This window comes from Ahaetulla prasina, chromosome 1, assembly GCF_028640845.1.
Source record: "Ahaetulla prasina isolate Xishuangbanna chromosome 1, ASM2864084v1, whole genome shotgun sequence".
In the NCBI taxonomy this organism is placed as follows: domain Eukaryota; kingdom Metazoa; phylum Chordata; class Lepidosauria; order Squamata; family Colubridae; genus Ahaetulla; species Ahaetulla prasina.
The window spans coordinates 80,118,336-80,362,128 of NC_080539.1; the positions used below are offsets into that span (position 1 = coordinate 80,118,336).

Here is a 243,793-nt window from a genome sequence, read left to right on the forward strand (position 1 = left end):
ATGCAGCATGACATCAGCAAATGGTAGACTGTGCTCATTGATTTTAGTTTTTGATGAATTCTAATTAACCTGATACCACATTTCTTGTGAAAATGATTTCACCTGTGTTTTCAGAAAATTTGAATGTATTCAGATATAATGATCAAAGGGGGTGGGGAGGAAGCATTTCTTCCTTCCCTTGGCTTCTACTGTAAGTCTATGTGAGCTATGGATCTAAGGCAGGGGTGTCAAACTCGTGGCCCGCAGGCTGGATGCATCATACACTGGCCACTCCCACCCTTAATTTAGCAAAGGGGAAAAAGTCATGGTATGTCACGTGACAACAACATGACGCCGTGAGTTTGACGCCCCTGGTCTAAGGACTACTTCAAATGTTATAATTACTTCCATAACAGAGACTCCGGGGAAAAAAACTTTAAAAAGCATGAATGTATAAAATGCTTTATGTCAGAGTTCAGAAAAAAAGTCCTTGAACCGGATCTAACAGTTGGTGTACAATTTCTCACATAGCATGCAAGAATAACATTCTCATATATGCTTTCATGGAAATCATGGCAAAAACACTTCCAAAAAGATTGCCTCTGAAGGAAATTTAGAAATTGTCCTTTGGCTTTATGAACCAAACGTGGTAAATTAAAGCAGTAAGTGATATAAAGTGTCCAATGCTTATCAATAAATTTTCCCAATTGATACACACATTTCTGCAAAACAGATGGCAGCAATTCAATAATATTGATACAAAAAAAGTGCTCGGGTTCCAAATATATTCTTGTGGCCTTGATCAAGGTCACATTGATTTTGAGTTCTGGGAAATGCAGTCCCAACATATCTGGAGGGTATTAGCTTGGGAAAGACTGATAAAGACTGACTTTGTGGAAGACACTTTTTAAAAATCCACTTCTAATATTAACCTGCCTCTCTGTGAATTGTTCAATCTGCAAGAGCTGTAGTGTTCCATTTTTCACCACTTATATACTTTTTATAAAAAAAATATCCTTTGGCTTGAAGAACAGAAATTGGTGAAGTCAGCTTTGTGTGTTTCCTCGTAGGCAGCATTTGCATCAAAATGACAGAGAAGAGATACATCAGGTTTATAACCTGCTTTTCAATTAAACAGAGGTTTCATTATGCTGATTTATCAAGAGTTTTGAAGGAAGAAATTAATTACTAGGCTATTGATTGTCATATTCCACAAACACTGCAATGTTGCATTTTGACAATCTTAAACTGTTTTAAGTGGATGAGAGATTAGAATAGAATGATCATTCTTATCCCTCAAAGGGAAGATAATGTAGAATCAGGCTGTGGGCTGAAGGCAACAGGAATTCATTGTACAGAGGCACTGAACAATATTTTGGAATTTTAGGGACTCAACTTTCATCTGCAGAGTTTTTCACTGGGACAAATAGTAGGGGCAGCTTTTATTAATCCTGAATGAGGTGCACCCATTGCAAAATCTCTTTGTCGACACATTTCCAAAGCTGAAGCATGTCTTTCAAATCATACACATTTTAGATCCTGACATTGTGTGAATCACAGAAACTCACTGGGAAATTATGAGCCAATTCCTCTCTCTTCCAGCTTAACCTACTTTACAGGATTCTTCTGGGGAAAAAGAGGAGGAAGTACTGTGTAGTACAGGATGTGTTTCTTGATTTGAGTGCATTGCAAAAAGTAAGATGTAAATCTTGTAAAGAAAGAAATCCCTTACCTGATTTATCAGTACGGCTGGAACTTTCCTGCTGTTTTAGGCCTGGGGGTGCTTTGGCTTTTTCCTTTGTTTTTAAATTTGTTAAATCTGCTATAGTTTTACATTATAGTTTTGTGTCTTTCTTAATTTAAAATGTCAGACAACTGAAATTTGATGGCGCATTTAGAAAAGATGTCAGGTTTGTAAATTCCCAGTTTAGGAACTGTATGGGCAGTGGTGGGATTCAGTCAGTTCGCACCACTTCGGGAGAACCGGTTATTAACTTTCTGAGCCGTTTGGTGAACTGGTTGTTGGAAGAAATCATTAAGGCAGAGAACCGGTTGTTAAATTATTTGAATCCCACTACTGTGTATGGGGCTGCAATTTGCTGATCACTCTTCTAAAGGATTGCCAGATTCTTTGTGTGCTGACATTGTTAGTAAATTTATAAAAACCTCTAAGATATGATCAGACCTACAAAGCTATAATTCTGTAATTTCCAAAAATATCTATGAATAATTGAAAAGTACTTGCTGTTTAGACTGTAACAAAGGTTCCCCCGATATTCCTGTTTGAATCTTTTGGAGAGCAAAAGACCTAAGAGAGAGCCGATGAGCAGACTGACTGCCAAAAACTTAAAAAATGTTCTCAAGTTCCTTCTGGAGAAGTTCGAGAAAATACACATCATAAGAGACAGTAGAAATAAATTATGGCTCATATCCAATAATTAACTATCTGCTGAAGAAATGGATCCATTTGAATAATTATTTTTACCTCATGTTGTATTTCCCAAATCTGCTTTAGTGTATTGAGATGAAAGAGATAATCTGGAAAATCCACTGGACCAGCTCAAAAAATCATAATACTTTTCAAGTATTTCTAGTTGAAGGTTGTTACATAAACATTGAAAAAAGGCCTTGTTATTCTTGACAATATTGACATTCTTGACAGAATGAAGTTGTTCAGCATCAAAAAAGCATTGTTAAAAACTGGCAATGAAATGGCATGACCCAGTAAGGAGAGATGTGGAGAGCACTGGTATGCCTTGAAATGAGAAGGTAAAAGGCAACATGACTGCCCTTTTCAAACAGCTCACCTGCAGAGGGGAGAAGGAATAGAGTCCCAAGTACCAGGGAAGAAAATTCTATTAGTTTGGGGCAAACACCGTTTTTCAAGGGAAGTAATGTCACACCTCAAGTCCCAAGATGTGTTTATCATTCCAGAATGCAGGATACCAAATAACAGGCTTATGCTACAAGGTACACAGAGTTCTTTCAGTGGAGCTAAGAGTTAAAGATGAAGATGGGTGTAGCCAGCAGTAAGAAACTTAAGACCTGGAGAAAATTATAAATGCTCAAGTATGGAAGGTACTTAGGCTTGCATTGTCAGCCATTCAGTTGTGTCCAACCCTCGACCACTTTATGTATCAGCATTCTCCATGTTCCTTTGCCTCGCACTCCCTCCTTTATATCCGCCATGGTCATCCTTTATAGGGTCCAGCCAGTGGGTACTACAGTGGCCCCTTCTCCTTTTTCTGCTACTCACTCCCAGCATGGTTGACTTTTTAAATAAGTCAGCTCTCATGACATGAACCAAAGTGTGATAGCCTCTTTGGCTAACTTGGCTTCAAGCGATACCGTGATTCCCTGAAAATAAGACCCTGTCTTATATTCATTATATTGAACCCTGAAATAAGCACTTGGCCTTATTGCCATGCGCTCAAAAGCCCAATTGGGCTTATTATCAGGGAATGTCTTATTTTGGGGGAAACAGGGTATTTTTGGTGAGGTTTGGTCTAGGACTTCTTTGTTATTTTGGCAATCCATGGGATACTTAATAGTTGCCTCCAGCACTACAGAATGCAGCAAAGAAAAATTTTATGGTTATATCAGTAGGGAAAGAAAAAAGAAAAAAGGAAGGTATGGGGTCACTGCTGGAAGAAGGTAAGAAAATAACAGATGGGAGAACAGAGCTCCTCAACTTCTCCTTTGTTTCATACTTTTCTTTGGTGGGCCTAGTATAGAGGATTCTCCCAAGTTGGAAAAATATACATACATATATAAATATATATACAAGGTGAGTTTCAGCATTCAGCATTTCTCACATTTGGGCAAGAAATAACTAAGGCATGATTGTAGTACGCTGGGAGATCATATTCAGCAGCAGTACATGCAAAAAGTATTTGAATCACAAACTGAATGTAAAACAAAATTAAGAAAAAGCTACAAAAAAGGTAGAGTCAGCCTATATCAATAGAAGTACAATGTCAAGATTAACAGCAATGTTCATCCTGCACTGCTCGTAATGCACATACAAATACCCTAATTAAGATTACTGCATTTTAGGTAATGGTGAACTGGAGTATGTCCAGAAGAGATCAACCAATTATAAGTGTTCTGGAAGGACCTGAGTCTCAGCTGCAAGGAATCAAGAATGACACAAGGATTTATTCAGAGTAATTTCTTCATTGTTGCTTGCCCATAGACGGGAAACTTGCCAGACTAAAGCACAATCTGCATAACTATTAGATATACTCTGTGAAAGGTTAAGCAGGATCCACTCTAGGCCTCTTCCTGAATACCAAGGATTCCAGGCCTCTTAGCTCCTTGGGAAAGATCCACTCCCTTCTGCGACTCAGCACCACATTCCAACACAATGAGAAAGAGTTGGAGATGTTGTAACCCAGGCCCAAGTAGGTAGTAGGAAACTCAGTCAGTGAAAAAACAAACAAACTTAATTCGAATAGCTGAGAATTACTTCATTCTCAGCATAGTTCAACTAGATTAAATCAATTTCCTCCCAACACAAATTCCTCAGTCTTATCGCAAACCTTGGTTCAATTAGGCAAACTGCCAAAGGCCTTTCTTGGCAAACGTTCAGAAGACACCGATACAAAAATTAATGCAATAAAAATAAACGCAAGAAGACGAAGCTACCAACGTTTTCCGGCAAAGCCCAAATGCTGTTGCTGGTTTGGTTTAAGCCTTATGGGAGGGGCCAATCATCTCTTGGCCCTACTCCCGAGTCGTCTTCTTTGCTTGAGCTGCTCTTGCCTTCTGGCAGTTCTTCTCATGCATGCATTAGGAAAGGCTCTGTTGTGACTCGTCCTCCCTCCTCTCCTCAGCCAGGCCCCTCCCATCTCCAACCGGGCCTGTTATCAGACTCCGAGTCTGATAATGAAGATGAACAGCCTGTCATGCCTCCAGCCCCCGGCCCTGGCCCCATGCCCGGAGAGGATTCCAGGAGTGGGAGGACAAGCCTGATAAACCTCACTCATACAGCATGTGTTCCTTTGGCTCAGCCGTCAGAGCAGGACGTCAGCCAGGTGCTGGAATTACTCGGCCCTACTCCCTCTGACCCCTCCCTTTCCCAGAAGCTGCCAGCAGATCCAGCTGAAGACAATTCAGCGTAGGAGGACCCTCGCTTCCGGAGATCTGAGAGGTGACGCCAGCAGAAGGAAGGGAGGGGCAGGCCTGGATAAATGCTGAGTCATGGAGCTACACCCCACAGCCTATATAAAGGACCTGCTTTTGGTATTCCAACCTTGAGTCAAGCAAAGTCTTATCGAGTTTACTGATACCGGACCCTATCGCTGAAGTCACAACTTGGACTCCTGCCTGCCCTGATAAACCTCGAAGGGACTTGGCAAGCTGCAGAGGCTTCGTTGCCAAGTTTGTCATGGACTTCCTTGACTCCTTCGTCGGAGTGGGGGGTGGGACACGACAGGCTCCTTCTGTTCCTCTGCCTCACTTTTATCAGTTTTTGGAGGCTCTGGAGTCCGCACCTCACTCCCCATTGGCCCTGGCCCCACCTCAGCCTCTGACACAGAGCCCTCATCTGGGCCTTCCCCATCCTCATCACTGTCCGACTCCTTTGCCAGCTCCACAGGCTGCTGGCGGATCACAATAGGAGATGACAAATAAGTTTAGTCTGGAAAAAGAAGGCTATGGAGAGACTTGGTAGCTATCTCCAGACATCTGAAATACTGTCATGTAGAACATGAGGCAGAATTGTTCAAAGTTGTTCTACAGGTCAGGACAAGAAATCATGGATTTAAATTACAAGGAAGTAGACATTGGTTGGACATCAAAAAAAAAAAAGTTTAACACTCAGACATGAGTTGAGAATATTCATGTCCCCATGGAGGTGTTGTAATCAAGTTGTCCATATGGTTCCTCCAATGATCAATAGAACTGCAGGTATGAGGTCACTGGTGTTATCTGAGCTTGGTTGTTTTCTTGCCAATGTTTCATTACCAAACTAGGTAACATCACCAGAGCACTGATATTACCTAGTTTGGTAATGAAATGTCTGCAAGAAAACAACCAAGCTCAGAGACCACCAAGGACCCCACGTTTCAACTCTGAACTAAAATATTCACTTCCATCACTGCAGGTATATGTAAATGTTTCATTAGTTGCAAAGACACCAGTAGCATGCAAACCCATCACGACTTGTAAATTGGGCAACTCAGGAAGGAAAATAGCCCATTTGCAACAGTGATACAGGCCACCTTAGGAGAAGGGTTCTTCTTTGTTGGAAGTGTTTACACAAGGACTGAATAGGTATCTGTTGTTGTTTTAATAGTGTATTTCTGCACTGGGCAACGATTAGACTACAGTATATGGATCTCCAAAGTGCTTTCCACCCTTTATATAATTTTGAAAGTCAGATTCCTAAGAAAAACTTACAATAATAGGAACAATCAACATCAAAGCCAATTACACAGAGAGATGATGGGCTCCTGACGCTGGATATGTTCGAGCAGATGCTAGATTAGTGCTTTGAGTAGAATGTCTGTGCTGCGAATGGGATTGATGATTTAAATGGTCTTTCCCAAAGCAATGGCTCTATGGTAGTCTCTCTTATGATGTTTAGCTGCTTTAATATCGGCACATAAAAATGTTAAAAAGAAGTTACATTGACACAATAACAAGTAGACTTACCCAATATCAAATGAAATTAGAATATTCGACAAGGAAAATATGTAGTTGAACTCAGGAAATTATTATGTTTTAAAGCAGGGATGAGCATTGGAGCTCTGGACTGGAGGGAAAAAATTTTGAAGGTTATATGCCAATCGGGTGAAATACTCCGAAGTCTGCTATCGGTTCGCTTTGCTACTGGTTTGCTGCGTGTGCACATGTGTGGTGCACACCAAACACACACTTTGCACGCATATGCTCAGTGCGTGCCAAATGCGCACTTCGTGTGCATGCGCATTGAGGCACTACCACACAGCACCGAAAAAGGGGGATTAAGAAGCCTTTACTAAGAAGAACAGCGGGAGGGGGGACAGCTATGCCACGTGATTTAGATTTGCTAGAAAGCAGGATTTCGCCCGAACCGGTAGCTTTTATTACTACCGGTTTGGCTGAACCGGCATTTCACCCCGATGCCAATGTAGGCAATGGCCATCATTAAAAATGAGTGGGGGCAATGAAGTCTTTTTTCTATGTCATTCTTTTTCCTGTTATGTTCTTCTTTCTGTCCTGCATAGCAGGCTTTCATGAAGGGAACACATAGTTTTGGCCAGCTGTTTAAACTAAACATCTGGCCAGAGTATCAGGCCATTGCTTGGTTAATACCTTCTTAGGGTTTCTGGTTTATTTAAAAAAAAAGGGAGACCTTTGCTTTTCTTCACTCAAATATAAATCAAGTTTATATGATAGCTACAAAGCATTGTAGGCACATATGGCAAACTTTTTCCATCCTCCTGACTCTACTGACTATTGCTCAGTCATGATTAATCCCATGTTTCTCCCCTTGATATTTTGAACAGAATATCATAAGGCTTAGCCGGATGTCCTAAACGCCAGACGCACAGGAAAGCACTGAAAAGCAGCTGCTGTTTGGAATGCTTACATTAGAACAGTTTGATCAGGCAGCTAAGCTGAAAGATATAATTACTGGTCTTCAGTTTTTCTAGCCAAAGAGACTGAGATACTTGTGCAAAAGCACTGAAATCCATTTTATATTTACAATTTTTCTGAGTTATTTACTGCATAGCATCCTCGCTCATAATTATTCTAGGGCAGGAAGAGAATTTTTGGGTGTATATGTGTGCTCTTAATGAAGGTGAAGACATCAAATATGTGGGAAAAGCTTATTTCTTTCAAGTATTTTGAATCTGTTCTTTTTTCCTCTTCTAGGACTTATAGTGCAAATTTTGAAGTGCAATAAGATAGCAATAGCACTTAGACTTATATACCGCTTCACAGCCCTCTCTAAGAGGTTTACAGAGTCAGCATATTGCTCCCAACAATCTGGGTCCTCATTTTACTAACCTTGGAAGGATGGAAAGCTGAGTCAACTTTGAGCCATCAGGGAAACCATTCATTTTCATCAATTAGGGTCAGGGGAGTCTCCAAGAGCCACAAAAAAGGTACATATGTCTGAATCTCTAGGTTGCTTACAGTAGCAAGATATAGTTAGGGCAGGAAATTAACTTTATTGTAAAGCTAAACCTAATTTTATTGAAGTTAGCTTTAATAACAAACTCTTGCAGGTGTGATTGTGCTTTACTCCTTCCACCTTTTTATACTCCAGTGAAGTAGAGAGGCATCTGCTAGAGCAGCTTCCAAATAGTTCATTCTGGATTTTAAAAATATTTCAGGGTTGTTTTTTTTTTTTGCATAGGTAGATTCCTGCATATTTCCATCAAAAATTGTCTTCCCTACTCTCTACAATGCAGAGGTGGTATTCAGCAGGTTCTGACCAGTTCTGGAGAACCAGTAGCAGGAATTTTGAGTAGTTTGGAGAACCAGTAAATACCACCTCTGACTGCCCCCCCCCATCTATTCTCTGCCTCCTGAGTCCCGGCTGATCGGGAGGAAATGGGGATTTTGCAATCAGGGAATGGAGATTTTACAGTATCCTTCCCCTGCCACACCCACCAAGCCATGTCCACCTAGCCATGCCATACCTACCAAGCCACACCCACAGAACTGGTAGTAAAACAATTTGAATCCCACCACTGCTACAATGTCACAGTCAAATTGACCATGTAATCACAGAGTCTAGAGACTAGATATCATGGGTAATCCTATGGCAAACTGTTGGGCTAATTGGATGGCAGCAGAATCACTAGCCTTCACGGCTCCTCCACTGCCTGTCCTTAAAGTTCCACGAGAGGATATGAAGAACATTACTTTCATGCCCTCTAAACCAGGGATCTCCAACCTTGACAACTTTAAGACTTGTGGACTTCAACTCCCAGAATTCCTCAGCTGGCTTTGCCGGCTGAGGGATTCTGGGAGTTGAAGTTCACAAGTCTTAAAGTTGCCAAGGTTGGAGACCCCTGCTCTAAACAGTGTCTAACAGCGAGTTGATGATCAGACAGAGGCAACATCATAAGGATATCATTAGTATAAATGGTTGATGGATGTTTTCATATTACAGCAAACAAGACATGTGGATGAGCCTAGGTGAACCAGAGTGATTGATTCAGAGTTTTCCATTAACCCCTCTCACCCAGCAGAGCAAAACTTGATGAACTGCATATTTTATTATCAGTGAGCGAAATTAAACTATTGGAATAGCCATTTAAATCTCAATACCCTTGACAGAAACATGCATAAGATGATAAAGAAATTTGTTTCTCATGATGAACAAATAGTGAAAACTAAGGCATTTACATAAATCAACCACCTGTTGGGCTACTTATAGCTCATCTTCAATATGCCCTCCAACATTTTATTTAGATTATTTAGAGATCCAGAAAAATAACGATGACAAGAAAAAAAGTAAAAATATCAAACTGTTTGAGAGGCAGGAAACTAGGGCAAATCACATTGTGACTGGAGGCAGATTATTTTTTAATGTACAGAATTTGTTATGATCCTCAACACTTCTATGTTTTTCCAGGGATTATTGTACAATTTTTCCCCCAACCCAAATTTTTGCTGGAAGTGGATAAGAAGAGATCTATTTAAATTCTTCAGTATAATTAAATATTCATTGAAAGAAGTCATCCCACTTTTCAATATGAATTTCCCAATTTTACTTTCTACAGAGAGTCCTCGACATTCAGGTCTGGAATTTTGGTTGCTAAGCAATGTGGTGATTGAATAAGTCATCATGTTGCTTGGCCTGATTTTACAACCATTTTACTTTGGTCATTAAGGAAATCACATGATCATTAAGCAAATCTGGCTTTCCCCATTGATTGATTTTACTTGTTAGAAGCCGGCTGGGAAGGTCGCAAAGCATGACCATGTGACAGCAAAATGTTGCAACTATCAAAAATGTGAGTTGGCTGCCAAATGTCCAAATTGTGATCATGTAACCATGATGTGGTCTGTCAGTTCTAATTTTAAGGATGGTCTAAAATTCACTTTCTTTTGGTGTTAAATAAATGGTTGTAAATCAAAGATTATCTGTAATTTATAAATAAATTGTATATATTATACAACTAGCCTTTCTTCTTCAATTTATTCATTAAAACTTGCCAGAGCAGACATGTTAGTACTTCTAGAGTAATTGCATCATAATAAATACTTTGGAAGCCATACTAGGCCGAAGGCTTCCACACACTGCCACTTTCTCCTGTGTGGGAAAGTAGGGGAGGGGGCTGGTAGTACAAGGGATTATTAGACATAACAACATTCTTCCTGCCGGTCACGGTCAGGCTGAGCTCACATCTGGAGAAGGAGTGGCCGGAGTGATGTCTCGAGATGGGACGGTTGAAGAGTGGAGCATGTGATCGGCAGAGGAGTCATGAGGGTGGGGATTTGGGGGTTTGTATTACTGAGGGGGGAACCCGGATCCCCAGATTCAGATTTCCACCAACTGTGCCAGATTATCTATTCTAGTAAAAGAACTTTGAAAGATGTTTACCTCGGAGTCTTTTCTGCAAGGAGGGTTTTCTGGAACGCTGACAAATACATTCTTTAACAATGTTTTGCCTTTTTAAAGTCTTTGTGTCCCAAATAAGCAAGAATTCATGCTCATTATGATATTTAAGATACCCAGGAAAGACACTTACGTAGACAAACCTACATATTTTCCTGATCCCACTGCAGCATGGATTTTAATTTCCAACATTCCAGTGTAAAAGGAAAGATCCTCAAAATGAGCCAATAATTTGCATTGGAGCCTGAGGATGGGCAATTTTTTTTGTAGAACACCAACCCTGCATTAGATAAGATACTTTTATTGTATACTATCACCTTCAAAGATGATCATACACTGCAGATGCTGTTCGAAAAAAGAGCTTCATTCTAACTCATTTTTCTCTTGAAATTTCCATGCCTTACGAAAATTTCTATACAGTCATAATCTTAAAAGTTCTGACAACTTTCTATGGGCTTGGATATAGTAAGTAAAGGTTAAGGTTCCCCTCGCACATATGTGCTAGACATTCCTGACTCTAGGGGGCAATGCTCATCTCCGTTTCAAAGCTGAAGGCCAGCGCTGTCCGAAGACGTCTCCGTGGTCATGTGGCTGGCATGACTCAATGCCAAAGGCGCACGGAACACTGTTACTTTCCTACCAAAGGTGGTCCCTATTTTTCTACTTGCATTTTTTACGTGCTTTCGAACTGCTAGGTTGGCAGAAGCTGGGACAAGTAACAGGAGCTCACCCCATTACGCGGCACTAGGGATTTGAACCGCTGAACTGCCGACCTTTCGACTGACAAGCTAGCGTCTTAGCCACTGAGCCACCTTTGGATATAGTATTTGGATACAATTATTTTGAAATGTGTATGTTGGCAGTTCAGGAAAAGAAATCTACTTTCTGTTCTGACCTAGGCTCCCTTAACAAACAGGAGGCAGGAATTGGTCCCATCAAAACCTCTTTTATTTACACGACTGTGAATTACGTTCATTCACAATCAGCAAGGTTTGTCCAAAAAAGTTTTGCAAAGAAATATTTCTCAACACATCTTATCTCATTTTGGCAAGTTGCCATGTAACTTGTTTCCAACCGCAGTTCAAGGCAAAACTTGGCATAGAGTCTTTCAGAGTCATGGAATGAACGAATATTTTCCTGCAAAAGCCCACTCCCTGTTTGCTCCTCTTTTGTTTCCTATGGGGGAGGGGCCAATCACCTCCAAGGTGTGGCTTTACTCCTGGGTCAACCCTGCTTTCTGAGTTGTTCTTGTCTTCGAGCAGCTCTGCGCATGCACATACTGGGAACGGGCTCCAGCTGTTCCTCTGCTTTGCTGCTATCTCCCTCTCTCTCTCTGACGGAGAGCCCTTGTCATGCCCTAATGCCAAAGACGCACAAAAAACAACTGAAGTGACAGATTTGTTCTGAGACAATAACCCAGCAAGAAAGGATGACTTGACTGAAGACTCATCTCTGAAACAAAATGTGGGAAAGAATTTCCAGAAAACATCTGGCCCAACCCTTCTTGTTTGATATGCTCAGTTTCTCTTTGCAAATAATCTTTTCTTTCATGGCAAGATCTTAAGTCCTTCGGTCTAAAGTAGGGGTCTCCAACCTTGGTCCCTTTAAGACTTGTGGACTGAGAGACTCTGGGAGTTGAAATCCACAAGTCTTAAAGAGACCAAGGTTGGAGACCCCTGCTCTAGAGCCTCTTTCATTATTTCCTCACATGCCATCTGAATGAGCTTGCTCTTCTTTGCAAAATCCTGTCTTGAATTTCCGTCTTTTCATCATGATCTTTCAAAACAACAAAAACATCTTGCAGAAATGCACATTTCCAAAAAACATCCTGGCCAGTGATGGGTTTCAACAATTTTTTACTACCGTTTCTATGGGTGTGGCTTGGTGGGTGTGGCATTGCTTGGTGGGCATGGCAGGGGAAGGATACTGTAAAATCTCCATTCCCTCCCCACTCCAGGGGAAGGTTACTGCAAAATCCCCATTTCTTCCCGATCAGCTGGGATTTGGGAGGCAGAGAATAGATGGGGGCGGGGCCAGTCAGAATTTTTACTACCAGTTCTCCAGATTACTCAAAATTTCAACTACTGGTTCTCCAGAACTGGTCAGAACCTGCTGAAACCCACCTCTGATCCTGGACTTTAAGAGACTAAAGAGCCAAAATGCACAGGAAATAGTGAACAAGCTCTTTCTGCAGTATTTTTAATTCAGATCTTTCCCTTGTAAGCTAGTGAACCAATTCCATCACCAGTGTAAAATGTACGGAGGCTTGCTTATGTGCAAATATGCTTTTATTTAGTCTCAGATGATGCTTGAATGCGAAACAGCTTGGTCCCCAGATAAGATATGTTATACCACCCCAGAGGATTAGGCTTAGGCAAAATGTCAGCTACTGACAAACACTTTAAGGATAAAATGATATGTCATTATTATTTTTGCCTTCCTGTTAAGAGGCTTTGATTTAAGGCCTTGACATATTGAGATGACAAGCAATGCATTTAGCCTACAGTCTAAGAAGCCTATTAGCAGGAGGCTATCTCTGCCCAGTGCTCCAATTTTCCTTTTCAGACTTTTCATCAAGGTTAATTAAAGGCTAATGTTATAAGCTAGGAACAGCCCCAGACATTCAGTGACCTACCTGGTCAAGCAATGCCTATTTTCCTAATGGCTGCAGAGGGCTTACTGTATCTTGCTCCCAACAGAAAGTGATTAAAGCCAAACGGGATTCTCACAGAGTTTTCTTTAGCAAGATTTATTGAGATGTGTGGATGGAAATACTGGCAACTGAATATTTTCCATTTATAACCGATTTATTCTCTACTAGATTAGACTTTTGAGCTTTTTCCCCCATTAGCTTTGCTGTCACCTGGCAGAGAGGAAGGCCTTTTCACTAATAACTGAGAAACTTGAAATTTCAACAAGTCAGGGAAGCAATTATTACAATTTTTCCCTCTCACACTTTTAAAAATCACTTTTTAAAAAAAAAATTGTCAACATTTTTCATCTTTAAAATCACAGTTACACTTTTGCAGCTTTCCATTATCGGAATTTTTCCTTAATTTCAATTTATCCTTTGGCTTATTATGTACATGTACATTCTTATTTCTTAATAGAATAGAATAGAATAGAATAGAATTTTTATTGGCCAAGTGTGATTGGACACACAAGGAATTTGTCTTGGTGCATATGCTCTCAGTGTACATAAAAGAAAAGATACGTTCATCAAGGTACAACATTTACAACACAATTGATGATCAATATATCAATGTAAATCATAAGGATTGCCAGCAACAAGTTATAGTCATACAGTCATAAGTGGAAAGAGATTGGTGATGGGAACTATGAAACGATTAATAGTAGTGCAGATTCAGTAAATAGTCTGACAGTGTTGAGGGAATTATTTGTTTAGCAGAGTGATGGCCTTCGGGAAAAAACTGTTCTTGTGTCTAGTTGTTCTGGTGTGCAGTGCTCTATAGCTGCTTTTGAGGGTAGGAGTTGAAACAGTTTATGTCCAGGATGCGAGGGATCTGCAAATATTTTCACAGCCCTCTTCTTGATTCGTGCAGTATACAGGTCCTCAATGGAAGGCAAGTTGGTAGCAATTATTTTTTCTGCAGTTCTAATTATCCTCTGAAGTCTGTGTTTTTCTTGTTGGGTTGCAGAACCGAACCAGACAGTTATAGAGGTGCAAATGACAGACTCAATAATTCCTCTGTAGAATTGGATCAGCAGCTCCTTGGGCAGTTTGAGCTTACTGAGTTGGCGCAGAAAGAACATTCTTTGTTGTCCTTTTTTAATGATGTGTTTGATGTTAGCTGTCCATTTGAGATCTTGCGATATGATAGAACCCAGAAATTTGAAGGTTTCTACTGTTGATACTGTGTTGTCAAGTATTGTGAGAGGTGGAAGTATGGAAGGGTTTTTCCTAAAGTCTACCACCATTTCTACGGTTTTGAGTGTGTTCAGTTCCAGATTGTTTTGGTTGCACCACAAGGCTAATCGTTCGACCTCTCGTCTGTATGCGGATTCGTCATTGTCTCGAATGAGACCAATCACTGTTGTGTCATCTGCGAACTTCAGTAGCTTAACAGATGGATCATTGGAGATGCAGTCATTGGTATACAGAGAGAAGAGAAGTGGGGAGAGCACACAGCCTTGGGGGGGCCCTGTGCTAATTGTACAGGTATTTGATGTGATCTTGCTTAGCTTCACCTGCTGCTTCCTGTTTGTTAGGAAGCTTGTGATCCACTTACAAGTCTGTTCCGGTACCTGTAGCTGGTTTAGCTTAGTTAGGAGAATGTCTGGAATGATGGTATTGAATGCTGAACTAAAGTCTACAAAAAGGACCCTTGCATAGGTCTTTGGAGACTCAAGATGTTGTAGGATGTAGTGCAGAGCCATATTAACAGCATCATCTGTTGATCTATTTGCTCGGTATGCAAATTGCAAGGGTCTAACAGCGGATTCGTGATGGTTTTCAGGTAGGAAAGCACTAGCCTTTCAAAGGTTTTCATGACTACAGATGTTAAAGCAACTGGTCTGTAGTCATTCAGTTCCTTGATGGTGGGCTTCTTGGCACTGGGATGATGGTAGGCGTTTGAAGCAAGAAGGAACATAACACATCTCTAGTGATTTATTGAAAATATGGGTGAAGATGGGGCCAATTGGTCAGCACAGACTTTTAAGCAAGAAGGAGTTATCTTGTCTGGGCCTGGAGCTTTTCCTGGCTTTTGTCTGTGAAATAGGTCCTGCACTTCCTTTTCTGTGATCACTAGGGGTTGTGAACCCAATGAAATGGGGTCAGTTGTAGGAGGCTTGGCTGTTGTTGGTGTGTCTGAGATGGGGGTTGTGGAGATAGGTGGCTGTAGTTTCCTTTCAAACCTGCAGTAAAACTCATTCAGGGCATCTGCCAGTTGTTGATTACCTTCAGCCTGGGAAGGAGGTTTGCCATAGCGGTGATATTTTTAAGAGTTTTCCACATGTTTGCTGGTTCATTTGCTGAAAACTGATTCTTTAGCTTTTCAGAGTAGCTTCTTTTTGCTGCTCTTATCTCCCTTGTTAGTGCATTTCTGGCCTGATTGTACAGCATTTTATCACCTTTTCTGTAGGCTTCCTCTTTGGAATGTCGTAGCTGCTTAAGTTTAGGTGTAAACCAAGGTTTGTTGTTACTGTGTATTCGCAAGTTCCTTGTAGGTACACATAGGTCTTCACAGAAGCTGACATATGATGTTACAGTATCTGTGAGTTCATCCAGGTCTGCAGAGGTATCTTTAAAAATATTCCAATCAGTGCAGTCAAAACATGCCTGTAGCTTTAATTCTGATTCCTCCGTCCAGGTTTTCACTGATTTAATTATTGGTTTTATGGCTTTAAGTCTTTGCCTGTAAGCAGGTACAAGGTGAATCATGCAATGATCAGAGTGTCCTACAGCTGCACGTGGTAAAGACCGATAGGCATCTTTTAGTGTTGTGTAGCAGTGATCTAGAGTATTCTTGCCTCTGGTGGGACAATTGACATGCTGAAAGTATTTTGGTAGTTCTTTCCTTAAGTTTGCCTTGTTTAGATCTCCCAAAACAATGGCCAGTGAATCAGGGTGTTTGGCTTCAGCCTCCATGATTTGGTCAGCTAGAGTTCGTAATGCCTTGTTTACACAGGCTTGTGGTGGGACATAAACAGCAATTAGAAGAAATGAGGAAAATTCACGAGGCGAATAGTAAGGTTTGCAGTTGATAATTAGAGTCTCTAAATTGTTGTCACAGAATTTGTAAATTATGTTAAAATCTTGACACCAGGTTGTATTAATATATAGGCATAAGCCTCCTCCTTTCTTTTTACCAGATGTTTCTGGAATCCTGTCTGATCGTTCAATTTGAAATCCTGGAATGTTCAGGCTGCTATTTTCAATTGATTCATTTAACCAGGTTTCAGAGAAGCATAGGACTGCTGAATTGCGAAAATCAGAATAGTATTTGTTTAAGAGGAGTATTTCATCCATCTTATTTGCAAGTGAGCGTATATTTGTTAGGAAAATTGAAGGCAGAGGAGTTTTAATGCGACTTCTTAATCTGTTTAAGATCCCAGATCGTTTACCTCTTCTCCTTCGTTTCCGTCGTTTGGTTTTTTTTGTAATCCATGGCTCCGTGGGAATTGCCTCCTCCTGTGTTAGAATCTCCTCCGTGTTTGTAAAGACAGGCGGGGGTGAGATTAAAGAAAGCTGCTCCTTAAAGAAATGTTCCTTAATTTTTAGCAGATGGTCTCGTGAGTAGGAAATCCGTAGTGAGTCACAGAGAACAATTAGAAATAAAGAAACAATTAGAGAGCATTTCACCGAGGCAGCCTTCGTCGGCGCCATCTTTTTCACAAATAAGTAAGTACTATTAAGTATATAAGTACATTAAGTACATAAGTACTTATTTATATAATATATATAATATATACATATCTACTGCACACTAAATATCTTTTTTTGTTATATTATCATCTCTTAACATTCACTATACATTGATTTTAGACTTCTTTTCCAGCCAATTATACCAACTATTCCATGTCTCATAGTATACTGTTTCCTCTCTGTCCCTTAATTCCATTGTTAATTTGTCAATTTCTGCACATTCTAGCACCTTTTTTATAATCATTGTGTTTGATGGAATATGTTGTTGTTTGTTCCAATTTTGGCCAAATGTAATTCTGGCTGCGGTGAGTATATGGAGCATGAGGTATTGAATTTCTTTACTCATCTTTCCTTTTATTATGCCCAAAAGGAATAACTCTGGTTTCATGTCAACTTTTTGCTCAATAATTTCCTCCAACCATTTTTTAATTTTTAACCAATAATCTCTAGCTTTGGGACATGTCCACCACATATGGTAGTATGGTTCTTGTTGGTGGTTACATTTCCAGCAGTTTGGTGGGCTATTAGAAAACATTTTGGCCAATCTTGCAGGGGGTAAATGCCATCTATAAAACATTTTATAGATGTTCTCCTTGTATGTGGCCGACATTGTCATTTTATAATTTTCCCCCCATAATTTTTCCCAATGCTCCAATTCGATATTATACCCGAAATCTTTTGCCCAAATGATCATTGTTTCTTTCACAGTTTCCTCTTCCATTTTAAATTTGAGGAGATAGTTATACATTTTAGTGATCATTTTTTCATTAGTCCCTGTTAATATTTTGTCCATTTCTTGTTGCTCATTTTGAAACCCATATTGTTCTAAATCTTTTTTATATCTTGTTTGTATCTGTAGGTAAGGCCACCAGTCTATTTTAATTCCCTGTGTTTTTAATTCCTGATTAGATTTTTAAAAAATGATTAAAATCACTTTAATTCAAGTATGCACTAGTACTAACTGACTATGGTATACCCAACTTGCCAACCAAACATTGTAGCTTAGCAGGAACTTGTTTACATTTTTAGAGAGCAAAGTTAAGAGTTAGACATACCAGATTTGGGCCTTATATTAATATATAAGCAGGGAAAACAATATTTTATAATTATTTCTATTTTAAATACACAGTATAAACTTCTTGGAGTGCTCACTCATCATAATAAATTATCTTTATTTAGCACAGCTTTTGCTGCAGATACTGTAGGAGCTTCTTACACAGAAATAACATGTACAGGCAACTAGAGTACCCTGTTTTCATCCTGTCTCTGTAGCCAGCAAAGCCAAGATAAAGTCTGTGATGCCCCCAATGGGCTACAGTATCTTGTCCAGAGCAACTCATATCTATCATCTTTCAAAATCACATTATCCTGGAAAGCCATTGCGACAAGTCAATTACTCATTCCTGTACAGATGTAGTAGAGAAAACTTGGGACCACCAGAACGTGGCATTAATTTTCACAGCTGTCTTTCTACCTTATACATATAATTGTGCTACTTTTTCCATCTAACTTTCTAACCAGTGCAACAGTGAAAAAAGGCCACTGAAAATAATTAGAATTTTCCTGAGTCAGCCAAGAGGCAGTTTATTGCCAGCACTAATTATGAAAGTGCTAATGTGAATTAAAATCTATTTTCAAATATGTTTCACAATTTTGAGCATGGCAGGAAGTGTTAATCATGTGAACTGCCATACTGTATTCCGGGGGGGGGGGATCAGGCAAGGCTTTTAAAAATCCACTTGAAAAGAAAAAGCAAGAAGCAGGAAAAAATACCCAAGTTGACAATTCAAACATCTCATATAATTAAAGTGTATGAGCTTGAAGTGCTTATCATAACTTACTGTTTTAAGTTATTTTCTGAGATTTCCTGGTTTTTGGATTTCTAGACCAAGGGTCTCCAACCTTGGCAACTTTAAGCCTGGAGGGTTCAACTCCCAGAATTCCCCAGCCAGCTTTTCTCTCAAATGAGACCGATCACTGTTGTGTCATCTGCAAACTTCAGTAGTTTAACAGTAGAATTGCTTTGCAATTCTATAGAACTTACTTTGAATAACAAGTGTTTAGGCTGCAAAAAAAAAGTATAGTTTTGTACTATAAAGTTTGCAAAGTCATTTTATAAAGAACCCCTGTCTTTAGTATAAATGATGAATGAAACATATTGTTTCCTTCTCTATAAAATGAATACAACAAACAATAAAAGGGCTTTAAAAGATGGGCTTACGGGATTTTACTGGCAATACTGAATTTTAAAAGTGATTTATCATGTGTGGTGCTGCTTAGCCAAAAAGAAACAAAAGCCATTATGATGATTTTCTATTTATTCAAGACAATACTTCAAGTTTGTCTTTGAAATATCAAAGAGATCACAACTAACTATAGAATTACCATCTTGTAGCATTCATCTTACAATTGTACAGTATTAATTTTGCACAACTTACTGCCATTGGTATTAAAATCATACTCACATAGGGTGTTTTTTTTCTCCTCAAAAGACAAAAGTAACTACAGTACTTTCTTTTAGGCCAAGATTCAGAATAAATCTAGTAAAGTGAATTGCCAGGAATACAGCTGAGCCATAACACAACTTCCACTTACTTCAGCTGGACATAGACAAGAACCTTCTTGCTGAATCCTCATTTTAGGAAATATGCTTATTTCTTTGTATAAGTAGCATAAAATATTGTACCAGCAGTATTAAACTAAAGCCATAATCTTCTGCTGCAAGAATGTCCAGAGACATCAAATTGGGAAAATTTTACTATTTCTTCTATTTGCCTTTTTTTTAAAGTTTAAAACAATGGATCTGGATTTTTATGTATGAAAAATTTAAAAAATATGAGATTGCTTCAATTGATAGCTACTGATTCGTAGCCTCAACATCCCTTAATCTGAGTCTAATATTTTGTAGTGCTTACACAATTCATCTCTCAAGGACTTTTTCAATCGGTAGCAAGCTGGTTAAAAAAAGCCTACACAATCCTTGGCTTATGCAAAGGAGAGAATGAATGAAGAGGAAGGAAAGAAGAGGGAGAGAAGCAAGGGAAAAAAGGGAGAAAGAAATGAATGAAGGTACAATGAGGTGGAAGATGAAGGGAGGAGGGAAGGATGGAAAGCACAAGGTTGAGAAGGAAGGCAAACAGGCAGATAGGCAGGCAGGAAAGAGGAGGGAGGAAAGGACAAAAGGAGAAAGAACAAAGAGGAAGGAAGTGGGAAAAAGGAAGGAAAGACTATTTCTGATACCCACTTTCATTCTCTCACAAGGAAACTCCATAAGGAAGTGATAGGAAGTTGGAAGTTGCTCTCGTACCCACTAATTTTTTGCCTGCCTATGGTCATTCAGTTTCTGTTTAGATCAGGAAATATCTCTGAAATGATAAACCAACTGGTCACAGGTTGTTTAGTAACTTTCTAAAATCAAAGTTCTAATTAACTCTAGTTATCTATTTAAGGATTGAAGATAGTGTCAGCCAGCATTTTCAGATTTGTGGATCCAAAGTCCTCATAGTTGAAACATAATTAAGCAATTTCCACATGTGATTAGAAAAAGTAGCATGCAAATTTACCATCCTTTTAAAGTCACTGACTAGAGTTTAAGCAAGATGGGTATTCTTTTGTCTTTCATTCCTCAAAACCTACCAGAAACCATTGTTGTGCAGTCTCCTCCCGAGGAATTTATAGATTAAAAAATAATTGCAGCCCAGCTATATCTGAATAGTATGCAGTTCTTCTCTGCTTAAAAACAGCAGGACATGAATGTTACCCAGCATATCCTCACCTGCCCAATTAACAGCTTTGAAAGTGGTGTGCAATTTTCATGTTTTTTTTTAAATTTAGTACTTGTGTGGTTTTAGAAAGAAGACTAAGGAGAAAATGTACAAGAGGCTTGGAGTCAGAGCTGATGACATATAGTTTTTAAAGGCTAAGGATTACATGCCACCATAAATACAAAGCTGAATAGCCCTGAATAAGCAGTGAGTTAACTTGTGTGTGTGTGCGTGCCTTTGAATCAGCCTTGATTCCTGGTGATTGCTTGGATTAGTCCCTGCAGTTTTCTTGGCAAAATTGCAGAAGTGGTTTTCCTTCACCTGCTTCTGAGGGGTGAGAGTGACTGGCCCAAGGTTACCCAGTTGGCTTTGTGCCTAAAGAGGACCAGAACTCATAGTCTCCATGATTCAGTCTCTTAAGTGCTACACAAGCTGTTTCTTCCTTACTGGGTTGTTAATACCAACCCACAAATCAGAGCATCTTAAATGAAAGGTAGAATCCAAACGAGAAAAAAGAAGAAGAAAATAGAAGGAATTTATCGTTTTAATAATAAGTGCTTCTTGGTCTAGCTTTGTATTTCACAGCATTTGATAAAACGATACGTGAGAAACGACATAAAATGTTTAAATTTCTTTAGTATGTTCAATTTACCTGCAAGAACTAGTCTGCATTTTATGACTAACACATGTTTGAGTTTGCTTTGCTCGTTCCAGCCCAATCATAACTTAGTCTTGTCAACAAACGTGATTTCCTGTTAAGGAGCTCTACTATTTTCTGCAGGATCGTCGCTCTTCTTTTCAACTCCTTTTAACATTATTTAAAAATAATATCACTATTCTTTCGGGGCTCTCTTGCTTCCCGATTCTTTCTGGACCAAGTTATTTTTCCAGAAAGAAAAAGGCGAAGTTTGCAAGATCCTGAGACTTCTGAAGATTTCTTTCTTTCTTTATTTTGTCACAACAATATATGTAGGTATCATACAAAAAGATTATATAGTATATAAACACATATATGAGTAAATATAAGGAGGTATAAGCATATATATATATATAGGAAGAAGAAAAGAAAAACAATAGGACAGGAACGGATTGAAATGCTGGTAATCAGCGTGGCTGAAAATACATGTAAAGAGAGATCAATTTCCCACGCCCCCAAAAGGGCGTGGGAAATTAATGTAAAGGAAATATAATGTAAAGCCCCTCTCCGTAGGGGCAGGACATCAAGGTAACAGCTCTAGTCTATCTTTCTTTATAAGTCTCCGAATGGTTAGACAGCTTCGAGATTGAAAGGGATGCGATCCAATCAGCAAAGACCAGGAAGGTAAAATGAGTTGGAACAGCGGCTGCGCATTATAAGGACTGAAGCTAAAGCTGTTGCCCATTCTCTCTCCTAGGTAGACATTCGGAAGAATCTAAATAAATGGAATTTTTTCTGCAAAAGAAGGGCAGCAGATTCCGGGATCCGAAGACAGGATTTTACAATCGACAACAGGCGTTTATCAGTCATTGTTTACATTTTTTAGAATTCGGCCCCGAGGTTGAAAATAATCAGCATATAGAAAGTCGTTGATTCTAAAAAGGGAGCTTATAGTTTCCCTCGGTCTGGATGCCAGAATCATCTCCTCAAAATATTGTAAGGATGCTGTTGAAAAAAAAAAATCCAGTCCTGTTTTCATTAATGGACCAATGTCTACATATGGTTGCTGAACTCCCGTAAAAAAAATTCCACATCTTTATGTGCTATAATATTGAGCTTCCACATGTCCTGGCTCTTTTACAGCTTAGAAAGTGAACAAGGTGGATTTTTGTAACAGCTGGGGGGGAGATAGGAATTTTAAAAGTCTTCATCCAAACTTGTGTTCAAGTTCCACCCCCTTACTCCTTCTATTTCTTTGCTTTTAGAGATTGCCGAGACTGGTGGTCTCTCTATGAAGAATGGAGAAAAGATCAGGGTTAGGTTTTTCTCAGGGGTGAAATCCAGCAGGTTCTGACAGGTTCTGGGGAACCGGTAGTGAAAATTTTGAGTAGTTCATAGAACTGGCAAATACCATCTCTGGCTGGCCCCAGAGTGGGGTGGGAATGGAGATTTTACAATATCCTTCCCCCAAGAGTGGAGAGGGAATGGAGATTTTGCAGTATCCTTCCCCTGCCATGCCCACCGAGCCACGCCCACAGAATTGGTAGTAAAAAAATTTCACCACTGTTTTTCTGCTGTTGCTATTTTCTTGATAAAAGCCTCCACCCTCAACCCACATTTACAGGACAGGACAATCATCTGGCTCATCCTGTATATTATATGAAAGATACCCTTTCGATACTAAAATGCTTATTCTAAGGCTCCAAGTCTCATCCAGGGAGATGCAAATGCAATCGCTATACTGCACAGTATTTGTGAAGGGTGAGAAAATGTTCAGAAGCAGTACAGTACTCATGCCCGGATCCTATCCTATCAAATAAATCACTCAAATACATTAGTAAATTATTGTATTATTGCAGGAGACGAGAGACGATACAAAACATGGTGCATGAACAAAGTTTAATCTGTTTTTAATTCCTTCAACCAGTCCCTTCATTCTACTTCATAATGCTTTTGATTGATAGCCCAAAAGGGAGGAGAGCGTTAATGGAGAAGATGGGATATTACACAGGTTGTCTCATGGTTACTAAATCGATAGAGTCTTTTAGTCTCTCTTGGGCTAGTTAGCTGCCAAGATGGTTATTCTTAGAGAGGGAGCTTCTTAACATCTCAACCGTCTCTGGGCAGCTTACAGTTCTAAAATAATAAAACAGTTAAAACCAATGAAATATAAAACAGCACAGATAATTGACCAATTAACAATAAAACTAAAAGATGGGCCCAGAACATCTTTGGAACTCCAGGTCTGGATACATAGCCAAAAATCTAATCCCTGGTATGTCCAAATATCCACAGTCACCCACTCTTAATAAGAATCAGAACCCATTTCACCCCCTCCAGACCCCAACTGCCTCCAGACACTGGGATTTTGTCTGACAGATGCCACAAATATTCAGCATAGCAAAGACATAAACCTTTAAAAAGGTGAAATAACGATTGCAGTAGCTCCTTTCTCTGTTTAAAAGTTAATTTTACCAGAAACACAAAAAGATAGGGGCCTGTTTGACCATGTTTCTAATTCTAGCATAAAAGAGCTTGGTTGAGCATTGATTTTCTTTTAAAGTCAAGGTCATCGAGTCTGTAGACAGACTTTTCACTTGATTCACTTTTCTGCCAGTTATGCAATATTACATCTTGTATCTTTCTTTATAACGAATGAGAGCTACACCAAGGGTCTCCAACCTTGGTCCCTTTAAGACTTGTGGACTTCAACTCCCAGAATCCCTCAGTCAGCTTTGCTGGCTGAGGAACTCTGGGAGTTGAAGTCCACAATTCTTAAAGGGACCAAGGTTGGAGACCCCTGCGCTACATAATTCAATGGGATCTTTTTTCCTTTTTATTTTTAAAACCTTACTTCCTGTGAAACGGGAGCATTGACTTGTCTTTGAAGGCCTGTTCAAACTTTTTTCAATAGTTCTGTACACTGTTCTGTGGTTTTATGTTTTCATTAATTAGGTCATTGTAGCAAAGCCTTTCTATACTAAGAAAAACACCTCTCTAACAATTGGTGAAGTCACTATTAATAGTCATACATTATAGAATAGTTTCTTAGTATCACACTTTCCAAATTTGACACGAATATCATTAACACCCAAATGTTAATCTTAGAGCCCTATCAATATGTTCTGATTCTTTACATAATCCTGGTCTTTCTCTGATGTAAGTTAGCTTTCAATATTGTAATCACTCTGACACTGATATGTAAGAACGTAAGAGGTGTCAATGATCCAAATTTGAGAAGTGCGGGGTGGTTTTTATGCCAAGCAGGTGATGCATATAACATATTTTTTGCTTTTCAGCAGATTATAGAAAAATACAGGAGTGGGAGAAAAGAAAGTTTGTGCTATACTGATTAATTTAGAGAAAGCACTAAAGTGAATTGGCTTAGATTATGGAATGTTTTACATAAATACAAAGTTAGTTGGTGACTGAATACTGGTATTTGATATAAATAAAGTAATCGTAAGAATAAATTGAATGTAAGTTCAATACTAAGCAGTGAATAAGGCAAGGTCTTTTTAGATGTTTAATATGGATAATTAAAATGTAATTATGGACAAATGTACAAGAATGTTGTGAGATGTCAAATGTATATTGATTGGAATGTGAATGTACTTTTGTATGCAGATATGACATGTCACATTGTCAGCCAAGAACCCAAATAAATGACAAAAAATATTAAGTAGATTGTATAATACAATGAGATTATGGATCTGACAATGAATATATTAGATTGCCAGGAGAAAAAAAAAAAGGCTTTTGGATGAGGAACTAAAGCAAACTAGATGTCCCTGAAGTCGTGGGAATGGATTGCGGAGCAGTAGCCAGACACCAAATTTTGCTTGGCATAATCTTTCTGAACAGAGAAATCACCTATTTACACTCACGACAATTGCTACTCCTGAGGAGACCCTAGGAATTGAGATTTTTGCAATTGACCTGTGAGTTGAGTGGCTAGGCTAGAGATTTAAACCAAGCTCACAGCCGTAATGGTAATTCTTGACTTATAACAGTTTATTTAGTTTATTTAGTGACCGTTCAAAGTTAAAGGGGCACTGAAAAAGTGACTTAACATTGTATTTCAGTTACAATCTGTGGCGATGTGATAAATAATAATAATAATAATATTATTATAATATTATTATTATTAATAAATAATAATAAATAAATAAATAATTATAATAATATAATAATATAATAATAATAAATTATTATTATTAATTATTATTATTAATAATAATTATTAATAAATAATCTTAAAAAGATTTCCACTAATATAGCAGAACCCCTAAGCATAATTTTTGAAAAAGCTTTCACGACCAGTTCTCTTCCCAAACTTTGGTCACTTGCCAGGGTCATCCCTATCTTCAAAAAAGGAGACCCCAGCCTAGTTGAAAATTACAAATCTATCTCTCTTTACTGTGTCACCTGCAAAGTAATGGAATCTATCATCAACCAATCCATTACCCTCCATCTAGAAACAAACCTACTCTCTAATAAACAATTTGGTTTCAGAAAAAAATTATCATGTAATTTACATTTCTTCCCTACAAAAACACATGGACTACAAATCTTGATCAGGGCAAAGCGATAGATGCATTCTACATAGATTTCTGTAAAGCTTTCAACTCAGTAGTACATGATAAACTTCTAAAACTAAAACAGTTTTTCTATCAAACAGACAACAAGTGGTCAAAATTGGCAATGCTCTATCAAATCCTGTTCCTGTTAAAAGTGGCGTTCCCCAAGGCAGCGTTCTTGGACCAACACTCTTCATATTATACATTAATGATCTCTGTGACCATATTACAAGTAATTATGTTCTCTTTTCTGACAATGTCAAACTAGTTAACACCACCAACAATATAGCTATCCTCCAAAAATACCTTGACTTTTTATCTGAATGGTCTAAAACTTGGCAACTCCAAATCTCTACCAGCAAATGCTCAGTCTTACATATTGGAAAAAAGAACCTAAACACTAAGTACAAGCTTGATGGACATTACCTTACTGATGACCCCCACCCTGTTAAAGATCTTGGAGTTTTCATATCAAATGATCTAAGTACCAAAGCCCACTGTAACTACATCGCAAAAAAGGTCTTAAAAGTTGTAAACCTAATCTTGCATAGCTTCTTCTCCAAAAACACTACACTACTAACCAGAGCATATAAAACATTTGCTAGACCAATTCTTGAATACAGCTCGACTGTTTGGAATCCATACCACAATTCTGACATCAATACAATTGAACGTGTCCAGAAATATTTTACAAGAAGAGTTCTCCACTCCTCCGAATACAACAAAATACCTTATGCCACCAGACTTGAAATCCTGGGTTTAGAAAATTTAGAACTACGCCACCTTCGACATGACCTGAGTTTAACTCATAGAATCATCTATTACAATGTCCTTCCTGTCGAAGACTACTTCAGCTTCAATTGCAACAATACACGAGCACACAATAGATTTAAGCTTAATGTTAACTGCTCCAATCTTGATTGCAGAAAATATGACTTCAGTAACAGAGTTGTTAATGCTTGGAATACACTACCTGACTCTGTGGTCTCTTCCCAAAATCCCCAAAGCTTCAACCAAAAACTATCTACCATTGACCTCACTCCATTCCTAAGAGGTCTGTAAGGGGTGTGCATAAGAGCACAAACGTGCCTACCATTCCTGTCCTATTGTTTTCCTTCGTTATATCCAATTAATATAGTTATTACATACTCATACTCATATATATGCTTATATATTGTATAGTTATTTCATGCTTATGCTTATATATACTGTGTGATAAAATAAATAAATAAAAATAAATAAATAAAACATCCAGATGCTTGGCAATTGACTTGTATTTATAAGGGTCGCAGTGCGCTGGGGGTCATGTGATCACTTTTCGTGACCTTCTGACAAGCAAAGTCAGTGGGGAAGCCAGCTATATGGCAGTGGAAGTTGAATGTATTCAGTAGAAACAAAAGTAAACGCAGTAGGATATTTTATCAGTGTTTATATGTATACAAAACTGGATGACCAGGACAAAAGAAATAAGTATTTTGAGGGAGTTGGTCCCGTAGTGGGTTTCAATTTAGTTTGCTACCGGTTTGCTCGTGCACTTGCATGCATGATGCTTCTGTGCATGCACAGAAGATTCTGCGCATGTGCAAAAGCATCCAGGTGGAACCTCCCGCTGCCCTTGCTACTTTTGCCCAATCTGGGGCGAACTGGTAGCAACCCACCACTGGGTTGGTCATATAGCCAAGGTGAATGTGAGTCTGAGAAGTTTGAGTCCACACACTTCAAAGTTTCTGAGGCTCTGTAGGCTAGCCAAATATCCATGTGGCCATTCAGGATACTTAACAGTTACTTTAAATCACCTGTTCAAGACCAAATGGATTAAGGAACAATCAGTTTCGTGAGAGATCCAAGAATTCTTCTTCTTCCTAGCATTATTCCTGCACTATGGCAGGATACACTTGTCAGCAAAGCCGTCTCCATTTTGGTTGAGCCAGGGCATCTTCTGGGGTGACACCCACATATTTCTTGTCCTCCTTGATGAAATCCATCCACCTTTTCTTGGGTCTACCATGGGGTTGCTGCCCATCAGGATCCGGACCCATGGCTGTCGTTGTCACCGAGTCTTCTTTATCGCATACGTGTCCTTACCATCTAAGTCTTCCTTCCCACATTTTTGCTATGATTGGCATGACTCTCAGTCGACATCGGATGTCATTGTTCACAGTATGGTCGAATTGCATTAGTCCAAGTTAGCACCATCAGAGCAGTCGCATTTCCATCACATGTATGACTGCTCATGCTTTGCCATTGCTGGCCAGCACTCTGATCCATAGAGGGTAATTGGATGCACTACTGTTCTGTAAGTCTTTGACTTGAGGTGTAGGAGCAACCAATGGATTCCATTCACCTGGAACCACTTCATCCAGGCGTCGTTGACACAGGTGGTGGCATCTGGAAAGCTATCACTGTTGCTGAATATGAGGGAGCTGAAGTACCAGAATTGCTCTACTTTCTTTAGGTCTTCTCCACCAACGCTGATGGTTCCACAAGTAACAATTCCATAATTGCATAATATGGAAATAACATGGAAAAGAAAACTCTGCTGCTGTAAGCCATCTGAAAATAAGATTATGATATTTCAAGACCCCAATGCCTATAATTAAGTTGCATTAAATTATACATACACATGCATACACACCAGGCACCCAGAACACTTTTGCATGCCTGCTGATCACGTTGAGAGAAATAAATCCACCCTCCAAAATCTTTCTGTAACAGTGTTTTTCCTCTTTTGCTATTGCAGTCTGTCTTGACTCAACACAAAAGGTTCCTGCAGAAGCTGATTGAAGAAAAATAAAGACAGTTTCTGTAAACATAAATATTTTGTGATGGGAGGGGGGGCTGCAAGGGATTAATTAGTTTTGGAATCAAATCTCAAAATGTAACTAAAATCCTGATTGGTTTTGGAAACAGTAATTTTTAGCAGCATGAATAATTACTGTTTTAAGCATGCAGTGCAAGTAATAACATGTCCCTGTTCGCATTGCCTGGATCTAAATCAAAACATCAACTAATAACAATAATGATAATTTTGCTATTGCTGCTCATTCAGTCAGAGATGGAGATCTTAAGCATTTAATCAGGGTTTCTGGGAATACATTAAAGAGGATTATTTTGTTTTTCTTTTGCTGCACTGGAGAAAATCAGTTGTAGAAACATTTAAAATAATGATAACTTGTTTTTGAAAACAAAATCTCCTACTGTGGAAGAATATGTTTATTTTAAACATTTAATAAGGCACCTCTACCTTTGGATGTATTATCAATAAGCATATGGAAGCTGTGCTTACTAGATACTGAAATGGAAGGTCTACCTCTTGAAAATTATTATATAAAAAAGAGACATAAGAGACATCACTTTGAAATGTTGCTTAACATCTTAAATTTAATAAATAAATAAAAGTCTTGAACTGCCCTTTTTGTTGCAGCTCTACCAGTTTCCTAATGAAATTCTTAGCTTGAAAGCTAGTATCTTTTTGTCCAGTAAGCTTACTCTCAGGAAATTATATAAAGCCATGATGGCGAATCTATGGCACACGTGCCACAGGTGGCACGCGGAGCCAACCTTGTGGACACGCGAGCCGTTGCTGTAGGTCACTGTTATCACGCATGCGCGCGCGCGTGCCAGCCAGCTGATTTTTTGCTGTCCCTGCCGACGCCACCCATCTAGTGGTGGGATTCAAATAATTTAACAACCGGTTCTCTGCCCTAATGACCAGCTGGGTAGGCGTGGCTCGGTGGTCATGTGAGTGTGTGGCCAACTCAACATCACTCATGTAGATGGGCGCTTCGCTTTAAGCTGTTACAATGTAATAAGGGTTAACCAGAGAGGCAGTTTCTGTAAGCAGGGCAATAAAGATTAGGCTAGAAATAACACCAGAATGTTTCCTTCCTGCCTTCCTTACAGGATTAGCCCTGCAAAGTGGGGAAAAAAACAAAATAAGATTTCTTCCAATAACCGGTTCTCTGAACTGCTTAGAAAGTTAACAACTGGTTCTCCCAAATAGGTGCGAACTGGCTGAATCCCACCACTGCACCCATCCCCTCCCAGGAGTCTCCACGTGGCCCATTTTGGATGCCAGGTAAGTACAGGGCTTGCATGGAGGCTCTGGGAGGGCGAAAAGCGGGCCTTCAGGAGGTCTGGAAATGGGCCATTTCCGGCCTCCGGAGTGTCTTTGGTCACACATGCATGCACAGGGGTCAGAGCAGCATGGGAGGTCGGGGCACACGGGCGGTATTGCATTATGGGCACACGTGCAAGTGACCCCCTTGTGCTCCTTCCACATTTGGCATGCAACAGCAAAAAGGTTTGCCATCATTGATATAAAGCATCGCACAGTGACATTATCATCCTACAGAGTGGATAAATTAATGGGATAAGTTAAATCTCATTGAATTCAATTGACCTTATTTGTAAGTAATCAGACTGGAAAATGCCAATTTTAGCTATTTGCTGACTCTGTGCCACTTTAAAAAGTGAGGTCAAATCTTTTTGAAATTGGTAGAATGTCATCACAAAGTCCAGGTCTTGTTGAAGAATAGGTCAATCCACACTTCATGAGGAAGGGGGAATCAGTGTGTACAGAATTATGGACTGTTGGAAGTCCATAATATTACTTTGCTTTTCCTTGAGGGAATGAAACAAAAATAATTCAACATGGGGAAAAAAACAGCTCTAGATGCATCTCAACTGATATAGAAGCCAATGTCTTATTGAAGAAGGCTATGAAGTGTATCTGAACTCACAGGAATTAAGACAGTGTGACATATCACCTTTTTGAGATCTTTAGACTAAAGGAGGGTGAAAAGTGAATCAGAGGTCAGCTTATCTAGCCATTATTCCACAACTCACTTTCTGCATATTGGGTGGCAAGGACATGAAATGGAAATGAATCCTGGAAGATACTGTACTTTTATCTCATACTCATAAATGTATGCCATAAATTATAATACCTTTGTTTTATTCTACTTTGTTTTTAACAATACAGCATCCAATTGTCCCAATCTTGTTATAGCATCACATTATCTTTTTCCATAACCAACCATGGTTCTTTGTCATTAACCAACTTTCTTGAAAGAAACTATGGCTTAAAAAAGTAAGAGAGCCTGATTTAAATAAAAGGCTCCCACCCAGGGAACATTTGAAAAAGTCTCATGGTCTTACTCCTTCGTTGTTTATAAAGTAGAAACATATAATTCATATAACATAATTACCGAAATTGTTGTGTTGGGGATAGGGATTTTTAATTTTTATTTTATTTATCTTAATAAATAAAATAAAAATGAATAACAAGAGAGGGAAACAAAAAGATAAATCATGACAAACAAAAACCCACCAACTTCTATCTATCAAATATTTTCATCAGATGTCTAACCAGTTTCTAATTATACATTTTGTTTAAAAAGATGGTATGCTAATGGTAAAAAAGTCATAAAAACTATGCCAAAGAACATCACACTCATATTTTAACATTGCCTTTTCAAGATAAATTACACACATATTGAATCCAATCCTTAATATCAAGAATATCACAATTCTAATTTCTCAATATAATTGTCTTAATGACATCCCCAGCCTGAAATAACCATAACTCCTAAAAAATAATATCAGATTCCAATGTTTGTGCATATAATTCAACAATCACCCAAAACGTTAAAAAAATGTGCAACTTAAGCTAGGGTACCGGGAAGGGCCTCAGTAAATAATGTATCGTCTCCATGTTTTATTATGAAAGTCATGAATTATGGGCCAGAACCTCATTACCATATTTGAAAACCAGGCAGGGGTCAAAATCGCCTCATCCCTGGGGAGAGGGGAGGTGATCAGGTTCACTAAGCACACAACATTGGAACCCCACTTAATTGATTTGTAAGCCACATTTTGAGAGCTTTTAGTATTCATTCCTCAATGTAACATTGTTTGCATTTAATATAATGGACACTGCTCCATTATGGAAGCTTAAGGGATAAAGATGCACATTAATCTCTAGAATGCCAGGATCCTTAATTTTAGAGGAAAGTTGTGATATTATCATAATGCCCTTCGACCAGAGGATTTGAAATGGGGAAGGGTAGACCACCAGACCCGTATCAGAGCAAGGAATTCTACAAGAGTTTTATTACACGATAAATCCCCTTCTCTGCCACACGTTTATTTTGCAATGAAATGTTTCGATTTTATTCTCGATTCTAATCCGGCTCAGACACTTTCCCAAGTTTTCTCGGCATCCTAGATTTTGTTCGTTTGTGTCCCATAGCGCTTTCCAGCCTATCTCCGCGTTTCGCTCTTTCCAGCTCTCCACCCCTCACCCCGCCTGCCAAAGTGAACTTCGCAACCATTGTCAGCCGCAGTTAGAGAAAATCGATGCCTGAGGAGGGCTTTCTGAACGAGCTTCCTAATCGGGCTCAAACGGCCGTTTGGTCTCCTTTCAAAGGCGGTTTGATGCAGATTGACTTAATTTCCCGTTGCGTTTTCGCGCGCAGATTAGGCTTCTTTTGAAAGGAAGGCAGGTGGCAACAGAGGCTTCTCTCGCGTTCTCCCCCCACCCCCGAAGCCTTCATATTGCCGAACTCACCCTCCCGCTTACTTGCCCAGCCCGCAGTCAATGTCAGTCATTTCTTGCCGTCCGCCCTCTCCGTCCAATCCCACCACCCCCGCGGGAAAGTCGAGCGCAAAAAGGGAGCTTTTTTCGCAGTTGCCATGTGGCGGCGGCGGCGGCGGCTGCACCTTTGACGTTCCACTTTCCCACGTGACAGACAGCCGCGCTCCATTCCAGGGAGGGAGGGAAAGAGGGAGGGAAGCGCTTCTCAGCCGCTGCCGCTGGCTCCGCTTCAGCAAAGCTTTGAGGGAGTTGCAAACGCCGGAGGAGCGGCGGCGGCGGCGGCGGCGGCGGCAGAAAGCAGTGCAGCGTGTGTGTGCGCGCTGCTTGTGTGATGAACGAGCCTCGCTTCCTGCCGTCTTCTGCCGGCTGAAACCGATTGCACAGGGCTTTGGGTGGGTGGTCCAAGCAGCCGAGGAGAAGAAAGCCGCTGCTATTGAGCGCCGGGTGACCTTGGCCCAGGAGGTAAATAACGCCAGGCGGCGGGAAGTGGGGGAATTTTGCCTGGCTGGCTCGGCGCGGGGTTTGCGTTCGGGTGAAACCAGCCGCGGGCAGGGAGGAGGAGGAGGTGGTGCCCGAGGCGCTGTCCTCGGTGCTGAAATCTCAGGCAGCTTCTCCGCTTTCACTGCAGGGCAAAACAATCTCGCGCGCCTGCCATTTGCTGCCGAAAGGCACAAGGCAGACGCCCGCCTAAGAAAGCTGCTCCCGGGAGGAGGCGGTGGGAGGAAGGGAAGGGCTGTTGAGGACCACTGTAGAACCGAGCCGGCGAGCCAAGGACTGCCAAGCAACCTTTGTGTTATGTCCGTTCGGGCTTAGAGGGGCCAGGCAGGGCCGCTCTCAGAGTCGAATCGGGTCCTCCAGCTCACATGAGAAAAGCGAGGCGCAGAGTGCTGCTTCGCCTGGTGAGCCGGCCGGGTCATGGAAGAGTGTGGTGGAAGAGGAAGAGGAAGAGGAAGAGGAGAGGAGGAAGAGCACAGGTCCATAGATTGGTCCTGGGAGGGGAGGACGTGGATTTGAAAGCAGGCACGTGGCTGATTGTCGCAGAGTCAAAGGCGTTGGATCTTTTCTTTGTTTTTTGTTTGTTTTTTAAACGTGGCTCAGAAGTAGGTCCACTTTGAACAAAGCTGCGGGGAAGTGGTTGAAACTTAGTGCGAATTTTGCAGTCCAGTGATCAGTTTTGTTTTGCTGGGGGTGGGGTGGGGGGAAGCAACCGTTGCTAGAAAAGATGTTTACATCACTGTGATGCTGGTTCTAGGATGTTGATGCTAAAGCCTCCTGCATGGCAATTCAAGCAAACTCTGCTGGGTTAGCCAAGAATGGGGTGGCAAGATGAAACTTCCAGTGGCCGCTGGATGGTGCTGGAAGGAAAATTACTGTGTTGGTTTAAGGCAAGAGTTGGGGCAGGGTCACATGTCTAAGTGAAAAGGACACTTCCTGTTAAGGAACTGGGAAAAAGTTAGAACTGTCTACTGTGGACATGAGCTGCTTACCAAAGAATATCTGACTAAGATAACTTTCATTCTTCACAGAGGCTAATTGCTCTTCAAAAAAGTTACCAGGAGCCCTAGCCTTAAGACATGGCACAAGGAAATAACTATGGACAGAGCAACAATGGGGTCGCTGATGAATCCCCAAATATGTTGGTGTACAGAAAGGTAGGCAACTGGATATGGTATAACAATGATTAATTTACTTATTACATTGATCAGCTGCCTTTGTTTTGAGAACTCAGCACAAGTACATAGAGGTCTCTCCCCACCACCAATGCCACAGCAACAATGCTGTGAGTAGGTAGGTTTGAGAGAGAGTGACTGGCATATAGTAAGTATGAAACATACCATGTTTCAATCAGTCACACCACATTTCAATCAATACAGCTAAAGTCTAATCTTACATCTTACATGTTACTTATCTTATCTGAGTGGTCCATATAGTGGAAAGGGAGAAAATAGCAATGTTGAAATTCTTGATTTCATTCACTCTTCATCTATAAACTATAAAAGCATTTTTTTGCACACAAGATTTAATTTGATAGAAGAGGTGGAACATCTTAACAGTTTCCGCTTCAGTAAACCCTTGTATTTTTCAACAGAACTTTTAAAATCATCACTCAAATATAACTCCTTTTGTTGGGAAATGATGTAAGGTATTAAATAGAGGAAAATATATGGCAGTGACGGTGCGTTTGTTGGGGTCGTGCTCTGGAAAAGCCAAGCTTCTGGGTTCTGGTGCGTATGCGCACCCAGCAATCAGCTGGCCAGCATGCATGTGCACACCGGTTTTTGGCACTGCCATGTGTGCAAAGGACAGCTGATTGTCATGTGCACATATATGCCAGAAACCTGGAAGACAAACAGGCAAGGCCATGTGTGCTGGGTGACATGGCTTTGCATGCCACTTTGGGTACATTCCAAAGTGCATGTTCAAAATTCTTGTGCTGATGCCACTCATTTTTACTGAACCCTACACCCTTAAAACTGTCCTTAAAAAAACCCCCAATAACTACATTAGCACAGCATTTTCATTAGGTTGTGTTACATTTCATTTTGTGGGGAGGCGGGTTTAGACTAATACGTAAATTTAGCTTGTTTGCTTAGTTTATGTACAAAAAAAATCTCTCACCAGCAATAATGGGCTAGAAAAAAGTTAAGTATATTTTGTTAATGCAGAGAAAATATCTGAAATAGCTTGTGTCCTGTTTTTTTAATAGGATTTTTACAGTATCATTGCAATGAGAATTATATTTAATAAACAAACTTTTAAGCACTTATTATATATAACTAGGGCTTTCTTAATGAAAAGTCTTTTACTAATGCCAGGGCACTTGATTTCCAACAGCTTTTCGATATACTGCAGTCGTAGACATCCCAAATACTGTCTGAAAATCCTCCTTCACCAGTATTTTGTTCTGATAAACTTTCATGGGATGCTTGTGCTAGTTGTTGCTGTGTTCCAACAACTATACCTGAAAGAATTGTCTTTTGGAGCCAGAAACTATAATTAGGACCAATTCATCTGCTTGACCAGACTGCATGTGATAGGGTGTCATACACTCCACAATAGCTTGTTTAATTTACTCAGTTGATAATGCTTTGTCTATAATGTTTGCACAGGATTTTACTGAAATATGTTACTACAAAAACATTCCCAACACAAATTAAAACATCAGTGATCATACTGTTATGTAATTGTTATAGAAAAGCTAACAGAGTTGTGCTTACATTAAGCAATATAGAACAAAAAGGTAGCTAAAATCAATAGTGGAATTGCTATTGGTGTGTAACTGTATGTACGTAACTATAATTTTCATCCATGAACACAGTGATCACAAACCTGCTAAGAAATACACAGGGAATCCACATAGACTTACCTCTATATACCAAATATACATAGATTTGCACATTTTATATAACAAAAGTTGTATGAAATACACAAATATACATTTAGATAGATAGCATTGCCTTTGATGCTGCTGCTGTATTTATTATGAATTTAATGTCTGCATATTGTCTGTTTTGCAAATATGTATATGTATTTTGTATAGGTATATGTATATGTAACAAATATGTATTTTGATATGTCTTGACTCCTTCACGACCTGAGAGAGATACGTATTTGAGTTTGGTGGACATTATTTTGTTAACTGTACTTTTGTTTGTGCCAAGTATAAATTATTATTGCTAATGGTGTGAATGGGTAGATTTAAAAAAAAAAAAAACAGTCCGAAGTGGTTTCCTTCAATTCTAACTTCACTTTTTCCAGAGGTTAGTGGACAACTGGAAGGCAGATATGAAAATGTTGTTCTGGGAAGAGAAAGGAATTCCAACAAGGAATCAAATCACCTTAGAGGATCTCTGGATAAAAAAACTGTCATGCCTGTGTTTTACTTTTGTAGGAAGCGACAGAAATAGGAGGCAAAACAGCATTCCAGTAGTGTGTTGGATTGGTTGCTAGAGCCAAAGTTTTTACAAAATATTTTCTTCTGACTGAAATGTTGATGGCTGCTACAGGAGAATTCTCTCTGAAATCTTCACCAAGTTTATTTCAGGAAAATAATTTATGCTTTGCAATAGTTTGCCATTTTATCAGGCTGTGATGTGAGGAGTTGCTCCTTCAGGTAAATGGTCTCAATTGACATATAGCATTGTGGAGCATTAGAATAGAATAGAATAGAATAGAATTTTATTGGCCAAGTGTGATTGGACACACAAGGAATTTGTCTTGGTGCATATGCTCTCAGTGTACATAAAAGAAAAGATACGTTCATCAAGGTACAACATTTACAACACAATTGATGATCAATATATCAATATAAATCATAAGGATTGCCAGCAACAAGTTATAGTCATACAGTCATAAGTGGAAAGAGATTGGTGATGGGAACTATGAAACGATTAATAGTAGTGCAGATTCAGTAAATAGTCTGACAGTGTTGAGGGAATTATTTGTTTAGCAGAGTGATGGCCTTCGGGAAAAAACTGTTCTTGTGTCTAGTTGTTCTGGTGTGCAGTGCTCTATAGCGTCGTTTTGAGGGTAGGAGTTGAAACAGTTTATGTCCAGGATGCGAGGGATCTGCAAATATTTTCACGGCTCTCTTTTTATATAGGTCCTACAAGGCAACCTTGAAGTCAGATATACTGTACTTCATAACTGACTTCAGTTAACATTCTGATACATCATTCTGAACCAACTAAAGGTTATGAACATTCTTCAGAGGCAGCACATGTTGGAGAAGTAAATATGTGGCAGTGTAACCGCAGTCATATCTGATAGGTCCAAGTAATTTTATTTTATTTTAATTTAATTTATTTTTCGAGTATGTATTAGATAATATATCTAAGTATAAGCATGAATTGAATACATAAAATGAATACAATTAAAGGAAACGTTAGGAAAGGGACGGTAGGCACTCTGGTGCTCTTATGCACGCCCCTTACAGACCTCTTAGGAATGGGGTGAGGTCAACAGTAGACAGTCTTAGGTTAAAGTTTTGGGGGTTTGGGGATGAGACCATAGAGTCAGGTAGTGCATTCCAGGCATTGACCACTCTGTTGCTGAAATCATATTTTCTGCAATCGAGTTTGGAGTGGTTCACTTTAAATTTGTATCTATTGTGTGCTCATATATTGTTGTGGTTGAAGCTGAAGTAGTCATTGATAGGAAGGACATTGTAGCAGATGATTTTATGAGCTACGCTTAGGTCATACTGAAGACGGCGTAGTTCTAAATTTTCTAAATGTTATTATAATTATTATCAATCTCCTTAAGTTTGAAGAACTAAAGAATTCCTGTAACTGGAGTTTTACCTGCTGGATAAGGAATGGGTTGTGAAGCAGGAAGAGAAAATTTGGAATAAATAAAAACAGTGGCAGAAATAAAAATGTGCAGAAAAATGAATATGTCTCTCCCCACAATGCTCATTTCCCATCCAAGATCTCTTGTGCTGCCATTGTTTACTTGGGAGAAGCCCCACAGCCTCACAGGGAGAGAATGATTCCACATCATTGGCTCACATTCATCATTTACTTTGAAAATATGAATGCAGTTCTCCTATTTTGCAAGGAAACACAACTGGCAATGCCCATGAAGGCAATATTGGACTTGAGAACTGAACCAGGCACTTAAAATGTTAGCAAACTATGCAGCAGTTTTGCAGAAATTTTAATATCTATTATATCCATCTAATGGCAAAAGCCCCTGTTTGTTCTTTCTCTTCTGTTCTTTATTGAACTTTGAGAATCACATTGCCACTTGTAATGGGGCCTTGCCAGAATTAGCCCTGATTTGCAATCCATTGCTTGTGCTGTTCTCTCAGAGGCTTTCAACTGGGTTTGTGGCACTTTAGCAGCTGGAATTCTTTGCAAAGGGCTTTCATACTTGCATCAACCAAACTTCCTGAATCCCTGTTGAGGCACACAAAAGTCTCGTTTTGGTATATGTCACATTAGATAAACTTTTATTTCAAAGCTGAAGATGTTTAGATGCAAGGAGGGTTGTGCCTGGAGGATAGGTTTTTCTTTTAAAGAGAACAACAACAGTTGGGTTACTCTGATGGAATGTTGCCAAGCTGGATAAAATAATGCTGTTCTGTCTTTCAGAAAACATCCTTATTTCTTTGCTTTTAATTCTAAAACTATTTCTTTCATTTTATATTAAATTATTTCAAGTATTTAAAAATGGGCTGAATTTTAGGAATCATGACTTTGCTGAATGCTAGGATAATTTGCATGGCAATCTCATTTATAGGTTTCCATACCTTATATAGTATTTGCAGATATTGCAAAACTGAATATAGGCAGGCAAACTATAATTCCTACATGCTAGGAGTTTTGGACTGGTATTTTTGGGATAACGAGAAAAGGTTAAAAAAAGGGGTTGGGTTTTTTTTTTACTGTTTTTTGTTCTTTAGTATAGATCTAAAAGTAACCTTTTGCTCCACTGAAAATTATGAGATCTGATTTATGATTTTGTTTGCTATTCTATCAGTTGGTCAGACTTTCAACTAATCTCTAGATATTTAATGGCAAGGTCACACTTATTTATTTCACCAATAGCTTCGTTGTCAATTTTGGCTTTGGTTCACACAGAATTTGCTGCCACTGAATACATAGGCAACAACATTATAGAAAACATAAGCCTATAGAAACCAGTCAGTTTAAACATATTTTAATTCCCAGACCTTTAATGGATTCTTAAATCCATTCCAAGAGTAGGAAATACAATACCTAAACATATTAATATATGTTATCTGCCAGTATAGCTGAAGCTGTGGAGTCCTGGGCGCTGTCTGATCTTGGTGTTTGCTTGGAGACATTTCATTACACAGCTAGGTAATATCATCAGCGTATTCTCTGATGATCGCTCACCCTGATTATGTTGACCAGCTTGGATAAGGAAACATCTGAAAGCTCAGAAAGGATTTCACAGTTCAACCCTCAGCTGCTGATATTCTCTTCTATTGAGAGATAAATCTACTCGACTAGGAATTCTAGAACTGTTGTTCCAATTGCTGTAATGTTGCCTGATTTGGAAGAGTCTGTTAATGTAGTCTTACAGTAAAGTAGAATTAGCTTAGCTGGTCATGATTCTGGGAAGGCTGACATTAAGCTTGCAAGTCTAACTATAGACTTTCCTGCCATCTTTTTTTTACAGCCTTAGAAATTAGAGATGTTCCCTTCTGAGGTTTTTTTTTGTCTGTTATGCAACTGCAGGCTATGCCTTCTCTTATGTGATCATTTCCTAGGCAGCATCTTTTTCTCCTGTCTCCCAAGATTGTTCCCACATACCATGGGTGTCAAACTCGATCACGTCATGTGATGTCACATGATAAATCGTGACTTTTTACCTTTGCAGAAGCTGGGGTGGGCGTGGCCTACGCGTGATGCATCCAGCCTGCGGGCCACCAGTTTAACACCTCTGCCACAGTTTTATAATTTTTGAAAATTTTATTGTAATATTATTATTTTTAATATTATTTGCCACTCCAGAGTCATTTGTTGAGATGGGTAGTTACTAAATTGTTAAAATAGAATAATAAAAGACACGGCTAAAAAGTGTCACAGCAAGAATATAAAAAGGCTGGGAAAATGAAATATCTTTACCAGTGACAAATGAATTAACTCATTGACATATAATTAATGTGATTCTCTCCTATTCTTTAATAATTTCTGTTGTGTCACTCTATACTACATATCCAGACCTAAAAGTATCTTTCTATTATCATTAAGCTTGATTGTTCTTATAGTTTAACTTAATAATAGATAATTAAGAAATGAATGGGAAACAGAAGACCGAGTCATCTGTGGTCATTGACTCCAATATTGATCCTATGAATCCTTAACATTGGCAAAAAGAGAATACAAGTTATTAGAATTGTTATGGAAGTGTGGTGTCATAATATTAGATGATGCATCTTAAATTATTGTCTATGGAGATTCTCAGTCATCCAGGTCATGGTAATCTAAAATTATTGCGTAATCTAGTGATGTATGTCAATGTACCATTATATATGCTGTATCTGAACAACAAATGTAAATAACTGCTGGCTATAAGATGGTTCACCCAAAGATCACCTCTCTATGTGCCAATAACACAGAATTGGGAATGTGCTGAAAATCAGTGATTGCTGCATTTACAGTCTCCCCAAATGTTACATAAAAGGTTAAGAGATTCATTTTCCTTTCTATTGTTTTCTTATTTAAAATAGATTAAACAAATGTAAGTCATTATACAGGCCATACTGAATATTCATATTTCTGCCCCCCCCCCTTTTTTAAACATATTCCTGCAAGGGCAGTAAAAACCAAACTGGGCACAGAGGTGGCATGCCTAAAAGATCCACATTTTGTGGGATCTCTCTAGAGCTTCATTTTGATTATTGATCAGGAGAAATTCATTAACCTTTTAGTCAGCATTCAGGTGGCACAATTGATGGGGCTAATTAGTTTAATCCCAAACAGACAAATCAGTTTAAGGCTAACTCTAACTCCTTTAGGTTTAATTGACTTGGTCAACTGATTCAGTGTTCTTCATGCACCATGACCTATTTAATGTGTTGTTCAAATAAAAATTATTCTGCAATAGAAACAAGATGTTGACAGATGGATCTGAATCTCTTATGTGTGCCACCTGGGTGGTTTTTTGACCACAAAACTATTGATATTAGCACTATTTGAAAACCAAGAGGTAATATCCATTTGCAAGTAACATTAGAGAATGGATCTCTATATATTATTTCAGAATAGACCACATGAACAACCACAACCATGCATTTTGAATCTACATACATGTAGATGTGTAATTTTGCATGACAATTCATTGTAGTAAAAATAAAGAAGACTCAAACTATTGCACCATTACATCTCATAATATGGTACACACACTTTGTCTAATACGTTGTCTCTAAAATAGATTTAGATGTGTGTGCTCACCTTCAGAATGTGGATGCGATTGATGTTATGGAAACAAAAATGATACAAGTAATTCATGCAATTAAGACTTAAATTATAATCATTATTTCCATAGTTCTACAGGGATTTGTGCGGAAATGGTGGAATAAAAAAGGGTGCTCAATTATTTCAAGTTAGAGATCACTATTTGGCTTGAAAGATTTTGTGTGGGCAAGATAACTAAAATTACCAATGTGCCATGTTAATAAATGTGCTCATCTCAAAACATGCTTCTGAAGAGAGTTTTCCCCCCCTTCAATTAAAGTGTTTAACCACTAAAATGGAAAGGCTAACAATCTGGTATTTTAGAAAGATCATTAGTCTGTTCCAGACATAGCTATTAAGCTTAGTTTTCCATATAAATTAGTCTGAGAAATTCATTTCTAGCAGTTAGCCCCTGATGTAGTTATTTTGGAATGCTGCCATGGTTATCTATATTTTAAGATTTATATTAGTATTCAAAATTTATATCTAATTTCCCTCCCAGAGTTTACAACTTCATATCTAACAAAACAATCTTATAAAATGGAGAAAAGCCAAGTAGATATATTATTTGTAGTTCTAAATGTACTTTCCTTTCAAAAGAAAAGAAAACATACCTATTTTTTTACTTTTTCTTGTAATCGTTGACTAAACATGGAAGAATTCTAAAGTCCCATTTGCATCTAATTGTCAATAGTCCTCCCCGCTCATGATTATTTTTCTCAGTTCACATTATTTCAGATGTTGCCTTATTTATTAATGCACAATCTTATGTCGTTTATAAATTTATACAGAACAACCCATGATACTTCACCATAAAGGAGATAGAGCTAACATAAGCAAGAAAAGAATAGGACTTTTGGAGCAGTGATGTTCTTTCTGTAAAAGGTATCTGTCCCCAGATAGTTAGTTAAAACAGTTCCTTAACCATAAGTGATTGATTTTTCTAAGCACCAAAAACATTTTTTTTGCACTTTTAGAACTTTGTGCTATTTGTTTGGCTGCTGTTTGATCTGTAGGTTTTTAATTAAATGAATGCTGTCCCATTCGGACTTTGGTTGCTGGTGATTTGAAAATGTAATCAATGAATGTATGTGCATACTTTGAAAGTGATTGATGAGTTTGTATCCAGACCTTGTAAAAGTACTGGACAACTCTGCTGTTCATTAAAATGCCCCTTGTTTTCCCATGTGAACCTCAAACAAGGTGGCTGTTTTAAAGAGTCAATTCATTACACTTAATACAACATTGAATTAATACCAGGTCTGAAAAATTTCTTTCAGATAATTTTTGAAATGTGCATCAAGCCCTAAAATCCAGCTGTTTCAGCTCCTCTTGCTTAGATTTGGAGATGTAGTTACAGTGGAGTAGGGGGATTTATGTGGTTGATTGAAAGATCAATGAGAAGTTAAGCTGGTATAGACTTCCTGTGGCTCCGCTGGTCATTGAGGACGGTCTTTTTAGACCGCCAGCCCTGGATCGCATAGAGCCACTAAGACAGAGAAAATCAGCTGTCTAGCGGCTTGGAAACCTTTCCCCCGGGTAAAGAGGGTGGAGGTAGAGCTCCCCCCAAAGCACCAGGAATGATCCTGGAGCTTGAAGGGAAGAACTCCCTTGGTAACCCGAAGAGCTCCGGATCCAGGACGCCTCTGTCTTCTTTGGCAGAGCAAAACACCGCGACCACATCTGTGATCAATATTGAGTTTAAATGGATTTTTGACTTAACCAGACAAAGTCAGGAGGCAAGGTAGATGTAAGTACCAGACCTCAACCCCGTTTTTGGATTCTGTTTGAGAAGACAGGAAATGGCATCTGAATATAATGGGCATGAAAGTGAAAGTCAAAGAGGTGCTCATTAACATTGTTATGGTTAATAACTTTGCTTAAACTTGCTGGATTTTATGTTTATTTGAAGAAACTATAAAGTGAAAGCTGGAAAGATTATACAACTGATTTATTCAACTTAAATACTGTGTTTATGAAAAGATTGGACTTTGTTTCAAATTATAAAATCAAAGTAAGATGGCTTCTGTACAAATACAGCCTGCTGTCTTCAAGGAAGTTGGAGCCCTGCTAGTTCAACTAGATAAATTACAAGAGGAGCTGAAGGAATTTCTGAAGGCTCAAATTTTTGCTTGGGATAAAAAAATTAAGGAAATGGAGGAGAAGATATTGAAAATTAAAGATTCTGTAGCAGCTGAGAATGAAGAGATCAGAGAAGGTGTGGTGGCAGCAATTAAGACTCTGGCTGAATGTATAAAACAATTGGATGAAAAAGAGATTGATCAAGTTAATTTGAATTTAAAAAGCAAAATAGAGGAGTTTCAGACCAAGGTGGAGAATATAAAGCAGTTGGATGATAGAGTTGAAGAAATTAATCACGTTAATTTGGACTTAAAAAATAAAATAGAGGTGCTCCAGATCAAGGCGGAGAGAGCAGAAGAAGAGTGGGTTTTATTGCCATACAGAGTTATGAAATCTGCACTGAGAGTAAGAGGCCTGAAAGAAAATAAACGAGAGGATTTAAAAAAGATTTTTGCAGAGGCTTTTGCACAGCTGATTGGACAGAAACCAGTGGACTTTGAAACCCAAATTGAGAAAATTTACCGTGTTAATTCATGGGTTGCAAAGCAGAGACACCTGCCAAGAGATGTAGTAATTCATTTTATATCTAGGAAGATTAGGAATGAAATTTCCCAAGTCTCTTATAAAAACAAAATTCAAATATTGGGACAAGAGGTACTGGTATTGAAAGAAATTCCTTCTAAAATGTTAAGAAATAGAAAAGAATATGCTTTTTTGGTGGATCAGCTTAGAAATCTCCAGATACAGTATAGAAGGAATGTACCAGCTGGATTAACAGTAAACTATAAGGGAGGAAAATATTGTCTTAATACAGTTTTTAAAGCAAGAGATTTTTATACCTAAAGTATTGAAGGTTGGAAGCTTACCATTGTTAGAAGTTAAGATGGAAGGAGAGGTGGGAATGGTTAAAAAAGGGGAAAAGGAAATAAAGCAAATACAACTTAAAACTGAGGCTGTAATTTTCGGAGAAGAAACACAGAAAGCTGCAGGGGAGGATCAAAGTATGATTGTAACTATTAAACATAAAGAGCAAGGAGTAAAGAAGTAATACTTTCAAATGAAAGGACTTTCCTTTCATGGGATAGGGTAAATTATAAGGGATATTTTTGAATATAAAAAGTAGAAAGAATAAGTCTTTCTACTTATTATTTACTTTAAGTAAGAATATTTACTTTTAGCAAGGATAGTTAAACTAGATAGTATAAAAGTTTTTAGGGTATGATGGATATATAAATTTGAGGGACTATAAGATATATTGAAACCCTTTGATAGTGTAATACTGTGTGGGGGAAATGTAATTAGTGATGGATTGTATGATAAATGGGGTGTGAAATGTTTAGAAATTTATAGTGTGGGGAATATGGGGAAGAATATGAGGTAAATGTTAAATTTATATAAGCTAAAAAGATGATGTTTATTATTATGTATGATGGATATATAAATTTGATGGATTACAAGGTATACTGAGGAATAATTTTTGATATTACAACGTTGGAAGATGGGATATTGTTTATTACAAAAGATTGGACTTTAAACTTAATGGATTTAGATGAGAAGGTAGAATTATCAGCGTATTTGAAAGATTACTTTCGAAAGATATATATATAATGGAGACGGTTTGATTTTTTAAAAAAATATTGGACTGAAATAACAAAATACTAAATAGCTTTTAAATGAATAGAATGTAATTGTAATTGTATTAGTATTAGTATTAGAAACATTTTCCGTTTCCTTCTTTTTTATGGAAAAGGGGAGCTAAGGCTCAAGAAGGTGGATGGGAGTTTATGTTAATTAGCGTATTTTAGCTTATGATTGTTAGATACGAAACCCTGTATTTGCTCTGGGAAGTCGGGGGGGGAGGGGATGGGGGAAGTCGGGAGGAGGGAGGGAAAGGGTTAGGGTTGGGGGGAGGGGAGATGTATGGGAAATTTTTTTGTAAAACTTTTCAATAAAAAAAATAAGAGAAGTTAAGCTGGTATCATAGAAGTGCTGTATGCAAACAGTCCCCAACTTACAAGGTAGAGTGGAAAAGAATAATATTTTTCTGATAGTACAGAAGTCATTTATATAGACAAAATGATACAAAAGTCATATTTTGGGATATAAGAGCAGAGGAATAAGAAGCCAAGCCATTCAGGGGTTTGAAAGCACAAGTAAGTGACCTCTACTAGCTCTGAAATAGGAGGACAGGGGTTCATGTTGGGTTTAACTGATCAGATTGAAATCGGATGAATGGATTCTGCAGTTGAATACTAAATAATTACAACCAGAGTGATCTTTAACTGTCTTCCCTAGTTGGTGCTCTTCAAACATGTTTGACTATAACTCTAGTCCAGTGGTGGGATTCAGCCAGTTCGCACCACTTCAGGAGAACCAGTTGTTAACTTTCTGAGCAGGTTGTTAAATTACTTGAATCCCACCACTGCTCTAGTCTTACCATCCTAAAGATGATAAAAAGATGAAAATAAGAATGAAGGTATTTAACAGCTTTGTACTTACATGTACTATGTGCACACATTTCCATAAAAGGTTAAGAAATCAGATATGAACGATTATGACTTTTCTTGATTGTACGAATGTGTTCAATATTTAATGAATAATCAGTATGTCATTCCATGGAGAGATAGCAGAAGAACACATTTTCTTTGAGTTTTGCCCATATAATGTACTCAGTCATTTTTGCATAGTTTACATCATTACTCCTCCACCTAGATGACTATAAAATAGTGGATTTCAGTGGTGGGATTCAAAATATTTTACTACCAGTTCTGTGGGTGTGGCTTGGTGCATGGCATGGCTTGGTTGGTGTGACAGGGGAAGGATATTGTAAAGTCTCCATTCTCTCCCTACTCCAGGGGAAGGTTACTGCAAAATCCCCCATTTCCTTCTGATCAGCTGGGACTCAGCTGGGAAGCAGAGAATAGATGGGGACAGGGCCAGTTAGAGGTGGTATTTACCGGTTCTCCAAACTACTCAAAATTTCTGCTACTAGTTCTCCAGAACCTGCTGAATAGCACCTCTGGTGGATTTTGACTCCCAGAATTTTCCAGCCAGCTTGGGGAACTGAAAACCATCCATCTTAAAGTCACCAAAGTTGAGAAACACTGGTTATATAATCCAGCAGATTCCAGCTCACAGCTTTTGCTACGGAGATGAAAACAGGGGTGGCTTAGAGACCTAGTAACTCTGCTTTATTCTACTGTATATACTTGCTTCTATCTGTTATAAATAGGGCATTGGATTGAGATGTCAAAAACCATAATATGATGGAAGACTGGTTGCCTCAAATTAGTAACTTCAGCTCATGGGGAAGCCAGTACTATTGGCAGTCCTAGAATGAACTAAATGAAACAAATGAATCAGATGTTTATTTCCTGACTGTATTGAACATTTCTCTGCCAATTTTTTTTTAAAAAAAACAAGTGATAGTAGGGAGAGAAATCATAGGCCTGATGTCCATATACAAATGTGTCATTGATTTTCTGTGCTATAATTACTGTGATGGAATCAGGATTACTTCATCTGAAAAGCATTATCTGGATTTGTTAATTGCACTGGGTCAAAAATTGGTTTCTTTGCTCTTACCTTAGCATAATATGTGAACTCAACCATGAAGTGGTGGTCTGTGCAACTTGAATCTAGGCAATTATTTTTGCATTCAACAAATCCTGGTTTAAAACTCTGGCTTAGTGTTTTATCTATGTTCACTGCTGTGCTTTGTGATTACAATAAATGTTTCATTAGAAATCTTGTATATGTACTGCCCTATTCACTTGTTTAAGTTATTCATGTTTAACCATCAGGCAACAGAAGCATAAATGAGAACTGGCCCATAGCCAATATTCAGCCTATTGCATAACAAATGATCTTTTTCTACTATGGCTTTAGTTCATTGTCAGGTTCCATGCATTTATATTTACCCAGTGTATACTTGCTTTTTTTAATCAGAAATTTAAATGACCCATACATGCAAAATTAATTACAATTCAAAATGTTTTCTTACGTAAGTCTGGCAAACCTAGTTTCCTTGCATGCTGATTGTGAATGAGTCATAATTAACCATAATTTAATCATCATGAAAAGAAATGCTTGTATTATAGTGGATTTGCATTCATAATAAAATCTTTTTCCCAGCCAATTATCTGAGAAATTTGTGAGGACATTTGTCATTGTGAAGTATGCCATTCACAAGATAAACTCTCCTGATTTTGTGTGTGTGTGTGTATGTATGTGTATATATATGTAGGTCTTTGGTTATTCGGGTTTTCTCCCGCGTAAAATTGGAAGGGTCTTGGCGACGTTTCGATGAAATCTCATTCGTCATCTTCAGGCTTCAGCTTCGTGCTTCTGGGAGCAATGTGTGATTGCAGCTGTTTCTTCATTTTTAACTGCTAGTGGGGGTTTGAACTGATTGGGTGGGAGCTTGGCTGTGCTCTGATTGGCTGGGTTTTTTTTGTGCTCTGATTGGCTGGGGGGGTGTCCTGTTTGGGTGGGGGCTTGGTTGTGCTCAGATTAGTCTGAGTTGCAGGGGGATTTGAGCTGGTGAGCTGCATTGCTGTTGTTTGGCTTCATGTTTGTGGTCGTGCTACATCTTCATAGTGGGTGTCTGTCTGCTGTATGTATGGATTGGAGGGGTTTGAAATAGCTAATGTTGCAGCTGCAGTCTGGCTTCTGGTCCTTGGTCGTGCTTCTTGATCAGTGTGGGTTTGGGTCTGCTTTCTGGGTGGATGTGTGGTGGTGACATCCTGTGTGGACCTCGTGAGTGTGGGTCTGGTGTCATTCCTCGTGTTAGGGACTCGTTTGTCAATAAGGGTGGGTTTCCAAATGGCTGGTAGGCGGGAGGTATCATCTCGTTTGTTCATGCTGTGTGGGCGTTTTTCTATCTCGATGGCTTCTCTGATTATTCTGTTGTTAAAGTGTTCAGTTTTGGCGATAGTTCTGGTCTTTTTAAAGTCAATATCGTGTCCTGTGGCTTTAAGGTGTTGGACCAGGGAAGAAGTTGGTTCCTCTTTTTTGACTGAGTTCTTGTGTTCTTCAATGCGTGCACTTATTCTTCTGTTGGTTTGTCCGATGTATGTGGTGGGGCAGGCGGTGCATTGGATTTCATATACTCCTTGATTTTCTAACTCAATTTTGTCTTTGGGGTTTCTTAGGATGGTGGATATTTTTTGGTTTGTGCAGAATGCTGTCTTGATGTTATGTTTGTGGAGGATCTTGCTGATTCTGTCTGTGGTGCCTTTTATATATGGGAGGAAGGCTGTGCCGTTTTCTTGTTCTCTGTCTTCGATTTTAGTGGGGGGTTCTTTTTGGATTAGTTTGGTAATCTTATTTCTCTGGAATCCATTGGATGTTAGTACGTTTGTGAGAGTGTGTAGTTCGGTTTTTAGGTGTTGTTCATCAGCTAAGTGTTTTGTTCTAGAGATGAGTGTCTTGGCTACGGAGTTGATCTGTGCTGGGTGGTGGTGTGAGGGTACATGCAGATAGCGGTTTGTGTGTGTTTTCTTCTGGTAGATGGTGTGTCCTAGGGAGCCATTGGGTTTCTTGTAGACTAAGACATCTAGGAAGGGAAGTAAATAACTACCATATTTTTTGTAATATAAGATGCACTTCCCCCCCCAAAAAAGGGTGGAAATATTGGTGTGTCTTATACACTGAATGCAGCCATTTTTGGCCTCCCAAAACCCCGCCCTGCTCGTCCCATTTTTCCCAAAAACAGGGTGCGCAGAGGGTTTGGGAAGCCTGCAGATTGCTCCTTGAGGCCATGATTGGCAAAAACCATTGTTTTCTTACTTACCTCTTAAAAATCTTGGTGCGTCTTATATACCGGTGCGTCTTATAGTCCAAAAAATATGGTAATATCTTTTGCTTTTTCAATAGACTGTCTCCATTTACTGTAGATTCTTAAAAATCACTCAGATTACATGTGACAGTTTTTATTTAGAAAAATAATGTTCTACTTTTGGATATTACTTCCATTGAATTTTAGTTCTATTTCTGTGTGAATACCAATATGATAGAATTATTTCCCCAGTATTTAGTATGTAGACAAAGCAAATTTCAAAGAACATGAGAAATCAGATTTGAGAATATCAGACCATTTTGTTTGGTATACCAATTTTAAAAAGTATAGTGTTTTAATGGTTATTAATAGACACGTTACCATTTAAGTTTTAACTCTTTAAAGGTAATTTCCTAAGTTATTGTCCACTATTGTTTTTAAATGTCTATGGAGATTCTCAGTCATTATGGCCATGATTGTCCCAAAGGTGCTTTTTCAAGACGCAGCTGGACTTTCTGGTTTTTCTTTGAAGATGTTTCGCTTCTTATCCAAGAATTTTCTTCAGATATAAAGAAGCTTGTTGGATGAGAAGCGAAATGTCTTCAAAGAAAAACCAGGAAGTCTAGTTGCCTCTTGAAAAAGCACCTTTGGGATAACCATTGTTTCTAGTACATTATCTGATCTAACAGTTTTCTTGTCCCTTTTTTTTCAAATTGTAATAAATGCCAATAAGTGGAATTTAATAAATCTGAATTCTTATATTGCTATTTTCTCTATAATTTCATATATTTCACACTGCTTTTGGTAGTTTCCTCCATCCCCAATTTACCCAGGTATAAATACTTGTAGAACAGTGTTTTAATACATGGATTATTTTGACTATTCTGTTCTGTACTTTTCCAGTTGCATGGAAACAGGGTTTTCTTAAAAACAGGGTTTCATGCGGAATTCCAAATGCGGCAGCAGCAAAGAATTAAATAAAGGCCATATAAAATTAGGTTCACCTAATTCTTTGACAATCCCTTTGAATTTTTAATAAGATTAATTTATACTTTTAAATTACAATTTAATCCTTAGATATTTGCATAATATTTGCCATATGTTACTAGAACCTTGATCTTTCAAGTAACCTGATTGATAGGAGAACGAAGACAAGCAGAACAGTATGCAGTTTATTCTACATACAGTACTACATAATGGTAGTTAGCAATTTAAATCACTGTAAAAGGAACTGAGGGAAACTTATAGATGATAAGGCAATTAAGGACTACCAGTCATGCTTTCTACCCTTTACTAAAGGCTGTATCTTCTGAATAACAATTGCTAAGTAACAGGAGTAACTGGTATTCTTTACTTAAGGATGTTGTCCTGAAAATTGGCCCATGAGCTCCTTGAATGTGTCTAGCTGGCCACTGTGAGAACCAAAAATGCTCAAGATAGAATTTAGCAGATGCTACATTTACCCAAGCTTGCCCAGCTAGGAAGTTATTTAGAGTTGGGCCTGGTTAATACTTGGATGGGGACAGCTGGGGGATACCTTAGCCTTAGCCTTAGTCTTAGCTTTAGCCTTAGCCTTAGCCTGTAGGATAGACTGAAAAATAAAATAAAAGGAAAGCATTGTGAGAGGTCTGTTGCCAAGAAAGTTACATGAAATCCTTGGAGCTGAGCTCATTTCAAAAGGAGACATCACCTTGTTTTAATAGGTGACAGCACCCTGGCTAAACTTGTCTGAGCTGAAATGTTATGTCAGGCTAGACCTGGTTTCTACTTGGCTGAGAGACTACCAAGGAATGCCAGGGCTGTAGACTGGAAGAGGTAGTAGGGAAAAAAAAGAAAACCCATCCCCAAAGATGACTGCAGCAAACAATTCCTATAACCTGGTTTGAAATGTTAAAACAAAGGAGATCACTGTAGATTTTAGAAAGAGCTGGCATAGTCATACTCCACTCAGTATCAAGGATGCAGCTGTACAAGTTGTCAACAGTATTAAGCATCTGGGGGTACAAATAACTAACAATCTGAATTGGTCTCTCCACACATCATCTTTAGTGAAGCGTGCAAACCCAACCTGTGTTGGATGAGGAGAGCACTCCTTCTGTCCTGGCCACTTTTGGTGGTAAGAGTGGTAAGCAGAGGTGGGTTTCAGCAGGTTCTGACCAGTTCTGGAGAACTGGTAGCAGAAATTTTGAGTAGTTCAGAGAACCGGTAGTAAAAATTCTTCCTGCCCCCACCCCCATCTATTCTCTATCTCCCAAGTCTCAGCTGATCAGGAGGAAATGGTGATTTTGCAATAACCTGCCCCTGGATTGGGGAGGGAATGGAGATTTTACAGTATCCTTCCCCTGCCACACCCACCAAGACACACCCACTAAGATACACCCACAGAACCAGTAGTAAATTTTTTTGAAACAAACCACTGGTGGTAAGGACAGCTGAGAAGATTATAGGAATCTCTTTTCCTGTTATTCAGGTTACTGCTTATAAGCGCTATGTGCTTAGAGCTCAAAGCATTATTAGAGACCCCACACACCCACTTTACAGTCTGTTTCTGTTGCTCCCCACTAGGAGGAGGTTTCAAAATATTTCTAGCAGGACTACCAGATTCTGTAACAGCTTTGTTCCCTATGCCATCCATCCGGTAAACTAGCAAGATTAGTTTTTCTTCCCATGTACATGTATACATCTGAACTAGATTGTGTTGTTTCTCTGTGTCATATATGTGGCTATATGCATAATTTATATTTATGTATTTATGTATTTAATTTATTCTGTCATGGTTGTGTAGTGTATATTGGAGGTGGTGATGACCCTTTGAGAGCTATATGCAAGGAAATTTCATTTTAATGTATGCCAATTAGTGGATATTCAATAAAGTTATTCTAACTACAAAGATTGCTTTTCACATAGGAAAGATATATCAGGCATATAAACCAAGTGTACTCTGATATATGAATAGTGGTTTTGTAAATTTTTGGAGGGGGAACACCATTGCAACTCAACCTTCTACTTGTAGTGCAAATTTTCATAGTCCAACAAGAACAGCAGCATGAGATTATTACTATATCAGTTGGCTATGAGGATCTGCATTATAATACTTGTGGATATTGGTGTGATGAATTGAAGATGCGAAGAAAATAGAATTTGTGGCTGCTGCTGTTTAATCACACCTTTCTCTGTGTGAAGAATAATGCAAAAAAGCTGAAATATACAAGACTCTTGGGACAACTCATTTGGAAAAGCCAGATGACATTTGTAACAATTTTCCCAATGATTTGGCAATTTTTACCATTTCATCTCCTTAAAAAAAAAATCAGTGGAAAACTCATATGTTAAAATGAGCAAGTACAATGGGGATACTGACCTTTTACTGATAGAACGAAAGTCAGTATCTTGTTTCTCATAAAAGTGACCTTTTTTTCTCTCTTTTATAATGCTCATAATATGCTTTTATCAGCAGCTAAAATACTTTCATCAAGACAATTCCCCCTTCCTTGCAAATGAAGGGCACTTAAAAAATAGGGAACATTTAGTCCAAATATGAAACATTGGAAAAAACATTTAGGAAAATGAGATCTATTGTGTACCGCCCAGAATCACCTTTGGAGAGGTGAGTGGCTGCATAAATTTGATTAATCATTTTTTTTTAAAAATGTAAAAAAAAAAGTCAACCTGAGAAATGTTATCCACAAGCATTTAATAGATTATTAAATACATTGATTTTGCTTGGAACCATTAAGTTATTTCAAATGGCAATTTCTTTTAAAACAATTTACCTCAGTTTATGGATCCCTCAAAGCAATCAAATCTAGTATTATTTATGGCAAAGTCATTCCAATTATGACTGTAATACTGTAATTTTTTCTTAAATGAGATCTTAGATTTGACTGGCACAAACTGATGAGATGTTAGCATAGTTTGTAGGGTCATAAAATCTTGGGGGTGAGATTTCTACCAAGGCTCGACAATCTGATAAGTTTGGGACATTTTTTTTAAAAAAATGCTGCCGCATAAGGTGATGAAATATCTTGTCTGAAAAAGTGGCTAATCCCTAATGTTTTTGAATTTATATTGAAATTTGCATGCACCTGAATTCAGGATATTTGACCAATATTGTGGTACATATTGATGGTACCATAGTTTCTCCAAAGCAGGGGTCTCCAACCTTGGCAACTTTAAGCCTGGCGGAATTCCCAGAATTCAAAGAAATCCTAGAAGTTATTTTATTATTTTTTTAAAGTTATAATAAGTCCCATCTTAACCATGAAAGCCAGCTGGGTGACTTCGGGTCAGCTTCAGTTGGATATGTTTGTCACCATGAGTTATTTGTAAAAATAATAAAGGAGCAATGCAAGTAAACAAACAAACAAACAGATATTTATGGTATAATTCTAACAATGTTTACTTAGTTTAACTCTCACTGAGTTCAGTGGATATTATTCCCACAGACTTGTTTAGCCTGAACACTTTAGGAATTAAGTCTCATTAGAATCATGAGGGGGAGGGGGAGAAGATAGGATGGAGACCTCCTGCAGCACCCTGTTGGCCAAAATGGGGCATGGCCCCCCTCTGCCCTGTTTTTGGCCTAAACGGCCTCCTGTAGTACTTTACTGGCCAAAACGGGACTGGGGGGCATGCATTTTGCCCTCCATGGCCTCCTGCAGCACTTTGTTGGCCAAAAACGGGCCATGCGGAGGCTTTCCAAGGCCCCTGTGCGACCCATTTCCAGCCTCCCCGGCCTCCAGCAGCACTCTGCCGACCAAAACGAGCCTCCGCATGGTCCGTTTTTGGCAGGCAGAGTGCTGCAGAAAGCCAGGGCCCCCGAAAACAGGCTGCGGGGTGGCCATACATGGCCCATTTTGGCTGGCAGAGGCACTGCAGGCTGGTCCCTTGATATTTCCAGGCCAGCCCTGTGGCCCTTGAGTTTGACACCCCTGATATATTTTATGCCAGCTTTTTAAAAAAAAATCCTTCTGCATAGTGATATGTTGCTAGTGAAATTATTTCAGCTAGGAAGCTGATAACATTTCTATCATGTTATGATTTTTTTTCTAGCTATCTATTTTGATGAAACTAAAATCTTCTGAATTCTATTTATATACTTATTCAGCTCTTTTTTTCTAAAGCAGAGAAAGGCATTTCAGGAGGAACACTGTGCAGTGAATTCTCTTTGCCCTGAAATGTCTGCATAGGCATTTTGCTATTTTGCCCCTTGCTGACCCAGCTTGTGTCTTTTTCATATAGTGCAAGTTACTCAGCACTGAAATTTTATGTACAAAATAGATAAAACAAAAAACTTCAGGTAAGCATTTTTGGGCAAACAAATGAGAGAAACGTGACAATGCTCTTGCTATTTTTTTTCTGCTTCATTCAATGAAAAAGTTTGTTGTCACTCTGTTTTTAAATAATTGTTCGACACCCGGAGAACCTTTTTAATAGGGGTCTTGTAGATAGTAAACTAAATAGATGGAAATGCCCAAACTATTATACTTTTTGTGTGCTTATCAGAATTGTCCAAGTATTTGATATTTCATTAATGTAAAAAAATAACAGGTGAAATGTCATGTCTCTTCAATTCTTAGACAATAAATAGCTAGAAGTTTACAGTACAACCATTCAAGTGGTGAACATACCTAATGCTCTGTCCTTTTTTTATTTTTCCCAGGACAACAACCTTTTGTGATGAGTAGGGCTGAGAGATAATGATTAACATAAAGTCACCCAGATGATTAAGACAGAACTAGAACCCACAGTATCCTGATTTCTAGTTTTGCCTTAACCACTAGATTCAAACTGGCTTTAGGATGATTCTAGATCAGGGGTGTCCAAACTTGGCAACTTTAAGACTTGTGGACTTCAACTCCCAGAATTCCTCAGTCAGCAAAGCAAAGCTAGATGTCCTATACAAAACAGACTTTGCCTGGGACAAATTTCAGACCAAATGCAATACACTGTTCTCAGTTAGCAGGCCAGAATGATTTGTAATTGTGAATGACTTCAGGAAACTAGTGTAGTTCAAAGTGACTGGCTTCACAGTGAGTATTGAAGATCAGCTCTGAATAAAGTCCAGCAATCATACAATATTGTACCACTAGGTGCTTTTTAGAAGTTGGGCTAAACCTTGCAAAGGCACTGATTATCATGGTTATCTTTTGGTTCTGTTCATACTACAGTTGAGTTCAAGAATAACACACATACACACATACGTAATTCTGCAATATATATTGCAGGTTGAAAGACTGTGCTGAGGAAATCCTATAGACCGGGGTGGATGGGTGTCAAACTCGATTTCATTGAGGGCTACATCAGGGTTGTATTTGACCTCTGGGGCTGGGGAAGGCATGGCCACATTGGCATGGCCAGCTTGACCTCATTCATGTTGGGGGCACCTGTGGCGGCCTGATCACTCTGCCAGAAAAAACAGGCTCCCTATTTTTGGCTGTGACAGCCTCCTGCAACCCTCTGCTAGCGAAAATGGAGCACCACGGGCTGGTACTTAGCTGTCTCCAGGTCAGTCCCGTGGGCCAGATCTAAGCACCCTGTGGGCCGGATTTGGCCCCCAGGCTTTGAGTTTGACACCCCTGCTATAGACACACAATATTGTATGCTGCTGAGGTTGAATTATTTAAATTGTCCCTATCTCTTAGTTAAGCAGCCTATTGCATACAGATGTCTCAAACCTACTGTGACATGTAAATCCAGACAAACAGCCCTTAGTCCATTCAGAAAAAAAGAGGTGTCGGTCTGTAGTTGCACTATAGAGCTATTGCTGAAGTAGCTTCTCCTATCTTCTGCACATTTTTGGGATTAAAGATTTATCTATTGCAGGACAAAGAAGTTGAGGGAAGAATTAGTTTTCTAACCCTCTGCTTGTGAAAGCTCTAACTCCATTCTTATAAAAAAAATACTGTAAAGGTGTCTTCTCTGGCCATATGTTTAAAACACCACCTTTGAGGGAAGGCAGTTTTCCAAATAATTTAGTGCCTTTAAAAAAAGTTTAAAAAGTTGAAGTAGGTCCCATATAGTCCTTGAGGTGAATTTTATAGCCAATTTTTTAACATTGACTTTTGTAACATCATGATCCTGATAAATAAGAAAGCACATACCTGTACTGATTTGCTTGAAAGTTCAGCATCTTTTGCATGTAGACAAATGTGAAGAATCGTTGACAAAATGCTGTTCTTACTCATGAAAATAAGTTTAGACCAGAATTTTCTGGTATCAGAAAATATTGAAACAGGGAAGCCTGGTTTTGGTCTCATAACTTTTGTGCTGCTGTGAGAGCAACTTCAGTGAAGGGTCATTACTTTTAAAAGATGTATAAAGTGTTATTATGAACCGAAGAAAATTATTTTGTAAAAGCTGCCAAGCAGGAATTAATACTAAAGAATATTTTTTTAAAAAAATTACAAGATACTGTTTCAGAAACATCGTAACAGTAGCACAAACCCATATTTCTCACACTCAATGTGTTGAACACAAATTAGGAGAATTGAGGATTAAGACATATGAACAGCACTTGGTAGGGAAAGGTGGATCTAGAATAGAATAGAATAGAATAGAATTTTTATTGGCCAAGTGTGATTGGACACACAAGGAATTTGTCTTGGTGCATATGCTCTCAGTGTACATAAAAGAAAAGATACGTTCATCAAGGTACAACATTTACAACACAATTGATGGTCAATATATCAATATAAATCATAAGGATTGCCTAGAACAGTGATGGCTAACCTTTTTGCCATCGCTTTCCAGGAGCGAGTGGGCTGGTGGTGGTTTGCGCATGTCCATGCCCACACCCATAATTCTATGCACCCCGCCCCCATGCATGCACGTGCAACCCCCCCTCCTCCTGCTCCTGGCACACAATAGCCCGGTAGGCCCGTTTCTCTCTCTCACCAGACTCCAGAGCCTCTCTAGGAGTCTGGGTAGGGCAAAAGCAACCTTCCCCACTCAGGAAGACCCTCCGGAGGCTGGAAACAGCCTACTTCTGGTGGGCCCAAAAGGCCCGAAAATCAGTTGCAGCTGAGCTCACATGCCCACCGATATGGTTATGCATGCCATCTGTAGGGTCGTCATCATAGATCTAGAATGTAACTGGAATTTGTTTCTTGCTTTGCCAATGAATATTTGCTATTGCTGTAATGACATATATCCAGTGGTGGTATTCAGCTGGTTTGGACCGGTCCAGACAAACTGGTAGTGGTCCCTACCCTGGCATTATGCCATCCTATTTAAGCCATGTTTTCTAAGTCGCACACATTTGTGCAAGCCGTGGACGCAAGCAAAGTGCATGTGCGGAGGGCATGTACGTGAGCAAAGTGAGCGTGCATGCATGCGCGCTCACATTTTCGGTGCACAGCGAACCGGTGGTAAAATTATGTGAAACCCACCTCTGCACATATCCTATCTGTGATTTGATGAATTTAAGGACAATTAAACCTTATTTGAAGGTAATGTTTATTAGTCAGCTTTAACATGAAGAGACTGGCACAATTCTCCCAAACAAGCCTACTCAGTTCTACTTTTATATTTGAAATGAACACTTTTGATAGTTCTTCAAACTGGGACAATAGGCACAAAGGACAAATAAGCATAAAGCAACAGAGCTCGTCTTCCACGAAACTTGTTTTATAAATATAGCATTTCATTTCTAGGTCCTTTTTCCTTTTTTATCTTAGAAGAGACATCAGCTTTTGTAGTTAAATTACAGTCTAGAATTCCAGGAAAAGAAATAGAATGACTTTTTTATCTTATAGCCTTATGAGCCGATTTCCTTTGCTGAGTGCTTTCAGTTCCCAGCATTAGTCAAAGTATAAGAATACACTTTGATGTCTTCTTAATGCCCTGTATCTATTTTTGACCTCTTTGGGGAAAAAGTAATATACTGAATTACATTATATAGCTTTTGCTGCCAAAATCTGCCTTTGAAAACTAGCAGTTTCCAGTTACGAGTCTGGAGGAAGTAGGATTAATAGATATTGACATTATACATCCTAATTTAAGAATATTTAGAGAACCATGCAAAATAGAAAGAAGAGCAAGGAGAAGGCCAGTTCTTACCGTGGGTAAGCAAGTGATTTTAATATTGGCTCATTAGCCAATGTTTTTTTTTTTAATTCAAAGAGTGCTTTCAGAAATGTTTGCATTCCCCCCCCCCCAAATATGCTGCAGGAAAGCTTAGGGGAAAAAATTAAGTGGATTACAGTTTTTTATAATATTACAGTTGTGTACTTCTTAATTTCTAATTCATTTTATATACATACATACATACATACATGCATACATACATATACATATACACATATATATACATTATACACACACACACACACATTATATACACACATACACACAAGCCTGAAGAGAGAGACCTTGTCAAAATGTCGCCAAGATACTCTCAACCTTACATGGGAAAAGACCCAAATATGCCAAGATCTACATACATACATACATACATACATACATACATACATACATACATATATATATGTAGGTCTTTGGTTATTCGGGTTTTCTCCCGCGTAAAATTGGAAGTGTCTTGGCGACGTTTCGACGAAGTCTCATTCGTCATCTTCAGGCTTCAGCTTCGTGCTTCTGGGAGCACCCAGAAGCACGAAGCTGAATCCTGAAGATGACAAATGAGACTTCGTCGAAACGTCGCCAAGACACTTCCAATTTTACGTGGGAGAAAACCCGAATAACCAAAGACCTACATACAAACACCCGTGAAAACCTCAGAAAACATACATACACATATACATATACATACATACATACATACTTTTCCAGGTGCATGAAAGTTATCAAAAGTGAAAAAGCTGCAAGAGAATGTGATAGAGGCCACCCTTTCAGCATATACAATAAAAAAAAAAGTCAGAATGGTGGCCCAAATAAATGAAAATTTGCAAAAATAAAGAGGATGGTGATTGATCTGTGGTAGCATAAACACTCTGGTCATAATACAGCTTCATAAGGTCAGATTGTCAATAGTTGAAAAACGTTTTAAATATTGTGAAACTGAGCATGGATCTGTAATTCTGTATGGCTCTTTTCCATCATCTGGCTGTTGTCCAGCTTTCTGAAGCCCAGGCATTGTAGCTCTCTGAAGGATGGCAGGTCAAGTGGTTTTGAAGTGCACTGACGGAGAATCTCATTTTCTTATACCTTTGTTACCTGTACACAAATACAAATAACAAATCCAATTAAAGCTGGCTTCCTGAAGTAGCAAGTGCTGTTTAAGAGATGACAGAAGGAATAAGATATAGTGATTCTGCTAACTGACTGCTTTATATACTGGAGTTGTCTTGACACAGAACTGAAAATGTTTACTGAGTGACAATTGGAGGAATTAAGGGCACTATGCACAAGCATGTAAATCATGTTGGCTATGTAAGTTTCCTGAAATACTTTCATCATGGCAGAGTAGGAAGAAGGCAGTATTAAGATGCGAAGCAGTTTTCTATTTCACATGAAATTGAATATTCATCTATTCTTTCAGATCCCTTGATCTGTAAGAAAAAAAAAACCACCTTGAGCTCCTAATTGGATATGCCACTATATTTTAAAGATATCCAGTAATTAAAAATCATTCCCTCAAACCATGATGGCCAAACCAGAGAGGGCACGCAGAGCCCTCTCTGTTGGCATGCCAGCTGTTGCCCCAGCTCCACCACATATCCATGCGCGTTGGCCAGCTGGTCTTTGGGTCTCTGCCCCCCCGCACCCCGTTTAGGGACTGGAAAGCCTCCCGCACCAACCTAGAAGCAAAAATGGGGGGGCCTGGGGTGCATGCACATGCACAAATGGGGGGGCCTGGGGTGCATGCACATGCACATATGCAGGGGAACACATGCACATACATGGAGGCAGGGCGCATGCACAGGGGGGGTGCTCGCATTACATTTGGGGGTTTGGGCACACATGCTTGTATTCACATGTGTGTGCGCGCACTTTGGGCACTCAGTACCAAAAAGGTTAACCATCACTGCCCTAAAACATGGGGTTTGATGCGGTGTTATGCAATAAGAGCAGGAAGCACATTTGTACTTGTTTGCAGTTTTGAGGATCTGCCATTGTTTTCGCTTACAGCTGCTTTGGAGGGGATAGGGTTTTTTTCAATCCAAGTTTTTTTTTATTTTATATTATTTGTACATATTGATGCATGAATGGTGTGATATCTAAGTTTCATACATTTCAATAAAAATAAACATATTATTACACAAAACTATTACATTTCATTTTATTGTTTCAAATTATTTGCACATATCCTTTACTTCAATTCTAAACCTTCTTCTTACTCTTACTTGTCCCTATATCTTAATATCTTGGTGTATATATATATATATATATATGTAGATCTTTGGTTATTCGGGAATAACCAATAACAAATATATATATATATATACATATATACATATATATATATATATATATACATACATATATATATATATATATATATGTATATATATATCTGACTGTCTGTCTTTCTGTCTGTCTGTCTGTCTTTGGTTATTTGGATTTTCTCCCATGTAAAATTGGAAGTGTCTTGGCGACGTTTCGACGAAGTCTCATTCGTCATCTTCAGGCTTCAGCTTCCTGCTTCTGGGAGCAAAATATATATATATATATATATATACATATATATATATATATATATATACATACATATATATATATATATATATATATATCTGTCTGTCTGTCTTTCTGTCTGTCTGTCTGTCTTTGGTTATTTGGATTTTCTCCCATGTAAAATTGGAAGTGTCTTGGCGACGTTTGAAGTCTCATTCGTCATCTTCAGGCTTCAGCTTCCTGCTTCTGGGAGCAAAATATATATATATATATATATATATATATATATATATATATATATATATATATATATATATATATATATATATATATATATATATATATATATTTGTTTTCTGAGGTTTTCACGGGTGTTTGTATGTAGGTCTTTGGTTGTTCGGGTTTTCTCCCGTGTAAAATTGGAAGTGTCTTGGAGACGTTTCGACGAAGTCTCATTCGTCATCTTCAGGCTTCAGCTTCGTGCTTCTGGGAGCAATGTGTGATCGCAGCTGTTTCTTCCTTTTAACTGCTAGTGGGGGTTTATTTATTTGATCATATTTATATTTATATACTGTGCTTCATGATCAGTGTGGGTTTGGGTCTGCTTTCTGGGTGGATGTGCGGTGGTGATATCCTGTGTGGATCTCGTGAGTGTGGGTCTGGTGTCATTCCTCGTGTTAAGGACTCGTTTGTCAAAACTGAACACTTTAACAACAGAATAATCAGAGAAGCCATTGAGATAGAAAAACGCCCACACAGCATGAACAAACGAGATGATACCTCCCGCCTACCAGCCATTTGGAAATCCGCCCTTATTGACAAACGAGTCCCTAACACGAGGAATGACACCAGACCCACACTCACGAGGTCCACACAGGATGTCACCACCACACATCCACCCAGAAAGCAGACCCAAACCCACACTGATCATGAAGCACGACCAAGGACCAGAAGCCAGACCGCAGCTGCAACATTAGCCATTTCAAACCCCTCCAATCCATACATGCAGCAGACTGACACCCACTATGAAGATGTAGCACGACCACAAAGCCAAACAACAGCTATGCAGCTCACCAGCTCAAATTCCCCTGCAACACAGACTAAACTGAGCACAACCAAGCCCCCACCCAAACAGGACACACCCCCAGCCAATCAGAGCACAAAAACCTCCATCCAATCAGAGCACAGCCAAGCTCCCACCCAATCAGTTCAAACCCCCACTAGCAGTTAAAAGGAAGAAACAGCTGCGATCACACATTGCTCCCAGAAGCACGAAGCTGAAGCCTGAAGATGACGAATGAGACTTCGTCGAAACGTCGCCAAGACACTTCCAATTTTACACGGGAGAAAACCCAAACAACCAAAGACCTACATATATATATATATATATATATATATATATATATATATATATATATATATATATATATATATATATATATATATATATACACACACACACACACACACACACACACACACACACATACTAAAATTCCCCTCTTATTTCTATCTCTATTTTATCTCTATTTTAGCTCCCCCCCCTCCTCCTGTCACTATAATATTAGGAACTTTTGTGGGGGGAATCCTTCACTAATATTAGCAAATATTTTAGCTTTAGAGGAGGGATTCTTCATAGTAGGAGAGAAAAGGATTACATTATTTTTAATAATTTGGCACAGTAGTTAGAATGCAGTATTGCAGGCTAATTTAGCTCATTGCCAGGAGTTCGATCCTCACTGGCTCAAGGTTGACTCAGCCTTCCATCCTTCAGAGATTGGTAAAATGAAGACCCCAGATTGCTGGGGGCAATATGCTGACTCTGTAAACCACTTAGGGGCATAAAGCACTGTGAAGCGGTATGTAAGTCTAAGCGCTATTGCTGTTCTTTCCATATGCCTGCTCTGAAATCCGTTTGTTATCAATACTTCCTTGCAATTTACTTTTGGAAAAATCTGCAAGAAGAATTTAACCTCATCTAGAGTTCTACCTTTCATCCCTAAGCGCCTCCTTCAACCTATAACATGGAATTGTTTTGAGCAGAAAAGATCAGGACCTGGCAGTGAAAGAGCAGAGGGGGCAGAGTAAATAGATAGGGATAGTTTGTCTTGTCATTAATATAGGGCCACCATAACTGGGTTATGGTGGCCCTATATTAATCTGGACACCCACAAGATGGTAGCAAAGAGATTCCAAAACACTTTTGCCATCTAGTGGTCATCTATATTTTTGCAGCACACAGTCAAAAAGGTGGATGGAATAGTGTGATAGTTAGCTAAGTACCACTAATGTAGCATTCAAATCTGGCAGCAAAAATCTGGATGACACCCTCTCCTCAGATTTGTTTTTACATAGCTTTAGAGAAAAAGAGTACTATTATAACCAGCCTTTTTCTTCAACAATTCTTTTTGTAGTCATCATTCTGAATGATATTAAAATATGGACTTGATTGATTAACAGAAAAGGCCATTTCTTTGGATGATTATAATTCTCTTCTTCTTAGTGCCGTCTGCCTGTGTTCCTATTAACATTGCTGTAGAATCTCATCTGGTTAAGCTAGAGGAAGCTCCATAAGGCTCCAGGGAAGCCGAAGGCTTTGGCAGTCTTCAGTATGCAGCTGCCACTGTCGATGGAAGCTGGCAGGAGTTTCCTTCTCATGATGCTACACTTTGGGAAAAACATAGGGTCTTTGAATTGTATATTTAAGGATGTGCATCATATATTAGGTTGAGTAGTGATGGGAACAAGCTTAATTATTATATATCATAGCTATAGGGATGCATGAACACTACTCTCTGAGCTCTGCATGTGTTTATTGTTGCCATGTGAGTTTCAGTAGCTAGCTTAGAAACACCCACAATAAATCCTTCCCAAAAGAAACCTGTGTTCAGTTTTGCAGTACATTCAGTGTCAATTTGATGCAATCTCATATAGTTGAGAACTATAGTGGAAGGCAATCCAAATAGATACTGCTACTCCCAATCAGGGGTGAAATGCTATCGGATCGGACTGAATCGTGTGATCCGGTAGTGATTGTGGCCGGTAGTTTGGCGATCCAGTAGCGATGGCGAAGCAAAGCTCCACCCACCCAGGTGTAATTACTTCCTGGTTTTAACCAAGAAATAATTTAACCAGGAAGTTTTAACCAGGAAGTAATGTGTTTTTTACCTTCTGTGCATGTGCAGAAGGTCTGTGCACGTATGTGATGTGCGTGTGTGAGTGAAGCAAGCGCGGGTGGGCGGTGCATGCACTTCTGAGCCAGTAAGGAAGGTAAGCAGATTTCACCCCTGCTCGCAATGTCTACTGTATATAGATTTATTATATGTTACATGTCTATGCAGAATAATAATCTAATGAGATAAATATTAGATCATACAGGTGGATGAGATTAGAAGTTTAGTTAACATAACATGTTATGTTATAAGGAATTACATTTATTTGTATATCTCAAAGATTATTTTTTTTTATCATTTTCATCATCCCTTTTCCCATCATCATTCCATATGTTCTGGCTTGGTGTCAATTTTGGAATTTAATATAGAATAGAATTTTTATTGAATAGAATAGAATAGAATTTTATTGGCCAAGTGTGATTGGACACACAAGGAATTTGTCTTGGTGCATATGCTCTCAGTGTACATAAAAGAAAAGATACGTTCATCAAGGTACAACATTTACAACACAATTGATGATCAATATATCAATATAAAACATAAGGATTGCCAGCAACAAGTTATAGTCATACAGTCATAAGTGGAAAGAGATTGGTGATGGGAACTATGAAACGATTAATAGTAGTGCAGATTCAGTAAATAGTTTGACAGTGTTGAGGGAATTATTTGTTTAGCAGAGTGATGGCCTTCGGGAAAAAACTGTTCTTGTGTCTAGTTGTATAATATATTTTGAACGAAAAGATTTTTGTTATCCACACTGTATTTTTGCATCTGTGTTCTGAGTTTTGCTTTCTTGGCCTTCTGTACCAACTGCACCAAGGAGCAGTTTTTATTTTTATCTTATTTCTGTTATTGTTTGATCTAAAAGTGAAACATAATTGAAAAAAGAGAATGGACTGAAAATAGATTAGAAATAAAATGTTACCTGTATATAACTTAGACCATCATGTTATATATGGGTTAATAGCACAAAATGTTGCTTTACAACTGTTGTTGACTTTCTGACAGCAGGATTAATTAGATCCCTGCACTTCATTCTTATAGATGAAATTTGGCTATTTTCTCTCAAGTAGGTATATTTATGCAATGCTTTGGATTTGACTGAAATCCTTTAGAACACAAAGTGTACTGATAAGAGCCATGGTGGCGCAGTGGTTAGAATGCAGTATTGCAGGCTAATTCTGCTGATTGCAAGGAGTTTGATCCTCACTGGCTCAAGGTTGACTCAGCCTTTCATCCTTCTGAGGTCAGTATGAATGAAAACCCAAACTGTTGTGGGCAATATGCTGTATCTGTAAACCACTTAGAGAGGGCTATAAAGCACTGTAAAGCGGTATATAAGTCTAAGTGCTATTGCTATGGCACTTTCCTGTAACCCTTTAAAACAGCCAGGTCTTTACACAGCTCTTTGACAATTGCAGTGGGCAGTTGCCTAATCCTCAGAAAAGATGCAGCTGCTCTAAAAAGTTATAGAGAGGTGCTACATTCATACTCCCACATACCTTGAGGCATCTTTTTGAAACTGAATCTAAAATGCTGCACAATTCTATTATATCTATTCTGAAGCTTTTCTTGTTTCACTTAAGTACTTCACCCATTATACAGCCATTCACAGTCATCTTGATTTTTTTTGAAAAATAATCATTAGAATTGAATAACGTGGATGTGGGATGTTGCATTGGGCTGCTTGTAGGGAAGTAAGCTATCCAAAGGTAGGCTTAAATGGAAAATAATTCACTTAAGAAAGTTCATAGAAGGAAAACTTTCAGTCTCTGTAGCAGTAACTCAGTCATCCATAGATGCTTGCAGAGCACTCCACATTGTAACAAACCTATTCAATAACTGGGTATGTATATCCAAAAGTGTAATTCAATTAGTAATGTGTAATATTAAAAGATGATAATACTGAAAATGATAAGAAACGTAATTCCTTATAATGTAATGTTACGTTAATAGATGTTGTTGCAAAAGGAAACTAACTTTTTGCCAAAACAAGGTGAAATAATTTTTTTTTGAGAATAACCTTCATAAAGGTACAAAAGTAAGATCAGTTTGAAATACAAAAAAAAAAAACTTTTATAAGAGGATATTTTATGCAATGTAACCGTGAATTTAACAAGAAAAGGCAAAAGAGAATACAAGTATATTGTCTGAGATAAAAAAAAAAAGGAAGAGTTAAAAAGTCCCCAGAAAGGACAACTATTATCCACCAAATTAAGTTTCTGCACAGGTAAATTATGGTAACAGGGAAGACATGTAAATAAAAATGAATTATGAAAAACAAAGAAAATTTGAATCTGCAAATAAAGTAGAGATATATATGTACATTTCAAAAAGAAAAAAAGAAAGTGATATTAAAGTTCCATAAAGAAAATGCTGTAATAAGGGAAATATATGAAAAGTGTTTTATTGTACTCAATATAAAGGTCAAGATATGTCTCAGAAAAAAGTGGATGAATATTTACATAAATGGAATTTATCAAAAATGACAGAAGAATCAGAGAGATATTTTGAACAGACTTATAATAGCAAGGGACATTTGTGATGCCAATAAAAATACTAAAATAGGAAAGCCCATGATCCAGATGGTGAACTGGCCTCTTACTATAAATGTTTTGAGAATGAACTTTTACAACCTTTATAACAAACAATAAATTTTATTTCACTGAATGGAAAGATTTCTGACCATTGGAAAGAGGCTAACAAAGTATTAATACTTAACAGGCTAGGACCTGACTTTAACAAGAAATTATCAACCAATATCTCTATTCAGTGCAGCAGTGAATATAAATCGTTTATCACTATTTGGCTGAAAGGTTGGAAGTAATTTTGCAGGACTTAACTTAAGAAAATCAATGTGGGTTTTAACTTAAAAGTTAACTATGAGATAATATTAAAAATTTGTTGGCTATTCTGGGGTATTTGGAGAAACACAATGAAAAATGAACTGCATTGATTGTAGAGAAGATCTTTGATAATTTGGACTGCATGTATATATTTGAGTTCTGGAACATATGAACCATGGAGATAATTTTATTAAGTGCGTAAGATTAATCTATATTTCACAGAAAGAACAAATAATTTTTAATGGAGAACTAACCAAACTTTGTGAGATTCAAAAAAGAAAAAAAGAAAAATATTTAGTTTCTAATAATATTTCACCAACAGCTTGTAAATTAAGTCCCTCCAAAATGTTCTTAATTTTGTCTTCTAAGTTTCTCAAATTCAGCATACGGTAATATTTTTCTTTGTTTGCGTAATTCTTACTTATTTGAAGAAACTGAAACCAATTATTGGTTACTGCAATATTGAGAAAACTCTCAAAAGTTTTCACCTGTGTTTTCACAAATAATTAAATCTTGCAGCATGTATGAGTTGTTTTTACACTGGTCAGATTTCTCTGAATGTTTTCATGCTAATTCTTTTTCTACATGTTTTTAATATGCTACTTACAATTGGATGACGAGATGAAATCACCAGCTAAAGGGGAAAGAGGAGTTAAGAGGTCTGCCAGTATGGAGTTACTCTGGAGGAAGAAACATCATAGACCAGGCTAGTGAAGCCTTATCTTCTGATTCCCTAGGGTGGGCGTGTCAAACTCGATTTCATTGAGGGCTCCATCAGGGTTGTGTTTGACCTCAGGGGGCTAGGGTGGGTGTGGCCAGCTTGACATCACTCATGTTGGTGGCGCCTATGGTGGCTTGAGCACTCTGCCAACGAAAACAGAGCTCTGTTTTTGGCTGCGACAGCCTCCTGCAACTCTCTGCCTGTGAAAATGGAGCACAAGAGGGTTGCATGTGGCCCTCCTGAGTTCCGTTTTCACTGGCAGAGGCACCATGGGCTGGTTCTTCGCTATTTTCAAGGTGGCCTTGCATGCCAGATCTAAACATCCCGTGGGCTGGGTCTGGCCCGCGGGCCTTGAGTTTGACACCCCTGCCCTAGGGGATACAGCTAATCTGGCAAAACTAGTATAATATAGGGGATCAAAAATAAAGAAACTGCTTTGGCCTATTCATGAAGTTGTTTTGGTTCCCTGAGCCTGACAGATGATTTCTTATAAACACAGGTTTCCATTTCTATCAAACCAAAGATATTTGTGCAAATTATCTGAGAGTCCTACTCCCTCAATATAATAGCCCAATGATAAAGTGATTCAGTCCAATCTGCAATCCAAATTAAGCAGTTATCTTAATCATTGGCTTTGAAATTTGGTATGTTAATCCACCACATACTTTCCAAGTTTGTAAAATCTTAAACCTGATTCTCAGTCTTTTATTGGACCATATAAAGTTAGTTATTTGTCTCTTCCACTATTTGATATGTTGCCTTTAATGTTCATTGGAATAATAAATAAAATAGGAAGTTAATGAATTATTCTTAAATAAATGTTTTCTGTTAAATAAATTCCCAGGTACCTGAGCTTGTTAATAGCGATATGAAAGACTGTTATTTGTTACAGCTGTTCCTTTTCTTCAGGTGAATTCCTTGTGAAAGAGAATAATTGCTGTAGCATTTACAAGGCAAATGACAAGCATCCCAAAAGACCACTTAGCTGGATTCTTCCATCCCTCCCTCCCTCCCCTTTTGGCTTGTTATCCTCAACAGACCCTTGGGAAGAATCTCTATGGGAAAGATCAGAATGCAGGTGACAATTACTACCATTTTAGAAGTGTGTTCAGCTGGCTATTCTGTTCTCTCTTTACATTCCTCCAACTTCACTATGGGCCAGACCTTAAAACTTTACTTGTTTCCCAATAATAACTAACGGCTTTTTCCTGCAATTTTCTATATGCTGATCTACTTTGCTAGAATTATCATCCTGAAAAGTGAGACCTAAGTAATAAACAAACAAACAAACAAACAAAGAAAGAAATAGCTGGATGGATGGATGGATGGATTTCTAATACAGGTAGTCCTCGACTTATGATCACAATTGAGCCCAAAACTTCTGTTGCTAAGTGAAACAGTTGTTAAGTGAATCTGCCTTCCCCATTGACTTTGCTTGTTAGAAGTTCACAATAGGTGTTCACATGACACTTCAACTGTCATAAATATGAGCCAATTGCCAAGTGTCTGAATTTTGATCGTGTGACCATGGAGCATATGGTCATAAGCCATTGTAATTTTGAACGGTCACTAAATGAACTGTTGTGAGTCAAACCTGTATAAACTAATTACTGTGGCATGAGCTTTCAGGCACAGACCTGTGTGTGAGAGAGATTGGTTCTGCATTTACGGATTCCTTCTGCAGGATAGACCAAAATACTATGTTCTGTATGTATCTTGTAAGATGATGCTCCTATTCTATATATAAACACCCATCAAAATGTATTTCTATTTAGTGGTGCTACACGCAATATTCTATTGCATCGGAGTACGACAAATTTCACTTTTCATTTGGTTGCAGGTTCCAGGCACCTGCTACCTGAGATACCTGCCTCACTCTTGTATTTTAACAGGACTCGTTCATCCTAGCACAAAATCCTTAAAAATCCTAAGTATCTGTGCTAGGCATCTCTCTTTCTCTCCCCGAATATTGTTTGAGGGACTTTGATGGTTCTTAACACTGATACCATAATTGGGTGAAATATCTATTTTAATCAATATTTTATCTTTTAGGCCCTTGACCTTTTTTCTTCTTACAATCTTCTCTGATTTATTATCTGTATGTCCTTTTTATCTATTAAAACATCAATTGGTTTCATTTGTAAATTATATAACATTTTTATCAATATTGTTCTTGTAGCCTGCCAATTTTTTGCCTTTGACTTCTAAACTAATCCCACCCTTTGTTTGATGACAGATGGAAGCCATCATTTTGTCTAACTCTGGCAAAACCCGTTTCCTTTCCATCTTTGGATAGAAGGGCAGATGTTGAACCAAGCAGTCCTGCCTGAGCACACAAAGTCTTTCTTTGTGTTATAGCATTATGTGTAAATGATACACATTATTTCATTTGTGTCATTTGCACAATTACATTATGGCACACAAGATGTCATTTGCCTGGTTCATGGATACTCATGAGAATTCCTTTTTCAAATGGGTTTGTAACAATAGAAAACACTCAAGTCACTCAAGACTCTGTAAGTTCACTTCTTCTTAAAATAGATGCTAGCTAATATATTAAAATATATGCAAACATATACCAGGCAATATTTGACCACTGTGAATAAGAATTGTAATTAGAAACACTGCTTGATGCATTCTAAATAATTATACATTCTGCCCTTCTCTCCTCTTAAGGAGTAAATTGTGATGAGACTTTTTATGATATTATGGGTAATATCATATTACAGTTTGCGCCAGCCAGATGGAATTTGGCTGTGCAAGCTTGGCCTAGTAAATGCATTTTACTTGGGGCTAAATGACCTCAAACTGCACATAATGTCTCATACAGGCTGAGAGCAGCATTCATTTTATATATGCCAAACTCAGAGTCAGACTAACCAAATATGCTTTCCATGGACAATACACTGTTTCAATCCTTGATCATAATGAGGCCTAGTGATTGGGATCTCTAGGAATGTATGAAATAGTACTGCAATCAAGCTCGCTGGAGTGCGAAATAGCACCATGACCCAGAAAATCAAGGCACCCCTTGATTCAACCAGTTGTAGAGCTAAGATGAAGTGTTTCCCCCTGATAGATATTTATTCTGTTCTTCCCAGCAAAGCATTGGCTTTGATGTCCCAAAGGGGCTTTTTCAAGAGGCAACTGGACTTTCTTGTTTTTCTCTGAAGACGTTTCACTTCTCACCCAAGAACTTTTTTCCACTCTGACTGGATGGTGGGGTATGGAAGGATTTCTACTCCTTGCAGACAGCTGGTCCTTTGCATTCTAATAGAGAGTCATTGAGGCCACATGGAGATTTATCTGTATCCTCGGGGTCACCTGAGTAGTGCAAATGGGCATGGAGCCTTTTTGGAACTATTGAAAAGACTGTGTTGTAGACTAGAGATAGATGATGTCGTATCCGTCCCCCTCTGTTAAGAGAGGGCTGTTAAATTTTGACATAAATGGCCTCTTTGACCCCACTTTCAAACCAGCGGTCCTCTCTGTCCAAAATGTGGAGTTTGCTATCTTCAGAAGAGTAGCCTTTGTCTTTTAAATACAGATGGACTTCAAAGAAAAACAAGAAAGTTCAGTTGTCTTTTGAAAAAGCACCTTTGGAACAACTATGACCTGAATGACTGAGACTCTCCCTAGACATTGGCTTTGATGCTGTGCAGTAGTTCCAATCAGCGCCTGAAAGATAGGATCACTTCACATGGAAGGATCTGTTTGCTTAAAACTAAATCGGTAAACCATCCCTTTGAGTTTAAAATGTATCACAACTAGTTTGTATTACTCCTTTCCACTCCTTAGTGATCTAAATCACTAGTGATCTAATAGCCCCTTATAAAAGGTTTTTTTGTATTTCAAACTGTTCTTACTTCTGTACCTTTATGAAGGTTATTCTTAAAAAAAATTATTTCACCTTGTTTTGGCAACAAGTTGGTTTTCTTTTGCAACAACATCTATTAACATAACATTATATTATAAGGAATTATGTTTCTTATCATTTTCAATATTATCATCTTTTAATATTACACATTACTAATTGAATTACACTTTTGGATATACATACCAAGTTATTTAATGGGTTTGTTACAAATGTGGAGTGCTCTGCAAGCATCTATGGATGACTGAGTTGCTGGTACAGAGACTGAAAGTTTTCCTTCAAAGAACTTTCTTAAGTGAACTATTTTCCATTTAAGCCTACCTATGGATAGCTTACTTCCCTACAAGCAGCCCAATGCAACATCCCACATCCACATTATTCAATTCTAATGATTATTTTTTAAAAAAAATAATGTGAATAGCTGTATAATGGGTGAAGTACTTAGATGAAACAAGAAAAGCTTCAGAATAGATATAATAGAATTGTGCAGCATTTTGGATTCAGTTTCAAAAAGATGCCTCAAGGTATGTGGGAGTATGAATGTAGCACTTCTCCATAACTCTTTAGAGCAGCTGTATCTTTTCCAAGGATTAGGCAACTGCCCACTGCAATTGTCACAAGATCTCTGTAAAGACCTGGCTGTTTTAAAGGGTTGCAGGAACGTGCTATAGCAATAGCACTTAGACTTATATACCGCTTTACAGTGCTTTATAGCCCTCTCTAAGTGGTTTACAGAGTCTGCACATTGCCCCCAACAATTTGGGTCCTCATTTTACTGAGAAGGATGAAAGGTTGAATCAACCTTGAACTGGTGTACTTTGAACTGCCAAACTTCTGGCAGTCAGCAGAATTAATATGCAGTACTGCATTCTAAGCACTGCACCACCACAGCTCTTGTATCTTATATTATTCTGAATGTGCATAAAGCAGACCGCATACTGTATATACTATTTAAAACTGACTCCAACATTGTGTAGCTGAAATGTGATGAAAATAGTACTTGGGAAGGAATAAACAAAACAGTTATGTCTGAATAATAAAAACGTTTAATTCCCCAGACACTGGTGGAATGAAGCAGTATATGGTAGATAGCTGCTTCTAGACAGGCTGCTGAGATGGCCGGTGGTTAAAGATGCTGAGTTTGTCAGCTGAAAAGCTGAAGTCTGGGTTCGAGACCCAAGCGCTACACAATGGGGTGAGCTCCCATTACTTGACCCCTGCTCACCTAGCAGTTCGAAAGCATGTAAATGCAGGTAGAAAAATAAGTACCACTTTGGTGGAAAGGAAACAGTGTTCTATGCACCTCAGTATATAGTCATGCTGGCCACATGGCCATGGAAGTGTTCTCAGACAACGCTGGCTCCCTCTGCTAAGAAACGGAGATGAGATATGATTGGACAGGGGAAACCTTTACCTTTACTTTAGATACTGAAGACTACCTTTAATTAAACTTCAAATACCCAATACTTCCTTTTTTTTAGAGAACACCTAAACATTGGGAATAACAGTTGCTTGATTCTGTTGGTGTGTCATAGAGGGGAACAAAGCACAGCATTTTCAATTGTGGGTATGAGTTATATGCAGCAATGCTTCTTTGACTTCTGATGCATGACTCATAAATCTGCTTTCCACTTGGTTTTAAATCTAATGACTGCCACTTTGTAAGCACTTTTCAGGTCCTATTTACAGTTCTCACTTGCGCTATGACATCTTTTCTCATCTTTATATGGGGCGAGGGGGGAGGAGGAGAATAAGAGTATAAGTGGAAGAGCAGGTGCCTTGCATGCAAACGTTCAAATATCCAGGAAGATCTGAAAAGGCCTGAAATGCAGAGCCCCATCAATAGAGAGCAAGGTGATCCTTTGAGCAAGCTTGTGATCTTCTTGTTTCTCTAAATATTTCCTTTGATTCAAGGTGAACTATCTTTTGCAATCACTGCTTATATGTCTTTCATAGCTATACCAGTTCAGTATCCTGATACTGTGTTCCACTGATACAAAATCATGATTCAGTACACTGTGAAGCTTCAGTCAGCATTTTCCTGGCTGTATTTGCTTTTTGCATTGAAATTTGAGCAATTCCACCCTAGCAATGCCCTGAATACTCATGATGTCTGATCAGATGCATTTATTGCTTAGGAAGTACATTTTTCCTCTTTTCTTTTGAGCTGTTTCATTGCTTAGAGATTGAATTGACAACCCTGAAGAAAAGATAAAGAACTTGCTGAATTTTCATTATATAGAGATGCAATTAAAACTTACAACAACAGTTGAGACCAGGATTTCCATCACTAAGGGATGTGGTCATAAAATAAGGGTGTGCAAGAAGCACCAGTCAGGAAGGGAATTCAAAAGACTGATGATAAGCACCAATCAGTGCCATTGTAACTTCAAATAGTTGCTGAATGAATGGCTGTAAGTGCATTAGAGAAACAATTTGTCGCTGTGTCTTATTAAAGTAAGTTAAGCTGCCACATATATTGCCCTTTTTGTCATGCATAGACCTTTTTTTTTTTTTTTGCATTTATATCCCGCCCTTCTCCGAAGACTCAGGGCGGCTTACACTATGTTAGCAATAGTCTTCATTCTATTTGTATATTTATATACAAAGTCAACTTATTGCCCCTAACAATCTGGGTCCTCATTTTACCTACCTTATAAAGGATGGAAGGCTGAGTCAGCCTTGGGCCTGGTGGGACTAGAACCTGCAGTAATTGCAGGCAGCTGCTGTTAATAACAGACTGCATTAGCAGTCTGAGCCACAGAGGCCCTCTCTGTAGCCATCTCTGCAAGTTGACTGGAAATGGGTCTTCATGTAAAAATTATCATGAAATGGTTAACAGGCCTAAAGTTGATTGTAGTTGGTTGTTACTCTATAAGACCAGATTCTAATTTCCTTAAGTGATTTTCATAGAAATGTGCATGGATGATTTATTAAAAATATTTTATTAAAAAGATTGATGAGATTTCTGGTGGAAGTTCCTAATATTAAGGGTATATAGACCAAATGTGAGTTTTTAACCATTCTACCATTAAAGATTATAATAAAAGTTTTCATAGAGGATCATGATCAGCTGTTGAGGTCTGTATTGATATAGTACATTATTCTATGTTGCTCTATTTAGCTTAATTCAAAAAATTAACTGCAAAAAAGTATGTACTGTAACATTGTATATAGGCTATTGGATTAGGAACATTGGTGGGATTCAGCCAGTTCGCACCACTTCGGGAGAACCGATTGTTAACTTTCTGAGCAGTTTGGAAAACTGGTTGTTGGAAGAAATCATTAGGGCAGAGAACTGGTTGTTAAATTACTTGAATCTCGCTACTGATTAGGAAACTCATGACTCCCCCCTCCCCCAATGATGGTTAGATTGTCTCCTCTATAATATGGTGTGAGAGCCTCATTAGCTCAAGCTCAGTTGAGAAGTAAAAAGAATAGCAAAGTTGTTTATATACATAAGCACTATGATTGGTCTACTGGCCGATATAGGTGGATGATAATGCATTATTAAGTTATAAAATTGAATATTTGGGGGGGGGAAGGCAAAATATATTTCTTGCCCTCTAAATGGAAAAAGCATATAATACTTTTTTAATGGTTGCATTAAACCTGTGTGGTGGTCTCCTTACACAGCTTCCAAATTATATGAGATGATGCTAATTGATAGATGTGGCAGTAAATTTTTTCCAAAACCTATTTCTGGAGGTTAACTTGAATATTATCTTCAGATTTGTGAAGGCCACATACAGTTCATCCCTGAATATGAGGGGTACTCTTCAGCTAAGTGCTGGGAGACCAGACAAAAATCTAATATTGATCATCACTCCCTGAAGCCAGCTCATTTCTATAACATATTATTCTGCAATAATCAATTCTCTATTAAGTTGTCTCATGTACAGTTTGCATATAATTCTTAGCAGGCTGATAGGGTGATAATTCAAGGGAATGCCTTTATTAATTGAAATGGTAAGCATCCCATTGCAACATTATATGAGTTGTAATTTTAAAAATAATTTAAAATTATTTGGGGAATATAAAATATTCCCAAGATTTCATTTTCAAAAAACATTGTACTATACTGCAAAAAGAGGGATGTGGTGGCTCAGGGGCTAGCACGTTGAACTTGTCAATTGAAAGGTCGGCAGCTCAGCGGTTCAAATCCCTAGTCCTGCTGTGTAATGGGGTGAGCTCCCATTACTTGTCCCAGCTTCTGCCAACCTAGAAGTTTCGAAAGCACGTAAAAATGCAAGTAGAAAAAATAGGGACCATCTTGGTGGGAAGGAAACAGTGTTCCGTGCGCCTTTGGCGTTGAGTCATGCCAGTCACATGACCACAGAGACGTCTTTGGACAGCGCTGGCTCTTCGGCTTTGAAACGGAAATGAGCACCGCCCCCTAGAGTCGGCAATGACTAGCACGTATGTGCGAGGGGAACCTTTACCTTTACCTTTATACTGCAAAAAGCTCTTATATTTGGCCACAGTTAATATATAAACACATAAAATATTATAAGCAAAAGAAGAGCAGATATACAGAAGATAAATAGGTTATGTTTTTCAATATTTTGAATTCTTGACTGAATGTTATATTGGTAAAAGTTTGAGGTTGATGTGGCTGTCCTTTGAGAATTACCTTTCAGCTATTGAACTCTCAATTCTTTTTGTGGTTGGTGTTAGCATGAGTCACTCTGATGCAATCTCAGACCTATTGAAGTACTCTTGACAGTCAGCAATAGTGTGATAAGGGGAGTTAGGCAAGCTCTAAAATGTGTACTATAAGGCACAATAACTCTACCTTATTGCTTCCCAGTAAAGAGGAGATGGAAGTAAGATGTGTTTGTAAGAAAGAGACAGTGGAAGAATCTTCAGGTTTTAGAGCCAGCTTCTGAATGAAACATAGGCGGTTTCCAGGCGGCCCAATATACATAACTAGTAATTTCTCAGGATAACCAAACCCATTAGTTCATTTTTTCTCTCTCCATTCTCTTAAATGGGATCAGCAATTCAATTCTCCAAACATTAAACATTCCCTAATGGCGTTCCTCTGTCCAATCCCCTCTCCTTCTTCCTATATTTCCTATACATACATCCTAGTTGTTGTTAATCTGTGGGGGGATTTTTTTGTATACTGGTACACCTATATTTTGAACATCGGAATCTGAAACCTTGAGATAAAACTCAAGGTTTTGTAAAAACGTTTACATTTTGTATTCAGACCTCAAAAAAGAAAAAGACCCCCTCTGTATTACAGAAATAGGTAGTCTAGATGGTCTATCAGCAAAAAGTAAATTCGTATTTCCTTTCATTTGCAGCGGCCTCTCTGCTAGCATTGAATACGAGAAGAAATAAATGCAGAACGCAATTATCACTTACATAATGTCCAAAACATTGCTCTCTTATGGACACTTCTAATAGTATTTTTTTCCTTTATACATTCATTTGCAGTTCCACATGCAGGATAAAACAGAAAATCAATAATAAAATGCCAAGAAAACACACATCTGTATTTAGCTAAAGAAAGTGGTTTCATTTTAGTCTGTGAAGAAACACACAGACTTTTGAGTCTAGCCAGGTTCTAAAAATCGACTTCATTTGAAGCAGTGAACTTAGGGACATACATTGAAATAATGATGTAAGGAATCATTTTCTCAGCTGGTATATTTGTAAAAAAATGAAAACATTGCAAAATGTCTTAGTGTTGTTTTCTTTTCTACAGAAACAGAGTTTGTTCATATAATAATGGTTTCTATGTGGCTAGCACACATTACCACATTTATGCTGAGTTAAAATTCCTCCAAAAGATCTTTCCTTTGGAAAAGTCTTTTTCTAAAGAGTAATCACTGAGGTTACTTATCTTAAAATAATGAGATCCCTAAAGGGCCATGATAGCTCAGGCTGTAAGAAGCCTGTTATTAGAATACAGAAGCCTGCAATTACTGCAGGTTCAAGCCCGGCCCAAGGTTGACTCAGCCTTCCATCCTTTATAAGGTAGGTAAAATGAGGACCCAGATTGTTGGGGGGGGCAATAAGTTGACTTTGTAAAAATTTACAAATAGAATGAGACTATTGCCTTATACACTGTAAGCCGCCCGGAGTCTTCGGAGAAGGGCGGGATATAAATGTAAACCAAAAAAATAAATAAATAAAAATGTTCCTTTCCATGAAGTCTCAAAACCTTTGAGGTTTTATTGGTCTGGAACTTCCAACGCTTTCCAAATAACTGGAATGGACTATATCAAGTTTGATTATTTGAATTCATCTCTCATATTTCAAAAGTCCTGGTAGTTAAATTTCTGCTTAACAATCTTTCTTGTTTCCATTCCACCTCTACCCTTACTTTGCTCTTTCCTTTGAAGTCAGTGGATAATAATAATTATAATAATAATTATAATAAAAAAAACATTTTCATCTCAAATATAGTTCCTTTTTTTCCTTTCTCAATTTTAACTCAAATTCAGTGTTCAATTTTTTTTAAATTATATCCCTGGCTTCATTTTATCTAAAATATCAAAGCAATTTACTAAAACATGGTCTACATTTTTCAGTAAGAAAATAAAATTAATGTTAAAATACTACATCAACCATCCATAGGATAGCAGACGATTGCCCAGGCAACTCGGAAAATGTTGAAGTGAAAAATCTTTAATTATCACTGTAAAACACTTAGTAGGGGAACTTTTGAAAGCTCAGTGAAATTCTTCCAGATTGTCAGGGCCCTCCTCACTGGCATTACTAACAGAATATTGCTAATACATTGGATTTATATCCTCTTTGATGTAAGTTTATCAGGGTAAAACCAGCCATAGGAGAAAGCAAAGTATGAATACAGCGTGCCCAGGTTTGTAAGAGGGCAAAACAGCCTGATGAGAACTAAGCATGTCTGGTGACTCTAAAATAGTAATTAACCATTTGGGAACACAGTCTTGGGAAATCATTGACCTCAAGGAAAGCAGGAAGCACTGGCTGAAAGCCCTTCACATGGCAACCACTTATTGCAAATCCCATTTACCTGCATTGCGAGTTGTATATTTGTTTCCTTGTGGCGGAAAAAAAGGCCAATAGATTTAAACAGTGAGAAAGCCAGGGATCTGGAGTTGCTGACTTGAAGTCAGTAGATTCTTCCTCTATTATGGCAGGGATAATGGTGATATGCATACTCTTTTCAGTTTGTAATCAGCCATGAATCATCATGTACAATGGCTAACATATATCAGAGTGGTGAAGGCAATATGAATAAATCAAAGGTCAGAGCATTTAAATAAAGTTTAATCAAATGAGACAAAGGATCTTTGTTACTGCTCGGAGCTAATCACAGCACATGGTTATTTATTGATGTGAAAATATGACAAGCTATCATAACAAGAAAAGGCATGGCTTTAACAAAATTAAATAGTTCTATCTGTCCGCTTATTATAAATAGCCCCTTCTAGTTAATAGATGCCTGTAATAGTCAGTTGAAATCATTTCCTAAATATTCCTGTTGCTATAGCACCAAGTGCTGATGATGACATTTACATGCAAAGCACTAAGTGAGAAAATTTGCTGGAAAATCACCGAAAAATGGTCAAGTTTATCAGCTTGTTCTCAGCCCACCTACAAAACAGTTCATTATGCAAAATTGAAGGACCAAAAGATTTGTTGAAGCTGTATATCCAGAGGTACAATAGAGAGAGAAAGGAGCCACTTTTATGGCAGCCAACCTCAACATTGTGAACTTTAATAGTGTGGGACAACAGGTCCCAAGATCCTCAGTCCTGTGAATATATCAGCTGAAGAGAATGGGATTACAGTTCAACACATAGGTGGACTGTAGGTGGAGGAAGATTCACATAAAATATATTATATATTGAAGATTTTATTTCTAAGAACATTTCACATTTCTACCCTTTTTTGTTCACTAGATTTCTTTCGAATATTGAAAGTTCTGGGGGAAATGTCGATTAAATCAGTCATTTTGAAGAAAAGACATGCTATAGCTGATCTGTTAGAGCAGGGGTCTCCAACCTTGGAAACTTTAAGACTTGTGGACTTCAACTCCCGAATTTTGGGAGTTAAAGTCCACAAGTCTTAAAGTTACCAAAGTTGGAGACCCCTGTATTAGAGTAACTATAACATATCTCAACCTGATGGGCACATAAAACAAAGATCGAAAAGCTATCTGCAAAGCTATAGTGAGTGACAATTTTTCTTTAAGTTTCTCTAGCAATCATGAAACCAAGCTTACTTTTTTTAAATATTCGCTTCTTGTCGTTTCTACTCCATTTTTCTTTTTTTGTGCCCAATCTGTTTTCCAGTCTGTTGATTCCATCTTCTTTTTATCCAGTTCCACTCAGAACAGAAAGGATGATATAATATCCATCACTCCTCTCTTCTTCCACAACCCCTTTTGTTGCTTTCTTCCAAAACAAATCAGATGTGGGGACTGCAATGAGAATTGACACAGATCAATCTGCCTTCTTTCTACCAGCAGTTTCATCCACCAGATCAGCAGTGACCTATAGCCAGAAATAACCCATATGTTTGCAGGTACCTTCACACCAAATCATTTGTATTCCCCACAGCAGTTAGGAGCACTCTCCAGCTGTCCTTACAGTGCTGAAAACAGTCAATTAACGCTCACTCTCAGCTGACAAATAGGAGAGTGGGGAAAAAAGGTTAACCAATCTGCATCCTGACCTTTAAGGTATTGCAGATAATAGTATGAAAAAGAATCCCTCCAAGGGATGAGGAATATATACTAGGTAAATTGTGAATGCCCCCCTCCCCATTGTCATGTTTCTACATTACTATAGTGAAGAGTGCAAACTCCTATGCTTGAAGGTCCAGACACGAATCAATTAAATAAAATTTATATCTGGTCCTGTCAGTCTAGAGCAAGGGTCTGCAAACTTGGCTCTTTTAAGACTTGTGGACTTCAACTCCCAGAGTTCCTCAGCCAGTTTTGCTGGCTCAGGAACTCTGGGAGTTGAAGTCCACAAGTCTTAAAAGAGCCAAGTTTGCAGACCACTGGTCTAGAGCAAGGGTGGGGAACTATGGCCTCTTTTATGACTTGTGAACTTCAATTTGCAGAATTCCTGAGTCAGCATGGCTGGTTCAGGAATTTTGGGAGTTGAAGTCCACAAGTCATAAAGGGGCCATAATTCCCCACCTCTGGTCTAGAAAGTAATTTTGGGAGTTGAAGTCTACAAGTCATAAAGGGGCCATAATTCCCCACCTCTGGTCTAGAAAGTAAGCAGACCTCATCCCACATTGGGGAAGGCCAACTCCTGCAACACATAAGGAGCAGGACAATTTCTGTTTCAGTCAATCTTTGAAACAGAGAATGAGTCAGCTCCACACTTTTGTCTTTCATCACCTCTCAGTCAGATAAGAAAAAAAAATCCCCAACTCAAAAGTAGATGACGAATTAGAAGAAAATAGCCACCTAGGAAATTGTTGATGTGGACTAAGAGTCTGTTGAGTAATTTTATGGATTGATCAAAGTTTGTACCCTGACTCTTCTTTCTCCCCCCACCCCCACCTGTATTATGTGTATTCCTTCCTGGAAGAGTGTCACTGAGTTAAAGCTGCAGGAGCCATGTTATTTCCTTTTCTACCAACTTTCATTTAGTTCCTGGGCCTTAATCTGCATAAGCTTTGTATCTCCTTGTAGAAGCACTACTTGCATTCTAGCAGGAAAGCTCTGTGTTGCTAAACTGCAGGTTTCCCCCCACTTTCTTCCTCCGCAGAAGAAATGTGCACAGATGGACTTTCTCTAGAATCAAAGTGAAATAGTGGCAGCATATCAAACAAGCTCTTTCCAAGAATGTGGGAGGAGGATCTAGGTCAGTGTTTCTCCATTTTAGCAACTTTAAGGTGTGTGGACTTCAATTCCCAGAATTCTTCTGCCAGGATGTTGGGATCTGGATACTGATCTTAAAACTGCCTTGCAGAACTAGGGAGTGGAAACCAGTACATTCCTAGGCATACTTGCAAGCAGCATGCCCCATAGCAATTCATTTAATGCTTTCCAGACTCTTCTGAGCTGCTGATGAGAAACTTCCAGACTGTGGACAAGCTAGGCCTACATGCATTTAAAAATTGTGCTCACCGTAAAGGAGAGATAACAGTATTTTTGCAACCAAGTAGTTTCCTCAACATGTGTTGCTAAAAGGACTGCAGGAGGGGGTGGGGAGGTGCTACTTAGAATACTTGGAGACACCAGGAAAATGATCTGCACCTCTACAACTGTCTGATTTGGTTCTGCAACCCAACAAGACAGACACAGACTTCAGAGGATAATTAGAATTTCAGAAAAAACAATTACTACCAATCTGCCTTCCATTGAGGACCTGTATACTGCACAAGTCATAAAGGGGCCATAATTCCCCACCTCTGGTCTAGAAAGTAAGCAGACCTCATCCCACATTGGGGAAGGCCAACTCCTGCAACACATAAGGAGCAGGACAATTTCTGTTTCAGTCAATCTTTGAAACAGAGAATGAGTCAGCTCCACACTTTTGTCTTTCATCACCTCTCAGTCAGATAAGAAAAAAAAAATCCCCAACTCAAAAGTAGATGACGAATTAGAAGAAAATAGCCACCTAGGAAATTGTTGATGTGGACTAAGAGTCTGTTGAGTAATTTTATGGATTGATCAAAGTTTGTACCCTGACTCTTCTTTCTCCCCCCACCCCCACCTGTATTATGTGTATTCCTTCCTGGAAGAGTGTCACTGAGTTAAAGCTGCAGGAGCCATGTTATTTCCTTTTCTACCAACTTTCATTTAGTTCCTGGGCCTTAATCTGCATAAGCTTTGTATCTCCTTGTAGAAGCACTACTTGCATTCTAGCAGGAAAGCTCTGTGTTGCTAAACTGCAGGTTTCCCCCCACTTTCTTCCTCCGCAGAAGAAATGTGCACAGATGGACTTTCTCTAGAATCAAAGTGAAATAGTGGCAGCATATCAAACAAGCTCTTTCCAAGAATGTGGGAGGAGGATCTAGGTCAGTGTTTCTCCATTTTAGCAACTTTAAGGTGTGTGGACTTCAATTCCCAGAATTCTTCTGCCAGGATGTTGGGATCTGGATACTGATCTTAAGACTGCCTTGCAGAACTAGGGAGTGGAAACCAGTACATTCCTAGGCATACTTGCAAGCAGCATGCCCCATAGCAATTCATTTAATGCTTTCCAGACTCTTCTGAGCTGCTGATGAGAAACTTCCAGACTGTGGACAAGCTAGGCCTACATGCATTTAAAAATTGTGCTCACCGTAAAGGAGAGATAACAGTATTTTTGCAACCAAGTAGTTTCCTCAACATGTGTTGCTAAAAGGACTGCAGGAGGGGATGGGGAGGTGCTACTTAGAATACTTGGAGACACCAGGAAAATGATCTGCACCTCTACAACTGTCTGATTTGGTTCTGCAACCCAACAAGACAGACACAGACTTCAGAGGATAATTAGAATTTCAGAAAAAACAATTACTACCAATCTGCCTTCCATTGAGGACCTGTATACTGCACAAGTCAAAAAGGGGGCTGTGAAAATATTTACAGACCTCCTCACATCCTGGACATAAACTCCTACCCTTAAAATGATGCTACAGAGCATTGTACATCAGAACAACTAGACACAACAGTTTTTTTCCCTGAACGCCATCACTCTGCTAAACAAATAATTCCTTCAATACTGTCAAACGATTTCCTAAGTCTGCACTACTATTAATTTATTTTTATTTATTTATTTATTTATTTATTTGTCGTAACAATATATACAAGCATTGCATAAAGGGTTATATAATATATGAACATATATATGAGGAGAAACGAGGTACTATAAACATATATATACATAGGGGAAGAAACAATAGGACAGGAACGGTAGGCACGTTTGTGCTCTTATGCACACCCCTTAGAGTCCTCTTAGGAAAGTGGTGAGGTCAACCGTGGACAGTTTTTGAGTAAAGCCTTTGGGGTTATGAGAAGAAACCACAGAGTCAGGTAATGCATTCCAAGCATATACAATTCTGTTACAGAAATCGTGTTTTCTGCAATCTAAACTGGAGCGGTTGACATTGAGTTTAAATCTGTTGGTAGCTCTTGTGATATTGTTATTGAAACTAAAGAAGTCATTGACAGGAAGGACATTACAACGGATGATTTTATATGCTAAACCCAGATCCTGTCGAAGGCGACGAAGTTCCAAGTTTTCTAGACCCAGGATATCAAGTCTGGTGGAATAAGGTATTTTATTGGTTTCGGAGGAGTGGAGAACTCTTCTTGTAAAATACCTTTGGACACGCTCAACTGTGTTGATGTCAGATATATGGTATGGGTTCCAGACAGGAGAGCAGTAATCAAGAATTGGCCTAGCAAATGTTTTATATGCTCTGGTCAGTAGCGTGGTGTTTTTTGAAAAGAAGCTACGTAAAATTAAGTTAACAACTCTTAGAGCCTTCTTAGCTATATAGTTGCAGTGGGCTTTGGCACTTAAATCGTTAGATGTAAAAACTCCAAGGTCTTTGACAGGGTGGGGGTCATCTGCGAGGCAATGTCCATCAAGCATGTACTTTGTGATTGGGTTCTTTCTTCCAATATGCAAGACTGAGCATTTACTGGTTGAGATTTGTAGTTGCCAAATTTTAGACCAAGCAGTTAGATGATCAAGGTCCTTTTGAATTGTGGATGTATTGTCAGTGGTGTTGAAAAGTTTGACATCATCAGCAAAGAGAACACAGTTACTTGAGATATGATTACAAAGATCATTTATGTATATTATAAAGAGAGTAGGTCCAAGAACGCTACCTTGAGGAACACCACTCTTGACAGGAACAGGATTTGATAGAGCATTACCAATTTTAACTATTTGTTGTCTGTTTGACAGAAAAGCAGATATCCAGTTGTGTAAGGTCCTGAAATGCCATAGAATTTTAATTTTAGGAGAAGTTTATCATGTACTACTGAGTCAAAAGCTTTACAGAAGTCTATGTATATTGCATCTATTGATTTACCTAGATCAAGATTTGTAGTCCACAGGTTTTTACAGTGGAGAAGTTGTAAATTGCATGATAATTTTTTCCTGAAGCCAAATTGTTTATTTGAGAGAAGGTTGTGTATTTCTAAGTGCAAGGTAATGGATTGGTTGATGATGGATTCCATCATAATCTTCTCATCGTTCCCACCACCCATCTCCTTCCACTTATGACTGTATGACTGTAATCTTGTTGCTTGTACCCTTACGATTTATATTGATATTGTTTCTTGGTTGCTTATTTGTACCTTATAACTATCATTAAGTGTTGTACCTTATGATTCTTGATGAATGTATCTTTTCTTTTATGTACACTGAGAGCATATGCACCAAGACAAATTCCTTGTGTGTCCAATCACACTTGGCCAAAGAATTCTATTCTATTCTATTCTATTCTATTCTATTCTATTCTATTCTATTCTATTCTATTCTATTCTATTCTATTCTATTCTATTCTATTCCTCTGGAGATAAGAGGGATAGAGTAGTGGTTGCTAGAGGCCAGGAAACACAGTGAAACAGCAAAAGAAGATATCACAAATTCTGGAGAGATTTTTTTATATGATTCTAGATTGCAGCTGAATGAGAAATAAATCAGTTTAGTTGATGAATAAAAAGAAAGGCATGAGACCATACAGCTGTGGACCTACTTCTGGAACGGTGGAGAGCATCCATGGTGCTATGCCTTATGGGAGAAGCTTTTGAGTCCCATCCAAAAATGATTCCATTATTCCCCTATTTCAGCATGTCAGCCACAGATTCAGAATGGTGTTTGGAAGCTTCTTCAATTTAAAAACAGTTTGCTTGGCAGTCAAAGCTTTAGTTCAAGAAACACAAGCCAAAATGGAGTGATACTCTTTCTATGGGTCATTGAATCCTTTCAATATAGCTAACATCCTTAGATTATTAAGAAAAAAGATGATGTGGGGCATGTATTTATTGCCCACATTTATTGCCAGGACAGTAATTGCAGTCCTTTGTTACGGAGCCAAGTAAGCATATTAATGCTTATTCTCATGGTGGCTGTACACAGTTTATTCATGAGTACAATTACTACTACAAGATGGGGTAGTATGACACAGTGACTTATGTATCGAGGAACAGAAGGGTCAGTGCAGGAGATTAAAAAACCCTTAAAGTTCTAAATGAGAAACTGTTAGTGGTTATATCATATACAATTTATCTAGGCTCTTATCATATGTCCTTAAGGAGTCCGTGATGGTGATGAGCACTGCCACTTGACTTTCTACTAGCAAAGCTTGGAAGGAAGTGCCATATATAGAAAACAGCATCTTAGAGGTACGTGTGGCCCCCTGATTTCTGCAACTACTTAATCCTTTTATTTATTTCATGGATAGATTTATAACACCCATCATTCAGGAGTTTAAGAAGGCATATCTGGCATTCCCTCTATTTTTTTTTTTTACCACATCAACAACTCTGGCTTAAGAGAAAGTGATTAGCCTAAAGGAATGCAGAGAGCTTTTCTGATTGAGGGTGGATTTGAATCTTGGTTCCCCCAGCATCTTTTGCAAATCATCGATGTGGCCCTGATGAAAACTTTTCCACATCCCACAGTATATTTCCATGCAACGGGTATGCCAACAAATTATGGTTGGTGTTACTTCACATTAAAAGCTAGGGCTACCTGTGAGTCAAATTTATAGTAAATAGGATATGGGGAAATCATGGAGCATGCATAAGCAAGTAATCTCAGGCTACTGATTAGTCAGCTTGAATTTCCAGTTTTTCTTGTAAAATTCCAGTTGGTTTTAATGGCGAATCTATTCATTTAAGCTGTAGATCCCAAAGACTCCCATCATATATTTTTTCAGGTTTATGAAGCTGCTCCATAAAACACTCCCAGTTGTCTCTATATGCACTATTTTGCTTTGCAAATTTGAAGCAAGTTGCCTCACGCTTTTGTGTATTGTTGTTGTTGTTAGTTGCGAAGTCCTGTCCGACCCATCGCGACCCCATGGACAACATTCCTCCAGGCCTTCCTATCCTCTACCATCCTCTGGAGTCCATTTAAGCTCATACCTACTGCTTCAGTGACTCCATCCAGCCACCTCGTTCTCTTTCGTCCCCTTCTTCTTTTGCCTCAATCTTTCCCAGCATTAGGTTCTTCTCCAGTGAATATCCTGTGTATTACAATATATATATTAAGAATTCTACTTGTAATATATACAGTGAAGATTGCTTTGCTCTCTAGCCTACCTTCTAAAGGCTAGAACAATTTGTCATGTAATCTTATGTCAGAAAGCTGAAATCTTATGAAACTTTAAAAATTTTGTGCAAGATTTCAGTGATCTCATCTTGAGATTTGAGCAATTGCACCATGCCATCAATAAAATATAGCCTCATTAATACAACCATGGACAGTTAAAAAATGACTTGGAAAACAGACTGCAGACTTGATGCAAACCCAGAACTTCTCAGTTATTCATTTAAGCAGCCCCACTTTGCTAGATTTTTGTGTGAGCCTGAGAAAGAGATGCCACTGCTGTAAAAATGTAATGCAACTCTTCAGGCTACACTGAAAAAAGTATGTTTTTTTTTTTAAAAAGGCTGATTTTAAACTAAGGCCATTATAATAATAATAAAAAAATCTCCCCTCTGAGGTGCTTTCAATATTCAAGGCTTCTTTACTGCCCACCCAGGCACAACTTTAGTTGCTCTGATTTACTGGTATAACAGAATAATTGAATAACAGAGTTGGAAAGAACTTGGAAGTCTTCAACCTCCTGCTCAAGCAGGAGACCCTATACCATTCCAGACAAGTGGCTGTACAGTCTCTTCTTAAAAGCCTCCAGTGATGGAGCACCCACAACCTCTAAAGGCAAGCTGTTCCACTGGTTAATTGTTCTTGCTTTTCTCGTTTATTAGTTTCCATCCATTGTTTCTTGTCTTGCCTTCTAGAATCTTGGAGAATAGCTTGACTATCTCTTCTTCGTGGTAGCCTCTCAAATATTGGAAAACTGCTATCACATAGAACTCCTAGTTCTTTTTATCACTAGAGTAGACATATCCAATTCCTGCAACCGTTCTTCATATGTTTTAGGCTCTCTCTGCCTTATCATCTTTGTTGCTCTTTTTTGCACTCTTTCCAGAGTGTCTATCTTTTTAATTTATTATTATTTATTTATTTAATTTAATTTTTATACCGCCCTTCTCCCGAAGGACTCAGGGCGGTGTACAGGCAAAATAAAACCAACACTACAAATATACACAATTTAAATACCCTTAAAAAACTTATTCAAAATTAGCCTGATGTTAAAAATCATCGTCAATTAAAACCCCATTTAAAATTGGTAAAATTCCCTTTTAAAATCCAATTAAGCCAGCCCTGCGCGAATAAAAAGATGGGTCTTCAGTTCGCGACGGAATGTCCGAAGGTCAGGTATTTGACGTAAACCAGGGGGAAGCTCGTTCCAGAGTGGGAGCCCCACAGAGAAGGCCCTTCCTGGGGCCGCCAGCCGACATTGTTTGGCGGACGGCACCCTGAGAAGCTATGGGAGCGTACGGGTCGGTGGGAGGCATGTGGTAACAGCAGGCGGTCCCGTAAGTACCCAGGTCCTAAGCCATGGAGCGCTTTAAAGGTCGTAACCAACACCTTAAAGTGCACTCGAAAGGCCACAGGCAGCCAGTGCAGTCTGCGCAGGAGCGGTGTTACATGGGAGCTACGCGTAGCTCCCTCTATCACCCGCGCAGCTGCATTCTGGACTAACTGAAGCCTCCGAGTGCACTTCAAGGGGAGCCCCATGTAGAGAGCATTACAGTAATCCAAGCGAGAGGTAACGAGGGCATGAGTGACTGTGCATAAGGCATCCCGATCAAGGAAGGGGCGCAACTGCCGGACCAGGCGAACCTGGTAGAAGGCCCTCCTGGAGACGGCCGTCAAATGATCTTCAAACGACAGCCGATCATCCAGGAGGACGCCTAAGTTGCGCACCCTATCCTTTGGGGCCAATAACTCGCCTCCGACAGCCAGCTGCGGCTGCAGCTGACTGAATCGGGATGCCGGCATCCACAGCCACTCCGTCTTGGAGGGATTAAGCTTGAGCCTGTTTCTCCCCATCCAGACCCGTACGGCTTCCAAACACCGGGACAGCACTTCAACAACTTCATTGGGGTGGCCCGGGGTGGAAAAGTACAGCTGAGTATCATCAGCGTACTGCTGGTATCTCACCCCGAAACCACTGATGATCTCACCCAACGGCTTCATGTAGATGTTGAACAACAGGGGCGAGAGAATCGACCCCTGCGGGACCCCACAAGTGAGGCCCCTCGCGGTCGACCTCTGCCCCCCCGTCAACACCGTCTGCGTCCGGTCGGAGAGATAGGAGGAGAACCACCGATATACGGTGCCTCCCACTCCCAATCCCCCCAGCCGGCGCAGCAAGATACCATGGTCGATGGTATCGAACGCCGCCGAGAGGTCTAATAGGACCAGGGCAGAGGAATAACCCCTGTCCCTGGCCCTCCAGAGATCATCCACCAATGCGACCAAAGCTGTCTCCGTGCTGTATCCGCCGGAAGCCGGACTGGAACGGGTCTAGATAGACATCTTCATCCAGGTATTGGGGTAGCTGTCGCGCCACGGCATTTCTACAACCTTCGCAACAAAGCGAAGGTTGGAGACTGGACGATAATTACCCAAAATAGCTGGGTCCAGGAGGCTTCTTAAGGAGGGTCTCACCACCGCCTCTTTCAAGGCGGCAGGAAAACCCTTCCAATAAAGAAGCGTTGATAATCCTCTGAGCCAGCCTCGTGTCACCGCCTGAGTGGCCAGTACCATCATTCAGGAGTTTAAGAAGGCATATCTGGCATTCCCTCTATTTTTTTTTTTACCACATCAACAACTCTGGCTTAAGAGAAAGTGATTAGCCTAAAGGAATGCAGAGAGCTTTTCTGATTGAGGGTGGATTTGAATCTTGGTTCCCCCAGCATCTTTTGCAAATCATCGATGTGGCCCTGATGAAAACTTTTCCACATCCCACAGTATATTTCCATGCAACGGGTATGTCAACAAATTATGGTTGGTGTTACTTCACATTAAAAGCTAGGGCTACCTGTGAGTCAAATTTATAGTAAATAGGATATGGGGAAATCATGGAGCATGCATAAGCAAGTAATCTCAGGCTACTGATTAGTCAGCTTGAATTTCCAGTTTTTCTTGTAAAACTCCAGTTGGTTTTAATGGCGAATCTATTCATTTAAGCTGTAGATCCCAAAGACTCCCATCATATATTTTTTCAGGTTTATGAAGCTGCTCCATAAAACACTCCCAGTTGTCTCTATATGCACAACTATTTTGCTTTGCAAATTTGAAGCAAGTTGCCTCACGCTTTTGTGTATTGTTGTTGTTGTTAGTTGCGAAGTCCTGTCCGACCCATCGCGACCCCATGGACAACATTCCTCCAGGCCTTCCTATCCTCTACCATCCTCTGGAGTCCATTTAAGCTCATACCTACTGCTTCAGTGACTCCATCCAGCCACCTCGTTCTCTTTCGTCCCCTTCTTCTTTTGCCTCAATCTTTCCCAGCATTAGGTTCTTCTCCAGTGAATATCCTGTGTATTACAATATATATATTAAGAATTCTACTTGTAATATATACAGTGAAGATTGCTTTGCTCTCTAGCCTACCTTCTAAAGGCTAGAACAATTTGTCATGTAATCTTATGTCAGAAAGCTGAAATCTTATGAAACTTTAAAAATTTTGTGCAAGATTTCAGTGATCTCATCTTGAGATTTGAGCAATTGCACCTTGCCATCAATAAAATATAGCCTCATTAATACAACCATGGACAGTTAAAAAATGACTTGGAAAACAGACTGCAGACTTGATGCAAACCCAGAACTTCTCAGTTATTCATTTAAGCAGCCCCACTTTGCTAGATTTTTGTGTGAGCCTGAGAAAGAGATGCCACTGCTGTAAAAATGTAATGCAACTCTTCAGGCTACACTGAAAAAAGTATGTTTTTTTTTTAAAAAGGCTGATTTTAAACTAAGGCCATTATAATAATAATAAAAAAATCTCCCCTCTGAGGTGCTTTCAATATTCAAGGCTTCTTTACTGCCCACCCAGGCACAACTTTAGTTGCTCTGATTTACTGGTATAACAGAATAATTGAATAACAGAGTTGGAAAGAACTTGGAAGTCTTCAACCTCCTGCTCAAGCAGGAGACCCTATACCATTCCAGACAAGTGGCTGTACAGTCTCTTCTTAAAAGCCTCCAGTGATGGAGCACCCACAACCTCTAAAGGCAAGCTGTTCCACTGGTTAATTGTTCTTGCTTTTCTTGTTTATTAGTTTCCATCCATTGTTTCTTGTCTTGCCTTCTAGAATCTTGGAGAATAGCTTGACTATCTCTTCTTCGTGGTAGCCTCTCAAATATTGGAAAACTGCTATCACATAGAACTCCTAGTTCTTTTTATCACTAGAGTAGACATATCCAATTCCTGCAACCGTTCTTCATATGTCTCTCTGCCTTATCATCTTTGTTGCATCTTTGTTGCTCTTTTTTGCACTCTTTCCAGAGTGTCTATCTTTTTAAAATAATATGATGACCAAAACTAGTCATTCTAAGTATGCAGTATTCTAAGTGTGGCCTTACTAAGGACCACAAAGTGGTATTAATACTTCATGTGATCCTCGATTCTATCCCTTTGTTAGTGCAGTCGAGGATTGCACTGGATTTTTTCGCTGCTGCTGCACACTGCTGGCTCATATTTAAGTGATTGTCCATTAGGACTTCAAGATCCATCTCACAGTTACTGCTATTGAGCCAGTTTTCACCTAAACTCTATCTGTACATTTGATTTTTCTTGCCTAAGTGTAAAACCTTAGTTTTCTCTACATTGAATTTCATTTTGTTAGATAGGACCCAGTGTTCAAGTTTATCAAGATCCATCTGTATCTTAAGCCTATCTTCTGGGGTGTTGGCTATTTCTGCCAGTTTAGTGCCATCTGCAAATTTGATGAGTTCTTCTATTCCCTCATCTAAATTGTTTATGAAGAGGTTGAAGAATATTGGGTCTAAAACAGAACCTTGGGGTACCCTACTTACTTACTTCCCTCCATGTAGATGTAGTTCCATTAAGAACTGCACATTGAGTGCTGTTTGTCAGCCAGTTACAAATCCTTGTGGTGTCAACGTTTCTCTTCCAAAAAAGCCCAAAAGGTGACTTGCAGCCCTGCGCTTACACTTCCAGAAAATTAACCAAAACCAAGAGGAGGTGGACTATGTAGGAGAAAGAGGCATACGCAGTCCAATAGGTGCTGCTTACCTGGCATGATGCTGTCCAGCCCACATTTCTTTTACCAAGAAGTAGGTTGTGGTCTACTTTGTCAAATGCCTTACTGAAATCCAAGTCTATTGCATTTCACCGGTCCACTAATTTAATCACTTTGCCAAAGAATTAAATAAGAAACTTAATCTGTTTTGGAGAAATCTGTATTGGCTTCTGGTTATAACTTTGCTTGCTTCTGGTGTTCACAGATCTTGAACACCAAAGCTTGATCATCTTTTCCACAATCTTCCCAAGTATTGATGTCAGGCTTACTGATCTGTAGTTTTCTGGATCTGTTTCTTTGAGCTGCATCTTCTGGCAAGCAAATATTACTCTACTTCCCTTATTATTGTCTAGCTACTGGTGATGTTCCTCAGGACTAAGGAGCCTTAACTCAATGTCTCAGGTCAGAAACTTATTATCAGGGACAAGGTAGCAAGGTTCTTTCTCTGCTAGTTTATGGGGTTTGGTCTTTGACTGCTGATGTTATGAGCCTTTTGGTGGGCCTCTTGGTTCTCCTGAGGAAGGTGTCATAGCTAGAAGAATACTGTCATCCAGATCCTGAAAGGTTTATTAATTTCTGCCTTAAAAGAATGTATTGGTCTTCAAGAGAGTGGTGTTGCTTTAGTCATATGGGTGACATTTAAAATTTTGATAGATTCTGAATAGTTTAGCAAAAAGAGGCAAATTTTGTGTGTGTGCAGGTGTGTCTGATTTTATGTTGTTCTTGTCATGCAATTTTCTTGGCAAGTGTCAACTCGCAAAGCAGTCTGCTGGTCTGCTCTCAAGTTGCCATAGGTATGGGGGATGGAAAAACAAACTCTGCAGCTGCGGTGAGGCAGCATGTCAGTCAAAACAAAAGCACATTCCAGCCGTGTCTCTGTCAAGGCCATCTCTGTGGTTACCCGCAATGGCTGGAGGGGAGTGATCTCTACAACCCGCGAAATTGCTTCATTGGAGAATGTGACTGATGACACATCTTGGGGGAGAGGGTCAGAGCTGGAACGTAAATTACGTGGGGTCAGAGTTGACTTCACTTGGAACGTGCTGACATGAAGCTCCTAAATAATAACTGGATTTCTTTTGAAGCTTGGCTCGAGGCTCATGATTTAATTAGGACATTGGTCAGAACCCTGACAGCAAAATTTTCAATATGGTTTGCTACTACCTTCATCCTAGGGTTTGCCCAAAGTCATTTAGCTAGCTTTGTCGCCTAAGACAAGATTAGAATTCACAGTCCCTAGCCTGGTACATTAAACCATGACACCAGTCTGGCTCTCAAGGTTTCTTCAGTGGAATCAAAAAATTTGCAAGTTTGCATAGCTGAACAAAATATAAAAGTCTAGTAAATTACCTAATAATCACAGGTTTTCAGCAGAAAATTGCTTCTCTTGCTTTGAGGTATATAATTACGAGAAGTTGGATTTAAAACTTAGGAAAAATCCTGGATTGAAAACTAGGACATATGAAATATATGAAAAACCTACTGATAGAATTAGATATTGACTCTTTTTGCAATACTCTCTCATCTCACCAATAGTAGCACTAATTAAGGAGATTTCTCTTGGCAAGATGAAGTTTGCATCCTTCTCTTATGATAAAATCAACAAATATATTTTTGTATCTTCAAGGAGATTACTGAGATTTAAGATCTGAGGATTTATATAATTCTAATGTTTCAGTATATAATGCATTATCTGGAGAGAAGAAAAAGAACGAGGGAACAAGATATAATGAATAATTAGGGCTTTCTCTGTCTAGGCTGCAAAACTCCAAATGACCACTATATGACAGCAAGGAGATGGAGAAAACCCTTGTTCTTCACTGCCTCTTACTGGTCATCTGAATTTTGCAGTCCAAAATATGATATCCCTCTTTGTTGTTGTTAGTTGCGAAGTCATGTCCAACCCATCACGACCCCATGGACAACTTTCCTCCTGGCCTTCCTATCCTCTACCATCCTCTGGGGTCCATTTAAGCTCCCTACACCTACTGCTTCAATGACTCCATCCAGCCACCTCATTCTCTGTCATCCCTTTCTTCTTTTCCCCTCAATCTTTCCCAGCATTAGGCTCTTCTCCAGTGAGTCCTTCCTTTTCATGATATCCCTATAATAACCCAAATATCATTGTATAACAGTCATAATCCATGTTGAGTCCTCCATATGTATGCCATGGTCTATTTATTTATTTATTTATTTATTTATTTATTTATTTATTTATTTATTTATTTATTTATTTATTTATTTATTTATTTATTTATTTATTTATTTATTTATTTATTTATTTATTTGATTTCTATACCGCCCTTCTCCCGAAGGACTCAGGGCGGTTTACAGCCAAGATAAAAACAACATAGACATAAACAAAAATTAAAACTTATTAAAAAACTAATTCTAAGATTGGCCAAATAAATTAAAACTATCCTAAAAACATTCATAAAACCCCCAATTAAAATTTGGTTAGGCCAGCCCCACACGATGGAATAAAAAGGTCTTGAGCTCGCGTTTGAAGGTCCGGAGGTCGGGGAGTTGACGCAACCCTGGAGGTAGCTCATTCCAAAGGGCAGGAGCCCCCACAGAGAAGGCCCTCCCCCTGGGGGCCACCAGTCGGCATTGTTTGACTGACAGCACCCTGAGGAGGCCCTCCCTGTGGGAGCGCACAGGTCGATGGGAGGCTATTGGTGGCAGTAGGCGGTCCCCTAAGTAACCCGGTCCTGTGCCATGGAGCGCTTTAAAGGTGATAACCAACACCTTGAATTGCACCCGGAAGACTACCGGCAACCAGTGCAACTTGCGCAGGAGAGGTGTTATATCGGAGCATCGTGGTGCTCCCTCTATCACCCGTGCAGCCGCATTCTGGACCAGCTGGAGCCTCCTGGTCTGAATAAAAAATAGAGACTACACCATAAATATTCTGACCTTTGGATTTGGTTGGGAGGAATTAGCAAAATTTCTGGTTTAACTTGCACAAAAAGAAACATTTTCCTTTAAATAAGAATGTTAAAGGACATAGTTGTGTAATAAATTTGAACCATTGTGTATTTAACTTGAATCATTATGTGTTTGTATCATTATGTATTTAACACAAATTTTGCTGCATTAAGGCTCTATTCTTAAGTGGTTTTTTTTTAATCTTAAATGTTTTCTTACACTATATTCTTTGTGGGCCCTCCCATAAACTGGGGCATTCATACCCTGAGGACTGGCTGTATTTTGATTATAGAGTGACATTCTGATTAAAAAGAGTTGACTTGTGGTTTCTGAGTTAGCACTTTGCTGTGAGGATGGAAGGATATCTTACTGAAGACTAAGCACATTCAGAAAACATGAACTCTACACTGGCAGGGATGGGGAACTGTTTACTGGCCAGGAGCTGCAAGTTCTCTGAAGCTGAATGGAGAGAGAAGGCCTTCTGGTATGATTTTTGCAGTGGTGTGATTTTTGCCAATTTTTTTTGCATTTTTGGAGTGATTGAATGGCGGGAATGAGTCAGAGGCTTCTAGGAAGGAAACCCTTCCATTTCTACACATTAACCTTCTAAAAAGCAAAATTGGTGAATTTCAGCAGCATAATTTTGGAAATGGTTTGTCTCCCAAAGGCCTCTTCCATCCAATTCCACCTTTATTTGGGGCGAAACAAAGCACATTGGGAAATGAGTTATTTTGTGTTGAATTTATACTGCATGATCTTCCTCCTGCTGGGAGGGAGTGGCACTTTGCCCATTTGTAGGCTGCATCAACAGAATGCAACAGGATGTTATGCTCCAATCCTTAGGGACGGACTGTATCATTTCAGAGAAAAAAGTAGGGAATTCTTTAAAGTGGGAAACTTTTAATTTTCTTGGCATTTGCAACAAAAATTATGGTGAATTAATTGCAAAAAAAAATCTGTATGTATATGAATTTATTTTGCAGCATCAGGAAGGCTAGTTTTTCAATTTAGAAATATGCTGGAGTGGTCAGGAGGCAAAAACAAAAACAAAAACCCACCTTCAATGTATAACTGATTAAAGTCTTGTCCCTGGCAGGCAGCAGGGCAAGTGTGTGAGGGACAATACTAATTAAGGTTCCACAGCTGAGCTCCAGCTGTGCTTCATATTTATTAGAGAGGCACTATGTCACAAAAGCTAATCAGGAAGGAAAACTGAGTAAGTATTAAATAGTCAGAGAATAATATATTTTAAGGCTATGCCTGCTGGATGGAGGATGTGAAGACAAAACGGAGGACATGTCCTCCTTATACCAGATGTCTGGTAACTGTGCCCAGGTGAGACACTAGAACCATATTTATCTATAGGAAGGCCTCTGGACTCCACACGGGTGATAGAAAACATCCTGAGGCTGGTTTAATGTTTGTAAAATGGATGTTTGGTAACTGGCTATCCTATGTGGCAGTCATGTTATGCGTCCAATGGCATTTTTGAGAATGCCTACCAAATATTCTCAGAATTACCAATACAATCCTGGGGCTTTAACAGTTGTCTTTGCCTGCAATTTGCTAAGGAGTATAAACCCAGATTTATCCTTTGTACAAGGCATTTTAAATTCCCTGCTAACTGGAAAATAATTTCTCCCTTAGAATATATGATCTTTTTTCCTGGTGGATGATGCATTTTTGCTATTTATATGTTGTGTTGTGCAATACTATGCTATTTTTACCTCCAAGAGCTGAAGAGAGTCTAGCTAATGTTGAAGATATATTACTTGTGTGTATGTGTGTGTGTGTGTGGGTGGGTGGGTGGGGGTTTGTTTGGGCATTTTGTTTTGGGAGGGGGTCCTCTTAGGACCATTTGGAAATTTTAAGTGGGGATGGGTGCAGTTTTTAAAGCCCCATAGGAGCATGTCATGCATATTTTGTTGCTCTTAAAATAAATATGGAGATGCCAAATGTTTACGGTGCAATCCACGCATTGTATAATGGCTACAAAAAATGGAAATGGGAATAACAGGGGACCTGATTGTTTAGTTTGCTCATTCCTATGATAGAAGAAAATATCCGATAATCTGAAAGTAAAACACTCGCACATAGACTCAGATCTGATCTACGGATTATTTATGAGGAAATCTCAGAAAATATAAATAGTTTGAGATTAAGATTTTGGACTACCTATACCATACATATCTTAACTATGATATAGGCCAGTAAATCTCACTGAAATTAATGTTGCAATCTGTGCAATATATTTAGTATGTAAATTACTTATTAAACAATCTATTTTTCAACTGGTTGGAATAGCTAATTTCCAGGCACGCAAAGTAAGTCTAAATGAATATATATTGTAATTCAAAGAATCAGTTCAAAGGCGATCCCATTGAATTGACACAGTACTTTCAACTGTATAGGAGAGTGACAAATGGATTAGCAAGTTGAGATCTGGTAGCTTTGTTTTTCATTTGTACAGATTCATTTTTCCCATAATTATTTGGAAATCTGAATGAGATCATTAATCAAATCAGTTTGAAATGTTTCCATCAAATCAATTTAACTTTTCAAAGTTAGTAGGAATTCACACTGATTCTATACTGATTTGCTCACCCAGAAAAAACAGTCCTCTTACAAGTACCATTTCTTGCATGAGGTGGTTAACATAAAAAGCTTCTGTGACAGAAGAATCAACGAATAATTTATAGGAACAGCACAGATGCATTCAAATATATGACCATTGTCCTGTTTGTACCAGATGAACAATTCTGATTAATTCAGTCCACTATGTAACACTGGCACTTTTTCAATGGAAGCCACATTATCATATGATAGATTTATGGTGTATCCTGTTTTTGCTTCTCTCTCTTCTCTTCCTACTCCGCTGGGTTTGTGGAACAGCAGGAAGAATTTCAGTCAGGCAGCTACAGGAACTGTTGGTCTGGACACCCAATGAAGCCTACTTCTTGCTCTTCTAAACCAGGGGTCTCTAACCTTGGCAACTTTAAGCCTGGCGGACTTCAACTCCCAGAATTCTGGGAGCTGCAAGCGGATCAGTAAATTCTGGAAGCTGCAAGCGGATCAGTAAACCTGAATAGACTGCTGCTTCAACACATTATTGTTGTCATTGTTTTATCATCAGGGCATTCTTTATATTGGTTTTTTTTTTAGTGTGAATTGCAAGAATTATTGCTCTAATTATGTGTCATAAGTTCAGCCTCTTGATGCAAAAAACAAAATTGGTTAATTAAAAAAAAGTGCTTTTGCTAGCTTCTCTGAAAAGCTGCAGACATTACTGTCACTGATGGCTTGGCTGAACCAGCTTTCTCATTAGTCTTGAGTTTCGGTTCTTATTGACGTGAATCTGGTTGCTATATAAACTAAGGCTTTAAACAAAATTAATGCAAACTTTTCACATAATTTGGTTCCTTCCTGGTATGATAGTTATCCTGGCTGGAAATTCAAGAAGTTGCAAACCCAATATCTCATGAGGATATGTTAGAGATATTGATTTGAACAAATGCCGTTTTAGATGTCTAACCTTTATAATGTGTAGGTCAGAGTATAAACAAACAGAATGAGTTAAGCAGATTTCATTCTAAGAGACCTGCCACAAACTGTGGTTTATTGCTCCAAGCATAAATTAATAATAGTTGTTGTTGTTATTATTATTATTATTATTATTATTATTATTATTATTATTATTATTACTATTGTTGTTGTTGTTGTTATTATTAGTTAGTAATAATTATTTCTCTAGGGAGTAAAGAACAAAGCATTTCCTTCCATTTTAACATCTAAATTGTCGTGTCCCACTCCTCTGCTGACGGCCGGGTCAGGGAAATCCGAATCAGGTGTGCCTCTGCAGCTCTGCCAAAGTCCTAGCAAAGTCCTCAAGGCAGGCAGGAGACCAGAAAGTGACTTCAGCAAGATATGTTCGACTTTGCCTGACTCAGAGAATGCCAGAAAGCAGATCCTTTATATAGGCCATGGGGTGTGGCTCCATGACTCAGCACTTATCCAGGCCTGCCCCTCCCTTCCTTCTGACGCCGCCACCTATCAATTCTTCTGAAGCGAGGGTCACTCCAGTCGGCAGCTGTTGGTAATTGACCTCCCTCAGGCTCACATGCTGTGGAGGGGTCTAGTTGCTCCGTTTGCCTGGGCATGGAGCCAGGGCTGGGGCCGGGAGGTGCTTCCTCCTCCTCAGCCTGTCTGGGCATGGAGCCAGGGCTGGGGCCGGGAAGTGCTTCCTCCTCCTCAGCCTGTCTGGGCATGGAGACAGGGCTGGGGCCGGGAGGCATACTAGGACATTCCTCAGTGTTCGGAAGCAGATAAGAAGGCCCCGGCTGCGGTGAGAGCGGGCAAGACACAACATAAATGCTGTAAGGCAGGGCTGCCAAAATCGTGGCCCACAGGCTGGATGCATCACGCGCTGGCCGCGCTCATGCCCAGTTTAGCAAAGGGGAAAAAAGTCACATGATGATGCTGTAATGACGTGAGTTCGACACCCCTGCTGTAAGGTAAAACAGGCCCTAGAACAAGGTTTACACTTCATGGTCATCATGGCATAAACTATGATTGGTTGCGTTTGCACATCATGCTAAATCATAATCCATGGGTTACACAATACTGCAACTGGATTTACTCAACAGTCTAAGCTGCAAATAAGTATGTTTGGTTCAGTGTGAATGATAATTCTGGATAATTGTTTTGTTCTCCTGTCATGCCAAGCCATAATATAATTAATTGGTTTTGGCCTACCCTGTGGTTGATCCAGCCAACCATGCCTTAGTCAAATTACAGTTAAACAAATTATGGCATATCACAGAGTGTAAAGCTGAACTTTTTTGTTGCCCAAATGCATTATTCACATACCTGTATTTCCACAAGGCCTGTGATTTCATATGAGGATTCCTATAACAAATAATATGTAAGAGGTAGCTAATAAATCACTAGATTAACTTAATTAGTGCCACCCAAGAGAGCACAATTGCATCCTCATGAAGCTTCACATCTGAGATTTGCTGCTGAATATACAGCAAACCAAACTTTGTCGTCTAAATGCTGCAGAACAAGAGCTGACTTCCAAGTGCAAACTTCCAACTCAGCTGCCTTTCCTAAACATTGTCGCTCTTGGAGCACTTCTGACAAATGGGCCCCAAAAGATTTGTGATGCATAAGATGCAGCCAGCTATGAACAGACAGTCAAGCATTTTCTTAATCTCAGTGGCTCTAGAATGCCTCACTGATCATTTTTAATGAGTTACATAAATGGTATTTTGTGATGGTCTACCTGTGCAGTCTGCTTAGGTTAATGATTTTTTTTTTTTGCAACTTCCATTAAACTCGGATGATCTGCATAGCCGTTCAATCCCACGAAAACATTTTAGTGAAATGGCTTTCTAAAAAGCAAAGTTTTAGCATCTTTTGTTTTTTATGGGGTTTTTGAATGACGATATCAGCATGACTTTCAAAATTAAGAAATGATATTTCGTACACAGAAACATACAAATCTATTTTAAAGGCTCATTTAATTTTCCCATTGTTTATTTAGCACATTTTGCTTCTTTCTTGCACATTTGTAAACTCCCAACTGGTATCATTATGACAATTTGCCTGCACTAAATTATAATTTCTTACCTTAAATAAAAAAACAACAACGCTGAAAGCAAAAATCACATGCTTGCTTGAATAATTTGGATATTTAATTCAAGCATCTCTTTTCTATAATCTGTTCAGGATTTCTTTCATGTTGTTTCCTTTGTTAAATTATATTTTATGTGCAAAAAGAAAAAAACCCTAGGAGATAAAAAAGAATTTACCCAAAAGAAGATACTTTTCTTGAATTCTGATCAAAACTAATCTTCGCATATGTATTCATGTTGTGTCATACAGTTGAATTACTAATAATGAACTTTGATTGTTATGAAAAAAGGAAAATGTATAAATCAATACACATTTCAGAGTTCTAAATGGTCTGCAATTAAGACTTCTAGCAAAGATCAAATATTGAAAATGAGGTACATTTTTCAAACTGTTGGATATTCTTTGAGCATCAGCTTTTTGTGATCAAAAAAATACACAAGGGGTCTTTTCTACTGCTCCCCTGTTAGTTTCCTCACATTGATATATAATTTAATAGAACATGATCAGCTGCCAAAAGAGAAATAGAGATGTCTATGATAACATTAATGTAGGAAACTTATATTCAAAGCAGAGTTACTGTAGCAGAAACAGCATCATCAGAACATATTTTTCTATCTTCATTCCTCTTCTTTTTGTTTCTGCTCTTTATAAATTAAGTCTTAATTCATAATTTTTTATTATAACCAGTGTCTGTGTGATTGGGAACGGGTGTAATATTGTAAAATAAAGAAATAAGTAAGACAGTAGATAAGTAGAATAGATCTCTCCCTGAACAGCTTCCAAAAATATTATGTTATGTTCTACAACATTTTTTCAACTTTGCACAAAAAAACTTTAAGTAGTTCATGTTACAAAATAAAAACTGATCTGTGGATTAAAAATCAGAAGGCTTACCTCTTGTTGAATCTTAATAATGTTCATTTTAAATATTTATATAGCACTTCCAGTTTAAACAAAAATTAAAACACTTTGCAACAATTCTAACAAAAGCAATTGGTCAAAATAATTAGTGAACACATACTTTACAAGACTTTTTTATGAAAAAGAAAATTTAAGCAGTAATGTAAGTGTGAAGACAATAGGAGAAATTAAAAACAACCATTGAACTTCTACTTAAATAATCAAATTGCATTTGAAATTGCATGCCTACCAAATGTGAATTCTTGGAAATACCTGTTGTAATTAAGGAATTGGAATTTATATTAAATTCATTAGTACCACCCACAAATATCTATGATATTAAATACTTGTGACAGTTTCAAAGCATATCATAAAGGTTATTTGGAATGCTCTTGTGCTTTGATACTATATGCTGCAAGAACGACAACAATATAAAGAATTATTTATTTTGTTCCTTCATTTCATCTGCCACATACATACGTGGCAACCTCTCCTCACTCTTCAGCCTAAATGCTTTGCCCATTTATCTTGTTTCAGCACATATAATACTAATTAGAACATTACTTTTGAATTGATCATTAAGCTGAAACTTTGACATAAAGAGGAGAGGCGAAATCGTATCGACACTTATTTAATTTTTGTTTATACTTTTAATTATATGTAAAGGAAATTAAATACAAGTTCTTCTTAAATCTTTATTCAATGCAGTTCTACAGTTTGGCCCGGTCTACTCTAAAAAATGGTCCAGGCTTTCTAGTCAATGGGTAACTGTAGCCCACAGTCTGAAAAAGTGTCACCAGTTCTAACGATTTAAAAGCAAATTTGCCTACTTTGAAAGTAAAATTTTGGTCTTGGAGAGACTGATGGACTCCAGTGGTTGTTGTGGGTGATGTGCTACTGTGGATGACAGTAAAAGTCTACAGTCTCCCAGCCTTTCCATCTTTGTTCTTTCCAAGTGGACTAAGGCTGCATGCCAGTGGTGAAATCTGAACTGGTTTGCCACCGGTTTGCTGGCCTCACACGCACAGTGCATGCTGCACGCCCAGTGTGTGCCAAACGCGTGCACATGCATGGTATGCACAAAACACATGGAAAAAGGTGGCTCGGGAAGGTAAATAGAACAGCGAGGGGGGGAACAGCTGTGCCATGTGATATAGATTCAGTAGCAGGATTTCCTGCTTTCTAGCAATTTTAAATTGTGCGGCATAGCTGATCATTTGAAATACTGGTTCAGAGGAACCGGTAGGTTTTTTTTTACTACTGGTTCACCCAAACTGGTAGTTTTTAACACTACTGGTTCACCCGAACCAATGCAAACTGATAGGATTTCACCGCTGCTGCACGCCTGTAGGAATGGGAATGGCTCAGGGTTTTGATTAGCATTTAAATATTCATTTGTAAGATATCTGTCTTGGGAACATGGGCATTAAAAGGAACTTCTCTCTATAATTAAATTAGTATAATTTTTCATGGAGATATGCTCTTTCACCGTTGCAAAATGTTGTGATCTGGTATGTACCATTTGTCATGGCAATATAATTAACATTAATAAATTATATCAGAATAAAGAGCAATGCACATTTAATTTTACATTTTCAGAGTGCTTTAAAAATATTCAGATCACAATCTCTCCTAATGTTTTTCTTATTTCCTGGAATCAAGAGGTGGTGCTTAAATACTTAGCATACACTGTTTCTTAAGAGAGGTGCACATAAATTGCTGATAATCAACTTGAAAAAAAGGGGATTTCTAATATCCATACAAAATGATTTGGCATGGGACATTACTGAAATGAAATCATACTTTCAATATTTTACTAGCACCTTCTACGTAATTCTGTTTATCTGCGAATATCCTGCCCTATTGTCTTCAGATAAGATACCAGCCTTCTTGCTAATCATTTTCTACAGGCAGATGTTATTTAGCCTCCAGACTTCTGAAGATAATTTATCTTTTCTGAATGATCATTTCCTTTGAAACAGTGGAAAAGCTAAATTATCTCAACTTGCTGACAGTAAGTCGGCATATGAAGGAGCAGTTTATAAATCAGAACTGTTTGTGTGAAAAAGATGTGATTTAAGAGATTGCTTCACTCAAGCAGTCTTCTAGTCTTCTCAGCAGAATGCCATCAATCAATCAAACCATTCAAAAAAAAATCCATACAATACATCATAGTTTTAATACGTGTGGTAACTTTTATATAGTTAAATTTTAAATTATTTTTAAACCTTTTAGATTTATACAATGTTTTGAAAACTGTTATAATTGGCTACACTGTATTATGGTTGGAGTCAAAACTAAATAGTTACTCCCAGCACGGGAAATCTTTAAATGTACCATACTTTTCGGAGTATAAGATGCACTTTCCCCCCCCTAAAAGAGGGTGGAAATGTTGGTGAGTCTTATACACCAAATACAACCATTTTTGGCCTCCCGAAGCCCTGCCCCGCACATCCTGTTTTGCAAAAAACGGGCCCACAAAAACGGAATGCACAGAGAGTTTGGGAGGCCTGCAGAATGCTCCTGGGGGCTGGGGAGGGCAAAAACATGTTTTTCTTGCTTACCTTTTCAAAATCTTGGTGTGTCTTATACACCGGTGCATCTTATAGTCCAAAAATATTCCATGTATTTTTTCATAAATTCTGAAATACTTTTGGTAATACTATTCAGAATTCTTCTTTGCTACAATGAGTTGAACCATCCATAATCAACCAAGACACTCATCCAGAGCAATCCCAAACTTAATAGTAGTGACTCTTTTCAAGAACTTCAGGAGAATCCAATTGATCACTCTTCCCTTGTTTCTCCTGCCAGTCAAGAAGAATTAACATACTATACTTACACTGTCAAATCGAGGCCTAACTTTTGATTGAATTAGATCTAGATCTGTTTGATCCTTAGGGGCTAATTGTCAGGTGTGAAGAATCAGCTTCAGTTCAGATTTATTCCCTTAGCTATTCCCACAAAAATCTAGTCAACTAACAATCAGCACTAAATTGGTGCTAGACAACAGTTAAGCGATTTCAAGGGCTAACTGGAGTTGGAGCGTTTGTGAACATGTCATCATGATTCTAAACTGAGTCCTCTCTTGACTCTGCCTCCAAGTGCCGCCTCTTCTCTTACACTAATTGAAACCAATAGGAGGGATTATTTTCCAAAAAGGTCTATTTACATATATGGATACCACCTTTTTTTTAATAGGAGGCTAAAGGTCTTCTTTGTATTATCTTAATAACTCTTGGCGTTATTAAGCTCAACTGAAATGGGGGATAGTACTTAACTAAAGCTGTCCTGAGTACTAATTTTTCTTTTATTTTTTTACTCAGTTATTCAGCTGACTTAGAAGAGTTAGTTAGTAAATACAAGGTCTGCTGGAGACATAAACTTGGAACAATCCCTGTATTTAGGCAGCAATTTAACTACTATATCACAGCAGCCGTAACCAAGGGAGTATTAATGTTATATAAATCTTATATAAAGTTGCATAAATTGTTATGTCCTTATACTCAAATGCTAATAGTAAGTACTTAGCAATTTTAACCATCTGCTGGGTTTTCTCAGTATTTCACTAACAGCTTGTGCGGTATGTATTACTTATTGTTCTATTGTACTAAGATGTATCTAATATTGACAGGTATGTGAAAGTTACTGAAGATGTATGACAATCAAGGGCATATGTTCATACATTTCTAAATGCATATATGGAAGAATTCATGGAGCTAATTCAGGTTTCTATTCTGGCCATCAGTACTGAAGCAACAATGTAAGTAGGAAATTAAACTGAGTATCTTGAGAAAGATAGGGATTTCTGGTGTAATCTGCCACCAATAATAATAATAATAATAATAATAATAATAATAATAATAATAATAATAACAACAACAACAACAATAACAACAACAACAACAACAACAACAACAACAACAACAACACTGACAAGATCACCATTGTTTAGCTGCAGAAGGCCACCTTACTGGGATCTGCTCACATAATCCACTGATACATCACATAGTCTTAAACGCTTGGGAAGTGTTCGACTAGTGATTAGTGATATGAAATCCAACATAGTTATCTCGTTTGCTGTGTATACTGTCATTTTGTGTATAATAATAATAATAATAATAATAATAATAATAACAACAACAACAACAACAACAACAACAACAACAACACTGACAAGATCACCATTGTTCAGCTGCAGAAGGCCACCTTACTGGGATCTGCTCACATAATCCACCGATACATCACATAGTCTTAAATGCTTGGGAAGTGTTCGACTAGTGATTAGTGATATGAAATCCAACATAGTTATCTCGTTTGCTGTGTATACTGTCATTTTGTGTATAATAATAATAATAATAATAATAATAACAACAACAACAACAACAACAACAACAACAACAACACTGACAAGATCACCATTGTTCAGCTGCAGAAGGCCACCTTACTGGGATCTGCTCACATAATCCACTGATACATCACATAGTCTTAAATGCTTGGGAAGTGTTCGACTAGTGATTAGTGATATGAAATCCAACATAGTTATCTCGTTTGCTGTGTATACTGTCATTTTGTGAATAATAATAATAATAATAATGGTAATAAAAATAATAATCTGCAAACTTGTTTCAATTCTCATTGAATTTAAAGAACAAAAATTTAATTCGCAAGTCATTTCCATTTTTTTAAAGAAAAGCATTTCTGATACACTTTTCATGAGCGGTATGTGCCATTCTTGCATCTCTTTGGCTATGGGGCAGCCAAAGCTGTGTGTAGACATACTCTTGTTCATTGTACATTGATTTCTTTGACAGGTTGCACACTTTCTGACTTCCAAACAAATCCCAAGGTAGGGCATTATGAAGGAATCAAATGAAGAAGTGTAGTCAGTCAATGGGGCTTCAGTGAAGTGGGTGTGGAACAACAAAAAACATGGGTGGTGACTAAAGTTTGGGAATGGGTGGTAATCATTACCAAATCAAACTGGCTCTAGAAGAGTTACAGTTATGCTAGATATAGTTATAGAAACATGCTCCTTATGAACTTTTATTTGCAAAAATAATGACAGCTGCAGTCCCTTCTAAAGCAGGCTCCCACCTCAATCTTCAACTCCAATTTTTGTTTTACAAATGGCATTTTGTACAAATGGACAGAATTTAAACTTACTCTTAGTCATCCAACTCATTATTGGGAGTAGGGGACAGCCATTTAAGGAAACAAAACGTTGTCCAATCTCTTCTTAAAAATCTCCAGCACCCATAACTTTTGGAGGCAAATCATCCTACTGATTAACTGTTCTAAAAGTCAGGAAATTTTTCTTAGTTTTAGGTTGCTTCTCTCCAGTGGTGGGATCCTTCTGGTTTAACAACCAGTTTGGTGATCGCACGATTTGCGCACGTGCAGTTTGAAGAAATCTTCACTTCCTGGTTTCTTCAGAGGAGTAACACAGCTGATACACATGGCAATCTGCTCTACCATGTGAATCAGCTGAGAAGATAAAAGTAGGAAAATAGCATGGACGGGTCAGTAGGCCCATTTGATTGTCGGGGCGAAGTGGTTCCCAGCTGATCATCGGAGCTACCGGTTAGCCTGAACTGGTCCGAACTGGTAGAATACCACCCCTGCTTCTCTCTTTGATTAGTTTCCATCCATTGTTTCTTGTCCTGCTTTCAGGTACTTTAGAGAATAGGTTGATTCCCTCTTCTTTGTGGCATCCCCTTAGATATTAGAACAGTGCTACCATGTCACCCCTAGCCCTTCTTTTCAGGATATTAGCAAAGGATAAGAAAAGAAAATCCCAGGCCCCAAGATCTAAGCATTAAATATGGTTCTTCTGCACAATCCTGCAAAACTATTTCAATAGGGAGGTTTAGATTCACTGCAAATCAGTGCCTCAGAGCAGTGATGGGATTCAGCCAGTTCGCACCACTTCAGGAGAACCGGTTGTTAACTTTCTGAGCAGTTTGGCAAACTGGTTTTTGGAAGAAATCATTAGGACAGAGAACCGGTTGTTAAATTATATGAATCCCACCACTGCCTCAGAAGCACAGAAGGATGTTGAGAAAGTCTCAAAGAGAACTAGCAGGATTATGTACCCTATTTAATTTCTGATGTTGATCATCCACCAGAGCAATGAAAGGATTCTTAGTACAGTATTGTGCTATCTGAATCCTAGACCTATTTACTCTAGTATTTTGTTTCTCATAGTGGCCAACCAGATGCCTGGGTTATTTTGCAAACAGGAGAAAGAAACATACCCTTCTTCCCACATTGTTTCCATACAACTGGTATTTGGAAGCAACTGCCCCCCCCCAATGTAGAGATTACAGGGTGATTGATTATGTAACCCAGTTGAGGTTAGTAACTACACAGATGAATTTTTCTCCATAATGGTAAATCTCTAGCTTACTTTTCCAGGTCTTCAATGGTATAATCATCATCATCATTGTAACTGAGTCCATCCACCTTGCTGCTGATCAGCCTCTTTCTATCTTTCCCAGCATAGCCTCCTCTAGAGAGTAAGTCCTAGTTCATAATATGTATGAAATGTAAACAAAACACAAGATTCCCTAAGCTCTTTAATGTGCATTGCTTTAAGGAAATATGTGCAAGCCAGATTTTGTTCAGTGGATCACTCAAAGTAATAGATTTAAACCTGGTTTCCCTACTGATTGTTGAATCCCCGTTTCCTCTTTTCCCTTCATTGTTGATGGCCTCTCTTTGGGTTTACACCAGTGGTGGGATTCAGCCAGTTCGCACCACTTCGGGAGAACCGGTTGTTAACTTTCTGAGCAGTTTGGCAAACTGGTTGTTGGAAGAAATTATTCGGGCAGAGAACCGGTTGTTAAATTCCTTGAATCCCACCACTGGTTTACACGTGCTAGTTAGCCATTATAATGGTATCTGCAATCACTAAGTGAGGAAGAGAATTGTATGAATGAATCATATCAAGCATTTCAGAGTAAATAGGCTGCACATGATTTCTCTGATTGAACCCAAAACTGAATCAATGGCCCAAATAGCTGCCATATTTGATTTGCTTCCCATATATTTAACCACTATATAAGTTGTCTATTTATCATCAGCTGCAGTTCACTGTTCATGCTGGATAGGAATAAATAAGCTGGCTGAAAGCAGGCAATCACATCTGCCCTTATTGTCCCTTCAGCAGCAGGTGAATTATTTCTAAGAAATCTCTCTGCTTTTCTAATAGTTTTGTGCTAATAAGGGTAGACATGCATATTCAAGGCTACACACGAGTGCACAATTCCTCTGGAAAAATTGGCAACGATAATTGACTGACCAGCTCCATGACTGGTTAGGATGCCATAAGGTTACATTAGCTGCTTGACTGTTCCATCTGCAAAGGGGAAAATCTAATCTCATTTCTGAAAATGAGAATTGGTGACTCCGGAGAGGGAAGAGAAGAGAACAAGTGAGTTTTGGCCACATGATAAGCCCTCAAATGTACTTAAAAAGTGGCATTTCAAATGAAATTGGCCATTTCATATGACAGATTATTTCACTAGCCAATAACTGGTACAGATAGGAAAATTCCTCCTGATGTTTAGGAGGAACCTTCCTTATAGTTTTAACCCAGTAGTTATGATTCTGCCTTTTGAGGTAGGGAGAATAAATCCCCTCTCTGTGGAACAATACTACAGAACAGGGGTCTCCAACCTTGGCAACTTTAAGCCTGGCGGACTTCAACTCCCAGAATTCCCCAGCCAGCAAAGCTGTGAGTTGAAGTTCTGTGAGTTCTGGGAGTTGAAGTCCGTCAGGCTTAAAGTTGCCAAGGTTGGAGACCCCTGCTATAGAAAACATCCATTCTCCCTGAAGAGTAAGACAGCTCATTAGATAAATGAAGATTTCAACTCTTCTCATTCATCTCTCTTTTGTAGTTCAAAATATCTTTTAATTGTTACCCATAGGCCTTGATTTACAAACTTTATACCAGCTTGGTAGTGTTCTTCTGAAAAATTTTCCGCTGTCCCTTTAAAACTGTAGTGTCCATGACTGGACATAATATTCCAAATGGGATCTTACTACCAGAGTGTTAATATTATGTCCGGTCATGTCCACATTTATTTCTTCTGAGTTGGACTGTTAATGCAAGCAAAAAGGAAGAAATGTGTGCCTTCAAATAAGTCTTGCCTCCTAGTAATGGCCTGGACAAGTCCCTGGAATTTATTGGCAAAATTTTTGGAAGTGATTTGTCCTTGCCTACTTCCTAGGGGACGGAAAGAGGAGGGGGGGAGGGGAGGGGCGAAAGAAAGAAAGAAAGAAAGAAAGAAAGAAAGAAAGAATAACCAGCCCAAGATCCCCCTACTGGCTTTGTGCCTAAAGCAGAACTAGAATTCACAGTCTCTCTGTTTTTAGCTTGGTAGCATAAATATCACATTAGGTTCATGCTGTTGATTCCTATAAATATGAGCTGATGGTTAATAAAGATATTCAGATCCCTAACTTACACATCATTTTTCCCATCCACATGCATAACTTTACTTTTCTTCCTCTAAAACTCCATCCCACTCATTTCAGCTCACTTACCTAGAGCTCTAAATTATTTTCTTTTTTTTTTTGTCAAGGTTGCTTCATTTACAAAATTAGAATTAATAACTCGGGTTCCTCATCCAGCTCATTGATAAAACTGATGAACAGCACAGGCCTCAGGACAGAGATCTAGGGCATTTCATGGTACTTCCCTCTGGATTAATGTGGAGCATTAGATGAGGGATTTGTGGAAGGAAAGGAAGGAAGGGCCTCTGGTGGCTCAGACTGCTAAGACAGTCTGTTATTAACAGCAGCTGCTTGCAATTACTGCAGGTTCAAGTCCCACCAGGCCCAAGGTTGACTCAGCCTTCCATCCTTTATAAGGTAGGTAAAATGAGGACCCAGATTGTTGGGGGCAATAAGTTGACTTTGTATATAATATACAACTAGATGAAGACTTAATATAGTGTAAGCCGCCCTGAGTCTTTGGAGAAGGGCGGGATATAAATGCAAATAAAAAAAAAAGGATGGCTGAAGCAAAGATGGCAAGATATAATAGATAATAAATAGATACAATAAATGTATATTTATTAGTATTTAAACATTTTCTGGAATCTTGCAGGTCATTAAGAGAAAGATGAGAAAGTAAGAGGCTTCATGAAGGAAAGCGCATGTACGATGCAAACCGGTGGTAAAACTGGTTAGAACCAACCACTGATTTACATGTTTTTGAACTGCTAAATTTGCAGGAGCTGGGACAGGTGACTGGAGTTCACTCCATCTTGTGGCACTCAGGTCTCAATCTGCCAAGCTGTAGACCTTTAATGGGCTAAGACTCAGTGTCCTAACTACATATCAGCATCTTAACCACTTTTCAGTTAAGAGAAATGGAAATGTCTTTTGAATAAATTGTGGCTATTCTTTTAATACCTGACAAACTATTCCAAGAGGCCTTCTGCCACTTAGCAACTGAAAGTTCAACCTGTGCGTATTTAAGCAGGTGAAAAAGAAGACTTGAAATCAGAGACTTCACTATCTAAAATGAGAAAAAATAATAGTGGAATCTCCCACTCTGCTTTCCCTAAGTGGCATCCACCAATCTTATTAGATGAAGCTATCTATGTCATTCCACTTGGTTGGAGATTTGACTGACATGCAACATATCTGGAAGATACAAGGTTGAAGAATGCTATTTCAGTTTGTTTGTTTTTTTGTAGAATGAAACATCAACATTACTTTGGGTATCTCTGCAGAAGATGAGAAGTTCTTTCTTAGGGGAGCAAGCTATGCAGGACAGAATGTAATGACTTATCAGTGAATACCATACCTTTTACTTAACATGTATTTAAGAGGTTCAGTTACTTCATCGTAAAAGACACTTAAGCTGATTTGACGTAAGCTCATGTTGAGTTTTGCCCAGGATCTTATTTTTCCCCCTCATATATTATTTGTTCTAATACTTTTTAGAGGTCATGAAGCATCACTTTTTGGTTCTTTTTATTTCCTCTCCTTTCAATCTATTTGGATCAAATACAGGATTTATTTCCCTAAATTTAAATATGATTGTCCTTTAACCTTCCCAAGCTAAATCTCTTCAATGACTTCCACAAATCCTTAGCACACTCATCAAAAGAAGCCATCAGCTTGGAAAGAATCCAGCATCCCTTTTCAAGCTTTTCTGTAGTAGGTTTGCTTCTGTCTGAATCTGGATGAGTGAATCATTATTTCTACCTAAAACTGTACTACCTCTCCCCCTCAAATATTGGGATGGAAAAATATTATCTCCTATCCTGACTTTCAATATTCCATATACAGTACTTACTTTCTCAATTATAAATGTTTTTATGAAACAATAATAATGTTCTCTAGATGGGTTATAATAATAGCATTAAAAAGTACCACAGCAAGTAATGAAACATAACCAAGTTATACACAGATTTCTAGATCAAAAAATGCAGATGTTATAATGTCTGGGAAAATAAGAACTTTACTGCTGCAGGGAAAGAGTACAAAGACAGACACAGACACTTCAGAGGATAATTAGAACTGCAGAAAAAACAATTGCTACCAACCTGCCTTCCATTGAGGACCTGTATACTGCAGGAGTCAAAAAGAAGGCTGTGAAAATATCTACAGACCCCTCGCATCCTGGACATAAACTGTTTCAACTGCTACCCTCAAAACGATGCTATAGAGCACTGCACACTAAAACAACTAGACAAAAACAGTTTTTTCTCAAATGCCATCACTCTGCTAAACAAATATTTCCCTCAACACTGTCAAACTATTCACTAAATCTGCACTACTATCAATCATATATATATATGATATATATCAATCTTCTGATCGTTCCCATCACCCATCTCCTTCCACCTATGACTATATGATTGTAACTTTGTTGCTTGTATCCTTACAATTTATATTGATATTGTTTCCTGATTGCTTATTTGTACCCTCTGACTATCATTAAGTGTTGTACCTTATGATTCTTGATGAATGTATCTTTTCTTTTATGTACACTGAGAGCAAATGCACCAAGACAAATTCCTTGTGTGTCCAATCACACTTGGCCAATAAAAAATTCTATTCTATTCTATTCTATTCTATTCTATTCTATTCTATTCTATTCTATTCTATTCTATTCTATTCAGAAGTTGCAAGCAAATTTTTTTGAGTGGAGAGAGGCAATATCCAACCCAGTGATGGAATTCAAATTTTTTTACTACCAGTTCTGTGGGCGTGGCAGGGGAAGGATACTGCAAAATCTCCATTCCCTCCTCATTCTTGGGGAAAGGATATTGCATAATCTCCATTCCTAACCCACTCTGGGGCCAGCCGGAGGTGGTATTTGCCAATTCGCCGAATTACTCAAAATTTCTCTACTGGTTCTCCAAAACCTGTCAGAACCAACTGAATAGCACCCCTGATCCAACCCCTCCCAAACTATGTTTCAGAATATCTTTTTGAGTACCAGGTTTCACCCATGGCTTTCCAGGTGTAGCTTGGAAGGTTTCTCCTCTGAAATCCTGGAGGTCCTGGAGGGACCAAATAGACCAATAACCTGGATCTATGTAAGAGACCTTCCCATATTCCCTTATTAACTGGACCTAAGCCATTTAGAAATCGATATTTTAAAATCAGTATTTTGAATTAGGTCTGGAAATAGACTGCTATATGACAAAATATGTGTTTTATTAGACTGAAATGTCCAGATTTATTTTCTCACCTTGCAGTTCTGTTTCGATCAAACCAGCTTTTCTGGACAGTTTCCAAAAGCAGCAGCTACAAGGCATTGCAATAATCCAAACAGAAGATTATGGAGCATGATTTACCTAAGCCAATTTATCTTGTTCTAAGTAGGCCTTAAATTAATAACAAGGGGCATTTAAAAATTAAATTAAAAATTAAAAACCACCATGGGTTTGTTAAAAACAGATCATGCCAAACTAATCTTATTTCATTCTTTGACAAAGTGACTAAATTAGTAGACCAGCAAAATGCTGTGGACTTAGTATATTTAGACTTCAGCAAGGCATTCAATAAAGTAGACCACAACCTACTTCTTGATAAGCTAGAAAAATGTGGGTTAAACAGCATCACCACCAGATGGATTTATTACTGGCTGACAGACTGTACTCAATGAGTCATCCTTAATGGTACTACATCTTCATGGAGGGGATACCACAAGGTTCTATCTTAGGCCCAGTACTCTTCAATATCTTCATAAATGGCTTAGATGAGGGAATAGAAGGGGAACTCATTAGATTTGCAGATGACACTAAGCTGGCAGGAATAGCTAACACCTGAGAAGACAGAACATTATTCTGTTAGAACTTTTCAACCTATCTACAGCAACAAAAACAAAACGTTAGTCTGAGAGAATAGGTTATCCCAAAACAGTCCTTAAAAAGTTGTGTTAAGCAGGCATTATAGAGAAATATTTTTAACCTGGAAACCAATAATAAACATTATACAGTATTTTGCTTGAGAAATATGAAGGAACCTATTTTTATATATTCATGGAGAAAGCTGTATTTGTTTTAAACAGGCTGAATTTCAGACAGTAAATTGTAACATGTTTTAAAATAACTTAGCAAAAAACTAAAAACACACTAAAGCCCTTGGTACTCATTTTATTTATTTCATTTTAATGTATGCCAATTAGTGTACATTCAAAATGACAATAACGTTATTCTGTTCTGTTCTGTTCTATTGTCATGAGATGGAGTGTTTTATCTGTTTTAAAAGGGAGTGGAGATCATTCAGAACACTAATAGATAGCAAATTCCAAAAAGAATGGTTGATATTGAAAATATGTAATGAGCTGTGATTGAATTCTTGTAGCAGATATTTATCTTTTAAAGGAATTTAGGTATAATAATCACCTTGTTAAATAGAGCACACCATTGAGGGTTTAACGCTGAACTGGATCATAAAAAGCAAGCTAGCAGTTGATCAATTAATCAACAAAACAAACTGGAAAGGGAAGATAGATAGGAAATTACCTGGCAACTGATTTATATTGAGCTTTCCATTTTCACTGTTAATATTTTCATTTAAAAATAGCCTCCATTAATTCTATGAAACAGGTGCGAACTTCCCATCACTCCATCAGGCTCAAATAATGCTATTAGACAGCATAAATGACAAACAAATTCGCATGACTTGATCAACATATGGCGCTATTCTTTAGGAAATTTCAGGATTATATTGCTGAAAATTAGGTCATCTGAAACAAGAAATTGACCTCAATCTGGCCTAGATCTGTTTACCCTGATTTTTTGTGCTAATCCTGATATAGTATTAGGATAGAAGCATTTTACCACATGATTATACTGCTCTGAGAATATTGTAACCAGTTATTAAGAAAAAAGACAAAAGCTACCATCCGAAACACATTTCTTAGATGATTAATGGATATGAGTTATCAGTTCAGTGCTGATCCTTATTCGCCACCTTCTAGAATTTACATATTTGTTTATTGGGAGTCCTCTAGTAATTTCCTCCTGGCCATGGCAACATTAACACATTCATCCAAGAGCTGTTTGCCATTCCCCTTAAGCAACATTCTTTCTTTCTTCTTGTTTTTTGTTTTATTTTATTTCATATCTTTCCCCAACCATTATTCCAAACTCCTTAAAGTTATTTTTTAGGACAACTTGTTGTATTATTGTAGACCAGGGGTATCAAACTTGCATCATCACGGTGGCGTCACATGACATATTGGGACTTCCCCCCCCCTTTGTTAAACTGGGTGTGGGCGTGGCCAGCGTGTGACGCATCCAGCCCGTGGGCTGCCGGTTTGACAGCCCTGCTGTAGACTATGTTCTTAAGAGTATTGTGACCCGTGGTGGTGCAATGGTTAGAGTACAGGACTGCAGGCTACTTCTGCTGACTGCTGGTTGCCTGCAATTTGGCAGATCGAATCTCACCAAGCTCAAGGTTGATTCAGCCTTCCATCCTTTCGAGGTGGGTAAAATGAGGACACAGTTTGTTGGGGGCTATATGCTAACTCTGTAAACCACTTAGGGCTGTAAAGCACTGTAAAGCAGTATATAAGTCTAAGTGCTATTGCTATTGCTATCGTGGGACCTAATTAGCATCAATGAAGTCTTTCCCCCCTGATATACATGCACACTTGTGAACAAACTTTTAAGCAATTCTAGTACCAGCAATCTTGAATTCCTCTCTGTAGCTGGCTATGTCCAATTGTGCTTTCAGGGGTTGCATCATTGAGGATCTCTCCAGTTTGTACTATCTAGTCCTCAATGGCTCTTCATCAGGCACAGAAGTCAATCTCAGAAGGGCTGTTTTGAGATGTGTTTCACTGGACCATGTCTTAACTATCAGGATAATCAAAACAGAGATCACAGTGAAGGGAGACTGACAACTTACAAAAAACTGCAGATGCAGGATAGTAACTAGATCATTGTTGTCACATGTTATGCACTGTCGAAGTATCATTCAGGCTTCCTACTAACAGCTGGTCATGTGTCTTAAAACATCTGGTCTAGGAAGTGAGGGAGAATTTTTTAAAAGTGCATGGAGTATTTGGGGCTTTCAACTCATCGGTATGGTGTAGAAATTCTCCTTTTTCCTTCCTGAAAATACGAGTCCATTCAATTTCTCTGTAAATCTCTTTATATTTGGGCTGCTGGTCTGAGCTGAGCTTGGCAATTTGGTGGCAAATGTTTCATCACCATTCAAGGAGATATCGTCAGTGTGCTTTGAAATGTTTTCCAACAAATTGCCAAGCTCTGAGCTCAGACCAACAGCCCAGCTACCAAACTGAGCTACTTATATTCAAATACATTTCAACCTCCTTACATCCTTTAGTCTTCCTTGAATGATGGACCTATCATAGGTTCCCCTTGTTCCGTGTCATTGGAAAGGACACTGAATGAATGGTTGTAAATTGAGGATTACCTGTATTGTCACTGGGAGATTGTTTTAAAAAGGTCTTCTTCAGAGGTACTCGTCTTTTGCCAGGTCTTGGTCCTTACTCTTATTTTCTTTTACAATTCTAGTTCTCCTTCAGGTTTTAACTGGAGCTATGAATAACTTGAATTCTGCCTTATTCAAATTATTAAAATTAAATAAAAAATACAGCCAGCTGCACAATTAAAGGGAGAAATGTATGTGGAGAATTCACAACTCCAAAGAATTGCCAACTATAATAAAATTCTCGTCTTGCATATTACAGCACTAGCCAAGAATTAATTTGTATGACAAATCCCCAGCATCTGTTTGCCTAGAATGGGAAGCCTGCACTGATATGATAACTCAGCTGAGCCATTTTAAGCACTGTAATTGCAACTCCAGGAGAAGTCATGGTGATTGCCTTTGGATCAGGACTGGAAACAATAGGGATCAGGAAGTAAAGTTTTGCTTTTGAAAACGGGTAAAATCAGGCTTGTTTTCCTTTGGAGTTTGCCAGGAAGCCTTTTCTGAGGTGTCTGTTTAAGCCAATTCATTCAAGGAATAACATATTTACATAGCCTAGAGGAGTATCTAGAAGAGAAACTGGCCACATCCCCAAAATGTGGCTACGAAATTCATGCACATGGCAGCTTTGTTCACGCTTACAAATAGAGAAATCAAACATATTTTATCTTTTGGGAGAGTAAAAAGGAAATACAAGACATACAGTTGATGGTATAAAAAGCAGAATAAATCCCTCATATTAAAGCAGGCTCTTGAACCAATTTACTGAAGAAAAATTGTTCAGTTCTTAGGTCCATTTTGTAATCCCTATTTAGGTATCTTTTCAGTCTCCTAGATTAAGCGTTTTTTCTGCATAATGCCACTAGTTGTATCTTAGAGTTATTAAGGAAGCAGAAATAGTAGCATTAATGAGTATGGTATGTACTTACCAAAACATAAATAGAAGTCCAATAATGCACTCGCAAAGCAACTGATAATAGTACCATGGACCATGCTAATACATAGTATGGCTGATGCCAATTCATGTTTTTTTCAAACTTGAATCTAAGGTTGATCAAATCTGGGTTTGATCAGTAACTGGAAGAGAAAGATTGCCATGTCACTCAAAACATCACAGAAAAATTGCTGATAAGTTAAACAAATGATGTTTAATGCTTTCATTTCCTCTTCACCTACATTCTTCAGGGAATGCTTTGTCACTTCCTAACAGAAGAAAGAAGTGATGGAATGTGGTTGAGGGATACACTCTAAGTTTGGGGTCAAAATTCACGGTTCTTGGGCCCACTTCTTAGTAGAGACTTCACATCTTTGGAATTACCCTCCTAGGAAGGTCATTGTTGTTTTAAATTAAAAACATTTGGAGTCTATGCAACATATGGATTACTTGCATGCTAATAATTCAATTCTTTTCAATTCTTTAAAATCTGCATTCTGCATTGTTTGTGGTATTTTGCTGTTTTATATGTTTTGTTCTTTTCACTTTTCATAGCCAAAAATCTGTTGAAATGCCAGAATGTGTTATTATCTAAGAAAACAATGTTGATGGCAAGATATATTTTATTTATTACGCTTATATCTTAACTTTATTTTGTATATTTCAAGGTGATGCACACAGTGCTTCCTCTTCTTGTTTTCCCCTTAACAACAATTGTAAGGCTGCGGGTTTGGACCAACAGAGAGAGACTAGCTCAAATATGCTTTCTAAGCCTAAGGCAGGAATAGAATGTCTTGATTTTGAGTTAAGCATCTTGAGTTGAATTAAGCAACACGATGTCATAAGCTTAAAGAGTTCAATTTCTTACATTGTCAGTTTTGAACCTGGGAATGGACACTAATGGTAAGGGGGGTTGTGTGTGCCTTTTGTTAAATTTTGGACTGGAAAGTTTAATTTTTTAATTAGTTCCTCTCGTGCGCCAACTTTTCCCTCCTATTTGAAGTGACACAATGTTCTAGTATATACCATACAGACTCATCATTTAGATTTTACAGCAGCAAAAGGACACTGTCAACTTTGACAAATGACACCTTACATTCAGGTACAACAATGGTATTTATTCATCATAAATCAAGGCTATGACATCATCTCCCTAAAAGAGCAGGGGTCCCCAACCCCTAGTCTATAGACCAGCACCAGGCTGCGGCATGCCAGAAACTGGGCTGCACAAACAAGCGAAGCCTTATCCATGGATGCAGGCAGCATCCAAAACCACGCCCCCTTGGTCTGTGGAAAAATCTCTCTCTACAGAATTAGTCCCTGGTGCCCAAAAGATTGGGGGCCGCTATAATAGAGTATTCAGTGAAAGGATCCAGCCTATAATATACTTGTAGAGCAATCAGATTTGTGAAGATTTTTGTTTTACTTGTAGCGCAACCCTAACCCCTTCATGGATTACTGCCTTATTGTGGTGAAAGGACTTGTGTAACTCAATGAAGCTATGAGCTATGCCATACAGGGCCACCCAAGACAGAGAGGTCATAGCAGAGAACTCTGACAAAACATGATCCACTGGAGAAAGCAATGGCAACCCACTCCAGTATCTTTGCCATGAAAACCCCATGGCCAGTACCAAAAGGCAAAAAGATACAACACTGGAAAATGAGCCCCTCAGGTCAGAAGGTGTCCAATATGCTACTGGAGAAGAGCAGAGGGCTAGTACTAGTAGCACCAGAAAGAGTGAAGCAACTGGGCCAAAGCCAAAAGGATGCTCACCTGTGGATGTATCTGGTGGTGAAAGGAAAGTCCGAAGCTGCAAAGATCTTTTCTCCATAGGAACCTGGAATGTAAGATCCATGAATCAAGGCAAGCTGGAGGTGATCAAACAAGAGATGACAAGACCAAACATCGACATCTTAGGAATCAGTGAACTAAAATGGACAGGAATAGGTGAATTTAATTCAGATGACCATCAGGTATACTACTGCGGGCAAAAATACCTCAGAAGAAATGGAGTAGCCTTCATAGTCAATAAAAGAGTAGGAAAAGCAATACTGGGATACAATCCCCAAAATGACAGAATGATCTTAGTTAGAATCCAAGGCAAACCATTCAATAGTAGTCCAAGTCTATGCCTCAACCACTGGTGCTGAAAAAGATGAAATTGATCAGTTCTATGAAGCCCTACAGCACCTGCTAGAATTAACACCAAAAAATTGATATCCTTATTATCATGGGAGATTGGAATGCTAAAGTAGGAAGCCAAAAGATTAACAGAATAACAGGCAAGTTTGGCCTTGAAGTACAAAATGAAGCAGGGCACAGGCTGATAGAATTCTGTCAAGATAATACGATGGTCATAGCAAACACTTTTTTCCAACAACCCAAGAGATGACTCAACACATAGACATCACCAGACGGTCAACACAGAAATCAGATTGACTATGTGCTCTGCATCCAAAGATGGAGAAACTCTATACAGTCAGTAAAAAAAAAGTCCAGGAGCTGACTGTGGCTCAGATCATGAGCTTCTCCTTGCAAAATTTAGGCTTAAATTGAAGAAAGTAGGGAAAAGGACTAGGCCACTCAGGTATGAACTAAATCATATTCCTGATGAATATACAGTAGAGATGACAAATAGATTTAAGGCATTAGATCAGATAGACATAGTGTCTGAAGAACTATGGATGGAGGTTTGCAACATTGTACAAGAGGTAGCAACTAAAACCATCCCAAAGAAAAAGAAATGCATGAAAGCAAAATGGCTGTCTGAGGAAGCTTTACAAATAGCTGAGGAAAGAAAGGAAGCGAAAGGCAAGGGAGAAAGAGAAAGATATACCCAATTGAATGCAGAATTCCTGAGAATAGCTAGAAGAGATAAGAATGCCTTCTTAAATTAACAGTGCAAAGAAATAGAAGAAAACAATAAAATTATTATTATTATTATTGTTGTTGTTGTTGTTGTTGTTGTTGTTGTTATTTTAATTTCTATACCGCCCTTCTCCCAAAGGACTCAGGGTGGTTTACAGCCAGGGTAAAACAACAGAATGCAAAAATTAAAAACAAATTTAAAAAACAAATATTCGAATTTGGCTAGAAACTATAAAATCCAATAAAAACCCCATTTAAAACCCTTAGGCCAGTCCTGCGCGATAGAACAGAAACATTTTCAGCTCGCGTTGAAAGGTCCGGAGATCAGGAAGTTGGCGGATCCCTAGTGGTAGCTCGTTCCAGAGGGTTGGAGCCCCCACAGAGAAGGCCCTCCCTCTGGGGGTCGCCAGCCGACATTGTCTGGCCGACGGCTCCCTATGGGAGCGCACTGGTCGATGGGAGGCTATCGGTGGCAATAGGTGGTCCCGTAAATAACCCGGTCCTATGCCATGGAGCGCTTTAAAGGTGGTAACCAACACCTTGAATTGCACTCGGAAGACCAGAATAGGGAGGACCAGTGATCTCTTCAAGAAAATTGAAGATATGAAGGGAACGTTTCATGCAAAGATGGGCATGATAAAGGACCAAAATGGCAGGGACCTAACAAAGGCAGAGGAGATTAAGAAGAGGTGGAAAAATTACACAGAAGAACTGTACAAGAACGAACTTAACATCCCTGATAACCACAATGTGGTCACTTACCTCCAGCCAGACATCCTAGAATGTGAAGTCAAATGGGCCTTAGGAAATCTGAGCAACAACAAAGCTAGTGGAGATGACAATATTCCAGTTCAGCTATTCCAAATCTTAAGACAATGCAGTAAAAGTGCTACACTCAATTTGCCAGCAAATTTGGAAAACTCAACAGTGGCCACAGGATTGGAAAAGGTTAGTTTACATTTCAATTCCAAAGAAAGGTAATGCCAAAGAATGTTCAAACTATTGCACCATTGCTTTAATTTCACATGCTAATAAAGTTATCCTTAAAATCCTACAAGCTAGGCTCCAGCAGTATGTGGACTGAGAACTACCAGAAGTACCGGCAGGATTTCGAAGAGGCAGAAGAACTAGAGATCAAATTGCCAACATATGCTGGATCATGGAGAAAGCTAGGGAGTTCCAGAAAAACATCTACTTCTGCTTCATTGACTATGCTAAAGTCTTTGATTGTGTGAATCACAACAAATTGTGGCACGTTCTTAAAGAGATAGGAGTACCAGACCATCTTATTTGTCTCTTGAGAAACCTATATGCGGGTCAAGAAGCAATAGTAAGAACTGGACACGGAACCATTGTTTGGTTAAAAATTGGGAAAGGAGTCCGGCAATACTGTCGCCCTGTCTATTTAACTTTTATGCAGAGTACATCATGAGAAAAACAGGGATAGATGAATCAAAAGTTGGAGTTAAGATTGCCAGAAGAAATATCAACAACCGCAGATATGCAGATGATACCACTCTAATGGGAGAAACTGAAGAGGAACTAAAGAGCCTCTTGATGCAGGTGAAGAAGGAGAGTGCAAAAGTTGTCTTGAAACTCAACATTAAGAAAACTAAGATCATAGCATCTGGCCCTCTCAATTCCTGGCAAATAGATGGGGAAGAAATGGAGGTAGTGACAGATTTTATTTTCCTGTGCTCCAAGATCACGGCAGATGGGGACTGCAGGCAAGAAATTAAAAGATGCTGCTCCTGGGGAGGAAAGCTATGGCAAAACTAGATAGCATACTAAAAAGCAGAGACATCAGCCTGCCAATAAAAGTGTGTATAGTCAAGGCTATGGTTTTCCCAGTTGCAATGTATGGCTGTGAAAGTTGGACCATAAGGAAGGCTGAGTGCCAAAGAATTGAGGCCTTTGAACTATGGTGCTGAAGAAGACTCCTGTGAGTCCCTTGGACTGCAAGGCGATCAAACCGGTCAGTCCTAGAGGAGATCAACCCTGACTGCTCCTTAGAAGGCCAGATCCTGAAAATGAAACTCAAATATTTGGCCACCTAATGAGAAGGAAGGACTCACAGGAGAAGAGCCTAATGCTGGGAAAGATTGAGGGAAAAAGAAGAAGGGGACGACAGAGAACGAGGTAGCTGGATGGAGTCACTGAAGCAGTAGGCGTGAGCTTAAATTTAAACTACCATCGAGGATGGTAGAGAACAGAAAGTCCTGGAGGAATGTTGTCCATGGGGTTGCGATGGGTCAGACACGACTTCACAACTAACAACAATAGCAACCCTATATGTTTATTCAAAAGGAAAATCCCATTGCTTTCAAAGGACTCACATTCAAGAAGCTTGAATTAGAGTGAGGGTCCTTTTGTTCCCACCCAAAGAAAAGCATAAAGGGCATTAGTTATTCTGTTATGATCAAGCTATGCTATGCTGATATTATACCCTTTGTTCAGTTTTTAAGCAAGAGACAGTGACTTATTTTAAAGGTAAACTTTTTATCAGTGTTATTATATTTATCTGAAGGCCTTGAGCACAGTTGGAGTGGCTCTTATTATGTCCAGCTCTTATGGGCTTCAGTTATAAATATTACAGTGATTTCTGTTTTTCAAACCACTTCCAATAGAAGTAGAATTGTAAACTCTCTAGCAGTTGATAATTTGAGCTTCAGAATAGGTCACATCCTTTCCATGCAAGGGGCCCTGAACAAATTATCTGGCTTCTTGCTGGAAGAGTGGGTGTGGGGATCCTTTCTGAAGCTCAGGGGAGCTACTGATAGCTAATGCAGAAAATACTAAATGGGCCAATCTCCAAATAAAGCACTTTCTTATGTCTGTATGCATGGACAAAGCTAATTTAGATTCTGCATGACTATGAACTGAACAATTTGAAGTATTCCTTCTGGGAAAGCTTCAGGCATGACAGAAGAGAGTCATAATGGATGTGGATAGTGACTGCAGAATGAGTCAGATATTGGCTTTCTTTTGATGTAGCAGTATAATGTCTGAAAGGAGACTTACATATTTTCTCTCACATTGAGCTACAATCACTCTCACATCCTATAGCCACATTCTCATACGATTTTCCCCTTGTTATTAAATAATGCCACAATAAGATCAGGATAGACCTTTTCAGATAGCAAAGAAGCTCAAACTGAATCCAGCCTCTGCTTCTTTATACAGAGTGAACTTGAACACAGGTTCAGTGTACAGTTGATAAAAAGCCTCACATGGAGAGAGTGTGGATACATATGATTCAACCCCCAAGGGCTTTGTCCAGAGATTCAGTTGATTGCCTGGATTCAAAGCTTGGACTTGTTAGTGTAACCCTATTATTGTCAGAGAACAAAATTCAGGCGACTTATGGATGACTTGGCTTGGGAAACTGAACAAAGACTGAATTAATGACAAAATAAACTTAAACTGTTGAATTTTTCAGTAAATGTGGCAAGGGGAAGACCCATTTTGCTATTCAGAGAACACGAAACTAACCCTTGGCTTTTAATTTTTCGAAAGACCAACTGTTCCATGTTACTGATCAGCTTCTGTAAATCCTGATCTTTTAAGTGACTTCTTCCTAAATATTGTAAGTCCAGGCAGGCAATCTGAAATACCATTTTTTTTTACTATGTAGGTCATGGCATATTCAGGTCTTTTCCCGTGTAAGGTTGAGAGTATCTTGGCGACGTTTCGATGAGGTGTCATTCATCATCTTCAGGCTGGTGCTTTCAGCTTCATGCTTGTGCGAGCAAAGCATGGTCAGAGCTGCTGTCTCTCTATAAATACTGGTGGGGAGGTGGGGAGTGTTGCTGTAAGCAGGTTGATTGGTTGTGTGGTTGCATCTTGATTGGTAGATGGAGCGGGTGTTTGCAGATTGGTCGGCTGTTTCATAGCATCCTGTGTCGGTGTGGTCCTAGTTATGTGCCCATTAGTCTTTTGTGTTGTAATGACTTGGTTAATGGGCTTCCTGGAAACACCCTGAGTTCTGGGAATGTGACCTCCTGTAGTAGTAATGGGCTTCCTGGAAATGTCCTGAGTTCTGGGAATGTGACCTCCTGAGTCTTGTGCTGTAACGTCCTGGGTGGTATGTTGTGTTGTAAAGTCCTGAGTTTTGGTGTTGTGGCCTCTGGAGTTCTGTAATGTGATGTCCTGAGCAGATGGCTGTGATGCAGCATCCCGGGTTTTGGTTTGGCTCCGAGTCCGAGGAATCTGCGACTGCGACCTCCTGAAGTGGTAATGGGCTATGTGGAAATGTCCTGAGTTCTGGGAATGTGACCTCCTGTAGTGGTAATGGGCTGTGTGGAAACGTCCTGAGTTCTGGGAATGTGACCTCCTGTAGTGGTAATGGGCTGTGTGGAAACGTCCTGAGTTCTGGGAATGTGACCTCCTGAGTCTTGTGCTGTAATATCCTGGGTGATTGGTTGTGTAATATATATTACAGCACAAGACTCAGGAGGTCACATTCCCAGAACTCAGGATGTTTCCACACAGCCCATAACCCAGGTTGTTACAACACAAAAGACTAAAACGTTACAACACAAAAGACTAAAACGCCCACACAGCATGAACAAACGAGATGATACCTCCCGCCTACCAGCCATTTGGAAACCTGCCCTTATTGACAAACGAGTCCCTAACATGAGGAATGACACCAGACCCACACTCACGAGGTCCACACAGGATGTCACAGCCCATAACAGGTTGTTACAACACAAAAGACTAAAACGTTACAACACAAAAGACTAAAACGTTACAACACAAAAGACTAAAACGTTACAACACAAAAGACTAAAACGTTACAACACAAAAGACTAAAACGTTACAACACAAAAGACTAAAACGTTACAACACAAAAGACTAAAACGTTACAACACAAAAGACTAAAACGTTACAACACAAAAGACTAAAACGTTACAACACAAAAGACTAAAACGTTACAACACAAAAGACTAAAACGTTACAACACAAAAGACTAAAACGCCCACACAGCATGAACAAACGAGATGATACCTCCCGCCTACCAGCCATTTGGAAACCTGCCCTTATTGACAAACGAGTCCCTAACATGAGGAATGACACCAGACCCACACTCACGAGGTCCACACAGGATGTCACCACCGCACATCCACCCAGAAAGCAGACCCAAACCCACACTGATCATGAAGCACGACCAAGAACCAGAAGCCAGACCGCAGCTGCAACATTAGCCATTTCATTAGCCCTCCAATCCATACATGCAGCAGACTGACACCCACTATGAAGATGTAGCACGACCACAAAGCCAAACAACAGCTATGCAGCTCACCAGCTCAAATCCCTCTGCAACACAGACTAAACTGAGCACAACCAAGCCCCCACCCAAACAGGACACACCCCCAGCCAATCAGAGCACAAAAAAACCCCCATCCAATCAGAGCACAAAAACCCCATCCAATCAGAGCACAAAAACCCCATCCAATCAGAGCACAAAAAAAAACCCCATCCAATCAGAGCACAGCCAAACTCCCACCCAATCAGTTCAAACCCCCACTAGCAGTTAAAAGGAAGAAACAGCTGCGATCGCACACTGCTCCCAGAAGCACGAAGCTGAAGCCTGAAGATGACGAATGAGACTTCGTCGAAACGTCGCCAAGACACTTCCAATTTTACACGGGAGAAAACCCGAACAACCAAAGACCTACATATATATATATATATATATATATATATATATATATGTATATACACACATACATACATATATATATATACACTGAGCATATGCACCAAGACAAATTCCTTGTGTGTCCAATCACACTTGGCCAATAAAATTCTATTCTATTCTATTCTATTCTATTCTATATATATATATATATATATATATATATATATATATACACACATACATACAAACACCCGTGAAAACCTCAGAAAACAAATATATATATATATACACACACACACACACACACATACATACATACATACATACATACATATACACACACATACATACATACAATATAATATGTATAGGTATGTATGTGTGTGTGTAAAATATAAATATAAATAAAAAGGATCTGCAGAGCCATAGCCACAAAATTTAATATCATCCAACCCAACCCAATACAATACAACCTTGTCAGAAATCTCATAATATTCTGGTAATTTCACATGGAGATTTAAGGTGAAAATGCTGTAATCCCTATTGTTTTCAGGTAAGACTTAATGGGACCTTCGATTTTCAAAAATTATTAAAATTTTCATGGGATACCTTAGATGCATCAAACTTAAAAATTGTGCCAATCCCTAAACCAGAAGAAGTATAGGCCATTTCTTTCTCTTCTTCTTTTGAAGTCTCTTCATGTATTGTTCAAACTATGTATCTTTTTTTTTTCCTTCTTGGGCCCAAGATACCTTGTACAGCATAGATTATGGTGTTCCTACTCATAATCTTCCACTTCTTGAAAAACATTCATCCCCTCAGATGCTTTTTTGAGCAGAGGGGTATACTTTTTCAAATTCCTTTTTATGGAAAAACTTTTGAAATTTTATGTGGACCTTAAGCCTCCTTAAAAAAAAATGTTACGTAAGCTAGGGTCCCTTGTGTTTTGTTTCAGAGTTATTTTCAGGTTTATTGAACAAATAGCAGTGCAAATCTGAAAACAGAATACCTGAATAATGCCAGAATTTATTCCTTGAAACCAAACATCTTTGAGACATCCGTAGAGAGGCTCACCTCTCCTTTCAACATTTGTTTATAATATGCAGTTAATCAAAAAGGAATACTTTGAGATCCAATTAATTTCTTCATAAAACACAATATCTATTAGCGTATTCTGGTAAATGTGTACATTTAGCAACGAATGAGAGAAATTCATATTCAATTTGGTCATTTGGGCACTTGGTTAGCTTGCTAATCAATGTTAGGATTTTTCAATTCAATTCCCCATCTCTCACAAATGTTACAAATTAGAGCAGGGGTCTCCAACCTTGGCAACTTTAAGACTTGTGGACTTCAACTCCCAGAATACCTCAGCCAGGAAAGCTGGCTGAGGAATTCTGTGAGTTGAAGTCCACAAGTCTTAAAGTTGTCAAGATTGGAGACCCCTGAATTAGAATATGTCGAATTTTGGATCTTTGCTAGAGCAGGGGTCACCAATCTTTGGAGTACTCTGGGAGTTGAAGTCTACAAGTCTTAAAGTTGACAAGGTTGGAGACTCCTGTGCTAGAACATCTCTTTGGCTTGTACTGTGGCATGTCTGCAATTTCTGTTTTCTCAGTGATACTCCGCATGCCCCCCCTCCCCTCTGTTTTGAAAATGTCGAATTCCCTTATTGGTTTCAGAACTATCATTTTCTTTTTTCTCCCCATGGAAGCTGTTTTGCACCTTCTGCACAGGTAGGATTTGTTGTCTTTTAAAAAGACAGTGCAATATTGCATTGTCAAAGCGGGTCTGGATGAAACTGATAAGAGATAAACAGACCACTACACAGGAAATGCTGAAGCAAAGCTAAAGAGCTAATTCTTTACTTTGTAGTTTCAGAAGTCAGCCATGACCATTCAGGGAGAGAGGTGACCATGCTAGAAAGCAACACTTTTTTTTGATTTGCCTGTTCAGTCAAAACTTGACAAGCATTTCAACTTGTACGGCATAGATTACAGTATTCCTACTCTTAATCTTTTATCCTAATTCAGCTGTAGCAAATTCTACGCAATCAGAATAGAAAATGGCTTCAGTAAATAAAGTTTGGCTTTACTACATTATGGCTTTAGCATATTATGTTAGTGAGAACATAATGATTTGCATTTGAAGAAAACATACCTTTGTTTGAGATACTGAATTTATCTGAAAGAAGGATGCATTTGGGACAATTTTGGCACCATATTGATCTGGAAAAAAATTAAAAACGTAAATGATTTTTTCATATAAAAGAATGCTCCTCCTATTACAACATATTCAGTTAATCTAAAGATGGTAACTGTTTCTTTAGTAAGTCAACGTTTTTAAGGGGAAAATAATATTCCTTTCGAGAATGTTGAATAAAACAGGAAAAACTGGGATTAAATTAATTCGTAATACAGTTGTGGGTTTCGTGAACTCAGATTTAATTTTGCAATGCAGAATAAATTCAAGAAAGATACATCTATATACAATTAAAGCTCTCATTATGACCTTTAAATGTGTGAAACAGTGCATCGTAAGCAACAATGTTACCTCAATTTACAGAATATGTCTATAACCTGGGACCCATGACTCTGGAGGGAATAAAATAAAATTGCAGCTGCTTTGATGCTACTGGCGGCGGCTGCTGCTGCATTGCTAGGCTGGTTCTGTGATCATATAATCTTCATTTTCAATATTCTGTGACAGTTTCCCAGCCTCTCTTGCAATCCCTTGCTCCCTCTTCCACCCAGCAGTAGTCATTTACTTGTCTGTTGGGAAGAGAAGGAAAAGGAAGGGAGATTTCCAGTGCTTCTTACCAAATTCCCACAAGAAAATTCAATGGGGAAACTGGCAGTTTCCTTGCTCCTGCTCACATTGCATTTTTGCCTTATGTAAGGAAATATCTTTGAAATGATTGTCCTTCAGGTTATCTAATAGCATTTATAGATGAAGTGCTCGTTTACTGAGAGTCTATATTTGAAGGAGTTCAAGAAAAAGAGGAGAGAATAGTTTGCTCACCTGTCAGAATGATGTCTCTGTTTACCTTCTGCAGCATGCCTTCTGAGGTGCCGATGGTGGTGGTGGTGATGGTATTTGTGGTACTGGATTCATTGAGTTTTAAAAATATACTGATGGGCTGTACAGAGCTGCTTTTGGGCCTCATGCTGTGCAGTCCTGAATTAGTTTCTTATGAAATCTCCTTGGGGAGGATACACTCTCCAAGTTGAGACATTGGTGTGGAAATTCACACTTTTAAATCTCTGCATACTTATATTCCTTCCCAGCATTTGGTTTATGAAGACCTTAATTTTATAAAAAAATACATTTCAGTCCTTGCTGAACTGTTGTTGGTTTTTTTGGTCTGTATTTTTAGTGTGTTTCTAACCTGCCTGGATATTTTAGATGTTTGTTACCCTTAGTCTCTGCTTTGTAAATTGCAATTCATGCAGCATTCTGTGTTTAATTGATCTTATTATGGTATAGTTGTATCTTTTATCTGCATTATCCTCAAGTTCATAGAATTATTCTTAAGCTGAATGAATATATAATATTGATGCTTCAAATGGTCTTAGCTCTGCATATATTTTTTTTAAAAAATAGCTGTTGTATTAATGGATTAAGTTTGTTTTATCTTTGTTCTCTTGTATTCCTCACTTGGAGAACAATTTGTTACAGGAAACTATAAATAAGGGAATGCTTTGACCAAGTGTGAAAAATGGCACTAGAGACCAGAGGACATGAGAAAAGAAAGTTGCATTGCTCAAAGATGCCATCTTTCCTTTGGAAATGTGTCAAAGGGCTTATCTGAGAATTTCCCCCCAACAAACTCTGCAAGCTAACTGAGGCCTATAATATGAAAAATTTTAATTTTCCAGGTTTCAAATATCAAAGATACTATGTTTAATTGAAAAAAATATAGCATTAAATAATCAGCTCTCCCAGTCTGTGATATCATAAAAATAGAGCCGTATGTATGACATCCAGTGCTATAGTTACGTACGAATGAGCAAGTCATTTAAGAATTCAACAAAAATGTACTTAAAATTATTAACTGAGAATTGTTTTGCTAACTAATCAAACAAATGCTTACTACTATATTCAGTACATTGATCTTTGAAGAAGGATGTATGTATGTTTAAGTGCTATTATTAGAAACTATTCATTGTGGAGAAGCTGAAAACAATGTTGGGTACAGAATAGTTTTTAATAACATTAGATGAAATGTTAGTTTGGTAAATAAACTTTGTTTTTAGCCTCATTCCTGTCTCTTCCTTATGTTTACAGTATCATCAAAACTGTATTTATGGACAGTTCTCATGAGAGCTTTGACCTTGAGTGTTAATTGCCAGTATAGTGTTTAAAGTCTTGGATCTGGCTCAATATAGTCATTAAAATCTTGGATTGGGAAAAAACTAATTCAAGTCAGCACTTGACTATGGAGGTTACTTGTTGCTTTGGCCAAGTTACTGTCTTTCTATCTAGATTTTTTTTACAGCTTTCTCCACAGCTTTCTTCATTAATAGCATGAGAATTAATTTTAGTGGAGATTCCTGTGTATGTTGTTTTAAGGTCTCAAGAGAAAATGTAAGATATTAATGTAGTTACTGTCAGTCAATCAAGCTATCGGAATAATTAAGATTCAGGACAGATAAAAACATGTTTCTTGATACAGAAAATAGTTATCTTAGAATTGAGGCCACAAGATGTGATGATGGCCTGTAACTTAGATGGTCTTAATTTAGCTATTATTAGCTACTGTTTATGAAAGCTACAATTATAATTATAATTATAATTGCAATATCAGAGGTTATTGTCCTTCCTTAGGCATTTAGTTTGGTCACTGTGGCAACACAGTACTGAATTAGATCAACTCAAGACTCGTCTGTTTACTACTCAAGAACATAATATGTTTATTTGTTCCTTTTTTGTCCAGATGGAAGATGTCATAGCTCGTATGCAAGATGAGAAAAATGGGATTCCTATTCGTACAGTCAAAAGCTTTCTCTCCAAGATTCCCAGTGTTTTCTCTGGTAAGATTCAAAATACAGCATGTTCTTCATTCAGTACTGGAAAAAATACATGAGAACAATGATAAACTAGAAAATTAGTCAGACAAGATTAAAAATAATGACTATAAGTCTGTAGTAATTTACAATGAAGCTTCATTAGTAGTAAGTTCTATAAGTTCCATGCGGTGTTTATTTTGTGTAAGCATTGGGACTGGATACTATGCTCCACCTGCCCCCAGCAGTTTCTTCTTTGGAAGAAGATTTGGAGCCATGTGTTCCTGGAACATTAATATTGACAAGTGTCTTCCTCAGAAAATAAAAAAAATAAAAAGAAATAAAAAGGACAAGTACAAAGAAGGAGCTTCTGATCTTTTTGACAAAAGATTTAAATGTAATTAGATTTAACCTTCTTTCTCTAAAGTTACATCATAATTTCTTTCTTCCATTAGCTGTTGTTTCTAACCATCAAACTTATAAATTGCAAACTCATTTTTTTTCCAGCAAAAAGTCCATTAGAAGTTTCCAGTCACTTTTGTTATGCATAACTTATTTTTATTTCCGTTTCTCTTACTGTTGGCAGTATATCTCTACTTTGTAAACACTAGTAAGCAAATTCTTAGTTATCTAAAACATACAGATTTTTTTGAAAAATATCTATGTCTTTCAGAAAACTAACTTTCCATCATATTAAATATTTTTTTGCGAATTTAACTTGAGTCATTTTAACTTTATCAGAAGTTTTTTTTTTTGTGGACAAATTATTCCATTCCAATCTTCCATTAAACCACAATTTCCATATGGTTAACTAGCTAATATAACTAATCATATTAGTTAATCCCTCATATAATCCCTCAAATGTTACCTTATCCTCATATATTTCAATTATCAAAGTCCTGGCCCAATGCAAAATAATTTCATTATATACTTAATAATCAACAGTCAATTTCAGTTGGAGTCATAATTGGCAATTTATAGAGATGGCGAGATGTCTTCTGATTCTGTCCTTTCACTTGTTATCGTTTCATGGAAAGATTACAGAAGGGTAACACTAGGAGAGGCAATTTGATTGAGGAACAAAATGGAAGGAGCCAAACAGATGCTACATGATGATGATGATGATGATGATGATGATGATGATAATAATAATAATAATAATAATAATAATAATAATAATAATAATAATAATAATATTTTAATTTGTATACCGCCCTTCTCCCGAAGGACTCAGGGCGGTGAACAGGCAAATAAAATACAAACAAAAACATACACAATAATTAAAACAACCCTTTAAAAACTGATTCAAATTTGCCAGAAAATTTAAAATAACATTACACCCCATAAAAGTACAGAAATTTAAAACCCATCAAAATTCAATTAAAATTTAAAATTTAAAATCAGGCCAGTCCAGCCATACGAAATAAATAGGTTTTAAGTTCGCGAAAGGTCCTAAGGTCAGGTAGTTGTGAAGCCGAGGGAAGTTCGGTCCACAGGGTAGGAGCCCCACAGAAGGCCCTCCCCTGGGGCTGCCAGTTGACACTGTTTGGCTGACGGCACCTGAGGAGTCCCTCTCTGTGGGAGCACGGACGCTGGGAGATAGAGGCCGGCAGTAGGCGGTCCCGTAAGTAGCCCGGTCCTAAGCCATGGGCGCTTTAAAGTGGTAACCAATACCTTGAAGCGCACCCGGAAAACAACAGGTAGCCAGTGCAGTCTGCGCAGGATAGGTGTTACGTGGGAGCTCCGACCCGCTCCCTCAATAACCCGCGCAGCCGCATTCTGGACTAGCTGAAGTCTGCGGGTGCTGTTCAAGGGGAGCCCCATGTAGAGAGCATTGCAGTAGTCCAGACGAGAGGTAACGAGAGCATGAGTGACCGTGCATAGGGCATCCCGGTCCAGGAAGGGACGCAACTGGCGGATCAGGCGAACCTGATAAAAAGCTCTCCTGGAGACGGTCGTCAAATGATCTTCAAAGGACAACCGACCATCCAGGAGCACGCCCAAGTTGCGTACCTTCTCCATCGGGGCCAACGACTCGCCCCCGATGGACAGCCGCATCTGCAGCTGACTGTACCGAGGTACCGGCATCCACAGCCACTCCGTCTTGGAGGGATTAAGTTTGAGCCTGTTCCTCCCCATCCAGACCCGTATGGCTTCCAAACACCGGGACAGCACTTCGACAGCTTCGCTGGGGTGGCCCGGGGTGGAAAAGTACAGCTGAGTATCATCAGCGTACAGTTGGTATCTCACCCCAAAGCCACTGATGATCTCACCCAGCGGCTTCATATAGTTGTTGAACAGGAGGGGTGAGAGAATTGATTCCTGCGGCACCCCACACATGAGGCACCTCGGAGTCGATCTCTGCCCCCCTGTCAACACCGTCTGCGTCCGGTCAGAGAGGTAGGAGGAGAACCACCGATAAACGGTGCCTCCCACTCCCAACCCCTCCAACCGGTGCAGCAGGATACCATGGTCGATGGTATCAAAAGCCGCTGAGAGGTCTAATAGGACCAGGGCAGAGGAATAACCCTTGTCCCTGGCCCTCCAGCGCGACCAAACCTGTCTCCGTACTGTATCCGGGCCAAAAGCTGGACTGGAACAGGTCTAGATAGACAGCTTCATCCAGGTACTGGGGTAGCTGACATGCCACCGCACTCTCTACAACCTTCGCCGTAAAGCGAAGATTGGAGACTGGCCGGTAATTCCCTAAAACAGCTGGGTCCAGGGAAGGCTTCTTGAGGAGAGGTCTCACCACCGCCTCTTTCAAGGCAGCGGGAAAGACCCCCTCCCACAAAGAAGCATTTGTAATCCCCCGGAGCCAGCCTCGTGTCACCTCCTGTGTAGCCAGTACCAACCAGGAGGGGCACGGATCCAGTAAACATGTGGTGGCATTCAGCCTACCCAGCAACCTGTCCATATATCTAGAATCTCCCATTATTCATGTATTAATTGCATGATGATTATTATGGGTGATGGAATGCAACTCCTGTAGCAGTCTAAACACATATTTCTATTTAATATATGAGTGCTGGAGGAGAGGTGGAAAACTAAGCAACACCAGAAGAAGAACTTTGTATAAACCTGTGTTTCTGTACACAGAATTTTATTATGTGATGATTTATGCAGAGTAATGATTTTTATAGAAAAATGAGAATGAAGTTATTGGTGGATTGGGTTTGATGAGTGAATGAGCCTTTTGTTATTTATTGTACATCAAAATCAGAGTCCATTTTTCCAAGAATATAGGAAAAGCCGAGCACTTGGGATTTATTTCAGACTTAGTCATTGTCATACTTAATCATATATATGAATGCACACATATACACACAAACAAAGAAACCACTTTGTCAATGGAAAGTTTCATGGCATGTACTGCACACTCTTGATTGTAACTCTAATAGCTGCCTTTGCCCAGCCTTATTATGCAAAGTGATTATTATAATCTGCCATTTTTTTCATGGGAGCTCGAATTTAAGCAATTGGTATGTGTTTGCTGAACTTCTATTGACCTGGAACAATTTCTATTTCAGTTAAATCAGAACTGAAATTAAATGCAAATGAAATAATTTTACCTTGTTTTTGGCTAGTGATGATATTAAACAACTGAATGCTATTCAATATTCCGTGCCTCTGTTTTGGAATGTTTTATCATTGGCAAAAAATCATAGCAAATCTGAAAATATAAAGTATCTAGTGGGTTGGTATAATTGGAGTCCAGAAGCTCCCTGCTAGTGAACTATTTATTGTTCATATTCTTCATCATTTGACATAATCAGATATAATCATATTGCAGATTAGATGTGTTCTTGTCTGGCACTGATTGAAAGTGAGTATCAGTCATAAGGAAAGCAAGTTGACATTCTCAAAAGTGGTAATTACAGAGAGAATTGTCTAAACTAATGATAAGGTAAGAAAGTCAGATCAATTAATTATAAAAACACTGTGGAAGGATGCACAATTTTTGAGTTTTTTAAATGTGATAAAGAACAGTTGTATAAACATATATCCAAAGAGTAACTTTCTATTTCCTTCTGTTTACTTGAGTTTTCATAGCTGGATGTAAATGTTGAAAAATTGACGAAAGAATAAGGGGGAAAGAAACAACCATTATAACATGGCTGACTTGTCAGATGTTTCTGCATGATCAGTTTTGTTAAACAAAGTCATACATCCTAATTTATTTTATCCCCATCTTTAGTGAGTGAGGTGAATTTTAGTGAATGATTTTTATAGATAATAAAAGATCAGGAAATTTAATGGGATCTTTTTTTCGGCTTAATGGTTTGAAGAAGAAAAGTCTACATTTGAATTCAATCATTCAGGCATTCAATCATTCAATCATTCAATCACCTTCGCTATGAATTAAACTATCTACAATAAAGTCACATCTTTGGTTAATTCAGATTGCGTTCTGCAATATACAATAGCTTTGGATAGCACTTCTGGGAATTGTACTGTGAAAACTATTGGTGGTAATCAACCCCTTTTTGTGTTATGTCAACATTTAACCTGCTGTTTTACAGGTTTGTTGACTTTGACTCCTACAATCTTTCAAACAGTTTGACCTTTGAGAATAGCTTTTCTAAGCACAGGCTAGAAGTTGTCCAGATTCCTCTTTCTGCTGTCAGTACAATTCAAGGACAAGAAGGCCTCATGTTGCCAAATAATCTCTAATTTCAGGACTAGGATTCTAGTCAAGCATCTCACCACTTCTGTGAGTGAACCTGGAATAGAGTGAAATGCAGGTTGCATACATCTCAGTATTCCTCTTTTTTTTAAATAAATCATTTCACAGTATTTTGTTATTGGATACATTTTTAATGCAAGCCCACCAAGTTGGAATGTATCGACTCTCTTGAAATATTAAGATTAGTATTGTTAAGAAGGTAAGTGTAGCCACAAATTAATTTTCTGGCTAGACCATTTGCAATAATGGAGAACGCTGTGCTATTACAGACTCTATAAGAGAGTGGCTTTTATTGAACCTATTCCCATAAAAGTGTGATATCGCTCTTACTGCTGTCTGCCTAGCAGCATTTATTAAGGTGATGAGCATAAGTTTTCAGATTATTCTTTCTGCAATATGTTTCCAATTTAGCTTATATTTTATTCAGATAAGTGACACACAACTCACTGAACCGATTTTATTTGCTTGAATAAAAAGCAAATAAAGACTGCAGCCTTTCATTATTTTTCTTATTTTTTCCTTTTTCAAATGAACACTTTTTATATCATTTTCGGTTTTGAAATTAACTTTCTTATTTAGAATTTCTTCCAGGTAAGAAATTTAAAATTTCTTTTGCTTAAGAACTGAAAAGATTTGAGGTTGTCCTTTATGTTTTGATGGGATGAAGACAATTTTGTTCTCTGCCTTTCTAAACTTTAGGTTTTTGTTTTTAAGTTATTCAAGAGCTGGGACTAAGGGAGGATTCTTAATAAAAGATTCAGATCACTAAATGGGACAGGCTAAAGAAGAAGGGCATGGATTTGCTAGGGATAGCAATCTCTCAGAGTTAACTTTTCAGAAACTTTTGTTTAAAAAAAAAAGATATCCACCAACTGTGGCAACCATTGCTCTACTCACCTCCAAATTATTTCCTGTCTTTATTATTTTTATAAATAACTCGAAGCAAAAAACATACCTGATCACCCCCTTCCTCCCCCTATTTTCCTCACAACAACAACCTGTAAGGTGAGTTGGGATGAGAGAATGTGACTGTCCCAAAATTACCTAAGGAGAGATTTATAGTTTTAATTATGTAAAATCACTTAAAACACATCATATTTAAAAATAGTTTATAAGACTCTTCTCACACGTTTATTAATAGATGTAACTTCTGCTGATCTGAGATGGATAGTTGTTAACTTGACAGAAATATTTTGGGATTCTGATTTCAATCACAGTGTTTGGCATTTTGGCTAAGCTTATTTGGGGGTGGGGAGTGATGTTCCTTGAATGTCATAGAACAGCAGGAAGACAATAGCTAAGCTATTAGTGATTCTTGATATATGGTAAAAGAATTTGGTAGAGTCTCCGATTTCCAGTAAAATGTCAATATAATCAAGTAGATGCTGATGGATTTGAATCTGATGTAGCCTTTGGCTTCTTATATATTGGAATTGAAAACTCCATCCATCATGCACTGCTGCTAGGAAAAAAACAGATGTCAGAAAATCATTGAAATTTTTACAGTAATACTTACGGAAAACATATGTTGCATGATTTACCCTAGTTAAGTGTAGTTCAGATCTTGAAAATTACAAGAATTACATTATGTGTAATTCATGCAGATCTGTGATTTTCATTCAATAGTTGTTCAAGAGAGATTTTTTTCATATATGAATTGTTATAATTTAAAGATTGTATCCAAGACTGCTTTTTTTAGTTAAACTATCCTTATTTTTCATTCCTTACAGCTGTTTTCATTAATTAACTAGTTCTATCTCTACATTTTAAGTGTGTGTGTGTGTGTGCGCGCGCATGGACGTGTGCATGTGTGTCTCTCTATACATATTGTTTACATGCTGCCTTTTTTCTGAAAACCCAAAGTGGCATGCATAAAGTCATTCCTCATTTTATCAGGTTGAGAGATACAACAAAATTACCTAATGAATTCTGTAGCTAATTGGAGACTTGAGCATGGATCTCCTTCTTCTCAATGTAACATTCTGACCTATTTCTATTCCAATCAGGGATGAGAAACTTGAATCAACATTTGAACTTCATGAATATGTATTTTAACCGTTTCCCATTAAAAACTTGTTTAAAAATTTATGTTGCTCTACAATGGTTTACTTCATGATCAGTGGCACTGTGTTAATTCCATCCTATCAAGCCATATTTTTTTTTACTATGGTTTGTTGAACTGTTCACAGTTTGGCTAATCCAAAACTAAACAAATTCTCATTATAATTTAGTGTAATGCAACAAATGTCTTGGTTGGTTAAAGTATCTCTCCATATATTTTAATAAAATTACTTGTGAAGTCAGATTTTTTTTATATATCACATTTGTCATAATAAGGCAACACTACACTTATCACTTATGTAGTAAGATATTCCAATTTATGACATACAGCACATTGGGGGACAAATAATACCATGACTCTTTAACATATTTAGGTTCTAAGTAAACCAGCAAAGTCTCTTTGGATAGAGAAATGGGAAACATATAAATTTAATAAATAAATAAAAACAAGTTGTCAACTGTGTCTTTACATTATTTGTTATCTTATCTGCTTACAGGAGCTCATTCACTTGTTGTAATTTTATACAAATTAGCTTATCAATAGGTTCCTCCACTTCCTTTTGATATCTTTCTGTGTTGTGATAAGCAATGGTTCATTTTGACCATGATTTCTTAATTAAGTCACATCGATTGTGTGTCAAGCCCTTCAACTGAAAAGCACAATCAGGGAAACACATTCCACACAGACATTGTTTAATGGGTTTTAATGCCAAAAATTAGTACAGAAAATTGAGAACTGAGATAAGAATCCTCCAGTTCTCCTTTATTGGTGAGTTATTACTGTGGGATTTCTTTGAAGCTTTTGAAATTTCTTTTTCACAGGATGTCTCCAAGATGGACTATGAATCCATTTCTTTGACAAGCCAGTAGCAATCTTTCTGTAAAGGAATTTAGGACTGACCTTGGAAAAGGCATAAAAGAGGAAACAGCTGGTAAGAAAGGACTTGGACTGGAAATCGCACAGTCCTGAAACTGAAGCAAGTGTAGAAAGAAGCTCAACGTAATTCCATCTTGATTTTTTTTAGTATAGGATGGGGTGGAGATAAATTTGGTCAAGTTCCAAGATTATACTACGATATCCTACAACTGTAGAGTAGCATTTCTGGATTCCCTGCAGTGCCAGTTTCTTGATCTAGCTTAACTAGAAGGGCTGAAGCTTTCCTTTCAATGATTTCTGGTATCTAAAGTTACTTTTCCTCTCTTGATCTCAAGATCAAGAACCTCAGGATTCAGTCCTTGACCCATCACTCTTCAACAAATTTCGAAGACATAGAGAAAATGCCTATTACATTTGCAGATGACATTCATCTCCATTCTTTCTACCTCTGTTCGAGGGATCTGTTTCCCTAGGGTGGGGAACAATGGCCCTTTTATGACTTGTGAACTTCGAGTCCCAGAATTCTTGAACCTGTGAATTCTTAGGCCCAACAATTTGACACCCCTTCCAACTATGTTATTGTATTAAATATTTTCTCCGGACCTTTGCTTCCTGCAGGCATTTACTTGAGCCTCACTGAGTATAAATAAACCTTCGCATTTCGTCTCCCACTGAATCCCACCCTGATCTTGCTAGAAAGACAGTCACTATCTTTCAAGTGGGTTTGGGTTTGGTTTTTTTTGTGTGACTTGCAGCAAATCATGGCTGATAGATGGCAAAGAGGATTTTGGAAGCTGCTCTGGGCTGTTATTGGCTCAAATCTAAAGACAGAGAGATGGAGTATTTTTCTTTCATTGATGGGGAGATTAAGTTTGAGTCACATTTCCTGTCCTTTTCCTGAATGAGAACCTTTAGTTCAGCTTGTTCCCATGGAAATGGGTGCAGTGCTTGCAACATCATGAACAATAAAAAAATCATTTTATTTTTATTTTAATTTTACATTGAGGGAAAGTGAACCATGAACATATACAATGATGTAAATATTTGTTTAGGTTCTTGAGAGTTTCTGAGGAAGGGATGAAGGGAGGGGGGAAGGAAGGAAGGAAGGAAGGAAGGAAGGAAGGTAGGTAGGTAGGAAGGAAGGAAGGAAGAATCTATTCTGGAACTGCAAACTTTCAAGTTTCTAATCTAGTAAGAACACATGAGAATTGCTTCATTTAAGCTAGCTTTCTGGCCATATCTAAGATCACTACAAACTAATGCTTGCTCTGTGCTTTGAAGAATATCAAAACACAAGGAATTTGTGAGTCAGCCACAGATATAGAAGCACATTCAGTGTTTCTAGGTAAATGGTGTATCTTGCTCTCTCTGCCATCTGTTCCCTATCTCATGACATGTACAAGGCTGAGTCATCCTGTTGATTTTGCAGTTCCCAGTTGTTTCAATCTGGTAAGTGCTTTCCACACATTAAACTACCGGCATGTGGCACAGTAGAGTATGTGGACTATATCTAGCCAGTAAGAGTTGACACTGACTTGATAATACATAAATAATGATCAAATAAATCAATGTGGCACTGTAAGTTGTTATTTCAGCAACCCAGGAAGACTTCCTCACCTAAGAACCCAGCATTAGGACAATAAAGATGCTTTCAGAAATTTTCTCTCAAATTTTAAGCATTTGCTATTCAGATACACTGCTTCTATTCAGAATGGAATAGAAGCAGTGTATATAGAAATGAATAAATACAGAGAGTCTTTCCCAGATGTTTTGGTTATACATTACCTCTTTCAGTTAATAATTTCAATAATTTAAGGATCATCCAATTATTTTTTAAAAACGTCAGTCTTTAATTTGCACAGGATTGCATCACTTTGTTCTGTGTGTTCCTGTGGCACTACTTGTCCCCTGTCCCCTCTGGTCAGTTGCCCTGGTTTATGTCATTTATCTATATTTCCTTTCCGCTTCTCAATTCTTCCTACATTATTTGGGCATTATTTTTTATAAGCCCTCGGCTTATACTCTAGTTTGTTTTTTTTAAGCCCTCGGCTTATACTCTAGTTTGTTTTTTTTAAGCCCTCGGCTTATACTCTAGTTTGTTTTTTTTAAGCCCTCGGCTTATACTCTAGTTTGTTTTTTTTAAGCCCTCGGCTTATACTCTAGTTTGTTTTTTTTAAGCCCTCGGCTTATACTCTAGTTTGTTTTTTTTAAGCCCTCGGCTTATACTCGAGTTTTTCTTCTTTTTCACATTTGCGGATGAGCCCTGCCGGTGCAGTGAGAGGCGGGCGGGAGCCGCCAGCCTTCTCAGCTGAGGGAGGGAGGCTTTCCCCAACCGGTAGGTGCCTCATTTCCCACCCTCGGCTTATACTCGAGTCCCCAGTTTACCCCAGTTTTTGGGGTAAAATTGGGGACCTCGGCTTATACTCGGATCGGCTTATATTCGAGTATATACGGTATGTGTCTTCTTCACCTCCTTTCAAAAGTATTAGGTTGCAGGCTTCAAGCTTAGAGGAAAAAAATATTTGCCGGATCCAATCTGGGTCAGTCATGAGTTTTCGGACTCATGCTGGAGCCCATCTTCAGAGAGAAGTTCCCTGAAGATGGTCTCTAGCACAAGTCCAAAAGCTCGGAAGACAAAACCTCCGGTCTCAGTGACTGATCCAGATTGGATCCTGCAACATTATCCTGGGACACACATATTCTCATTCGTGAAAAAAAAATATTTCATGATTCTACCTCTTATATGAGGTAATACATACTATTAGGCCTTGGTTGCTTCTGTTCACCCAGCTTCCAGAATCAGGGATCCTATTGCGTCATCCCCAAATGGCATAGGGTGTTTATGTAAGAGAGTTCCCATTGGGTCCATCTGAAGCATCTCAGAGAAACCCCAAGAATTCACCCAAACAGTATCCTGTACAGAGAAGCTTGTGGGCCTATGAGAGAATGTAAAATTAGCTTCAGAGGAAACACAGTCCATGAAGCTGAAGAAACCTGTCAAAGCAAGCAAGCAGAAAATCAGCCTTGTTTTCAGATTTATCCAGGGATTAGACCATGTAATTAGAGGTACATACATTAAGTATTTCAATGTTCCAGCTAACATTTCAACCCACTTTTTCTTGAAACTATTACAGGGGTGTTGTCACTTTAGATTGCTCTCATAGCAATGCAGAAGTTGTAAGATCTGAATGAATAGCCGGTCCGAGTGTTAGAAAGAATGAGACTACTACTTCAGGCAAGGACAAAGGGCAGCAGCATGTTGGATCAGATTATAAACTGTAGTTTCCTGATTCTCAGCTGCTCCCAAACATTAGTAAGCAAAGGAAGACTCTTGCAAAAGCATTGGGGAGATAAGCTGATGGGTGACAGACAGGCAGTGAGAAGTGAACAGGTGAGCAAAAGAGATTAGAAAAAAGCAGATGGAAGCGGAGATCATGAGAAGTCACCGGTGAAAAGCTGACGAGAGCTGGCAGCTCCCATAAGTCTGCGTAGATGTTTTATGGGGCAATATCTACCTATAGATGGTAGATACTGCCCCCATAACAAGCTATGTAACTTAAAAGTAATGTTTCTCCAAACCTAATCACTCTAGATTATCTGTTCCGCCTTTTCACCAAAATGAGACTTCAGAGATTTAGGGCTTCTGACTCGAGTTCAAGACCTCTTTCCCTATAAAACTTACTGGGTGTCCTTGAACCAGTTGACAAAACTCTTGGATTTAATGGCAGTGTGTGCAGGAGAGGGAATGCTAAGTTCCTCAATAGAGTAGCATAATGAAAATATTATTTATCATTTAGAAAAGAGAGAGTGAATTCTGATTTTTTTTAATGACTTATGCTTCTGAAACCTTTCTATTTCTTCTCTCCCATTCTGTTTTTATTTTTAGAACAGTCTTTCACTTTGTTATGTTGCGCCCTGGTTTGTGTCTTCTGTTCCTACGGTACTTAATATTTCTTAATAATATGAGCTTGTTGATCAGAAAGGCTGGCAGTTCAGTGGTTCGAATTCCTAGTATAGGTCTCCTGCGTGAGCAAGTGATTGGACTAGATGACCTCCAAGGTCCCTTCCAATTCTGTTACTGTTATTATAAATGATGCTGAATTCAAACAGCTGCTGTAAGTGGAAAAACCCACTAGTCCTCATTGCCTGCTCATGTGCAAACCAAGAAGTGGGGGGAGGGTTCGACTTATTAGCTAGTTATTAAAACTCAGTCAAAACTGTCTGGGTGAAATAACAGGGCAGAAAATAGAAAAAAACCCAGAACTATTCCTATTGGGCATTCTGGAAGGGAAAATGGAAAAAATATACAATATATCATATTACACATATTGACGGCATCTAGAATTGTGATAGCATAGAATTAGAAACATCCAGATATCCCACTGGATCAAATTATAATAAAAAAATATATATGAATGTGCAGAAATTGAAAGATTATCGATGGGAATGAAGGAGAGAGAAGGTACTGAGTACTATCGAATATGGAATAGATGTATTCCTGGCTGGAAAGTAAGCATAAAAGTTAAGGGAGATTTTTGTCATGAGACTGAATTCTGAATAGAGGTTAAGATAATGTAAATAGGAATGTTGGTTTATAGAGATACTTAGAAGTAGAATCTATATATAGAGGTTAAATAGGATAAGAGATACCAATGTAGGAAAAGCTGTTATGAGTAATGTAATTTTGATGCGTTGTCTTTGTGTGTGTGATATATTGTATACACAAACAATTGTCATAGATAAAACAACATGTATTGAAGAAAATATATAAGTAAAAATATGCATCAATAATATTAATTTGATATAATGAAGGGAACAATAGGACAGGAACGGTAGGCACTATTGTGCTCTTATGCACGCCCCTTATAGTTCTCTTAGGAATGGGGTGAGGTCAATAGTAGACAGTTTTTGGTTGAAAATTTTGGGATTTTGAGTAGAGACTATGGAGTCAGGTAGTGAGTTCCAAGCATTAACATCTCTGTTACAGAAGTCATATTTTCTGCAATCAAGTTTTAAGTGGTTGACATTTAGCTTGAATCTATTTTTTGCTCTTGTAATATTGCGATTGAAGCTGAAGTAGTCTTTTATAGGAAGGATATTGCTATAGATGATTTTGTGTGTTAAACACAGGTCATGTCGGAGTCGACGGAGTTGTAAGTTTTCTAATCCCAGGATTTCAAGTCTGTTGGTATAAGGTATTTTGTTGTTTTCGGAGGAGTGAAGAACTCTTCTAGTGAAATATTTCTGGACTCGTTCTATTGTATTTATGTCAGAGATGAGGTATGGGTTCCAGACGGATGAGCTGTATTCAAGAATAGGTCTGGCAAATGTTTTGTATGCTCTGGTTAGTAGTGTAGAGTTTTTAGAAAAGAAGCTGCGTAGAATTAGGTTTACAACTCTTAGGGCCTTTTTTGCTATGTAGTTGCAGTGGGCTTTGGCATTAAGGTCATTTGATATGAGAACTCCAAGATCTTTGACAGGGTGGGGGTCGTCAGTTAGGTAATGTCCATTAAGTTTGTACTTGATGTTAGGGTTCTTTTTTCCAATATGTAAGACTGAGCATTTGCTGGTTGAGATTTGGAGTTGCCAAGTTTTAGACCAATCGGAAATTAAGTCGAGATCTTCTTGAAGGGTAGAAGTATTATTAGTGGTATTAAATAGTTTGACATCATCAGCAAAGAGAACACAATAACTTGAGATGAGGTCACAGAGATCATTTATGTATAGTATGAAGAGTGTTGGTCCAAGAACACTACCTTGGGGAACGCCACTTTTGACAGGAACAGGATTTGATATAGCGTTGCCAATTTTGACCACTTGTTGTCTATTTGACAGGAAGGCATTTATCCAATTGTGAAGAGGTCCCGAAATGCCGTAGGATTTTAGTTTGAGGAGTAGTTTATCATGTACTACTGAATCAAAAGCTTTGCAGAAGTCTATGTAGATTGCATCTATTGTTTTTCCTTGATCAAGGTTGGTAGTCCATATGTTTTTGCAGTGGAGGAGTTGTAGGTTACAAGACAATTTTTTTCTGAAACCAAATTGTTTATTAGAGAGAAGGTTGTTTGTTTCGAGATGGAGTGTAATGGATTGGTTTATGATGGATTCCATTACTTTGCAAGAGACACAACATAGAGAGATAGGTCTGTAATTTTCAACAAGGCTTGGATCTCCTTTTTTGAAGATAGGGATGACTGTGGCTAGAGACCAGAGTTTTGGAAGGGAACTAGTTTTGAAGGCTATATTGAAGATTATGCTTAGGGGTTCAGCTATATTAATTGAAAGTTTTTTTAAAAAGTATGCACATAGTCCATCTGGTCCAATAGATAATGATGGTTTCAGGTTGCGAAGGGCTTTTTCAACATTATCTTCTGTGAAGTCTATATGTGATAGGTCGTTGTTATCATCTGTTGAGTCTATTTGAGTTAAGTCGTTGTTAACATTTTTGATACGATTGAGGAATGTTGGATGTGAGCCATCACTGTTTACAAAGACTGAGCCGAAAAATGTGTTAAAAAGGTTTGCTTTAATTGTTTCGTCAGTACATTCTTTGCAGTTAGGTTCTTTTAGTGGTGGAATGGATCTTGTTTCTTTAAGTTTATTATTAACAAAATTATAAAAAGCACGACTGGAATTGGTGCGTAGAAGGTCTTCTTCTTGTTTAGTGTGGTAAGTGTTACATTCTGTTTTTATTTTGTTGCAAATATTTTTGTAGCGGTTTTTGAAGTTTGCTACATAACCCTTTTTGGTTTTTTTCCAGAGGGATTTTTTTTTGGATTGCAGCTTTTTTATTGATATGGGAAATTTGCTTTTCCTTTTGATTTTGGTGATGAATTGTGGAACATATAGTTTGATGATTTTATTGATTTCGAGTAGGAATACTTTATAGTGGTCTTCTGCAGTGGTACAGGTTGAGAATAGATTTTGCCAGTCAAGAAATGAGAGATCATTGTTTATAAGGTCATAGTTGGCTTTTTTAAAATTGTAGTTTGGAGTACTATTGTTGAGACGATTTATGTGAGGACGTATGTTTAGATAAAAGTCTATCATGCAGTGGTCACTGTTGGAAAAGGGTTCTCTTACTTGTAGTCCATAAATTGAGTTTGAGTTATTACAAAAGATGAGGTCGAGGCAGTTCATGAGTCTAGTATTGTTAGTTACTAGTTGTTCAAGGCCAAGGTTTGTAACTGCGTTGTATAGTGTACTATGGATTGGTTCAGTTGAACATTCATTCGTTAACCAGTTTATAGAAGGTAGATTTAGGTCTCCCAGAAAGATGAGAGGATATGGGCAAGAGGTAGCCCATGTTAGTAGTGAGGTTAACATATTTGCATGAGCGATGTCGTAGTCAGGGGCTCTGTAGCATAATATGAATCTTAGTGTGGTATTGGTGGATAGGTCACATACAATAGTTTCAGGTAGAGAGAGTTTATGTGCAACTTGAATATTTTTTAAGTTCAGTGATTTTTTATAAAAAATAGCTATTCCACCACCTCTGCGGTGATCACGATCTGATTGAAGAACTTGGTATTCTTTGTTTGAAATAATGGAGTCAGTGAAGGATGAGTTTAGCCATGTTTCACATACAAATATGATATCAAAAGTACCATTGTTTAATAAGAGGATAAATTCAGGTAATTTGTTTACAATACTTCTTGCATTTAATAATTTACATTTGAGACCTGTAGAATTAAGTGTATTGGACGTAAGGGGCATGCATACCTAGTCTTGATTGGTTTTTGTAACAGGTGGTAGATGGTAGGTTGATTGAGTAGTGAGTGATTGATCGTTGGATGATTGGGGTTTTTGAATGGGTTGTTGAGGATTTGTGGGTTGATCGACGGGTGAATGGGTGTTTTGATTTATAGATGGATGGATGCCTTGTTTGATGGATGGTTGAATGTTTTGATTGGAGTGAGATTGGGTGATGGGGTTTTGATTGAAGGATTTTCTTTTTATGCAGTTTGCACGGTAGTCAATGTAAAGGTTGGTTTCTCCTTCTTCTTCTTCGTCGTTTGAGCTCTGTACAAAGTGTAAGTTTGGCTTTGTTCTTATGTGACAAAGTGAGAACAAAGCCAAAAAATTCAGCCTGAAGATGATGAGTGAGATCTCATCGAAATGTTGCCTAAATACTTTCAATCTTACATGGGAAAAGACCCGAACATACCAAAACCTGCATACATATACCCGTGAAAACCTACAAAAAGAAATATATATCCTGTTTTTGTGTATTGTGCTTTTTTTTGTGTTGTGTATTTTAATTTTTGGAAATTCAATAACTATTTTTTTTAGAAAAGAACTCAGTCAAAACAACAGTAGAATGACATATCTAATGGAACAACCTGCTTTTAGTAAGACAGCTTGTGACCTACCAAGAAGTCATTGTGTAAATCTTGTCTGCAGATATGCTATCCTCTCTGCTATTTTTTTCAGACTTAGGCAGTTTTATTAAACTCTTGACAGGCCATCATAAATAAAAAGTGTGCTAAGCCTAGATTTTCTGGCCACAAACTATGCAGCATTGGTTTCTGTAGTGTCACGTGAAGGGCTCTAATAAGCTTTGAATCATTCTTTAAATTTGAACAACATTGTTATGAGTGGAAGAATAATTCAAGATTGTGCTATTCCCACAAATGTCAATGCTGCCTCATCTCTTCTCATGTTATCAATTTGCCCTTTAAAGATCTGGTCTTGAATTTAAGATTGTGTGGATGGAGAGTAGAAAATCAAATCATATCTCTTAACCTTTGTGGTCAAACAGGCCTTTAGCTGGCAGCCTTGAAAATTGTAGAGCAAATCCTAGAAAATATGGAATATGACATATAACAAAATCTTCAGCAGAAAAGAATAATAAGTCCCATATAAATGAAAAAAGCTAGCCATAAATTGCCGTATGAAATTAAATCTCTACCGTTTCCCCTTGCTTCTCTCCAGACCAGAAAAAATCTTATTCTTATCTATTTTCCCATTACTTGCAATGAATTTGTAAAACTTGAATGCATATGAATTGCAAAACAGTTCAAATGCAGGCATAAATTATTTCAGTCTGATAGTTTCCACTTTGGGCAAGCTGATAAGTGCAGAGATAACATTAAAAAACCATATACATAGTCTTCTATTTATTTTCTTATTGTTGCTGCAACTAGTGCTATTTTATTACTGGTTATAATTTACCATTATTGTAGGAATTAGTTGCAGTGGTATGTAACTAAATCTTTTTTTTGTACTTTGTGTTATATAAAAGAATTTGGACTTTCATTTGATTACCGGTAGGTATATTTCAGAAATAGCATTTAGTGCAGTCATTTTTCATACGCTTGTCTGGCAATTTATGGTATTTATTTGGAAGGATTTATGCTTCATGCCGTGGCTTGTGGCTCCATCTAGTTTTATTTCTGAAATGAATAATAGACAGATGTAATTCTCTGTTACTGTGAAGGCAACTCATTTGGAAGAGGTTTAAGTAATCATTCTGGATGAAAGGGAAAGGAGGATCAGTGGGAAGATCTCCTTCTGGCAGTCAGGTATATGTGATTTGTCCTCTGCTCAGTCCTTTCCTAAGCTCTGACATAAAATCCTTTAGTAGTAGCTATAAATATAGAGGAGCTTCAGTAGATTCTACTTTGAAAAAGAAAAGGCTTCACCTACAAACTTAATTCTGATGACAGACATATCTAGCTTTTCTTTACAACTGGAAGCTCTTTGACTTGGCTTCCTTCTGGGTTACTTTTTTAAACTTTTCATTCTACAGGAAAAGTAATTTCTTTTTTTAAATTTAGTATGTTTTAGTGAATATTTTTAAAGGATAAGAGAAGAAGAAGAATGAGGAGGAGGAGGAGATAAATAGGAAAGGAGAAATTACAAGTGATTTAAACAAAACTCACGTTCCATTGGTTGTAATTGCTTCACTGTAAGATTCAAAAAATTAAATGATAAAAAATATAAGATTTTAGCATGAGAATAATTAATTCCACAGGAATAGCTGTATGGGCCTCTTTATATGTATTTTTAAATTTTCTAGGTATGCTTGTGATTAAACAATACATTACAACATAAACTTTTGTAGACCAGAGGTCAAGTTATTAAATAGTGTGATTATGTGCCTGATTATGTTTATATATTGCCCTAAATTAGAAACCATTGGCTTAGGTCACAAAGCCTACTAAGCTATAAACCATGGTTTATAAATCAAAAAGGTTGGATTCATACAATAAGCATGCCAAAACATAGTCAAGTACTGGGTAGTGCTATATTCACAAGTTGTTGGCTACTACATTGGGTAAACCCAACTATTTGTAATAAATAGACTATGGCTTAATGTAATCTATGAAGCCAATCAGTGTGTACCTACTGAACAGCTAAATTAGATGTTATATTTGTCACAAAACTACTTTACTCTTCTTTATATGATTAAAAACATTATGTAAAATCCTCAGTCGATCAAAACAAAGATAAGAGATACAGCACTTGGGATAACAAGACCCCCTTTCCTCATTTTCTTATAGATCTTTGAAGACATGTAGAAAACTGCTCTATAAATGTACTTTATTGATTTTTTTTATGTGTAACAAAATATTTAAAAAATATTTCTCTGAGCCAGAATGTTGAGGCATTTCTCCCAATTAGCCTAGTTTTAGAAGACATGCTAAGACTTGAATTGATATTTGATGGAAACATGGGTAATGAGGAAACAAACAAAGTAGTAAGATTGTTATTTTAATTAAAGTTTCATACCCCAGGAGGGACAAGCTCGGCTTCTGCCAGAATATTTCAATCTATTTCTTTTCCAGTGAAATATATCTTCTAGATACTGGTCAGCATAGGTCTTTTGGAAGAACGTATTTGAGATCTCCAGAATCTAATTCTTGGTCATTAGCCTTCAAACTTTTTGAGCGAGATCATGGTGTAGCTAACAAACAAACAAATTATTGTCAGGGTTCCAAGTAATAGATCCATTGCAAACAAAACTCCAAGGCAGGTAGTTTCCTCAAAGAATAGCTTTATTGGAAATATCATATTGACACATATCTGGTGAAAACCGATTCTGAAGGGTCCCTCAGTTTTCACCTAATTAAAACTGAAAGTTTTCCCCCTAATCCCAATCAGTCAGTCACATGGCCCAATCAAGGCAGCTTCTACAAACAAAGGCTTTATATTTTTATTAGTTTGAGAGAGTGACGTTTTACCTACCGTGTTTCCCTGAAAATAAGACCCTGTCTTATATTTTGTTGAACCCTGAAATAAGCACTTGGCCTTATTGCCATGTGCTCAAAAGCCTGATTGGGCTTATTATCAGGGGATGTCTTATTTTGGGAGAAATAGGGTAGTACATTCTGATACCATGGCTATCCACAGACTACTTCAGGATGCTCTTAGCTACAAAGACAGAACTAGACTTGCTGCCAGCCTTACCATTTTTTCCCAACTTTAGTTATCACATCCTCCTTTGCTCCTGCAAACTGCCAGCAGGCCTATTTGTGGTTTACTGTTGTGCTCAAAAGTAGCCCAGTCATGGACACTGAGGACCTTTGCATTTACAACTCTTAGTTGAGCACCTGAACAGGTAGATAAACACTTAGTTTCAAGCACTCACCTGCTCTTGCTTGCATCTCAATTGATGCTAAGAAAAGTTATTCATGCCAGTAGATAGAGCTTAATAAGAGAGAAAACAAAGTTGGGGGGAATCTACCAATTGTTTTGCTTAATTTGCAAAACAATTAAGCAAATAGGATAGCTATTCCTATACTAGCTTCATTATTGTGGTCAAATAGGGATTGGCAATCCAGATAGCAAATTTTATTACAATGCCCTTTTCTGCTGGTTCAAGGACTAGTAGATAGCTATGCCCTCTGTTTAATTTGAAATGATATATCTAAAACTATTTAGAGTGAAAATCATTTCATTTCATTTCATTCATACACACACACACACACACACACACACACACACACACACACACACACCATGGGGGAATGGATATTAGTGATTTGAATAGAAGCAAAGAATTGGGCCGGAATAGCTCAGGCTGTTAGAGCCTGTTATTAGAACACAGTAGCCTGCAATTACTGCAGGTTCAAGCCCGGCCCAAGGTTGACTCAGCCTTCCATCCTTTATAAGGTAGGTAAAATGAGGACCCAGATTGTTGGGGGGGCAATAAGTTGACTTTGTAAAAAATATACAAATAGAATGAGACTATTGCCTTATACACTGTAAGCCGCCCTGAGTCTTCGGAGAAGGGCAGGATATAAATGTAAAAAAAAATTAAAAAAAAAATCTTCCAGTGAATATTTATTATGCAATATTTACTCAACAACACCCACTGCCTTGATTCACATAGTATGCTAAAGCAGAATGTGCTTTGCTTACTTGTGGTTTAGTGTGTTGTATGAAGCATATCATGATGGTTTTATATATATAAATAAAAAGCATGGCTACTGCGATAAGTGAATACTGTTCCTGAACTGATTTATATATCATGTTAAGCCATTGTTTCCTTACCATTCCCTGAATAAACAAAACCAAGCCCAAAATATTGTGCCTGAGGGCAGTATGTGAACCTTCCATAATGTCCAGTGGGTACTGGTTTCAATTCTGAGTGTATAAGATTTTATTTCTTACCAACAGAATAGAATTAAAATAATTGAATAGATCAGTCTTAATTATATTTCCCAGAGAGTATTCTAGTTAGTTTCCATTATGCATTTATTCTATCAACCTTTTAATTTCTACTGGTAATGTAATTGGCATAATATGTACTTAAATGAAATTTTTGTAACTGTGGTTGAGTATCTGTTTATGTATGATGGGATAATTGTATATGCCTTAACCCCACATTTGAAACTTATTCTTCTTTGCTACAAAAAAATTATCTATCTAAGAGAAGAAGCCATCAGGATAAAATCTGTGTTGATATTCCACTCTGTTCTTATGCTCTTTTTTGGTTTTTTTGACTTCACTGGTTAAAAGGGAATAATTTTGTGCTTTTGAGCAACCTTGGGGCTTTGTTGCTTATTCTGAATAACTCTGCCAAATGCTCAAGGGATCCATCTTCATTTATTCTAAGCAGATTTCTGGCATGTCCAATGTCTGATTTTTCAAAGATTAGTGCAGTGTCTACTATCGTACTTTTAGGTGCTGATTGAAACTATTCCCCTGAAGAATGTTATTGAGGACACCTTTTAAAAATTCCACTCCAATTTGAAGACATCTCTTTATATACCGTTAACTCTTTTGCACTTCTCTTGTTGCACTTTAATAATTTTTCAATTACTGGGAAACCGTACAAAAAAAAAACTGGAATAAAATCAATGAGGAAGTGGTAATGTGAAAAGAGCCCTCCCTGGCTGACTTTAAGGATTGGCCATGCAGTAGGAAGGAGGGAAGGGTTAAAAAAAAATCAAGATGTACAGGGTGTGACTGTACATTCATTTTTTGTTTGTGTTATTCATGGTTGCTGCAACCCTCTTGGCTTTTTTGACTGCAACTTTCTGGTTGGTGCCTCTGGTTTAGATTTGAAATCACGTTTGTTTAATTATTACAAACTTCTGTACTTGGCATTACAAACTTCTGTATGGCAGAGAGGGGCTATCTAAAACAGTAGAAGAATAAGACAATATGCATGCCCTCATATCTCTTCCAAATAGAAGTATTCCAAGTACTACTGTGCTGTAGTTCTCAGTGCTTTTGCCTTTCCCTGAACCTGGAGTTATTTCCAAATGCTTGGCAAAACATGAGCAGCACTTCAGAAACATTTGTTAATCCACAAAGTGGATTAATTTCAGTGAGTTTTAGATAACCACAGAGGCATTTAAGTAAGAACACAAAGAATAGGATAGATATGAAGCTTCTTCTCACTCTTAATTTAAAGTAAACAAACACAAAGCCTGGACCTGGAGCTCAGAAGATCAAGAAGCAGTCCCAAATCCCGGTTTTGTGTAGTTTTATTCAAAATACCAGTCTGGAAAAAAGTTGTTGCTCTCTTGGAGTGACTCAACAGATGAAAAATGGGGGGGCCAAAAAAACCAAAAATCCTACCAAACACAAGAAATCTGATTTAAGTATTAGTATCAGAGTGATAGCTGCACCTGCCTGTTGAAGTGAGAGGAATAGATTTCTGCCTTGTATGGTGGGGTGGGAGAGAATCATGTTGATTTACACATTGCACGAAACCACAGTTTGCTTATTGAGCAGCTATTGAGTAAACAAAACTTGTCTGGATTCACACATTATGCTACATCATAAACCATGATTTACAAACCACTTTCACACATCAAAGATGATGTTGCGTAGTACGCAAACATACTTTGCATGAACATACCATGCATGAAAGTTGACATCCAGTGCTAGTTCCAACAGCAAATGCTCTGACAATACACAACAGAATCTCCAAAACATTTCACTTTATTTCATACACCTAAAACTCAAAAGATGAATGGTTTTTGTTCTGGTCTTCTCTACTCAATATATTTATAAACAATGTTTTCTTTATCAGCAAACAATCAAAATGCAATTCAGAGAAACAGATAAAACTAAGGTGCTGAGATGGGATGGATAGAGAAAAAGCCTTGGAGAGATGGGTGACGTAGAAGTTTAACAGCAGCAACAACAAAAACAACATAATAACAACAACAACAATAATAGGAAATAACATGTTAACACTAAAAGTACAGTTACCTTTGAAAAGCATGTATCTCAAAGTATCAGAACCTTTGGAAATCCTTATCTTCTTAAAAAAACGGCAATCTGTAAATGCTAAATTAAAGAGAGAAAAAAATGACTCATCGTAATATAGTCAACTGCAGTAATTTTTGTCCTTACACATTTCCAGATTGGGTATGGTATGGTAGTTGGGCTATTTCTTCATTAATATGTTACAACATCTTACAAAGTCACTCTATCATTATTGTGGCTATATAAATGTTGTCTTTATTAATGATACATGGCTGGATCATTAGAGTTACCAAATCTTGTATGCAGTCACTCAATTGGCTGCTAAATGGCAGCAAAAATCCTTCTATATCAAATTGCTGCTGCCTGATGGTAATCTGGACTTCAGCAATTTAGAATTGATAGTCCTATCAGGGATGCTATAAGATGATATAAATTACTAGTATGGAAATGGCCATGGTGTAGCATTTCTGCACTGGGGATTTATGGCAGCATTCAGCTATCATTAAAGCAACATAAATCTTAATTTCTGATACATTGCCCCAGTGATGGTAGAGTGACATTATATATTGCTAGTGCTGAAATGCTCTTGCAATGTTAAATATTAAGCCAAGAAATCTCCGGTCCTGAATAAAAGGAGGTCAGGACATTTTAAAATAAGGATGGGAGATGGAAAATATACCAGTTTCCTAAAGCAACAAACAGAAAAAGTGCAAAATGTTTTATTGATTTTTAGGCATTATTTTAAGAAGCCAAGAAAGTCTAAGTCAGGGACTAGGAAATTAGAAATCAGATAAACCTTCCTGAAAATGAATTAGTTAAAACTGTAGCTTCAGTCTAGTTAACAGCGGGAGCCAGAATGTCATTTGGCTTCACCTGTTGTGTATGAAACAAAGTATGGCCTTGAAATTTTTCTTTCTCCTTGCATTCATTCATCTAACCAGGCTCGTTATTTTTTTTTATTAATTACTGAAGTTGTTGGTTGAAATGTTTATTATTTCAACAACTTTCTTGTTTTTATGCTTTCTTAAGCTTGCCATTTTAAAAAAATAAAAACATTGCTGAATAGAAATACTGGAAGTAAAATAAATGAGTAAATCCAGCTATGTGGCTTGTTAGAGCATGACATGATTTGTAAATCTAGCCAGTTTTACGTGATGTGGAAATGTGAAAGCAAACTACAATTTATCATGTTGTGTTAACCTAGCGGCCAGGGGTCTGCAAACTTGGCTCTTTTAAGACTTGTGGACTTCAATTCCCAGAGTTCCTCAGCCAGCAAAGCTGGTTCAAGTCTGTGAAGTCCATAAGTTGAAGTCCACAAGTCTTAAAAGAGTTCACAATGGCATTTCTACCCCTGAAATCAAATGCAAGATAACTTTAGGCTGCACTGCAATGGTTAACAAGAATACAATCTGGAAAAAAGGATATATTGATATTAATATAAAACACAGGCAAGTTAGAACAATAGTCTTTCCTATAATGATGTATGGGTGTGAGAGTTGGCTGATTGAAGAAGAATTGATGCCTTTCAATTGTGGTGCTTGTGTGAATTATTGTGTATACCATGGACAGCCAGAACAACCAACAGAGAGGTGCTAAATCATATAAAACCAGATGCATCTCTAGCCAAAATCACAATATTATGTCTGATTTACTTCATCCATGTCACGCATGCAAATTCATTGGAGAAGTCCATGATGCTAGGAATGGTTAGTGGAACAAGAAGAAAGGGCAAGCAAAGAGCATAGCTGGCTTAACATCAAAAGTGATACAAAGATCTTGACAGGGTAGCATGGAGACCCCTTGCCTATAAAGTTGCCAAGAGTCAGACACAACTGAATAGTTAAAACAAAAGTTAACCTAGCCATTCTGTAAAGTTGTACTCCTTAACATACACGTACATGTTGATCTAAACTCATCATATTTTCAATGCAGTTAAGATCCACTGAACTCAATGGCATGCAGTGTTGGAAACCTTATCAGTCTTGTCTCATTGGGGGGGGGGCAGTGGGGGAAGAAATATATCATTGGTTGCAGGAAACAAACAAACTGATCCAAAGATCCAATTTCAGTGCTTTTACATAACATTTCAGGTCCATTAGATTCTTCATGAAAAGTGCCTCACCATTCAATGCACTACAGCACAACCAATACAAGCTATGAAAAAGTTAACACTGTCATACATCAATTACCTCTCAGAAACAACAGATTGTTACAATCAGATGGCGTCACCATAGCACACAAACTAACTGTAGTCCTCCCAAACATTTTAAGTAAACCAAGGGACCCAGCAGCTCAAGAAGAAAAAAAATGAATTATCTACAGGACTGTAACAGCCACTATAACAAGTGGCAGAAAACTAGCAGAGCACATTCAATAAATATCAACAACGAGAAAGCAATGAAAATCCATTAACTTCACAATATATGGACAGAGTCAACCACAATTTTACCTGGGAAACTAGACTAAGCTAAATCTAAAAACAGCCTGGCATTCTAACAAATTTTATTTTTATTTATTTATTTATTTATTTTGTCACAACAATATATATAAGCATCACACAAAAAAATTATATAGTATGTAAACATATATATGAGGAAATATAAGGCGATATAAGCATATATATATATATATGAAAAACAATATATATATATGAAAAACAATAGGACAGGAATGGTAGGCACGTTTGTGTTCTTATGCACGCCCCTTATGGTCTCTTAGGAATGGGGTGAGGTCAATAGTAGAAAGTTTTTGGTTAAAGCTTTTGGGATTATGGGAAGAGACCACAGAGTCAGGTAAAGTGTTCCAAGCACTGATGATTCTGTTACAGAAGTCATATTTTCTGCAATCTAGATTAAAGCGGTTAACATTAAGTTTAAATCTATTGGTTGCTCTTGTATTATTGCAATTAAAACTGAAGTAGTCTTTAACAGGTAGGACATTACAATAGATGATTCTGTGAGTTAAACTTAGGTCTTGTCGAAGGTGACGGAGTTCTAAATTTTCTAAGCCTAGGATTTCAAGTCTGGTGGGATAAAGTATTTTGTTGTTTTCAGAGGAGTGAAGAACATCAACAGGGACATAGAGATAAACAACATTTAAACACCATTCAAAAATGTAATACACAAGAAAATTGACCAGATTCATTCTATATTTAAAATTTCCAATCTTTGTTATACTTATCATTTTTTCTTAAATTTAGAAGTCAAGAAAATAGCAATAGTTATAAAACTACTCTTTTGTTCCAATAAAAAATGCCTTCCATTTCCAAAGATGGGGCAACCTTTTATGCAAATCCAGGTAGTTAATGTAGTCATTGATGGCTCTGCCACAGCTGTAAAGCATCCAGAACCTGAGTGCTATTGAGATTGGTGACTTAGTAGCGAGACGAAATGGCCCTCTGGAATTTATCTGGGGTGCAATGCAAGTACCAAAAGAGAAATATAAATGAAGATACAGGTACATAAAAACATAACTGTAAGAGATAATTAAAAGACGTTTAGTAATAGAACACAGCCTTTTAATATGCAAATTTCTGGGACCTTCTCAGAACAGCTGGTCATCAGAGCAAGGTAGATCAACAGATTTTTGGCCTGACAGATTCAGCCTTTAGTGACTTAGCGAGTCAAAGAAGTCATGCTGAAATTATCCCAGATATTCTCGATCCTAATTATTAGTTATTCTGTGACATGTTTGAATATTTGATTATTAATAAAGTTTTTCTTCAATGATGTATTTTCCTTTATGAAGGTTGGCAGTTGCTCTGGCATAAGAGGAGCTATCAGTGCAAACGCCACTTGTTAAGTTATCCTTGAATGATTAAAACTCCCTGTTTTGGGAACATTAACAGTCACAAGCAGCTGTTAGCGTGTTATGGAAGAGGTTACTGTTGTGCAAATTATAGAGTGTTACTGATGCTTTTTAGAGAAAGAGATTAGTTTAGTTTATGTGTGGGATACAACTTGAGAAGACAGAAGAAAATGTGAAAACATGGCACTGTTTTGACACCATTAATGAAGGCTAATAGAATAGCCTCTGCAACTTAGTTATTGTGGTTCCCAGGCTACCCCCCACCTCTCCTTTGCTGAGTTCTTTGCAACTTATCTGTGAAAATTTGCACTCAGTTAGCACACAAGACTTGGACCGCCTGGGGGCGGGGGGGGGGGGGAAGAAATTATAGCACATATTCTAAAAATAAACATGCAAACTCTGGACTAATTGAAGTGTCTTAGCACTTTAAATCTAGCCAAAAACAGTTATCTAAAAAAAAAATACTGAATTAAAAAAAAAAATCTTTCTTTAAGGCTGCAGAAATGTACCTGTGCATAAAAAACGGCTTTTCTTCTTCAGCATTCTCAGCATCTCCAGTAATCAAGTTGACGCCTTTTCAAAATAAATATTGAAGGAGAGTTGCAAGATAGGTTTAGTTCAAGTATCTTTCTAATCAGATACCAGTGGGAAGATGGAAAGCAACCAACCACTCAGTTTGTGATACATCCTCAAGTATGTACGGACAAATGTTAGGGTGTGCTGACACTATTTCAAATGAATGGGGGCAGGAAATACATTTAGTTTTCTGCTTCCTCGTTGTGAAAAAAAAGATACACTAAGTTGATTCGTGGGCTATCACAGAAATTATAGTTGTAAAAATCAATCATAACTTTCAAGTATGTGCCTTGAAGGAAAGCATATCTTATCTTCAATGAAATGGTTGATATTTTTGCAACAATTTTTTTTATTTATTTATTTTGTCACAACAGTATATATAAGTATAAGCATGTAATAACTATACGAATTGGATACAATCAAAGGGAACATTAGGACAGGAATGGTAGGCACGCTGCAATTTAGCAATAATACTACATATTCTTGCTTCCTTATTTATTGTGTTGTTACATAATCAAGGTTTGAATTAGAGTATAACTGAAAGAAGACTTGAAAATTTGGGGGAGATTTTTTTAGCCAAGTTTGTGTTACATATTTTGATAATGAGCTTTTTTTTTAAAAGCAACAGCAAAAACAACAACCCCAGATTACATGATTTGGTAATACATAGATAAAAATCTCAGATATATGAGAAAAACAGACTAGATTATTTCAGGACATCTGTGAAGTGAGAGTTCTCCAGTGTAAAAGAAGCAAAGGAATGGGGCCATGGCAAATGTCTCAGAAGGGACCATTTCTAATTTCTTGGCCCGTAAATATGAGGGGGAAGAGATGTACTTTCAGACTAACACAATTCTGTTAACGTAACCTAACGTAACCTGTTAATGTTACAACCACTTTAGCACTAGGAGTTGAGCACAACTCAAAGGTTTCTTTATTTATTATAGTGAATTAAAGACATCTTTTTCACATTGGTATAATATAGCCTTCATTACAGGAGACAAGAATTGCACTCCAGTAAAATTAGGTAAAACATGATCTGGATTAAATACCCTGAAACAGTTTAGGAATTGGATAAATTAAAGACCCGTTCTTTTCCACAGATTGCTGCTCATAATTAAACTTCATGATCATAGTTATGTGACTCCCTAGAAAAGTTAGATTATTGGACAACAGGTTTTTTCAGAAGGAGTTTTGTAATTATTGATCCTTTCTGAGCAAAGTGAGGTTGGCTTCTCTTGTTTATTTGTTTGAACTGTTCGATCTCTATGGGGTTCAATAATATGTAAAGTTTGCTCTTCAGTTTTTAACTGTGCTTCCACAGTTAAAGGGACTTTCCCGCCCGCTTTCTAATGCAGCCCCCACCTCCAAAATCAACACTGATGTGTCCCCAGAACTGGAGAAGTTCAGAAGACTGGCTGAACTGGGCCTTTCCCTATGTCATAATGATAAACTATTCAAACTACAGGGGACTATGTTTTTCAGGGCAGCAGCTAGCAAATTCAGTAAGGGATTATTATTTTTTTTAAATGCTAATACTTGTTGTATTTATTAAACTGCTATCAGAATCCACTTGTTGCATCTTTATATTATATATTAATAAATAAATCTATTGGCAAAGCCAACTTTTGCTTTGATTTTAAAATTACAGTAAAATGTGGCTAATTTATAGTAAGTGCATTTTAATTATATTATAATTTTCTTCCCAGGTTCAGACATTGTTCAGTGGTTAACAAAGAATTTGTCGATAGAAGATCCAGGTAAATGCATCATTTTTATTTATCAATCACCTTCCACTTTGTCCCTGCAAATCTTTTAACCTTATTCTTTGTGATTGTTTAATCATGGCATGGAATATTGTTTGTTTCAGAGAGTTTGAGGATTCTGGATTTTGGGTTGACTCCAGATTAAGAAGCATACAATTTTTTGCCTTCAGATCTCCCAGTTCCCAAAATGTGGTCCATCAGAGCTTGCTCATAATGAAAGCTTGTGGCTTTAAAAATGCTCCAAACTCATGAATTATGTCAATTAAATTAGCCGTCTCTTTTATATGACTTCCATACTAAAGGAAAAGTTTATGAAAAGATCAAAATATAGAATCTTTTCTCTTAATGGTTTTCTACAACTTTGTCCCACTGTCAATTCAGCTTGATAGCAGAAAGAACATAGAAAATCTTCTTACTAGCATGTCTTCCCATCCCATCACCTAGTGAGGCTGGGTTAGATAAAGATATAGTCACTGAATGCGTATTATATTAATCATTCAATGTACTTTGGGGTTTTTTATGATGTCATGATTAAAATAGGCACAAGAGAAATATCCAATATAAAAAATAGCAACACGCAGCTAACTTGTAAAATGTAATAATGTTGTAAAATCTAAAAACTCTTATATGTCTGGGGAAAGAAGTCCCTTAAAGATAAAACTGAGATCAAAAGAATTTCAATCCATTCATCAAAGATTTCTGCTAATGAAAAGAGTAAACAAACATTTTAAAAGAGAAAATTCTGTTTTATATATATACTATAGGCCTATAATTTAAAAGAAAACTAGAAAGTTATAAGCATTATTTTAAATATGCCTCTATCCATTCTCCAGAATCCATTCCTAGAAATCATTTGAATTCTAGCTCAGCCAGCAGAGTAAAATATCTTGAATATGATCATACAGAACTCTTCAATTTGAATTCTAGCTCAGCCAGCAGAGTAAAATATCAGAGTAAGAGATCATATTCAAAGAGGATCAATTTGATCTAGTAGTTAAGGCTCCAGGCAAGAAACTAGGAGACCATGAGTTCTAGTCCCACTTTAGGCATGAAAGACAGCTGGGTGACTTTGGGCCAATCACTTTCTCTTAGCCCATCTCACTTCACAGAATTGTGGTTGTGGGGAAAATAGGAAAAGGAAGAAGTGTTAGGTATATCCTTTTTAAAACTAATAAAGGCATGATATAAATAAATGAGAAGATTAAGATCCAGAATGACCCAATATAAGACAATTTAGTAGGAGAAATTGGAATGGAAACAAGCAATGGCAAAAAGAGAATAGAAACAATATTTTCATCTTTTTGCTAATGATTTCTAGGAATGGATTCTGGAGAATGGATAGAGGCATATTTAAAATAATGCTTATAACTTTCTAGTTTTCTTTTAAATTATAGGCCTATAGTATATATATAAATCAGAATTTTCTCTTTTAAAATGTTTGTTTACTCTTTCCATCAGCAGAAATCTTTGATGAATGGATTGAAATTCTTTGGATCTCAGTTACAGACTGAATGTGCTGGGAACTGGGCACAGTTTTAATGGAATTTTCAACAGCAATTCATATAATCAGTGACTAGAAACTTGTAAAGAATTCTTATTGATACTAGATGTGGACACTATTTTTCAGTTTTTCGAGAGGATGATGCAGTGAAAACTCTTGCATTCTTGCAAGAAAACCTAGATCTACAGTGTATATTGTAGTTTTTTTTTAATGTGTACATGAAGATACTGAGGAAGGTTGGGCTCCAGTGACGTCACCCTCCTGCTGGGTGCTCTAACAGAGCACTCCGTGTTAGAAGATTGTAAAAGTCAGTGAAACAGAAAAAAAATCACTGTTCACTGAGCTTAGCATACCCTCTGGGCGAAAGAGGTTATCAGAGTTGTGGAAGAGTGGCAGGTCTGACAGGGGGTTTGCTCTCAAGAGCGAATTTTCCTGGATTTATGACCCCATCGAATTCCACTCCCTCCAACTTCAACACGCTCCTGTTTTTATCAGGAAAAAGGAGTGGGAATGTCGCTTCTGCTCAAAAGGACTTATTAAATTGATTGATTTTCTAAGCAGACGGGAATTTCACAAGCGTTCGATCTTTGATGTAGAATCAGCACGGCAAGTACCGACTCCCTTTTTGAAACTTGAAACCTTTCTTTGTCTTTGATTAATTGACTTTTAAAATGGCGTCTGAAAGTGAAAGTAAAAATTTTTTAGTACGATGAAGTAGCGTTATTTGTGGATTGTTACAAACGGAGTTTTTTTATACTGAAAGGAGGGAAGGAAAGTTATTAAGTTTGAATTCCTGATTCTTTTGAAGACAGAATGGCAGCTAAACCTTTAAAGCCTTCTGGAAGAAGGGGATCTGAACCAAGTCTTGAGGAAATATTGAAAGAACAATTAAAACTTTCTGAAGATAGGCAAAAAGAGATGATGGAGAATTTTAATGCAAAAATAAGAGAAAATATTCTCATGGCAGTTCAAGGACTGAGTAAAAAAATTGATTGGAAGTGGAAATGCAACAGATCTCTCAGTCAAATAAGCATTTAGAAGACAAAATGAAAGGTGTTCAGAAAAAAGTGGATCAAAATGAAGATCAGGTTGTGATATTACAATATAAACTTATGGAAGAAGCTCTTAGAATTCGTGGTATGCAAGAAGAGTGAGGAGAAGACTTAAGAAAAATTATATCAGAAGCATTGGCTGAATTTATTGAAGTGGAACCCCAAGAGGTAGCTTACCAAATTGATAAAATATATAGAGTTAATTCCTGGATTGCAAGACAGAGAAAGCTTCCTCGGGACATTGTGGTTTATTTTGTGAAAAGGACTATGAGAAATCAGATTCTGCAAGTTTCATATCAGACAACTTTAAAAATTGGAGAACAGGAGTTGAAGGTGTTGAAAGAGATTCCTTCAAAGATGTTAAGAGATAGGAAGGAATTTGCTTTTTTTACACAAGAACTTAAAAAACATCAGATTCAATTCAGATGGGAGGTGCCAGTTGGACTGACAGTATTCTATCAAGGAAGGAGATATAGAATTGACACTGTTTTAAAGGCAAAGGATTTTCTTTCTACAGTTTTGAAAGTCGAAATAGAAGTGATAGAAAAACTTCAAGAGATTCAAGAAGGCGTGGTGATCCAAGAGCCTTCATTGCTGCCAGTATTAGAGGAACCACAAGAGCAAAGGGTGACAAGAGGAGCCCTTAAGCATAAAGAAGAGCAACAGTCTCAAAGTAAAAGCCAGGATCCCAGTATGGAAGCTGTGGGAGGAGCTAGACGGAAGATACCGGAGGAGGAGCTTCCGTTGTCTGCTTCAAAGCTTCAGGAGGCCAGTAATGGCAAATAGAATCTTGTCATGGAATGTTAATGGCTTGAATTCAGCTCAGAAAAGAAGGAAAATATTTCACTACTTGAAACAATTTAAAAATGATGTGATTTGTTTGCAAGAGACACATATAAAATTATCAGACCAGGGATTGAGACTAAATTGATTCTGAATTTAATAACAGCAGCAAGACTGTTGATTGGACAATACTGGAAGAAAGAAGAGATACCTACAATAGAAGAATGGATACTGAAAGTTATTAATTTGGCTGAGATGGCTAAAATCTCAGCTTTTTTAAAAGACAATACGCAGGAAAGATATTTAATTGAATGGAAAAAATGGATTGATTATCTACAAAACAGATATCAGATTAAGAAATATCAGATTGCCTTTGAATAATTAGAAAGTTATTTTATGTAATGGGGAGGGGGTTGGGAGATGAAAAGCTTTGGATGTGGTTATTTGGATTGGAAGGGAAAATTTTATTCTATGTTTGGTTTATGTATAACAATACCTTGTGATTGATCCGGGAAGCGGGGGGGGGGGTTTGGGAGGGAGGGGGGAAAAAGGGGGAAAAATGTTTTTGTTTTTTAAAACTCTTTCAATAATAATAAAAAAAAGATACTGAGGAAGGTTATCCATAGAGCAGGGATTAAATCATAACAATGCACTGAATAACAGCAAATTCTGTATCGTCTGAAATGATGCTAAGGAGCCTAAGGTGAAGTCTTTGAACTGTACCTTCAATGCAGTGGGGGATTAGAAATGGGGAAGAAAGTGAAGTTCACCCCAGCATGGAGGAAATTCTCTTGATCAGTAGACCAACTAACAGGGTAATGAGGAATCCAACCCATTCAAGTTAGGGCAGCAATATCTCTGAAAGTCAGGTTTCCAATTTGCACATGACTTTGGATTCTGTCAGTCTGCAGGGACTCAATAGTAAGAAAGGTTGAATACGCCTTTGCATAGCTTTATTTGCCAGCTGCACACTATTTGGGGAAAAAGGATCTGGCTACAATGACTCATACCTTAATCACCTCTTATTTAGAATAATGTAGGACATGGGATCGCCCTTGAAAACATTCTAAAACTACACTTCATAGAAATTGCAGTAACTAAACTTCTTCAGCCACAGTTTCAAGCTTGTGGTTCATTTTTGGCGCAAATCAAAGGATTGGTTTTGATCCACCTATTCCTAGGTTGTGTGCAGGATGCACAGAGTTATCTTCATGAATGCTCCATAGGTTACAGTCCTCACTGGAAAATCTATAATTAGACTAGATTGTTGGGAATTAAAAATGGGGCATCTTTGATAACGGCATCCTGATTGTTGCAGAGGAGGTAGATTGACTTACGCTGTTTTAAGCAAGTGATAAAAAGTGTTGTTCTATTGGGATTTTGAAGAATGTTCATGTGTTGTCATTCTTCAGTTTAATGTTGCTTTCCGTGATTCCCTCCCCCCCCCCCAATGCAGAAAATGGTTTTCTGAGTTTGGAAAATATGCAGTATACAAAGAGAGGAGGGGAAATAGATGGAGAAAGGCAAGAAAAGAGAGATGAATTTAAACTATACCACCAACCTGACTATTGTGATCTAGGCCCAAGTAGTTATTACCAGACACAATCAGCCCTAAACGAACATATTTTATTAGAACAGCTGAGAATTATTTCATTCTCAGCTTAGTCCAAATTAAGTCCAAAACAAAGTCATTCAGAAAAAGTCCTTCGGCCTTATTACAAACCTTTGTCTTCTTTGGCTCCCTACCAAAGGCTTTTCTTGGCAAGAACCCCACAAAGTTCAGAAACAGGAGATAAGAAACAACTGTAGCAACATTGCTTTCCTACAAAGAACCCAAGAGTGGTTGCTGCTCTTTTAAGCTTCATGGGAGGGGCCAATCATCTCCTGGCCTTACTCCCAAGTTTTTGCTTTAGCTGCTTTAGCTGCTCTTGCCTTCTGGCAGCTCTTTGCATGCGTGCACTAGGAACAGGCTCCTCCTCTTCCTTTGCCTCTCTGTTGTCCGCCTCTGGAGGCTCCAGAATCTGTGCATTGCTCCCAGATGGCCCTGGCCCCATCTCTGTCTCTGATGCAGAACCTTTGTCCGGGCCTTCCCCTGACTCCAGGACTGGCCCATTGTCTCCCCAGCCTCCTCACTATCCGACTCCACTGCCAGTTCCGCAGGCTGCTGACGGACCACAACACTGACAGCATGTTGTGAAAGAACATAGAATGTAGAACAGAGAATAACAGGGTTGGAAGGGACCTTGGAGATCTTCTAGTCCAACTTTCTACTCAGTCAGGAGGTTATACCTTCTAGACAAATGATTATCTAATTTCTTCTTCATATCTCTCTCTTTGCAGCATTTTTGAACATAGAGGACTTTGAATCCAAGTTGTAATATGAAACAGTTTTACTCTTTCAGGCATTTAGCATAGTAATATTTCGATAATGCCAGGTCTCTCATGGATACAGGGTCAATATTGTCTTGCTGTTTTTGAGGCTAGAGAACTAGGTTTAAGCCCTATCAATACAGAAAACTTTTTGGCCTCTGTAAAATTTGCTCCGGCTGTTGAGAGAAAGATTGCAAACTCCTTTGTAAAAATGCACTCTTTTTCTGTGACTCTCTTTCTCTCTCACACATACACAGGCTATAAATGTAGATGTAGATATAGATGTGGATGTAGATATTGGTGTGAATTCCACACAGTGTCTGGCACTCTCAGTTCTGCTGCTTCCTTTGGCTATGGAGATATATGTGTTTTCAAATCCTTTGCAGAAGCACCTAGCAGTTGAGCAGCAAGGGTGCTTTTAATGTCAGGGGTGATAGTACCTCACAGCTTGCTGCCTTTTAGGGCACAGAACTGAGAGATCTCATCTTCACACTGTTAAAATGCTGCTGTATGGTGTGAATGTGTTAGCAGCACATATAGCTCTCGTTATTCATATAGCTTGCATTTTTTACATTTAATTTAAAGAGATGCTGCTCTTTTTTGCATTAGAACTAGAGGAACCCTTTTATAATCTTTTAGTATAGTACGGTACTAAAGTATGATAGCCCAAGTGAGAAACTCTCATGTTTAACTCTCAGGCCTTAATCTCTTATGCTGCATCATCTACAGCTGTGCCTTACTTATCACCCATTTTATTTGGTCAAAAATTGTTAAATTAAAAGATAATTTAAGAATGATAAGAAGTATTTCATTGTTGTGGGCTAAGTGCACTAAAGGCAATTGTATAAATCAGGGGTGTCAAACTCAATTTCATTGAGGGCTGCATCAGGGTTGTGTTTAACCTCGAGGGGGTAGGTGTGTGTGTGTGGCCAGGGTAATGGACAGGGTGGGTGTTGCCAGGTCAACATCACTCAGCAAGGTTCCATTTTTGGCTGCAATGGCCTCATGCAGCCCTTTGCCAGAGAAAACGGAGCTCAGGGAGGCTGCATGTGGCCCGCCTGGGCTCCCTTTAACTGCAGAGGGCTGCAGGAGGCCATCGCGGCCGTAAATGGAGCTGGGCGAGCTGCACACGGCCCTCCCGAGCTCCGTGTTCGCTGGCAGAGCCACCACGGGCCAGTCCTTCACTGTTTCCAGGGTGGGCCCATGGGCCAGATCTAAGCACCCCATGGGCTGGATCCAGCCCATGGGCCTTGAGTAATAAGCACGGACCTGCTTATTTACGAACACAAACTTTTTTCTTTAAATTCTTAAACTTACAGGAAACTTCTTTCACTGAGTATTGAAGGTGACCCGCTCAGCATAATGAAACTTATAAAATGTTCTATAGGTGGCATTTGCCACCAGCAAGACTGGCTAAGATGTTTCCCAGTACCTCATCAACGTGTTGGAAATGCAAACAACAAAGGGGAACATACTACCACATGTAGTGGATGTGCCTCAAAGCAAAACAGTATTGGAGTAAGATTAAATTACAATTAGAAGAAATAACCAAAGAACATACTGAGATGAAACTGGAAACATTTTTATTAGGAATACTTTCAGGGTCTTATGAAAAAAAATTACAATATTTAATCATCCATATTATCACAGCAGCAAGAATAATATACACACAGAATTGGAAAAACAATAACATACCAACTGAAGATAATTTGATCAGAAAAGTCTTGGAATGTGCAGAAATGGATAAACTTACAAAGGAGATACAAGAAAAAGAGGAAACAGAATATTATATAGTGTGGGAGAAATGGTACTCATTGCTAGAGGAGAGTGATAAAAGGCAAGGAAAAATCAAATAAGGAAGATATAGGAGTAGAAATGTAACAACAAATAAGAGGAAACAGAAAAAATGTAGTTTGTAGAAATGAAATTGGGTACACTGTTATTTATATGTATATATGTAAATAAATTAATATTAGACTTAATAAGAGAGAAAATAAGAAATAATATTTCTTAATAAGAAAAAGAGAGAAAAAATGGACAAGTAAGAAATGTTTAACCATTGCGAAATTGTTAGAAAGAAACTATTAAAGTTTTTTTTGTTTTTTGAAAAATGTCAAATAATATTTTTTTTAAAAAAAGAAACTTGTTCTTTGTATCCTAAAAGCAACTTACATATCATTCGTAGAAGTGGTTAAGAGAGGAAGTGGGCAAACTCAGACAGGATTGTTGCAATGCACAGCAGTGAGCAAGAATAAACAATTGACTCTCTAGTCTAAGTTTCATAGCTGAATAATGTTGGGAATGTGGGCTTCTCTCCACCTTTCTAAGTGTTGATATTTATCCCAATGTTTATTGAGTAACGACCATAGTGTATGGCAAATGCAGGGCAAACACAAAAAAGTAGTTCTGGAGCATTTGTCTTAACCCCACTAAGAACCCACTGCAAGAGAGTTGCAAAATCTACAGTAGATTATGTCTGTAATGGATGTTCGCATCAATGTTTAACTATTGTGCTATTCTTCATTTACTTGAAATGGCATAGATAGTTTGCCCTTTTAATGCACGCAGTAGTTCCTGAAACTGTGCTTGTATATTCAGTTTTCAATGCTTTAGCTGGCAATCTTGCATTTATCTTCCACCCGTGTACCAATACATCAATGGTACAGGTGAACGAAGACCTAAAAACCTCTATCATTAGGTACCAGAGGCACCATCTGGGACATCGACTGTACAGATTGTGGTATTAATCATTTTAAAAATATCATTCAATTAATCTTACACTTCTAATTATATGCTAATGCTAAATGTTCTTATGTCAGCTTATGACAGAATTGGAGCAAGGACTGAAAATTTCAGAGGTAGGAAACTTTTTCAAAAAGATACTATTTTAAAACTGCATACTGTATCATGATAGCTCCTTTAATTTGAAATTGGAATCTCTTGCGGCCATGCAATTGATCTATTTCCCATCACCACTTAATGCATTATTAATTATTATTATTATTAATGCTAACAATGCATGAAAAAATAAATTACTCACAATTCTCAAACTGGAATTATCCTGCAGCCAGGATAATAATGCCCCCATTAGCCCATCTATTCAATGTCATGTATATAAACATGATGATTTTTAAAATCAGAGTCATTACATACTTTGGGCTCAGTGGTTAATAATTGAAATAATACTGGTTTACTCTTTCATTCTAAAGGCCAATTATGTATCAGGTCAATCCCTCTTTTTCCTCTTGCAATAGCATTGATTTATACAGTTCAATGAGTATTCTGTATTAATAATAATAATAATAATAATAATAATAATAATAATAATAATAATAATAATAATAATAATAATAATTATTTAATTTTTATACCGCCCTTCTCCCGAAGGACTCAGGGCGGTGAACAGGCAAATAAAATAATACAATATATTACAATAAAACACATTTTAAAAAACTTATTCAAAATAGCCTAAATTTAAAATACCATACAAAATATAAAAAAAATAAACCCCAATAAAATCCATATTTAAAAACCCTATTTTAAGCCAGTCCTGCTCGAAAGAATAGATATGTCTTCAGCTCGTGGCGAAAGGTCCGGAGGTCAGGAAGTTGTTGAAGTCCTGGGGAAGCTCGTTCCAGAGGGTAGGTGCGCCTAAGTGTCAAGGGTATAAAGGGAATGATTTTCTAATTTAATAGGTATAAAAGATTTATATAGTTCAGGTGTAGGTTGCCTTACTTATGCCCTCAAAACTTCCTCAACTTTACTTTTCAAATTTGGTTGCTTTGATTTTTAATTCCATTGTCTTGAGCCGTGTGTCATAATAGGACAAGAGAACAGATGCCTTAGTTTCAAATATTTTAAAGTGAATAAATTAATAATGATATATAGGAGAATTAGTGCCTACTCTCAAACTCTTCCTCTGGTAAGAAAATGAGGATTATGCTGTCATATACATTTTCTCAAGCTGCAGTGGCTTCATATGTTTATAGCATAAAGAGAGAGCCTATTCAATTGGTTCCCATAGCTGAAGAAGGATGAAAATTCTTAAAACCTGTGTTCTGTTAAAACGACTCACATGAATGATCATTTCCTACCTTAAGGTTACGTCATTAAAAATGCAAACTGCACTGGAGTTGCTTCCAGGAAAATGACTCTGTGCATCTAATATAAGAAGTAGAAGGCGCTAGGATCCCAGTTCTCCAGAAAGAGCGGTTAGTTCCTCACATTGATATCAATGAATGCTCCGTGATAACAGCAAGGTAGCTTATATTCCTCCACTTGTGATTTCCACTTGTGATTTTCTGCAACCCATCCATATAGCCAAGCTCAAGGACCTTGCTCTCCTCACACTGTATTAAAATTTCAGTTTTCAAACTTCACTTTGAATACAATTATGACCTGGATTTTTTGAGGCGTTATGATATTTTAATTCTCATTTTTGTTATAAACCTTCCATCATTGGAAGTTTTCAAAAAGAGACTGGATAGGGTATAGGATTGTCCCTTTGTCTGAAAGGGTATAGGATCTCCTGCTCGAGCAATGGGTTGGACTAGATTTCCGAGATCCTTTCCAACTCTACTATTCTATGTTCTATTATGGTGACTTTTGATTTTAACATAGATTTCACATATCGCAAATTGTAAAAATATTGCAAGAGGTGAAATTTAAACCCTTCCCTTTGCATATTAAAAATACAGACCACTTCAGTAGGGTACTCTACAAATATGTATGTGTCAAATATATAACTGACTTTATAAGTGGAAAAAGATGGAGGTAAGGAATAACAGCATGTCTTCTTTATTTTAAGCTGTCAATCTAGAGAAACAAGTTGATACATGTCATGAACTCAAGCTATACGTTCTGTGAATCTTGTCACCCACCCACCTCACAGGGATGTGGGTGGATTTACTGTATATGTTTTTGTGGTATTTTTGCCACTTACTTATTAGTAAAGGAAGTTGGACTATATGATATCTAAAACTGATTACAGAGTCTATATGTATCTGATGAAATTCAGTAAGAATGAAACCATTCATACGCTGCCTCCTGTTGATCAGTTAGGGGCAAAAAACACCATAGGAAAGATGGAGGGGCAACTTTAAAATCTATATATTATACTGTATCAACAGTACAGGTAAGTTGATGAGGCAGGTGATTTTCCTGGAAAAAAATATCTTGAAAATAAACATAAATGTTCTAATAACACAAAATGGTGAATCACTCAAAGTTGTAGAAGACCACATTAAACAATCCAGGTTAAATAACTTGATAAGATGCCTAACGTCAGGAGGAGGTTTGACACTTGTTCAAACTGACTCATTTTATTAAAAAGCATAAGTTTTTGTGAGCTGTGGCTCACATCATCAGATCCATGGAGTATTAAACTGATGTGGGATTTAAATTATGATGAAGAATGGGACTGGGGGAGAAAGGGTAGTTATGCAGTAGTAGGCTACATGAGATACAGATTACAAATACTCCATTATTTAGCAATTGTAAGGTGTTAAATTCCCATTGTGTTGGTTAATTGTGTGTACGGAGACAGCCTGAAACCTTCTGATGTGTGTGAGTTCCACAGTCTCTTACCCTATAGTTTTGTTCTTCCAAAATGATACCTTTACATCTATAATTGAGCATCCTTGGAAGTTAACATGTCCTGATACTACTTTAAGTAAGTGACTTAAAGGAAGAGCAGACAAAATTATCTCTAATCCTGTGTGCAAAGTTGTTTAGGTCTGTGGTAGTGCTGTTGGGGTAAATGTGGGATAAAAGCAGACATCTGGATTTTCATGTTAGACTCAGGCTTCATTGTTCCTTGAGATTAACTGGAATTTTTTTAAATAGAATAGAATAGAATAGAATAGAATAGAATAGAATAGAATAGAATAGAATAGAATAGAATAGAATAGAATAGAATAGAATTCTTTATTGGCCAAATGTGATTGGACACACAAGGAATTTGTCTTGTGCATATGCTCTCAATGTACATAAAAGAAAAGATACATTCGTCAAGAATCATAAGGTACAACACTTAATGATAGTCATAGGGAAACAGTCAATATAAATCTTAAGGATACCAGCAACAAGGTCACAGTCATACAGTCGTAAGTGGGAGGAGATGAGTGATAGGAACGATGAGAAGATTAATAGTAATGCAGACTTAGTAACTAGTTTGACAGTGTTGAGGGAAATATTTGTTTAGCAGAGAGATGACATTCGGGGAAAAACTGTTAGATGAATACACAATACTAAGAATTACATTTTAGAAATCAGCTTGATAATTAGCAAACCATTCCCCATTATTAAAGCACAAATATCCCTCAGCTATCATACCTTTGCAGTTATTTCAGAGGTATTTCTTAAGGACAAATGAAAATTGTATACCAACAGTTCACAAATATTATGGAATAATAGTAGAGTGGAAGCTTATTATTCAGGGCTTGTTTTTTTCATTCTTGGCTTCATCTTCATCCTATCCTGTTTTGTTCCCATCTAGACATCAAATCTTGGCAAATTCATTAATAATAATATTTTTCTCCAAAGCAGAGTGAGCAGGGCCCTTGATTTTAGGGCCTGAAAAAATGTTCTTTATCTTTCTCTCTTCATTATGTGTGATAGTCCTACCATTTTTGCTTAGTCATCTTAGAAGAAATTCCACTACCTAAACTTGATTTAGAGACCTTTAACTGCCGGCATAGCCTTTTCTGATTATTTTGCATGCCTGGCTTTATAAACACAATAATATAAAGTAACAGTAATTTCATTGTTTTGGAAGGCTTATAGGCCTTTTGGTATTGCAGTCTTTCTGATACAATGCACCACTCTCTGGTTAAGAAATAAACCTTGAGCACGAGTGCAACTATGCAAATCATATATAATAAAATTGAATTGTTCCTGATATTTTAGGGTGTTTTCCACAAATAAAGAACATGCTCTATTGCTAAAGTGACCAGATTTCAGTGATGGCAAAACGGGACACTATTGGGAGGGAGGGGGGGCTGTGGCATGCGCACTGAGTCTTGCCACCTGCCTGAAGGAGGAGGAGCGGCTGCTGCTTCTCCGCTCTTCCAGGCAGGCTCGGCTCTCCTCTCGGCTCTTCCAGGCAGGCTCGGCTCTCCTCTCGGCTCTCCTCTCGGCTCTCCTCTCAGCTCTTTTCTTCCTCTCAGGTGAAGTCAAGCGGCATCTCTCCTCCCTCTCGTGCCCCCTTCTCTGCCACTCCCTCTTCTCCGCCTCCTCCTCTTGCGTTGCCGCCTCCCATTTTCAGAATGGGAGTGAAACAAAAAAAAATCGGGACTTTTTGGAATTGCTGCGGGATGCGGGACAAATTATTAAAAAGCGGGACTGTCCCGCCAAAAGCGGGACGTCTGGTTACTATATCTATTGCCAGCTGCCAACTCTCAAAAATACTTATCCTGAAAATTGGACTTCAAACTTTAGTAATGAGGTTAAAGATTGTAATGATTTAGGATCTTAATGCTTAAGATGCCTTCCATCCTTTATAAGGTAGGTAAAATGAGGACCCAGATTGTTGGGGGCAATAAAAGTTGACTTTGTATATAATATACAAATGGATGAAGACTATTGCTTAACACTGTGTAAGCCGCCCTGAGTCTTCGGAGAAGGGCGGGACATCTTCTAGTGTATATTATATTAACTTTGGTTGAAGGAGCAGTTACCACAATTGATAAGGCTACGGTTGAGGGCTACTCTATCTAAAAATCCCTGGTTTTGGCATGTTTTCTCTGGTGCCAGGGTTGACCGCTTTTTAGCTGGCAGTTGAACCTGGCTGTTATCCCATTGTTTATTTTTTTTTATTGCTGAGTATTATTCTAACCATTTATTATTTTTACTTTAGTTTAATTTTCATCTAATATATTTAAGGGTTGTAACTTGCTCTGAGGATCTTAGGATTCTGGGCAAATAATAAATAACAAATCTAATCTTTAAAAAAGTAAAATAAAGTAATATACCTCTGTTATGGGAACGTGCACTCTACTTGCATCATCCAGGTAAATAAATGCCATGTAACATTGCTTGATTGATTGGAGGAGCACTTGAATTAAAAAACTGCTTCAATGTGTCCTAGAAAGATTGAAACTTTCTGTTCACAAAATACACTGCACATAAAATATTGAACTTTTAACTGCTCTAGTGAAGCAGTTAGCATGAAGTATGAAGCAAAAGCTATATTTGTATTTTGGAAAGGAAAGCTATATTTATATTTCTGAAAAATCATTATTTAAAATATGTTCCATTATGTTCAGAACATCATTCTGGAACTGTAATTGTGAGCTTCAGTTCAAGTATTTATTAGCTGAATTTCAATATGAAAAGGGCCTATTCTGTCTCCTGTTCCAGGTGTTCCTTCTGCGATGCCTTACTAAGAGAGAGGCACTTATATTTGAATGAGGAAAACAGACTATTCTCTGCAGCATGCAGTTATTTTAGTAGTTTATATGATGGCTAATAGCATTATGTGCAGTGCTTAGGAGACACATAAAAAAGTTACTAATAAAGATCATAAATCGATTTCTGATAATAAATGAAAATAAATGGACAAATGACTTAATAAATGATCAAGACCCATGGGTAGAATTTCTAAATTGTAATTCTGGGGGGAAATGATCCTTTGATAACTTTCCTAATGAGACTGAAAAAGTTGAGGAAATACATTATAAACCCCCAAACAAGAGGGAGTGGTAACTATTAAGGAAATTGAAGAAATACAGATAGTCCTCCCTTAGCGACCATGAGTGGGATCACTGACTCTCTTACTAAGTGCCACAGTTGCTAAGTGGAAAATAATCTGTTATGACATCACTTCCCATTTCTTCATTAAGAGAAATATCATATGACAATGACTTGCAATTTTACTTCCGTTTTCTCCATTACCTTTGTGTCAACTTCGAACCGAACCTGGCCCAGTCATCTTTCTGGTCCTCAGTTGCCACACAGAGGGGGAACAAGGTTGGAATGCATTACTAGACACAACAAAGAACTTTCTCATGAGAACCAAGGTCATCTCTATTGGTAAGAGATAAGGTCGGGAAAGGAGTGTCTGAAGAGCCTGCCAGTTAACCCAATTGGTCAATGTAACCTGTGACACTTGGGGATGGGGTTATTTCCTAGTTTAATTGTACTGAAACAGCAGGAAAGATTTAGATTTGGCTTTCCTTTGAAGCTGTGCCAATATGATATACTCATTAAAGAAGACCTTTGAGAAGGACCCAAGTCTCAGAGTTCTGATGTGCTTTGGTTTATTAGTCAGAGCCTCGACACTTTGCTTCTTACAAGCCAGTTGTCAAGTATACGAATTGTGCTTGTATGACTGCAGGACACTGCACAATTGTAAATGTGCATCAGTTGCAAAGCCCCTGGATGTTGATCAAATGGGATGCTGCAATGGTAGTAAAATTGGTTACAAAGCTTGGTTGGGTTTTTTACATTACTGTAACTTTAACTTTAAATGAAGTGGCCAGTAAATAAAAACTATCTGCAATCTGGAAAAGAAATTAAAAGAAAAAAAAGGAATCTGAAAATTGTATTAGATTATTTTAGGACTATCCATCCTTTAAGGTTTGTTAACAGTAATTTTTATTTCTCGCTGTTGATTTATGTTGGCTGAAGATTAAGAAGTTGAGAGAAGCTGCTTTACCATCATCAAAAGAAGTCAAATAATGAACAATCTTCTTTACCTGAGATACCTGGGATCAAACCTGAATCATTTTGGTTATCATTATGATGATAAGTCACAGAATCCTAAAGGGGAGAAGCCATTAGGCTACTCAGTCTATTCTGCTGCTTAATGCAGAGGCTTCACTTAAAGCATCTCTGACATAAATCTAGCTTCACTATCCAGTGAAGGGTAGCTCATCGCTATAAGAATAATTGATTCCGTTCTTGTATTGTTAGGATCCCCCCCCCCCCGGCCAAACATTCAGTCAGAATCTTCCTTCCTGCAAATTTCATGTTCAGCCTTCTGGAACAATGGAGATGGGTCACAACCTCTTTCTGTACAAATTTCCCAATATTGAGTGGTGTAGCTGAAATTGGCAATAGGAAAACTAACCTTTCCATCATTTGGAGAAATATAACAGATTCTCCACTTTGGATGAATAATTTCAGTGCTATGTTTTAATTGCTCGCTTGCTTAATTCACAGTAACTTCTTAATGGTAACAGCAAATACGCCTCCAGTGCCTCTTATCTCTTTTCCCACTCTAAGCCCTCTCAAAAGGGGTGACAGCTAAACTCTGCAGGACTCTCTCCATATGCCCAGACAGGTTTGGAGAAGAGGAGGTGGTGGAGGAGGAGGAGATGACAATTCTTTTCCCAATCTCTTCTTCTTACAAGCCCTGATGAAACAGATGGAACTCTAAATAAGGGAGGGAGAGACAGTAGAAATGGGGGAGGAGCTCCTGTCCCATGCAGTGCATTCTAGCCGGCTTTGTCTATCTCATCTTTAAAAGAAAGCAGTTACTTATCGCTTTCCTTCCCCTGTGCTTAAGGTCAGAACAGAGATGACACAAATGGACACAGAGTAGAGTGTGGCAGATTTCCACATTCTGCAAGACTCGTTTTTAATTTGGGAATAGTAACTAAAAAGAACAAGTTTCTTGAATATGCATTAACTTTGTTAAGTGGGAGTTTTCAAGTTTGCTATTAAAAAGAACAATAATGTGTCCCCAATAATGTGGCCAGAATAGTCAAAGTACCTTGCAATCAACTTATTTTCTGATAGCAATTTTTAAAAATATGCTCTTATTATAAAAGACTGCTGCAGAAGAGGAGGTGGTGGAGGAGGAGGAGATGACAATTCTCATGTAACACCTTTGAGTTACTCTTTTTATCACCACAAAGCTTTTTGCATGGAGCTGCTGTATTAATGGTTTTGTATCCTCCTCGTCATCACCATTCATTTTTTTCTCCTTTGGAAGGACACATGGCAATGTGCACTAATGTTATCCCTACAAGAGCAACCTCGAAAGAAAATAACTGGCCTAATGTCACCCTATAAGCTTTGTAGTTGAGGAGGGACTTGAAAATGGATCTCTTTATTCAAAATGTACTGAAGAAGAAGATAAAGTTCCTGCCACAATTTTTCCTTTTGGGAATTATAACGGATTGTACAGGGATTGAGACTAAATTGATTCTGAATTTAATAACAGCAGCAAGACTGTTGATTGGACAATACTGGAAGAAAGAAGAGATACCTACAATAGAAGAATGGATACTGAAAGTTATTAATTTGGCTGAGATGGCTAAAATCTCAGCTTTTTTAAAAGACAATACGCAGGAAAGATATTTAATTGAATGGAAAAAATGGATTGATTATCTACAAAACAGATATCAGATTAAGAAATATCAGATTGCCTTTGAATAATTAGAAAGTTATTTTATGTAATGGGGAGGGGGTTGGGAGATGAAAAGCTTTGGATGTGGTTATTTGGATTGGAAGGGAAAATTTTATTCTATGTTTGGTTTATGTATAACAATACCTTGTGATTGACCCGGGAAGCCGGGGGGGGGGAGGGAGGGGGGAAGGGGTTTTTTTGGGAGGGAGGGGGAAAAAAGGGGGAAAAATGTTTTTGTTTTTTAAAACTCTTTCAATAAAAAAAGAAAAAAAAAGAAAATGGATCTCTTCAGTCCAAGTTCAACCTCTTCACTGTTATATAACTCTGCCTTTTCATAAATGGGTCATATTTGAAGCTGCCTTGTACTTTGCAGCAGGGTTATCACAGTGAAGGTCATCCTTGAGAGATTTCTTTAAATAACGAAGGAAGAGCAACTATGTGGTAATGAACATTATAATGGATTATCTCAACAGACGCAAATTCAAAGAATATCAGACCAATTAATTGACTGCAGAAAGCGCTTATAAATATATTCTTAGAGCACTTTGTTGCTGTGGAATACCAGTGTTTGATTTTATAACGTGTTTATTGTTCTGACTTTGAATAAACCATTACTTATTGTTCTGACTGTAAATAAATCATTATCAATGTTAGTATGTCAAAGGTTTTCTATGCAGAAAAATAAAAAACAGGAGCATTCTTTAATAGAGTTTTTCCAATTTAAATTCAGTACAGTGTAATGTTAGATTTCTCTTGTTGCCTCCTGTTCTTAATTAGTGATAAACGTAAGGATACTAATAAAAAAAAACCATGATTGTGGGTGAGAGCATGAGAGCAAGGGCAAATACATTACATTACAAACACAATACATGCTTTATAATGTCATCATGAGAATGTCCTTGCATGAGACATCATTGCATAATTACTGCTTATGCACAGCCATGGCAAACGTTCTTATTTTAATATTATTATGACTGCTATCAATTGTAAGGATGAATTTTTTCCCCTATAATTTCTATAGCAGGTATTTCATCAGCCAGATTGTCACTGACTCATGAAAATTCTGCCATAGAAAGGGTTCTAACATCATTCAAGTAGAAAAAAATACATAACATAAAACATTACAATGTTTTTGTCTCCTTCTGGTATAGTGGAAGCCCTTCATTTGGGAACACTTATGGCAGCCCATGGTTATTTCTTTCCTATCTCAGACCATGTTCTAACCCTGAAGGATGATGGTACCTTTTATCGGTTCCAAGTAAGTTTAAACAGCATTCTTTTTAAAACTTCAACTAATTATTAGAAGTAGAGTTTTCACCCCAAACAATAAGCAATTCTATTCATAAAGTGATGGTCTAATCCAGGGGTCAGCAACCTGTGGCTGTGGAGCTGCATGTGGCTCTTTCATCCCTCTCCTGCAGCTCCCTGTTGCTGGTTGGCTCAAAAGGATGCTGCGCTAGAAGGAGAATCTATGGTGGAGGAACCTGACTTCCAGTCAGCTCTAGAATTGAATGTCGGTTTCTGGTTAAGACCTTTGTGGCTCTTTGAGTGTTTAAGGTTGCCGACCCCTGATGTAATCAATATGTACCTCATTCTGTCAGTAGAGATACTTTTCTTTTCCCCATAGAGAATCTCTTATTATTATGTTAATGCAATAGTCTTCCCTCACTTGATGCTTCCTAAATGATCAGATCTATAATCACTAGAACTCCTAGAAAATATGACCAGTGGATATGAATTATGGAAATAGTACTATTGGGAAAGTCTATACATTTGGCCTTTCATAATCAGCACCACTGTTTATATTTTAATGTACAGATTATTTACAATTTTTGTCTTTCTTCTAATCCATAGCTAGATTAATTGTATGAAAAAAGCATAGACTAGGGTGATATCTCTGTGAAGATTCTCAGTAAGCCAGCAAGAGTTGTCTAGAAGTTGAGTCAAGGAAACTGGACTTCTTTTCTTTTTTGGTTTCAAACCAAAAGTTGGCATGCCTCAACTTCCAGACATAGGCTAGGACCTTTTGACAAATAGGTGCAACTAAAACTATTCATTATAGTCAGGCAATTCCTTGCATTCAAGAACAGTACAAAGTGTTTAGAAAAGATCAAGAATTCCTATTTATAGAAGAAACTGATTTCAGCTTAATATTGGGTTACTTACACAATTTCAGATTGGGGAGTGCTAATAGAAGTGGATTTTGCATTTAATGCCCTACCTGCAGCATCTCAACTCTCAACACAAAACACTCTCAGCACAACAACAATAATATCAAAAATTCATAGCCTTAGCATTGTCACATAAAAAGAGTTGTTGGGAACAAGGTGATATTTAAATTGAATGGAATTAATTAATTAAACACATCTATTCAAACATGCAAATTTATTCAATCAATAATTCCCAAGAATAGCTAATTTTATCATATTTTATAGCTGCCCATCTCACAGTGACTCAAAAATTGACATTCAGAATATGTATCATGTGTTGCTTTGTCCAATATTTTTTCTTTGTTTTGTTTTGCAGACACCCTATTTTTGGCCATCTAATTGTTGGGAGCCGGAAAATACAGATTATGGTCAGTTTGCATCTCATTTCTTTCAGTCTGGAGTCTTGCAGTGAATGGACTAATCTGTTAATTTACAGTTTATAATTAAGCAACTCTTGGCTATATTTTTCAAACCTAGGGCGAGAACTGCTAATGCTGAGCTCAAGATTGGCTTTGGTTTACAAAGTTTACTAAGGCAGAGGTCAAATCAGTGCATAGATTGGAAATACAAAGAACGCATCTCCTTTTGCAAAGCTACAGACATTTATTTAGAAGAAGATTCAGAGACTGCAAATCTGACATTCATATTATAACAGGCAACAGGTTAAGAAGGTCCAAAACTGAAAACTAATTCAGGGCCAATCAAACAAGAAGTTATGGGAATATGGTCATGGATAGCACAGTCCCCATGTGATAGTATCTTACTTATATTATTTAGGCATTAATAATTATTAAGATAAGTTTTTAGTTACAGAAAACCATAACAATGTTCATTCAATAATAATTACAATATTCTTACAGTCTGCTAATTTTGTTTGTAATAATATTTATGATATAAGTATAGATTAAAGGTTCTATACATTAAACTAAACATTTATCATGAAATATGTTAAACAAAAGAGCCGAGTTATTCATCTAACAATGTAAAATGCAGATTCTGTCTCAGAATACTCACATGTGTAACTGATTGTAAACTTATATTGCACTCTTGTCCATTCATGTTGGACTATGGCTACTGTCATTCTTTGCTTCAATATGGACTCTAGTTGCAATGAAAAAAGCAAATGGTTACTATTCATTATTGTTTTTAAATGTATATGTGGAAATCAAGTAAAAAAAATTAGGTGGGTATCAGGGAACTTTTAAAATATGAGTGTCAGTGCATTAAAATTCAGCATGATTAAAATGGTTGATAAAACACTGAGAATGTATTCAGATTATGTCCCTTCAACCCATGCTCACCTTATGCTTAATTGGAAAATCCTGTTGCAAAGTTCACATAAACAATACTCTGTTTAACTTGGAAATCCTTGACCTTCTGCAGATACTTGCAAAATAAATAAATGTCCAAGGTCATTTGCCCAAAATTTGGTCCTAGCATCAGAAAACTAATTATTTACGTATAGTGCCAATTTTATTGGCTAGGTTTTATGTCATTTCCTCACTTCATTCCCTAAAAATTGGTATGCAGTCTTATCCAGATAGAGAATTTGGCTTGTCTGTAGTGTATACTAAGAGGGATGTACTAAGTCAATAGTGTACTAAGAGGGACAACTATGAAATTACAATCAATTAAGATTAAACTCTTCCCCATATATTTCATTGCTTTCCCCCCCCAATCCATTAAAATAATAAGGCATTAATTAAGGCAGGGTGGTTTCTAAAAGATGCATGTGTCCTTGGGCCATCGGACTTTGTACTGCTGCCCTGAAGTGTTTTTTTTTCTAGAGTGGAGGTGTGTAGTATTCAGATCCAAAATGGACAAAGATACTTTGGATATGGTGTGGACATCTTAGTGCACCTGCTGGGTGCTTCTTAAAGGACTAGAGTTTTGTCCTGGCTTTGCCTGATAACCATTTGGCTCAGGAAAATACATAGGATTGCTTCTTCCTTAGCTCCGAATGTATTTTCCTCTGCCATCCGTATGCAAGCCGAGGGTACTTTGCAAGCTCTGAAGCACCTTTGTCTAGTTCAGATCCAAATTCTGTACTTCACTATTCCACATCAGTGTATCTAAAGACACTTGGAGACAGCTTTGCCCTAACTCACTGCCCATGTCTGAAGGGGAAAGTTATACTACATTGTTGAGGTCTAAGATATCTGAAGGGGCCCCACAGCAACAAGGGTACCTGCTTTGTGTAAGTTGGCAGCTGGGCAAGTGCAGTCTAACCCACATCCTTTTTTGTATATTCATCCAACATTAATATATGTGCAAAAAGACTGGGGTTTAGATCATGCTGCCATGACTTTACTATTTTGACCCCATAACACTCCATGGAGCCAATAGGAAAAGACTATTTTAGCGGATAATGCATATATATATATATATAAATATCCAGTGGTATGCAAAACACCTGTACATATTGTTTTCCATAGGATATAATATTTCAATCTAATAAATTAATCTTTCTAGATCGCACAGCCTGAATAATCCTTTAATCAATTCTTCCTGTGTTTTTAAGTATATACTGAATTATAGAAACTGACTTCCACACCATGAAAAGCTTCACATGTTAACTATTATTAGACGTGACTACATTAAGAATGGCACATTCTGGTTGTTTTTGTTATGTAGAAAGGAACCCAACTGCTTAACATAAGGTAGTGTTTCCTTGTCTTCAAGAATTCATCATTGAAAAGCATATTCTAAATAACGTGGAATAAAGTTACAGGGAAGGAATTAATACGGCTAGCTGCACAGATACTTTAGAGCCATTTTAGAACTTTAAAGGATGAAGCAGTAAAAATGAGATTGAATGACAATGCTATGTGCCTATTTCTATTAGGACTCAGATTTCAAAGTAGGAAGCATAGCATAGGATTGCATTCTTTGGAAGCTAGCCCATTATAATGAAATGTTAATCCCAAGAGGGTCCACATTTACAGAAACTGGAAGGTCAATCTCACATTTACCTTTCTTTTTTTAACAACTGTAATTCAGGGAATTCTTTCTTTCTCTCAAACCAGTTAGAACTGATTTTGAAATAGTCCCTCATCCCTTTTGTGAGTCGATTTTTGATTTTCACCTCAAAGTTATGAACAAGCTCTTTCTGAGGAGATATCAAGTGATACATTCCTTGAAACGAATCATTTAATGTTGTTTTGATTAAGATCTGCATATAAAGCAAGGTAGTTCTGCCTGGGCACTCTGACACTGATTATTATCACAACAGTCCCAGGTAAGCCTGTTAAATACATATCAATATGAGAGCCAGACTAAGTCATCCTAGTCTATATATTTTTTCTCACTATAGCCAACCAGTTGTCTGTGGGGTGCTGGCAAGCGGGAGACAGAGTGGAGTGAAGGTAGAGGAATTCTATTGTACTTTCAGATGTGCAAGCTCTATAAGGATTAATGGTTGGATCAAACTGAAGACAGGGAAAATCAAATGGTGAAGAGGAATTCAGGAAATCGCAAGCTGGAAGTCTGTCTCCTTTAATATTTAATTTTAATATTTGTTATCTTCCTCTTCAAAGCTGGCTACAAACCAAAGAAGAGGAAAATGCAGCCAAGAGTAGCTGTTCTGGCAACTTGCCTTTAGGTAGAAAGGTGGGATCAGTGCAACTAGTTATGAAATAGATTCTGTTTTATTTTATGGGCTAGATTGGGGTTCCTTTGCCTAGACCCTTGGTCTGTTTTTATTGTTGGGAGCGTTTGTATTATACGGATTATTCCGTACCTGCCCAGTTTTAACAGAATGGCGGCTAATACTATTGATCCGGCGATTGGTGCTTCAACATGGGCCTTTGGTAATCATAAGTGAAGGTGATTAAAGCCCCTTTTTTGGCTTGTGTGGGTCCAATTTGTTTGTTTTTTGTTTGTTTGTTTTTTGCAACTTGGTCATCTTTTATTCTTACAAATGAATGTGAATACATGTGTCCCAGGATAACGTTGCAGGATCGGATCTGGGTCAGTCACTGGGACCAGAGGTTTTGTCTTCCAAGCTTTCAGACTCATGCCGGAGCCTTTCTTCAGGGAATTTCTCTCTAGCAGAATATGTGCTGTTCTGTGTGTAGTATTTATTTGTTGTTGTTAGTTGCGAAGTTGTGTCCGACCCATCACGACCCCATGTTCAACATTCCTCCAGGCCTTCCTGTCCTCTACCATCCTCTGGAGTCCATTTAAACTCATGCCTGTAGTATTTATAGTGCCTGTTGTAAGTGGCTTTGTAGATATTGATTGGAGTGTGTTGATGGCTGGCTTTTAAGTCATTAGTTGTCATTTGTTTGTGCTGCCCAGCCCTTGTCTTCTGAGTACTGGATAGGCTGGGGGTAAATCAGCATTGCTGTTGACTGACTAGGGGCCTGTTTCCCAGGCTTCAATCGCTTCCCTGGCTGTTTTTGTGCCTGGTCTTCCAACATTCAACTTTGCAGTGACTAAGATTGTTGCCTTCAAGTCAGTGTTGACTCCTGTCCACTGCTTGGACAAATCCTTGCAGTTTTCTTGGCAAGATTTCAGAAGTCATTTGCCCTTGCTTCTTTTCTAGGACTGAGAAAGAGTGATTGTCTCAAGATCATCCAGTTGGTTTTGTGCCTAAGGTGAGACTAGAAATCACAGTCTCCTGGTTTCTTACTACTACACTAAACTGGCTTTTCCAATTAGTCCTTTCCTTTCCTTTTTCTCTCTTCAACTATCTTCTAGGTCTGTGATATTGCTATATATACAGTAATAGATGTTTAATAAGCTCAGTAAGCCAGTGGTGCTCATTCTGGGAAAGTCTATAACACATACCTGTCCCACCATAGTAGGGCCCAATATATGATAGCCCATACTTGGGTGTGTTCCATTACACAGAAACATCACTCATCTCCCACAGTCATTCCTTTGAGACTATTTTTGGAGACATGCTGTCCCCAATTCCAATGTAACACAATGAGTCTTCAAGATCAATAGCTCCCAATAGACTTGGTTTTCTATGAATTTATCCAGTTTCTTTTAACATCATCCATATTAAGTGGCCATGCCATAAATTAATTAATGCACCATGTAAAGAAGTGGTTTTCTGCTTGGTATGTATTTAAAGACGTTCTTATTGTTCCCTTTTATGTTTTTTAACCACACATTCCTCAGACTCACTCTCTCTGGATGTTTCTGTCTCTCTGTTTTCTGTGTCTGTCTCTGCATTCCTTAATGTCCCCTGACACTTTTTCTGTGCTGCTTTTGGGTCTTTCTTATTAGAACAAGCTTTCAATTTCCTCAAGGAAGCCTTCTTAATTTTTAAGCTCCTGGGGATTATTAGAAAACTTTGGCTTCCTTGGATTGGTTGATCTTTTATTCTTCAAAACAATATACCTCTTGCTCTTTGATGCACATTTGAGGACAATGATGACTAGATGGAGTAGCAATCTGGTCAAACAGATATTAAAATTTAGTAGGGTATAATTGTTTTAATGGAAGTAATGTCTAATATTCTACTTCAGTCGCTGACTCAGCTTCCACTATATATAGAAAGCTGTGGGTTTCCTGCAAAGTAAATGCAGATAAAGTATAATTAGTCCACTTGTTTGCTCATAGTTTGGAATCGCATAATTATCTGGTCTCTCCTGGCCAAAAAGACATGCTAAAATAAAAACAAACATATGGCTTTGATGAGCTTGAAGGTACAATTAAGTCGCTGACAGCAGAGCAGAGGGGGAAAGCAAAACATCTCCAAGTAAATCTGAAAAGTCGTGTTGGAATGTATTTATAATCTGTTGCTAAGAAAGAAAAAGTGCAGAATCTAAAATACGTTTCTTTGTAGAACTTCTTAATATTAGAGTAATCTCTAACACACTACAGCATAATCTTGTTTTTCCATATGAATTTGTTCTCCTAGTCTAGTACACATGTTCATTATGAAGCAAGAATAATGTGTGTATGTGCATCCATGTAACTTTACTAGAAGATCTAACAAATTCTGCCTACTATCTACAAAATTGGATGCCGTAAGCCAGAAAGTTCGTAAAGTAGTGCATACTGACCAAAAGTTGGCAGAAGTTAATTCATATCTCCTAATCTCATGCGTAGTATACTGTGAGAAGCCCATTTAATCTCTTCCTTAGTGTAAATTGAAAATATATATTGGCATATCACGATTTGGGATGACAGGATATCATTGGGCAATGCACAGAGTGCATCTTTGGCAGCAATTGATCTATATATCACCTGTTTCTTTAGAAGCAGCCTTTCCTAGTGTACATAACAACATCCAGCACAACCTATTTATTTGTTTAATTATTGATACAATTTGCTTATATTTCTAAGGCAGGGCAGATAACCTCTTTGTGGGTATTGATTTTTTTTATTTTTCAAAGCTATTTTTTTCCTCCTCAGAGATGCAAAGTTATGGCAACAATGTAGTAACTTCAGTAGAAAGCGCAAAACGGAATTCCCAACCCCCCTCCCCCTTTGCATGGTTCTGCTTATTTTTCTTCTTTATAACTAATGTGTAAAATCTGTTGAAGAAAAGCATTGTTGCATTCTTCCTCTGAAAACCATGAAACATTGAGGCCAGTACAATTCTGCAGATTGCTATCACATTTGGATGGTTTCAAAGCCTGCCAAAAAAACCAGGAGGTGTTCGTTTCTCCATGGGCTTCTATTGTAAAAGCTCAAGATCAGGGGTGAAATCCAGCAGGTTCTGACAGGTTCTGGAGAACCGGTAGCGGAAATTTTGAGCAGTTTGGAGAACCGGTAGCGGAAATTTTGGGTAGTTCAGAGAACCAGCAAACCTCTGACTGGCCCCAGAGTGGGGTGGGAATGGAGATTTTGCAATATCATTCCCCTGGAGTGGGGTGAGAATGGGGATTTTGCAGTATCCTTCCCCTGCCATGCCCACCAAGCCACGCCCACCAAGCCACGCCCAAAGATCTGGTAGTAAAAAAATTTGGATTTCACCACTGTTCAAGGTAGGCAAGCATGGCCAGAGGATTCCAAGCTGGGCTCTCTTTTCAATCATATTAGGAGTGAATAATTTTTCAGGATTTGAAAGAGATACCTAACTTTTGAAGAATATATCAGGCACCAATAAATAAATGAAATTAAAAATAAATAAAGGGATGTGTCAGGAGGCATACTTCAAAAAGTTAATATGGTCAGGACAAAGACATGGAATGAGGACAGCTACATTTGTTCTAAATTAAAGGTAATTCAGACTAAATCCAGTATAGTTATTCCATTTAACTCTCTCTGTAATCAATATTTTTCCATTATATCACATTAAAGTTACAATTCACTGCGACTTTGCATAGCTGTGGGACTGTCTCCCCCTAGTTTGGATAATGTATATACACATCGGCATTGGCTTATATAACCTTTCAAGTAAGATCAATCTTTGTTTTTTTATGACTCTGATCAGCTGTAATTATTTATAAACCAAGCTATATACTTTGCCTTTTACCAGAAGGCAAATACACTGATTAGAAAAATGCAACAACAAATTAGGCTCTGGGTAGCTAATAGGGTAGGAATTGGGTAGGAATTGTTCCGAAATATGACGTTTTCTGGCTTCAGATCTGTGACTGAATTCCATGTAATGATGAATAGCCTGCGGCAGTCCATGTGCAACTCAATCTGTATTTAAATAAAAATATATCCGGCCAAGTTCAGTGCACCCTTAAGCACTTCATATTTGCATGCAGATCTCAGTTGCTATTTCAAGACCCATACTACATTTTAGCAAAGTTAACTTTATATTGGGTCTTTTAGGGAAAAAAAAGTTATTGGCTCTTCCCTTCGGTATTTATCTTTCATATAGTTTAAACCCTACTAGGCAACAACTTTATTTCATTAAGGATATAATTGATGTGAGGTAGTTGAGACAAGAAGCACACTCAGGGATACTAGCTCTACCTTTATTGTAATCTTACATTCACATAATCTTACAATCTGAAAATTACACCTATCCTTCCAAAAATTTGCAATCGTAGAAATTAAGTGTATCTTTTCTGCCATGTACTCATTCCTTCTCTAGGCTCAGCTGCCTCTTATCTGACTATAGGCCAGTCTGAGTTTCTTCAGTCTGTCTCCAACTATCATTCCCATATACCATTACAAGATCTCCCCCTTTATCAGTTTCATTGCTCGTGTCCATACATATCCAACTTGATACCCTCCAAAAGTATGAATGTTTATTCCCAGAACCTTTAGCTGGGAAATACAAATTCCTTCTGTATCTAATCATACTTAGCCAAGTAAAGTCTTCCCTTTCCTTCCCTCCCTTCCTCTTCCTCTTCCTCTTCCCCTTCCCCTTCCCCTTCCCTTCATCTTCCCCTTCTCCTTCCTTTCCCTTTCCATTATTACCTAATGATGTTTTTTTCTCCATTGACAATTGTGTTATGGAGAAAAAGATGATATCTCAACAACAACTATATCTGCAGTAACAACGGTAGCTGAAGCTTTAGCAGAGAGTTTAGCACTTTCCCTAGCATAATTGTCTCTTTTGAATAAAGTAATCCTTTCTCTTAAAATATAATCCGGTAGTCATGTAGGCATGAGTTACAGGAGTTTTAGTCTACTGTGGCAGGTTCAGGAAGATTTCACTGAATCTAGTTCAGCTGATGTTAAATAGGTGTATGTTTCTATAGGAAGGGGAAACCTCAGTTCCTATAGTTTATTCAGCAGCTAGCCCGAATGCAGGTGGATAATTTCATGGTCTCTCCTTTATTCAGAAAGGTTTGACTGGCCAGAATTATTTCCTAACCACTAACCTCACTGCAATCCCATCTCTTCTCCCATGGAGGCACCTAGTTTACTTTGAGTACTCACCGTGAGTTGTGCAGGTCTGAGTTGACAAGCTCATACCTGCAATCTAACCTCATGGACACAAAGTTCTCCTGAGCCTCATATTTTAATCAATTTTGGAAAATGCTTATTAGCTGCTTTTCAACTATTAAGAACCTTTCAGTCATGGTTCAGTAATGAGTTTCCTTTAATCTTTAAGAAGAGAAGTTTTAAAGATCAGTTTAAGGATAAGAAACCCTCTTTTTTGGAATAAACAGCAAAAGACTGATTAGAATGTTGATTTTGGAAGTTATAAGTGGGCTAAGGATCCAGATAGATTTGTTAAGATTTTGAAATCTTAACATTTTGAAAAAACGTTGTTTTGAATTCCTAAAAGAAAGCATAGGACTCTGAACATTGGATAATAGAGGAAACCAGAAGGAACTAAAGATTAAAATTAAAGGAAAAATTAAATTTGACTTACTAATACAGAATGGAGCAAAATATTTTAATCCTGAACATATTGGAGGATATTTGTAGGGAATGGATCCAGAATTTAATTTTAAATGTGTCTGCCATTATAGATGGACTGCTTTTAAAAGATGTCATGAAAGAGATACAATTGTTACCAGACAAGGCTGATCTGAAATTAGATTTAAAAATGACAAGCTACAAGAATGATACGGAAAGTGATGTTATACTGGATATACAAAGGAAATCAGCTGATGTTTTAATAATTAAAAGGGGTGAACAAAAATATAACTCAAATAATTTTTCATGTTGGATTTACAAAAGAGATCTGTTAAGAGTTCTGAAGAATTTTGTGAGAACGGACAAAAAAAATGAAAAAGAAAACAAATTCAAGGGCTTTATTTGAAGGGATTAAAGATCAAGATTGTTAAGAGTAAAAGGAAGGAATGAAGGTGAGTTTATTTAATAAAGGTTGAAACAGAAATGTTGTTATTTCTAGTAATCCACTTCTGCTGATCAGGACTGTATGATAAGATTATAAGGATCTGCTTATGAATAAGAAAGGAGATATGGGATGCAAAAATTATTTCCTATATTTTGACAGAAGGTGATAAATTGATAAAAGTGTTTATGCTTGTGATGAAAGGGGAAATAATTTATATACTCCTCTTTTTTCTTTTTTCTTTTCTTGTCTGTTTTTTGTCTATAATATTTTATGCACCTTCTAATTTTTATTATTTTATTTTATGTAGTTTGTATTTGTTTTCATCCATTTTACTATAATGTTTAATCAATTTATTCTAAAACAAAGGAAGGGACGCATTTGTGGTTGTTCCCCTATGCTTGCAAAAGGGGAATGAATATAATTTATATATATATATAAATAAATGTAGGTCTTTGGTTATTCGGGTTTTCTCCCGCGTAAAATTGGAAGTGTCTTGGCGATGTTTCGACGAAATCTCATTCGTCATCTTCAGGCTTCAGTTTCGTGCTTCTGGGAGCAATGTGTGACTGCAGCAATGCAGTCACACATTGCTCCCAGAAGCAGAAGCTGAAGCCTGAAGATGACAAATGAAATCTCGTCGAAATGTCACCAAGACACTTCCAATTTTACGCGGGAGAAAACCCGAATAACCAAAGACCTACATACAAACACCTGCGAAAACCTCAGAAAACAAATATATATATATATATATATATATATATATATATATATATATATATATATATATATATATATATATATATATATATATATATATATATATATATATATCTTTGGTTATTCGGGTTTTCTCCCGCGTAAAATTGGAAGTGTCTTGGCGACATTTCGACGAAGTCTCATTCGTCATCTTCAGGCTTCAGCTTCGTGCTTCAGAAGTGTCTTGGCAATGTTTCGACGAAATCTCATTCGTCATCTTCAGTCTTCAGCTTCGTGCTTCTGGGAGCAATGTGTGACTGCAGCAAGATATATATATCTTAATGAAAAACAGAATAATTAGTGTATATTTCAGACACATCCCTCTATTTCTGCAGGATGCCTTAAAAAGGTTTGTGTAAGAAATAAACATTTGTGTCTCTTTTTAAAGCTGCTTTACATTTGGTCTTTTACTGTAAGTATTAACATTCCATGAATAGAAAGAAGGCACCAAATCACACTTCATTTTTTGTCTTATTAAAATAAAATACTAAGTCAAGGATGGTCAACATGCAGTGACACCTCAGGAGGTCTCCAGTTCTAGCTAGGAGGCCAGTGATAAGAGGAAATTATTATTATTATTATTATTATTATTATTATTATTATTATTATTATTATTATTATTATTATTATTATTATTATTATTATTATTATTATTATTATTATTATTAATTTGATTTTTATACCGCCCTTCTCCCGAAGGACTCAGGGCGGTGTACAGGCAAGATAAAACCAACAATACAATATACAGGTTAAAATGCAATTTAAAAACTTATTTAAATTAGCCTGAAAATTAAAATTTGCCATAAACTAAAAACCCCGTTTAAAAATTAATAAAATTTAACATTAAAATTCCATTTAAGCCAGCCCCGCGCGGATAAAGAGATGTGTCTTCAGTTCGCGCTGGAATATCCGAAGGTCAGGTATTTGGCGTAAACCCGGGGGAAGCTCGTTCCAAAGTGTGGGAGCCCCCACAGAGAAGGCCCTTCCCCTGGGGGCCGCCAGCCGGCATTGTTTGATGGACGGCACCCTGAGAAGCCCCTCTCTATGGGAGCGTACGGGTCGGTGGGAGGCATGTGGTAACAGCAGGCAGTCCCGTAAGTACCCAGGTCCTAAGCCATGGAGCGCTTTAAAGGTCGTAACCAACACCTTAAAGTGCACTCGGAAGGCCACAGGCAGCCAGTGCAGTCTGCGCAGGAGCGGTGTTACATGGGAGCTACGCATAGCTCCCTCTATCACCCGCGCAGCTGCATTCTGGACTAACTGAAGCCTCCGAGTGCACTTTAAGGGGAGCCCCATGTAGAGAGCATTACAGTAATCCAAGCGAGAGGTAACGAGCGCATGAGTGACTGTGCATAAGACATCTCGATCAAGGAAGGGGCGCAACTGCCGAACCAGGCGAACCTGGTGGAAGGCCCTCCTGGAGACGGCCGTCAAATGATCTATATATAAATGGTCTATATATAGTCTAACATTAAAAGTTTGCAAGAGAATATGTACAGTCTCCTTAAGTAGAGCTTAAAAGGAGGACCTTTTTAAGTATAGTTGAAAAGAAGGCCGTTAGCGCAAAAATGAACTGGATCCCACCGACCTTGGGGAGGGAACTGATAGTTTCCCAAGCACTTAACTGGTTTTATTTGTGATGCTCCTCCAATGTTTCCTCTGATACACAAATGCAATGACCTTTGTTATCCCATCATAGCTCCACAGTAGATGTCAGAATATCTAGTGTTTGTTGTATTTGTGTTCAGTTTTAAATGGAGTGGTAGTAGGAAGAGGAGAAGAGGAGAGGAGGAGAAGAGGTGGATGAGATAGAAAAAAATGATCTTCCTTATGCCAGGCCAGGAGATCATGGGTATGCCATGGGTACACCTACATATTAAGGGTATGCCTACATATTAAGGGTATGCCTACATATTAAGTTTTCAGGTTTTTTAATCATAGAATCGGAATCAACACTTGCTTTAGACATGCTGGTTTTCTGAGCTGGAGAAAGGATGTTCAACCTGCAATATGATATATTTTTAATGTTTCTAGAACCCAGTAGATAAATTTATTGGTGATTAGTTTGCCTGACAATATTAAAATACTTCTAAATTAATGGATATCACTTGATAGAATTGATTGGGCAATATATGACCACAACACCTAAGTGACACAATAAGTGTGACATCATGTGATCACACCAGATGTAAGATGTTACTTTTCCCCATTATTGTTAAATGTGACATCACTTATGGCCACAATTGCAATTTTACTGCTGGCTTCTCCATTAATTCTGTTTGTTGGAAGCCAACTGCGACACTCACAAATAGTGATCATGTGACTTTGGGATGCTGCACCAGTCATAAATGCCCAGTGATTGCACAGCCCCTGAATGATGATTATATGGAGGATACAGGGATGTTACATTAAAAATTGATCATAAAGTTACTTTTTCAGCAGCAGCTTCAAACAGTCACTAAACTGGGCAGTCACTGAATGAGGACAATCTGTACATTTCTGTAATGAATGCTAAGGCTTGCAGGGTGAAAGACTGGAGGTCCCAAACCACCTTTCTCAGAGGTTCTCTGATCTTCACATTTGATGCCCTACCTGCTTTGGTATTCTTGCTTCTACCTCTATCTTCTAGAGGGGCATTTTATCTGGTACCCACACCCTAATTCTAGTATCAGTAAGAGGTAGAGTTCCTATTTCATTCTAAGGATTAAAAGTTAAAATACAGAAAATAGAGACCATGCCACTTCCTAGACATGTAACATATAGATGTGATAACTAGAGGACAGTCCTTTCTTTCCTCATCTCTTTCCTCATAAGAGTTAAACAAAACAAAATTTTATTATAAAGCAACAGAAAGAAGAAAAAAATGTAATCCTGCTTTTTTAACTATAAGTATTAACATGCAGACCTTCCATGTGAAAAGAGATAATTACAAAGCTGCCTAGAACACCAGCAGTTTGCAAATTAATTTTTAACAAATCCAGATGAAAAAACAATATTCTGGACAGTTTGAGCTAAAAGAGAATAGTACGGATTATAAAAAGACAGTTCAAAATATTACACATCCCTTATAAAGAAAGAAATGTAAAGATCATAAACACAGACAGAGATATACATGAAGCTGGAATTCAGTCAGTATCAAAACTAGTATAAAAGGTAGAGAAAATTAAGACTTAGCCCAACACAGAAAATATAACTAAACTTAGTACATTTTCAATATTTGCCAAGGATATAGAAAACATCATAGGTCTCTTTCAACTGATTTTGGTCTATCTTTAAGCTTGAATTACCAGATAAGAAAACTGGCAAAAGTTTGTATTTACTTACAGAGAAATTTGAGGGTTTTTTTTTCCTGATGTACCTGCTTTTTTAAAAAAATCTGTTCTTGGCTGAATGAGGTTGCTAAATTATCCTGACTACATTTCTTAGATAAGCATTTAGAACAGTGTTTTTCAAACCTGGCAACCTTGAAATGCATGGACTTCAACTGCTAGAATTCTCCAGCCAGCATGGGAATTCTGGCAGCTAAAGTCCTCACATCTTAAAGTTGCCAAGTTTGAAAAACTGATTTGGAGCCTTATGTAAGAAATGCCTTGTCAAAGGACCCAGAATTATTTTTGTGGACAAGGTTGTCTATGTGAAGTACTTACTAATGACCTGTTTCAAAATGTAAACATATTCCTCCCCACTCTGAGGTTTACTGGTCTAGGGGAGCTTTGCACCACAAAACCAGTATACATTGAAAGGAAATAGGCTGAAGGAGCACCAAACATTAACTCTTTTACAAGAACATCATAAACCATAGCATACACTTATTTCTTAAACAATTTGAATCCCTACAGTCCAAGTGGCAAAAGCATTTCCACCCTTGCAAGTCCTTGGGTTTCAAAGTCACCTCCAGGCAGAGGCTGTAAAACTCGCCAGATTTTGTAATTCTTTTTTTTTTTTAGTAGCAGTGCATTTTTTCTTAAGTAAATGGCAAACACAAAAGCAAACGAACAAAATTTAGTTCATCACTCATGTAAAGACAGACTGCCAGACAGTGGCTAGTTGCTTTTGACACCTACTGCATTTTAATGCTTTTGGGCAGATCATCATGTTTTGAAAAGAAACAAAGGCAAAGCTGTGACGGTCAGAACCTTTTTACTCAGTGAAACGTATATTAAAGCTTTAGGTCTTGATGTCTGGCCTTTGAGATAGTATGCGAGATAGCAAGAAATGATTGATTCTTTTTTGTTGTTCCAGCGGTTTACCTCTGCAAGCGAACAATGCAAAACAAAGCACGGCTTGAGCTAGCAGACTATGAAGCAGTAAGTATCTGGACTCTTTTCTAGAAGCGAAACTTGGGAATTGGGTCACGAGACTTGGAAATTCTGCCAGAAACAAAAGCAAAGCCCTTGAAACAATCCTGGTCTTGGGGGGAAAAAAATGCTATTTGGGAGCTTCAACTTGCAGGCAGGCATTGATATTGGAGCTTCACAAGCACATTGAAAAGAATGACAGTGGCTACGGAAGAACATTGTCTTTAAAAAGATTGAAGAGCATCATGGCAAAGATAGAGATCATTTCACTTAAATCGCAAAAGACTTATAGTTGTCCCCATGAAGAGCTCTAAAATGTTCAGAAACATTGGTAACAACCAAGGGTTCCATGTGTATGTGTTACAGAAACCCACTTTGGTCTATGATGACTCTAACTCACAAAGCTTCATCCGAGAAAAGCTCACTCTGAACGCTCTACTTACACTGTTTAAAATGGAGGGTGATTTCCTGTCTTTCCACCGCAAGAATGCAGATTGGGAAATCAGTGCAATTTTATTTTACTGCCAACCTGTTTACTGGTTGTACCCACACTTCAAATAGGGGGACAGTGTATTTCTCTATCCCAAAAGAATGCATTTAGTGTTCAGAGCCTATCTATTTATAGCATGCTGCTGTAGGAGGGGGAAAAGTGCATTGATTTGCTGTGAAACTGAAGAAAGAGAATTGTTGCATCTTTCTTGGAAGTAGACCACTATGTGAACACACACAACTTTTTTTTACATAGCAATTTTTAGAGCCAGGTCTGATCTGTGGGAGAAAAACCACTATTAATTTATGAAGATTTGTCTTGATCCATTTTTTGCTTGAGAGCATGGATGTGCAGGATGTATAAACCATGTTTCCAATAACAATAAATAAATAAATAAATAAATAAAAATCCCATCTCATTTAGGGCTGGGGAGAGAAGGCAAAATTTGACAGGCACAAAGGAATGCCTGGGGAATAGTCTGTGCACTGAAACATTTCAGTGAACAGATTTTATTTCATTTTATTCTATTTTACATATCTATGTATTAAATTATATTGTATCTTATCCTATAACTATTGTATTTTACCCTACTCTTATTTTAAATTGTTTGTATGGGATTTTATTGGTGATTTGTGTTTGAACCTTGTGCTTTGATATGGCCTATAGGCTAATCAATAAAGCTATCTAGGAGAGTGAACAAAGATATAGCTTCTTATTTTTAAAACGATGGGTATATCCCAGGGGTGAAATCCAGCAGGTTCTGACAGGTTCTGGAGAACTGGTAGCAGAAATTTTGAGCAGTTTGGAGAACTGGCAGTGGAAATTTTGAGTAATTCAGAAAGCTGGCAAATACCACCTCTGGCTGGCCCCAGAAGTGGGGAGGGAATAGAGATTTTGCAGTATCCTTTCCCTACCACACCCACCAAGCCATGCCCACCAAGCCACACCACGCCCACCAAGCCACTCCCACAGAACTTGTAGTAAAAAAAAATTGGATTTCACTACTGGTATATCCATCTAGTTTTCTTTACATTGGCACTGAAATGGATGACTGTTGCCTTCTCTCAGGAGGTATCTTCACCTTTCCAATGTAGTCTACAATTGTGAGGTTTTCTGGTGGTCTCCCATCAAAGTACTAACTACAGTATGTCAGACCCTGCTTAAGATTCCAGAATCTTGTCACCAGCTCAGGCAAGCCTTATTTGGAATCTTGAAATATCAGAAGAAAATTGCAATGACTTGGCTCTAAATTACATTTATGTAATGAAGATTTCAAATTTTCCAAAGTTCTTCCTACTCAAGAAACTTGCTAATACGTACTGTGTTTTCAGGAAAGCTTGGCCAGGTTGCAACGAGCATTTGCACGGAAGTGGGAATTTATTTTTATGCAAGCAGAAGCACAAGCCAAGTGAGTAGCCACAGACATTTTATTGCTTGATTTGTCACCTGCTGTATTTTGAGGCATTTCAATTTATCTTTTTATGTTATTTATCCATCTCATCATCTATAGAGTGGACAAGAAAAGGGACAAGATAGAAAGAAAAATCCTTGATAGCCAGGAGAGAGCATTCTGGGATGTACACCGACCAGTGGTATGTAAATTAATACTGTCAGCTCTTACATTCAGAAATGGTTGTGTAGTAAGTGTATAGATTTGGAGATATACAGTATTCTTCCCTCCTTCCCTCCCTCCTCCTTTCCTTCCCTCCCTTCCCTCTCTCTCCCCTTATTGACTGATTATATGATTTAGGTTCAAATTCACAAATGCAGAGATGCTGGCCCCCAAAAGTTAAAAATGGCTGAACTCTCTCCTTGCCATGGCTGCCACCTGCTCTTTGAGCAAGAGCCGTAAGTCTAGGAGGACTTCCAAATCGCACCCCAGGTCTCTCTGGGGCAGTGCCTCTCAATCCAAAACTAGGGATGGAGGAATCTTTCTCTGGATGGTTCAAGTATGTGGATTAAAATAAGAAATAACTAATGTAAGTTACCACTGGATAAAAAAAAAGTTGAGCTATAAAATCAATGAAATAAAATTAATTTATTTTTTTAAAAAAATGAAGAAAGGACACAAATACTCACAAATCACTTACTGATCCCAAAAGGTGCATCATGATATCACATGATTTGTTTACCTGCATCAGCTGTCAGCCTGTAAATACTTTGGGGTGGGGTTTGTGCTTTTATACTTATGTTTTCATAGTTCTAACGCCACAGTTCACTATAGATGCCTAAGAAGATGGGAAATATACGGATTAACGTGGGTGTCATAGGATTAATTTAACACCAAATTCTCTAAGTAAATACCATCTGCATTCCCAACAGGGAGTGCACTTATTATCTATAAGCTTATTTATAATTATTACATCACTGTTTCCAATTTCTTGGCTTGGAACATGCAATGTTCACAAAACAAGCATATTGCCCACTTGAATTCGTCTTCAGTTCAATTGTAATCTGACACAAAAAAGAACTCATTCTTCCAACTGTTCCTGGCAATGTTTGCACAATACTGAGTTAAAGACTAAGTGGTATGCTTAATTTTGAACCTGTTGTTTTATAACTTAGTTTAGGTAACATTATCACTGCCAGTGAGTGTGGCATTTGCCCTCTGTTTATACACAGTAGCTTGACTTTTCAGTTTTAGTGGGAATCTAGTTTTATCCTTGCTAGTTCTTTGATTAGGGTACTGTTTTCCACTTGGTATTCCACTGTTTACCTGGCATTAATTCCCCTTATTTGGGTGTTTGGTCACCCTAGTCAGCACTTCTTTATTCTCCTACCATGGGGCAGGGGATATAGAAGCATAGCCAGTCGAACAAATAGGCTGAAAAATAGCTTCTATCCGTGGGCGGTCAGACTTCTGAATGCAATATAACACCATAACTATTTAGTATGATAGACTTGCAGGGCCAGCACAATGTGCAACATGTCTACACTGGTGCAATATAATATAATGTAATGTTATGCACATATATGTATACAGGATTGTGTGTCTGTTAGTATGATCTATTGGGTTAGGGTTTCTTTCTTTCTTTAACTTATGAGTTATTGAGCTGTATTTTGTGTTTTGGGGAGGCTGTACTAATGGAGGCTCATCCAATCTCATTATACACATGTTGTACATTGACAATAAAGGTTTGAATTGAATTGAATTGCTGCTGGAGGGGATATGTTCTGGTCTTTTTGTTTCCTCCCTAGCAGTTTTGTTATCTCTTTTGAATTGTGTGTATATATGGTTTATTTTTGTGTTTTTATTGATGGCTGATTTATCTGAATGCCAAGCTTCCAGGAATTCCTTAGCATTTTTGACTTGGTTTGGTCTAGGATGCTCATACATTCCCAGTTGAAACTGTGGTTGAATCTGTCCATGTGTCGTAAGATTAAGAAGTTTTCATCCCATTTCCTGACTGCTAGTTGGTGCTCATAGGTATGTTATGCTAGTCTTCTGCCTGTCTGGCTTACATAGTGGCTGTTATAATCCTTACACCTTATATTCATTCCTGTTTTTCTTCTTGGGTTTATGGGTCTTTTGACTTAAGATGTTCTGAAGAGATTTGGTTATTTTGTGGTTTAATTGGCTTGGGAATAGACTTATCTTTTTATAGGGTCTCTGTTACTGAAGAAATGGCAGGAAGAGGGGAGGGAAAGCTATCATTTGCCATTCTCTCTATAACTATTGTTACAACAGCTAGAGAAAAGGAAGGAAAATGCTTCATGCTGTGGCTATGGAGCCCTACAGCATTAGAAAATTAGGAGTGAGTAAAGGGTTTGAGGAAAACATAAACTGCAGGGGCAGGAGTCTTTGTCCTCCCAGCGATATTATCTGGACTGTGACAGGTTCCTGGGCTTTTAAAAATAGCTGGCCTGAGAAATACCAGAACTGTTTGTGATTTTGAGGAAATCCTCTTAGTTATTCAAGTTGTATCCTGAAACATGCATTGGAGACATGGGATTGTCTTGAATGAACTATACTGCATGACCACCATGTTTACAAACATGTTTGTTTTATTAGATACTATTTCCAATATCAGCGGGATCTAAAAGAGTCCTTCTGGTTGATGCCAGTTCTCCTGTTCTGTATTCATACATAAAACTAACATGCTTATTTGACTGAGTGAGACAGCATTAGTTAAGGAAGATATGCCAATCCTAATAAAATGGAATAGTATAAGTAAAAGATTAAAAAATAACGGCCTATATATGTTACCTCTCTTTTCAAGTCTTCCATTTTTATAAAAATAACAAGTAGAATAGAATAGAATAGAATTTTATTGGCCAAGTGTGATTGGACACACAAGGAATTTGTCTTGGTGCATATGCTCTCAGTGTACATAAAAGAAAAGATACGTTCATCAAGGTACAACATTTACAACACAATTGATGATCAATATATCAATATAAATCATAAGGATTGCCAGCAACAAGTTATAGTCATACAGTCATAAGTGGAAAGAGATTGGTGATGGGAACTATGAAACGATTAATAGTAGTGCAGATTCAGTAAATAGTCTGACAGTGTTGAGGGAATTATTTGTTTAGCAGAGTGATGGCCTTCGGGAAAAAACTGTTCTTGTGTCTAGTTGTTCTGGTGTGCAGTGCTCTATAGCGTCGTTTTGAGGGTAGGAGTTGAAACAGTTTATGTCCAGGATGCGAGGGATCTGCAAATATTTTCACGGCCCTCTTCTTGATTCGTGCAGTATACAGGTCCTCAATGGAAGGCAAGTTGGTAGCAATTATTTTTTCTGCAGTTCTAATTATCCTCTGAAGTCTGTGTTTTTCTTGTTGGGTTGCAGAACCGAACCAGACAGTTATAGAGGTGCAAATGACAGACTCAATAATTCCTCTGTAGAATTGGATCAGCAGCTCCTAACTTAAGCATACTCCTTAAGTATGTATTAGAATGAGCAGTGATGGTTGTATTCTCCTAATTTCTCATAATAACAGAGTTGGAAGGGACCTTGGAGGTCTTCTAGTCCAACCCCCTGCCCAGGCAGGAAACCCTACACCATTTCAGACAAATGGTTATCCAACATTTTCTTAAAAATTTCCAGTGTTGGAGCATTCACAACTTCTGCAGGCAAGTCATTCCACTTATTAATTGTTCTAACTGTCAGGAAATTTCTCCTTAGTTCTAAATTGCTTCTCTCCTTGATTAGTTTCCACCCATTGCTTCTTGTCCTTTCCTCAGGTGCTTTGGAGAATAGTTTGACTCCCTCTTCCTTGTGGCAACCCCTGAAATATTGAAATACTGCTATCATGTCTCCCCTAGTCCTTCTTTTCATTCAACTAGACATACCCAGTTCCTGCAACAATTTTTCATGTTTTAGCCTCCAGTCCCCTAATCATCTTTGTTGCTCTTCTCTGCACTCTTTCTAGAGTCTCAACATCTTTTTTCTCAACATCTTTCTGGACCGGGATTCCATATGCACAGTCACTCATGCTCTTGTTACCTCTCGCCTAGACTATTGCAATGCTCTCTACATGGGGCTCCTCTTGAAGAGCACCCGGAGGCTCCAGTTAGTCCAGAATGCAGCTGTACGGGTGATAGAGGGAGCTGTTCGAAGCTCCCACATAACACCTATCCTGCACAGGCTGCACTGGCTGCCTGTGGTCTTCCGGGTGCGCTTCAAGGTGTTGGTTACCACCTTTAAAGCGCTCCATGGCTTAGGACCAGGTTACTTACGGGACCGCCTACTGCCACCGTGTGCCTCCCACCGACCCATGCGCTCTCACAGAGAGGGACTCCTTAGGGTGCCGTCAGCCAAGAAATGCCGGCTGACAGCCCCCAGGGAAGGGCCTTCTCTGTGGGGGCTCCCACCCTATGGAACAAACTTCCCCCGGGACTTCGACAGCTTCCGGACCTCTGGACCTTTTGCCGCGAACTTAAGACATCTATTTTCTTGCGCAGGACTGGCCTAAAATTTTAAAACTTTAGCTGATTTTATGGGCTTTAATTTTTATCAGTTTTTTAGGGTTTTGAAAATGTATTTTAATAGTTGGGCCAAATTTAAGTAAGTTTTTTAGCTATTGCTTTTAATTTGTATAGTACATGTCTTGATTGTTGTTTTATTTGGCTGTTAACCGACCTGAGTCCCTCGGGAGAAGGGCGGTATACAAATTAAAATATTATTATTATTATTATTATTATTATTATTATTATTATTATTATTATTATTATTATTATTATTATTATTATTATTATTATTATTATTATTATTATTATTACATCGTGGCGACCAAAACTAAATGAAATATTCCAAGTGTGGCCTTACCAAGGCATTATAAAGTGGTATTAACACTTCACGGGATCTTGATTCTATCCCTCCATTTATGCAGCCTAGAACTGTGTTGGCTTTTGCACACTGCACACTGCTGGCGGATAGTTAAATAGTTATCCACTAAGAGGACCCCAAGATCCCTCCCTTACTACTATTGAGCAGGGTACCACATATACTGTATCTGTGCATCTTTTTTTTTTTTTTTTGCCTAAATGTAGAATCTTACTTTTTTCACTGTTGAATTTCATTTTGTTAGATAGCGCCCAATGATCAAGTCTGTCAAGATCCTTCTGTATCTTGAGCCTTTTCAAAGATGTGTATCTACAGTATCTACCTGCATATAATTTTTCGTATGAGAGGAAGATATATGTGAATAACTATGCAAATTGTGTTTCTCTGTGTGTGTCTAGCCAAACTGGAAGTGGGAAGGGGTAGATTGTGCTTTTTGCATTGTACAGGTAGTCCTCCACAATTGGGACCAGCAACTTGGTTGCATGTATATTTATTATTTTACTATAAAACTTACACCGATGCTAAAAGAAATACTAACTAAAATCATATCATATCATATCCAGACTGTTACATTCTCCCATAGAGTGTCTAAATTTGTTTGCCAAACCTTCCCCTGGGCCCCTGACATATAAAGCAGCAATTGCAACAGGAAGATTTAATTAAATTCAATAAAGTAATTACAAATCCATGCTTGTAAAATGAAAAACAGATGCTTTATGGTTACTGATGGGAGCAGTGAATCAATAGCCCTATATTTATTTGCCATTTGATTATAATATTTAATCATGCAATCATGAAGTTAGAAGGGGCCTTTTAGACCTTCAGGTCTAACATCTTCCTCAATGTCAACACTTAAATGAAAGATTCTTAATAGAAAGCCTCTACTTGAACATACCCAAGATAAGTTTCTGGGCAATTGTTTCCACTATCAGACTGCTCTTACTGTCGGAATTTTTTAAACCTCTTATTCAATCAGAATCTATTCTGAACTTGAAAGTAGCTGAAATCCATATTTCCATGTTTTGGATGTAGAACAATGACTCATCTTTACCTTCTTCTCTGTAATGTTGCTTGAGATATACAAAAAATGCTATTGTGTCCCTCATCGGTCTTCTGTTCTCAAGGCTAAATATTCCAGTTCTTTCACTCTTCTCAAATAACTTAATTTCTAGCTCCCTGATTAACTTAATTGATCTTCTCTGAACCTCTTCTGATTAGTCTGAATGCTTCTTAAAGTAGGGTGCTAAAAACTAGGCACAAAACTCAAGTTGGCATCTGATCAATGCAGAATAAAATGGAACTATTATTTCTTGTCCTTTGGCAGCTGTTATATGTCTACATGTGTTCTAAAATTCCACATACTTTTTTTGCAGCTACATCATGATGCTGACACTTATTTGGTTTGCAATCAATATTATTTCAAAATTGTTATAAGCACTTCATTACCAAATTAGGTATCCCAGATGCTACACCTATGCATCTCATTTCTGTGTGAAGAGCTTTGCAAGTTTCTTGAATTTCATTCTTTATTTTTACCTATTTCTCTACCCTATAAAGATAATTTTAGATTGTATTCGGGGCTGTTTTTTCTTGCTTTTTGTTACCATGCTTACCCACAGGGACAAATTCTATTACTTGTTTTTTTCCCTATGGAGCGTTGCTTCTTCTGTCAACTCATGTTGTAGTACTTCCTTTGTCTGTCTGATAAGTCTTTATCTTCATGACCTGAAGTATGTCCATTTGTTGCTATAGTTCAGTGGTGGCAAATCTTTTACCCACTAAGTAAGCTTTGCATGTGCACATGCCATCTGTGCTAACACACAGCTCCTCCCCTGTGTGTTGTGTGTGCAATTGCACCATCTTTGCATGCTTGTGGTTTTCACATATGCAATGCACACATGCAAATGCCATCTTTGCATGCACCTGCTGCTCGCATATACTCTCGTGCACGTGTGCAAATACGCACACATGTGCAGGAGAGCTTCGAAGACCAGCTGGGTCCCCTGAATTGCACACATGCGCACCAGAGGCCCGAACACCAGCTGGGGTGCATGTACATGCGCAGCTGCAGGTGAGTTGGGCAACAGCTTGCATGCCCGGAAAGATGGCTCTTCATACCACCTTGGGCACGCGTGCCATAGGTTCGCCATCACAGCTATAGTTCTTACTACTTATTCAACCACAAATGACACTTTATATTTTCTGCAAACATTTGCCAGAATGTTTCCACGCAAGAACATGAACATACCACATGGCGTGCATAGCTTTGTGGTATGTTTTTGTTCTTACCTGAAGTGATAGCTACAGATTCCTTTCCATATGACTTCAGTTTTGCCAGTAGAAGAGAATATATGTGGTTCAGGGTTGAACTACCTATTTGGTAATGAAACATCTGCAAGCAAACAACCAAGCTCAGAGAGCACCAACAACATCAGTTTTATGTTATAAAAACCACGAGTAGAAGGTGCCCTACTTTGTCTGGATTTTTTATTTTTTTTTTGTTCACCTTCTTCCCTTCTTTTTGTTCCCTTCTCAAGTTTTCCAGTGAGGGGAAGTTTGAAAGGGATTTCCCCTTAAACTCTTTTGCTGTTGGATCTCTGTTCTCAATTCATTCATCCATTAAATAAAATGTGTTTCTTGTTTTACCATAGATTAGATAGCTACTTTTAAAGCAAGCATGGAAAAACATTGGGTTTCTATGATATAAGCAGTAATTGATATAGGAATTTTATTTACATTTGGGTGCCATCATGAAGGGTAATTTTATATAGATACTTATATAAGGTGGTATTATGTAATATTGCCTGCTTGCTAGGCTACATGGGAAACGAAGCCTAACAACATCTAGAATATTTGTGTGAAGACAGCTTGAGTTTATGAGACTATTCACTAGCTGAAAACATTCCAACAAATTACAGAAGCAAATAAAATATCTTTTTTTTCTCCCCTCCCCCCTCCCACTCCTTCCCCCCTCCCTCCAAAACCCCCCTCCCCCCCGACTTCCCGGAGCAAACACAAGGTATAGTTCAATAAACAAACAGTCATACATTAAATTTTTTAAAATCTAACACAATTATAATCCTTCTCTCTCACATAACCTGACTTCTTCCATTAAAATCAAAACGTCCTTCATTCAAAGGCAATCTGAAATTTCTTAATCCGATATCTATTTTGAATATAATCAATCCAGTTCTTCCATTCATTTAAATATTTTTCTTGAGTACTGTCTTTCAAGAAGGCTGAGATTTTAGCCATCTCAGCCAAATTGGAAACTTTCAATATCCATTCTTCTATTGTGGGTAATTCTTTTTTCTTCCAATATTGTCCAATCAACAGCCTTGCTGCTGTTATTAAATTCAGAATCAATTTAGTCTCAATCACTGTACAGTCCGTTGTTATTCCCAAAAGGAAAAATTGTAGGAACTTTATCTTCTTCTTCAGAACATTCTGCATAATCCACCAAATTCTTATCCAGAAAGACTTAATTTTCTTACAAGTCCACCATACATGAAAATATGTAGCATCATCACAATTACATCTCCAACATCTTGCTTGCATATCTGGATACATACATGATAATTTTCTTAGGATCTAAATGCCATCTATAAAACATCTTATAAAATTTTCCTTAAATTCTGCGCTATGTAAATTTAATATTTCTAACCCAAATTTTTTCCCATGTTTCCAACATTATTGGTTCTTGAATATTCTGTGCCCATTTTATCATACAATCCTTTATTAAATCTCTTTCAGAATCTATTTCTACCAACACAGTATACAATCTCTTTATATGCCCCTGGGTTTGATTTCTAATTTGTTTAACCAAATTTTCTTCATTTTGAATAATACCAATTTTCTGATCTTCTTTCCATCTAACCTTTAACTGTCCATATTGAAACCAAGTATAATTCCTCTCTTCTTCTTTTAATGTATCCAAAGATTTTAGTTGCAGATTTCCCCTCTCATTATATAAAAGATCTTTATAAGTAATCATTTCTTGTTCCTGTTCTATATTTATATTCTCTACTGCGTGCCGAGGACTTGCCCTATAGGAATTTTATAATTTAACTTATAATAATATTTTTTCCAGACACACAGAAGAGAAATTCTCAACACATGATTCTTAAAAGCTTTATCTACTTTCTTATCATACAATAAATATGCATGCCAACCATATAATAAATCATAACCTTCTATATTCAAAATCCTTTCCTTCGTCAAATTAAACCAATCACTTATTACTGAAAGAACAACTGCTTCATAATACAGTTTTAAATTAGGCATTTTTAATCCTCCTCTTTCCGTTGTATCTTGCATTATTTTCATTTTGACTCTCGCTTTTTTCCCTTCCCATATAAATTTATTAATTCCAATCTGCCATTCTTCCAAATTTTTGTCTTTCTTAATTATTGGTATCATCTGAAACAAGAACAAGAATTTAGGCAAAACATTCATTTTTATAGCTGCTATTCTCCCCAACAAAGATAATTGTAATTTTTTCCAAGTATTCATTTCCTTCTGAATTTTTTTCCATAACACATCATAATTATTCTTATACAATTTTACATTTGATGAAGTAAGAAAGACTCCTAAATATTTAACCTTTTTTACAATTTCAAATCCTGTTATTTCCTCTAGTTTTTCTTTCTGGTTCTTAATCATATTTTTGGTTAACACTTTTGTTTTATTTTATTCACTTTAAACCCTGAGTCCCTTCCATATTGATTAATTACTTCCAACAAATATACACTCGAATTTATAGGCTGAGTCAACATAACAACCAAATCATCTGCAAATGCTCTGACTTTGTATTCATGTCTTCTAATTCTAATACCCTCTATCTCCCTTAACTCTCTACAAACAAAACATCTTAATTTGGTTGTGGATTAAGAACTGTTCATGATCATTGTGTATACCAGTAGTTCTCAAGTTATGACCACAACTGAGACCAGAATTTCAGTTGTTAAGCATGGCAATTGTTAAGCGAATCATACCCAATTTTATTACCTTTTTTTGCCCTGGTTGTTAAGTGAATCACTTGCAGTTGTTAAGTTAAATAACCTGGGTTCTGCCATTGACTTTGCTTGTCAGAAGTCGTCTGGGAAGGTCACAGAGGGAAGTCAAATGACTCAGCGACAATGCAATTATCATAAATCCATGTCAATTGTGAAGCACCCAAATTTTGATCACATGAACATGGACGTACCATGATGGTTGTAAGTACAAATACTGGTTGTAAGTCACTTTTGCCAGTGCCATTTTGAATGGTCACTAAATGAATAGTTGTAAGTCAAGGACCAATTTTAATGATAGTTAGAGAGTACTAAAACCCTTTGTTCAATACAGTCAATTGTAATGTGTATACATTTTTTACAATAACACAGAGGAAAAATGTTGAATTTGAATTTTTAAAAAATTCAAATGCTAACGTAAAGCAATCACATTTATCTTCATTATGTTTTTAGCCTGGATGTGTAAATACGACTGAAGTTGATATTAAAAAGTCTTCAAGAATGAGAAATCCTCACAAAACAAGAAAGGTATGTTCTTATCTTTAGTAATTATTACATATAAGCATATTTTGCTTTCCCTTATAGTGAAGAAATCCATTATAATAATTCTGGGTATATACATGGATTGAAAATTCTTTAAAAAATAAAAACAGGTTTGGATTTATTCTAGAACCGAGTATTTTTTCCCCCAATGGAATGAATGCTTAGATTTTTTTATGTTTAGAAAAAATATTCTCCAGCCCTTTACCAATTCTTCATTCTGATTTAGCAAGCTCAACCCTTTTGAAAATAGCATAAACTGCTCTGGATCATCTCAGTAGGAACCATCCTACTGTTCACTTCTTCTGTGACAGCAAATGCAATATTGGTACATGACCTTTCAATAAATGGTTCCTGCACTTGTGACTCGACTCTCACCTCTATCTTGTTCATCAAGAACAGATCTATTTAATCATGAATGTCACCATCGTGAACACCTGCTGTAAACTCAGGAACTGCAACTCCTGATATGGCTAGTAACTGCTTGGTCAGATGTTACAGCATGGATATTTCCAGTCATGGTGTTCATGAAATTTTTCTGGTGATAGTAATTATACATCTGAAACAAATATAGCAGGTGTGAGTTCCAGCAATATGGCTATAGAGGAACTGGCCCTTGATTTAGTCTCTGAATCATCCTTTTTTAAACAAAATTAGAAAATGCAACGACAGAGAGAGGTTCCCAGTCCTGACTACAAAACTATCCAACATGAGAATGAAAAAGTGGTGACATTTTCAGATATTAGAATTAAAACTGCATATTTGTTTTGCTGGATTAGGGTTTCACTGTATTGTAAATTTTTGAATGAAATAAGATGGCAATCCAAAATGCAATGTGGTTCAGTTAAAGTATTAGTGTGTTTAAACCAATAATTAGTTTTGTTACAGTAGGTTATAATGACATTTTGGCTGCTGTATATGTAAAAGAGTTGTGCCAAGAATTAGTCACATCTCAAATGTTTGGCATATCCTGAAGATGTGTACAAATAACAGGCCATTACAGCATTTGTAACTTTAAAAAAAATTAGCCCACAAGCACAACAGCTGTTTCTGGATCTCCAGATAGATAGAAACAGCCCCACACTAACCATCAACCTCTTCCTTATTGATGTAAGTAATGTTATACAAGGCACAAAAATGGAATAAGAAACAGTAAGCCAAACAACTTTAAGATGTGAGATAGGAAAATGGGGTTCCCTTAAATCTGTTTATACCAATACCACCCACTATACCTTTCTAACCCTGCAAACGATACTTCTTCCCCTTACATTCATCTGTTACTTTATACAAGGAGAATTTATATATTACTTTTGTTCTTTGAACGTCTTATTTCCCCCCCAGACACACACTGTTCAACTTACTTTTATCAATCAATCAAATCTTTATGCATAGACCAGCAAATAAAACACTAGAGTGTTCACTTTTTCACTTCATCGTTGTACCAATAATTAATGTTAATATAATTCATGTTTGTAGCTCAGGGTTGAAATGAGGGTCCCTGGTGCTCTCTGAGTTTGCAGATGTTTCATTACCCAAACTAGGTAACATCATGAGTGAAAATGCCCTTGGCCACACTTCCACCAATTGCTTCAGCAGAGATGAGAGTATAAGAAGGCCTCAAGTCACCAGCCCCCTTCTTCAGTGGGAGCACAACCCTATTCAGAGTAATGCAGGGCCAATGTTTTTGAATTATCTAGTTCTTTACTGATGAAGTGTAACTCTGTCCAGGGTTTGTTTTGCCTGATCTGATGTGGACATTCAGGACTTCTACACTATTTCTGATTTGGTCCAAGGTAGCAATGTACACCTGAAATTCATTCACATATTGATAAGACCTCACTCCAGGCTGACATTTGACTTCTTTCGGTGATCTCATGTAGATGTTGAGCAATATAGAGAAGAGCACTGAGCCTTCTGGAACTCCTCATGGCGGTACCCATGGGCTTAAATGCTTCTCCTCATGACCACTGATGGAACTGCATAGGGATAGCAAAACTCTGTTGTTTTATTAACATCTCTCTTCTACTTTTATATGCAGTCTGTTTATGGATTACAGAATGATATTCGAAGTCATAGTCCAACACATACACCAGTGCCAGAAACAAAACCTCCCACAGAAGAGCAATTGTGTCAAGAGGTTTGTGAGACTATATTTATTTGATTTACTCACCCATGTAACAAAACAAAATGCTGAACTTATCGCATTCTGAAAAATCAAAATATAAAGCACATTATGTATTACTTTAAAGGAATGCCTGGAATATTTTGAAAATGTCAGAACTGAAGGAAATGCTGCATTCTGTCAGAATACATGGCAGACCAGATCCATAATGGCTAACCGCAGAGGGCTGCCAGGCTCTTAGTCTGATGTTGCTCTATGCAGATAGCAGAAGAGTTTTGGCTGAGAGTGTTGGAAGCAAGTGGGGAAAACATAGATGGGAGAGAAAAGGAATGTCCATCTGGGAATAGCATTGTTTTCAGGGTTTGATTCACAACACACTTAAATATAATACAAGGTGCCATATTTTTACCACCATCACCAGTTGCTTCCATTTCATGCATTTTCCTAAAAGCATTAAAGGTTATAATTTTGACCTACAGTGTATGTGCCCCAATTATTCTCATGGAGCAATCCTTAGACCAATGAACCATACATGTTTTATTGCAAACCCAATATTTCAACAGTTTTCCATGAGCTACAAAGCAGTGTGGACTGTTAACGTATTTTATGGTATGATCCAACTGTACTTAGATACTTGAACTTCTGAGTGATTTTTATGCTCAGCCTTGCTTTGAATCCTGATTTTAATAAATATTATGGAACACATCTGTATGTATGACTATAGGTGTAATGAAAGGGGGGTTGTCTTCTTAGATTGATGATAATTCAATTATTCAAAATTAAACATATTTGTATCATAAATACAGAATAATTACAGTACCCAAAACTACACGCATTTTGTATCCTTTTCATTTTAATGGATGTGGATCTGCAAAAATCCACATCCTTTTAGATTTAATGGCAAAAGTCATTTCAAAATTACTGACCCTGACTGCACTGTTATGAGATCTTTACTTGAGCTGGATTGTGCCTTCTCTTGACTTAATTTATAAACAGATCAATGCATAAGGTCTCATGGCTTAGCATGAGTTCATATAAAATGCAACATTTTCCTTAGGCTAAATTTATCTCTGTTTACTGTAGACTGCTTTTATCAGTTGTTTGCTTTTTTGCCTTTTGTAGATAAAATATTGGCAAATGCAGCTAGACAGACATCGGTTAAAAATGTCAAAAGTTGCAGAAAGGTACGTATATTCCCATGAATTTGGTTAAAGTAAAAAAGCTGCCATTTTCTGTACTCACAAAAAAAGAAAAAAATGGGAGGGGAAGGGAGCCAATTATTAAATGAATGATTCCAACATAACTGAAAAAAATGTATTTAGTTAGGACCTTCCTTTGTAAAATTCTCAACACTCTTTGTAATAAAAACATTGTAAAAATGTGTTTTTTCTAGTCTATTAACTTATACTGAGCAGTATGTGGAATACGACCCTTTCCTACAGCCATCTGATCCTTCTAATCCTTGGCTATCAGATGATACTACTTTCTGGGAAACTGAAATAAGGTATGTTGGGGATAAATTTGGTCTCCCCCCCCCCAAATAAATAACAGCTATTCAGCAGCATTAGTTTTTTTTAAAAATCAGATTGCAAGAAAGAAGGAGAAGTAATATTTTTCACAATGTTTCTCTGTTAAAGGTTTTCCTTAGTAAAGGACAATCAAGGATTACAGCAGGGACCCAGTTTTTATATTTCTAAATTCTCTTTTGTCTGTGTTATCAAGCAGTGCTCTCTCCCTAGGATTAGTTGCTAGTGTGAAGCAAGGGGAAAAAAAACCCCACGCATATAGGCTGGAGGAATTGCACCATGCCGAAAATAGTACAGTTTCCATATAACCACCCGTGTGAATGTGCTAACAACAGAGGCCTAATAATAGTGGAACCAAATACACTAATAGGATTATTTTTCTTGGCCAAAATGCTGAACTGAACTGATGCTGTGTAGGAGATTAACATTCTTTGAACTTTAGCATGGGGAAAAAAAGCTTTAGTTATCGGCCTGTACCATAGCTGTAGCGCGGCACATATTTACTGCAGTTAAAGTAATATGCAGTTGAAGTAACCCCCTTATGTGATTAGATTACTTTGCATGGCCTGCACCATTCTTCTCCCAATAGCAAGGCAGGTACATAGCCAATCGAGCTATTTTAACAAGTCTGAGAGATGGTTTGTTTGTTTCCTTTCAGCAAAGAGCCAAATCAGCAAAGAGTAAAGCGATGGGGTTTTGGCATGGATGAAGCTCTGAAAGATCCGGTGGGAAGAGAACAGTTCCTCAAATTCCTGGAGTCTGAATTTAGTTCAGAGAATTTAAGGTTAGGCTTTCCCTCCACTCATAGATATCTGAGCTGTCTAAGGAAATAGTGTAACCGGGATGAATCTGTTATTTCTCCTCAATGTGCTCAGCAGAGCCCACCTGCCCCACCCATGGGAGTTTTTAAATGAGGCAACAGCAGGAGTCCAATTTCACATCTGGCCTAGCTTATACAATCCTTCTGGGAGGACCTGAGTGATGTTTCCACTTCTCTTTTCCCGGTTAGGAGAGTATAACCAGTAAGTAATCTGTCAGAGGGGAATTGTTGAGCCTTCCTGAGAATATGTATTATTTTGCCAGGGATCATTATCATCATGTTAATAATGCATAATTATTATTTCTTTCTGAGGCTTAGAACAAGAGTAATAAAAGAAGAATGTATTTAAGATCAATGTTTCTACCTGCTTTGTGAAGCCAATTTTCTTTCTACTCCCTGTTTAAAAGGAATTTACTCATTCTGGAGAAACTTTAAGTATAGGGTGATTTGGTTGAAATAGCATTTTCCTAGAATCTCCTATCTATGGAGATTCTCAAGTCATCCAGGTCATGGTTGTCCCAAAGGTGCTTTTTTTCAAAAGGCAACTGGACTTTCTTAGTTTTTTTTTCCCCTTGAAAACATTTCTCTTCGCATCCATTACAAAGCTTCATGAATGAGAAGCTTCTTGGATGAGAAGCAAAATGTTTTCAAGGGAAAAAAAAATTAAGGAAGTCCAATTGCCTTTTGAATAGGACATTTCCCTAGGCCTAGAGTGAAGCTGTTCAATATATACTTTGTCCCACTGATGAATCCTGGACAGTAGAGTAACCTTTAATGTAGTAGAAGAAGCTGTTAAAGATATCAGCCATGTGGCTATGCACGTTTGGGTGCCTCCTTGTGGTTTTTTTTCTAAAGATGTTAGTGATCGAAGGGCAATTTCTTAAGGATATAGATAGAGTTTTATTGCACCAGCAAACAAACGCTACCGGCATATTATTTTAATATAACATTAAAAAAATCTACTTTGAGTTTCAGGGATTCCTAAGGGTAAGAAAAATAATGAGATGAATGTTGAGATTAAGGAAACAGAAATTTGTAGAAATGCAGATGTTTTGTTTGTAGAATGGAGTCATAAAAGATTTGAAATTTGCTGATTCACACTGATAATTGTATGGATACCGCACCAAATATACATAGATTGTGACATATTATTATAGACTCATAGGGTTGAAGGGTTCCTGGAGGTCTTCTAGTTCAACCCCTGCCCAATGCAGGAATCCTCAAGCCAGACAAATGGCTGTCCAGTCTTTTCTTAACTATTTCCACCCACCTCAGGAGCCAGGCTGTTCTCTTGTTTAATGGCTCTCCCAGTCAGGAAATTCTTCTTTATTTCAAGTTTAAATTTTCACTGAAAAGCTTCCACTTGTTGCTTCTCATCTAATTCTTAGGTGCTATGGAAAATAAATCCACACCCTTTTCCTTGTTGCAGGCCTTCATATATTGGACAATGGCTATATGTCTCTCCATAATCTTCTCTTCTTTAGGGTAAACATACCAAATTCCTTTAATTGATGTTGTTTGTAGGATTGAGCCTCAAACCTCACTATCTTTGTCAGTCTTCTTTTCACTCGGCATCAATGCCATATATGGGCATGATGTGGCTTGGTGGGCGTTGCTTGGTGGGCATGGCAGGGGAAGGATACTGCAAAATCTCCATTCCCACCCCACTCTAGGGCCAGCCAGAGTTGGTATTTTCTGGTTCTCCGAACTACTCAAAATTTTTGCTACCGGTTCTCCAAAACCTTTCAGAACCTGCTGGATTTCACCCCGATACACACAGAATAAAGTTAAAGGCCAATAAAATTTAGCCAAAAAAATCAAAGATTAGTTCTTTTCTGTTATGGCTTGGGTTCTTCTTTATCTTTTGATAATGCTTGCAATGTCATGTATTTCTCAAGATAAATTTATCTTCCTCTGCCCTTTTGTCCTTAGGTTATTCGCTATTTTCTAATTGTTCCTTGTCCTCTAGGCATGACAGCTCTTTATCCAAATCCAAAACAGCGTATTTACTGAAAAATAAGAAAATGCATGACTCACTTGCCATTTCTTTGTGCAGCAACAATTCCTCTATTTTGAGTTGTTTGCAGCATCTGTTGTTCATCTGAGACTCAGACCACTTCTTTCGATGCTTCTTTGACTTGTTCTTACTCTTGGCCTCAGCTTTGTTGTTATTTTTCATTATTATTTGGATTGTCCATTTTCATTCCAATATGTGATTACTGCCTATGTAACTCATAGGAAAAGGAACATAGAACAATAGAATTGGGAGGGACCTTGGAGGTCTCCTAGTCCACACCCTATGCTTGAGCAGGAGACCTTATATCATTTTAGTTAAATGGTTGTCCAATCTCTTGTTGAAAGACTCCAGTGATGGAGCATCCACAACTTCTGAAGGCCACTTGTTCTATTGGTTGATTGCTTTCACTGTTAGGAAATTTCTTCTTAGTTCTAGGTTTCTTCTCTCCTTGGTTAGTTTCCATTGATTGTTATTTGACTTGCCTTTTAGTACTTTGGAAAATAGTCTGACCCCCTTGTCTTTGTAGGACCCTTTCAAATATTGGAACTCTGCTATCATGTCTCCCCTAGTCCTTCTTTTCATTAGACTAGACATGCCCAATTCCTGTAACTGTCCTTTGTATGGTTTAGCCTCCAGCTCCTAATCATTCTTGTTTGCTCTTCTTGCCAGAAAAATGAATAAACATTGATTCTCTTGCCACAATATGCTCTGAAATCAGGCAGGCATGGCAAAAACCGTAGGAAGCTTAGAAGTGGTATCCTTAAGTATCTGTTTCCTGTCTTCCTTCTTTCTTATAATTTTGATGGATGCTGGGTACAGGTTCATATATGATGAAATGCAGCTCCCATATCTTCACTGTTATCTTACAATGTCTTTAACCATAAATGTTAGGACCCCATTCCACTGCATGAACGATCACCACTGCTGAATTTTTCTTGGTATCAAGTTTTGTTAGGCATGAATTTTGTTTATAGGTGGGTATCTATTTCTTAAAATGTAAAATCAAAAAAGACAAAACCTGTCCCACACACCTGATAACTACTCTTAGCACAGCATTGCTGAAATCACAGATGGTGTTTGTCTTCTTGCCTTCCCAACTGGGAGTACCATAATCTTATTGGAAGGCCAGCTGGATGAAGATGCAAGAAATCTTTTGCTTGATGAATACTCCATGTTAGAATGACTAACTGGAGAGTCAAAGAGAGATCAGAGGCCTTGATTGAATATTGTTACTGACATATTCTTGTGAGCTGAGAAGGTTATTTAAGGTTGATTACGTGAAAGAAATTGTTCTTTGGTATGAACTATCCTGTTACATACTTTAAATAGATATTTAAATATTGACTTGTTTATACTGTGATTTTCTACACAGTTTTCTGCACAAGAGTAATTATATTCTTCTAAACCAAACTGTCAGTTACTTAATCCAAAGAATTTTAATCCAGTGACATACTCTTTACAGTCAGTGCATTGGCTTAGTGGAATAAACAAGAGGGCAAGCTTTATTTTTCATTGCTTCTTCTACTCTCTGAAGCATTGAAAATTATTTGGATGGGGTGGGCAACCATGACCTGTGGACTTCAATTCCCAGAATTCCTGAGCCAGTCGTGAGGTCCACAGGTCATAAAGTTGCCATAGTTGCCCACTCCTGGGTTAGAATGTTAAAGGTATAAATCCAGGCACACTGATTCTTAGCACCTGATGTCCTACTAACCACAGATAGTCAAGGATTTACTTCTTCTTCCTCCCCCTCCCCGCCCCCTCCTTTCCTCCTCCTCCCCCTCCTCCCCCCCCCTCCTCCTCCTCCTCCTCCATCATCTTCTTCCCACAAGTGCAGGGTCTGCTTTTTTCAGATCAACCCAAAGGTTGCAACAGGAATTAGCCTGACATCAATGGCTGAGAGAGTGTGACTGGCATTATCCCAATGGCTTTTGTGCATAAGGCAGGACTAGAATGCATAGTTTCCTGGTTTCTAGCCTGGGGCTTTAACCACTACGTCAAACTGAACCTCATCTTGCACACTTACATGTAGAATGTCGGGTGTACTGATCTAGGGATTAAAATGACATCTATGACAGAGGGCTGCAAAAGACCAAAGAGATGATGAAAATTGAGCACACTGCCTTCCATGAGTAGACGTATTCAACAAGGAAAGAAGGCAAACCCATCACTAGATAGAATCCACTTGTTCCCATCTGACTGATGTTTCATATATCTTTTCTTGGCCTATCAAATTAGAATCCTAAAGAAAACTCTATAGAGAGGATTTTTTTTCAAATCAAACACAGTACCTCTCTTATATTGAAAAATCCTATGTTTAGTGTTGATTAATTGTGGATTTACTTAAAACCATGGCTATTTACAATGCCACAATGATTATAATACTGAAATTTCTGTATTTTTATACTACATATTGTCCTGTCTCTTAGTTTTAAAGTATGATTATAGATTGTGGAAAAGAATCACTGAATACAAAATGAGCCAATATTGCCTTTAGTTCCCATATCTATAACGATAGCACTGATAGGTTCTGGTGTTTTGGTCAAAACCAACATGTGTTGCCTTGATGCACATATAAAAGGGGCAGGCTTTAATCACAACAATGCAGCTTTTTTTTAAAAATCATTTGTCCACTTCTCCTGAATTGTCTCTGGCCACAAGATATGCCTAATAAATAAAATAACAGTGCCTTAAATACAGTTGCCCTGACATTGGAGATGCATGTTCAGCGGCTTTGAACTCCCAACTACTGTAAGATAGTTGCACACATCAGTCGCTGCAAATTCTGACATGTCTATAGAAAAATTACTAGCTCCTTACTCTGAAGTTATTTATCGATTGAATTTTTGAGAAAAAAATATACTTTAAACATCTATTTAAGTTAATATTTGGAGTTATTTTTGAAACATCTCAAAAGTAATGTGAACATGGACGAGAACTATGAATGAAAAAAAAACACCCCACACCACAAATATGGATGAGAAATGGATTTATCTATCTCACATTAAAGTGAAATGAGACCCTAGAGAGATGATGTAATGCTTTTAGGCTTCTACATGTATTTTTAAAGGGATATTTTAAAAATCAAACCAACCTTTCAAGGGGATTCAGTATCCAGTCCATTACTGCTGTTTGCCCATTTTCTTATACAGGTTCTGGTTAGCAGTAGAAGATCTGAAGAAGAGACCCATCCGTGAGGTTCCTGTTAGAGTACAGGAAATCTGGCAGGAATTCCTTGCCCCTGGAGCACCAAGTGCCATTAATCTAGACTCAAAAAGTTATGACAAAACCACACAGAATGTGAAGGAACCAGGGCGATATACATTTGACGATGCTCAGGTTGGTATAACTATTTGTACAGATATGTACCAGTGGTGTCTTGATGGAGATATAGAGTGAAAAACTGTTTCAGACTTTACCATTCCTTTTCTAATATATTCCAGATCTGTATTTAACAAAGAGCACTATATGTATGCAATATGCTACAAAAACCAGCTTAAATTCTGTTTTAATAATTTGCCCACTAACTAAAAATAGGTTTGCGCCAATAAAACCTAGATATAATTTCCCTGAATCAACAAACTCTTGTCTAATAATAAAGGTTCTTAATAAGCATACAATATACTGTGGTTTATAGGCTAACTAAGTCCATTTACATTCTAAAAATAACTATGTAAGTAATGGAAATATACTATAACTCTCCCCCCCCCCCCCGTAGCTAGGTGCACATTGATCCTAACCAACAAGTCAGCTCCTAAAGTTTTGGGAATGGCCACAGAACTATTCCAAACTAACTTTTAATGCAACAGAAGGTGAAAATATGATGAAGGCAGAGTAGTGTCATAGTAATGGAAGCCCTGCCTCTTCTGTACAGATGATAGAGCTTGTGTCAAGATGCCACAGTGCTGTTTTTGTCACTTGTTCTGCCTTACCTTTCTGAGAATCTTTCTGACTAGGGAAGAATTTGATTAAACTGAAATAATTCAATTTAATTTAAAATGAAATCAGTGGTGAAATCCAGCCGGATCTATCTGGCTGGCACAAACCAGTAGTGCTGGTGGTGGGAGGCTCTGCCTACCCACCATGACATCATTACATCCCATTTATGACCTTCTTCGCACACGTAGAAGGCTCTGCATGTGTGCAGAAGAGGCGTGCGCGCTCCCATTCCCGAACCGGCAGCGAAGGTAAGTGGATTTCACCGCTGCATGAAAAAACACCCACACCACAAATATGGATGAGAAATGGATTTATCTATCTCACATTAAAGTGAAATGAGACCCTAGAGAGATGATGTAATGCTTTTAGGCTTCTACATGTATTTTTAAAGGGATATTTTAAAAATCAAACCAACCTTTCAAGGGGATTCAGTATCCAGTCCATTACTGCTGTTTGCCCATTTTCTTATACAGGTTCTGGTTAGCAGTAGAAGATCTGAAGAAGAGACCCATCCGTGAGGTTCCTGTTAGAGTACAGGAAATCTGGCAGGAATTCCTTGCCCCTGGAGCACCAAGTGCCATTAATCTAGACTCAAAAAGTTATGACAAAACCACACAGAATGTGAAGGAACCAGGGCGATATACATTTGACGATGCTCAGGTTGGTATAACTATTTGTACAGATATGTACCAGTGGTGTCTTGATGGAGATATAGAGCTGTGAAAAACTGTTTCAGACTTTACCATTCCTTTTCTAATATATTCCAGATCTGTATTTAACAAAGAGCACTATATGTATGCAATATGCTACAAAAACCAGCTTAAATTCTGTTTTAATAATTTGCCCACTAACTAAAAATAGGTCTGCGCCAATAAAACCTAGATATAATTTCCCTGAATCAACAAACTCTTGTCTAATAATAAAGGTTCTTAATAAGCATACAATATACTGTGGTTTATAGGCTAACTAAGTCCATTTACATTCTAAAAATAACTGTGTAAGTAATGGAAATATACTATAACTCTCTCCCCCCCCCCGGTAGCTAGGTGCACATTGATCCTAACCAACAAGTCAGCTCCTAAAGTTTTGGGAATGGCCACAGAACTATTCCAAACTAACTTTTAATGCAACAGAAGGTGAAAATATGATGAAGGCAGAGTAGTGTCGTAGTAATGGAAGCCCTGCCTCTTCTGTACAGATGATAGAGCTTGTGTCAAGATGCCACAGTGCTGTTTTTGTCACTTGTTCTGCCTTACCTTTCTGAGAATCTTTCTGACTAGGGAAGAATTTGATTAAACTGAAATAATTCAATTTAATTTAAAATGAAATCAGTGGTGAAATCCAGCCGGATCTATCTGGCTGGCACAAACCAGTAGTGCTGGTGGTGGGAGGCTCTGCCTACCCACCATGACATCATTACATCCCATTTATGACCTTCTTCGCACACGTAGAAGGCTCTGCATGTGTGCAGAAGAGGCGTGCGCGCTCCCATTCCCGAACCGGTAGCGAAGGTAAGTGGATTTCATCGCTGCATGAAAAAACACTTTCTTATCTTGACAAATGCTCTTTGGCTTAACATTACATAGGTCAGATCTGTCCTAATCTGATTCCTTAGTGTTATGTCTTCGGCTCCCGAGCCTGGCCTCTTGGCAGAGAGTGACTCAGAGAGTCGGGGGAAGAGCCAACAGGGCTTCCCTCTGCAGGACCTTCCTCTCTGGCTCCACTCTAGGTTTCAGAGGCATGCCAGGTGGAGGAGATGATGAGGCCTCATTCTCCCACACCTTCCCCCTCCCAGGCAACCCTCAAGACCCAGCTGCTGACAATCAATCCTGGTTAAATCCCAGGCATCACAGAAAGGAAAGATGGGAACAACAAAAGAAGGGGTGGGGCAGGCCTAGAGAGTGCTGAGTCACGGACCCATACCCCACAGGGTATAAAAGTAGAAGGAGCTGCTCTATAGCTTCATGTGATGGACAAAAACTGACTCTTGGAAACTTTGGCTGCAATATTTCGAGACTAAGAATTTGGCTTCTGGATTTCTGTTTATTTCTGAACTCTTGGTTGCTCCAGCAACGAACTGCAGTTACTCTGGCTTCTGAGGAGATAAGAGAACTTGGCAGGCAATCTCAGGTTCGTTGCCAGAACTGATATCTGTCGTAGGAATAAATTGCTGGCAAATATAGTCAGCTCGCGTGTCTCCTTGGTTGTGGTTGCAGGGGACAGAACACTTAGGAAAGAAAGACTCTCAATTCCATTTGGTTCTTTTACTAAAAAGATGATGGCTACAGTAAAATCAGGCTAGCTCCCATGCTCAAAGAATTCAGAAAGGTTTCCTTCATTCAAAGTCCTCCCCCGTGTCCAGTCGTTCTTCAGCCAATTAGAACTCGCTGAAGTGGTTTGAGAAGGCTGAGATGTTTTGGGGTAATCAACATTCTTTCCCAGGGTCCCTGGCCTTGGATTTTGATGCAAACTGGTTCTGGGCTTCTCTGGTCTTTATCATCTGCCATTCCCCCATCTCCCTGTTTCCCATCATACATACACAGCTTTATTGCCCATCTATCCTCCCCCCCCCCATTCTAGTCTTTGATAGTAGGATGCCTGTGAGGTATCAAGCCATGCCTGGATGATCTGACATCTGCATATTAATCTGCAAAGAAACAAATTCTCTACAAAAAGTCAATTTTCATAGATGTTCTTTCAGCCAAAATATTGCATATTATTGAGCTTTGCAATAGCAAATTGTTCTGAAATTGTGTTATCTTGCTTTGGATCTGGTGTGTTTATTCTACCCCAATATGTTACATGCACAAGAAACTGAATACAAGGAAAAGGTAGGACCTGACTTCAAACTATAAAACCTGTAGTTTACTCACATAGTTTTCAGATACAAACTGAACAATTGTTTTATAAAAAGCAAGCTACTTAATTAATCCAAATCACTCTAAATCACTTTCACTAACAATTATTTATTTCCTCAAATGAATTGGAGAATCATACCCAAATTCAGTCTTCTTCAAGTGCACAAAGTAAATCAACTTAGTAGTGCATTTTGTAACTTTAGTAGTTGAACTTTAGGCAGCTGTCCAATGTCTTGAATTTTATCTTCAACTCATAGTAAATTGGCCAGAGACATTGGCTGCAGCTGCCTGCATCTTACTGACAAGGCTCAGAAATGTAGGGTGACACAGATTATTTAAAAATGCATCTGAATTTTTCTACTTGCTAAAATCTATACAGAAAACGCTAATAATTTTTCATGCCACTAGATGGCTGTCTAGATACGTATTTTCTATACCAGCTGCCTTGTTGGTCTCTGGTAGGTTTGCATTAGTGGAAGTGATTGGATAGTGCTGTGTTTCTCAAACCTGACAACTTTAAAATGTGTGAACTTCAACTCTTGGAATTCCTCAGCCAACATGTCAAGTTGTCAGCTTGTCAAGTTTGAGAAACACAGTTCTATCTTTGTTTTTCTGAGATACAGCTTTGTAGTATCTCAGTTTAAGACCGTGGGATGATGTGAACTGTGTGCTTGAGCACATTTGTTTTAGTAGCTGTGTTATATGAAAAAAATATCAGCTGGCAGCTGTCTAAACAGAAGTGCTACTGTTTAAAAATGAAGAGGTCTTTTATGTACTTTTTATCCAGTTGCACCTTTAAAGATTATAGAAATCCTCAAATGTTGACTTAGTGGGTGACTATTTGGAAGCAAGACTTTTCAGTAGCCATTTCCAAATTACACTATCATTTGTTATCTTTTCAGCACCAGGGAAATACTTAAAAAAAAATCTCTTAGCCTTTTAATGCTTTGTATCTTTATCCTGCTGCTGAGTCTTTTCTTCCATTTTATTATATGACGTCTCTTTTAGCCTCTGTTTCTGTTACTGGATTATTTTATTTATTTTATAATTATACAATACTCTGTATTCTTACTAATTTCAAAGGCTCCAAGAAACTACCTGACTCTGTGGTTTCTTCTCCAAATCCCCAAAACTTTTACCTTAGATTGTCTATTGTAGACTCACCCCATTCCTAAGAAGTCTGTAAGGGGTGCATAAGCGCACCAACCTGCCTACCATCCCTGTCCTAATGTTTTCTTTTATTCATACCCTTTACATGTGTTTATAATTACGTTTACACTTGTATCTGTCATAAAATGCATGCTTGATGAAAATAAATAAATAACATAAAATAAATAAAAACTTGCAATACAATGACATTAAAAAGAGACCCATGGAACTAGAAACCCAAATGTACCAGCATCCAAAACCTCTACAAAATATTTTATTTTATTTATTTATTTTATTTAATTTTTATACCGCCCTTCTCCCGAAGGACTCAGGGCGGTGTACAGGCATAATAAAAACCAGCAATACAATATACAAATTTAAAATCCAATTTAAAAACTTATTTAAATTAGCCCAATGATTAAAATTTACTCTACTAAAACCCCATTTAAAATTAATAAATTTAAAATTTAAAATCCCAATTTAAGCCAGCCCAGCTGGATAAAAAGGTGAGTCTTGAGTTCGCGACAAATGTCCAAGGTCAGGAATTTGGCGAAGCCCGGGGAAGCCTGCTCCAGAGTGGGAGCCCCACAGAGAAGGCCCTTCCTGGGGCCGCCAGCCGACATTGTTTGGCGGACGGCACCCTGAGAAGTCCCTCTGTGGGAGCGCACGGGTCGGTGGGAGGCGATGGTAACAGCAGGCGGTCCCGTAAGTACCCAGGTCCTAAGCCATGGAGCGCTTTAAAGGTCATAACCAACACCTTAAAGTGCACCCGAGGCCACAGGCAGCCAGTGCAGTCTGCGAGGAGCGGTGTTACATGGGAGCCACGTAGCTCCTCTATCACCCGCGCAGCTGCATTCTGACTAACTGAAGCCTCCGAGCGCACTTCAGGGGAGCCCCATGTAGAGAGCATTACAGTAATCCAAGCGAGAGGTAACGAGCGATGAGTGACCGTGCATAAGGCATCCCGATCAAGGAAGGCGAACTGCCGGACCAGGCGAACCTGGTGGAAGGCCCTCCTGGAGACGGCCGTCAAATGATCTTCAAACGACAGCCGATCATCCAGAAGGACACCCAAGTTGCGCACCCTATCCTTTGGGGCCAGTAACTGCCACCAACAGCCAGCCGCGCTGCAGCTGACTGAATCGGGTGCCGCATCCACAGCCACTCCGCCTTGGAGGGATTAAGCTTGAGCCTGTTTCTCCCCATCCAGACCCGTACAGCCTCCAAACACCGGGACAGCACTTCAACAGCTTCATTGGGGTGGTCCGGGTGGAAAAGTACAGCTGAGTGTCGCCAGCGCACTGCTGGTATCTCACCCCAAACCACTGATGATCTCACCCAGCGGCTTCATGTAGATGTTGAACAGCAGGCGAGAGAATCGACCCCTGAGGGACCCCACAAGTGAGGCCCCTCGCGTCGACCTCTGCCCCTGTCAACACCGCTCTGCGACCGGTCGGAGAGATAGGAGGAGAACCACCGATATACGGTGCCTCCCACTCCCAATCCTCCAACCGCGCAGCAGGATACCATGATCGATGGTATCGAACGCCGCTGAGAGGTCTAATAGGACCAGGGCAGAGGAATATCCCTTGTCCCTGGCCCTCCAGAGATCATCCACCAATGCGACCAAAGCTGTCTCCGTGCTGTATCCGGGTCGGAAGCCGGACTGGAACGGGTCTAGATAGACATCTTCATCCAGGTGTTGGGGCAGCTGTCGCGCCACGGCATTTCTACAACCTTCGAAAAAAAGAGAAGTTTGGAGACTGGACGATAATTAGCCAAAATAGCTGGGTCCAAAGAGGGCTTTTAAGGAGGGTCTCACCACCGCCTCTTTCAAGGCGGCAGGAAAACCCCATCCAACAAAGAAGCGTTGATAATCCTCTGAGCCAGCCTCGTGTCACCGCCTGAGTGGCCAGTACCAGCCAGGAAGGGCACGGGTCCAGTAAACATGTCGTGCCGTGAAGCCTCCCCAACAACCTGTCCACGCCCTCGGAGCCACAGGGTCAAACTCATCCCAAATGTGCTCAACAAGACGTGCCTCCTCTCCTCGCTTGATCATCCCAAATTCGTCCAGACCGTCCCTCAGCTGAACGATTTTATCGTATAGATAACCACTAAACTCCTCGGCTCGTCCCTGCAAAGGGTCATCCCGCACCTCCTGATGTAGGAGAGAGCGGGTCACCCGAAACAGGGCGGCCGGGCGGTTATCTGCCGACGCAATGAGGGTGGAGGCGTAGGAGCGCCTCGCTTCCCTCATTGCCACTAGGTAGGTCCTAGTATAGGTCCTAACTAGTGTCCGATCAGCTTCGGAGCGACTGGACCTCCAGGTGCTCTCTAGGCGTCTTCTCCGGCGTTTCATCTCCCTCAGCCCCTCGGAGAACCAAGGGGCCGGACGAGATCTACGCCGGGTCAGAGGCCGCAAAGGCGCGACACGATCCAGGGCCCCGGCCGCGGCCTGCTCCCAGGCCACGACCAGTTCCTCAGTCGTGCCGTGGGCCAGATCCTCAGGGAATGGCCCAAGCTCCTGGAACCTCTCAGGGTCCATCAGGCGCCTGGGACGGAACCACCGATAGGTTCCGCCTCCCGCGGTGGTGAATAGCGGTTCGAAGTCTAGGCGAAGGAGAAATGATCCGACCATGACATTGGTATAACTATTTGTACAGATATGTACCAGTGGTGTCTTGATGGAGATATAGAGTGAAAAACTGTTTCAGACTTTACCATTCCTTTTCTAATATATTCCAGATCTGTATTTAACAAAGAGCACTATATGTATGCAATATGCTACAAAAACCAGCTTAAATTCTGTTTTAATAATTTGCCCACTAACTAAAAATAGGTTTGCCAATAAAACCTAGATATAATTTCCTGAATCAACAAACTCTTGTCTAATAATAAAGGTTCTTAATAAGCATACAATATACTGTGGTTTATAGGCTAACTAAGTCCATTTACATTCTAAAATAACTATGTAAGTAATGGAAATATACTATAACTCTCCCCGTAGCTAGGTGCACATTGATCCTAACCAACAAGTCAGCTCCTAAAGTTTTGGGAATGGCCACAGAACTATTCCAAACTAACTTTTAATGCAACAGAAGGTGAAAATATGATGAAGGCAGAGTAGTGTCATAGTAATGGAAGCCCTGCCTCTTCTGTACAGATGATAGAGCTTGTGTCAAGATGCCACAGTGCTGTTTTTGTCACTTGTTCTGCCTTACCTTTCTGAGAATCTTTCTGACTAGGGAAGAATTTGATTAAACTGAAATAATTCAATTTAATTTAAAATGAAATCAGTGGTGAAATCCAGCCGGATCTATCTGGCTGGCACAAACCAGTAGTGCTGGCAGTGGGAGGCTCTGCCTACCCACCATGACATCATTACATCCCATTTATGACCTTCTGCGCACACGTAGAAGGCTCTGCATGTGTGCAGAAGAGGCGTGCACGCTCCCATTCCCGAACCGGTAGCGAAGGTAAGTGGATTTCATCGCTGCATGAAAAAACACTTTCTTATCTTGACAAATGCTCTTTGGCTTAACATTACATAGGTCAGATCTGTCCTAATCTGATTCCTTAGTGTTATGTCTTCGGCTCCCGAGCCTGGCCTCTTGGCAGAGAGTGACTCAGAGAGTCGGGGGAAGAGCCAACAGGGCTTCCCTCTGCAGGACCTTCCTCTCTGGCTCCACTCTAGGTTTCAGAGGCAGGCCAGGTGGAAGAGATGATGAGGCCTCTTTCTCCCACACCTTCCCCCTCCCAGGCAACCCTCAAGACCCAGCTGCTGACAATCAATCCTGGTTAAATCCCAGGCATCACAGAAAGGAAAGATGGGAACAACAAAAGAAGGGGTGGGGCAGGCCTAGAGAATGCTGAGTCACGGACCCATACCCCACAGGGTATAAAAGTAGAAGGAGCTGCTCTATAGCTTCATGTGATGGACAAAAACTGACTCTTGGAAACTTTGGCTGCAATATTTCGAGACTAAGAATTTGGCTTCTGGATTTCTGTTTATTTCTGAACTCTTGGTTGCTCCAGCAACGAACTGCAGTTACTCTGGCTTCTGAGGAGATAAGAGAACTTGGCAGGCAATCTCAGGTTCGTTGTCAGAACTGATATCTGTCGTAGGAATAAATTGCTGGCAAATATAGTCAGCTCGCGTGTCTCCTTGGTTGTGGTTGCGGGGGACAGAACACTTAGGAAAGAAAGACTCTCAATTCCATTTGGTTCTTTTACTAAAAAGATGATGGCTACAGTAAAATCAGGCTAGCTCCCATGCTCAAAGAATTCAGAAAGGTTTCCTTCATTCAAAGCCCTCCCCCGTGTCCAGTCATTCTTCAGCCAATTAGAACTCGCTGAAGTGGTTTGAGAAGGCTGAGATGTTTTGGGGTAATCAACATTCTTTCCCAGGGTCCCTGGCCTTGGATTTTGATGCAAACTGGTTCTGGGCTTCTCTGGTCTTTATCATCTGCCATTCCCCCATCTCCCTGTTTCCCATCATACATACACAGCTTTATTGCCCATCTATCCTCCCCCCCCCCATTCTAGTCTTTGATAGTAGGATGCCTGTGAGGTATCAAGCCAAGCCTGGATGATCTGACAACATATTAATCTGCAAAGAAACAAATTCTCTACAAAAAGTCAATTTTCATAGATGTTCTTTCAGCCAAAATATTGCATATTATTGAGCTTTGCAATAGCAAATTGTTCTGAAATTGTGTTATCTTGCTTTGGATCTGGTGTGTTTATTTGGCACTGAGATTACCTGTAAAATTTTTAGGCTGTTCTACCCCAATATGTTACATGCACAAGAAACTGAATACAAGGAAAAGGTAGGACCTGACTTCAAACTATAAAACCTGTAGTTTACTCACATAGTTTTCAGATACAAACTGAACAATTGTTTTATAAAAAGCAAGCTACTTAATTAATCCAAATCACTCTAAATCACTTTCACTAACAATTATTTATTTCCTCAAATGAATTGGAGAATCATACCCAAATTCAGTCTTCTTCAAGTGCACAAAGTAAATCAACTTAGTAGTGCATTTTGTAACTTTAGTAGTTGAACTTTAGGCAGCTGTCCAATGTCTTGAATTTTATCTTCAACTCATAGTAAATTGGCCAGAGACATTGGCTGCAGCTGCCTGCATCTTACTGACAAGGCTCAGAAATGTAGGGTGACACAGATTATTTAAAAATGCATCTGAATTTTTCTACTTGCTAAAATCTATACAGAAAACGCTAATAATTTTTCATGCCACTAGATGGCTGTCTAGATACGTATTTTCTATACCAGCTGCCTTGTTGGTCTCTGGTAGGTTTGCATTAGTGGAAGTGATTGGATAGTGCTGTGTTTCTCAAACCTGACAACTTTAAAATGTGTGAACTTCAACTCTTGGAATTCCTCAGCCAACATGTCAAGTTGTCAGCTTGTCAAGTTTGAGAAACACAGTTCTATCTTTGTTTTTCTGAGATACAGCTTTGTAGTATCTCAGTTTAAGACCGTGGGATGATGTGAACTGTGTGCTTGAGCACATTTGTTTTAGTAGCTGTGTTATATGAAAAAAATATCAGCTGGCAGCTGTCTAAACAGAAGTGCTACTGTTTAAAAATGAAGAGGTCTTTTATGTACTTTTTATCCAGTTGCACCTTTAAAGATTATAGAAATCCTCAAATGTTGACTTAGTGGGTGACTACTTGGAAGCAAGACTTTTCAGTAGCCATTTCCAAATTACACTATCATTTGTTATCTTTTCAGCACCAGGGAAATACTTTAAAAAAAATCTCTTAGCCTTTTAATGCTTTGTATCTTTATCCTGCTGCTGAGTCTTTTCTTCCATTTTATTATATGACGTCTCTTTTAGCCTCTGTTTCTGTTACTGGATTATTTTATTTATTTTATAATTATACAATACTCTGTATTCTTACTCATTTCAAAGGCTCCAAGAAACTACCTGACTCTGTGGTTTCTTCCCCAAATCCCCAAAACTTTTACCTTAGATTGTCTATTGTAGACTCACCCCATTCCTAAGAAGTCTGTAAGGGGTACATAAGCGCACCAACCTGCCTACCATCCCTGTCCTAATGTTTTCTTTTATTCATACCCTTTACATGTGTTTATAATTACGTTTACACTTGTATCTGTCATAAAATGCATGCTTGATGAAAATAAATAAATAACATAAAATAAATAAAAACTTGCAATACAATGACATTAAAAAGAGACCCATGGAACTAGAAACCCAAATGTACCAGCATCCAAAACCTCTACAAAATAAAATTGTTTTCATCCACTAAAGGCTAAGGTTGTGTGTGTGTGTGTGTGTGTGTGTGTGTGTGTGTGTGTGTGAAGCTAGTACTTTGGGGTCAGCTACAGAGGTGGATAACTTTGTTTCCTTCAGCCTACATGGGTTGGGGAACTTTGGCGCCCCCCCTGTGGGGATAACCACCTAGGATATGTGATTGAGAAAAATGCTCTGCCATCACAGATTATTACTTTTTGATTTATATGGAATTTTATTTATATTTTTATGATGTGTATCACTCAGGATAACATTAGCTATAGGACAAGTAAGTAATCCTAGAAATAAGCAAATGTTTTCATAAGCCAAATGAACAGTGTTGGTTTTGTTTTATTTATAAAATTTGTAGGCCGCCCATCTTACCTCATGGTAATTCTAAGTGGCTGACAATTATAAAGTTATATAAATTAAAAACAGAAATAAGCTAATACAAAGTCCAAAACACTACTGTTGCTAGCCACATCCCCACCTTCCTGAGCAGTGAAAAATTCTAGGAACAAAAACTCTTCACCTCTGTTAGAAGAGGTTTGTTTGTAATATTTGGTTTATTGACAAGTGAAACACAGAACACTGAAAGCCTGTAAAAGCTCAATGTCCTGCAATAGGGTTGCCCAAGAGAGGTTTCTGATGAGCCAACTTCCAATCAAACTTCTGCTCTGACTTGATCTTCTGTGTCACATTGTGTTGTCTCCCAGTCTGCTTTCATCCTCCCGTATAGTTGTTCCTATAGACGTGACAAAGATTTCAACAACATATTCAGCATTGTTAACTTTTCATTCACAATGCAATATGGCATCAGACCAAACTGACTGCGATGATCCCAAACTCAGTGATCCAGCAAGAATCTTTTTTGCTTGTAGATTTTTCCTTGAACAATCATTAATTTGAGAATATCACAGGCCAAAGTTCTTTTTTTTGCACTAAATTTTACACTGATGTAAAATTGACTTAATTCATGCAAATTCGATAAATGGCCATTCAAAGCCTCTTTTTGCTGAAACAAAATCCTTGTAAAGTAGTTTGTGCAGAAGACTCACATAATGCTTGGATTGATGCCAATTCTTGTTCATTTCTTTAACTGAAAACCCTAAAGTTTGCAACTTTATTAGAAATCATTTAGTAAGCACTGTATTAACAGAATCAGGTTTCTATGCTGCCCTAGGAATGAATTTCACATGTACACAATAATCTGCTCTATTTCTCTCGTATCCTCTTTTTTACTTAAAAAAAAATACTTTCAAAAGATCAGATTTCAAAAGTGAAAAACTTTTCTATATTCTTTTATTTTAGGAGCACATCTACAAGTTGATGAAAAGTGATTCATATCCACGTTTTATACGATCCAGTGCCTACCAGGAATTACTGCAGGCCAAGAAGAAGGTATTATTCCTTCTTTTCTATGTATTTCTATTCTTTCAGCAGTGATTCCTGTCTATCGTACTTTCTCTCTTTGGGTAAATGAGCTGTATATCTGGTAGGTGAAGAGTTTAGTTCAATCTGAGCATCCCATAATGATGGTGGGATCCATGCCTATATTTATTTTGCATCTTTGCATGAGCAAATTAATTTCATGTTGACATTTATTTTGTATCATTCTGAAAGGAATTGTAGGACTATAACTTAGGAAAACAGATAAGAGCAGATCAAAACATTTTAGAAACATATATAAGTATAGTCGATGTAGTATGACTTTTTATTTTGCAGCAGGTATAATTTAATTGTACAAAGCTACAAACACTGAATTTGTTTCATCTAAGCTTTTTTGTAGTCAAAGGTAAGTTCCATTAAGTTCAGTAAGAACTCAATCCATACCTAATAAATGCATGAAATTTTAGAGCGATAAATCCTTGGTTACTGGGAATTCTGTTTTCTTCTTAGTCTTGTTCAGGATCTGTGTCTCGGGGGGAAAAAAAGAGTTCCAGTAGGATGGCATCCTTAGAAAGGTAGTGTTGTAGTCTATCAGCTGCCAGCCCCTTCAGCAGCCAAATCAGATGAGGAGGAGGCGTGGGAGTCAGGATCAGCATCAAGGCAATCTGAGAGCTCCAAGTGGGAAGAGGGAATGGAGCTGTCAGAGAGAGAGACAGAGGTGGAGCCTGGGCCATTCATCAGCCCTCAGATGGAGAGTCAAACAGGGTCTGGAGGTGGCTGATGAGGAAAAGGAGGAACAGCTGGGTCCAGTGCCTGATGTGCGGATGTGCAGAAAGCAGAGGAGAGGAGAGCAGTGGAAATCTGTGGGCTGATCCTTGGGACGGAAGAGCCACCACTGCTAACGAAGTCGCCCCTAGCTCTGGGGATAAAAGGCAGGGGGCGGAGATGAACAGATGTGGCAGACAACTATTCATCTCCCTGCCAGACAGACTTGTTAGCCTGCAGTGAGAGAGAAACTTTTTGCCTCGGTTGCGGACGCTCCTAATAAAGGAATCATTGATTTAACTTCAGAGGGTTGGTCGTGTTTGGGGAACTGTGTCAGAACAGGTAGATAGTGACAGTAAGGAAGGAGAACACAATGAAAGAACAGACAGTGAGCTTAATGTTCCCAAAATATAGCAATAACTAATAATATTAAACGTGTCCATACAAAACATTTAGACTCTACTTTTTATATTCCTTCAAAATATTTATTATTACTATAATATTTGTTTATTATTTATTATTTCTATGACTATTAATTTTGGATGTCCGTGGATGTCATCTAGGGTGTTATGGGCACCATAGTACATATAGGCTCTGTGTTACTAATTATTTCTTTTACTACTTCTGGATGAACCCATCTACTGGGAAGCTCATTTGTGTAAGCCCCCGAAGTAAATACAGTAAGGACATGGATGCACAGAGAGAGCTTACTTGGGCTGTAGAGAATGGATATGCATGAATAGCCTGCTTCCACTAGTCTTACACATCTGTCCACACTACATGGAGATCTTAAAACTCAGTTAACTCTTACACATCTGTCCACACTACATGGAGATCTTAAAACTCAGTTAACTCTTACACATCTGTCCACACTACATGGAGATCTTAAAACTCAGTTAACTCTGATAATTTGCAGCTCGTAATTATCAGATCTCTGGATTCAACATAATATACTTATGTAGCTTGTTTCAGATCCTTGTGCTGAATGTATGAAGATCCAGTAGGGGAAAAAAATAGTGCAGAAACAATGGAGAACAGGTTTGCTACCTATATGTAGAATTTAACGAATAATGCTTGCATAGGAATGATTTGTTGTGTCAGTCTGTAAAATTAGGAAGACAGAAGATAAGGAATCCAATAGTGCAAATTCATAATCCAGTTTTATAGTTAGTTCATGTTCCTTCCCTTAAAGGGTTAAAAGTAATAGGATACCAAGAAAAAAAAAACACCATCCAAATGGCAAGTGTGAGAAGGCATCACTTAGGAATACAATAAAAAATAAACTCCCTTCCAAAACTTGCCTTGGCTCTGAGGACTAATAGCAATGTAATGGGGCATCTTATTGGGCCTGTGGCAGCAGAGAAAAGAGATAACCAACTCCCTGTACATCAAGGATCTGATCCACCTGTGCTATTTAGCATTTTAAAAGATACAAGGAACTTAAAGCAATGCATTGCCCTAACATTTAATGGCATGTATGCCTTGAAAACTATTTAAAATCAACACTCCTCCTTGCGATTGAGATACCAATAATACAGTAAATAAATGGAGATTTTTCATAAACAGAAGAGGACTAGCCTTTTTTTTAAAAAATAGTTTAGGTTCTTAGATTGTGTAAGTGGTCACATAATCGGCAGAATGTGCAGGACTCCTTGTCCTGTTTTAATTTCATGTTTTGTTTTGTATTATCCCAGTTTGATCGGCTTGGCAGTTAATTCTAAGCAAACCTCAGATCTTGTACGTCAGTGCTGTTCTTCACCCAGTGAATCAGCACTGTCAAAGCTGACCCAGGCAGACATCCATGTAAGAGGGTGGGTGTGGGGGGATGGATGAAGCATGGGACAACTGCTGGTTGCCAAGTGTGATTCTCTCTGCCCTGCTCCTTCCAGCTCCTCTGTGCTCCTCTGCATGCCTAAAACTACATTCAAGTGGGCAACCTATACCCCTCTGTGTACTCTGACTTCTCTGCCTCAGGAAAAAATTGCAGGGGAAAATATATTTCCCCTTTTATTTCTACGAGCATTTCATCTTCTGCACTTGCTTTTGTGTTGTGGGTTTCTTTTTATGACTTTTGTGTTTTAGCAACCCATTGCTTCATTGTGCTTTTATTTTCATGTTTTGTTTTGTTTTTTTGCTTCTTTTGCTTTTGTTTCCCCTTTATGTTTTTTTTTCTTTCACAAGTTGGGAAATACACTGGATCGCCGAACATCTTTTGAGAAATTCACACGGAATGTGGTAAGTTTATAACCTCCTAAGCCTGATGATTGACAGATTGTCCTCTGATATTATGTGGGTTTTGTTGTCACTGACCTCAAGCTACCAGGCGATGTTACAAGTCAGGCCCTGCTGGAAATAATTTAAACAGCAGGAGCAAAGAAGCTGTTTAACAATGCTATCTTGGTGCTGTCCCAGAAATCTTTTCTTTTAAGAAGAGAGAGAATATGACAACTAGAATGTTATTAGACTGGATCCATTTCACCCTACATTTTCTTATCAAAGCCACCTTAAAAAAAAAAAAAGACTCGGGTCTTTGGGTTTGTTTAACAATGTATGTGCCAATGCCTTTGGATTCACACTTTTCAACCTTTGCACCGGTTCAAACTAAAGCATTCAACACATTTATTTTTGTAGGGCAGAAACATCCCAATTTTTCCCTGCCATAAAAACTGTACACCAACACTGAGGGCGAGCACTAACCTGTTATGAAAAGAGGTAGAAAGATCTTGGCTTCTACTTCATTTTGTTGACCTTGTCCGCCGAGTGGTGTGCGTTTCCTGTGCGCATGTGTGGTGTGTGTGAGTGTGCGTAAGTGTGCTGTATTGTGGCTTTTGCTGTTGCAGTCAGTTAACAAAGCTTTGTGTACTGAAGTGATAATTTATGAAGACCATCAGCAAAGATCATGGTTTTTGTTTTCTGTGTCTTCATAAAACCAATTCCCTTAAAAATTTCTAAATAAGCAAGGTTTTAAATGTTTTTAATATAATGATAAGAACCCCATAGCAGACATAGTATATCTCTATTACTCTATGATTTGGAGTACTTTGAATGGTTGCAAGAAAAATTAGGTATTTGGAGAATGGGACTTAGAAATTGGATATTCAGGGGGAAAGAGTCAAACCTAATAGTAATAGAATGAAATATAAATTTAAGAATTTACTGCATTTGGGGCTTCGTAATCCTCTCATCCAGATCCTGTTCCTTTTAAATAACCTTGGACATTAAGAATTGTTTGAGAATTGTACCCCTGCTTGTCAGCCAAATAAACAACAACAAAAAAATAATGGAGAGTTTGAAACAAAAACCCCTATTTTTGCATGGTGGTTTCACCACAGCATGTTACATTGTGAATTCTGTTATTGTTTGGGAGCAAAAAGGACCTAGAAAAGTAGCCCATTTGTAGATGTGTAACTGAACTCTCTATTATAACTATAAAATGATCTCCTTCAGGTCAAATTCAACCCCTGGTGGCTTGCTTATTGGCAGCAGTGCAGAAGTAACTTGGGCTATTTTAGGGATTATTTTTTTGTTTCAATTCCCAATGTAACCTAGAGAAGGCAGCCTGTACTGGAACTTTGTGCTTTCTGAAGATCTCTAAATACTAACCAGGTACAATTCTGTTTAGCTTCTGAATCCCGACAAGTTCAGATGCTTGTCATTTCTAACTCATGCAATCATTAAGCCCAAGTCTCAAATAGAAAATTGTCACCTCTGAACTCTGAAAAAATATCCTCTTTGGCAAAAGCTATGAGAGTTTTCAAAGCCATAACCACACATCCGCTGTGCCATTGTAACAAAACTTCCTGTATTTTTCCTTTCTTGCTAGCATAGATGATCAAGTTTCAACAAACTCCAGGCATGGCTTGAGTCCATCTGAAATCTGAAAAATAGCTATTAATTCAGATGAGACTTACTGGAACTACTAAGAACAGGGTTTGGATGTCCAGTCTCCTCACCAGAAGTATAATTGGGATTTGATGAGATGTTGCAATAAGGATAGAAGAAGGGGTAGGTTGCTGGGAGTTTTATATTAGCCAGTTGCTTTGCTTGTCAGAATGTGAGAACCAAATGTAAACTATGTATCTTTATGCTAGTGGAAGAACTAACACAATGAAAAATTCTAAGATGGTAACTCCATCCACTTATTAAAATTAATGTATCAAATGCATAAGTTCCAGCAGGTTTTCCTTACAGAAAGTTTCCAGCAGTGGATCAGCTGCAGACGTTCACTGAGAGAGAAAGTATTGAGGTGTATAAAAGATGTTGGTAATGACCCTTCTAATACTATGTATGTCAGTAGGAATTGTGTCCTTTTTAATTAACTCAGTGTTTTCTTCCTTTAATCAATCTATTGATCATGAAGTTCTAAGAAACACGAGGAATGTCAAATAACTAACTAGGTTTATAAAAATACTCCAGCTCAAAGAAATGAATGCCATTTTAATCTTATTGTCCTATTGTTTACTTTCCTTTGCAGATATACTTGTATTGTATATTCTGATGCCCATTCTCTGATTACTGGGCTTCAGTACCAATTGGCTACTATTATAACAACCAGATACAACTTTATCTGGTGAGGCAATTTGGTAGGTAGCATTACAGCTGACATGGCATGCTAACAGCAAAGGAATCTCCCTAGAGTTACCTTTTGACATCACAACAGTGGTGGGATTCAAATAATTTAACAACCGGTTCTCTGCCCTAATGATTTCTTCCAACAACCAGCTCACTAAACTGCTCAGAAAGTTAATAACCGGTTTTCCTGAAGTGGTGCGAACTGGCAGAATCCCACCACTGCATCACAAGATAATTCGAGTGTGGACATGGTTTATTTCAGAATTTGTGAAATGAGTGTGATAGCTTCAAATATCTTGTTGATCTCAATGTCAAGAGAGTATAGTTTAGTGTAATTATATATGAACTTAGAGTAGAAATTAGAAAAAGGAGAGTTATAGAAATTACCTGGATAATTTCCATTAATAACTCTGAAACTTTTGGTTTTTGGAACTATAAAACCTCTGTGGTTTTGTAGAAATATATAAATTGGTGCTGCCCATTGCTCTCGGCTCTATATTCTACATCATATGAGAAATTCGAATGATTTTGTTTTTCTCATCATAACAACCATTTGCTATATCATTGAGATGTCATTAATACTTGGTATTATTGCTAATATGTACAAGTGATAATCATCAAAAGAAAGGAAAGATCAGATCTGATGATTTTATAATGCAGAATTGATGTTGGGGAGTTATAAGCATTTAATTATCATCATCAATATAAATGATGGATTGCATTTAAAATGTAAACCATCTCAACAATAGTGCATAGTGAATTAGCCATTTGATTGTTTCAACCCATTGCGTTAAAATTCAGGGTTTCATAATGAAGCTTAGATTTTCATTGCTGTCTTCAGAACATTGAACCTGACATTTGGACATTAACATCAGATAATGAGAAATCTGAAAATATGCAGGTGAAATTGGATATTTTTTAGAATGTAATTTTAATGGCTTCCACCAGATAAAGTGTGAGAATTCCAAGAAAGTGGTGGTTTTTCAATCAAACCTGTGTTGATCAAAACAGGCCTAGCTCCCCTGAGTTCTTTGCATTTGGTTCTGATTCTCTTGATGATGATTGGAAGCTGGTTTTGTGAACCAATTCCAGTGAATTTTCTCCAGAGGTGGGATTCATTTACCTTCCCTACCGGTTCGCAAATGTGAGCACGCGCTTCGCTTGCACAAGCCATCTCTGCACATGTGCACTAGTCATGCATTATGTCTGGGCAGGTGGGCGGAGCCTCCCGCAGTCGCTGCTACCACTTCACGCGATCCGGACAGAACCAGCTGAATCCCACGACTGATCATTTGTACCATTTTAGGTGGTCCAAAGTTCTACCTGTGAAGTTGTTCCTGAAATTACATGAATGTCTTGCTTGATATAGCAACCACCAAGTGATATGCTGTTCATATCTGAAAGAACCCAAGGACAGGCATCCCATATTTAAGGTCACCAAGTGAAAAATGTTAGCCAGATAAGTAGGTGCTTGGTAATGAACTGGGTTTTCAGTGAACATGCCTTTGTCTTCTGTTTTCTTTTGTTTGTTTGTTTCTATCTTTTCCTCAGGGGAAATCGCTCACATCAAAGAGATTAACCAGTCTAGTGCAGTCCTACTAAAAGGATCATCTTGTAGCATGGAAGCAGACTCAGTCATTATACATACTTCGTAGCTCACTAATTGCCTGAAATCAGAGGACAATAGAACAAGATGTTGCATGAGCAAGGACCTGACTTGTTTTCTTTTGTGTATATCAAGGCATTACAGACTCCAAGGAACTCACTACTGTAATCTTTTGATGCCTCCATTTTGAAAACTCTCTGCTCACTTTCGCCTTCATATCAAGCTGGATCTGTGTCTATTTATTTTCTGCAATTTCCAGTACAGTTTTTTTTTTAAAAAGCTTCTGTTAGGCACAGTTTATTTACAGTGTTGTCATTCACAAACTGGAAGACATGTAAAAAAAAAGAATATATTAATAAATATACCTAATATGGCATCACAGCTATTGCACAATAAATTAGCACAGAAGGTTCTGTCTCACAGATGTATTCACATCAAGAAAGAAAGTCTGTGTCTTTGTCCGTTGTCTGTAAATTCTGTTAATGTTTCTTGCATTTATTTTTATACCATATTTTAAGGGGGAAAAAAGAAATCCTTTTATTCCAAATGTATTAAAACTGATCCTTTCTCTGTAAATTTGTGTATGTTTATATTGTTGTTTTATCTTTCATTAAAATATGCAGAATCTCTTCTGTTTGATAGACTTAAGCTTCTTGACTTGATAGAAACACAAATGAAATAATTCAAAATATTTCATTTATTTCAGTGATGTTTAAAATGCATGATTACTAGAGGACTGTGAAGAACATAATTTGATTATAAACAAGGAAAGAGGAGAGTGAGATTGATAAATTACATTAAAAAGCCTTCCCCTTCCCCATTATTCACATATTATCAGACCTCTATTTTCACTGGAATTCCAGTATAATGTTCATTGTAAGGATTTTTTCATCCATGCCAGTGAGATTAACTATTGTAATGAACAGAAAAATGCTTAGATTCTGGATGTAGATATAGATGCTGTAGGTTCACCTTGATGTAAAACATTTCTCAAGTCTTGGAAGTCTGAGATCTAAAATGTTTTATTTAAGGACCCTCAAAGCTATCCAATTAGTGTTCTTGCCTGCAGAAGTTGTGAATGCTCCAACACTGGAAATTTTTAAGAAAACGTTGGATAACCATCTGACTGAGATGGTGTAGGGTTTCCTGCCTGGGCAGGGGGTTGGACTAGAAGGCCTCCAAGGTCCCTTCCAACTCTGTTGTTATATTATATTATATATTATATTAAAGTATAAATCTAAGCAAATTTATTAAAAGACAAAATAGATTCATTGTACATTAGGCTTTCTGTCACAATCCAGATGACGTCTTATTATGTTGCTTTCCAGGGAATTTTACAGAGGAGCCTGACATCATGGTGTCTCTGTTGTAAGCCTATTGTCTTTTCTCACTTCTGCTTCCTTTTTTTATATGTATGTTACCAGAAATATCCTAGTCAAGGTTCTTTTCATTAGTAATGTTGGCATTCTCAGTTACAGTTTTAGCCATATCACCTGAAAAAACATGTAAGCTAACTTGGAGGTACGGTGGGGGTATTTAACCCCAATAACTTTTGGCCATTCGTTCATTTTTTTTCAATAGTGGTCACACTAAACCTCATTCCTGAAATGGAGCACAGTAAGGAAGACAGCTGTCAACAATATGATAAAAACACAAGTAGTGACAATTATGGGGTTCTAGAACTGTAAACATCTGCCAGCATGGTGGGAGGAGAGACAAGTAACAAAACGTGTGTTGCAATGTAGAAACACAAACTCCATCCATTATGTACTTGCATACAACATCCATGCCAATATGAAGGGTGGAATATGTGTTATAATGTCACAATGCTTGTTTCATCTTTTTGGCATTGCTATAATTAGAAGCACTTGTGTCTGGAGTCAACTCCTTGTATCTTGGTCCTCCTATTCGCAGAATTAGGCCAACATCAGTTTTGTTTCCTTGATTTCATTTGCTTTGGAAAGCTGCTGCTCCTAGTATTTTATTATAAATATTACAGCGATAGGAATTGATTCAGCAACTGCTAAAAGGAAGGCCAGCTCAATTGCACAAGCAATTTAAGTGGTTAATTGGGCAATGCAAAAGTTATGCTTCAACACCACCTACAGCACTATAAAGGATAATCTTATAATTGGACCACTGCAGTCCTGAACAGAACAGGAATCTCTTGTTCAAGATGTAAAGCATGAGGTTGACATCCCAAATCGCAAACGGAAATAGTCTGTTAGTATACATTTGAATCTATTTCTGTCCTTATAATGTCCCCTTCTGGTGTCTTTGCGTTAATCTCTCCCAAATGGTCTTGAAAGAGAGATGTTTTTCTTACGGAAGACTGTGTCTCTTAAAGCCTGCTGGATGAACTACAGAGGTTCTCTGCCAACAATGGATTGTGATAATTTCCAGATGTTCAGACAATCAGTGTAATCTGAAGTTCTCAGAATGCTAGCAAACAAATTGTATGAGTGGTCACTTAGGAGATTGTGGAGGGACACATTGTTAGAAAACAACAACAAATTACTAGGAAAAGCTTAAAGAAAACCATCCGTGACAAAACTCCTAAACTGATTTCACCCCACCCTCAAACTGTTTGCTAAAAAATTCAAGGTCACTGCTTCCAATTATTGTTTCATATTCAGATAATGTGAAAAAGTGACAATCACATTTGGGACAATGTTCATGATATGGACATTCAGTAGAGAGCAATAATGCACAAGTTTTGGGGTCATCAATATACCCAAAGTAACAATCTTAGATTAGTTGGTATTTAATGCATAAAAGGAGAAGTCTTTTATTGTGAATGTGCTGTACAATTTCCAAATATATTGAATACATCTGAAGTAACATTAGGATCCTGAGCATAAGGGCAAAGCTACAGATTACTCAAGGAACATGGGATTCCAAAATTCTGTTGAATAATACAAGTGGGATATAAATAAATAAAGTATTGTGCAACCCAGCATTTTTAATATAGACAAAATGCTTAACCTGCCTCTTCCCATCAGCCGATTCTTCTTTTTTTGCTAGTTTTGTTTTTTCCCCAGTTAAGTTCAGAAGCCAACAATTACATTAACCAACTTAAAAGCCATCTAGGAGGAAGTTACAGGTAATTATCAACAGGTAGATAATGAATTTAAACAACATACTAAAGGAATGTTTTCAACAGGATCTCTGTGCCCTACCAATTACTTTGACTTATCACATATGCCTATATTTGCTAACATATTATACCTTCACCTGGGTGTGAAAGGACTAACAGTTATGATGTTAATCTAGTTTGGCCGATGAAACATCGGCAAGAAAATAACCAAGTTCAGAGAGCACCAAGGACCCCTCATTTCAATCCTGAACTACAAATATTCTCCTTTATTGGTTGCACCTTCACTTGTTAGAATTACAGTCAAAAGGACTTATTGCAGTCTAGTTGGGGGTGTGTGTCTCCTACACCTTTTCTTCCCCAGTTTTTAAACATTTTTGTAGTCATAGATTTTGACTGTTCCAATCACACGTCAAAACTTAACAGCCGAAGAATGTGAAACAATTTGGTTTGCCTATTCGTCTTGGCCTACACCTTCAATTTTCTCCCTGATTTACGTGTGTAATGAGAAGAAACAGCAGTCTTTGTATGCCACTTTTATGAGACAAGAGAATGTGTGGCAGTCACAAAGAAAAGACAATGTTCACCTGACTTGGTTGGTGCCACAACATGGCCAAGGACAATGTCCACCAAAATGGGCTCCTATTCCTCAAACATTGTGAAGTTCTTGGTTTTATAGGAAATCCATCGATAGTTTATCTAGCCCCATAAGTTTCTCTCCCCCTTTTGGGCTTAACTGCTGTTGATCAACATCTCCTCTTCCTTTGCCTGATAGCAGAAAAGCAGTTTTAGGGTCTCAGTAAGCTTTTATTTCTTTAGACACCAGACTTTTATATCAGACCTGTTTGCAGTCAAGACTTTCTCCATAACAGTTTGGTTATTTTTCTCCTGTCTGAGAAAGTGACTTGTGAAAGTTCAAACACTGCCATTTCTGCCATCCTCTGATCCTTTTGCCAGATCATTCTGAATTTGCTCACATTATTAATCCATTCTTTAATATTTAGTTTGTTTCCTGCACAACGTACAGTACTTTCCATTCACATGTTTTGACATTTTTATTTGCCTGAGGTGAGGGAAAGATAGGGGGTCTTTAAAATGAAGTTAGATTTACCCAAATTGCAAATCAAGGTGGGGGGAGGAAGCTCTTATGGCACCAACCAACCCGACTTTGAGGAGTTCTGTTAGGACAGGTCAATATTTTATTCCTAGCACATTGACTATTGTGATTTAGTCACTTTATGTCCTGGAGAAATTATTGTAGTTTTAATAGAAAACATTTTCCCCCAAAAGTTACAGTACAACTTTAAGTCATCAGTTTGAAGTTTAGATTATTTCAAATGCATTCAACTTTTGGTTGCAAAACCACAGCTTCAGGTGGGTTTTTTTGGGTGTAAATATACTCACTGGTACACAAATTTACACACGCCATGCACAACGGTGAACAAAGTTTTTGAGGACCTCTGACTGGTAAATTGCTATTTCTAGCCTCCCACTTTAAAACCATTTTGAATCAATATCCAGTGAGGGTTAACTCAAAACAGGTATTGTTTTTCTCTCCCTATGGATTTTTCTCCCTATCATCTAAGGAAGAAACAAAATCATTCTCTCCACATGTGACAGGCTCTCTCTTGGACTAACGTTGCACCTTCTCAACCATCAGCAAGCTGTTCTGCTGATTAATAACACTGTCCTACTGGGATCAATCTCTGTGTTCACAACCCATAGCAAAGTTCCTGTAATGACTCCCACTGTGAAATTGTGAAAGCCATCTCAGAAATATTGCAGCTTTTTGTAACCTCCTGCAAGCAGGGTGTACATATATACATGCGAGGGAACCCTTGGAGTTTCAAGTGACAAGATGGAAACATTCAGAGACAGAACCCAATGGTTGCAGGAGATAAACTGATGCTGGTAAACGGTTACTCTCCCAGTCCCAATATATTAAATGCTACAGCCTCCTGCATGTCTTGCGTAGACATAAGGGAAGTCTGCCCTGGGATTGGATCCACTTTTTATACTCTGCCATAGCCTCTAATGTAGAAATTCAAGAGGCTGAGATCAATAACCTATTAAGCCCTAAATCAAGGCAACCACATTATGGCATGATTCCCGCATTATTAAAGCATAACGTGGGTTTGGCTTTAGCATGTGGAATGAACTCAGCCTCTGCAATTGCAAATCATTGTTTTGGCTTTACAGGGGAGAGGGGATATGGCTTTGCATATTATGTAAGCCAGTTCTATAGTGTAAATCAATGTTTTTCAACCTTGACAACTTTCAGAAGTGTGGACTTCAACTCCTGAAATTCTGGGAGTTGGACTACCCCCTTGAAATTGTTAAGGGATGATGCAAGGGGGGAGAGAGAGAGAGTTGGGGAGAGGGAAGGATGGAGGAAGTGTGTGAGTGTGTGTATGTTTGGTCTAGTGGTTAAGGCATCAGGCTATAAACTAGGAGACTGTCAGTTCTAATCCTACCTTAGATATGAAAACCAGTTGGGTGTCTTTATGCTGGTCACTCTCTCTCAGCCCAATTCACCTCACAGGGTTGTTGCTTTAGGGAAAATATGAGAAAGAAGGAGTATTAGACATTTTCACTACCTTGAGTTGTTTGTAAAAATTGTAACAGTGGAATATACAGTAAATAAACATACATAATATGTTATTTTCCTGCCTCCCACTCTCTTCTGTAGGTGGAATAGGGTTAGAAGCACACTGATTTTCACCCAAGTGGAGTTGCTGAAGTAGCTATAAATTCTACACAAAATAAAATGGTATAGGATTCAGTCACTACTTAAGGACAGGTGCTCTGCATATGCTTGGTGGCACGTTTCAGGATTGAACCCTAGCAGGCAAAACACATTGAGGACTCATCCCATGGTAACTGTGGCTCATTTTAAGCCTTGAAATTACCTATTGAAGCTGTTGTGGAAATTAGTTCCCACATTCATCTTATCAAGTTGAATATTTATTCATCGAATAGGGAATTCAGATATCCTTTCCCTTTCACGACTGAGGAGAGAAAATGGACTTTGCTTGGATAACTTTCTTTCCATTTGTGCACTTCAGCATGATTTTTTATTAATTTTTGTGTTCATTCAGAAATCATTCCCAAGTTAATAAGTCTACTCTTCATTAAAGCAGCCCAATTCTATGCAAACTTCCACATGTAAAAGAAAAAGCACCGAAGGTAACTCTTAATGCAGCCACAAAGGGAAGTCTTGAAAAAATCTGTTTTCATAAATGGAGAGGATCTGCTGCACTCACATGAGGCCTGGAAAAACAACAAATAATCATAAACCAAAGTTCTTTTTCTAAGCCAGCTTCGAAGTGTATACTTCTCTACCCTTTGCCAGAAGCATATCACTCCAGCAGATGGCAGCATTGGGTTTACCTTCATCAGGAATGTCTTAAAATTTTCCCCACAGAAAACACAAGTTGACAGACATTCTTCGAACTATGTGACAGGAGCCACCACTGAAGAAGATTACATGTTTTCCACATTTGTCTTTGTTATAACTGACAAAGTAGTAGGCAAGTGGTATGAAGATATGTGGACGAAGCTAGAAATAAAAAAAAAAAGGGGGGGGGAGGAAAAGATTGCCATCCCAAAAGGATGCATCCCCTGGGTACCACTAAATGATACTGTGTAACTGATGGGATCTGTAATATGCCCACCCTGATAGATGTTATCAGAAGTAAAGGGAGAGAGGAAGTCCAGTAAACATCTGAGCCTTATGCCATGAAGGGTTTTATAACTCGCAACTTGCATCATGAATTACATGCAGCTAACAGGTAGCCTGTGGGAAAACAATATTACATAGGCCAGGGGTAGTCAACCGTTTTATATCTACTGCCCACTTTTGTATCTCTGTTAGTAGTAAAATTTTCTAACTGCCCACCGGTTCCACAGTAGTGGTGATTTATAAAGTGTATCATCGTCTGTGCATGCCTCTCGCGCATCGTGGATTAGGTTTGGGGGGGGGGGCACCGGCTACCAGCTATGCTTATCTGTTACAGCTGGGTGGTGTTGGGGGAGATACGCGAGCTATTCTAGGACAAGGCTCTTTTGTTTGCAGTCACACTATAGCGCATTCAGTTTCACTTATGTAACGTGAATTAAACTTATGCACGGGTAATACAAATAGTATATTTTCAGAAATTTAAATTTTCATGGGGAATTTTATCAAAACCTAATGAAAATGTTTTTAAATAATGCTAGGAATTTTTTAAAAAAAGTCAATTAAATTAAAAAAAAGGAAAGTGCTTCAGTATCAGACAAAGCCCCTACCGCCCACCATGAAAGCTGGAATGCCCACTAATGGGCGGTAGGGACCAGGTTGACTACCACTGACATAGGCATATCAAAATATGCCAATAACTATTGGTGCTTCCTGATTCTGGACCAAAGAACAAAAGCAAATACCAAGCTGTTAGGAAATATTGTAGATAACGTAGCATAGTTCAATCATCTCCAAGAAAGAGATAGAGATTGTAATATCTAGAATAATAATATCTAGAATATTACTTAAGAACAGTTTAGTTCTTAGTGACTTAGGAGAGTGACGTTAAACTAAACTAAACTAAACTAGATTAAATTAAACTAAACTAAACCAGTGATGAAATCCTCTGCAGATTTTCACTGGCTTGCTGGCCACGCATGTGCGTTGCGTGCCAAATTTGTGCTGTCTGTGCACGTGCAGTGTGCGCCAAAAGCACGCTGTGCGCATGCATGCATAATACACACCAAAAGCACACTGCATGCACATGCGCACTACACACCAAACACATGCTGCATGCGTGTGTGTGCGCACTGCGCACCAAATGCATGCTTCACATGGAAAAAGACTTAACAAGTTAAGTAGAACAGTGAGGGAGGGGAACAGCTGTGCTGCGCTATTTAGATTCGCTAGAAAGCAGGATTTCCTGCTTTCTAGCGAATATAAATCGCACGGCGCAACTAATTGTCGGAAATACCGTTTCAGATGAACCAGTAGCTTTTTTTTTAAACTACCGATTCACCCGAACTGGTAGCTTTTATCACTACCGATTCACTCGAACTGGTGCGAACCGGTAGCACTTCACCCCTGAACTAAACTAAACTGTAGTTAGAACTTCATGGATTATCAAGTAATCCTGGCATCTGTAAATTAATCTGGGATATGGGGGGAAAAGCATCTGGAAGATGGCAGAGGCCTTTCCACAAATATAATGTAGAAAGTTCATTTAGTCATCAGAGGCTGACTTGGTGAGAAATTTTCTTAGGGTCCTGGAGATCAGAGGAATCCTTTTTTTCACTGTTCCTTCTGCTGCTGTTTTAATTATTCTGCCTAATATTTCAAGATCCGCAACTTTATTTTTTATAAATGTTAATCACAAGGGCTATATACTGACTCAGGCTGAAAAGCAGCTGGACTCTGAATACTAGCTGGAACCAATGTAAGGAGTGTTATTATCACTGAAGTGCTTGTAGATGTTTGTAAAAATAATAGGAGGCTCTCTCATTAGGCTATATTTTGGTCTAATTACTTGAGTTCTGACATGTTTTTATGTGTGTTGAATTGCTTGTTTTGGCTTTCAAAGCCAAATATATTTTATTGAAAATGTTAGACAAGAAAGACATGTGGCTAAATGTCATAAGTTAGGTTCACCGTGATCTGGGTGGAATAAATGATTCAAGGATCTGGTTTTGTCTACTTAGGAAATGGTGTATGGTATATCTGTAAAATGCAAAATCATACTCTAGGTCAGTGAGTTTTAAATACCATTTTTTGAGTGTAATAGGTTTCATAAGATTGTCTGGACACTATATGCTGCTGCTTCTGACTGAAATACCAATGGGTTCTTGTATACCAAGGGAAGCCTGCCTGATTTCTTTATTGCCTTTTGACTTAGGAAAAGTTTATATAACTTATCCCTCACAAATCCCTGTCAGTGCACTTGCAGTCCAAGTTCTGGCTAAAACATCTGAAATATTTTGTCAGCTTGGGCAACTGTCCTGATATTTAGGAGGAATTCATATTAGTTTGAAGTCTCTTAGGTGGGAATAGTTATCCTGGAGCAGGAAAGTTGTGTGAGTGAAGTCTACCTGATTAACATCTTATTCCAACTGCTTCATTTTTGGGTAGACCATGATGAAATTGGGATAGTAAACCTTTTAGAGTAGATTAACCTTGCCAAGTTTCAGCTGGAAACCTTCAAGGGTTTCATTGCATGACATTTTTTAA

At 38.1% G+C, this 243,793-nt stretch overlaps 1 protein-coding gene across 1 annotated transcript; it reads left to right on the plus strand.

Moving 5' to 3' along the window:
- Positions 1-32,791: 32,791 nt before the first annotated feature.
- Positions 32,792-235,045, plus strand: RGS7 (regulator of G protein signaling 7). Its single transcript, XM_058165755.1, has 18 exons — positions 32,792-32,972; positions 34,037-34,162; positions 130,588-130,684; positions 159,045-159,095; positions 177,312-177,418; positions 178,687-178,738; positions 193,045-193,109; positions 194,922-194,998; positions 195,101-195,182; positions 205,346-205,420; positions 207,471-207,569; positions 208,677-208,738; positions 208,948-209,058; positions 209,739-209,864; positions 215,070-215,256; positions 227,456-227,545; positions 230,480-230,533; positions 234,422-235,045. Exons 2-18 carry the CDS (start codon positions 34,085-34,087, stop codon positions 234,470-234,472), a joined length of 1,464 nt encoding a protein of 487 aa, XP_058021738.1. The 5' UTR covers positions 32,792-32,972; positions 34,037-34,084; the 3' UTR covers positions 234,473-235,045.
- The last annotated feature ends 8,748 nt before the right edge of the window (positions 235,046-243,793 follow it).

Excerpts from the sequence above, each read along its gene's own strand:
- RGS7 (XM_058165755.1), top strand. The coding sequence starts at position 34,085 with ATGGCACAAGGAAATAACTATGGACAGAGCAACAATGGGGTCGCTGAT. Across the intron at positions 130,685-159,044 it reads GATTCCCAGTGTTTTCTCTG|GTTCAGACATTGTTCAGTGG; the intron begins GTAAGATTCAAA and ends TTTTCTTCCCAG. Across the intron at positions 209,059-209,738 it reads TTCTGGGAAACTGAAATAAG|CAAAGAGCCAAATCAGCAAA; the intron begins GTATGTTGGGGA and ends GTTTCCTTTCAG.